This window comes from Moschus berezovskii, chromosome 10 (assembly GCF_049115385.1).
Source record: "Moschus berezovskii isolate FMDL1 chromosome 10, NW_MosBer_1.0, whole genome shotgun sequence".
NCBI classification, from domain to species: domain Eukaryota; kingdom Metazoa; phylum Chordata; class Mammalia; order Artiodactyla; family Moschidae; genus Moschus; species Moschus berezovskii.
The window spans coordinates 87,382,027-87,670,384 of record NC_142469.1 but is presented as its reverse complement, the minus strand read 5'-3'; the positions used below and the strand labels follow the sequence as shown (position 1 = coordinate 87,670,384).

General features: G+C 40.6%; 1 protein-coding gene across 12 annotated transcripts; it reads left to right on the top strand.

Moving 5' to 3' along the window:
• The first annotated feature begins 49,417 nt into the window (after positions 1 to 49,417).
• Positions 49,418 to 268,262, top strand: HIVEP2 (HIVEP zinc finger 2). Of its 12 annotated transcripts, none has more exons than XM_055433116.2 (12): positions 50,254 to 51,147; positions 100,076 to 100,150; positions 150,874 to 150,930; positions 171,169 to 171,281; positions 230,149 to 230,243; positions 239,414 to 239,458; positions 240,409 to 245,967; positions 247,895 to 248,049; positions 251,629 to 251,804; positions 256,792 to 256,893; positions 257,670 to 258,565; positions 265,789 to 268,262. In XM_055433116.2, the coding sequence occupies exons 7-12, from the start codon at positions 240,796 to 240,798 to the stop codon at positions 266,611 to 266,613; spliced, it is 7,326 nt and encodes a 2,441-aa protein (XP_055289091.2). In that variant the 5' UTR covers positions 50,254 to 51,147; positions 100,076 to 100,150; positions 150,874 to 150,930; positions 171,169 to 171,281; positions 230,149 to 230,243; positions 239,414 to 239,458; positions 240,409 to 240,795; the 3' UTR covers positions 266,614 to 268,262. The 12 variants fall into 12 exon arrangements, with proteins under 12 accessions (XP_088696918.1, XP_088696920.1, XP_055289091.2 ...); XM_088840793.1 differs by lacking the exon at positions 50,254 to 51,147 and adding an exon at positions 51,478 to 51,540; XM_088840792.1 differs by lacking the exons at positions 50,254 to 51,147; positions 150,874 to 150,930 and adding an exon at positions 49,418 to 49,552.
• Positions 268,263 to 288,358: the final 20,096 nt, after the last annotated feature.

The following is a 288,358-nucleotide window of genomic DNA, read 5'->3' as shown; positions in this document are numbered from 1 at the left end:
ATGCTTCCTAAGGCCCATTTGACTTCACACTCCAGGATGTGTGGCTCTAGGGGTGTGACCACACCATCATGGTTATCTTGGTCATTAAGACCTTTTTGTATAGTTTTTCTGTGTATTCTTGCCACCTCTTCTTTTTTTCTACTTCTCTTAGGTCTTTATCACTTCTGCTCTTTATCATGCCCTTCCTTGCATGAAATGTTCCCTTGATATTTCCATTTTTCTTGAAGATACCTCTATTCTTTCCCATTCTATTGTTTTCCTCTACTTCTTTGCATCGTTCCTTTAAGAAAGCCTTCTTATCTCTGCTTGGTATTCTCTGTAACTCTGCATTCATTTGCATGTATCTTTCCCTTTTTACTTTGCCTCTCTCTGTTCTTTCCTCAGTTATTTGCAAAGTCCTCTCAGATCACCACTTTGCCTTCTTGCATTTCCTTTTCTTTGGGATAGTTATTGTCACTGCCTCCTGTACAATGTTATGAATCTCTGTCCATACTTCTTCAGGCACTCTATCAGATCTAATCCCTTGAAACTATTTGTCACCTCCACTGTATAATCATAAGATATTTGATTTAGGTCATACTTGAATGGACAGCAGAGGATGAGACGGTTGGATGCCATCATCAACTCAATGGACATGAGTTTGAGCAAGCTCTAAGAGTTTTTGATGGAAAAGGAAGCCTGACATGCTGTAGTCTAAGGGGTCACAGAGAGTCAGACATGACTGAATGACTGAACTGAACTGGATGGCCTAGAAGTTTTCTCTACTTTCTTCAGTTTAAGCCTGCATTTTGCAAGAAGGAGCTGAACAATATGAATCTCTTTATTTTGACTATTTGGTTATGCAAGATGTTAACTTTTGGAGAATTTGGGTGAAGTGATATGGAGAATGTTATCATACATAAATCTGAAATTATATGAAAATCAAGTAAAAATTTTTCAAAAAACATAAAAATTGATTGAAATGCAATCTCACAAACAATTCAGAGAACTTTTGGAGTAACAGTCCTATGAGGAATTATCCACATTTTAAGGAAAAAGTTAAGGAAGTTAAAGTCATTTGCTGTAAGATCACAGGAGTAGTGAATATGGACTTTAAGACCTGACTTTAAAGCCTTACAAGATAAGTGGCATGGTCAATTTCATCATATAATTATGCCAATGTTATTTTGCTTTAAAAATCATCTTTATTGAGAAGCAGTTTACATACAGTAGTATGTACCTAGTTTAAGGGTGGGCTTCCCAGGTGGTGCAGTGGTAAAGAACCCACCTGCTAATGCAGGAGATGCAAGAGACGTGGGTTCAATCTCTGTGTCAGGAAGATCCCCTGGAGGAGGACATGGCAGCCCCTTCCAGTATTCTTCCCTGGAAAATCCCATGGACAGAGAAGCCTGGCAGGCTACAGTCCATGGGATCACAAAGAATTCGACACAACTCAGTGCCTGAGCACACTGCACACACTTTAAAGGTATAGTTTGATGAGCTTTGAAAGATATAGATAGCCATGCAACCACCACCACGATCAAGATACAGAACTTTCCGTCAACCTCCCAATTTCCCTTATGTACCTTTCTAGTCATTTGCTACCATTCTCCCCGTCCCAAAGAGTCATTTAAATGTCCTCTGTCCATTTACATTGAATTTGTCATTTTAGGATCTCATATAAATGGAATCATTTGGTGTAAATTCTTTTGTGTCTGACTTCTCTTGCTTAGGATCATGTTTTGAAACTCATTCATGTTGTTGACAACGTTGGTAATTTGTTATTTTTTAATTGTTGTAGTCCTTTATGCACATCTGTGTATAAATAACATGTTTATCCATTCACCACTTATTGATGACCATTTGAGTTATTTACAACTCTAGCTATTATAAATAAAGTTGCTGTGACATTAATATATAAGTCTTTTTGTGGACATGTGTTTTCATTTCTTTGTGTAAATATCTAGAAATGGGACTGCTTGGTTGTATGGTAAGCATATGTTAACTTCACAAGAAACTGTCAAGTGTTTTTCCACAAAGGTGTACAAGTTTGCATTCTATCCATAATGAATGGAAGTTCCAGTTACTAGTCCACACCCTCACCATCATGGAATATAATCTATCTGGATGTATATATATTGTATGTTTTTAAATTTAAAATTTTAATGTTTATTAATTTTTTAAAATCACAAAATAGTGTTCTAATCATAGAACATTTAGAAAAAGTTGAAATACATAAATAACAAAAACAGCCAAAACCCCTTGATCCCAACCTGTTGGACACAACCACTTTTATAATCTGGGGATTTTCAGTTTTTTATTTTTCTATATATGTTATATATACATATAATAAAACAGGATCAGATTGTATAAAGTCTTATATCCATTATATTTCCACCAACTATATTTTCTTATCTCTTATTTCTCTAGTAGTTTGGAAGGTACAATTACAGTTTTACTATTAGTGATTATCTTTTTGTTGTTAAGAGCAGTTTGAAATATTTCTTATCAAGCCTAAGAATGTAACGGTATCTAATAATTATCACCTGTATAAAATGAGAAATCTTTCAGGCTTTTGCTGTCCTTGCTGTCTTTCCCCCACTTCACAATTTTGATTGATATAATCTGGAATTTAGTTTCTAAATTATTATTATGTTACATTGTTAACTTTTCTCTGAAGACATTTTTGGAATTTTCATCAAATTTACAATAGTTTAGTTCATTATTTCCTCAAATAATCTTACCTTTTCCTCAACACTCAAATATGTTAAACCAGCTGGTATTGTTCCACAGGTCACTGATGCTTGATCCACTGTTTAAAAAAAGTTGTTTTTATCAGAGATCACAGACATGCAGACATCTAGAAACATTTGTTTCATTTGCTTGACAAACATTTGTTTGTCCAGTGTTCTACCAGTTTATGGTAGGAAAGTGAATCTGGGTTCTGTCACTCCATTAAGACAGAATACAGAGGTCTTATATTTTTCTTTTGATTTGCTGTTACATCTCAGAAAGTCACCATTTTCTAAACCCAGTTTCCCCCAGATTGATCTCTATTTCAAAGGCTGCAAAGGGCTCACTGCTTCACTTTTATGATTCAGTTCTTTAAAGTAGGACGTAAAACAAGCAATGAGACCATATCAAGCTCATGAAATAATGAATAAAACATTTAAATGCTTTCAAGGTCAAGGTGATATTAAATAAGGATAAAGATGGGCTGCACCTTGATAGCCCAACAGCAGGATCTTTTCCTACAAGGGAATGCTTCCCTTTCATCAGGAAAACTTTATGAGTGCTCATTAGGCACTTGGTGGGGGAGAGTAAACTAAACAAGAAGTGGTTCTGAATCATTTTTAACTGCCAAGTGTTTTAGTATCAATAAAGTCATACCTAAAGATAATAACAGCCAAATTAAATAAATAGTATCCTAACATTCTATGCCAGAAAAAAAAAAACACATATATAGTGTAGAGACAATTATGACTTTGTGTGTTTATTTCAGTATATGATTGGTAACCTTCTATAATTCCCCCACTTCCTCAAGATGATTGGAATGTAGACTCTTCAGTATCTGAGTTCTATTTTTCTAGACTCCTCTTATTTTCCAGCTTTACTGAGATATTATTGACATATGACATGTATGTTTAAGATGCAAAATGTGATGATTTGATACATATGTATATCATGAAACAATTATCACAGTAAAGTTAGTTAACACCTGTATCCTCGCATATCATTATCATTTTTTGGTGGTAATAATATTTAAGATTCACTCTCTTGACAGCTTTCCAGTATACAATATGGTATCAATAACGATAGTCACTCCACTGTGTATCAGATCTGTGGGACTTATTCATCTCACAGCTGGGAGTTCTCACCCTTTGACCCAGATGTGCTGACCCAGAAAGGAAAGATATCTGTTCAGTCAATACACCTTTTACACCAAACCAGTCATGTATTTCTTAGAATGTAAAAAGGAACATCTATAATTGTTATATTACTATGTATTAATAGTTACCTTGATGAGCACATTGACAAGCTTTAAATTCTTTAACAATTTAGCAAAAACAATTTTAAAGTATCTTAATATAGCTTTCTACCATATTCAGATTTCTACTGTCTCAACCCCAAATACCTTTTCATATTTGGGGGGTGGGCTTAAATTTTACTCATTTTTTAATTGGCGAAAAACTGCTTTACGATTTTGTGTTGGTTTCCCTTCCCTCCTGAGTGGAAACCCTCCTCCAATCCCATTTGTCTACATCATCACAGAGCACCAGGCTCAGCTCCCTGTGTTTTACAGCTGCTGCTGCTGCTGCTGAGTCACTTCAGTCGTGTCCGACTCTGTGTGACCCCATAGACGGAAGCCCACCAGGCTCCCCCGTCCCTGGGATTCTCCAGGCAAGAACACTGGAGTGGGTTGCCATTTCCTTCTCCATGGGATTCTCCAGGCCAGAATACTAGAGTGGGTAACCTTTCCCTTCTCCAGGGAATCTTCCCGACCCAGGGATCGAACCCAGGTCTCCCGCATTGTAGGCGGATTCTTTACCAGCTGAGCCACAGGGGAAGCCCCCGCTAACTAGGCTGCTGCTGCTGCTGCTAAGTCACTTCAGTTGTGTCCGATTCTGTGTGACCCCATAGACGGAAGCCCACCAGGCTCCCCCGTCCCTGGGATTCTCCAGGCAAGAACACTGGAGTGGGTTGCCATTTCCTTCTCCAATGTGTGAAAGTAAAAAGTGAAAGTGAAGTCGCTCAGTCGTCCGACCCTTAGCGACCCCACAGACTGCAGGCTACCAGGCTCCTCCATCCATGGGATTTTCTAGGCAAGAGTACTGGAGTGGCTTGCCATTGCCTTCTCCGGCTAACTAGGCTGCTGCTGCTGCTGCTAAGTCACTTCAGTCGTGTCCGACTCTGTGTGACCCCATAGACGGAAGCCCAACAGGCTCCCCCATCCCTGGGATTCTCCAGGCAAGAACACTGGAGTGGGTTGCCATTTCCTTCTCCGCTAACTAGGCTACCTAACCATAAAAAGTCATGAGAGAACTAATGGTAGTTCAGAGAGAACTGATGATAGTTCAATCTCCCTTTATCCAGCAGAGAAATTAATTTCAGCAGAATCTTATTTTAATTTTCAAGTCATAACAAAGAACCAGACTTAAAGTTCCATTCTTTAGTGGTGATATTTACCATTGGTAATGTGACTAACATTCACTTTGTAATTACTGGCAAATAAATACTCTATACATATTTCTTAAATGGATACATGAAAGTAGTTAGCTAACCTTACAAGAAGGAATCACACTTTATTCTACTAAGATGGTTGGAACGTACCATGAAAGTCAAGACAAAGTGGCTTAGAAGTCTGCTCTGAACTGGTGACCATGCAATATACTTAAACTGCTAGCATTTCTCTCTCTCCCTCTCTGCCCTAGTCTCCTTCTCGATTAGTCCTTCAGTGAAACTGAGCCTTATAAAGCTGAAATACCAACCTGCGCTTGTCACAGATTTGAATTCTGGAGACAAGAAACCTAGAAGGTAACACTCCATAGCAGATTTATTTCACTGTTGCTTTAAAAATACTGCTTCAAATTACTCACATTGCAATATCTTCGTTTTCTCTTCAGTTTGCAATTACCATTAGGATTCTATCAACAACAAAATTTTAGCCAATTATGCTACTGAGCGATGTATTTTAAAAAAACAATTACAGATGGCAATCTACTTGGCAAATCTCTTCAGTAGAAATAAAATAATTCATTAAGTTGGTTTGCTGGTCAGACAAAAAATTAAGGCAAAGGAGTTTGGGGTTTGTTTCTTATTTAGCATGGGTTAGTTGTGCACTAGAAAACTGGCAGCTGACACTGCAGTACTTTCCATTTTGTGAAGGATGCCAAGTAGAGTGAACTTAATTTCAGAATAACTTCGAAAACATTCTTCTAGTTTTCAGCAAATATGATTTTGCTGAAAAGATTTTGGCTTTTAATTGGGGTCTTTCATCAAATATCTTTGCTTTTTTCCTGTTTCATTTTAGAGATTATGGTCTTTTTATAAAAATGTGATAAAAATCTCAGTTTCTACCAGAGATCAGCATATACACAGCCACTTGATTCTATAGAGGATCTGACTCAGCAGGAAGAACAAAAATACAACACAGTTGTCATCTGGAAGGCCCACTGAAAACAACATCATCCACATCTCTACAAGTTTTCATCTAGAAGCTCATTGTGACTTTCAATCCAAAACTGTTCTTCAAACGATTCATAAAGGGAAAATGAACAAAACAAACTGAAAGAAGGAGCAGCATGTAGTAGGCTTGGGATATCTGGATCGTGTAGAACTGTATTTAAATAGCATCTTGGTGGAAGTCATGTTTGTGTGCACACGTGTGCCTGTGGGTGTGCAAATACTCCAATTTTGTGTGTTTATTAATTCACAGTCGTAGAGTGGACCTCAAGGGGAATACCGGTCATCATTTACCCAAATAGAGCTGAAAAGAACGATCCTTGAGGTAACATAATTTGGTATTGTAACAAATCAGTTACTGACAGATTGGGACATTTAAAATTGTAATACTAATTTTCTGTAACTAAACAGATTTTAAAATTACTTATGTATCAAGCGACACATTGAATTTAAGAATTTCAGCAATCACAGGTAATTTAATCAACACTCCTTGATCAATGAGCTTCATATTCTCTATGTTGGGACATTGATGTGACAATGAATGCTTCCAACCACTTGTTCTAAGTCACGTGAGGGCTCCATTTCAGGTGGAGGTTTCCAGTAATAGTGTAAGAAGATCTTAAATGAACACCAAAAGCATTATTTGTGTTTAAAAAGTCAAACTGAAGTTTGTGGAGGAAAAATCAGTCAGCATTTAATGGATGGAACAGAGAGTGGAAACATCTGACAGAACAGTAGGAAACTTTGTACTGTTTTGAATGCCTCACTACTCCTCACACCATCTGTCATGCATTTGTCATGAAATAAACAATTTTCAGAAATGTTTTGTCCAGGAAAGAGACATTTTACATTTTACGGATTTATTTATTCCACGTGGACTTAATGTAGGGGCGTGTAAGAAGATCACTTGTGAAGGAGGTACTTTTTTGCTAATAGCTACTAGTTCTTTTAGTTAGGAGAGTGTGAGATGTGGATACATATTAGAACAGATAGATCAAATAGGAAATGTGGGGGGTGGCCTGAAAAGAGAGGCAGTGCTGCCAAGAGCAAACGCTGAATTTCCTGCCGTTTTTATTTCCCCAAATCAGAGTTTCTGAGAAAGCTCTGGCTGGAAGAAAGAACTGGGGGGAAGGGAGAGGAAAGATGACTCTTCTCCAGGAGTTGGGGGGTGGGTCTCTCCTTTATAAAATTCTTGAACTGTTGCCACAATCTGGCCATCTTTTTCTGCCAGAGGAAACATGACAGTCTCTTCATTATTTACAATTTTCATACTATGTCTCAGTTGATCCAAAGTCTCTTCCCACCTCTCCATATGTGAAAATTACATTTTATTAAATAGCTCCTGTTTCCTTAATAGTTCAGGAGCATTTTTCCACAACAGTTCAATGACTGTGACCTTTGGCTCGACTTTGACCATGACTTATTAGAATATTTTTAATGTCATCTCCCTAGGATTTTTTCTACTTAAGAATTTTTAGCTTCAACTTTTCTCCTTTTGTTTCTTCTATTCTACAAATGCCATTTTTTCTGTATTGAGGGACACGTGTTCTGATAGGAGACTCTGAACACAGTCTCAGCTTCGATGGAGCTGTATGTTCTTGGACAAGTTATTTAACCTCCTGCTTTTTGGATCCTTTTTGGTGACTCTTTAGGACTGTGGTGAAAGTTTAAAGAGATAACGTATTTAGAGCATCAGGTTCATATCAGGAAATAAATGTTTATTCCCTCCCCACACCTATTCCTTCTGTCTCTTTAACCATTACCCCACTACTATATCTGTCATTCATCCACTAGGTTCTCCTCCTCCTCTGTGTTCATGGCACCACTTTTGGCTTTCTCAGGGATGAATGACGAGACAGCGGCACTGCGGGCTGAAACTGTGCTCTCTCCCCATCTATTATGCTATGTTAAAAACAATTTTAAGGCTCCACAATTCATACTTCATAGAGCAATAAAAAGTAGCGGGAGTTCTAAAATGACCAGAACAGTTCTGGCTTTCACTCATGCTGTTCAAATTTATCTCTCACCTCCATACTTCTGAGGTCCAGAAACATGTTGTTGCTTTTTTCCCTCCCACCCTCTATCTCTCTTGGTAATTTCATCATTGTTTTGCTTTCTGTTAACATTTCCCCCTCCTTTTGCACTATCATTTAATTGGGTATCCACCTGAGATGAACAGTGATGTCTTCTGGTTAAATCCGGTGGCCTTGCATCTCTGATTTAGTTGCCCTTTACTGGCCTTAACACTATGACTGGCCTTACTGCTAATAACTCACCTTGCTATTTCATCTGTTCCTCTGTAGTAGCACTGATTTCCTCACATCTCTCACATAGATCCTCATTTTCACACGTGGTGTAGCTTCAAATAATAGTACCTCCTTATCTAAAATATCGTTATAACTACTTTTTCTTTTCCCCTTTTCCAGGCACTAAAAAGAACTGAAAGTCTGCCTATTTTCCATTTTATTTGCCATGATTATTGTTAGGGATCTCCAGAGAAACAGAGCCAACAGGATAGATAGATAGACTGACAGATAAAAGAGATTTATTATAGGATTTGGCTTACGTGATTACGAGGCTGACGAGGCTCCCAATCTGCCATCTGCAGGCAAAGGTACCAGGAAAGCTGGGATGTGATCAATCTGAGTCTGAAAGTCTGAGAAGCAGGGAGGCTGCTGCTGTATATCCTGAAGTCTGAAGGCCCGAGAACCAGGAGGTCCAATGTCTATGGGCAGGAAAAAATGGGTGTCCCAGTTCAAGAAGAGTCAAAGAATTCATCCTACCTTTGCCTTTTTGCTCCATTCACTCTCTCGATGAATTGAAAGATGCCTGCCTGGAGGATGCATCTCTATTCAGTATTCTAAATCGCATGTTAGTCTCTACCAGAAACACCTCACAGACCTACCCAGAAATGTGTTGGCTATTACCTTGAATGCTTATAATGTGGAAGTGGGGATAGTGAGATACTAGAATTTTTGTCAATGTCACTATTCTTCAGTTGAAAGCATTTAATTGTGAACCCACCCTACTTCACAGGAGAGATCTTCTCTTCCAGGTTTTTGGCTGCAATTGAAAAAGTTTATGACCTTTTAGACTCTGCCATGTCTTCTTTTTGTGATACCTATTTTGCGATGCTACCTTTATGATTCCAAAGCAAAAGTCATGAATAATGTAAGGTACATACGCAAAGTTTCAAAAAAATCAATAAAATGCACAAACCAATACAGGAGAGAGGTAAGAAAAAAATAATTTATAATAGATTAGCATGAACTTCATTATGTAAATGATTGAGCATTCTAGAAGATACAATAGTGTAGTCACATGATTGTACCTGGCCTGGCGTGCTGTGATTCATGGGGTCGCGGAGAGTCGGACACGACTGAGAGACTAAACTGAACTGAACCACACCAACCTGTGACAAACACAGAGGCAGATGGTTAGAGTTATGTTTATTTGGAAACTCAAACAGCATACATAAGTGGTGCCACTGTCAGAATGTGATCTTCAGAAATAGTGGTAAAGTCCAAACAATACAAAATACAATCCTTCTCCTGAAAAATAATAGTGTTGTTATATAAAATAGAATTAGTTTCTAGATTCAGATAATATTAAACAGGGTTTTAACTTATATGAATACTTTGTGGGGCAATGATAAGTTATGTATGATGCTATTAATAGATTTTATTGTCTGGATTGTCTCATATATTCCAGGACACCTAGTATTCCTGGACCCCACCTACAGATCTAGTGAAAACCAGTAGCATCTTCACTGTGGGGACAACCCAAAATTGTTCCTCACCCCACCCCCCACCTCCCATTTATAAAATGCCACCAAAAAGATGAGAGCGCGCCCATTGAGAATCACTGCTTTAAGTTATCCATCTGCCAGCGAATGTGAGCAGGGAAAAAGGCGGAGTGTGTCAACATTCATGGGGGTATGAATTGCTATTTATTACACCTCTACTAGGCCTTCCCAGGTGGCGCTAGTGGTAAAGAACCCTCCTGCCAATGCAGGAGACCTGGGTTCAATCCCTGTGTTGGGAAGAGCCCCTGGAAAAGGTCATGGCAACCCACTCTAGTATTCTTGGAGAATCCCATGGAAACAGGAGCCTGGCAGGCTACAGTCCATAGGGTTGCACAGAATAGGACACGACTGAAGCAACTTAGAATGCACACATGCACACACCTACTAATGGCAGAAAGCAAAGAAGAACTAAAGAGCTTCTTGATGAAGGTGAAAGAGGAGAGTGAAAAAACTGGCTTTAAACTCAACATTCAAAAGCTAAGATCATAGCATCCAGGGCCATTACTTCATGGCAAATAGATGGGGGAAAAGTGGAAACAGTAGCAGATTTTATTTTCTTGGGCTCAAAAATCGCTGCAGATGGTGATTGCAGCCACAAAATTAAAAGATGCTTGCTCCTTGAAAGAAAATCTATGACAAACCTAGAGAGCATATTAAAAAGCACAAACATCATTTTGCAGACGAAAGTCCATACAGTCATAGCTATGGTTTTTCCAGTAGTCATGTACGGATGTGAGAGTTAGACCATAAAGAAGGTTGAGCACCAAAGAATTGATGCTTTCACACTGTGTTGCTAGAGAAGACTCTTGAGAGTCCCTTGGACTGCAAGGAGATAGAAACAGTCAATCCTAAAGGGAATCAACCCTGAATATTCATTGGAAGGACTGATGCTGAAGCTGATGCTCCAATACTTTGGCCACCTGATGTGAAGAGCTGACTCACTGGAAAAACTCTGATGCTGGGAAAGATTGAGGGCATGAGGAGAAGAGGGCAACAGAGGAAGCGATGGTTGGATGGCATCACCGACTCCATGGACATGAGTTTCAGCAAACTCCAGGAGATAGTGAAGGACAGGGAAGCCTGATGTGCTGCAGTCCATGGTGTTGCAAAGAGTCGGACACGACTTGGTGACTGAAAAACAATGAACAACAACAACACATCTACTATGTTGCAATGTCTATGAAAGTATCTCACATATTTTTAAACTTTATCTTGAAAATCAATCTTTGAGGGAGGCACCCTAGAGAGGCTAAATAACTTACTCAAAGTCACACAGCTAAGAAGCAGTCATCTAAATGGAGCTTGGTTTCAATGCTGGTAGCATTCTTGGCGCTCTGGTTGTGCAGAAAACTAAGAAATGGTCAATATCACACACACAGTAGGAGAGGCCCCTTCATGGAAATTTCAACAGGGTTCCCAGCTGAGCCATGCCAGATGCATGAAAGCCCAGGCCAGGAAGAGAATGTCAATCAAGCTATGCACAAGCTCCAGCTGAGTAAGGTCCTGTCCACCGCTGTGACGCTGTGCAGCAGAGTCTAAACCTTGGCCCAAGACCCAGCCCTGGAACAATGTTGCTCTCTGTGAGATTTTCCTTTTCTTTCAAAAAAACAAAAAACAAAACCAGATTAAATTACATTGTTTCCTTCTTATAATAGAAATAATAGATGCTCATTGTAAAACGTTCCTACAATGCAGAAATCTATAAAACAGGAAGTGAAAATTCTATAATCTCATCCCTCAGAGATAATTGTTGCTACCCAAATGGTATACATCCTTTAGAAATTTTTATCTGGAGTGTATAAAAACAGTAATTTTAAATGAGTTCACACCATACATAATATTTTAACTATTTTTATTAACAATATATTGTGGTCCTTATCAATATGCAGGAAACAATCTCTTATTTTTAGTGGTTACATAATATAGACTTGTTTACTCTTTCTTGGACTAGGTCCATAAGGAATCTTTGCTGAGGGAAAATAGACTACAAAAAGTAATTTTTAAAACTTTTCTGCTGTCACAAACAATGCTATAATGGGCATCACTGAGCATATATAACTTTGCACAAGGGTATAACTACTCCCACAGGAAAAATTCCTAGAAATTGAATTGTCAAATTGCCCTCTAGAAGGCTCTACCAATTTACAGTTATACTATTGGTACATGAAAATCTCAATTCTCTACACCCCGGCAAACTCTAGTTGTTAACATTTTTTTTTTTTCTACCGGTTTTGGGAAATAGTGCGTGTTCCTTATTTTAAAAATACAGTTAAGTATATGAAAAACTAATAACCCTTGAAATCACACCCTTCAAGAATTTCTATTGAAATACTGAGTTGGCCAAAAATTTTGTTCATTTGTTGCATAAGGTCTCATGGAAAAACCAGAATGAACTTGCGGCCAATGAAATAAATATTTCACTACACATCTGTAGCGTGTTGAAGAAGGTTCACCAGGATCTTGTGAATGTAACTTATTAATATATGGAGAAAGATATCAATAGAAGTCCTTGCGTTAGTCAGAGTTCCTCAGAGAAACAGAACTAGTGGGGTATACAGGGAGATAGATAAAGAGGAGACTTACAGGAACTGGCTCATGCAGTTATGGAGTCCAAGGAGCCCCAGCGTCTGAAACACCAAGCTGGTGGCATAATTCAGTCACGGTCTGTCGGCCTGAAAATCAGGCCTGATGATGTAACTCCTACTCCAAGGCACAAAGCCTCAGAACTACTTGGTATGAAAGCTGGAGAAACAGGAGCTCCGCATCGTAGCAGGAGATGTGAATGTCCCATCTCCCTCTCTCTCTCTTTTTTTCAATCAGGATCTTCTAATGTACATTTTCTCAATCTTCACAAGAACCACACAGGGTAATTGTCACCCTTCCTCTGCCTTTTTGCTCTATGTGAGCCCTCAGTGGACTGGATTGGATTTAACTGTATTGGATGATGCCCATCCACATTGGGGAGGCAAGTCTTCTTTCTCAGTCCACTGATTCTCTTTCAGAAACACTCCCACAGACATATCCAGAAGTACTGTTTACCAACTCTCTGCGCATCCCTTTAGCCCAGTCAAGTTGACACAAAATATTAACCATCACAGTACCTTGTTCTTTTCATGGTTGTATCAGTCCTTCGTTCCTTTTATTGTTGAATAATACTTCATTGCATGAATACACCACTTTTGTTTACCCATTCATCTATACTCAGATTGTTTCCATTTTGGGGTTATTATGGATAATACTACTATAAACACACATGTACTAGTTATTGTATAGACATATGTTTTCGATTCATTTGGCTATATAAGTAAGAGTGGAATTGCTGAGTCATATGGTTATCCTATGTTTAAGTTTTTGAGGAACTGCCAAACTGTTTTCCACAGCAGCTGCACCATTTTACCTTCCCACTAGCAATTTATGAAGATTCCAATTTCTCCATATCCTCACTAACACTTTTTTTTAAAAAAAATTTATCTTTTAAATTATGAAAGTATGATAACACATTTATGGGAGACTTGGAAAATACAGAACAAAGTTACACATCAAACCACTACATATTACAATAATTTTTTAAGTAGATAAACCTAGATTTTTAGTTGGAGTTTCAATATCAAACTCAGAAATTAATAGAACAAATAGACAGAAAAGTAGAAGGATATAGTAGACCTGATAAGCACTGTGAACCAATTCAACATAATTAAGATTTAATTACAGTTAGCCTAGTGGGTATGAAGTGGCATCTCGTTGTGGCTTTGGCTTCTATTTCCTTAATGAATAATGTTTTGAGCATATAATCACTTATAATGCTTCAGAATAGTCCACTGTATGTATATACCCCGGTTTATTTCATAATTTATTCAAGCAGTTTCCTACTGAGAGGCATGCTGAATTTTCCAAAATCTTTTCAGTATTAGAAGCAATTTTGCAGTATATCTATTCACTTTGCCCAGTAAAGTTCTCTAGTGTAAAGTCCTAGGATTAAGAATGCTCATCAAAAAAGTGCCCATTTTTTATTTTAATATGTATTAACAAGTGGCTCTCCCAAGTAGTTTATGCTTATTTTCCAGTGGTGTCTCTTTCCACATGCTGGTTAACCATGTTGCAACGAAGCCACTGAAACTTGGTGCACAGAAATGTCATATTTCCTTATTTACTTAAAAAAATTTTAAATTAGATTTGGTGGTCTATCCTCTTGACGTGAGAAAAGGGATTAAATTACAACCTTAACTGCAGATCTCCTCCAAGCCTCTCTTCCACCGAAGCCACAAGGTCTTGCAAAACCTGGGGATTCTTAAAACTACTCCAGTGCAGCAGAGAGTTCCCTGAAGCCTTCTGTCCATGAGGTTATAATAGGCATGCTTATCCTCCAAGGCTCATGTCCCCTGGCATCTGATGACTCTGCTGTTTCCATGCCATACTTGGGGATCTTTAAAAAGCTGTAAACCTAGAGCTGGTCCCCAGACTCCCCAGGCTGCTGCCCCTGGGAACGGCATAAGTCCTGCTGCCCTCAGGACCTTTGAATCTCACCTTTCTTTTCCCCTGTAAATCACCCTCTGTCTTCCTCTGTCTCTATCTCTCTTTCCACCTTCTCCCCACCTATCTATGAAACCTGACAATTTGGTCAGTGAGTTCAGTTGTGTACAAATGATAGGCAAGGCCAGGCAGATTTTGTCTGCCAAAGCTGGAAAAATCCATGAGGTAAGAAAACAGAAAGGCTGGAGGTCAAACATGCTTACAGGAAGAAAAAACACAGACTATTCACTGTATTCTACTTCATTGTGTCTTTTTCTTCTCTGTTAATCTGATATACAAAAATTGTTATTCATTTCTTGGCTCATTTTTCTCTTGAGGTGTTTCTTGTCTTCCACATTGATTAGAAATCTTTTTAATCTTTGTGAACCTAATAGGTATTAGATTATATTTTACTTTGTTTAAATTTCTGTGTATTTTATTTAGTGACATTGGTCACCTTCTCCCATGTTTTTCTTCATTTATAAGTCTGTTCTGTGAATCACTTTTTCATTTATCTTGCTTATTTCCTAATGAATGATTTTCTTCTTGTTGATGTGTAAGCATTCCTTTTTTCTGAATTGGAGTAAGTTGATTTACAATGTTGTGTTAGTTTCAGATGTACAGTAAAGTAAATCAATTATACATCTACAGATATCCACTCTTTTTGTTAGATTCTTTTCCCATGGGCTCCCTTGGTGACTCCAACTATAAAGTATCTGCCTGCAATGCAGGAGACCTGGGTTCGATCCCTGGGTTGGGAAGATCCCCTAGAGAAGGGAATGGCTACCCACTCCAGTATTCTGGCCTGGAGAATTCCACAGACAGAGGAGCCTGGCATGCTACAGTCCATGAAGGACACAACTGAGCAACTTTCACTGTTCCATGTGTGGGCACTCTTTATAACAAAACTATTCAACCTTCAAATGTATCACAAGTATTTCCTCTTGGTGTGTTATTTACTGGCCAAGTTTTCTATGATATTTAAGTTTCTAATTTTATATAATCAACTGTCAATATTTTCCTTCTCAGTTTTTGTACTTTTTTCTGAGTGTCACAATAGGCTTTTCTACACCATGAAAGATTTTTGTTTTGGTACTATATTTTGTTTTGGTGCTCTCATATTTTATTCTTTATATTCTTTATTTGCATATTTAAGCCATCTGGATTGTGTGTGTGTTGTATGAAGAAAGAATATAATTTTTTTCCTATTTTAACTAACAAATTTTTCCAAACTATTGATTAATCTGTAGTTATTCACTGATTTGAATTGCTTCCTTTTCTTCACTATATTTTCTGATTATTATTGCTTATGTATATAATTAATTCTACATATTTTCTTTATTTCTAACTGTCTTACTGAATTCTAATGTTAAACTATCAGTTATTTCTTTGAGTTTTCTATATATAAGAATACTAGAATCATCAAAAAGAGATTTAATATTTTTAGTTTTCATGTAAACACCAATGAATTTATACAGTTTTCTTCATAGGAGTTTTAGGTATATCTTGCTAAATTTATTTCTTATTTCTTTTGGGAATAGAGTATATAGGTGAATGTGGGTCTATGTGTCTTATTGTATAAGTAAGACATCTTGAACAATATTAAATAATACAGCTTCTTTCTTTAAAATTTTTTTGCTGCAAGTGAATGCCCAGGTGGCACAGTGGGAAAGAATTCATCTGCCAATGCAGGAGACCTGGGCTCAATCCCTGGGTTGGGAATAACCCCTGAAGGAGGAAATGGCAACCCTCTCCAGTATTCTTACCTGGAAAATCCCACAGACAGAGGGGCCTGGTAGGCTACAGTCCATGGGATCGTAAAAGAGTGGATACAACTGAGTGACTGAGCACATGCGTGCTAGTGAACGCACATTTAAAATATTTGAGAGAATTGTCAAGTTTCCCTCTTAAAATTTTTTTCACTTTAGAGTCCCACTCAAGTATCTAAGAGTGTCTACTTTCTATGTCCATATTGGAAAAGAGTCATAATGTGTAATGATTCATCTGGGCATAAAATGAACATGGTACTTGAAGCAGTAAATTAGATCCATCCTAGCAATAGTTCGTCATATTTCTCTCCTAGCCTTGCTTTCCCAGTGCACCAACTGTGGGCTCAAATTCTTTGCTTTGCTGCTGGCACTTTCTCCATTCAGCTCACAGCCTCCTATCTCGCCTCTATCTTGGCTCTAACTGAGCTGTTCCTCCCTCTTGTTTGGTTTGCTAACTCATCCCTACATGTAGGAGATGGAGTTGGCCTAGTAAGTCAGATACTGGCCAAGTGGAGCAGAATGTGTCAAAGATTGGGTTTCCTGGGGCCTGGAGCTGGAACCAAGTCAAAGTCCAGAGGTTGAAAAGCAGAAGTTACTCTGTACAAGCAAAATGAAGACCAAATGCAAACACTGGACTTGAGTTTTAAAACCCAGACACAGTCGGCTCACTGCTGAGCGTATCAGCCTCTCTCTGACTTGGACCTAGGAAGAAATCTTTGTGCTAATTTCAAAGCGAAAATGAAAATGAAAATGAGTGCCAAGTGAAGGTGTTACTATAATCATATATTAATATATGGTGAAAATTCATTTTTTTCCTGAGTGAATGTGCAGAAGTGGTATCCTAAGGCTGGTATCATGACTTTGTTTTACAAAGTCTTCAGGGACCTAGACTATTGGCAGCTTTCCACTTGACCATGCCTTTTCCTCAAGAACCAAAACAGAACTTCAGTTATCAAATCCGTTCCAAAAGCAGGCTGAAAGAAGAGAAAAAGAAGGGTTAAAGAGGGCGTCTTTATATTGGCCTGAGGTGCTGGCCAGGTTACTATCTTCTGTTCATCAAGACAGCTGCCCCGACATAGAGAACAGGATGGAGGGATAGACTGAGAGTCTGAGGTTAGCAGATAAAAACTATTGTATATAGAAAACAGAAGAAATTAACACAACATTGTAAATCAACTATACTTCAACTAAAAAAGAAAATAGATCACCTGCCCCCAATGGAAGCTTCTTGAATGCTGGCCTAGGACACTTTCATTAGATTCATTTTCCTTTGGTCAGAACTCAGTCACTTAACCACACCAAGTTGCAAGGGAGACTGAAAATGTAAACTTTATTCTGGGTGGCCATGTGCCAAGCTAGCAGTTCTAGTACTGTGGAAGAAGAGAGAATGGATGTTGATGAGGCATTAGCAGTTGTTGCCACAAGAGTCTACTACATTCAGTTCAGTTCAGTCGCTCAGTCGTGTCCGATTCTTTGCAACCCCATGAATCACAGCACGCCAGGGCTCCCTGTCCATCACCAACTCCCGGAGTTCACTCAAACTCATGTCCATCGAGTCGGTGATGCCATCCAGCCATCTCATTCTCTGTCGTCCCCTTCTCCTCCCGCCCCCAATCCCGCCTAGCATCAGAGTCTTTTCCAGTGAGTCAACTCGTCGCATGAGGTGGCCAAAGTATTGGAGTTTCAGCTTCAGCATCAGTCCTTCCAATGAACACCCAGGATCGATCTCCCTTAGAATGGACTGGTTGGATCTCCTTGCAGTCCAAGGGACTCTCAAGAGTCTTCTCCAACACCACAGTTCAAAAGCATACATTCTTCGGCGATCAGCTTTCTTCACAGACCAACTCTCACATCCATACATGACCACGGGAAAAACCATAGCCTTGACTAGACGAACCTTTGTTGGCAAAGTAATGTCTCTGCTTTTTAATATGCTATCTAGGTTGGTCATAACTTTCCTTCCAAGGAGTAAGCGTCTTTTAATTTCATGGCTGCAATCAGCAGCCACAGTGATTTTGGAGCCCAAAAAATAAAGTCTAACACTGTTTCCACTGTTTCCCCATCTATTTCCCATGAAGTGATGGGACCAGATGCCATGATCTTCGTTTTCTGAATGTTGAGCTTCAAGCCAACCTTTTCATTCTCCTCTTTCACTTTCATCAAGAGGCTTTTGAGTTCCTCTTCACTTTCTGCCATAAGGGTAGTGTCATCTGCATATCTGAGGTTACTGATATTTCTCCCAGCAATCTTGATTCCAGCTTGTGCTTCTTCCAGCCCAGCGTTCCTCATGATGTACTCTGCATATAAGTTAAATAAGCAGGGTGACAATATACAACCTTGACGTACTCCTTTTCCTATTTGGAACCAGTCTGTTGTTCCATGTCCAGTTCTAACTGTTGCTTTCTGACCTGCATACAGGTTTCTCAAGAGGCAGGTCAGGTGGTCTGGTATGAATTAGGCCTCACAGCTTAACAGAGAAAGACAAACATGTAAATGAACAAATGTAATAAATTCTTATATTACAGCTGTGATTGGGTGAAGTATACAAGGGGAAGCTGGGGTACAAAGGAAGAGTTGATCAGTTCTACTAGGAAGGGAGATGATGGGGAGGTTTTATAGAAGATGCTTCAACCAAGTCTTTGAAGTTGAGTAGGTTTTTGCCAGGTGCTCTATAAGCTAGGATATTTGAAATTATAGGAGCAGCTTAAGCATAGAACAGAAATTTATGGGGTGCCTTCAAATATATGGAAGCATTTCCATCTAGCTGATAAGTACAAGTTAAGTGGGTAGTACAGGTAAACATTAGTCTGGAAAAGTAGGCAGGTCCATAAAATCAATAGCCATGTATACCCTACTTAAGGGTTTGGACTTTAATGTCTAAGTGATAAGGAGAATATTTGAATTATAGAAGTATGAAATCAGATAATTATTTTGAAAAATAATTGGAAAGGAGTATGACTGGATGAAAGCTGTATGGAGAATGTGTTGGGGAAGTCTTGTAGGTTCTTAGTATGGATGTCTAGATGACTGGGGCATCAGTTTCAGATTGTTCAAAGAAACAGAAGCAGTTGGATGGTGGGGTGCTGGCTAGTCTGGAGTCAATAGGGAAGACTGGCAGGCTAGACACTCTCAAGCAGGAGCTGAGCTGATGCTGCTGTCTTCAGGCCTAATATCTTCTTCTCCAGGAAAACCTCAATTTTGCTTTGCAACTGACTGGATGAGACCTACTCAGACTATAAAGATATTCTCCTTTACTTAAAGTCAACTGGTTGTAGATGTTAACCACATCTACAGAATACTTTCTCAGCAAGACCTAGAGTAGTGTTTATTTGATAACTGGGTACTACAGCCTAGGCAAATTGACATGTAAAACATTATAGGGACATCCCTTGTGGTTCAGTGGATAAGGCTCTGTGCTCCCAATTCAGGTGGCCCAGATTCTATCCCTGGTCAGGGAACTATATACCATATGCCTTAACTAGGGGTTTGCACATGGCAAGTCAAGATCTTGCATGCTGCAACTAAGGCCCAGCACGGCCAAATACATAAATATTTTTTTTAAAACCTGACCACTATGGATGGTGACATTATTAATTGTATAGAGATTACAGGAGAAGCAAATTTGGTGGCTAATGAGAAAAAAATCTGTTTGGTTTTGGACACGCTGAGACTTAAGAACCTACAGTCCCTCTAGTGGGAATGGAAATACTGTAAGGCATTTGAGAATATTTTCTGGATTAGAACTTTAGAGTGAGGTAGTTCAGACCACAAGTGTGGGTGAGACTCCACAGGATGAGTTCAAGGGGTCACGGAAGTGAGTAAAGGGGATGGGCCAGAGATTCAAGGCAGCAGGGAGTGGTGAGAACTACGGCAAATGTCCAGCAACCTCTATTTAGATCCAACTAATTAGTCGAAGAATTGATGATTTTGAACTGTGGTGCTGGAGAAGACTCATGAGAGTCCCTTGGACTGCAAGGAGATCCAACCAGTCCATTCTAAAGGAGATCAATCCTGGGTGTTCATTGGAGGGACTGATGCTAAAGCTGAAACTGCAATACTTTGGCCACCTCATGTGACGAGTTGACTCACTGGAAAAGACTCTGATGCTGGGAAAGGTTGGGGGCGGGAGGAGAAGGGGACGACAGAGAATGAGATGGCTGGATGGCATCACCGACTCGATGGACATGAGTTTGAGTGAACTCCGGGAGTTGGTGATGGACAGGGAGGCCTGGCGTGCTGTGATTCATGGGGTCGCAGAGAGTCAGACACGACTGAGCGACTGAACTGAACTGAACTGAATTAGCTATGCAGAAGTGTTGGTCTAGTGTTGTCAAATCTTTCTATGTTTTAAAAGAACCTGGAAAATCCAAATGAATAAGTGAAAAGTTCTACTTTTAAATACTGTTTCTTAAATTTGCCTGAAATACTGTTGAGCCCAATTTGAATATATCTGTGGACTGTATCCAGTTTGTAGGCTCCTACTTTGAGAACTCTGAAGAAGAGTAAAGCCAGAAAGCAGTGGATAAAACTCTGGGAGCTCCAATACTTAAGGGTCAATATGAGAAAGTGTCAACTGCATGACGTAAGGTCTAAAATGAGGTCATAAAATATGACCATTGAAAGTCAGTTGGTGAATTAGCCTGTGAATTATTGTAATAGTAGAGTGGAAGTAAAAGTTGGATTATACATGTTGAAGAACATTGAGACTATTTTTTTGAGACCAGCCTCATAAATTTTTTTTTTTCATAGAAGCAAGTTAGTAACTCCTACCTCAATTTTAGCTTTTGAGAACACAGTGTACATTTCTTGCTCCCTTCTTGGGTCTGTGCTCAAACTGAGGGAATATATGGTTCTATGGTTCTCAAACATTTTGATCTTCCTGCTTCTTAGAGTTCAAGGGGTGCAAACCAAAAATATCAAATAAACAATAAGCATAATTTATTTCTACCAATCAGCTATATGTAAGTCTATGCAAAGCAAACAATAAAAAGAATACATTGCAACAATTTATGAACACTGCCCCAGACAGAATCACTACAACTTCACATATTCAGCAAAAGAACAAAATTTACACAAAACACTAATTCTTCCTAAGACTCTCGAAGACCTCCAGAGAGGAAGTTCATCAAAGGCCAAGAAAGCTGAAGTTCATAGCATCTATACTTGTCAATTGACAATTCAGTAATTAATCACCAGTTACACCTATATTTTTTTTATGTTCTAAAACCAGAAAGATGAAAAAGTATCCAATGCAATTGATATTGTTTTTGCCTATGAATGGGGAAGAAGTGCTGCTGCTGTGTGTATGTTTGTGTGTGTGTATACACATGAATGAAAAACTTTATTTCCTCATGGGTTTATGCCAATCAGCAGGACTCTGCAAGCTGCTTTCATGCTCCATGAACAAAGCTGCATTCTCATTGTCAAGCTTAGATGGCAGTCAGAAGTAACTCTTCTCTGGAAATAAACACAGAGTCTCTAGGGACTCACCCAAGCCAAAGCGGGGGCGGGGGGGGGGTGCATCCCATATGAGTAGAAAGCTAAAGGAATGAAGAAAAGTCTGTTGCCCATAGATGTCTCCACCCTGTAACCAAAATCCCCTTTAAATTCCATGTGGACTTGACTGTGTGCTCATGTGCTCTTTGCAACCCCATGGACTGTAGCCTGCCGGGCTCCTCTGTCCATGGAATTTTCCAGGCAAGAACACTAGAGTGGGTTGCCATTTCCTTCTCCAAGGAATTTTCCTGGCCCAGGGATCAAACCTATGTCTCCTGCATTGGCAGGCAAATTCTTTTCCACTAGGCCACTAGGGAAGCCCCCCTAAATTTCATGGGATTTCACTAACTGTAGATGAATATAGGTTCCGTTCCGTCGCTCAGTCGTGTCCGACTCTTTGCGACCCCATGGACTGTAGCCTACCAGGCTTCTCCGCCCATGGGATTCTCCAGGCAAGAATATTGGAGTGGGTTACCATTTCCTTCTCCAGGGGATCTTCCCGACCCAGGGATCGAACCTGGGTCTCCCGCATTGGAGGCAGACGCTTTAACCTCTGAGCCACCAGGGTTAACAAGCTTAAAAAGCAAAATCCCAGTCAGGAAAAAGCAATGATTCACACTTCGAGTTTGATTAGGTGGTTTTTCTGTTTACACTTCTTTGAGATCAGCAGATATGACAGAATGTGAGTTTGAAGGAAAAGGAAACTGGATAAAAATCAGTGATCATCTTGGAAGTGGGGAGACTTCAGAGGAGGCAGGGAGAAGTCAGCAGAGAAGACAGCAGACTCCTGGGGAGCAGGGAAAGGGAGATCTGGGTAAGGATAAGAGGGTTAGGAGACAGAGGCTAAGAACCAAGAAACTGATGTGAAATGCTGAGTAGTGAAGATGAATTTTATTTATAATCCATTGCCACGTGACTCTCCTTGTAATTAGGTGATGAAGTGCTTTTCCTGGTGACAATTTAACTGGCAGCCTCCTGGGTTGGGTTGGGGGATAATGAGGATAGGAGAGGAGAGTGATTGATCCCATCCAGAGATGCTGGGCTAAAGTGAAAGTGAGGAAGACTCCAATTAAAATATCTCAAATTAATGAAGAGACCATGGTAGTTAAAGGATGAATTATCAGAGTACTTCCACAGAAGTCATTTCTTTTTTTAATTTTATTTTTAATTGAAGGGTAATTGCTTTACAGTATTGTTTTGGTTTCTACCAAACTTCAACATGAATCAGCCATAGGTTTATCATTTCTAACATCTTCATTGGAGAGGGATGTTTCTCAGACCTGAATGCTCCATTTGACTAAACTGAAATTGAAACTCTGTATATGTTGTTGCTATTCAATTCTTCAGCCATATTTAACTCTATGACCCCATGGACTGCAGCACGCCAGCCTTCCCTGTCCTTCACTATCTTCTGGAGTTTGCTCAAACTCATGTCCATTGAGTCGATGATGCCATCCAACTATCTCATCCTCTGTTGCTCCCTTCTCCTCCTGCCCTCAATCCTTCCCAGCATCAAGGTCTTTTCTAATGAGTCAGCTCTTCACATCAGGTGGCCAAGGTATTGGAGCTTCAGCTTCATTATCAGTCCTTCCAATGAATATTCAGGACTGATTTGATCTCCTTGCAGTCCAAGGGTGTCTCAAGAGTCTTCTCCAACACCACAGTTCAAAAGCATCAGTTCTTGGGCACTCAGCATTCTTTATGGCCCAACTCTCACATCCATACATGACGACTGGAAAAACCATAACTTTGACTATGTGACCCTGTGCATGTACATCCATCCATATAAATATATATATATGTATATAATTGTGATAGCTAATACAGTGTAATTGTAGAATTATTCTTACTTATAACCTGACTTTATCAGAGGTTATTTTTTTATAGGTGACTATGGACTTCCCTGGTGGCTCAGAGGTTAAAGCGTCTGCCTCCAATGCGGGAGACCTGGGTTCGATCCCTGGGTCGGGAAGATGCCCTAGAGAAGGAAACGGTAACCCACTCCAGTATTCTTGCCTGGAGACTCCCATGGACAGAGAAGTCTGGTAGGCTACAGTCCATGGGGTCGCAGAGTTGGACACGACTGAGCGACGGAACGGAACGGATAGTTGTGTTAGTTCTTGGATTTTAAATGTATTTACTATAATTTTTAAGTCGGGGAAGGAGTTGAAAACTGGTGCTCAATTATCTTTACTATCTTATATTCACATACAGATTTACAGTGCTTTTTTAAAAAACCGAACAGTGAAAGGACATTTAATCTTTCAATCTTTACAAATTCCCCAAGGAAGACATTAGTATTTCTATTTTACTAAGAGAAAAAGAAACTGAGGATCAGATAAGTTGAATAATTACGTTGCCTAACCCCAAGTGCAGCGCTAGCCTCTGAGCCAAAAATCTGGCCACTGGTATCAGGATATCTTTTTGTTGGGCTTCAGGATCATTCTCACCAGTGTAGAAAGGGAAGAACGACTTCCCTCTCCGCCCTGTTTGCCACTCTGTTTGAGCTATTTATTCCCATGAGATGTTCAGAGGGCACCCGGGGGAGGCAAGCAGTTAGTATATAGTCTTATTAAGGTAAACAAATACCATATAGAAGGCCCAGAGTTTGATTAAAAGTATAACTACTGGGACTTTCCTGGCGGTCCAGTGGTTGAAACTTCACCTTCCAATACAAGGGATGTGATTTCGGTCCCAGGAAGGTAGCTAAGACCCCACACACCTTGTGGCCAAAAAACCCAAAATGTTAAAAAAACAAAACAAAACAAAACAGAAGCAATATTGTAACACATTCAACAAGGACTTTAAAAATTGTCCACATCAAGAAAAATCTTCTAAAAGAATAAAATTATAACTATTGACTTGTAAAAGAATAAAGTAGAACCCTAGATTTCTGACAAGTTGGCTATCCACGTGTTTCTGTAGTACCTACGGCTGAGGCCTGGCAAATCTTGTCACTTTTGTTGTGAAAGAGAAAATTCAGCTCACTGTCTTGCTCTGAAGATTCAGTAAAATCAAATGAAGTAAAGAGTGTGACTAAATACGATAAAAATGGAAGAACTCTGTATCAGATATGAAAGCTCAAGGAGACCCATGATATTCTTACATTGCTGTTTCCCTTAAGCTTCTCAGGGCATGCTACATTTTTGCAAAAAAAAAGTCAGGAGGTTTAGAAACCACACAGAGAAACATTCCTTGGAAAGAGGAACTCTTCAATGGTCTAAGATTACAGATCCTTGAATTGGAATGGTATGCAGTTGAGTTTTCCATTCACAGTTCCAGGAAAAAATGGGATTTTTTTCCCATTAAGAATACTGTTATTTAGTTATTTTGAAGTATACAGTACATACATGCTTTTTTTTCTAAAACCACTAGATTTCACAAGAAGCACACATTTGAGTATTTCAAACCTTCTCTGTTGACTTTAGATTAGACCTGAGACTCAACTGTAGAAAAAATTTCAAGTACAGAACAGAAGCAGATGCATCCATCATATGGCTCATAAAGTGCTTAAATTTACTATTTACTTCGTGAGAATGAATCAGCATTCATATTTATAATAAAAAATGCTACACAAGAACTGCCAATAAATATTGGAAAGGCTGAACTTTCTAGATACAGTTCAGTAATTATTCTATCCTGAGGAAAATTTTCTTAAGTCTTGATAGCAAAGAGAAAAGTGCTTTAAAACTTTAAAAGAATCTTAATAAAAATGAATTAGAGCACTGCCCTTTAAATCCATTTTCCTTTTGCTCTACCCAAGTGAGTTGCTTAAGTTCTCTAAATCTCAGTTTGCTGTTGTTTTAGTTGCTAAGTCATGTCCAACACTTTGGCGACCCCATGGACGGTAGCCCGCCAGGCTCCTCTGTCCATGGGCTTTCCCAGGCAAGAATACTGGAATGGGTTGCCATTTCCTTCTCCAGGCGATCTTCCTGACCTAGGGATCAAACTTGTGTCTCCTGCTTGGCAGGCGGATTCTTTACCACCGAGCCATCTGGGAAGGAAACTGGTAACAACCCAACCAAAAGCATATTCAGTTGCAAATAAAATATACTCACTCAAAATGGCAAAAGGGAACAAAAAGAACGCATTGACCCTCCAGAATTAGCCAAGCATTAGTGTGTCTGAATTCTGGTTTAAATGTTGTCACCGCTACAGACTAAGAGTTTCTGTCCCCGCTCCCCCCTCAACCACCAAAGAAAACCTCATATGTTGAAATTTAATTCTCAATGTGATGGTGTTTGGAGGTGTGGTTTGGGGGAGGTGATTAGGTCATGAAAGTCAAGAGGTGACCTCATAAAAGAGACTGCAGAGAGCATCCCTGCCCTTCCTTCCAAGTAAGAACACATCAAGGAAATGATGTCCATGAACTAGGAAGCAGGCTCTCACCAGACAGCAGTTGGCTAAGCAACTTGATCTTGGACTTCCCATCCTCAAGAACTAAGAGAAAATTGATTTCTGTTGTTTATAAGCTACCCAGTTTATGGTATTCTGTTATAGCAACCCAACTAGACTAAGAAAATATGCCGAGACTACGCCAAGTCTAATGCCTTGACTCTGCTTTCTCCTTTTAGACCCAATTCTCAGGCAGGTTATCATGGGGTGAGATGGCCTCCAACAACTCCAGCTTTTATCCAGCGAACTTCAGAAACAGAAGGTCTATTTCTCAATTGTTGCAACAGTAGTCAAATCATCAATTGGCAATGACTCTGACTACTATGATTCGGATGTTGTGATTGTTTCTGAACCACTCCTTGCAATAAAGAGTTTTAAAGTGTTATTGGCCGGGTCTAGGCCATATGTCCTTCCCATAAATTAGAGGTAGAGCCAACTCCACTCAGCAGTTCCTCATAGAAAATCTGGATGGTATGACGACACATATAGAGAATATATTAAGTGACTGTGATAATAACATATGTACATAAGATATTATGCAAACATAAGGATTCTTATTATGCCAGATGTTGATATCTCTTGTTCAGTAATGACATTTGAGATTTTGTAACTTGAAACATCTGAGTTCTACATCTCTTAAAGGTCTCTGTTTCAGTTTGCCAAATTCTCCCCTGTAATTATGGTGGCAAATTCTCATAGAGCTGAGAAAGGAGAAAAGAACCACTTAGTATTATTACCTTTTGCATAAGGATCTGAATTTCTCCAGAAGAGTTATCAAGCCTTTGGCATCCATGTAACAAAGTGTCTTAAATGAGTAGGAGAAAATAGTGTGATCTTATTTTGCAGTTATGAAATACTGTAAATAATTCATTCTTTGAACAGTAAATCTGCATGGAAGCACAAATGCTGACGACTGGTATTGTGTATTTATTTATGCACTTACCTGAAAACTAGCTCTTTGTGAATTGTTGTAGAGGCTGGCTAGATGGCCATCAATCCTCATTCCCATTTCTAGGCAGACATAGGATCATATTTAACAGCCTCTTTGAATTGGGCTGAGACCACGTGACTCTGTTTATCAATGGAATGTGGGCAGAGGTGATTTAATCTGCTTCTAGGCCTAATCCTTAAAACATCTTGAGCAACTCTTCAGCCCTATCATCAAATGTGACACCCTCTGAAGTCATATCTCTAAGACAGCCGATTTTTAAGACTGTAGGAGCCTGAATCATTGAGCTAGCAGGAGCTCTGACAAGGGGAAACCACTAGATCAACTTTGAAATGTTTCAAAAGAGTGAATTTTTATCGTATTACGTCTACGATTTGGGTTTGTCTTTTTTTTTTTTCCACAACTAGCTTAATAGAATGAGCAAGTCTTAAAAAAAAAGTCAATGTCACTAATAGTAACACTGCTTCACATCCAGCAAATTTATGTAGAAGTACATGAATTTACAATAGCAGCAATTGATTCAACCTTCTCCAGACCTTAGAAGTTTTCCTTATCTTTTCTATCTTCAGAATGAAAACAGCTGCAGAAATCATTACCAAATTTGACTCCTTTATTTATGCACTTTTTTAAATCATAAAAATACTATGCACCAAGGTTTTGCCAAAAACTGACACTGCACCTACAAACTTTCAAATACAAGATATACAAATTGAATCCATTATCTTTCCCTATACCTTTGAAGGACGACATCATCATCTATCTAATCAACCAGGTCAAAAACACAGGATCATTCTTAATTCTTATTTCTCTTTAACTGGGCCCTGTAGACCTTGTTGTTGTTGCTTAGCCGCTCAGTCACGTCTGACTCATTTGGGACCCCATGGGCTGTAGCCCATCAGGCTCCTCTGTCCGTGGAATTCTCCAGTTAAGAGTGCCGGAATGCATAGCCATTCCCTTCTCCAGGGGATCTTCCCCGACCCAGGGGAAGTCTCCAAGTCTCCTGCATTGTAGGCAGATTCTTTACTGTCTGAATCACTAGGGAAGCTCTCCATAATTCTTTAATCTGTATATTTCTCTCCCTTCTCATCACCACTCTTTGGAAACCTTTGTGACTTTGGATTAGACAAGGATTTCTTAGATATGACAAAGGCATTATCCATGAAAGAAGAAATGGAGATGTTGAACTTCGTCAAAAGAGAAAGAAAAACAAGCCACAGACAGGTAGAAAATATTTGTAAATCAGATAACTGATAAAAATTCTATCCAGAATATTTAAAGAACTCTCAAAACTCAACAATAAGAAATAATTCATTTTTTTAAATAAATGAGTCAAAGTTCTCAACAGACACTTTACAGCTAATCAGCATATGAAATGATGCTCAGAGACATAATTCATTAAAGAAATGCGAGTTAAAACCACAATAGTGTGCCACTACAGACCTATTATAATGGTTAAAATTAAAGGACTGACCGTACCCATTGTTGGCAAGGATGTGGCAGAATAACAATTCTCATAAACTGATAATGGGAATGTAAAATATTTGGAAAATATTTTGACAGTTTCTTAAGAAGTTAAATGGATACTAACCACACGAACTCAAGTTGGTGATGGACAGGAAGGCCTGGCGGGCTGTGATTCATGGGGTCGCAAAGAGTCGGACACGACTGAGTGACTGAACTGAACTGAACCACACGATCCAGACATTTTAGTCCTAGGTATTTACTCAAGAGAAATAATATCATGTATTTCTTCCAAAACCTCTACATGAATGTTCATAGAAGCTTTATTTGTAATAAATAAAAAACTACAAACTATTTAAATGTCCATTAACAGGTGAACGGTTAAAATGAAAATACAATGAGCATTGACAAATAATGAACTACTGAGGTATGTGACAACACAAAACAATATTTATATTCATGGAAAATGCTTTCCAGTTTGCTAATAGTCTGAGTTTCCTGAATATATGATGCTGTGAACTGAATATATCCTTTCCCAAATTCACATGTTGAAGCCTTAGTTACAAATGTGGTGGTATTTGGAGGTAAGAGCCTTTGGGAGGCAATCAGTCAAGAGGGTAGAGCCCCTATGAATGGTATTTGTGTCTTTATAGGAAAAGACACAAAAGAGATGACCTCTCTCTCTGTCATGTGAGGCTAAAGTAAGAAGGCATCCTTTGCAAACCAGGAACAGGATGGAGCCAGGAACTGAATTGGGCAACACCTTGATCTTGGACTTCCCAGCTTCCAAAACTGAAAATAAATTTCTGTTTTAAGCCATCCAGTCTATGGAATTTTTGTTGCATCAGCTGGAATTGACTAAGATACCTGGATAGACTCATCTCATGATAATGTCAGTCATTTTGTAATGCTTACACAGTCCAGACAAGGAGATGACAATCTCTCTAGATGAAGGGCTAGAGAGAGAAAATGTTTTAGGCTCAGAAGATGATATTGTCCCTGTCACAGCTATTCAGCTCTGACCTTACAGCACAAAGGCAGACACAGACAAAACATAAATGAATGGGGGTGGCAGTGAACCAACAAATCTTTATTTATAAGAACAGACAGTGAGTGTATTTGGCCCTCTGGTTTAGATTTTTAGCACTGATGTGAGTCTTTGAAAGTTCCCCTTCCTTGATGGGCTGAGTCCTACTTGACATTGACCTGGGTGTCCAGAATGACATCAATGGATCTCAGCCATCTCTGTGGTGCCAAGAAGCCTGACTTTTCTAGGGAATTTTCCAGTGTCAGTGAACAGGTTCTTTATCTCACAAGACTCCAAAAGTCCATGAGAAGTGTGGTAGATTAAATGTGACTGCAGTTTTCTTTGGAGAAAGCAATGGCACCCCACTCCAGTACTCTTGCCTGGAAAATCCCATGGATGGAGAAACCTGGTGCACTGCAGTCCACGGGGTCGCTAAGAGTCGGACACGACTGAGCAACTTCACTTTCACTTTCATGCATTGGAGAAGGAAATGGCAACACACTCCAGCGTTCTTGCCTGGATAATCCCAGGGATGGGGGAACCTGGTGGGCTGCCATCTATGGGGTCGCACAGAGTTGGACATGACTGAAGCGACTTAGCAGCAGCAGCAATTTTCTTTGTCACCACCATGGACTGCTCCTCTTGAATCTGAGCTGGCCCTGAGACCACTTTAACCAGTAGAATGTGATGAAAGTGATACTGTACCAGTTCTGTGCCTAAACCATAAGAGGACATAGGAATATTCTGATTTGGTAATTTGGGAGCCCTGAGTCACTATGTAAGTCACCGTTTTATCCCATGAAGATACCATAAGGGAAGATCAGATGGTAAACACATGTGAAGAGCTAGAGGTCCTGAGACTAGATGGAACGAGAGAGAGACACGCCCAACCATTCTAGCATCCAAATTAAGTTCAGGTTTCATCCATCCCGATCGAGACATCAGAGTGGGGCATCTGGGGTGTTCTAGCCAAGTCAAGCCACAGATAACTTCAGACTCAGCTAACATTATGTGGAACAGAACTGCCTAGATTATCCCAGTCAACCAAAATAATAAAATAAAAAGCTGCTAAGTTTAATTAGCTGAAACAAGGGGATAAAACACTGAATGAGACTTCCATCTGAATGAAAGAATTAGAGCAGTTTAGTGACTCTTGAAGCAGATTCTATAAGATGCCTACAGGTATCCACAAAATAAAAGCATAAGCAGTTCATGTTCAAATAAGATTAAAAACCACTTTGGGCATCAAAATTAAACAGTTTTTTTTTTAAATTTAACTGCAGAACTTCTCAGAGGTTTTTAAAGTGCACATTTAATAAAAAAAAAACATTGTGAAACTCCAAGAGGAGGATGTAAAATCTCCCTGTGACTTTTTAAAGGAGTACTTATTCACATCCTGAAGGCTTCCCTGATAGCTCAATTGGTAAAGAATCTGCATGCAATGGAGGAAACCCTGGTTTGATTCCTGGGTTGGTAAGATCCACTGGAGAAAGTATAGGCTACCCACTCCAGAATTCTTGGTCTTCCCTTGTGGCTCAGCTGGTAAAGAAACCGCCTGCAATGCGGAAAACCTGGGTTTGTTCCCTGAGTTGGGAAGTCCCCCTGGAGAAGGGAAAGGCTACCCACTCCACTATTCTGGCCTGGAGAATTCCATGGACGGTAAAGACCATGGTGTTGAAGAGTTGGACAGGACTGAGCAACTTTCACTTTATTCACATCCTGAAGAAGAATTCCTAGAAGATATGACGTCTAAGCTGTGTCCTAATCAATAAATAGACTGGACCATGCTGGGTAGCTGGACAAGATAGTCTCAGCTTATTTCCAGCTCCAAAATGTCATTACCTAGGTTCCATTATGCAATGGTCTCTTAGTGTTATTAGGGCTCTAATATAAGCTCGCAGTAGAGTGAGCTCATGGAGTTCCTGATAGATAGCCTCTCACACAGTCTTCACTGAGTTCCACTCATTATAGATAAAGGCTTCTGCTTGAAGCCACCCTAATACTTTTGACCTCCAATCTTAATCAATGCCTTGGAATGAAAATATGGTCACCTAGGATAGAAGATAAAACCCAAGTCATGATCTAAGATGTGAGACCTCAGTAAAAACTTTATACAAACTAATTTTTCTCACTTGCTATGATATTTCAATGGTTCAGATGGTAAAGAATCTGCCTGCAATGCGAGAGACCTGGGTTCGATCCCTGAGTGGGGAAGATCCACTGGAGAAGGGAATGGCAACCCACTCAAGTATTCTTGCCTGGAGAATTCCATGGACAGAGGCTACAGTTCATGGTGTTGCAAAGAGTCGGACATGACTGAGTGACTAACACTTTCACACTTTCAAAATAGCATCTCTCCAATGACTCTGGTCCCTCAATTTGAAAATACGCTCAATTGACTTTTCTTTTTTGAACAAACAAAACAAAGATGAAAACAGCATAATACTATCCAATCTCACTTACTTGTTAGGATATTCTCTTACCAGCTTTATTCAACATCTCAGCACGGGAACTTCCCTGGTGGTCCAGTAGTTAAGAGTCCTCCTTCCAATGCTACAGATGTGGGTTCGACCCCTAGTGGGGGAATTAAGACCCTACATCCGTTCCGTTCCGTTCAGTAGCTCAGTCGTGTCCGACTCTTTGCGACCCCGTGGACTGTAGCCTACCAGGCTTCTCCGTCCATGGGATTCTCCAGGCAAGAATACTGGACTGGGTTACCATTTCCTTCTCCAGGGGATCTTCCCGACCCAGGGATCGAACCCGCATCTCCCGCATTGGAAGCAGACGCTTTAACCTCTGAGCCACCAGGGAAGCCCAGACCCTACATATACCGCAGGCCAAACAAGGCCACACACCACGACTAGAGAGAAGACTGTGCACCACAAGGAAAGATCCTGCATGCTGCAACTAAGACCCAATGCAGCCAAATAAATAAAATATATATATAAAAAAATCTCACCACCACATTTTTTGAGTTAGTTGTCCACACAGTTTGCATGTGTCTTCTCGCTTCCCATTTATTCCACGACCTACTACAATTTGGCCCTCTCATCTCATTTTCAGCTACTTTTAAAAATGACACCTGTTCTCAGGTGAGTTCATCCAGTTTGCAGCTTTCAACTCTTACCTACTAGAGCAATGAGTGTTCATATTATCTATACTCCACTCACCTCCTGCCCATACCAGAAGCCCAATGCTCACACTCCAAACCTATATTGTCAACTATCTATTTCCACCTGAATATCACACAGGTATAAAGAAACTTCTCCATCCCCAACAACCACATCAAACCTGTTCAAGTACTTATTCACTGATTCAACTAACATTTGCTGAGCATTACTCAGACGGTAAAGAATCTGCCTGCAGTGCAGGAGACCTGGGTTCAATCCTTGGGTCAGGAAGATCTCCTGGAAAAGGAAATGGCAACCCACTCCAGTATTCATGCCTGGAGAATTCCATGGACAGAGGAGCCTGGCAGGCTACAGTCCATACGGAAGCAAAGAGTTGGACATGACTGAGTGACAGCCGCACATACTCCGAGTGAAAAACTTTGCTGGATGTTAGATTCTGACTGTGATCAGGACTCTATCCTTGGGGAGCTTATAGTCCAGTGGTGGAGACAGATCAATTGCTGCTGTTGTTCAGTCACTAAGTTGTGTTCCACTCTTCATGACCCCACAGACTACAGCACACCAGCCTTTCCTGTCCTCTACTATCTTCTGGAGTTTTCTTAAGTTCATACCATTGAGTTGGTGACACTAGCTAACCATCTCATCCTCTGCCACCCTCTTCTCTTTTTGCTTTCAATCTTTCCTAGCATCAGGGTCTTTTCCAATGAGTCCGCTCTTCACATTAGGTGGCCAAAATATTGGAGGTTCAGTATCACTCCTTCCAATGAATACTCAGGGTTGATTTCCTTTAGAATTGATAGATATGATCTTCTTGCAGTTCAAGGGACTCTCAAGAGTCTTCTCCAGCACCACACTTCAAAAGCATCAATTCTTTGACTCTCAGCCTTCTTTATGGTCCAATTCTCACATCCATATCTCAACATTGGAAAAACCATAGCTTTGACTAGACAGACTTTTGTCGGCAAAGTGATGTCTTTGTTTTTTAATATGCTGTCCAGGTTTGTCATTGATAAACAACCAAGTTTTCCACTTATAGGGGGAAACATGGGTTTCTATATGAGCACCAAGGAGGGACCCTTCATTCAGCTTAGAGAGTGACTGTGCGGGGACTAGAGAAGGGTGATATAAAGGCCTCCCAGGGTGAAAATAATTCTCATGTTTGAGGATAGATAGGGCAGATAAAGAAGAGAAGAGCAGCCATCCAGAGGAAGTATCTTGTAGGCAGAATTACAGGGAAGAGACTAAGTCACATACTCACGGAACAGCAAGTCATTCTGCATGACTGGACCAGTGAATGATGGTGGTGAGAAGCCAGAGAGGACGTTCAGATGGAGGATTAACTGCCTTTGCTGCTGCTGCTGCTGCTGTTAAGTCACTTCAGTCGTGTCTGATTGTGTGACCCCATAGACGGAAGCCCACCAGGCTCCCCCGTCCCTGGGATTCTCCAGGCAAGAACACTGGAGTGGGTTGCCATTTCCTTCTCCAATGTGTGAAAGCGAAAAGTGAAAGTGAAGTCGCTCAGTCGTGTCCAACCCTTAGCGACCCCATGGACTGCAGCCTACCAGGCTCCTCCATCCATGGGATTTTCTAGGCAAGAGTACTGGAGTGGCTTACCATTGCCTTCTCCATTAACTGCCTTTACCGAACCCCAAATCGCTGACTCCCTTGGTACTGTGCAGCAACTACATGTTTTGTTTTTGTGTTTTCCTTCCAGATGGAATACTTTAAACACATATGCATGCTTCTAATAAAGTTAAATAGGCTTCTATCCTGTGACCCAGCAATTCTACTTTCAGGTATTTACTCAAGAGAAAGGAAAACAACATATTATGTCCACACAAAGACTTGTATGGGACTGTTCAAGGCAACCCTAATTCATAATGGCCCTAAACTGGAAAGAACCCAAATGTCTGTCGATGGGAGAATGAATAAACAAATTGTGGTATGTTTATGTAATGGAATCAAAGTCAGTCATAAAACAGAGCAAATTACCAACAGATACAACAACATGGTTGAGTCTCAGAATCACTATGCTGAACAAAGTAAGACAGACACAGACCCCATTTATATGAAGTCCAAGAACAGGCAACATATACTATGGTGACAGAAATCAGAAAATGATTGCTCTGGGTGTCAGGGTGAATGGGGAAGGGAAAATTGATGGGAAAGAGACAAAGGGAATTTCCTGGGGTGGTGGGTATATTCTTCCTCTTGTTTTAGGTGGTGGTTACATGGGTTTATTGAAAACTCACCGAGTTAAACACTATAATCTGTGCATTCTACTGAATGGCAATTATACCTCTATTTTTTAAAAATGCAAACCAGACTATTTATTTCAAAAGTCTAAGAGTAACAACACCGTTTGCTCATAGAAAGCTGCTCAAGTCTTGCAGTGTGGCTCATTACAATATAACGACACTAAAATAAAATTTCAAAAGTCTGGAAGAGAAATATAAATACAAACAAGGTGCAAAAAGTTTATTAAACAGATGAAAAAGCATAAATACTTCATTCTACCTGAAATTTGATAGACATTTTGGAAATTTTCAACTAAAAAAATCTGAGAAATCAATGACTTTTGATATGGACATACAGGAAGAGTACTTCTTTTGTCACCTATGAATTTATTAAAGCACTGAGAAAAAAATCCAGATGAAAATTAATGGACTATAAAATAAAACTGAACAATAAAATCAATAAGAATTCTTTTGTCATCAAGAAGTAAATTATAACAAAAACATTTTTCAGATAATAGAAAGAGTAATAATTCTTTAAGAAAAGACTGGTTTTAAACAAGCTCTTTATTCTTTGAAAATCTAATGACTGAAGAGTGAATCACTCAAACTCATTGGAAAAATATTTAAATGTCTTTCCAATTAGATACATAATACTGGCATTGATGGAGTCAAAATCAAATTCACAATATACCATTACAAAAAGGACACGAATGACTAGCTGATTCACAAGTATCATCAACTGAAAGAGTATTTAAAATTATTCATTTACAGGAAAATTTGCAGTGCCTTGAAATCTTACAGCTCTTACAGTTAATATAAGAAGGAAACTTGATTGCGATTTTTCTCTACTTGACAACAATTCTGAAAATTTACTTTTAATTATGACTAAGTTGTGAACCAGAAAGAAAACAAATTTTGATCAAGATTATTAGAGGAATGCATACCAGAGGAACTATTATTCTATTCTTTTGATGGGAAATGATATAACAAAATTCTTGTTGTGGTCAACAATATGCAACCAATACGTAGGACAAACAGAATTACAGATATGAGTCGCACAGTTAATTAAAAACAGTTTTTTCCCTAGATTTTGTGATGGTTCTGGAATTTGTTGGAATTTTAAGACTTGTAATTTGTTGTGGCTTCTTTTCTCTCTGAAATAAATATTCACTTTCATTCTTAATTTTGTATTTGTAATTATAGATTCTTTGTCTTAAAATGCAGATCCAAAATTACACTAGCAGAACTCCCCACCACACCTGGGCTCAACTGTTGTTTTTAGACTGTGTTATTCAAGGTCATGGGCTGTGATCTGTTTCTCTTTGTATTCCTGGCACAGTGCCTGAAAAAAAGTAGGAACATAACAAATATATGTGCAACTAAATGCAACAGGGCACATAATCAGATAGCTTAGTATAAAGCATCAGTGATGAAGGGGGCACTGCAAATACATCAGATCCCAACCCATACGCTCTCCAAGGAACAAATATCCTTTTACTTCTGGAAATACTGGCCTGAAAGACTAAAATTCGAATTATGTTTATTCAATCCAGCCCTCCTGCAACTTCATCCACCCCCCAAGTACTACTCAGTTAAAATTAAAAGTTGAATACAGGATTCTGTACATTGTCTTATCCCTAACTTCTTTGTAAGGACATAAACTCAGTATCTTTCTGGTTTCATAATGATTTGGGAAAATATTACAAATAGGTAAGTAAGGTTTGAGCCTTTGCTATAGATTAAACTATATATTATGTGTGTATTTGTGTGCTCAGTTGTGTCTGACTCTTTGCAACCCTTTGGACAGCAGCCTGCCTGGCTCTTCTGTACGTGGGATTTTTCAGGCAAGAATACTGGAGTAAGTTCCCATTTCCTTCTCCAGTGGATCTTCCTTATCCAGAGATCAAACCTGAATGTCCTGTGTCTTCTGCATTGTGGGCAGATGCTTTACCTGCTGAGCCCTCAGGGAAGCCCAAATTCGACTATACACTGAATAATTTAGTTACCTAGTTTTGCATGGCAAAACCCGGTGAAAACAATTTTGTAACACAATTAAAACGATAGAAATGGTAAGTCCCAGTATGATAGGTGGACTGAAGTTATTTGTTACTTCTCAACAATCAGAAATAGAAACGGTAGAATTACCAGTCTCTGGGTTTGCCTGAGAAGCTGTGCAGTCAGGCAGTACCACCATTATTCCATTCCCACCAGATGTGATCCTATTTTTAAAGACTTCTGGGAAAGGGAGATTCCCTCACCTCCCTTAGCAACCCGTTCTGATGTTTAATAACACTTGCTACCAGGGATGCTGGTTCCCTGAGCCTAACTGGAGTATTTTTAAGTTTCTGTGTGTTGGTGTTTTTCCCTATTCCCATTTCCTCCTTCGGTATTTATTTTGTCCCCTCCCTTCTTGCCTTTTTTCCACTAATTTCCCTTGTAGACTTTTCTCTTTTTATTTTTCAAATAAAAGTGAAATTGAAAATTGCCAAAAACCTAAAACAAAAGCCAAACAGGTAAAATATTAATTTAGATGTCACACATTCTTGGGATGAAAATGAGTTTTAACTTAAATTTTATACAAGTACTACCCAGGCATTTGATAGTCTCAGCCTCTCTGTATCTATTGGACACCTGTGAACTTGGCTGAGTTGGGGACATATACCATTTTATTGAAACACATTACATACAGTTTGATCCCATGGAGTAGGAAATGGCAATCACTGCAGTTTTCTTGCCGGGAAAATTCCATGTACAGAAGGAGCCTTGTGGGCTACAGTCCATGGAGTCGCAAAGAGTCAGACACAACTGAGCAACTAATCACACACAACACAAATATTTAAACCTATGTATAATTTTGTTTTAGTCTTTAGTCTTTTTTGAATGTTCTCCAAATTTCCATATTTTTCCTTTTGTTGATGAGCTCTGAACTGGATATGAAACTCTAAGGTTTGGCTAGTGCTGAGCATCTTGTGCAGAACACCTTTCATTTCTACCTTGTTAATTTACAGTTTTTACCTATGAATTCCATCAATACATGTAGTATGCAGCTGATCAACAGTGTTTAAACATCGAGCTGGCTGAGTCTCATAGGAAAGATGTGATCTGACAGATGTCAGGAAAATACTGTTGTTTCGAAATGGTTTGCATTATCTGGCACCTGACTGCTTGAAATTCCACTGTCAGTGGTTTATTTGATTGAAACTGTTTCTCTGAGGGCTCATTGAAAATGGAAGACTTCCTAGAATTGTAAGACTTTAATCAATTTAGACCAAGAAATCAGTACCTGACCAGAAACACTGGGTGTCTGGTAGATGACTGGAGTGGGGAGAAGAAGAGAGAAGGTGACCAAACCTCCCAGTTGACCCTGGACTGTTTTGGTTCATGCCACTCACCAAGACTTAATTATTCACAGCTTCTTTCACTCTCAAATGTACAGTCATCTCTGTAGGGTCAACCAAAGGTGGGATATGGTTACTACATGCATTTGTGAGGAGTCTGGGGCATAACTTTAGAGCCCTTAGCCCTGGACTTGAATCTCTACTCCTACCTGATGACTGGGTGATCATGGAAAGACTATTTAACTTCCCTCCATCTCAACCTCCACATAGACCAACTAACACTTAATATCAATTATCTTTTGGATATATCTAGTAACGAATGCTGCAGGCACTAGTATTGGAAACTCCTGTTTTTCCCAGGCTTGGCATTTCCACACTAGTCAAACCTACTAAGATAGATAGTACTCAAACCAAATTTTCAACTCTAGAGGCACTAGCTATCTTGCTATTTGCATTTCATTTCCAATTGTTTTCGTAAATTTTACCTTCTTAAATGTTCTTTTATACATACCAAATAACTGATTGCACTGATAATATGTACCATCGTGCTTAGCACTTTCATGTTCATGTATGTAATTGGCTATGGTTCTATGCATGGCTTCCCAGGTGGCTCAGTGGGTAAAGAATCTGCCTGCAAAGCAGGAAACACAGGAGACACAATTTGATCTCTGGGTCAGCAAGATCCTTTGGAGTGGGAAATGACAACCCGCTACAGTATTCTTGCCTGGAGAATCCCGTGAACAGAGAAGCCTGGCAGGCTATAGTCCATAGCGTCGCAAAGAGACATGACTAAAGTGACTGAGCATGTACGCAAGCACTATGTGTGTTTACTCTGTCCTTCCTCCCTTATTTTAAGTTTCTTGAAAGCAGTAAAATTCATCTAGCCTTTTCCCAGAACCTAGGACAATATGAAGAACAATAAAGAACAGCCAGATTCATGGGCTTCATTGAGTTAAAACCCTAGGCTATTCAGCACTCTTAGCTTCAGCCTCAATTTTAGCTGAGGAAGAAAAGCATTAAAATGATGACCATCTTGTAAACGGTGCCTAATAGCTTAAAACAGGCCCAGATATTCTTAAAAAGTGTAGGAACTGCATCCTTCAAGATTGAGATTAAAAATAAAAACAGCTTTGATAGTGATAGTTTCTTTGCAACACAAGCTAAGAAAATGAGTCTGCCTGGAACTAAAGGAAACTTTTACAGAGTTTGAGCTGTGTCTACATGGTTCAGTGGGTTCCGAGCCTCCTCACTGGGCCTGCCAATCAAGACTCTTAGCAGAGAGCTTTTTTGGCAGACAAGCCCTGACTACTTGCAATGAGGCAGACATCACCGGGGCATCTCAGAGGCCAGACACCAGATGGTAATAATACATTTCAACTATTAGAAGTTTGGATCAGAAAGCTAAAGGTGAAGGCCTTATCTCATTTGTCAAATGATGCAATTCATTATTAAATCAGGACAAACCAGTTAACATCTGAAGTATAATTTTGGTTGCTATTTATAATGCACTCACCGGTTCATTTGCCTGAACCGATTTATTAAATTGTGTGTAGCTTTTCACAAAAAGGTTAGGGCAACTGAGGAAATGACCTATGCAAATCACAGTTCGGGATAAATCCAAACTTTTCTTCAAGTGCCAATGAAATATTAGCATGCTTGAGTTATTTGATGAAATTATGTTTTATTTAAAATAATTTGAAGAAGAAACTCTCCAAGTAAATTTACTGAGCTCTGACAATAAGTGTAGAATTTTGGTGCTAGCGTTTTTTACAACAAAAGTACACACAGAAAGTACCCATTCTCAGACTCACAAGAAGAGAAGGTGGTGATAAGTGAGTCAATTAATTTTTTAAAACATTGTTACTAAATGAAAAAAAAATGAAGATGCTAGCAGATCAGGGTATCTGTCCTGGGAAATCTCTACCAATTTTTAACTGAGAAGCAAATAAGTTTAGTTTTGAAGAACCTTTAGAGGATAAAATCTTAGTAACTCTGGCATTTACTCTGTAAAGGAGAGATCATATAATTAACCAGACGCTAAATATTTTAGAACTACCACACTATTTACCAGTGGAGTTATCATCATCATTATCACCATCATGGCTAACAGGTATGTGCCAGGCAATGTTCTAAGAATTTCTACCTGTCAATTTATTTTATCCTCTCAAAAATTCTGTGAGGGAGGTGCTCTTAGTATCCCCATTACAAAGATAAGGAAACTGATATCATATAGATAATAAGAATTATCAAATATCAGAGTTAAAAGGAAACTTAGGGCTCACATTGTTCAACTCTCAGTTTATAAATAAGAATACTTAGACCCAGAGATTAACGTCTTGCTCAGAGTCATACAAAAATTTAGTGTCCAAGCCACAGATGTTTATAGAAATAACCAGCACATAGTAAGTGCTTGCTGCATGCCACTTACCTGTTGCAGTAAAACTGAAATAAATTCTGTTGTCCCAATTTTGCAGGAGAATTTGCTCTCAGAGATGTTAGGTGCCAGCCTAACAGAAATGAGTGCCAGCCTCTCTTCTAAGTTCCGAAGCACCAGAATCAGGAAGAACCTTTCAGTTTGTTCCACATAAAACAAAATCTCCATAATAATGGAAAATTCAATCATATAGCTTCTCGCTTTCAGACATTTTGATATTTAAAATCATGCAAATTTTCTTCATTTCTGCTTTCATTTAGGCTTTTTTGGGAGTACATTTTCCAAATACTGTTATTAATACTTACATAAATGAACCTGGTGATGAAATGTCTTATGGAGAACTTCAACTCAAATATAAGTTATCTCGATTTTTTTCCGTCTCAAATTTCACCCTGACTATGAAAGTCAATGTTTCCTATCATGTCTATTTCACAGTTTTTGCTTTTTAGTAACATCATGGTTAAAAAAGGATGTTTTAAAGGTGATGACTGGCTATTTTTAGTATATATCTGTTTCTACAGTTGGATAAGTAAATATTAGACATGCTTTTTAAAATGAGAAATATATATTGCTTGCTAAACAGAAGATACATATGTGTGTGTATATATGCATATACATATATATATATATACCTGAGATTTTACATAATCACTTACTTTTTCTAATTACATGCACATGAAAATGTTGGTTTTCTAAGCTACCTAGACAAATACCCGGAGAAGGCAATGGCACCCCACTCCAGTACTCTTGCCTGGAAAATTCCATGGACGGAGGAGCCTGGTAGGCTGCAATCCATGGGGTTGCTAAGAGTCGGACATGACTGAGCGACTTCACTTTCACTTTTCACTTTCTTGCATTGGAGAAGAAAATGGCAACCCACTCCAGTGTTCTTGCCTGGAGAATCCCAGGGACGGGGGAGCCTGCTGTCTATGGGGTCGCATAGAGTCAGACACGACTGAAGTGACTTAGAAGCAGCAGACAAATATCACATTTTTTTGTGTAAAGGGGAAAAATGGAAAACTTAGATTTTCAAGAGCAAAGTGAATTTGGGAGTTGCTTCATTAACATGGAGACGTGATTTAAACTTAAGTATCCACTAATAAGAGAAAGCTACCCTTAATAGATATTCAGAAGGCTATTATTTTTACTCATCTACTCTGATAACACAATGCATGTTCTGAGACAAGCTGGGGGTGGTAACCAAGGGCTTCATTTATCTGAAATTAGAAGTGCCCATAAAGGGTTGGCAGGGCAGTGGGCAGCATTGTGTGTTTCCCAGTTCTCCCTAATTAGACATAGAAAAATGTGAAGAACAGCACCCACATTATCCAAATTCTCTTTAGGATTTGCTACCTTAAAAACTATTTTCCTTTGTTACATTCAACATGTATAATTACGCTTTCACAAAGTCCTCTGCTTTGGAATTATTTCCTCATTGACCTGCCATCCAGTTGCAAGTCATGTCTAGCAGCCGCTACTTATTTACTGAAGGTTCTTTATGGGAAACGTTTTTATAGTTAATTAATAGAGTATATCAGATACGTATTTTTTAACTCCAAGGTCTCTCCCCTTGTTCAAGTCACTTACCCAATAAAGGCATGTTACTCTGGCTCCTGGTTGCTTCTGTTACACTATTTCTCAGGACTTTCTCCCCGACTCCCCACCTCTCAAGTCCAGCCACACTTGGCCTTTCAGTTCCTCTTGGTACTGAGCTGCTTCTTTTCTTAGGGATTTTACAGTTTCAGTTCCCTCTTCCTGGGGCTCTCTTTCCCTGCTCTTCGGTCAGTTCTCAGCCCAAATATTACCTGCACAGAGACTCCCCACCCCCATCCAACACTTCTCAACCTTACCTGTCTACTGTCTATCAATTACCATGATCCATTTTTCATGACTTTTTTCATGATTTGGACTATCTTGTTAATTTGCCTATGATCAGTTCCCCAACCAGAATGTGAGCCCCACAGAGCCTAGAGGCCTCATCTGCTTTGTTTATTCCTGTGTCTCCAGCTACCAAACAGTACGTACCACATGGGCACTCAATAATTCATTTTTGGAACAAAAAAATACAAGGATAGATGATAGATGTCTTTGCTCAAAATCTAATCTATGGAGATGCAAGTTAAAATGCTGATTACTTCAGGGGTACATTTACTGGGAAGAGTCATAAGGGATCATCTTGGAGTGTCAAAAATATTTTCCATTTTGGTCAGGATAATGGTTATACACACACACACACACCTATATAAATGGGCTTCCCAGGTGGCTTAGTGGTATGAATTAGCCTGCCAATGCAGGAGACACGGATTCCATCCCTGGGTCAGGAAGATCTTCTGGAGAAGGAAATGGCAATCCACTCCAATATTCTTGCCTTAGAAATCCCATGGACAGAGGAACCTGGTGGGCTACAGTCCATAAGGTCGCAAAGAGTCAAACATGACTTAAGCAACTGAGCACACATATCTATCTATCTATATAGACCCACATATACATATATACTGGGCTTCCCTGGTGACTCAAGACAGTAAAGAATCCACCTTCAATGCAGGAAACGTGGGGTTGGGAAGATCCTCTGGAGAAGGGAACAGCTACCCACTCTAGTATTCTGACCTGGAGAATTCCGTGGACAGAGGAGCCTGGCAGGCTAAAGTCCATGGGGTTGCAGAGTTGGACATGACTGAGTGACTAAGCACAGCATATATATATATACATACACACACACACATATATATATATAATATGCAAAAAGCATTGGCACAATTTGTTCATTTTGTGTACCTAAATTTAAAAATAATCCTGGCTGTTGTATCAGTCCCTCAAGGTCTGATCTATTTGTATGGCATTCAGTAACCTTGGTGCTTTGTCAGGCATCCCTAATATCCAGCACAGAATCTTTAATTGCTGGAAAGTAATAATTGCCTTAAAGAACAGATCTAAGATCAACATCAGAACAGGCTGCTTCCCCAAAGCACGTACAGTTCTTTTTAATGTAGATCTCTTTTAAATCTGATCCTGTCTGTGTCATTATATGAGATTTTACTTAGCTAAGGCTGTGCCATGGCTTGTACGCAGCGGCCAGGAAAAGTAAGGCAGGGATAAAACACTAACTTTAAAATTCATTGTATTTATTCACCCCAAAGCATAGTTGACACAGTCTCAGCTAATCGAGGATTCCAGAGTCTAGATTAGGAGAAATGATCAGAAAACAATGACAGATAAAACGAGAGGGCACTATGGGGACATGGAGTATATCAGTTTGCTGGGACAGAGCCTTCTGATATATTAGGGTACATAGGTAAGAATGTCAATGGAAAATGCCATACTAAATAAATACTCCTTCATAAAATTTTTTTTAAAGATAGAAACCAAATAATTAGCTTTGTAACACTGGGTCGCTAAGGGTTGGACATGACTGAGTGACTTCACTTTCACTTTTCACTTTCCACTTTCACACATTGGAGAAGGAAATGGCAACCCACTCCAGTGTTCTTGCCTGGAGAATCCCAGGGACGGGGGAGCCTGGTGGGCTTCCGTCTATGGGGTCACACAGAGTCGGACACGACTGAAGTGACTTAGCAGCAGCAGCAGCACATATTCTCCTTGACATAATGCTTTTTAACCTTATTTTACATAAAATTTCTAGATAAGGGTCTGAGTTACTACACAAGGTTTGTGACAACTATTTGACTTCTATTTCTCCTCTTAACTCAAAGTTCAAGCTATAAAAAAGAGAGTTAGATCTGATCAGCAGATAGATTGGGAGTGGGTCAAGTCATTATTTTCAGAAATCGCCAAAGTGTAAGGATTTAGGTATCAACAAAAGACTTCATTGCACTTCCCTGGTGGCTGTGGTAAAGAATCTGCCTGCCCATGCAGGAGATGTGGGCTCAATCCCTAGTGGGACAGATACCCTGGAGGAAGAAATGGTGACCCACTCCAGTATGCTTGCTTGGAAAACCCCATGGACAGAGGAGCCTGGCGGACTACAGTCCTTGGGGTCCCAAAGAGTTGGACACAACTGAGTGACTGAACGACAACAAACAACAAAAGACTTCACTGGATAAATTTAATAAAAATACTTTTTCTCCCTAATACATCTTAAGGCTGATAATGGGAAACAGTTCTTTTCATATCTGGGCACACAGCACAGTGAATTTACATTTTGGTTTAACCAAAATCTCTGTCCCCTCATCCTTACCCATTATTTATCCATCCTCCCAAATATGTCCATTTCTTTAGAATTGGAAATTGAGGTTTTCTCCTAAGTAACTATTCATGAGCTTTCAAAGAATGCAATGGTCCTTGATAGGCTCTCTCCCCTATTTTTCTCCTTTCTGCTGCCCTCCCCTCTTGTTCCCTCCCTTCAGGCCCTACTGGATTGTCGGGAGTTCAGAACTGTCAGAATCTGTGGTTAGAAGGGGATCTCCTTGTTGTTTGGATGAGGAAGTAGAGGCCTGGAGAGGGAAGGCAAGTCTCCCTTGAGCTCAAGGTCAGAGGGGGACCTACACTCTAGACTGCTGGAGCCACCCACTTCTCTCCTGCCTGAGAAGCCCGGATCATCATGGCGCCCAGATCATCATGGTGCCCCCTTCACAGCCCCTGAGCAGAGGCATCCTCAGTGGGAACCGAAGACCTTGTTTTGTTTTGCCTGTCTCTCATTTCACATTTCTCCACCCTTTCCCCCATAGCAGTCCTGTTCAAGCTTTGAACTCTTTGTCTTATCCCCCTCCTCATACCATCCCTATCTTATACTTTATCAAGATAAATCAGTCTGAGTCCTGAGATAGCTGTCACTTTGGAAAGGCAATTTAATAAATAAATCTCTCATAAGAAGTTAATGACCTATTAAGAGCTTAGGATAGTAAGAGCTCACTACTTGTATCTGGCTTGTAATGGAAGATTTCGATAGATGCAATGACTTAACCCCAAGTAATGACTGTTGAGTGAAGGAATTTCAGTTATAATTTATTTTGGAGTGGCAGGAGCTGATGGAAGAGTGTAGAATGGGAAAGGGCTAATGTGCATTTCCCAGGTGGCGCTAGTGGGAAAGAATCCTCCTGCGAACATAGGAGACACAAGAGATGTGGTTTGATCCCTGGGTCAGGAAGATCCCCTGGAGAAGAGAATGGCAACCCACTTCAGTATTCTTGCCTGGAGAATGCCATGGACAGAGGAGCCTGGCAGGTTACAGCCCATGGGGCTGCAAAGAGCTGGACACAACTGAGCGTCTGAGCACCAATGTGATGCAGATAAATTATTAGTGAGGTATTGTTAAGCCTCTGTGTCCCAATATCTAAGGTGCATTTGAATTTCAGTAATCCTGGTACTGACTGTTTCCTAATCTGAGTTTTTGTTCTTTCTTAAGAAGGTTTTCCATGAGAGGCTGCTGAACCCATCTTCCTTAGGAAAAAGACCAGATGTGCATATTCCCTGAATGCTCTCAGGAATGAAGAAGTTAGTCTTCCTAGCAGCATGGACTGCTGAAATGCACAGTACCCTTCCAGAAACTGTGGTCAATGATTGGTTCTGGTGCAAGGACTTGACTAGTAAGACTGCCTGAGCTATCTGGGAAGGTCTTTTCCTACTGCGGTTGCTACCCTAGGAAAACAGTCACCTGGGATTACAGCCAGCACACCGCAGGGTGCTGGTCTGAAGAGGGAAATGAAACAGAGAGACACAAAGGGCTGAGAGAGGGGAAACGACTGAACCAGGGTAACATCATCTGAGCCTCAGGGACCCACTGAATTGGAATTTAGTCCTTGATATTCTGGTTGCGTGAATCAATGAAGTCCCTTTTATTAAGCTAGTTTGAGTTGAGGATTGCAACTTGCCAACTGCAAGAGTCCTGATTAATAACACGGCCCTGCCTGATTCTGGAAGCTTTATGTACAATGGCTCCTGGTACCCAGTTCCTACCTGACTGGGTGTATCAGTTATTGTGCTTTGTGCCAGTACATCTTGAGATTTAGAATGGATAAGGATCAAAAACTTATTAAAATGCAGATTCCTGGCCCACAAAGTTTCAGATTAAGTGGGATTGGGTGGTAACACAATAAATCTGCCCTTTGTCAAACTTTTTTTTTTCTGAATGAGGAAAAGTCCTTACAGTGGCCTGGGAGGCTGTTTAATTCACAGGCAGTTACATTCTGTTCCCATCACACTGTTTCTCTTAAGGTCCACAAACATGCCAGGCCTGTTCCGGTCTTAGAATTTAATCTTAGCTGGTCCCTCTACCTGAAAAATTCCCTACTCCAGATATGTCCACTACTAAATCATTTCCTTTTTAAGCCTCAGCAGAAATGTTACTTCTCAGTGAGTCCCATTCTGATCTTCCTATTTAATACTGAAACATGACACCTCTCACCCCACCCTTTACCCTATTTTTGTTTTTCCTTGTAATTATTATTTCTCTACCACTTATATGTTAGGGCAGTTTTATATCCTGTTCCTCTTCCATCTCCTTTCCCCCCTCACTAGAATACAAGTCCCAGGAGATCAGAGATTTTTCGTGTCTTCACTGATCCTAAGTGTCTTCAGCACGTAGTAGGCACTCAATAAATATTTTTTGAATGAAAGTGCTTTCAGGGACTTCCCTGATGGTCCAGTGGTTAAGACCCCTCGCTCCTAATGCAGGGGGTCCAGATTTGATTCCTGGTTGGGGAACTAGATCCCACGAGCTGAAACTAACAACCAGTGCAGTGAAAGTAAGAAAACAAACAAACAAAAAAACTGCTTTCAGTTTGAAGTGATTTCTGACTCTGAAAAAAATACCCACTGCCACGTGGCATTCTTTTACTTTCTTAATATCTCATAATCCAGATTACCAGATTTTCCTTTCCTTTGAACCTGAGAAGTAAGAAGAAAGACAAGTAATTAAAAGAAAGTTCCTACCTTGTGATGCTCCATGTGGGTGTCCAGGCAGGGTCAAGCTCTGCCCTAGCCAACCTCACTTACTATAGCACTTCTCAGGGCTGAGTGCACAGTTTACCAAGGCCAGTTTTGGTTTTGACTTTGAAGTTTTCTGGGGAGAATTTTTCTGTTACCCTATTGCCCTTAAATAGAAGCAACCAGACAGACATGTCTTAGCATTAGCAGCTGGAGACAGGGATGCTTTTACTTAAAGACAGTGATTCTTCCTACCAGAGGGGATGTCACCTAGTGTACACATATTCATAAGTATTTTTACTTGTGCTTCAACATAATTCGGGCTATCATCTTTAGTGTCTGATGATTTTGGGACAAAAGTTTGACTAAAGACTATCGTTAGGGGTCTGCTTAAGTCATCAAAACTGATGTCTCTTTGCTTTAAAAAAAGTAAATAAACTACCTAAGTATCCTAATATTCACATTATACCACTTAATCTAGTCATTTAAAACAGACTTTTAAGATTTCAACTAACATTTATTCTTGTGAAGCAAAACACTGCTTGCTACTTTCCTTGCTTAGCTTCTGGGAGCTTGGGCAGCTGCTGTTGTGTGTGAAGGAAAATTGGATTCTTAAAGAAACTGCTTAATCTTCTCTACTAAGCAATTAATAGAGAAAGGGTTCTGGGAGTATGTAGCAGGTGGGTTTGGCAGTGAAAAATATTTTCAAAAATCACGTTTTGCGTATTAAACGGATGTCTACAAATGCAATGGCATACATTTAAGAGAAAATAATGATCGGGAGTTTTTATTAAGTGCTTCAAGTTAAGTCAAGAAAGGCAGAACGTTAAAGAACTTATACAATGAAAGGAGAAGCCGCTTCAGTGGAAGTAGGCCCTGAATTTAAATGAGCTCACTCTCAAAGGACACAGTGAAACTTTTTACAAATCGTTCAGATTTTTCTCCTTTAAAAAATATCGATTAAAAAAATGTATCACCGCTTTACGGTGCAGAAGCGGCCTTCAGGGCTATGTCGCTCTTGCACCGGAACCTCAGAAATGCACTGATTATACGTCGAAATGAAAAGCAAAACAAAAACGAAACCGGCAGTGCTATTCTTGCAGTTATTAAAGGGGCTGTCCTATTAATGCACTCGCTTTTAATGAAAAGGGAAGGGAATATTTGATATGCCTTGACATTTGGTCCCTTTCCGCGAAATCTGAAACTTGAGGCGCAAAACAGTCCGCAGTTGTCAGTGCAATACCTGCCTTAAACGCAGAACCACAGTGAATGTATTTGGCCCGGAATTCCAGAGACTAATTTCCACCCCTCCCACGGAGTCACCTGCTCAGGGGGAACCCCGGCCAGAAATCCGGGTCGCGCCAGGTCAAATCTCGCGCGTCTCTTGTTTACTCCGCCCGGGGCAGGGCGGCGGCGCGGCCGCGGGGTGGGGAGGGCTGCTGGGGCGCGCGGCGCCCGGGCACTCGGTTCCGCTCGGCCGCTGGAGAGCCCAGGATGGGCGGCGCGCGGTCCCCGCCGCGTCCGGAGACCACCCGGAGGAGGCGCTCGGGGCATCCGCCCGGCCCGACGGCCTCTCGCGGCTCTCCGGCCGCCGCGGCCTCCCGGGAACCTCCCCCTCGAGGGTGTACATGAGTCCACACGGGCAGGCTGGCGGCTCGAGGGAGCCCCGGTGTCCCCCGGGGTGTCTCCGGGCCGGGGAGGAAGCCCAGCGCCCCGGCGCCTACCCGCCTGGGATTCCCCCGCCCCCTGGCCCGGCTTTCCGCGAGCTGCGTGTGATTGCACTCGCGTCCCTTCTGAGGAAGGGACTCGCGCAGGCTGGGGGCGGCCGCTCGCCCCAGGTCCCAGCTCGGCCCACCAGGAAGCCGGCAGCTGCTCCCTGCGCCGCTGCCCCAGCCGATTTGAATACCCCGGCAGGGCGGGCCGCGTTCCCCGAACTGGGTGCGCCCAGGGCGCCCTGGTGAGTGACCTCAGGGAAGGCAGTTGGGGCATTTCGGGCGCCTGAAAAGTTCGTGCTTCCGCGGGGGGCGGGCGGGGGGGGGGCAAAGAAAGTGCTACTAAAACACTTTGCAAAGCTCCAGAAACGCAGCCAGCAGCTACAGTCTGATTTTGTTTTTCTTGACCGATAACAGAAATGTGAGTAGCAGAGGCGGGGTGAGGGAATGGGATCAGAGGATGGAACCGGCCAGAATCGTCCAAGACAATACTCATTATTCTGTTAATCCCGTGCGTGTTCAAGACCGGGAACCAGCATCTGGGAAATGGGGAAGGTGGGGGTGGGGAGAGGAGGTTTCCACATCCCTAAAGGAAATTCTCAGGCTCCCAGAGACGCCCAGGTTTTTTTTTTTTTTTTTCTGCATGACAAGTAGAGACCAGCCCTCCGGGGGAGATCCCCGATCCGAGCGAACGAGAGCGCGGCCGCGGTCTTCCCGCCCGGAGCGGCCGCGCGGGGGCCCGGCCCTGCCCTAGCGGTCGCCTCCCTGCCCCGTCGCCCCGCGAGCCGCTCAACCCACTCCGCTCGCCGGCTCCAGACTGGTTTTTCTGGTTCAGCCTCCCTCCCTGGGACGCGCTGGGGGATCCGATGACGTCGCTGGCTGAGTCTCTCCCTCTTCCTCCCTCCCTCTCTCCGCCTCTCCCGCCCGCCCGCCCTCGCCGCGCACTCCTCCTAGTAACTTCTGTTCGGGGAGGCGCTGCCAGGAATAACCCGGTGCGTCCACAGACCGGGAGGGGAGGCGGCCGCTGCAGCTCCCGCACGCAGACTGCTGCGGCCCGGGCCTCGCGGCTCCCTCCCGAGCCCGGTGGCCGCTGCCCCGGGCCCATCTCCGTACAGTGTCAGAAAAATAAATAAAAGGGAAGAGGAGCCTGGGCAGGCGGTCGGGATCGTTTCCCTCCCTCCGCACCCGCCCTCCCTCTGTCCTTAAGGAAATGCTACCAGACACCCCCCACCAGACACGCTCAGCCTTGGCGAGGAGCGGCCGCCGCGGCAGCGAGAACAAGGGCACCAGGGGGGTTTCCTCCCCCTCCTCCTCTCCCTCCTCTTCCTCCTCCTTCTCTCCGTCCTCCTCCTCCTTCTCAGCGGTGACTTTCCAGGTGAGCGGCCGCCGCTGCTGCTGCTGCTGCGAGGATCCCCCTCGGCCGCTCGGGCTCGGGCCGCCGCGTCGCGCCCTCCTCCCGCCCCTGTCAGCCGGCGGCGGCCGGGAGCTGACAGCCGCCCGAGGGGCTAGCGGCCCGGGGGCGGGCGGCCGGCCGGAGGCGGGCTGGAGGTGAGGGGGTGGAGAGGAGGCGAGTGGGGCGCCGCCGAGCGCCGTCTCTGCCCACCCGAGGAGGGTCTCCGCAGAAACATCTCCGGTGACTGTGGCACAAGTCTTGGCCAAGTTGTGTCTTGGACGTTGAGGCTCCCGGGAGCCCGGAGCAACTTGGAGGGTCTCCTGGCTCCTTAAACATATTCCTACACGTCTCGACTTCTGGGGGTGCTGGGTGCAGCCTCGGGGTGCGTGGAGGGCGGACCGACCGTTCGGGCGAGCAGAGCGGCGGGAATCTAGGTCCCTCGGCTCGGTAAGTGGCCTCGGCGCGGTGTTTTTTCCTGCCTCCTTTAGCCCTGGGAGCTCGTTTCACTTTACACCGTAATCGCCTCCGCCGGACCCCTCCAGCCCCTCCCGGCGCGCGCCCCCGGCTCGGGCCCGGCGTCCGGAGGGTGAGGGTCGGAGGGGGCGGGGATGGGGGAGACCTCGGGAGGGGGGGTCCGGCGCGTTGGGAAATGCGGGGAATACCCTGGCCGAGGATCTATGCAGATGAGGGGAGGCTGCTTTGCGTAATGTCCTGGGGGGAGGGGGCGGCGCGGGAGCGCTGGAGGCAGGAATGTGCCTGGTTACTAATGAGGGACGTGCACCGGCGCGCACCGCCGGGCCACCGCTGCGGCTGCCGCGGCCGCCGGCCGCCCGTCGTCAGGTAACGCGGGAGGGGGCCGCGCGGCGCGGGCCGGGGCCGGGGGCGGGCGGCGCGAGGGCCGGGCCGCCGGCCTGCGGCCGAGCGAGCGCAGCGGAGGAGCCGGCTGTTGGCATTTCGGCGGCTCCTTTCTCCTCCCCAGCGGGGAAGGAAGGAAGGAAGAAGAGAAGGAAGGAAGCGAGGAAGGAGGGGACTGTCTCGATGGAAGGTTCAGGCGGAGGCGCCCTCGCCTTGCGGGTGCAGCGGCCGCAGAGTGGCTCCCGGCGCGGTGGGCTGGCCGGGGGCGCGCGGAGACCGGTGGGGGCGTCTTGCATGCGTGTTCGTCTGTGCGTCTGCCGGGGGACCGGGAAAGGGACATGTGTGTTTGGGCTGTGCACTGTGGGGAGCTGGGTCTGCGCCTTTATGTCTGTTCCCTGAAGTGGGTGGAACGTTGGCCCGTTCCGGGAATGTTCCATGACGTGGTGCAGCCACAGGAAGGGGGTTAGCGAGGGGCTCTCTGCCGCGGCGGCTCTGCCGGCTGCTATCAAAGCAGACGTGCGGCCGCTCCTCCTCCTCCTCTCTCACCTCCCTTCACCCCTCCCCCCGCCTTTCCTTTCTGTGCGTCTGGTTCTGGTAGGGGTGAGACAGGAAAACACTGCTGGGGGTTGGGGGGAGGCGGGGGGGGTGATGTGTGTGTGTGTGTGTCTGTCGTATTTGGTGGGGGAGACTCCAGATCTGCTCTGCCACCGCAGCTGTTATCACAGATTCGTGCGCTTTATACGCATGTGCCTCCCGCGTCCTGTCCCTCTTACATAACACATCCAGTGCAGCAGAGGACACGAGAAAATGCGACCCCAACCCTCCCAGTCCAAATCGGGCGAAGGGGTAGAAGGTCAGGAAGTGTCCCTTGGTGTTGTCCTTCAGGGACGTGGCTCCGGTGGGGGGGAAAGGAGAAGGGGAGGAGGGTTTTCTTCAAGTGGCTCCTCTCTGACTTGAAAGCATCTAAGTAGGTAGAAAGGACTGCAGGAACTAGTTAGTCCTCTCTAATGGGAAAGCTTTTACATGCCACGCCAAGGAGAAGTGGGTACTTTAACCGCAGGAGTGCAGAGAAGAGAGAGGGTCCCTAATAGAGACACTCGCAGGAAATGGGCAGTCATACGTGCGGGGTAGGAGGCAGTAGGGATGGCTTCGAGGGGACCGCAGGAATCCCTTGATAGTAGATCGGTTTCACTGGAGGGTTTAGGACACCTGTAATGGTTGAGAATTCGCACAGGAAGCAGTGTGCAACTGACATTGCAAAAGCCCTATTCTCTGTACAGTTACTCGGGCCTAAAATGAACATAAAAAGGCTTGTTTCCGGTACTTTCATTATAATGGAACATTTGAACTGATTTTCCTCCTTCCTTTTTTTGCCGTGTTAAAAATAATTCAGTTGACTTCCAAATTGTTATTGGTACTCTCCCCCACCCTCAAAGGCTAGACCTGGGTGAGGCACGAGAGGACTGTTTTTCTAGCATACCCAGCCATGGTCAAGGGCCATTGATTTTTCTCTTCAGTACAGTTGTTTCTTCTGTAGTGCATAATCAAGCCCAGAAATTACTTGAAATATTAAGATCCATTTTAATTAAGTTTGCTATGATCTGTTCTCCTAGAAAAAAATAGTTTATTAGAAACGTTTTCTCCTGTGATATAGTAATGTTTGGTGCTGTTTGTCTTTGAGGAAATCAAGTTATTTAAAATATTTGCACATATGTGTTATATGTACTTAAATATATATTACATATATATATATAGCACATATATATTAGAATTTGTGGATGTCTTGTGCTTTTTCTCTGTATAACAGTGCCAAAGCAAAAATTTAGCCAAGAAGATTGTATAATAAATAGACTGGTTTTGATTTTTAGGATATAGGCCAAATAATTTATCAAGCCAGAAATGCCCTACACTTGAGTAGAAAGGATATCATTTTCATTATTCAGACAAAATTCCTGTGGAACACTAAGAAGTCATGGTACCAGATGAAAACTGTGCATTTTTATTTTGAGGTGAAAGGGATTTACCTGTATCTCCTGAATGACTGTGTGCTTCAAGTGTCATAATCCCTTTTGACCACTAGGTTTGAAATGCAGTGTATTTCTTATATATAGGAAAATGTTGTATTACAGTGGTGAAGCTGTTAGAAAATTGTCTGAGTTTCTTGCTTTGAACATCTGTCAGGTATAAAACAAAATCTGCTTGTTGGCATCTATATTTCTGTGATGGTGATTGTATTTTATGTGGTTGACTTTATTAGAGACTGCTTTTATTTATATAAGGGCGTTTATGGTTAATCCGATGTGAAATTAATTTGGGTGCAATTTGGTGCATGATAATATATTAATGATGCTACAAATTAAGATGAAGATGTAACTGATTTTCAACTGGTTAGATCCTTGTAGCAATCTTTGGAAAGATACCATTAGAGTAGATAAAACATGTTTATATGTCTCTTAAACATGGAACGTAAAAGTGAATTTACTGTGTTATTATCACGTAATGAGATCATGTTATTTGACTACATAGAAAGATTAGCCAGCAAAATCTTTTGATTGATCAGGCTCCTTTTACATGAGATGTGTTGATAAATGTTCTTGTTACTATGAAACAAAACAGAAACAACATGTTTGCAGGTGTTCCTTGTGGAATAATCGTACATGTGTCTGCTTGAGGTTTTGGCGCTTTGTCACTATTCAGAAAATCAGGCTGAATCTTTTATGCTGATTCAATCTAAAATGAAGAATCTTTAAGAATTTGCCAATTTTTTTTAGCAGGGTTTATTTCAGCAGTAGCAGCTACAAATAACATGTATTCTTTCTGTGTTGGTTTTAGATTTTTGAGTTATTAGTACTTAGCTGAAATTAATCAGAAAGCTTCAACATAGGGAAAGTAGTTTTAAAGACCTATAGAAAATGTTATTTGGTGAGGAAAGTGTAATCCATTAAGATGGGGAATATTGATAACCTGATGTGGTAAATATTATAATAAGGACATAGTGACTAAGATCAACTGGATGGATGGTTGTGCATCAAACTAATCACCTATATCTGTTAAACATGATTTTCAAATGTTGTTTCATAGTCAGCCTCAGCAGTACTCTGTGTAGGTCTATTCACTAGTCCTGTAGGTGGACAAATGGTTCACAATTTAAATTTCCACCTGAAGCTTCCAGTGATATGCTTCTGGTTAAGGTATTTATATATTAATTCATTGTGAATCCTTATTTGGCTAAAACTTGGTATGTAAGTATTGCGCCTTTTTAACTGATATTAGAAAAAGGAACAGAGGTATTTTGCTAAGTCAACTTAGTGGACTTCAGATTTCATAAGGAACAGACCATGTGTATGGCTTTACTGTAACCACAGAGGCAGAGCCTTCATTAATCTTGAGTAAAACTGCAGTGAATCTTCTTAAGTCAGTGAGTCAGTCTTCTCAATGTTTGAAGCTGTGGATGAACACAGAGGATGGAGGGAAAATGGGAAAACTTTATGAAAATAATATTGTGCTTATTTAAAGGAAATTGTGTAAGTCATGCAATTTTCTACTTGTTCCTGGTATTTGATCACACTCAAAAGCATTGCTTTCTATGTGCTGTTTATGACAAAGTTAATAAAAAGGGAGGTTATGGATCAGCATTTGTAGCTACGAGATGGCTCTAAGTAATTTGGAAAAATATTTCAGCATTTCATCTATTGCTGTGAGGCAACACCAGGTCTTTATGTATGAGGGGAGGACACAACTTACTTGATCTGTGAAATCTTTGGTTTCTGAGGTGGATCATGGCTACTGGCATTAATATAGACCTAGGACTATACTGTTTTAACAACTGCATTTAAAATAGAATCAGAACTGCTTGATCATTTGTGTCATTATTGTTCTGGGTCAAATAATGAGCCACTAATCTTAACATATACTTTCATTGCCCATCACTTACATGTATTAACTGTGACATGTGATCTTAAAAGTGTCCATAACTTTCGATTTCCTAACAGCTACAAATTTGGAATCTAACCATTTGATGTATTTGAGGAAAGTGCTTGCTTTGGAGAGAAGCAATGAATGAAGGGTTAGGCTCCAAATTTATAGCTTTGGAAAGAAGCAATGAAAGTGATGTTTGAGTGCCTGAATTCAGTTCTGGGCATAAAGCAGGTGGGGTTTGACCTGCTCCTTTGGTCACAAGATGGTTGGATGTAAAATCAGGAAGTATTCAGGGCCCTCCAGTGTTTTGCCTTGTCAATTACTTAAAATCCTAGCCCTTTCTTTAGAGTATTATGACAGGTGCCCTGGCTGTCTTGATCAATGGCAACTTATTCATCCATTCATTCAACAAGTATTTGCTAGGAGTCAGACCTTGTGCTAGATACCAATGGTATAATGATGAACCAGATCACAAAAGGGACTTGTAATCTGTTGGGGCTGACCGGTCCTAATCATTAGGTCTGTAGGTCTGTTATAAGTGCTATGGAAGAAACATAAAGGAATGTGTAACAAGAGGTCTGTCACCCCTGACTGGGAGTGAGGAGGCAATCTCTCTGAGGAGGTGATATTTGAGCTGAGACTGCAGAACAAATAAGAGGAGAAAAAGATAGATAGGGAGAGGGGAATATCCTTCAATGAAGGAACAATGCAAATGAACCGAGGTTGGGGGATATACAGTGTTTTGAAGAGTTAGAAGCGGGCCAGTGGGGCTGGAGGGCAGATAACAGGAGAGGTAATGCAAGATGAGTTCAGAATATATGGGCAGGTTGACCGCATGAATGATTATCTTTCTTGGCATAAATGGAGACTGTCTTTGGCAAATCCAGGCATATGATGACCCTACCATTGGCCATATTAGAGACTTTCATTGAAGAGGGAATTTGGGAGGCAGGGCCTAGAACCTGGAGAAGGCTTGTGTATAACCTGTGTCTTTTCATAGTTCAGTTCAGTTTAGTCGCTCAGTCGTGTCCGACTCTTTGCAACCCCATGAATCACAGCACACCAGGCCTCCCTGTCCATCACCAACTCCCGGAGTTCACTCAAACTCATGTCCATAGAGTCGGTGATGCCATCCAGCCATCTCATTCTTTGTCGTCCCCTTCTCCTCCCGCCATATAAATGACTCTCCTGGAAATTTGTTATGATTTTGTATGCTGACTTCAGTTTGAGGGGGTTAGTTGTATGAAAACTAACAGATAATTTTTTTTTTTTAGGAATAAATAATTTGTTTTAAAATATACTTGTTTGGGGCTCCAGTTAACTAAATTGGCTGGCATCATTGATTCAGTTAATGAATAACTGCAAATTCAAAAGTCTTTACAAGGTCACTGTGTGAAGTAACCAATTAATCTTTAGAGCGCTGCATGAGCTGGATCTATATGATTCTAAATAGCTACTAAAGCATTCATTTTCCCAGATAATTTGTCTACATGTTTGCAAAGTTCAGAAAGTTTGGAGAAATTTGGATCTGATTTTTTTTTTTTTGCTTTCTGTCGTGGTAAGTGTAATACTTATAAGAGAATATGAAGGCAAAGAGGTTCTTGAAATACAACATTCTTTTATGCAGTCCCGGACTCATATTCCATTTTGTCAGCTGTATCATTTAATTATTTGCTTCCTGTTTTAAAATTTATATAATGTAAAAAATTTTATTTAGGTGGTAGAAAGAGTCAGTATTTGTAGGTATTCCAAGGCAATGGCAAGCCACTCCAGTACTCTTGCCTAGAAAATCCCATGGACGGAGGAGCTTGGTAGGCTGCAGTCCATGGGGTCTCTACAAGTCAGACATGACTGAGCGACTTCACTTTCACTTTTCACTTTCATACATTGGAGAAGGAAATGGCAACCCACTCCAGTGTTCTTGCCTGGGGAATCCCAGGGATGGGGGAGCCTGGTGGACTGCCGTCTATGGGGTCGCACAGAGTCGGACACGACTGAAGTGACTTAGCAGCAGCAGCAGCAAGCTTGGTCTGTGGAGTCATCCTGGAGATCAGAATGAAGAACTGAGAAATAGAAAGACAAAGATCCCTGACTGCGAGAATTTTACAGTCTAGAGAAGACAGATGGTTTCTAAGTAAAATTTATTAAGCTTACAAGTGAAAGCAGTGTATGAATGGAGGCACTTTTAAAATTTTCCCCCAGCAGGAAAGATTAGAAAATACTTTTGGGAGGATGTGATTTTTAACTGGGGCCTTGGAAAATTGGGTAGGATTTCAGTAAACCAAAGGGTAAGGGAAGGGCCCAGCATAATTTGATCTGGAGTCCCAGGGCAGAGTTAAAGTAATGGGAGAGAAAGAATAAGGTGAGCCTGGAAAGATACATTGGTTCCAGATCTGTGGGGCTCTACAGCCCTCCTGAGCTGGATTTCACTTAGGTTTTTGAGCAGAGGAGTGATGCTATGATGTATATGTTTTAGAAAGATGATATATGGGATGGATATCTTGGTAGCTGAGAGGCAGTGAAATTGTTGTAATGCTCCAAAGAAAAGTAACAAAGATTGACACTACTGCCTAACAATATGATTCTTTCATCCTGTTAATGGACATCTTAAAAGCACCTTGTAAAATAGATATGAGAGTGATTAGAATATTTTGATAAAAATGGCCCAATAGGTATGACAGATTGTCAGTTTGAACTACATTTTAAATACAGTACTGCATTATTATTTTAACCTACTGTAGAACTTTTTTGCTCCAGAAAATGCTCATAAATACTAATAGTTAAAGTTGACCAACTTATGAAAATGGTTATACTCAGAATTACAAGGTATTTATGTTTTTAGGTATAAGTATTTAAGAAATGAATAGATGATTCATTTCATGGTTCATTAGAATACTGCTTTTAAATTTTATTTTTTTTGGCTGTACTGGATCTTCTTTGCTGCACAGATCTTTCACTAGTTGTGGTGAGTAGGGGCTACTTTCTAGTTACCTAGTTACGGTGTGTGGGCTTCTCATTGAGATGTCTTCTCTTGTTGCTCTTGGGTGTGAGGGCTCAGTAATTGCGGCACATGGGGCTCAGTAGTTGTGGCTCCTGGACTCTAGAGCACAAGCTCAGTAATTGTGGCACATGGCACATGGGCTTAGGTGCTCTGCAGCATGTGGGATCTTCCTGGACCAGGGATCAAACCTGTGTCTCCTGCAGTGGCAGGAGGACTCCTTGCCACTGAGCCACCAGGGAAACCCTAAAATACTGCTTTTTCATTGATAACTGTTATACCTACTTCACAGCGACACTGGACAGATAGCCTAGTGCAGTGCGCTTGAAAAGCAGTGTTTTGTGTTTTGTTTTCTTTGACAGATTTATTTGGTGGTTTGATTTTCTCTGAAAAAGAAAGCAGGAGCTCTCTGGAACTCATTATTTGCACTATGGCAGATTCACTACATTTCAGAAGCTCAACAGAAAGATGGGACTTTTGAAACTAGGCAATAAGTAAATGTAGACACACCCTCATTTGTATTTGCTTGGGGATCTGTAGGCATGCGTATGTGTACGGGCATGCAAGTGCACAAACATGCTAATCTTAGAAAATCATATGTGTACAGTGAGAAGGAAAATTTGATACTTAGAATGCAGTGTAGTAATTCTCATCCTGATAGTTGCAGAGAGTATTTCTTTTAAAATGGAGATTAAGTCTAATTCCATATAAAGAAGATTATAGGAAAGGTAATTTAAATTGTAAGTAGCTTTGTTCACTAAAATGCTAGATTCATTTGAAACTGTTTTATTTCTTTTGGAAGCCAGACAACTAGTTTAATAGTGTACATATGAAACACTAATTTGGTTTGTTAATTGGATGCAATTAAACTGAGGTTATTTTATACTGCTTAATTGTCTGAAAATTACATGCATTGCCATGCCTGTGTAATGTGAGGCAAAAACTGGGGGTTTAGTGGGAGCCAGGGCAGAGGACTTAAAGTCTAGTTGTGTCTTTGCAATTAACTTTCTGTAAAAACTTGGAAATGGGTCATTTTAAACTCTGGACTTGATTTGGAAATGGAAAAGATGGGAACAGATGGCTTCTAAAGGCTCTTCCAACTCATATTTTATCAGTTTATAAATTCTACTTTGTAGTTATAGAGAATGCAGTGTCATTATATTCTGTAATTATGGTATTATAAGGATGAACCAAACACTTAAAAAAATCAGCCCAGTGCCAATTTAGCAAATCCGTTAGAAGGAAGGGAATTTAGGTTTTAAGAACACTTACTCTGTGCAGGCTTCAGTGCAGGCACGCTTCAGTAACAACCCTGAGAAGATCTGGTGTCTTTCTCCTCATGGTTGTACTTAACGAAACCGAGACTCAGAAAGGGTAAGTGGTTTTGCAAGGATGCTCTGATGGTGGTGAAGCTGGATCTGAACTCAGGGCTGTTTGGCTCCAACAACCTTTGGTCTTTTCACCATTCCACACCACATAAACTAGTGTTTGCACATCAAAATTATTTCAAAAATTTAAAGAAATCATCAACCATTTTGTCTCTTATCACATTGTTCTCCCCAGTAGTTTATGCACATCTGCCAGTGGGATACCCAGGTAGCCTAGGGGTTAAGAACCTGGTTTGAGGGCAGCTATCCTTGTGGCTCAGCTGGTAAAGAATCCGCTTGCAATGTGGGAGACCTGGGTTCAATCCCTGGGTTGGAACCATCCCCTGGAGGAGGGAAAAGCTACCCACTACAGTATTCTGGGGAATTCTATGGACCATATAGTCCATGGGGTCTCAAAGAGTCGGACACGACCCAGCGACTTTCACTTCACTTCACTTCAGACCTGGGTGAATTCCAGTTCCACGACCAGCTCGGGGAATTTAGGAAGGCCAACTAATCTCTTTGCAATTACAAAATGAGGCTGGTAATCTCTGTTTAAGGGTCATTGTGAAATTTTTATGAGAATGTGGACACTGATATCAATGAAAGTGAAAGTGTTAGTCACTCAGTCGTGTCCACCATGGACTGTAGCCCACCAGGCTCCTCTGTCTATGGAATTCTCCAGGCAAGAATATTGAAGCCGATTGCCATTCCCTTCTCCACAATACACAGTAAACACTTGATACCTCGTAGCTATGATTGGGGCTTCCCAGGTGGCTCAGTGGTAAAGAATCCTCCTGCTAATACGGAGACATAGGTTTGATCCCTAGTTTGGGAAGATTCCCTAGAGGAGGAAATGCAACCCGTTCCAGTATTCTTACCTGAATAATCCCATGAACAGAGGAACCTAGGGGGGCTACAGTCCACGGGGTCGCAAAGAGTCAGACACAAATTAGTGGCTGAGCATGCACACACGCAGGCAAGATTATTGTTAAGAAGGGGTTATGTGTTAGTTGCTCATCTGACTCTTTGCAACCCCATGAACTGTAGCCTCCCAGACTCCTCCATTCATGGGATTTTGCAGGCAGGAGTACTGGAGTGGGTTGCCATTTCCTTCTCCAAAGAAGGGGTTAGATCAAAAGAAAAGACAGTAAAATACTTAGACTTTTGATTGAAATGGTTTAAGAAGTGATGTCAGAAGACACTTGTTTCTCCATAGTTAACAAATGGAAATAGCAATTAAAATTTGGGATATTTCTCCTTTAACTCAGCCAGTGCTACACTAGTGAAGTGGACTAAATTATGTGGTTCTCTGTGTATCATTCTTCTTGAGTTTTTGATCTAAAAATAGCCTTTGGGGCCAGAATTACCCAACTTGAACTTCTATGTAAATTGCAAGAGCCAGAGAACCAGTGTTTACTCCTGGGGCCTTGGGCTTTCTTAGGAGACCAGCTAAAGTGTTTATGACACTGCTGACTTTTAAACAAACATTTATTAATTCAACAAAAATTTATTAGTCACCTACTCTGGAAAAAGTGCTCTACTAGACTCTAGGGATTCATCAGTGAACAAAACAGTAAAAAAAAAAAAATTCCTGTCCTCATGGCGTTTATATTCTAGTGGACTAACTTAGAAACTTTTTATGGTGTATTTAGCCATTTTACTACTTTCTACTGTTTTTACGAATCTCTGCTTTTATCTTGAGTCACTCCACCCAAATAACAGTTAAAGAAGCATTGTAAAATCTTACTAAATCAGTAATGAAAACATCCCATGATATAGAGGGCTTTCTTGATAGCTCAGCTGGTAAAGAATCTGCCTGCAATGCAGGAGACCCTGGTTCAGTTCCTGGGTTGGGAAGATATGCTGGAGAAGGGATAGGCTACCCACTCAGCTGGTGAAGAGTGCAACTGCAATGCGGGAGACCTGGGTTCAATCCCTGGGTTGGGACGATCCCCCAGAGAAGGGAAAGGCTACCCAGTCCAGTATTCTGGCCATGGACCGTACAGTCCATGGGATCACAAAGATTCGGACATGACTGAGGGACTTTCACTTTTCTCTCTCTCTCTCTCTCACACACACACATTTGTATTTCTAGTAAGGTAGCTGCTAGAAATATTTTTCGCAGTAAGGTAGTTTTTGAAGAGGTACTGTTTGTATATAACTAAATATTATCACACTAGCTTTTTAAAAAATTCCTCTTTAGCATTACAACTCGTCATACTTGTAGAAGCACGTCCTGGCTATTTTTTTTTTTTAATGGGAAGGAGAAAAAAATGGTTTACAAATGACATGTAACTATTGTAAAACGCATGGATCAGTTTGTTAAAGTGATTACCACAAATAATATTTGGAGTTTTGATTTTGTTTTTATTTTGTTTAAATGAATTTTTAAAATGTATTTTAAATCTTGTTTAAATGAATTTTTCATTTTTATCGTGATTTTTCTTATAAAATTTATAATGGGTGAGGATGGTTCCCGCTTTCCCAAAAGTGTGGTAGATGCAAGGCACGGTGTGTACCAGGTACACTGGAGGTATCTGGCGAATGCTTAAAGCCCGAGTTCTCAAGAAGCTTACTGTCTGCACGGTGAGAACAGACCCTTGGCACACTGTAAGCAAAGGGGTCATCAGAGCCACATGAGGGATGAACTCTGGCTCCCACAGGCACGTCAGTCTGCTCACCCTTAACTGCTTCTTCAGTTTATTTTTAAAGCAGCCCTCCAGGAAACAGCTCCCTCACCTCTCCGTGCAGCAGTCACAGACACTTCTTGCAGCCATAGTCAGCCTCTCCTCGGGTTCTGCACTTCCCGTTTGTTTTTATAGCAAGGGAACAGATGGAGTCATCTTGAGGTAGTTTTTCCTGCGGTTGGATAGAGAAGTTTACTGTCGAACCGGGACTCCTCTCTGCAGAATAGTTTTCTTCGGCCATATTTTGTTAGGGTGCTCTCAGGAGGAAAGTTGCATGGAAGTGGTCATGGCTCAGGGCAGTGGGGTTTGAGAAAGACTTGTTTCTTGGTGGGCCTGCTTCGATGAATTAGGCAGAAAAGAGGGAAGATATGCCTTTTGTCCACTGAAGACCCTTGCCCTATGGAGGCAGAGAAAAATGAAGAAGCTGGGGGTGAGTCTTTTCTTTCCACTTGAAGCTAGTGAGGAAATCTGCCTTTGCAACTCAGCAGCGCCCCATGGGACCGTCTTAATGGCTGGCCCTGGCACTTGATGGACAGGTCACGGGAAGTTCAGCTTCTCTTTTATCCATGTAACAGTTATCAGACTTTATTATTAGTATTTTTTCTCTTGATGCTTCCATTTTGAACAAACCCCATTTCTCTAAGCGAGGGAAAAAAGAATCCAGGGTTGGAAACATTCAACTAATTTTCTTGTCATTCAGTGTATTTGCCATGTGTCAAGGTTGTGTTGGGAGAGAGATCTGGGGGGTAAAAATGAGGATTTCAGATTTCTTTTGTGCCCTTGTTGTGAGGATGTGCTCATTAGAGCTCACATCAGGGTTGCAGAGGACACCAGGAGGGCTGACAGTGAACCCTGACCCCACTGGTTCATTGCTTGCCTCATTATTGATTTTCAGAATGATTCAGGCCAAGTGGCTGTACCTCCGTTATATTTCATTGTTTCTTCATCTGTAAAAAATGAAGCATTGTTTATGGCACTGCCCTACCTCCTGGGAACAGAGCAGGGTAACACAAGAGAACTGGAGTGGCTATTTTTAGGACGTGAAGCAATACTAAGTTTCGAGAATAATTCAATTGTTGGGGGAAAAAATCTGATGCACAGCAATACATTTGTGACAAGGGTTAGTAGAGTGTTCTTGAGGTAATTGACTGCTATTGATGCAATTTATTACAGGCATATGTAATTGTTTTTAGAAAGATAATGATCAGCAGCTCCACAGCTTAGTGTAATATCCCAAATGCATCTAAATTTTGGACGGGTCACAGATGAACATAAGTACCAAAATTTCGAGATAGTTATACCCATGTCAAGCAAAAGAAAAGGAATCCAAAGACATTTGTTTTTTAATTTATAGTCTGTTTACTTATTCAGATGACCTCATTGATATTTGCGATGAACTTGTTGCCCAAATTTAATCAAGTGTAGCTTTTAAAATGGGCCAAGTGGCTGAGAGTACTCAAAATGACCTTTAAAAATAAATCACCCGGCAGTATAGAATATAGTGAAAAACTGGATACTATGTGGAGATTAGATTTTTAATGGATAAATTCAAATTCGTTTCATCATCAGTTGATTTTTGTCCATGTTTGGTGAGAATTTACTGATGTCAAACCTAATGTCGTCTGAAAAGAGTTATGCTAAATATTAGTAACTGATTTGGAAAAATTGTACATTCTAGCTAATAATCCCAGGAGCTTATATTGTGAGGACATTATCCTGATGATTTGTCTTTCTTTTCCTATATTCTTCCTTTTCCTTATGTAGAATGGGAGCAATGAGAAGCAAAGAGAAGACCTTTGGAAATTAATAACAAGTTTTCCTGGCTTTGAAGTGTGCTGTGATTATTTTAACCCTTCTTACAAAAGCAAACAGTGTCTAACGATATATTTAACGGTTGACATCTCCTTTAAGCCAACTGGTTTTGGTTTATGTTTCATAAAAGGTTTTTACAATATGCCACACTGTTGTGTAAATCAAGCTACTGTTCTTATGTCTGACATGTGAGTGTTTCTGAAAAGTGCGGCAGTGAGAGGGTTGGGCGTGGGGACGTGGATTTCTGAGACTCTTGGAATATTCAGGTGGCCTGCTTTCTTGTTCAAAGGAACCTCCCCTAGTGCTAGTTCCCAGGCAGGTCAGATCTTGGGTGTGAACAAGCTGCACCTTCAGTCCTAGTTGAGCAGTTCGTGGGTAATTTTGCCTCTTCCTGTCACTCTGATACAACGTGTAATACTGCAAGTGAAGTGAAGTGAAGTGAAGTCGCTCAGTCGTGTCCAACTCTGTGCGACCCCATGGACCGTAACCTACCAGGCTCCTCCGTCCATGGAATTTTCCAGGCGAGAGTCCTGGAGTGGGTTGCTATTTCCTTCTCCAGGGGATCTTCCCAACCCAGGGATCGAAGCCTGGTCTCCCGCACTGCAGGCAGACGCTTTACCCTGAGCCACCAGTGATGACTTTTTTAGGGCATCTTTTAAAGTGTCTTAATTTGAATTATGCTGATTATCCTTAAGGGTAGGGTCTGATGTATTGATTTGTCCAGGGATGATAGAACACTTTGCAGGGTGAAGTTTTTCAATGAATTTCAAGCTTAGAGAAAACCATTGGAGGCATCATTTAATCCCCAGCTGAGTGAGGAGCAATCACTCAGGACAAATCACCAAGGACTGCCTGCATTCACTCTGTACACACAACTCTTCCTTTCTCAGGGAGGCCTGTCCACTCTTGGACACTTCAGTTCATCAGTTGAGCCTTCTGCCGCTGTCCAGAGCAAGTTTGCTCATCGACTTGCATGACAATCATATCATTATTTAAAGATAGTGATCATGTTCACCCTAAGTATTCTTTTCTCCAGGCTAAATAAACCTGGTTCCTTCAATTAGACCTCTTGTTATTTTTATTTTATTAATTTCTTTAGGGATCAGGCTGTTCGTGTCTGAAATTTACTTCAGGCTATTATTTTTTTTATGAATCCTCAAAAAAATTACTTATCTTCCGTTACTCTTCAGAATATATCCTCTTGCCATCTGGTTTAGAAACATTTTACACGAAAGGTCTAGACATTCTTTTTGAGGCTTACAACTGGAACAACTGGAAGAGAGCTGGAATGTCCAATAATATAATACAAATCTATTTTAACATAGATGATTATGGAGATCCTGGTATGTGTAAGATATATGGGAATATGAAAGTACTAAATAGAATATAAAATATAAAGAAGACAGACTGTTCTCATCATCAAAACTTTTTTTAAGTGAAATAAATTAAAAAATAATAATTAAGGTGAGCTTGGTCAGTGAAGGCAGGTTAGAAGTAGAGGAGTTTTTAACAAGCAGATCCCTTACCTGCTGTTCTTTAAGGCAAGCTCAAGAATTTCTTCTGTTAGTCACCAGTTCTGTTAACCCTATGGGGCATGATTTCAAACTGTTTACACCTGTGGGTCTGTCACTACAATCAAGATAGTGAACATAGTTCTTACTGTCAAAAGTTTTCTCCTACCCCTGTGAGGCATCATCAAAACTTTTATAGTTTACTATATTGAGGAAGAGAACTGTGCAAAGGAAGCTATAATTAAAAGAAGCAGGTTGTGCATATATATGGAATTTAGAAAAACGGTATAGATGAACTTATTTGCAAAGCAGAAATAGAGACAGAGACAAGAGGACAAACATGGACACCAAGGTGGGAAGGGGAGGTGGAATGGACTGGAAGATTGGGATTGACATGTATACACTACTATGTATAAAAGAGGTAACTAATAAGAACCTGCTGTAAGCACAGGGAACTCAACTCAGTGCTCTCTGGTGACCTGAGTGGGAAGGAAATCCAAAAAAGAGGGTGTTTATATATAGCTGATTCACTTCCCTGTATAGCAGAAGCTAACACAACATTGTGGAGCAACTATAGTCCAATAAAAAATAAAATATTTATCATGAAAAATAAAAAAAGCAGGTTGAGTATCACAAGTCAGGAATATTAAGGTGCAACATCACCCATGGGTGGGGATATCGAGAGAGTTTCCTATGAGAATGAGTGCTGTAGGTGGGCCTTGATTTTGATAGGCACCAGCCTGAAAAGGGGGCTTCCTAGGTGGTGCTAGTGGTAAAGAACCTGCCTGCCAATGCAGGAGACATAAGAGACGTGCGTTTGATCCCTGGGTTGGGAAGATACTCTGAAGGAGGGCATGGCAACCCACTCCAGCATTCTTGCCTGGAGAATCCCACGGACAGAGGAGAGTGGCAGGCTACAGTCCATGGGTTCGCATGACGGAAGCGACTTAGCACACAACCTGAAAAGTGCCAAGGGTGCTTTCGGAGAAGCATCTGATTTGAGGAGAGCACAAAATGCATATGAATTGAATGTTAGTGAAAAAGTTAGAAAGGTTGGGATACATCTTGTGAGGATTTGTATTTCAGCGTAAAGAGTTTGGACCCAAAACGGTAGAGGGAGGAGGGCACACGTCTGTAACACGTGGAGAGTTTGGTCCCTGGTCTGGGCATGCCCATGCAAATACAGTTAGATGAAATGAAACATTTGAAAGGCGTGTCTGTGAAACCTTCTATGCAGAAAATCCTGTTGCATTTATAATTAGTGTGAAGTATGTGTATTTTGCATAGGAGATATATTGACTTTGAATTAGCATATTGCTAATTGCTGTCTTTATCCCAGGAACCCAGAAATCTCGAGGATAATGACTTTAATCATAAAAGTAAAGCAAATATATTGCTAGTGGACACACTGTTATTCACACCTGTGCCAGTTATTCAAAACTTTTCTATTTCCCACTTTTTGGCCATAGAAATGACATACCATACACTAAGCTTAGCGCAAATGGAGACCACTTTAACATAAAAAAACATTTTCTTCAATTTATGTATTGTTGGTTAAAAGTGGGGATAGAAAATGTTGGGAGGTACTTCCATGCAGGTGTCTTACTTGTAAGAATGTTATTTAGATAGCAACTGAATGAGTTCTGTTGCATCTTAATCACAATTTTGAAAAATATTCTTACTTTAGGTCTGAGTGTCCGTGAGAAAACTCTCTTCTTTTAATTTGCCTGCATGGTTGCTTATTAATCCACCTAATAAATAGGAGAGAAGATAGGTACCTAGATAGTGGACATATTTTATAGCACAAGAGGCCCTTTATGCAGAAGCGATGTATGAGACAATAACAAAGTTAATAAGTTACCAAAACAAAGGCTATCATTTCCTCAGTGGGCACGTTGACCGTGCAACCCTGGTTATAACCACTGTGGAAAGTAGCCTATTTTAGATTTAACTCTAGTGGCGCTTTTAGTCTCTGGAGAAGTACACAGGACTTTGTGAGGAACTAGGAGAGAATAAAAAATACGGTATTGTAATAAAATAATTTGTGCAGTTCATTAATTTTTAATCTCACTTTAGTGCATGTGGGAACGCTGATGTCTCAATAACACGCTTGACGGTAGGCCATGGGGGCACTTGCTATTATTTAGACTTTATTGAGGGCCAATTCTGAAATATTAAATATAGACAGAGGGTGGGAAAGGAGGGGGTGTTCTTAAGCACTTGAGTGCTATACATAAATATGTTTCCCTTGGAAGAAGACACTGACTTTTACCCAGAGCCAGAAGGGTATGAGGTGACCGTGCCTCCTCTGGCGGTCGTCTAGAGCAGGGGTCCCTAGTCTCTGCGATCTAATGCCTGATCATCTGAGTTGGAGCTGATGTAATAATAATAGAAATGTGTGTGTTAGTTGCTAAGTAGTGTCTGACTCTTCGACCCCATAGACTGTAGCCTGCAAGGCTCCTCTGTCCATGGACTTCTCTAAGCAAGAATACTGGAGTGGGTTGCCATTTCCTTCTCCAGGGGATATTCCTGACCCAGGGATCAAACCCCTGTCTCCTGCATTGCAGGCAGGTTTTTTGCTGTCTGAGTCACCAGGGAGGCCCCAGGGAATAATAATAGAAATAAAGTGCACAATAAATGTAATGAACTTGAGTCATCCTAAAACCATCCACCCTTGGGGCCAAAGTTTTAGGGACCGCTGGTCTAGAGAGAATGAAACACCTGGAGGTCAGGGCCTGCCTCAGTGACAGGTGCAGTTGCACTTTGTATGGTGATCCAGCCTCCAAGAGATCAAGGCACTCATCATTTGTGTTGAGGACCATTTGATAAAGAGAAGGTTATAATTTAGGAGGTGGTTTGTAAGAAAAATAAAACCATGGGACTTAGAAAAGTAGAGATAGAAAAACGGTTTGACTGGAACCAGATTGTGAAGCATGGAAGTAGGTAGGTTTTTTCATGAAAGGTTTATTCATATTTGTACGTGTGTATGTGTGTGTGTGTAAAATGCAGTTCTCCATTTATTCCTATAGTTTCCTGTTCACTTGGTGAGCTGTCTGTCATCCCCATTGGACTGTACTGTGGATATTTCATTCTGAGCTGGACTCTGACCTGGGGAAGTTCTGGCTCTGGAGGAACCATGCAGCCCAACAGTGTATCATGAAATAGGACATGACCAGAGAAGGAGGCGTGTCCTGATGATCTGCTCACGGCATTTCTTAGGAGCCAGTTTTCTGGAAACACGGCAATTGACTGGCAGATGCTCATTTGAGAAGAAAGACTCAGCATTGGATATTATGAGAAAAGAATACAGACTTAAGAGGCTTGAGTATTTTTAGAGATGCCAGCTTGTGTGGCAACTCAGTCTCACAGTCAAGTTACATCAAAGACTAGTCAGAGTCGAAGAGAATGCGGAGCCTCTTGTGGTAGTGAATTGGGATCTCAGAAACATGGAGACCCAGATAATTACTGCTGTAACTCACTATGACTCTCATATTGTCACTGAGCTTCTAAGGGAAACTAATCCTGAATGAAATAATGAGTCTTTAAAAGAATAACTTGGGGAAATTCAAGTCTCGATTCTTTCCGTTGAATGAAGTGATAATACGTTTTATTAAGTTGGAATCATGCACTCTCATAACATACTTCAAAACACAAAATTGGAGCATTTAATTTTTTTCCATCACTTGTTAAAGAGAAAGTCTAAAATAGGCTATCCTGCAAAACATCCTTTCATCCTTACAGTTTACATGTTCTCTTTCATAATATAAAAGAGATGCATTTGAATATAGCACCAGAAGCCTGAAGAATTCATAGTTTATTATGATGGTTTATATTTTCAATTATGTTTATTCACAAGTTGATTTATGTTTCTGCTCTCATACTGGTCTTCATATTATCAGTCTATACTAAATTTACAGTAGTACTGATTTCCCCTATTCTGTAATTAGGATTATAAAACAGATTAGTTTTTATTTGTCCTTCTTTTGTTCTCTCCAAGTGCCATCATCAGCAATTAAATATAAACCAGAGAGCATGAACTTTGAATAAAATCTTCAGTAAGCTTAGACAGTATTTGGGCAGTCTTTTGCATCTTGTGGAGTGTCAGTTGTATACCACTGACAGATGATTTGAAGGAATAAGTAAAAGTATGTTCTAATCAAAAACACAAGAATCACCCAGGAGACAATCACAGCACCTTTTCCTAGAATTGAACACATTCAGAATCACTTTTACGATCAAGAATCCTTTGACAGAACTTGGGAAGCCCAGGGAAGTTGTTTCAAAGTTGCTGTGTTCAGACTAAGTGAATAAAGCAGTAGGATGGGATTATTTCCCAGGCCCTTCCCAGCTGTTGTACTTCAGAGGCGTGGCTACTAAGCTAGCCCAGAGCATCCTATGTAGTACGGAAGGGGTTGTTTTAGTCTGGAGTTAGGAATGTGGGATGGGAAGGGTGCTATTTCTTTTCAGACAGATTGGAAGGAGTCCATCTGAGGTTCATACATGTATGCTAGTCCTGTGTTTTCTGAGATGATTTCTTGATAAGATGGGGACAGGGATATATGTGAAGTAAATGTTAATAACACCTGACGTCCCAGGTGGTTCAGTGATAAAGAATCCACCTGTCAACGCAGGAGACTTGGGAGATGTGGGTTCGATGCCTGGGTCAGGAATTTCTCCTGGAGGAGGAAGTAGTAGCCACTCCACTGGAAAATCCCATGGACAGAGGAGCCTGGCGGGCTATGGTCCTTGGGGTCACAAAGAGTCAGATAGGACTGAGCACAAATGTTAACCTTAAAAAACTATGCTAGTTTCATGTTATTACATGATAAAATATACTATTGTGTTATTCAGAAATTTAGAAAATAAAACAACACAGGTTCTCAGGAGCTTTGGATCACTTGGAGTGGAAGCCAAGGTTACCTTAAATACTGCCCTTAGGTAGTAAATGCTGGGAGAGGACAAGCAATATTTACCAGATTGTGAAGTCTTTTTATATATGTTTAAAATGTAAAAAAAAAAAGTTTAAAAATTAGTAAATTTAAAAAAATGTAACTCTGGGCGTTCCCCTGGCATGCAGTGGTTAGAACCGTGCTCTCAGTGCCTTGCGCTGAGGTTCAGTTTGTGATCTGAGAACTGAGATCCTGGAGCAAGCTACACAGTGCTACCACCCCCACACCCCAAAGTAACTTCTTTATCAAGGAGAGGTAGACCTGAATGATGAACTTCTTGAAAGCTTCAAGATGATGATTTCTTCATAATTCTTCTTGTGAACCCACAGGTTACAATGCACTGCACATTTTAAATACCATGATTCTTTTAGCAACCTAGAGTTAAAAGCAGACTTTATTTTTTAAGAGCACTTTTATGTTCACATCAAAATTGACTGGAAGAGAGATGTCCACATATATTCCCTTGGCTTCCATCTACCTCTTCCCCCTCCCCACCTTCCACCCCCACCCCTAGTAAGCCTCCTCCACTGTTAAAATCTTGCACAGAGTGGTACATTTGTTACAATCAAGGAACTTACGTTGACATGTCACTGTTACCCAAAGTCCATGTAAAGCCCTAAATATTTAAATTTCATGTCTTTTAGTGAGCCACTGCTTAGTTCAAATGTTAGAGACAGCGGCACAATGTGACATCTGGAACTTTGATTCACCAGGAGAACAGAATCTATAATTTCTTAAGCTCATTTAGTTTTTATTTAAAAAATTATTATACAGTACTTTATGGTCTCAATTTTAACCCTTATTAACCTTAAGCCACTGCTTCTCTAGAATTACACATGGTTATAGTCTGGTTTATGGTTTCTTAACTAAATGGAAGGCTGGAAATTTAGGATAAAGGAAACTTTAAAAAATCACCGTTATTTTTATATGAATGGGTAATTTCAATTTTAAAACATTCTGGCCAAAATCCAGGGCCATTAAACTGGATATGTAGAAGACTGATTCTTAAGAGACTCTGAGTTTTTAAAATATTAGACATTTGAGATATGATAAATTAAGACCAAATAAGTAAAATGACTTTTATGTTGTGTAGTGTGTGTTTTAATAATGAAAATGTATAGAATAGGCTTTTAGAAACGTCTAAGGAGTGTCTTCTTGCCCCCTTTGTCCTGCCTGGAGCTATACTGGAGATAAATGTCCTTTTTCCTCTTATATCTGACAGCTAAGGAGTCCACCGACAGGAGATGACAAACGAGTCGAAAGCATAATCTCAGCAAGACCGAAATGCTTTTCACTTTTGATTGTTTGCAAATAATCCTAGGGGAGAAAAAGAGTCATCTTGGGGGAAATTACGTTAAAAATTAAGCAAAGAAACTTGCCCTAGGAAGGTGCTTCCTCTGACACCTGGAAACCCACGCCTTTCCCCTCACCCCGGGAAGAAGTCGGAGGAGGAGCGGCCGGGCCCGGCCAGGCCGACCCGGGCGGGCGGGCGGAAGAGCGGATCCCCGCGGCGGCCCCGGGAGCGGGGGTCCTTGCAGCGCCGGGAGCCCCGGGCCACTCGCCCGGGCAGGGCTGACCTCGGGGCCCCGGTGGCTGACAGCCGAGGGAGGGTGAATGCCGTGACGTCTCCGCCGGCTTCAGCAGCACAACAGGAAATGCTCTCGGCCTCCCCCTTCCTGCCGGGGAAAGTGGGGCTCGTGCTCCCGCCGCGCCGCCCGGACCTAGTTTCTGGGGCGCCCTGAGAAGGCACTGACTTTTGCCAAGGCTCCCTCTGAGGAGCCTGCCGGGGGACTCCGTTGTGCTGGAAAGGCGGGGAGGTCGGGCATCACTGGCCTTGGGGAGACCAGGGCGCCTGCATCACAGAGAAGCCCTGCGGACCCACGGACCCGAAGCCTTGCGGCGGAGAGTGCTGAATAATGCTGGCTGCAGAGGGCCTGAGCCGACTTGTTCATCGCCTTGACAGGCTGTACCGTCTCTCTCTTCACAAAGCCCTACAGGAAACCTCTCCTGTCACCCTCCTTCTAACTGTCACCTGTTTACTTTGTTGTGGAAGCAAAGATGTGAATGTTTAGCGCAAAGCACGAGCATCCTGTCCTTACAACACAGTATTCTAGATTTTAATCGTTGTTTTGTAGGTAGTGAAATCTTATTTGAAAAAATGCTTATGATCTTGTGAGTTTGGAAACAGTACTGTGACCCTGGGTTTACAATGCTCAAATTATAGATGCTTGTTTTTTTTCCCCCCACTGTTTTTCTTCAGTTTAAAAAGTTGAATCCAAGCAAATCCAGCTTTTTAAACAGTAGGTGTTTTACTTTGCATTAATGATCTTTCAAGTTACATTTTAGAATCGATGTTTTAGTATTATTAATCTATTATTTAGTAACATGAATCTTACTGTGTTTTATATACTAATGAGCATGATAAAGAAGGGTAATATCAGCCGGGCAGTCATCATTGTGATTACTTCTCTGCTTGACTCATGAATAGGCTTTGTAATGGAAGATTGTTCTTTTGGCTCCACAGCCAAAATGCCAGAGTTCACTGGGAGGTCTGCTTAGGTTTCTTATATCAAAGACTTGACAGAGAAAGGATTTAACAGATGAAAATATGATTTAGTAGTTCATAGTAAACGTAGAAAATCACTCTAAATTGGGACATACACTGTTAACATGTTTAAGTTAAACTGACTCACAAGGCTTATGACTGACCTATGCTTTTATAATTGTTGCCTGAATATTTTCCTGTAAAAGAAGTCCCCACGGGGTCATTAGATGTGTATATAGTACAAGTCATTTCCCTTGAGATGCTTTCAGCTGATTTATGCAATAAGGAAACTGCAGAGTATTTGAGTACCCTTGGAAGAAGAGCGGTAGATTTCAACATTATATCTTTTTTAGAAAGCTTGTTGCTTTGATAGAATATAGCCTAACTATCCTCTCGTTTTACCATGTGAACCTCATTCAAGTTGTTTTCATAGCACTCTTATTTGGTGGTGAGATGTGCAAAAATATTTGTACAGATATTCTCAATGACTCTCTAAAGGAAATAAAGTTCGAGTTGTGACTGTTCAGGATTATGCCAAAGAGAGTGGACTTCATTAAAATTTACTCTCAATAACTAAATGGATTCAAGGGGCAAAGGAGATGGTGTGAGAGAAGGTGTCTTGTAAAACTGAAAAGCAATACATTAATGCAGAATTGGGTTTTTTTATATGATTCTTTTTCCCTTCTCTCCCCATAATAAAATTACACAGAAGAAACTTTTGATATAACAAGGACAACTGTTAAACTGGAAACTAGTCTCTAACTTTTGTGGCCACAATTTAGTTGGGTCCCCTACACCATGCTTATTTACTTTATAATAAGATTTAACAGCTTTAAAACCTAACTTGGCCATTTACAGTACTGGTATTATGAATGTATTTATTTAGCAGTATTAATATAAGGATCAATTACTCCAGATCTGTATTAAAAATAATCCTCAGTTTTTATGCAGCATCTCATTGGAGGTGCTAAGTCGGAACCTTAGACCCATTAATTAAATCCTGTAACAACACAGAGGTTAGCCTGCTGTTTTCTAAAAACCACTGTGTGAAGAACTCATATGGACTGTACATAGAATCTGAATTTTTATAATATCAACACATTAAATCAACACGTCATCTGTGATTCTGATATAGACATACCACTTAATTCATATAGGAGTTATAAATAGATCTACTTTGGGGGATACATTCTACTTTTTTTGTGGTAGAAGAATTTTGTGTCTGTATAGTGATGAAAACTAATCCTGAGTGGGGTGGGTAGAAGAATAAATTGTTTCTCAGCTGAGAAGGTTGTGCTTCTTGGAGGAATATCCTACACTAAATGCGATCCATTATATCTCGGAATCATGATTTGAAGTAGCTTGAAAGGTATTTTTAAAATAATTGGTTTTCTACTGTATGCCTTTCCCAGTGAGTTTCACCAGCCAGGGCAGAGTTTCTCTTGTCCCCGCTGATTTCCTCAAGGCCTAGAGCAGTGCTCCAGTCAGGGCAGATGCCCAGGGCACGGGTGCCCAGTGAAGATACTAAGATGCTGTTGCTTCCTCTCATGTTTTGGACACTGTTTCCAGTCCCTGGGTCATAATTTCAGAGTCCTCTTTTTGCTCAGTGGTTTGAATTCAGCAAATATGAGACAGTATTTGATTTTCTTTCAATGAATTAAAAACAGAGTAGATGCACAGTAGGCATTTAGGAAGTTGAAAAACGTTGAAAGAAGCGTGATGTTTAAGCAATATTGTCTTCCTGCGTACTTTGTTTACTGTTCTAATCATTTGCAGCTCTCCTTTTTCATCTAAGGAGAATCATTTTTTAAAAATGCTTATTGACATATTGATTTACAAAAGAAGACATTTAGTGAAGCAAAAGATCAGTCCACTTGAATTTGAACCATTTTATTAGCACTTATGGAAAAGGAAGGAGAAGGCAATGGCACCCCACTCCAGTACTCTTGCCTGGAAAATTCCATGGATGGAGAAGCCTGGTAGGCTGCAATCCATGGGGTCGCTAAGAGTGGGACACGACTGAGCGACTTCACTTTCACTTTTCACTTTCATGCATTGGAGGAGGAAATGGCAACCCATTCCAGTATTCTTGTCTGGAGAATCCCAGGGCCGGGGGAGCCTGGTGGGCTGCTGTCTGTGGGGTTGCAGAGAGTCAGACACGACTGAAGTGACTTAGCAGCAGCATGGAAAAGGAAATGGCAACCCCCTCCAGTATTCTTGCCTGGAGAATTCCATGGGCAGAGGAACCTGGCTACAGTCCAGGGGGTCCGCAAAGAGTCGGACACAACTGAGTGACTATCACTCACTATTAGCACTTAACGCTAAGGCGCTCCATATGCGTTTGGGAGCCAAAGAGCTCTTAAACTGATTTCTCTTTGACCATTCATTGCATAATAGGATCTTTGATGTTGGGTTTGAACCTTTCTGGAAATGGGAATTGTGGATTAGAAGCCTATCGCTTTACTTTCAGTGCCTAGGAGGGTGCCCAGCATAGAATCTACGGGCTCCAGAGGACTAACTTTGTAGGCAGGCGTGTGATCTGTGTAGTCCCCAGGCCCCTGGCTTGGTTTAATGTTCTGTTGTCTTAAAATTCTTACTTTTTGAACAAGGAACCTTGTATTTTTGTTTTGCACTGGGCTTTGCAAATTATGTAGCTGATCTTGGTGCTCAATAAATATTTATGACAAAATGAGTGACTTGACTACAGGATTTGGAAACTTAGATATTTTAATCCTGAAAGCATTGGTTTGATGGTGAATTTTAGTTTCCCTGTCTGTCTGAGGTGCAGAGAATGAAAAACAGACTGGATTCCATCCAATAAAATATCTCAATTAAAAAAAAAATGTCTTCTCCAAGGTGTTCAGTATAATCTCCTGGTGGGGTTGAGCTAAGTGAAAGTTCTGATAGAATGTGGAAGACTGAAGCTCACATTACGGGAAATAGGTAGTATCATCTCTGTATTTTATTCTTTTCTTTATAGTCTCAGCTATATTTTGATTCGTGTTTTTTAACTCAGCTTTCTATTGTTTTTTATTGTTTTGAAAGTAGCTCTTTGTGTAGTTTTATTTATTTTTATTTATTATTGTTGTTATTATTTTTTGGCCGCACCACATAACATGCGGGATCTTAGTTCCCTGACCAGGCATCAAACCTGTGCCTGCTGCATTGGAAGTGCAGAGTCTCTATCACTGGACTGCCAGAGATGTCCCAACTGTTAACTTTTAATTATTTGTCCCTATTATCAATGATGCAATTATTCATGAGTATTGATTTATTGATAATACTCAGTATGTTAGATATTGGGCAGAATTTATATTAAAACATGTTTCTTTGTTCTCTGGAGAGTATAAATGAGTATATAAAATAATGGAAGAAGGTACATCATAGTGGGAGGAGCATGCTGTGATCATCTGGCCCTTCCTTTGCCTCCAGAAGCAAGTTAATCTTAAAAAAAAAATCTATATTTAAAGCTCTCCAGGGATGTAAATTTCATCATTTTTGTTGAGAGCGGGTTCTGTTGCTTAATCAGATTTATGGCTGGAAAAGAGGCAGTATAGAGCATGACCAGGAGTGGGGGTTTCAGAGCTGGGCTGCCTGGGTTTGAATGTTGCCTCAGTGACTTTCTGTTTGTGTGACTTTGGGAAAGTTGCCTCATGTTTCTTAACCTCAGTTTTCCTTACCTGTACAACAAGGATAATTCCTAAAATGGATCACAAATGTTGTTCTAAGAGTAAATGAATTAATATATGTAAAGTACTTGGTCTACAGGAGGAAATTTTTAAAAATCTACTTATTTCCTTGTTTATTTAGTGTTACTTACAATATTATCAAATAATAACTGAAAGCTTACATTGATACCCTCAAAGACATCCTGATCTCTGAGGGAACTGACTTATAGTCTAAGGATGAGGATATTGTGGAATGAGTGTAAAAATAGAAGGAAGTAGAGGGTGATAAAGTCTAGAAGGATCTCTAAGCCGTCCTTGGGGCAGGGGTGCAGGGACTGTTCTCTCAGCTGCTCTTCCGGGGGTCAGTAGGTCACTAGAACAGTATGGGGAGGGTTTGAGAATGCATGGGGGAGTGTGGGGAATCCCAAATAGTATAGTGTGGCTGGAGCTTAAAGGACAATTGGGAGACCATGTAAAATATGGTAGAGATAGATGTAAGCTGAGCCAGGCCATGAAAATCTGGACCAGAGACAGGAGGGTAACCAGAAAAATCTCATTGTAGGAGCCAGGCTTTCCCCAAAGAGAGAGTGTCAGTACCAAAGGCTATGGACAATCAAAGGAAGATAAAAACTCATAAGCGATTTCATAACTAGGAGATGGCTGGTGTTTATTTTTGTCTATCATTTGCTCTTTAGCATGAATGACTATTTAAGCCCCTACTACTGGTGAGTGTAGGGGAGATATTTAAATTAGACACAGAAGTTTCTGATTTAAAGTGGATTAAATCCTTGAATTAACAAAGTAAGTTTTACAATCTTTTTTCCTCTAATGTTTTCAAATTAGGATAAACCACAAGCTCATAGTTCATGGCCCCACTCCATTGTCATCTTCAGCAGAGAGAGGGCAATAGAGCCTGTTTATCATTCTAACTTTAGAATCTGATCATGTTTTTAGTTTGTATTGGTAACCAAAAAATAAAAATATTGAATGCCAGGCACTTTTCTAGGCACTTTATATGTATTAATTAATTTAATCTCTTTCTGTATATCTTTATCTCTTCTAGTCAGGCAAGACTTTTAGTCTCATCATTTTATAGGTGATAAAACTGAAAGACAGGGAGATTAAGTATCTTGTCCAAGGTCACAAAGCTGGTGTGCTTTGGAGCTTCTGTTTAGCAGACAGTCTGAATTCAAATCTGAGATACTCCTTTATCGTGACTACCCCTCCTGCTTCCTTACTGTAACTTGTTACACAGTTTGCTGGATACATGGGTGAATGAATTACTGAAAAGGATAGATTGATAATTACTTTTATTCAGGTTAGTCAATCTGACTAAAAAGTCTTTCTTCCTGTTAATGGTAAGTTTCTTTTCTTTTTATAAGGGAAGTTTATTCTTTCATTATTTCAAACAATAATCTATCTGGTAAAGTCTTGGAAGTTTAAGATGTACTTGGGAATTTGTTTCTTGGTAGTTGGGGAATTGCCAAATGAGTTCTTCTTCTGGTGTTGGGTCTTGAAGTGAGGGGGTGTCTCAGTTTGTTAGCAGTGGTAATCCAAAATGTGATCGTGCTATCTGGGTCGTGCAAGACTGGAACTCCCCAGGAAGTGGTAGTGCTGTGAGCCCCTGGCCCCAGGCCAGCTCTGAGTGCCCTGAGCTTTGGAAGTCAGGACTCTGGAGATACCAAGATAACTGAGTGACAAATAAGTAGCAGAATGTGACAGAAGGGACATTATTCTTATGTTTGTGACTTTCTTTTTAGCTGTAGCTCTCCGACCTTATGTAGCAGTTATGCAAAATGGTCTATCATTCTTATCTTTGGAGATGAACTGAGTATGAAAGGAAAACGTTTGCAGGACTTAACAGAAAATTTGACTATTGTGTCTTTACAGTGAACAGAATAGTTTCATCGGATGAAACTTAATTTCCTACTGTAGGAATACTTTTTAAAAGTTTATGTTTAAAGATATAAAAATGTGTTTGAAAGGGCTCTTATTTTTATCCATAATAAAGAACACGTAGAGGGTTTTTTCTGCAGGAGGGCATGGCAGCCCACTCCAGTATTCTTGCCTGTTGAATCCCACGGACAGAGGAGCCTTGGCAGGCTAGAGTCCATGGGGTCGCAAAGAGCTGGACCTGACTGAAGCGACTTGGCTTGCACGAGTTTTTTTAACTGCTGTGATTTCATCTGTGAATAGATAATTCCTTCAGACACTTCTGCCTCCACTGAGGACCAGGATTCTTTGCTCTTTAACGTTACTGACCAGTGTGGAGCTGGCATACATTTATCGATGTTATTAATCTTAAGAATAGTCACTTTAAAATATGAAAGGAACAGAGTGAGAACCATGACAAGGTATTGTTTTCTAAACTAAATATGATTATCAATATTTTAAAATGTACCTTTACTATCCTTGCATAGATGATGAATATTGTGTTTTATTTTCTAAAACAATAGGTTTGAACATGGAGTTTATTCATAGAAGGCAAATAAGAAGAAATTTATAAATTTGGGTTTTTGAATAGAATAGTAATAAACTTATCCATCCTTTAAACTGCATTATGACATGTGTTTTATTAAGAACAGTGTAGTGTGACTTGAAAGAAAGACCTGTATGTGAGATTGTGAGATTACTGTGGACCTAGATTTACTTAGGAGATATTTGTAGACAGTTCCTGATTTGAGCTGCCACTAATAAAGTGCATCCCTGACCTCACCAGTGAGACTCTAGAAGGATTCACTTTTGGATTTTTTAAAGCACAATTATGAATCAACTTAAAACATAAAGCTCTGAAATGGGTGAATCAAAGCACTATCATCAGGAAGAGGATAGAGGATGTTTATAGATTTCACACAAAGTGCATTTAATACTATTATTTTCTAGTTTTCCTTTTATTTACCTTATTTAGATCTTTCCTCGTTAAAAAAAAAAGAGTTGAGCTGACTTACTTTATAATTTTTGAGAGTTCTTTTTGCTTGTGTTTCTATAAACTTAAATTTTTTAAAAATATGGCAAATACACTAGAATTAAGAAATCCAGTGTGAGTGAATGAAAATGTCATTAAACTAGGTAGAATTTGGGATAGATCAGTGACTTGGAGTTAACAAAGACATTTCAATCAAAGCAGAAGAACATGTTTTAAAAATAAAGCAATCTAAATTGTATGACTTAAAAGTAAAATAATATGTAAGGAATTATATACCCTGAGGAAACACATGAATGTGTTAACTACAGATATTTATATATATATTTGTATGCATACCTCTGAACCAATCATTGTAGCGTAGCCAAGAGAATCTGTTACTCTTCAAAGGTTGGCCTGGCTAACATTCTGACTTCTGAGGCCAGTGAGTAGTTTTAACTCTGTCTGAACTATACAGTTCTTGAAGGGAGTAGTTCTCTAGAGCAAATAAAGAAAATGAGGTGTTTTTAGCAGGAGTAGGATTAAACACTGGTCATGCAAAACCCAGCAAAACCAAAAACCAGTTGTTGGACTCCGGAGAAGGCAATGGCAAGCCACTCCAGTACTCTTGCCTAGAAAATCCCATGGATGGAGGAGCCTGGTAGGCTGCAGTCCGTGGGGTCGCTAAGGGTCAGACACGACTGAGTGACTTCACTTTCACTTTTCACTCTCACACTTTGGAGAAGGAAATGGCAACCCACTCCAGTGTTCTTGCCTGGAGAATCCCAGGGACGGGGGAGCCTGGTGGGCTTCTGTCTATGGGGTCACACAGAGTCGGACACGACTGAAGTGACTTAGCAGCAGCAGCAGCAGCAGCAGGAATGATTTAATCTGAGACTTCAGGCTGTCTCAGTTAAACTACTTTTATGCCATCATCATTTTCGAAATTACTGCAACCTGAATGTGTCAGTTTGTTTTTACATCGCTTGGTCGTGGGAAAAACATTTTTGTAAGTAAAGGCTCTTTCATTCATTTATTTCCCCCATACTTACAATCTAAGAAGGTGTTAGTTCTCTAAAATTGAAAGAACATTGTGTTTATTGGTGAATAAGGACTTCTTATAGAGTGCTCTATTTTTACAGCTGTGCTTCATGGTATCATGTTCCAAAGAGGTCAGCTGGGCATGACCTCATGGGCATGAATCTTGAGGAGACAATTCTGAAACAGCCACAGGCCTGCAGAGTTGAAAGGCAATGCAGAATGCCCAAATGCTATAGTCGGGAGGCATCGAGTCTGTTAATGCTTTAGTAGTTTGTTTTTTAAGTAGCATCTAAATTCAAAACTGAATCCAAAGATTAGAGGATCGGGTAGGGTAAGACCCAGGAGGATGTAGCTAGTAGGAAGCAGGATTTGTGTCTGTGAAAACTCTCAGTACTGTTGCAGTTTTAATTCTGAGTTTGCTTAAGAGAGGAAGTAAATAGGAAGGTGAAGAGGAGGGCAGAGGAGGTTGAAAGAAGACAGTATTGAAAAAGGGGAGGAGAGAGACTATTGTGATAGTTTCATTTCTGTACTAACAGTGTTCTTGCTAAAATTATAGAAGAATAGTATGGTTTTCAGAATGTGCATGAAGCTGTTTGAGAAACAGGATTTATTTGATGTGCAGATATGATTATTTGGGCGTTGTCCTTTGTACGGTCATGGGCAAGGTTTGAGCTGCTGTTGGGTACACATATCACTAGAAATTGTATATAAGACTCTCACTAAATGAAGTAAAATCTGAATTACTAACATTTCCCCATCATTTAGAAATGATATGCTGCATTCTCTTTTATCATCACTCTTAACGAGAATGAAATTTGTCAGTTTGGAGTTCACATGCATTCATACTTGTTGCCATCTGCTGTGCGTGACTGTTACATGGAAGCCATTTCAGCTGGCATTTGCTATCCCCTCTCAGCACCACATCAAGACATGCACTCAGGAAATTTTAAGGAAAATGTTTTAATAGGGCTGGAGTGATAAGTCACTCATTTTGGTAATGTAACATCAGTACTTTATTTTTCTATTATTTAGCATATTTTATTTTTCAGATAAAATAGATCGATAATCCTGGAGAAGGAAGAAATTGGTGAGAAAACTGAGAGTACTTCACAGACAAAACCGTTACTTTCACTTACTCATATGTGGACAATTAGAATAAGCATACGAAAGAAGTTATCAGCTAATTAGATGGGAAATTTTCAGTGACATATATTAATCATTGTTTATTGCAGCCTAAGTGTTAACAATACCATATTAGAAGAAATATGTTTGAAATCTAGTTTACCTAAAGTATTGCCCATATTTTTGTATGTCCACTATGTTAGAATAGAAGCTTTTAGAAAATTAAAGAACACTGTATATGAAGAATTTGCATTAATATATGATAAACAATTAAAGTACAGCAGCTTCTTTCAACACATCTATCATGTTTGTTTACTGTTTGTTAAGTTATTTAGCCAATATTCATTGAGTGTCTGTTATGTGCCAGACACTGTTCTAAGAGCTGAAAGTACAGCAGGAACAAGAAAGGCATGGTTTCAGCCCTTGTGGGGGACACCCATCCATATTAATCCAGTATTCATATGGATCTATAATTATATACTATGCTTAAGTGCTATGCTATAGGTGAGTAGGGTGTGAGGAGAGCGGAGAATGGGGCAGCTTTGTCTTTTTGGCAAAGTCAAGGAAAGATCTTCTGAAGGTGGGGTGTGTTGAGCCCAGAGTGACTGATGAGAAGGCATTAACTAAGTGAAGGAAATTCACGGGTTATAGCTCATTCGGTGAAGAATCCGCCTGCAGTGCAGGAGTCCGCCTGCATGCAAGAGACTCAGGTTCGATTCCTGGGTCCGGAAGATCCCCTGGAGAAGGAAATGGCAGCCCTCTCCAGTATTCTTGCCTGGAAAATCCTATGGAGAGAGGAGCCTCGGTGGGCTGCAGTCCATGGGGTCGGAAGAGTCGGACACGACTTAGCGACTAAACCACCACCAGCAGGTAGAGGGAGCAGCTTGCACATTGGCCCTATGATGGGTGGGATCAAGGGTCCCCTCAAAATCAGTGGAGCACTGCCGTGGCTGGAGCACCTTCAAGAGCAGGGCAGGTGAAGCTGGGAGAGTTGGTGGGGCCATTGTCTGCAGAGCCTTAGTTTAAGATATTGGTCTTTATCCTAAGATGAATGGAATGGAAAGCCTTAGAGGTTGTTTGAGCGCGAAGATGAAAGGGTCTGATTTGCTTTATGAATATTACTCAGTTTGCTGAAGAACAAATTGGAGGACACCTCGAATGGACGAACTAGTTAACAGGCTATTGCAGTAATCTAGGGAGTGTATTGTTACAGTGGATTAATGGAGTTATGAAGATGGAGAATGGGGACAAGTGGGGAGATTTGAGAAATTTCCCTGGGGAGAAATAGATCTGATGGTAGTTTGGATACGGAGGATGAAGGAGGGGAAATAGACAAGAATGAATCCTGTGTGAAGCCCGTGCGCCTGAAGGAGCAGAGTTGCCACCCATTGGCATGAGAAGAGCCTGGTTTGAGGGACTGATGACTCTAATTTTGGGATTTGTTGAGTTTAAAATGGCTTTGAGTTATCTAAGTGGAGTTGTAAGTAGCCAGTTGAACATGTGGCTATAAAGGAGAGGATAGACAGGAGACAGAAATTTGGAAACCATCAGCAGGTAGACTGTAGTTGAATTGGGGTAGATGAGACGATGTAAAGGAGGACATTTAGTAAGAAAACAAGTCCTGGGGCCACCCCCTGAGAAACCCCAACTTTCAAAGACCTGAAACCAGAGGGTGAATCCACAGAGATTAGAAAAGGCTGGTCAAAGTAGAAGGACAGCAGTGAAGAGAACCCGGTGTCACAGCCTCTTAAATGAGGAGAGATGTTAGTTTCCTGAGTGTTAGTGATGAAGTAGCACAAACTAGGTGCCTGAAAAGAGCCGGGATTTATTTTCTCACAGCTCTGCACGTTAGAAGTCTGAAGTCAAAGTGTGAACAGGATTGGTTCCTTCTGAGGGCCAAGAGGAAGAATCTGGTCCATGCCTTTCTCCTAGCTTCTGGTCCAGGCCTCTAGTCCTTGGGAGTGCTTGGCTGGTAGATGCATCACTGTCGTATCAGTCTCCATCTTCACATGATGTTCTCTCAGTGCTTCTGTGTCTTCCAATGGCATCTTCTCATAAGACCACTAGTCATACTGGATTAGGGTCCCACTGTACTCCATTAGACATTACTTTGCCAACCAAGGTCCATCTAGTCAAGGCTATAGTTTTTCCAGTGGTCATGTATGGATGTGAGAGTTGGACTGTGAAGAAAGCTGATCGCCAAAGAGTTGATGCTTTTGTACTGTGGTGCTGGAGAAGACTCTTGAGAGTCCCTTGGACTGCAGGCAGATCCAACCAGTCCATTCTAAGGGAGATAAGTCCTGGGTGTTCATTGGAAGGACTGATGCTAAAGCTGAAACTCCAATACTTTGGCCACCTCATGCGACGAGTTGACTCACTGGAAAAGACTCTGATGCTGGGAGGGATTGGGGGCAGGAGGAGAAGGGGACGACAGAGAGTGAGATGGCTGGTTGGCATGACCGACTCGAAGGACGTGAGTTTGAGTGAACTCTGGGAGTTGGTGATGGACAGGGAGGCCTGGCGTGCTGTGATTCATCGGGTCGCAAAGAGTCAGACACGACTGAGCGACTGAACTGAAGCAATTCAAATACAAACATAGGGACCCCATGTAAGACCTTATGGGGAAGCCAGTGACCATCAAGACAGAGTTCCCTTTCTTACATAATATTTTGGTACAGGTCGTATTATTCTGTCCAGTGAGGTCTGAGTAAAGTGAATATGGTAGCTGAGGTGGATGTCAGGGTGGGAATAGAAAGAAAGGGGGATAAGATGGGGAAAGCTTCTTAGAAAAACGAAATTTAAAGTGCGCCTTGACAGATGGGGTTTAGGATTTATAGTTGTAGATAATTGAGAAAATCTGGGGGAGAATTATTGGGGACAAAATCTGCACAAAATCTTGATTTAGAAAAATGTCCCCAGCCTTTAAAAAATAGGGATCTGTTTTAATAACATAGCATTGAAGAGCCACACACCTAGCTGTTTCCCTTTCTATATAGGGTATTGGATGTTTTGTTTGTTGCAGGGAGTCTTGTGGCATGAATAAGGCTGGCTTGTACTTTCAGTTGCTTCAGTCAACAGTCATTAATAGTTACTGAGAGAAGTTACTCTGTGCCAGGCACAGTGCCCCGTGCACGGTTGTTCAGTCTCTTAGTCATGTCCGACTCTTTGCAGCCCCGTGGACTGTAGCCCACCAGGTTCCTCTGTCCATGGGATTTCCCTGGCAAGAATACTAGAATACCCATTTCTTCCTCCAGGGGATCTGCCTGACTCAGGCATTGAACTTGCACCTTCTCTGCATTGGCAGGCGAATTCTTTACCATTAAGCCACCTGGGAAGCCAAGGGCTGGGGATAAATCAGATTTTAATGAGGTATTTCACCATCCCTTCCAACGTCTTTGCATTAACCATCATTCTGACACACAGTTTTGGTTAATAATAGGAGGATTTTATCTTATTACTGCATCCATTTCTAGAGTCATAAATTTAATAAAGAATAATAATTGCACACCTTACTCAAGACCAAGCACTATTCTCAATACTAAAACTACATTTAAGAATTGAAACTTTACCAAAACCCTATGAAGTAGGTTCTACAGTACTTCATAGACATTAAGGTGCCATTACTTGTAAGATGGCATTTAAAGTACCTCTAAGAAAGAACAATGGCAAGCCACTCCAGTGTTCTTGCCTGGAGAATCCCAGGGACGGCGGAGCCTGGTCGGCTGCCATCTATGGGGTCGCACAGAGTCGGACACGACTGAAGCGATTTAGCAGCAGCAGCAGCAGCAAGAAAGAACAATAGAGCCTCCAATTAATTGAAAGATGCTCTTAATGATAAGTAAGACTACAGTCAGGTTTCAGAAATGTTGAAATCATGAAATATTTCATATATGTCAATGACCGAGAATTTGGTGGATATCAAATTGGTTGGTAGGTGGTAACCATCATTAGTTGACAGCTGAGAAAATGGAGGCACCGAGAAGGTAAATAGCTTACCCAGGGTTATACACAGATATGCAGTGACCCCGGATTCTAACGCAGGGGGCTTCGCCATCTTTCTCCATCGCCTGTGCTGTGATCACAGAGTCCAAGCACCTCCCCAGTGTCTTAGTTTCTAAGCTGAGAGCCTGGTCATGTTTCAGGGCCCCGGTCTGATCAAGTCTGGGGGATGCTGTGACAGGAAAGGTGTTTGCAGAGGAGCAACTTGCTGCTGGTGATTTGATTAGTCAAGCATTAGGCGCGGAGTTTTTCTTTTGGTTGGCCCCTTTTCATCCACCTAAAACATGAACAATGAAGAAAGGCCATCATGGTGGGCAGTGGGGCCAGGGTTGAAGGTGAGGCTGGGGCAAGAGTGGGTGACTTTCTTGTGGAAAATGATGTGTCTCCGCGGTTTGAAGTTTCGTTTCCTCCGCAGGCCACCTCAGTGCCCGCTTCCAGCACTCATCTTGAATCTCTTTGACTGTCATCACTCATGCTATCCCCCTTCTGCCTACTTTCGTTTCCTGTGAAGTTACCTTTCCCCTGGCCTAAGGTGGCCTCGAGGGTACCTCTAGCTTCCATGGCTTGTGGGAACGTGTCCCTGAGCTTACTGAAGAAAGGGAAGCTGCATTAAAGCTGGCCAAATAAAGCCCTGAGTGGTGATGTACAAATGGGGTGACTTTTCTCTTCCTTTGTAATTTTTCTGTCTTCGTAAACGTATCCAGTGTGCCCTGTTACATGGGTTTCCCCTTTTCCAACAGAGTTTTCAAAAATATCAGATACTGTTTTTTATTTGTTGTTTTCAGTTGCTTAGTCATGTCTGACTCTTTGTGACCCCTGGACTGCAGCACGCCATTCTTCCCTGTCCTTCACCATCTCCTGGAGCTTGCTCAAACTCATGTCCATTGTGATGTCATCCAACCGTCTTGTCCTCTAATATTGTTCATTTGTTGTATAATTTGAAACTATCCAAATGAAACCATGAAGGAAATTTGCCTTTTTTATTTCAGTGGTCCGGAGAAAGTTCTCAGAGTGAGAGAAGGAGTCCTCATGTGAATCCCAAGGCTTGAGTGTTTGAGGACATTGTAATTGCATGAATGAGAATCAGATTGATACAAACTTTGCTGAAGAAGCTTTCTTGAGCTAACTGTCTGATTCCCGTTGATCACCAGGAGCACTGGCTTTGTGCCCCAGCACAGGGGTTGGGACCAGTCTTTGTATGCTGACTGATGACACTGTCATAGGGAAGGTGTCAGATAGCCCAGCCCTCCTCTGATGTGTGTCAGCTAGGGACATTTTTGGACCTACTCCTAAAAGAATCTCATTCTTTTCCTTCTAAATATGTGGCAAAAGCAGCGTTTCCATCTAAGCAGTTACCTCTTGGTAATAATTACAAAACCTTACCGTGCTTTGGAATTCTTTCTTTCTTCCTTTCATATCTACATCATTATTCTCTGGATGTTTCCATTAGTATCATGTTCTACCTTCTTGTTTAGTTGCTGAGTTGTGTCTGGCTCTTTGTGACTCCATAGACTATAGCCTGCCAGGTTCCACTGTTTATAGGATTTCCCAGGCAGGAATACTGGAGTGGGTTGCCATTTCCTTCTCCAGGGGGGCTCTTCTTGACCCAGGGATGGAACTCAGGGCTCCTGCATTGGCAGGCAGGTTATTTACCACTGAACTACCTGGGGAGCCGATATTCTACCTAGTAATCTTTTTATTAAGAATATACCTTGTATTTATGGAACTCTTACTGAATTAGGTAGTGAGGGTACTCACATGACTCCCATTGGTCTGGAGGAGCTTGCTGTAGGGAGGATGGTGTGCATGTAACTATCAGGCTGTGATGAAAACAGCCATGAAAAGAGAAGTGTGATGAGCAGAAGGAGTTGAGATGTCTGAGGAGGAAGCTGTGTGTTTCTACTCAACGGACTTGGACAGGCTTAGTGGAAGGGAACACATTTGATCACTTGTGTCATCATATGTTTAGAAATAGAGGTAAATAGAGGTAAATTGTTGTTTATATTGAGATCTGTAGTTGTATTTTGGGGAGGCTTGGATAGTTTTATCCAATTGAACTCTGCAATGATGGAAAAGCCCTGTATCCGCACTGACCATATAGAGTAGCTACTAACTCTATGTGGCTTTGGAGTACCCGAGGGACTGAGTGTTTAATTTTATTTAATGTTAATATTAACGTTAAATAGTCACCTGTGGTTGTCATATTGGACAGTATAGCCAGTAGAAAGATGTGTATCACTGACCCAGTATGGTGATTTGGGGTGGTTATTTTGATCACAAATCAGAGACTTTATTTTCAGTATGATTTGTCATAAATGCTAGTACTGCTGGAGTGTCTTTGAGGATGCCAAAATATAGTGACTATTAAGAAAAATGAGTGGTTAGTTAAATTAGTCACACTCACACACTTATGCATACATGTATGCTCATATATGGCCATACGCACACAGGCACACACACATTTTTTTGGCTGGCTTTTTGAAATGGAGGGAGGGAGAGATATAATGTGTTGACTGGCTTGCTGTTTTGAAGGACATGATGAATTAATGACTCTTCTACTTGGGGCAGTGTCAGGCCGGGCAGAGAATTGCTGATGGAAGGAAAGGACCAGCTCTGGAAAGAGCCTTGGCTGATTCTTAGTTTCCTCATCTGTAAACTGGGCATAACAGTGCCTCTTCCGTCTGCACATATTTGTAAAAAGCTCATCTTTAAGGTTTCGCCAGACAATGTCTGAGGTTTTTTAATAACCCTGCATACAGGGATTTCTCTTTCTGTCTATGGCAGCAGGAGATATGATAATAGGTATTTTCTTCTTGATCTTAAATGCCCTCTGGCAACCTCCACACCTCTTCAGAGACTCGCGGTTGAAAAGCTCTCCTTTTTTGCCGCAAGCTTGTCTTGGGAGTCTTCCTGTGAGTTCCAGCGATACTTTGCTCAGTCCTGGACTCGGCTCCTTTCAGTGTCTTTTTGCCCACCGTACAGGGGACTGCAGCATAGCCCCCATCTTCCCCCTATGAATGCTTCATGTGCCTATTTTAAAGCTTTTTCATTTGTCTGTTTTGTCTTCCTGGTTAGAATGGAAGCTTCCGGGGCCAGAGACAGCTTTTAAACTTTATTTTTCAAACTTTTTGAGCTTAATTTTATCCAGTGCTTGGCAGAGGGTGGCACACTATAAGACGATAGTGAAATAAGACTTGAGTCTTTAGGGCTCAGCCTGACATCTTCAATAAGCAATCTTTGACTATTTAGATTGGTACTTTCAAGCTTTATCATGCTCAACAAGCTCCTAAGGTGCTTTTAAAAAGTTCAAGGTCTTAGGCTCTAAAAATATGATTCAGTACATCTGAGGAGGAGTATCGGAATCCTGCATTTTAAGAAGCAAATCAGGTAACTTTGATGCAGGTGATCTGAGGACCACTCTTTGGGAAACATAGTCTGTGTGTTATATACCGTTTCCAAGTACTCTGCTTAAAGAAACCTTTTTCTGACAGCAGGTGTATTTCTTTTAAGCAAAAATGTGGGGTTTTAATGTTTTTTTAAAAATTATTTTTAATTGGAGGATGATTGCTTTACAATATTATATTGGTTTCTGTCATACATCAACATGAATCAACCATAGGTATACATATGTCCCCTCTCTCTTGCTTTTAATGTTTTTGTAGTTTTTTTAGAAGGGCATGGGAGAAAAGATGGGAAATTTTGTGGGAAGAACATTTGTTTTAACTGTCTTCTCAAATGTCTGCCTGGGTCAGTGAGATAATAGAAATATCACATCTGAAAGAACACCATAATTTCATTAAACCACAATGATATGAAACACCTATTAAGCCATCACTCGGAGCTTGTTTGTCCTTATTTTAGTCTCAGTTTTCACCGGCTCGATGATCCAGTCTTCTAGAAACGATTAGGAGCTGTACATTCGATGGAAGGAGAAGAGTGTCACTGGTAGAGGATGGCACGTTGATTGCAGATGTGATAGCTGACAGCCTGAAAGTAAAGAAGGAAATAGACAAGCTACAGAAATCAGACAGACGATCTAAAAAGGCAAACAGAATGTAGGCCAGTGGGGAAGCCAAAGAGTGAAGGAGTAAGCAAATGCATGCATCTTGGTAGCTTAAGAAGGCATTTACCCCAGTGTATAGTAACTGTTTGTTGATCTTTCTTCTTAGAATGTGAACTCTACCAGGGTTGAGACCGTGCTTGTTCCATCTGGTACAGCATTTCCAGATAATGTATTCCTGGTCTTACAGGAGAGGCTCTGTGTGTGTGTGTGTGTGTGTGTGTGTGTTTAGCTATAAGTATAAAGAGACATTTGCTATAGTAATCTATACTTATGATAATAACTCTAGTAAATCTGTATAAATAAATGCATAGTTTTTCTGGGTGATCTGTATTCGTGACAATGATCCTGAAAGTTTTTTGGCTGAAAGAACTTTTAACCTTTTAGATATATAAACCCCCAAGACTCAACAGCGTTTGGTATATGAAGTCTTATTCTACATGCTTGGTATGTAATTCATTCCCTAGCTCAGCCTTCATATTGTTCTCTTTCCTCTGCCCTGTTCATATTTAAATTGTCTTGAAATGCATAGGGTTTATTTCTCAGATTATAAATGCTCATATATGTAGATATATACTAAAATATTTTGAATCATCAGTGTACACTATACCAATGCCACATGAGCACAACATATTTTAAAGTCTTCAGAAATATTCAGATAGGTTTCTGTATATAGATAGAAATCTGTGTATACCATTTTGAAGATGTCTCTTTATATAGTTAATGCCACATCATATTTTATATGGCTAATCATCCTTTGATATATCGTAATGGTTTCCTTGGAGCATGATGCATCTATTAAAATAGATATGGTAGCATGCATTCTCATTAAGAAAATGCATATTATGTGCTAGGCAGAAACGTGGGCTCCATATAGTAGAGAAAATCATATTTAGATCCCTCTGAAATGGTACACCTGCTCTCCAGGTGTTTCAAATTTGTGTTTAAACTTGGTCTTTAGTAGGTTTTTGTTAACTAAAGAAGGAAAATTATTTTTTGATACTATGTGAAATAGGTTAAATTGTGCTTAAATTGTGCTGGGTTACTTTGTATTTTGTTTCAAAACTGTGTTTTTGATTGGTTGTGTATAATTGGGAATTCATTTTCTTGGAAGGTTTTGTCTTATTGGTGGGAGAAACAGGTGAGGAGGAGGTTCTCTTTTTCTGTAAGTGTAATACATGGTTGGTCAAATTTCAAAATTTTGAAATAAGAAAAAGTGTGACTTTAGTGACATCCTGCCACTTAGCACTCTCTCCAGACCAGTGAGCCTGAAGGCATCAGGTTATCACAATTTAGTCCCACGTTTTCTGTGGCTATATTCCTTTCCAGTCTAAACTACACCCTCTAACATTTCTAGTTCCTGAATCATCTGTCTCCACCCCATACAAATGTCCCAGCCAGTAGTTAAGTACCTGTCCTGATTTGGGCAATAGGCTTGGGACTGTATAGAAAGAAAGGGGAATTCTGTGCTATTTACATTTTCGGACATTATACATACAATCTAGGATTGATTATAAGACGTACATAATTAACTCATTATACTAGAAGACAGGATATACATAAATAAGAGACATAAACCAAGTGAAAGTGCAAAGAAAAAGATTACAACCAACTGTGGGAACCAGGAAAGGTTTCATGGAAGACATGGACTTTGAAAAACTACTAGCATCTTTAGAAGCAAAGTTGGGATTGGGAGGTGGCATTCCATGCAGAGAGAGTGTTACAGATGAAAGGAGGAGCACCCCAAATGGCTGCCTACGTGTTGACTATTTTTAAACTTTTGAGGGCACTGTTCACTTAGACTATGGTGTAAATGGTGCCCTCTATAGTTGAGGCTTCCCTGGTGGCTCAGATGGTAAAGGATATGCCTGCCATGCGGGAGACACGGGTTCAATCCTTGGGTTGGGAAGATCCCCTGGAGAAGGGAATGACAATCCACTCCAGTATTCTTGCCTGGTGAATTCCATGGACAGAGGAGCCTGGTAAGCTACGGTCCATAGGGTCACAAAGAGTTGGATACGTTCAGTATGGTGCCCAGGAGGGAAAGCCAGGAGTCAAGAAATGTGCAAGGATAATATCAGAGAATCATAAGGAATACGGGCTATCTTGTGATAGATCTTCCATTAAAGAGTGAAGTTGTTTTACCTCTTTCACTGTGAGTTTTAAAGGCCTTTAAACTCACAGTATCGTAGGCCTTATAGCTCATCGTATCTCAAACTCTGAGATACTGTGATTTCTCTAATTCACTTGGAAGATTTTTGAGCAATGGAGTGGCTTAAAATTTCAGAAGGTGACTATATGTAAAGGGTGAAATGAACTGATAAGTTACTAGACTTGAGATATGTATAAAGTAGTCCTACTGTAAGGTCATCTGAGTGAAGTGAATCGTACATTAAACTGGGGCTCTGTGGAGCCACAACATTATTCCCAAACCAACCCACCCTCACTTTGACACCATATTTGCTTCTTCCCTATCACATCTAGACTTCGTTTCTTTGATCTCATTTGGCATCGTTATTAATCACCTTTGCTGGACTTTCAACTTCTGTTTTTCTCTCACCATTTATGTCTTGTCTTGTCTCTCTGTGAATCACGTACTCTTTGCCTGCGCTTTTGGATGCAGACTTTTCTGGGTTGGTCCTGGGCTTGGACTCTGTCCAGTGAACTGCCTTAGTGGGCAACCTGTTGATCACAGCTGTTTGTTACTGGGTTTCGATTCCCTTCTTTAGCTCCAACTCCGTGAATCAGGAGCCCAAGAAGGAGGGCTGTTATCATCAGGCTATTGGAATAGGATAGGGGCCGAGTCATCAGGCTCAAACAGCAGGGTGTGGAAATTCATTCATTCATTCATCAGATGTTTATCGAGTCGGAGGGTAAGCACCAGCTTTGTGTGGCTTCCCTGGTTAGTCCTGCTTTCATTCCTTTGACCCTTCCTCCCTTCCAATGCTCTAAGAAGTTTAAGAATTTTATCACAACAGCTGAGTCTCTCTGGGAGTATCAGCAAGACCTCTGGTAGTGTTAGAAGGCGACAGCCCGGGGACAGCAGCAGCTGGTTTTATTTTTGGTTTTCCTCAGTCAGGTGTTTGTAAGTTGAGAACTGCCTGTATTCAAACAACGTGATTTGGTAGCATGTCATGAACTCCTGTAGAAATAATGGATGTGGTACCGTTAAAAGGATAACAATGAACCATTCCTAACATCACAAGCTATACAGTAAATATTTAAAGGTCTGGGTGTGGATTAATGGCTCGGAGGGCATGGATATGCTGTGGATCCTTCACGGTCTCATTTTGTACAATTTTGAGTCTTGCTTTGGGTACAGAGATCCAGCCGTTGGTGAACTTGTCTGGGGGAATAGTCATTGTCTCGTGGTAGGTACTGACTGATGCATTTGGGAGATTTTATTTAGGGACTCATTAGATTAATGTGTTCGTTTGTTCTTGCCAAGCTTTAAATTTTATCCCACATGCACTATTATGACACAAATAAATAAAAGACATAACTATATGATCACCTTTTATAATCTGTTGATCTGATTTTTAATTTTTCCTTGTATGCTCCTGATCTTTGCTCAGATTCACACATTTGAAATGGTTATAATCATGATATTGATGTAGCCCTTATTTTCAAAACATATACTTTCCATTTTGCTAGTTTCTTTACTCTTTTAATGGCCATATAATTTTGATTTATTTTAATGGTCATTGTTTTCTTAAAATACTCCTATTTCTGAATATTCACAATTTTATTTGTTGAAGTACTTGAATATTTTTATTATACATGATCCCTATTTTCAGGTCACTTCCCATTTTCATCATAGCTGTGCAAAAGTGAAAATCTTGCCTGCATTGTTGTTTTGGTTTGTATTTCTTTAATAATTAAGGAAGCTTCTTTATCAGTTATATTTCTTTTTCTGAATTGGTTTGTCCTATTTTCTAATTTATTTCCTGTTTTTTTAAAAAAAAATTTCTATGTACTCTTTATACATTACAAATACTAATACTTGTCATCTTATACTTGGTTCTAATATATATATATATATATATTTTTGGTTCTCATATTTTTGAGATTTAATTTGTTTTGTTATTTTGTAAGTTTAACAATTTTAGCTTAGTTTTATCTGGTTTATCTACTTCTGATTAGTATTTGATGAATGTTTCAAAAATTATTTAAAAATTATACTCATAAAGATAATTTTTAAATAGTGCAGTTCTCTGCTTATTCATCTTGCTTCTTGGTCTACTGTCAAGCCAATTGGATTCTTATAGACATGTATATTTTAGAATCATACAATGATCAGCAAGAGGGCATTTATCAGTTTTTATTTTTAATATTTAGAGGATCTAACAAATCATATTTCTTATATCTACAGATAAATGTAGATTTACAGATGAATGTTTAGAAGGTAGATGAAAATTATATTTAAGACCTGAATATAGTGAAGGACTGGTAAATTAAGAAATATATTTAACTTCAGATTTTAACAGCAAAAAATTGTATCATATTTATAAAACACTTTAAAAATAACTCTGGAAATCAATTTTTCCATATGTTTTTGAGCATTTATGACACATTTTTCCAATGTCTTAATTTTAAAATTTAAATATAATTTCAGAAATGTTTCTTCAGATCATTGGTCCTTTGCGAGAATCACTTTATCAGTCTCTAAAAACTTTTTCTCTATTTTTATTTTTTAATTAATTAATTTTTGGCTGCACTGCTCTACTTTCAGGATATTAGTTTCCCCAATCAGTGATTGAACCTGGACCCTCAGCAGTGAAGGCTAACTACTGGACCACCAGAGAATCCTCTGCTGCTGCTGCTAAGTCACTTCAGTCGTGTCCGACTCTGTGTGACCCCATAGACGGCAGCCCATCAGGCTCCCCCATCCCTGGGCTTCTCCAGGCAAGAACACTGGAGTGGGTTGCCATTTCCTTCTCCAATGTGTGAAAGTGAAAAGGGAAAGTGAAGTCGCTCAGTCATGTCTGACTCGTAGCGACCCCATGGACTGCAGCCTACCAGGCTCCTCCGTCCATGGGATTTTCTAGGCAAGAGTACTGGAGTGGCTTGCCATTGCCTTCTCCGGGGAATCCTCTAGTGGCCTCTTATTATCTAAATTGTGCCTTGTTGTTAGTATTCTTCTTTTGAGGCTCAAATCCTATTATGTAACTGGGGTATACTTTAGGATTTGTAAAGCATTTCATCATTTTCTTTTCTTTGGTTTAATTGATCTTGTATTCATTTAAAAATAATCTTAGTCATCTGGTAAATATTTAGTTTATGGATAGCAGTTGAGCAGTACATTTCTCAACTGATTTAGAAATAAAAGTTCAATATATCTCCCATTATTTCATACAAGGAGGAAGATTTTAAAAAGCTAATGAAAGGTTGTTTCATTTAATTAATTTTAGAAGATAAATTTTTATATCAAAAGTAATCTATAATAAAAACACACACAAAAAAACTTAGCAGAAATCTCACCCTATATGAAGCTTACAAAAATCACTACACCAACTTTAGAGGGGCAGAAACCAAAAGGAAGAAAGAATTCAGCTTTGAAGCCTGGGAAAAGGAGACCTCAAATACAATAAGTTTAAAAAAAAATAATGAAAAGGTAGTGAAACTGCACAAATGAAGGAACAAACTAGAAACATAGAAGTTCAAATAAATGAAGAGGAAATAGGCAAACTACCTGAAAAAAATTCAGAATAATGACAGTAAAGATGATCAAAAGCCTTGAAAACGGAATGGAGAAAATGCAGGAATCAATTAACAAAGACCTAGAAGAATTAAATAATAAACATAGACGAACAACACAATTACTGAAATTAAAAATCTCTAGAAGGAATCAATAACATAATATCTGAAGCAGAAGAATGAATCAGTGAACTGGAAGATAAAATGGTGGAAATAACTTCTGAAGAGCAGAATAAAGTAAAAAGAATGAAAAGAACTGAGGATAGTCTCAGAGACCTCTGGGACAATATCAAACACACCAACATTCGAATTATAGGGGTCCCAGAAGAAGAAGAGAAAAAGAAAGAGTATGAGAAAAGTTTTGAAGAGATTATAGTTGAAAATTTCCCCAACATGGAAAAGGAAATAGTCAATCAAGTCCAAGAGGCACAAAGAGTCCCATACTTATGGATAAACCCCCTGGTGGCTCAGACGGTAAAGCGTCTGTCTACAATGTGGGAGACCCGGGTTCGAGCCCGGGGTTGGGAAGATCCCCTGGAGAAGGAGATGGCAAGCCACTGCAGTACAATTGCCTGGAAAATCCCATGGACAGAGGAGGCTGGTAGGCTACAGTGTAGGGGGTCGCAAAGAGTGGGACACAACTGAGAGACTTCACTTCAAGGAGAAACATGTCAAGACACATCCTAATCAAACTAACAAAGATTAAACACAAAGAAAGAATATTAACAACAGCAAGGGAGAGGAAACAAGTAACATACAACGGAAGCCCCATACGTTTAACAGCTGATCTTTCTGCAGAAACTCTGTAGGCCAGAAGGGAATGGCAGGATATATATACTGAAAGGGAAAAATCTACAACCAAGATTACTCTACCCAGCAAGGATCACACTCAAAATTGATGGAGAAATCAACAGCTTTTCAGACAAGCAAAAGTTAAGAGAATTCAGTACCACCAAACCAGCTTTACAACAAATGATAGAGGGACTTATACAGTCAAGAAATACAAGAGAAGAAAAAGATCTACAAAATCAAACCCCAAACAATTAAGAAAATGGCAATAGGAACAACAACAAAAAAGTATTATATAATAATGGGCAAACAAAATCATCAAAACAGTAATTCAGTCAGTTTTAATATGTCGTGGAGGAGAAGGAGTCATGCCAGTTGTGTGTTTATGACATATCAGCCTACTCTTATCCTGGGTCAGTAGATATGAAAACCACAGTTTGCCCATGGTTACTTAACTGATAAATAATGGGGCGGATGGGAAATCAAACCAATTCAATTAGAAAGACTAAGAATGAAGTTTGAGGCAAGTTAGGATTGACAGATGAGAACAAATGAATAATAAATTATGCTTACAGAATATTGTAGGTTTGGTTTTACATTTTTAATATCTTCAGTGTTGGTGAAGATGTTCTTACTGTGAAACTTTCTTTTTCTTTTGCAGGGTAAGAAAGGGCTATTCATCCTCTTTAATCACATGATCAGTTTCTTTGAGTTGTCTTACTTTCATTCACAAAGAGGATAGGAACGAATATCAATTGTGAGTTACTATTTAGATCTAAGTGCACTAAAGGGAACTTTATCAGTTCTGATAGTGTTTGGGATGAAATATGACATTCATCTCTGATCCTGCACATACTGTATTTTCTCATAGGTTTTATTTTTTCATTTTAAGTTTGCTGTCCTATAGCCCATGCTGAACAATAGATTTACAGAAATATATCTATTACTGAAGGAAAGTATATATGACACTGTGACCTTTGACTCCAGTATTATTTTCAAATGTTAATTACTAAGTTTTCCATGACATTATTTTTAAGGAGAATCAAAGGGATATTCTGGCATAAAAGGGATTGATAAATCATATTTGGGAATGATTAGTATAACATATAGAAAACAAAAGTAGAACATGTGTCTTTGAACTCATCTCTCTGATTTCCTAATTCAGCATTTTGAGGTACTTGTTGAACATATCAGTTGAAATCCTAGCAGGACGAATTGATACTGTAAGTCTATAAACTGCGAGAAGCTCACATTTTGTGTTGATATAAGTGCTTATATTTATATCTGGTCTTCAGAACTTGTGCGTCTTGCTCTTTCTCGCTTCTCTCCTCATTCCCCAGCAGCCAGCCTCATCCTGTCTCCTTATGGTATAAGAAAATGACCAGTCAGTGAAAGAGATGCTCAGAGACTCATTTGAAGTAGCAAATTGTCACAGAGATGTGCTTTAGTTTTGGCAACTTTTTAACTTTTTTGGTGGAATAATCAGCAAGAAAGCAAGAGAGGAGTGAAATAGATGAAAGAGAGAATACTATGAACTCTTAAGAAGGTATTGTTGTTTGATAACACTATCTTGAAAAAGTGAGCCCCAAAGTGTGCCCCGCCATAGTTGAGCTCTCTTTTGTTTTGTTCTCTTAATTGGTGTTGGATATGAGAATCAGTATGTGAGTAAATGGGAATCACTTTGGTCATCTGAGTAAGGAGACTCCGTATAAGTGAATTGTCTCAGTCTTAGCACTCTATAAATGAAGTACTATTTTATTTCAGAATTTCTTGTATTTACTCTTGACAAGAATGCCCCTGAGCCTGTAAATTATTATTATTGTTGGTACTAAGTGGCATAAATTAGATATTGAACTTATTAAATAATCATTTAAATTATATATTCAATCAATAGTAAGGGACTATCTATTAAAAGTGTTTTCTGGCCTGAAAAAAATTATATTTTCACATCATTGTTTGAATCATTTTCAAAGGACAATCTGAAGTATTCATTCAGTGTACAGCACTTATAGTTTAGTGGCCCAAAGTCTTAAATCTTGTGCCTGGGTGGATGTTGTATTGTACAGTACTAATTCTGTAAATTATTTACAATAAAGAGGAAAACACAGGAGAAAAGATCTATCTGTGTACTGCTCCCGGTTTTACAATAAGGGAATACTGTTAAATTTCCAAAGTAGCTTCAGTAATTCAGTAGTTGAGATATTCCATCCCCTCTCCCCCTCCCCAACATCCTGTTTCATCACAAATATTTATCATTTTATTCATCGGTTCTCCACCCGCCTTGTGGGCTGTTGTGGTTGCTGTCACCCAGCCAAGAGGCTGGGGAATGCCTGTCCACAAGCAGCCCGGGGCGTCTGGCTAGGGTGCTTACTAGGCCCTGTGACTGGCTAACATTGAACTGTCGACAGTGTTGTGCTATTGAGATCAATGTAGACTCAGCCTATTTAAATAATTATCAGGATCACCAATAACAGGCACGTTGTTGCTAGTCATAGTGAAAATATACATGCTATTTGTGGCGAGGAAAAACCTGAGGTCTCCAACATTTGGAGATGTCGTTCTGACGTGCTGTGGAAACATTAGAATTAGAGAAAAGGGAAAATGACTATTTAAACAAAATGACGACCTAAAAAGGCTAGTCTGTTTGAGTGCTTGGTTAATGGTTTTAAAGATTTGCCTGGGTTTCCTGGAAACTTCGTTTGGTATTAATTGGGTGCTCACTTTTAAAAGATTTAATATAATCCACAGAATACAAATGCAACAGGATATATAATAACAGGGTAGCACACCATGGCATACTCCACTTGTTTCTGAAGGGATGGATATTTTCGAAGAGTATTGGGCCAGGAATTTTGTGGGCTGGAATTAGGGGTTTGGAGAGGAAGCCTGCAGAAGGTGCCCTCCTCATTGCATTGTGTTATCAGGTGTGTCCTGTCAGCATAACTGATCACCAGTGACGCTAACCTTGATCACTTAGTTAAGGGATTTCTTAACTAAGGGATTGCTAGGGTTTCCACTGTAAAGTTAGGATTTTTCTCTTTCCATATTCTGTTCATTGGAAGTCAGCCCACATTAAAGGGAGAATAATTAAGCTTGGAGGGAGGGAGTACCTACATGATTTATTTATTTTTGGTATGGAGGCATGGGTATTTATTATATTTTTGGGGTTATCATCCAATGCCAATCATTCTTTAATTTGTTGCTGGCAAGCTGATTTTAAACTTTTAAAATTGTATTTTGCTTAGCCATCTGATACCCTGCGTACATAGCTTGGTGCCACATTCGTCACCTGACATTTTGGTCTCTCCCACCTCCATGTGTTTACGTTCTTTCTTCAAACCAATAGATTTGGTTTTGCTGCTCTGGTTAGTACTTAAGGTCATTTTCATAGTCAAGTCTTAATGTGTGCAGTGTGGAAGGAGAAGTCATAACACGAAACTTCTTGTCAGCAGATTGGCGAGCTTACCTGAGAAAATGAAACTCAAGATTGTGAGGATGTGTGACTAGGACCGAAAGCAGATTTCCAGGTAGGAAATCAAAGTGATTTTCTTGAACTTCTTGGCAGTTGATTTTGTAGAAGTCAAATCACCATTTCTTGTGAGATGCGAAACTCCAAAAGGAGGGGTGGCATGAATATTGAGGTTGCATTAGCAAATCATGTTGTGTTCCTCTTTTAGATTCTTTTATTTGATTTTTACACAGTAAGGTAATAGCTGAGCTTTGAAATGAACCCGAAGGGGACCTTGCAGATGGCTATCTGTATTTACAAAATTTTTATTCATATGATTTTGATTGTTGAGGCCTATTGAGAAGTACCCATTGGAGTAGAAATAAGCAGATTTATCTTGTCAGAAAAAACAGCTACTGGTTACAGGAGGTTTTATGTGTTTCACAGAATATTTACTAAATAAGTGTTGATTTCTAGTTTCATTTCTGATCAACTCCCCTAAGATGCAATAAGGTCATGAACTCTGCTGGAAGGGAGGTGGAAGCTCCTAGTCACATACGTGCTCTACTTTCTGCATGCTGAGCTGATAAAAGCAAAGCATCAGTTTGCCAGCAGCTTCCATTGCAGCAATCTTACAAAGAGTAAGCTAAAAAAAAAAAAAAAATCAAGTTCATGAGAACAGGAAGAGAAGCAACTGAAAATCAGGAATACAACCAGAGTTAACATCATGTAGTGATTCTTACCTCTGCTGCTGGAAGTGTAAAAGCAGTGTGATTTCTCAGCTCCATGGCAACATGAAGAACCTGTTCTGTCGGAGGGTGTGTGTACACAAATGCATTCAAAGCATGGGCTTGGGAGTGAGTCTGGGAGAGGGGCGGTGCGGGGCCCAACCCTCCAAGTCTTGCCCACGCATTTTTATGTGTGTTTTATAATAAGGCCTTTGTGCAGGGAAGCCAGATAGAAGTTCATGTCCGCTGCCCTCTGGTCTTTTATATGGTCTCTCTGCCATCACCCACCTCCCTTCTCTCCTCAGAAAAAAGCAAGAAAAGGCAATGAAAGAATGCTGCTGGAAGGGAAATGACCCCCTCCCTTTCTCTTTCTGGAATGTCGACAGAGTTATTGCTTTTCTCTGTGTCTCTAGGGATCCTTGGCTGCTTCTGTCCACCGTCCTTTACTAGGGAAAGCCTTTGAATCACAGTCTTCACATGGGGGCTCATGAAAGCTGTAATCAGCTTCCCTCTTTGTGGAGAGGGGTGCTTTCTGGTGCAGCTGGTGTCCTGTCTTCTGCATAAGGACCCAGGGGCAGCATGGAGTGGTTGGTGAGTGAAGTCTCCCTACCCACAGTTACTGGCATCTCTCTCAACTCTGAAACTTCAAGTCCTTTTCCTCACTGATGCCTCACAGACAGGATCATCTGCATCAGTTCCCTACCCTCCCCGACCCCCCCATCCCCCCGCAACTGCCCCAATCTCTTGGTAAGTTTCGTCACTTGAAGAGGTAACTTCACAACTGAACTATTTATCATATGTCCATGTCCCTGCCCTGTGTTTTGGAAATGATAGAACAGTCTGGAAAATGTTTATTTTTGCTTTCATTCAATTTAGCTTATCTATGGGATAAGTCAAATGCTGTGCTTTCTGTTGATTAGCTCTGAGAATATTCTCTAATAAGTCTTAGACCATTTTTGTGCCACTTGAAATTTGAGGTCGAATTTGGATGGTTATCTGCACTAGGTTCAGAGATTAGGGAATCCAGGTAACACCCTCTTCAATACAGATCTTTACTCTTTTCCTTTCGTTCCTGATCATCATCGTGAGCCCAGCATCATGGATGGCTCCATGGGGGTGGGGGGTGGTTGTTTTTCAGTCACTCAGTCACGTCCGACTCTTTGTGACCCCATGGACTGCAGCACGCCAGGTTTCCCTGTGCTTCACTGACTCCTGGAGTTTGCTCAAACTCATGTCCATCAAGTCGGTGATGCCATCCAACCATCTCATCCTCTGTCGTCCCCTTCTCCTCCTGTGGCAGTAGGAGGAATGAGGCCTGAGGATTTTATGTGCCTGAGGACTTGGCAGCAAAATGTTTTCAGCTTAGACTTCGGGCCACACTTATCACTTCTTCATACAAAGAAATAATCTATCTCCCCCATTGCTTCTGCCTAGAACATTCTTTTTGGCTTTACTCTTAAAAGTAAACGATCTGCAGCTCCAAAGACATATACCCACATAACATCAGTTTAATTTATTAATTAACATATGCAACTGCTTTTGACTTAGTTTTGTGTGCTAGCTTAAGCATGCAAAACAGAACAGGCACGTATCTGCCCCTGAGGAGCTAATGTTCTAGAAGGAAAGTGCAGACTGTAAAATACTCCAATAGGTAGTGAAATGAGCTATAAGAGAAAACGCACAAAACCTAGCTGTGACATAAAAAGGAATCAGTCAGCTCTGCAGGGGGCTTGACAGGGGAGTAAATGCCAGGGCTGCATCTTGTAAGCTGAATGGCAGTTTGCCTGGAAGACAGCACAAGGAAAGGCATTCCAGGAAGACAGAGCCCTGGCATGCAGAGACCCAAAGACATAAAACCAACAAGTAAATCTTCATAAGGCTGGACTACAGGGCATAGGGAGAGGAGTGGATGTCATGAGGGAAGGATCTGGAAATTTTGGCAGGGACCGGGTCAAGGACGGTATGCCATGTTGCCATGTTGGATCTTTATCCTGTAAGCAAGGAGGAGAGACACATTCAGATTTGCATTTTACCAGGAACCATCAGACAGCATCATGAGAATGAATTAGAAGGACCAAAGCTTGGGTTGGAAGACATAGTTTGCAGATAGTCACAATAATCTTCAGGCTTCCCTGGTAGCTCAGATGGTAAAGAATCCACCTGCAATGCAGGAGACCCTGGTTTGATTGATCCCTGGGTTGGGAAGACTCCCTGGAGGAGGGATAGGCTACCCACTCCAGTATTCTTGCCTGGAGAATCCTATGGACAGAGGAGCCTGGCGGGCTACAGTCCATAGGGTCGCAAAGAGTCAGACACAATTAAAGCGACTGAGCACGCATACACACACAGTAATCTTGAAAAGAAAGAAACTGAAGGCTTGAACTCATGCTGGGATGTTCAGAACAGTGAGCACATGATGGACCCTCAAGCTTGGAAAAGAGTGCTAGTCACTGAGCCAGCGTAAAGGATGAGGGAAAGGGAAGGCAGTTTTCAGGACTCTAGCTGGACGACAAGGTGAATAGTGATGGCATTGCCCAGGAAGAGAAAGACAGGAAGATGAACCGGCCTTTGAGAAAAGCAGTGACTATGGTCATGTGTGTCTGTGGAAGGATAAATAGCTTGAGGATCAGAAAGAACCTGAATTTCAATTGTATTTCTCTGATTTATCACCTGTGTAGTTATAGGTAAGTTACATAACCTCTGGGATCCTTAGTTTCCTGGTCTCTTAAATGGAGACAATAGTTATTGACTTGAAGCCCTTTGGTGAGGGACAAAAGAGAGAATCTATATAAAGCTCCTGACTCAAGCCCATTCTTAAATAAAGGGCAAATTATTATCTCTACTTTTTTCTGTAGGCTGTACACAGGAGAAGTGAGATGATAGAGGTGGAGACCCAGAGAGCATTTTTATGTAGATGTAAACTTGTTTGTGTGTGCTGTCAAGAAAGAGCCACTGGAGGGAGAAAGGTGGATGATGGAAAAGAAAGATGACCAATGATTGAGTAGAATCCCGAGTGGCCAGAGTGCTCCCAGCTCTAGAAAAGATTGATTGGGGCAGAAGGAGAGGGGATAGGAAGGTCTACTACTAAGTTTATGGGAAAAACTATACGTGGATGAAATTTCTCCTTGAAAAACTCATTATTTTACTTAAAATGTATTATTTATCTTTATTTCTATACAATTTTAAAGGTTGTATTCCATTTACAGTTATTACCAAATATTTGCTATATTCCCCATGTTATACAGTCCACCCTTGTAGCCTAACTTACACCGAATCGTTTGTACCTTCCATTTTCTTTGTGGTTTTTGTGAAGGAGAAGGCAAAGCCATTTGTCTGTAAAAACTGAATGATAGTGCAGAAAACTGGGACCATTTAGAGCTGCCTCTAGAGGAAGCGTGAGCTGACCTGTGTGTTCAGAGCTGATTATGTTCACTTGACCTGCAGAAAGCTCAGCAGAAGTAGCTGTGTCTCAGCAATTGATGTTTCTCAGCCACTCCAAGAAGGGGCTACAGGACCCATAGGGACCATGATCCAAGGGAGGGTTTGGGGTTGAGCTCCCCGAAGGGCGAGGTGACAGAGGATGCTGGCAAGGGCAAGGGCAAAGTGGTTCCCAGTGGGATCCAGCCAGGATAGTGAAAGGAGCCTGGAGGAGGAGAGGAAGGAGCTGGGAGGAGGGAGGATGGGGAGGAAGAGGTCCTGAACTCCTGGAAGGGAGGGGCTGAGAAACTGAGGGTCTCTGTGAGGCTGGAAACCAACAGTGTGGGAATGTGGCAGGTTAGGTGATGTGATGAGATTGACTGGAATATCTGTCCTATTGACCTCCTTGTAAGGTGTTGTGGAAAATGATCAAACACTTAATTAAGCAAAGTGCATTATTGTGTGTGAGATGCGCATTGAGCAAGGATTCCCCCTTTAAGGTGGGGGTGGGGTGCTCCTAGTCACATGCGTGCATGTGTGTGCTCAGTTGTGTCTGACTCTTTGCAACTCCATTCCCTATATAGCCCACCAGGCTCCTTCAGTTCAGTTCAGTCGCTCAGTCTTGTCCGACTCTTTGAGACCCCATGAATCACAGCACGCCAGGCCTCCCTGTCCATCACCAACTCCTGGAGTCCACTCAAACTCATGTCCATCGAGTCAGTGATGCCATCCAGCCATCTCACTCTCTGTCATCCCCTTCTCCTCCCGCCCCCAATCTTTCCCAGCATCAGAGTCTTTTCCAGTGAGTCAACTCGTCGCATGAAGTGGCCAAAGTATTGAAGTTTCAGCTTTAGCATCAGTCCTTCCAATGAACACCCAGGACTGATCTCCTTTAGAATGGACTGGTTGGATCTCCTCGCAGTCCAAGGGACTCTCAAGAGTCTTCTCCAACACCACAGTTCAAAAGCATCAATTCTTCGGCGATCAGCTTTCTTCACAGTCCAACTCTCACATCCATACATGACCATGGGAAAAACCATAGCCTTGACTAGACGGACCTTTGTTGGCAAAGTAATGTCTCTGCTTTTTAATATACTATCTAGGTTGGTCATAACTTTCCTTCCAAGGAGTAAGCAGTCTGTGGGATTTCTCAGGCAAGAATACTGGAGTAGGTAGCCATTTCCTTCTTAAAGGGAACTTCCCAGCCCAGGGATTGAACCCTCTTGCATCTCCTCCATTGGCAGGCAGATTCTTTACCACTGGCATCATTAGTCAATAAATATTTTTCATTAAGTGACTTCATTAAGTTTTGTTTGAGTATTTTCCCCCCATAGCAGTCATTGGTTCTTAATTGGTTCAGTAAAAATGATTTTAGATAGTGAGTGTAAATATAGGGACTCAAGTGTCAGGTTTTACACTTAAGTAAAATGCTGAAAATAAAGATTTATTGCATCAGCAATCTCCACCAATACAGGATGGGCATGTCATCTTAAGCACTTACATTGGGAGTCTTCAGTTGATTCATTTGGAGTCCTCATTTGATTCAGCACTCACTTGTATTGTTCCCTCATAGCTACACATTGAAGTAAATAATAGAGTGTGCTAAAATCTTTGATTTACATTTAGTTCAGTTCAGTTCAGTCGCTGTCATGTTTGACTCTTTGTGACCCCATGGAGTGTAGCACACCAGGCTTCCCTGTCCATCATCAACTCCTGGAGTTTACTCAAGCTCATGTTCATTGAGTTGGTGATGCCATCCAACCATCGCATCCTCTGTCGTCCCCTTCTCCTCCCACCTTCAGTCTTTCCCAGCATCAGAGTCTTTTCAAATGAGTCCTCTTCGCATCAGGTAGCTGAAGGATTGGAGCTTCAGCTTCAGCATCAGTCTTCCCAATGAATATTCAGGACTGATTTCCTTTAGGATGGACTGGTTTGGATCTCCTTGCAGTCAAAGCGACTCTTAAGAGTCTTCTCCAACACCGCAGTTCAAAAGAATCAGTTCCTCAGCGCTCAGCTTTAACTCTCACGTCCATACATGACCACTGGAAAAACCATATCTTTGACTAGACAGACCTTTGTTGGCAAAGTAATGTCTCTGCTTTTTAATATGCTGTCTAGGTTGGTCATAGCTTTTCTTTCAAGGAGCAAGCATCTTTTAATTTCATGGCTGAAGTCACCATCTGCAGTAATTTTGGAGCCCCCCAAAATAGTGTCTGTCACTGTTTCCATTGTTTCCCCATCTATTTGCCAGGAAATGATGGGACCCAATGCCATGATATTAGTTTTCTGATTGTTGAGTTTTAAGTCAACTTTTTCACTGTCCTCTTTCACTTTCATCAAGAGGCTCTTTAGTTCTTCTTCACTTTCTGCCATAAGTGTGGTGTCATCTGCATATCAGGTTATTGATATTTCTCCCAGCAATGTTGATTCCAGTTTGTGCTTCATCCAGTCCAGCATTTCTCATGATGTACTGTGCATATAAATTAAATAAGCAGGGTGACAATATACCACCTTGACGTACACCTTTCCCAATTTGGAACCAGTTTGTTGTTCCATGTCCAGTTTTAACTGTTGCTTCTTGACCTGCATATTGTATGATGCTCTTAGCTAAAGTTTCAGTGATGTTTACATTTTCCTAAAACTAGCAAGGGGATTTTGCTAAATGAAAAAGGCTTCAGTCGAAGGACTGTATCCAGGAATGGGCAGAGTGCAAATCCTATAATGTATTCCAGTATGTGTATGATTTACCAGGGCAGCTTGCTAAAAATGTAGACTTGGGGACCCACCTAAGAAGATAATGATATCACTTGTCTGCACACTCAACTTTGAGAATCCTATGGAAGAGTTTCGAGTTTTGGAAGATGGCTACAGTACTGGGCAACACCCTAAGTCATGTGACAAGGAAAATAAACCACAAGAAAGGGAAAGTAGAACAGAAAAAGATAAGGAGAAGATAAGATTGATGAGGGCAAGAAGAGAGATAAGAATTTAAGTCCTGAAGAAATCCCTCTACAAATTTCTGTGTTTCAAAGAGTGATAGAATCACAATGATTTTAAGATTATAAGTGGAAAGCAATGTGAAGAATGCAAGATTATGTGGGAAAAAAAAATGTCAAAAGATTTTGTTCATGGAGAGCCAAACTGGTTACAAATTCAAACTTCAAGTATTAAAATGAAAATGTAGCAATAAATTTTAGCTTTCCAACAACTTTTTAAATTGTAATATGGTGGGTGTATTACCTGGGGTAAATTTTGGTCATAGAACAGGATTGTTATTATAAACAATTAAATTGGATTCTTTTATTTTTCTCCTGTGAAGTGAAAGTTGCTCAGTCGTGTTGCTCTTTGCAACCCCATAGACTGTATCAGTTCAGTTCAGTTCAGTTCAGTTGCCCAGTCGTGTCCGACTCTTTGCGACCCCATGAATCACAGCACGCCAGGCCTTCCTGTCCATCACCAACTCCCGGAGTTCACTCAAACTCATGTCCATCGCGTCGGTGATGCCGTCCAGCCATCTCATTCTCTGTCGTCCCCGTCTCCTCCCACCCCCAATCCCTCCTAGCATCAGACTCTTTTCCAGTGAGTCAACTCATCGCATATAGTCCCTGGAATTCTCCAAGGCAGAATACTGGAGTGGGTAGCCTTTCCCTTCACCAGGTGATCTTCCCAATCCAGGGATCGAACCCAGGTCTCCCACATTACAGTCGGATTCTTTACCACCTGAGCCACAAGGGAAGCCCATTTTTCTCCTGATTATCAGTGAATCATCAAGAATAACCTTCAGTCTCCAAGATGATGAGCACTGCTGCCTGAGGTTGTTGTGAAGATTACATGAGATCTGAACTCTGGTTGCCAGAATTGCTGGGTTCACGTTATTGCTCTGCAACTACCTAGCTTTATGCCTTTGGGCAAGTTAATGTGGCTTAGTTTCTTTGACTGTAACATAGGATAATGATAGTGCCTATCTCTAGAAATGTTGCCAGGAATACATAAGTTAGTAAATGTAAAGCATTTAGGACAGTGAAAGCCATGTGGTAGATGTTCAACAAATGTTATTCTGAAACGTAACATCTATTGTCATTCTTTTGTTCAGAGCACCTACATTTTTTAAAATGATTATTCAAAATAGTGATATACATGATTTTATAAAGTAATATTTATCTAGAGCTTTAGTCGATGAAATTATTGAACACCTATCCCTAAGACACTTCAAGTTCTATTGTGACAAGTAAAACATGACCCTGTACCCCAGCCACTCCAGCCTTGGGAAGCTATCCTGTTGACTGGTTTTCTCTATGCTATGTTGGAGAGCAGAATAGATGTTAATTGAAACTATGTTTTATAGCATAAGTAAGAGGTAGTGCATGAAGGACAGAAGGGAATACTAATAATAGATCATACCTTAGTGTATTTCTCAGCATAGCAGGTCATCCTGGTATTCTTCCAGAGATAGATATAGTAAAATGGACAGAACAGAGATAGGTCATCAGAAAAACTGGATATTCAAGTGCTAAGTATGCTATTTCCTGACTATGTGACTGTGAGCAGTTGACTTAACCTGTGTCCCCCTTTCTTCACCTAAGAAACCGGCATGTAGCCACCTTGCTGAGTATCTTGATTAATTGAGCCAATGCTTGTGAACTATGAGATGTTAGGCATTTGTATTTTTGCATGATTTATATTATATAGAGCTTGTGGATTTCTAAAGATCAATGGCTCAGAAACGACCACTTAGGATAATGTAGTTTTAATAGGATTACAGAGAACTTTATTATTCTCTGTAGAATTACCTGTAGATCAATAATAGATGGGTGACTTGCTGCAGAAATCAGATCCTGCTCCCCCCCAAAAAAAATCACAGCTGGAAGATGAAATGGGACAGAGAGGTTATGTGGCTGACCTAAATGAATAGTTCACAAGCTGTGGGACAAGAACTGACCGGGAGGATCGTCCCCTCCTCTCTGCACACCGCTCCCTAACTATTTCTCAATTAGATGGAAGGAGTACAGGCTTTGAAGTCAGACCTGAGTTAAAATCCCTGCTGTGTCACTTACTAGTTATGACTCAGGCTGGTTACGAAACCTCTGAGCCTCATGTCCGTCATCGGCACAGGGGTTAGCATCACTTGCCTGGCAGAGTTGTGGGCAACAGAGATTACGTCTGCAAGCTACCTGCCCGACAGCTAGCTGATATGTTATTTTTCTCATGATTATACGTGGCCAGATTTCAAGGCAACTTGAATTACACCCTTGCTGAATAGGAATACTAATGCAACTAATAATAGCAACTGTTTAACTGAAGGGTTCCATGTGCCAGGCGCAAGTCCAAGTACACTACGCCTATGAGTATCTTATTTAATCTCCAAACCAGCCTGATGATGTGAGTATTACTGTTATTGCCACTGAGGCTCCAGACGTGTAGCTCACATGCCCAAGGTCACCCAGTGAGTTGGTGGGGGAGCAGGTCTCCAAACCTGTGCACTTGTGACTCTGGATCCCACTTTCCTCGTTACTGGATTATTCCTGTTCCTCCCTGGCCAGTTTAGGGATGTGGGACAGAGAATGAAAGGACTAGTTGTTTCACGAGAATTGTTTTATGAGTTGCGTATTTGCAGTCTTCATTCAGGTAGACACTATTGGAAGGGACCAGCACTCACCTATCACGTAAATCACGCAACTTGTGAGTGTGTTCCGAAGCCTTGTAGAGAGCCGCTTTCCTTCTTTATACTTTTTTATACTTGTCAGGATTGTCGTGAGCATTTAGGGGGATGATAACTGGAGAGCCCAGTCCTGGCAGCCATTTCCAGCTCTAATCTCTGGGCCCCCCTCCCTTCTTAAGTAGCAATCTGGCACTGAGGACAGAGCCTTGGGGAATGCTTGCTTTCCTTTTCTACATTAAACCAATAGAGTTCTCTGTTATTCAGCACTCCCACGTTGTAATCCAATGATGTTATGTCACAGGACATTACTACTGATCCCCTTGAAAGGGTAATAACATATTTGCTCACATACCTTCTCGTTGAACATACTTCTGATCAACTACCTTAGGTGAAGACAGGCACATCGCATTGGTCTTTCATTGATTTGCGTCCTGTGTCTGGATATGTGCATGCAGAGCGCAGTCCCTTTAAGAACCACTAGCCCTCAGCAAAAAATAACCTAGAGCAGCTCAGGTTACTGCTGGGCTCCAGAGACTCTTCAGGGGGTCAGGTTGCTTTTTTCTCTGGCACCTGCCTCAGCAGGGATGTAGGAAGAAGTTGATTTATTCCAGCAGAGAAGTTCTGGGTGGATCTGGGCACTGGAGTCCTCACCTCCGACTTCTGGATGTGACCCTGTCTTCATGGTAGCAAGGTTTTGATTGGGCCATTTAAGTGGCCTTCAATTAAGTGACCCTATCCCTGGACCTGGACGTAGGAGCCTGTCTTTCCTATCAACTGTGGATTTTTTATTGTTTCTTTGCAAAATGAAAATGACATCAAAAGCCATCAGATGGGGATGCATCTCCCATCCCCCAATCCGAAGCGTGGCCGTGCAGTGAAGGGAGGTCATGGGAGGACACGCCCTTTTCTCCAGACGCCCTGTGCCTGCACCTGTCTGTCTCACCAGCCTTTCTTGAAAGGAATGTTTTTACTGGCTGTCCATAAACCCAGGGAACAAAGACTAGACAGGGCCTAAGGCTCTGTAAAGATAAACGTACAAACAAATGGAATAAACTCCTCAAGTGTGAAAAGCAGGGAGAGCTCCTCAGAGGTGGTACAGTGTGGGATGGGGCAAAGAACCAGCCAGGACTTAGACCATCTGGGGCCTTGTCTCAGCCACACTACTGAATTCGCTGAGTTGCAGAATAATAGAATTTTGTGTTACATGGTATCTGTGAGTGACTTAAAGTCTTTTCTTTTACTGGAAGGAAAGTGCGGCTCAGAGCCTTTGGGTGACTTACCTAAAGTCACTCAGCTGCTTGGCAGATCTCAACCCGCAGCCCAAGTGCGTGCGTCATTGCTCTCTCCACATCTCGTTTCCTTACCTGGAAATGGGAATTCTCCTACCTGGCATGCCTTCTTTGTAGAGTATTGTAAGGCTCTGCTAAATGATTGTGGGTAGAAACACAGTTAAAAACTATTCATGGATATGTTTATATTGATATCAATTAAAAGTAAACTATAGGGACTTCCCTGGTAGTCCAATGGTTAAGACTTCACCTTCCAGTGCAGGGGGTACAGATTCTATTTCTGGTTGGGAGCTAAGATCCCAAATGACTCATGGTCAAAAAGCCAGAACGTGAAGAAATAACAGAAGCAATATTGTTAACAAATTCGATAATGGCTCACATCAAAAAATATTTAAAAAATAGTAAATTACATATTTATATGCACACACATATATGATGATGAGACATATGTATGATGTGATACCTAATATTTTGTTAAAATTCTTCTTGTGGGCGATATTAACAAAAATCTGGATTCTTCTTTGGAAATTCGAAGCACCATGAATTTCCAGACATATGGTAAAAGTTCTATACTTCGAGTTATTAACCTGACAGTCTTACCTACTAACATTACCATTACTTTACCTTTCTGAGAAATGGGAATAATAAAATTCTCTGGCTATCTTCAGTTCAGTTCAGTTGCTCAGTTGTGTCCTACTCTTTGTAACCCCATGGACTGCAGCACGCCAGGCCTCCCTGTCCATCAGCAACTCCTGCAGTTTACTCAGACTCATGTCCATTGAGTCGGTGATGCCATCTAACCGTCGCTTCCTCTGTCGTCCCCTTCTCCCACCTTCAATCTTTTCCAGCATCAAGGTCTTTTCAAATGAGTCAACTCTTCGAATCAGGTGGCCGAAGGATTGGAGCTTCAGCTTCTGCATCAGTCCTTCCAATGAATATTCAGGACTGATATCCTTTAGGATGGACTGGTTGGATCTCCTTGCTGTCCAAGGAACTCTCAAGAGTCTTCTCCAACACCACATGTTCAAAAGCATCAATTCTTTGGCATTCTGCTTTCTTTATAGTCCAACTCTCACAGCCATATATGCCTACTGGAAAAACCATGGCTTTGACTAGACGGACCTTTGTTGGCAAAGTAATGTCTCTGCTTTTTAATATGCTATCTAGGTTGGTCATACCTTTTCTTCCAAGGAGCAAGCATCTTTTAATTTCAGGGCTACAGTCACCATCCCCAGTGATTTTGAAGTCCAAAAAAATAAAGTCTCCCACTGGTTCCCTTGCTTCTCCGTCTATTTGCCATGAAGTGTTGGGATCAGATGCCATGATCTTAGTTTTCTGAATGTTGAGTTTTAAGTCTACTTTTTCACTCTCCTCTTTCACTTTCATCAAGAGGCTCTTTAGTTCTTCTTTGCTTTCTAGCTATCTTAAGTTGTCTTAAAGATAACTTTATGAATATATGTGAAAGTACTTCTTGAACTGTAAAGCACAGAAACAAATGATTATTGCCAAATATTGCTGAGGCCCACAAAGTCTATCCAGAGAACACATGAGGTATGATTAAGGAGATAAGTCATATATTCAAAAGCAGATTTCAGCATTATCTGACCTTGGTGTCAAATAAAAACTTTATAGATAATGATTGCAATGAATTAAGACGTATTTATTGTAGCTTCCAAATGGAAGTATAGTCATCCATTTATTATTACTCTTTTCCCATAGATATTTGCCCAGTTTGTCAAGATATCCATAGTGTCTCATATTTATAGGATATTAGCTACTGTAATAATATAGAAGTAGAGGTTTAAATGTTATTTATACAACTTTCTCAGTTACACTGTTTGCTCTAATATTTATGTCTGATCTATCTCATTTGATTATTAAAGAATATTTGTGCATTGTAATTAATATTATCATTATCTGATGAATGAGAGGCCAAAAGCTTTCCCCAAGACCTCATGGAATGTGAATGGAAGATCTGGGATTTGAAGCAATATCTTCTGGTCCCAAATTCTGTGTACTCGTAACTTGTCTCCTTGTGCTGTGCTGGGGGTTCTGTTTTGTAGACTGTATTCTTCATTGGTTTCTTGCACTGATACAGTCATTCATTCGGCATCAATATTCTATGTAGAACTCTGTCATATTATCTCCTACTCCAGGACTAAATTTCTTTGGAGAAAACAATTTGTTTTATGTCTGATTCCTTTAACTGAAGGAGAAGAAGTGACATGGATGCTTGAACCTTGCATAAATATGATTTGAGTAGGGAAGGGAGGAGACAGGCCCTTAAATGGGGAAGCACTGATGTCAGAGTCAAAATAAATCTTTGCTGTCCAGTAAAGTATGAAGGACTGATGCTAAAGCTGAAACTGCAATACTTTGGCCACCTCATGCGACGAGTTGACTCACTGGAAACGACTCTGATGCTGGGAAAGGTTGGGAGCGGGAGGAGAAGGGGACGACAGAGAATGAGATGGCTGGATGGCATCACCGAGTCTGTGGACATGAGTTTGAGTGAACTCCGGGAGTTGGTGATGGACAGGGAGGCCTGGCGTGCTGTGATTCATGGGGTCGCGGAGAGTCGGACACGACTGAGCGACTGAACTGAACTGAACTGAAAGTAGTCCTTTAGTGTCACAGGGGCCTTCCCTGGTGGCTCAGTTGGTAAAGCATCCTCCTGCAATGCAGGAGACCCCAGTTTGATCTCTGAGGTGGTAAGAGCCCCTGGAGAAGGAAATGGCAACCCATTCCAGTATTCTTGCCTGGAGAATTCCATGGACAGAGGAGCCTGGTGGGCTGTAGTCCATGGGGTTGCAAAAGTCGGACACAACTTAGCAACTAAATCACCACCACCACTAGTCTCAGGGCTATTTACATTCAATTAAAGTTAATTAAAATTTAAAAATCAGTTAATTTTAATCATTAATTAAAATTAAAAAATCAGTTCCTCAGTCACACTAACCAAAGTTCAAGTACCAATAACCACCTAAGACTGGTGGCCACTATATTGGACAGTACAGAGATATAGATATGTGTTTGTCACTGATTCAGATAATTTTGGTGTCTGATATGTGTGTGTGTAATTTCACACTGGAAATGAAATTGTTCTGGTATACATTTCTACCTGAGACATAATAATAGCTACCATGTACTAGGCACCTTCTCAGTAAGCAGTAGGCACATAATCTATGTTACTTTGTTTTATCCTCACACCATTTTTTTGTACTGGGAGTCTAAGGTTCGAGAGGTTATATAATTGCCTAAGATGTGATAGGGCTATGGATTGACACCAGTTTTCTTTGATTTCAAAGAGAACGCTCTTTTGCTCTAGTATGCTATCTTTCTCCGTAGCCTAGTTGGATTACATCAGGAGTTAACATTCTCAATGCACTGTCTTATCATTCAGTCCACTTCAGTTCAGCAAGCGTGCCAGGCAGTCACTCTGTTGGGAGCAGGAGGTACAGCAATCAGTGCAGCCCTGTCTCTGACTGTAGGGAGTTCAAGTCAAACAGAGAGTTCAGGTCATAAAGAATAATTATGATAGTGAAGGATGATCTGTGGCCCAAGACCACGTGATGCATCCAGGAGCCATTGAAGGGTTTTATCCAGTGAGTGCCATAGTCAGATTTGTATTTCGTAAACTCCACTGTAATCATGTAGAGCCTTGTTTGAGAGGAAAGGGAGAGCCTATGATAGTTCTTGTATTATTTATTTGTAATCTTGTAAGATTTACCTGAGTGAAGGAATGTTGATGGCTTGAACTAAGGTCATAGCAGTGGCATTAGAAGATTGATGATAGAGAAGCAACCTGGTAAAATTGTCAGGTTTCAGTGATTAAAGCTGAGGGTAAGGAGCAGTTAAAGATGATTCTTGTATTTGGGTGCATGGTGAATGTTTGGCCTCTTTAAAGTAAAGGAGATTTTCTATGTGGAAAAAGTTGTACATGAGTATGTGTTGTGTTTATTGTGTGTGTGATGTGTGTTTTGTGTGTGTGTGTGAGCATGCATCCTTAAGTAGATGAACCACAGGGTGGGAAGGGGTGAAGATAATGACTTAATGGACCACAAGCCCATAAAATATCCAGAAAGCAGTATTATTTGCTAAGTGGAAAAGTGTTAGTCACTCAGTTGTGTCCTACTCTTTGTGACCCCACGGACTATAGCCCACCAGGCTCCTCTGTGCATGGAATTCTCTAGGCAAGAATACTGGAATGGAATACTGGAATGGGTTGCCATTCCCTTCTCCAGCTGCTGTAAAACAATGACATCTTTTAGGAATGTAATTTAAAAAATGAAAAATCAAACAGAATCCTGCCATAATACTGAGACTAAGACCCTGATGCTGGGAGGGATTGGAGGCAGGAGGAGAAGGGGATGACAGAGGATGAGATTGCTGGATGGCATTACCGAGTTGATGGACATGAGTTTGGGTAAACTCCGGGAGTAGGTGATGGACAGGGAGGCCTGGTGTGCTGTGATTCATGGGGTCACAAAGAGTTGGACACGACTAAGAGACTGAACTGACCTGAACTGAAAAGGGAAAACTTAACCTTATGGTCTAAATATGATCATCTGTCCTAGGCTGGGCACAGAATAGTAAACTTGGGATGTATTTTCCCATTTTTCTAAATAGTCACAACATGTAAAAGTATTTATCATCATGAGATTCCAATAGTAACATAGACAGTGGATTTAAGTATGGCTTCTAGGGAGCCTCCTGTTGGAAAGGCAAGTTTTCCACATTTTCTTTGGTGTATGCCCCTCTTCTTTTTATATAATTAAATAATCTGTTTTTAATTTAGTGACCAGGTAATTATGTTATTTGACATTTCTAAAAGATAAAGGTTAGCAAGTGTTCTCTAACATGGTTTTTAGCATGGCATCACCGACTCGATGGACATGAGTTTGAATGAACTCCGGGAGTTGGTGATGGGCAGGGAGGCCTGGCGTGCCGTGATTCATGGGGTCGCAAAGAGTCGGACTTGACTGAGCGACTGAACTGAACTGAATTTTGAGCGGTGGTGGGTTTAATTGTTTTGTAGTAGAAAATAACCTTAGAGGTTTAAATAATTGTAATGATAGCATAGGTTCTAATCTAGAATAAGCATAGGTTCCAAACTAGAGTAAGGAAGTTCCATTTTCTTTAAAAAAAAAAAAAATCAATTGTTCTGCTGTTAGTACATATAACAGGTGTGGAATTACCAAAACCAGGAGTGCTGATGGAAAATAGTTTCTGGATTGATAGTCATGTCTGTGCAGTTTGAAACAGTGTCTGCTTTGGAGATTAGCGTTGTTTTATAATTTTCTGAGGATCCTCGATTCAGCCCTGACCAGCGTAGACCACCATGACAGAAGGCTGTCAAATGTACGATGCTGGCTGAAACCTGATGACTTCTGGGTGCCTGGTTTTGTTTCGAGCTACTTAAAAGCAGGAGCTTCTGTAAAATTCGTGAAACATCTTTGGTTTCCAGTCAGTTAACTTTAAGTATTTCTTCTCGGACAAATGCAGACGTGTCTCATTATCTTGTGTTTTAGATTTCCCCCCCCATTTTCTTAACGTTTTTTTCCTCTATTCATTTTCAAAATGAATAATAAAACCTTGTGAAATAAAACAGACTCTAGATTTAATGTTTCGTTATCCCACATCTTATGTTAGGAGTTAACTGCTCAACTGTTATGAATTAGGAACTTTGCCATCCTTCTACGAAGAGGGTGATATGTGTGTTTCTTCAAAGCTGCTTAACGGTGATCAACTAGAGGGCACCAGTGAACATTTCCATCTGAGTTCTGTAAACTAGGCCACATACTGTTGACACATATGCACAGGAGAGAAACGTGAATGCTTTGCGAAATCTCAGTACTAAAAATAATTTCCACCTGTATTTATAGCAGTGTTATCATACTTGACGAAAGTGATGTGGAACCTACCAATATAGGAAGAAAAATGTCATCTTGTTACCATTCCTGGAGAGCTGCCCTCTAGAATTAAGCCCTTAAGTTTGTCCAGAGTTACAGCAATGCTGCTCACAGGTCTTTGCCAATTGCATGGGCTGGATAGTTAATGCCATTAGGTACTGAGATACCGTCTATCACAGAGAAGTGTTCTGTGGCTAATAATCAACTGGGTAACAAATAAAAACCTGTCCACTATTAGGAAAGATGGGTAATTAAGACTTCCAAATAGAGCATGCAAATAGGAAGTCAGGTTCTGAGGCAGAATTTTGGGTTCTGTTAAATCCAGTTGCCATTATGGTTCCTTGTGTCGGCACAGTTATTTAAATGAAACTGGAGAGGGAACATTTTTAGATATCCAGATATTAAAATGTGCAAAATCCAGCATTTTCTGATAGGAAAGCTATGTGAAAAGACCTTCCTTTGCAGGGCAACTGTGCATATGTTTGAGTGGGAGGAAAAAGAACAGATGATTTGAAAACTATTAAAATTGTTACACTTGTAGAGAGTTATTTTCCTCATTAAAAAAACAGGATTTCAGTGTGAGTTAACATCTTACTTGTCACTTAATTAAAATATTTGCATATTGCATTTCATTGATTGATCGATTGATTCATTCACTTTTTTTGGCAAACAGTAATATGCCTACTATGTGTAAGATACCGCAGTAGGTGTATCTCATACATGGAGGTTTACTTCTGTAAATGATCAAACAATTCAGGAGAGATATAATTGCAAGTATGGTATGCACAATGTCCATTTCTTGGGTGAAACTGATAGTTAACCTTAATTCTACTTAAAAGCACATTTTAAAAGAAGATAACTGCAGAAATGCAGTCTGTGTCATTTTCCTAACGTTTATTTGGAAAGCAGCTAATGTTCTTTTTCTCTGGATAGATTAAGTGTTAATGTTTGGGGAGCACGCTTTGAAAAAAAGAAGAATGGTTATAAGAAGGAGAACGTGACTAAGAGGAGAGGTTATGTGGCATTTTATAAGATAGTTGGTGGTGCTGTTTAATGCTTATAAAGTTGTGTTAAAATTGACCAAACAGTCTGTTATTGCAGGAGCTTATTTAAACCAGCTCTTTGTGGTTATGTCTGGTGAGGAAGCTTAAACTTAAACTCTCTCCAGCCATTTAACTGCAGCACAGTGACTTCAGGTCTCTTGTAAGAAAGTCTAAATGTAGGCTGTTGAATAATCCCTTTGAGGGCCCTGTAACTATTTTTATGCCTGGATATGCGTCATCAGTGGGTATTTTCTCTGGTGACTTGCTTACATCAGGTCTCCTACCATACATTCTATCAGTGAGTGGCTTATGATTGATGGGAACCACGCTGTTGTTCAGCTTATCTGTGACCTCAGCGAACGGACAACAGGAATTTCCAGGCTGTTACATTCTCTGAATGCTTGAAGACAGGGGCTCACGGTGTTGATCCAGGCAGGTAGCAGTGATATTATTCACCAGCGGAGGATGGGAGGAGGGACAGGAGAAACAAGGTGGGGGGAGAAAGAGGGGAAGGGAGGGGGAATTCCTTTTGTGAACGGAGGCAATTCTGGCTCAGCCGGCTGCTTCATCCTCGCCTTCAGAGGCTGTGCCCTGTGGGGAAAGGTGCATTTCCTGAACTGGAGGAAGCGGACAGTCAGACCCTTGATGGAGGCACCCAGTGACTCCTTGGGGTTGGCTGGGGAAGGCATTGCGTCCACTTTCACGAGTTAAGATTTTGTTTTTCCAATCGGTTGGGTTGATCCATGAGCCACTGGGCTGCTCTGGTCCTGGATGGAAGCAGGGGCTTTGAGTCCAAGGCGTGCCAGTGTTTGTGGTGATGCAGAGGCATCCATTGCCGTCTTTCCCCTAGTGACATTTGGGGGTGATTCGGAAAAGTTAACCTGCACCTCGCATCGACAGGTTTTGGGGGAGTGGAGCCATGCATCGGTCTATGTGTGTGGAAATGAAATATAACTGAATTCACAACAATGTTTTCTCATTTCGTTCCTTGTCCCCACCCTTCCACACATGGTGAATAAGGTTTCTGAACCTAGAATGAGAGGTGCCCGCATTTTTGCAGCTCCATTTGCTTTCGGAGAACTGTGTCCATCTCCTGAACTTTTTTCCTCCTCTCTGTCCTCCCATCTCCTCCTCTTCCTCATCCTGTTTTTTTCTCTCCCTCTCTTTCTCTCCGTGATGTTGTTTTGTTTGTAAAAGCAGTTCCGGACATTTTGCTGAGTTAAAGAAAACCAGGTTCTGCACAGATGAGTGAGATGCACACGTGGATTCAAACCCACGCTGGTCTGCCCGTGTTTGCAGGCTGTCCTTTCAGTGCTGTTTTTTTTTTTTTTAAGTGACAGTTAAACAAAATTACACTCTTTTAGTGTAATGCAATTACATCATTTAAATATTTATACAAAATTGGTTTTCTGATCTTTTAAGACTATATTCATTGTGGAATTATAACATTGATTGATTTGACTTTCCGAGTTTTATTCCCCCTTTCTTCCCCCAAACTGAAGCCACATCTCCTTAATGTAACAGATTACCAAGGTGACCATTCATGTCACTAGTTTCTTGATGGCAGGCCTCCTGAGAATCACATTCTGAGCTAGATCCTAGATACTAGTAGCATGAAACAGGTGCTGTGTGGGGTAAAAAAAAATCCTAATGGAAAAAATGAGATGTTTATTCTTGTCTTTCGTATTTCATCCAGTGCTACTGAGTGAGTATGAACATGCATAATTACTTTGATAGTCTCATTTCCAAATAGCTGTCCTACTGGTAAAAAAATTGTTCAACTGTCAGGTCATATTGTCTCAATTTTAAACATTGAAAATTCAGATGACTGAAGAAGAAAGACAAAAGAAAACCACTGTAAACCTCATCTATGGAAAAAAATCCCCACTTTTCTTTCAAAAAACTGCTTCTTGGATAAGCAGTGTGACTCATGAAAACCAATTTATAATTTGAAATTTGTGAAAGATTAAAATTCAGAACTCTAGGAATTTTGAGTCATTAGTAGTTGAATTAGTTCAGTTCAGTTCAGTCGCTCAGTTGTGTCCGACTCTTTGCAACCCCATGAATCACAGCACGCCAGGCCTCCCTGTCCATCACCAACTCCTGGAGTTCACTCAAACTCAGGTCCATCAAGTCAGTGATGCCATCCAGCCATCTCATTCTCTGTCGTCCCCTTCTCCTCCCACCCCCAATCCCTCCCAGCATCAGAGTCTTTTCCAGTGAGTCAACTCGTTGCATGAGGTGGCCAAAGTATTGGAGTTTCAGCTTTAGCATCAGTCCTTCCAATGAACACCCAGGATTGATCTCCTTTAGAATGGACTGGTTGGATCTCCTTGCAGTCCAAGGGACTCTCAAGAGTCTTCTCCAGAACCACAGTTCAAAAGCATCTATTCTTTGGCAATCAGCTTTCTTCACAGTCCAACTCTCACATCTATACATGACCATGGGAAAAACCATAGCCTTGACTAGATGGACCTTTGTTGGCAAAGTAATGTCTCTGCTTTTTAATATGCTATCTAGGTTGGTCATAACTTTCCTTCAAGGAGTAAGCGTCTTTTAATTTCCTGGCTACAATCAGCATCTGCAGTGATTTTGGAGCCCACAAAAATAAAGTCTGACACTGTTTCCACTGTTTTTCCATCTATTTCCCATGAAGTGATGGGACCAGATGCCATTATCTTCGTTTTCTGAATGTTGAGCTTCAAGCCAACCTTTTCACTCTCCTCTTTCACTTTCATCAAGAGGCCTTTGAGTTCTTCTTCATTTTCTGCCATAAGGGTGGCATCTGCATTTCTGAGGTTATGGATATTTCTCCCGGCAATCTTGATTCCAGCAGTAGAGTTTTGCCAAGAGAACACACTGGTCATAGCAAACACCCTCTTCTAACAACACAAGAGAAGACTCTACACGTGGACATCACCAGATGGTCAACACCGAAATCAGATTGATTATATTCTTTGCAGCCAAAGATGGAGAAGCTCTATACAGTTAGCAAAAACAAGACCAGGAGCTGATTGTGGCTCAGATCATGAACTCTTTATTGCCAAATTCAGACTTAAATTGAAGAAAGTAGGGCAAACCACTAGACCATTCAGATATGACCTAAATCAAATCCCTTATGATAATACTGTGGAAGTAAGAAATAGATTTAAGGGATTAGATCTGATCAATAGAGTGCCTGATGAACTCTGGATGGAAGTTCGTGACATTGTACAGGAGACAGGGACCAAGACCATCCCCATGGAAAAGAAATGCAAAAAAGCAAAATGGCTGTCTGAGGAGGCCTTACAAATAGCTGTGAAAAGAAGAGAAGCGAAAAGCAAAGGAGAAAAGGAAAGATATAAGCATCTGAATGCAGAGTTCCAAAGAATAGCAAGGAGAGATAAGAAAGCCTTCCTCAGCGATCAATGCAAAGAAATAGAGGAAAACAACAGAATAGGAAAAACAAGAGATCTTTTCAAGAAAATTAGAGATATCAAGGGAACATTTCATGCAAAGATGGGCTTGATAAAGGACAGAAATGGTATGGACCTAAGAGAAGCAGAAGATATTAAGAGGTGACAAGAATACACAGAAGAACTGTACAAAAAAAGATCTTCACGATGAAGATAATCACGATGGTGTGATCACTCACCTGGAACCAGACACCTTGGAATGTGAAGTCAAGTGGGCCTTAGAGAGCATCACTACGAACAAAGCTAGTGGAGGTGATGGAATTCCAATTGAGCTATTTCAAATCCTGAAAGATGATGCTGTGAAAGTGCTGCACTCAATATGCCAGCAAATTTGGAAAACTCAGCAATGGCCACAGGACTGGAAAAGGTCAGTCTTCATTCCAATCCCAAAGAAAGGGAATGCCAAAGAATGCTCAAACTACCTCACAATTGCACTCATCTCACACGCTAGTAAAGTCATGCTCGAAATTCTCCAAGCCAGGCTTCAGCAATATGTGAACCGTGAACTTCCAGATATTCAAGCAGGTTTTAGAAAAGGCAGAGGCACCAGAGATCAAATTGCCATCATCCGCTGGATCATGGAGAAAGCAAGAGAGTTCCAGAAAAACATCTATTTCTGCTTCATTGACTATGGCTAAGCCTTTGACTGTGTTGATCACAATAAACTGTGGAACATTCTGAAAGAGATGGGAATACCAGACCACCTGACCTGCCTCTTGAGAAACCTGTATGCAGGTCAGAAAGCAGCAGTTAGAACTGGACATGGAACAACAGACTGGTTCCAAATAGGAAAAGGAGTACGTCAAGGTTGTATATTGTCACCCTGCTTATTTAACTTCTATGCACAGTACATCATGAGGAACGCTGGGCTGGAAGAAGCACAAGCTGGAATCAAGATTGCCGGGAGAAATATCCATAACCTCAGATATGCAGATGAATGAGTTAAGGCTTCATAATATATCTCATTAGAAGGAAATCATCAAAATATTAATGAGATTCATTGTTTATATCATTGTACTGTCTCCAGGAGCTGTTGGTGACTAGCTCTACTTTTATAAAAGTAGCATTATTTGAAAAAGATAGTGGTTCGTTCACATGATGAGATTTTTGGGGGGCACCCTACATTGCAGGGGATGTTATTAGAAGCTGTAAAATTCTTCTCTGTCTCTTTAAAATGCATGTATGCTTTTATGTGGAGGAGTGTAAAAGAAGAACCAACATGTAGGAGGGTTATGCATTCTTCATTAAAAATATATTTCACAAAAGATTATAGTTTGTGTGGGAGGGAAATAGTGGCTTGTCTGTTGATTGCATTGTGCTTATTCCGTGTGAGAACTATTTGAGTTTAGAAAGGATAACCTCATTTTGGTAATCTGATGATGGCTTCTGCTTGAAGACGAGAATATAATTCCAAGGCTGCATGCTCATGGGCCACAGTAATTATTCTCTTTTTGGCAGAGCTTAGCATGGAATCTACTTTGGTATTTTTATACCTATGTATGCACATCTTTTCTTCCAGATCTTTTCCTCTCCTCTCCACGTGTAGAGCTTTTTGTATAAGACTGTGAAATTCCAAAGGGGTACTATCTAATTATGCCAGTGTATGATGGTGTGTAAACCTAAGTTAGATCAGTATCTTGCCTTGAAGTCTTTTTTGATAAGCAGATCCTTCACTGTGAGTGGACTCTGCTGTATACTTGGTTTCTGTGGAAACACTTTTATTACTTATGGATTATCAGAACTACTTGAATACAGTAGGAGTGATTGGTGTGTTGGCTTGGGTCCATGCGGTTGATGGGGTTTTCTGGTTAATATGTGATCCTTTCACTAAGTTTCCTGTTATGTTGCAAGGGGATGATGCAAATAACGAAAACCCCACCTAAAACATTGAGGTGATATGATACTTAATTTTACCTTCTTATAGGTGTGTTACTCCAACATTGCACAAGGAAAAGACGTTATGAAACCCTCAAAAGTGTGTAAAATTAGGATAATACCTAAATGGAAGTGTGAGAACAATTGAATGACCCACATACATAGCTCATTCTGGGAGGATGTAGAAAGATTTCATTTGGTAAATTATTCTTTGACTTCTTACCTATATAATTTAGTATGTTAATCACATTGAAGGAACTCCTTAGTTTTATGAATTCTTCATAATGATTTACCAAGTTTTAAAAGGTTTTGTATTTTACTGTCATCATTTTTACAGATGAGGACCCTGAGGTCTAGTAAACTGATGAGCTTTATACCCCAAGTTACACATTGTATTGACAGCAGCTAAGCGATAGGCTCTCCTCATTGGAAGCTTTCCTGCTGGGGCTTAGGAGCTGGAAGGCTCAGATCTCCTAGGTGTGGTGTCAGGAGAGAGCTTGGTGACACTCGGCCCAGTCCTCCTGCAGCCCTGACAAGCGTAACAGAACTGTGTTAATTAGGTAGGGCAATGTTTGCAGCTTTGAATATCTTGTCTTGATTTTCCTCGAACAGAAGTTGCCTGTGTACGTCAGTGACTGCTGAGTGGATCCTGTCTGCGGTCCTCAGGTGTCTACAGCAAGGCATGATCACCCAAGTCAGCAGGGTGGAGGTTCCTGTTGAATGGCAGCTTGTAGAGCAGGAACAAGGAGCTGAGTGGTAGATGCAGATCACCGTGGGCAATGGTGGATGGAGATAAATGTATTTTCTTGTGGAAATATTTTATTCTACTCTTTTCACTCGGTGTGGGAGAAGATCTATTTGCTATAAAAGGAAGAACCCAGATGCTATATTTTTAGATACAAATGATGGAACTCAGGTCTAAGGATTTTCATCAAAGGCATTCTTCTAACTCACTAAAGTTAGGTGACACTGTCTGATTGCCTCCAAACTAAGGGATGGCTAGGAGTGTCTTCTAAGAGCCCATGTAGGGGAATTCTTGCTGCCTGTTAAACAGGTTGCTATCATTATCTACATTTACCTTCTCAGCATTCACTTGCTACAGAATTTTGTCTAAAAATATCTTCCTTTCCATATATTTAGACTTTTTATGGGAGGTTTAAAAATTCTTGACATGGAGACTTACAGGTATTTAAATGACTAATTGCCCACAAGTGCCTCATTTTCTATAAAATTGTAGCCTAACTCCTGTGTGAACTAGGTAAGGTCATATTGAAAATAGTTTCTTTCTGTTATTTAGGTTAGTTTTATGTGAGTAGAGAGGTATTCGTAAGGTCACATAGCATAATCCAATAAATAACTTATGTTCCTCCTGAGGGAATAAGTTTAAGAAAGACCAGTAGTATATGGTAGGAACCATGGAAAGGCCTTTTAACCGTAACTCATAAGATAAAAACCTCTGTCTTCGGAACTTGAGTCTAATATGGGAAGAAAGTGGGGTATGTCCCATGCTTGATCAAACAGAGTGCTGGACTCATCAAAGGTGACTGAAGTTTGAGTTCCAGTGGGCGGAGGAAGAGGAGGGGTCCTAACAACAGAAGGCAGACACATTGGGGTGAAGACATATTTGACTTTATAGAACTGCTTTGTCCAATAAATGGGTGAGGAACCTGCCATTTTGACTGACTTTGAGTTGTGCCCTGGCATTGATGGGAAAGAGAAATCAAGATGGAACCCAGTTGTAGGCTGAACTTTGCCTGGAGATGTAGTCAGAGTCAAAGCTATGTTGTCCTTACAGATTTGGCCAAATGGGGAAGCGGAGTGGGTCCATGTTCCCCATTTGTAATGAAGTACCAAAGCAGACCTTTCTGTTTTATGTGGAAGACTGTCTTCAAGGAAGGGCACCAAGTGCCTCTGAAGGTGTAGAATCCTCGGGCCTCAGAGAGCCTGGACTTTGAAAGGCAATAATGATCTCTGAGAAGAGAGGCTTCTTTGTCATTAATGTAGGACACATTGGTGACTGTCTGGTGGCAGAGGCTTGCCTGTCAGTCCCGCTTGAGGCTCAGCTGTCCCCACTGGGAGGGTTTGATTCCTCTCTGACCTTTGTTCCTTCTCACTGGTCATTTTTTTTTTTTTTTGGTAAAGCTTTACCTCCTGGAGCAGTATTGAAGTTATGGGAATCTTGGCTAGAGTGTTGACTTTGGATTCTAATGAGGATAATTGTCTGAAATATCTTGATGTTCTGTTATGTTGGTGGAAATGGATCTCTGTTGGATAGAGAGCAGAATGGGACTATAAGAGATCTGACTAGTTCCCAGGGAAATAGCCTTAAATGGAGGACAGGAAGAAAAACAGAATCTAGTAAAGAGGAGCAGTGAAGGGGGTAGGTGGAAGCCAAGAAAAAAGGTAATAGTAGAGATGGATTATAGTGTTTCCAAACACTGTCAAAACTTGTTCACTGTGTTTTGTGGCTGAGCTGTGGGCTAAGTCACTTCAGTTGTGTCTTACTCTTTGTAACCCCATGGACTCCTCTGTCCATGGGATTCTTCAGGCAAGAATCCTGGAAGGTGTTCTATGTGCCAGGCCCTGTGGATATAGAAGTGAACCAGACATCGTCCTTGTCCTCAAAGAAGTCATCAGAAGCCAGAGACCTCTGCCCGAGTGGCACTGTTGGGTGATTTTTGCTGGTGTTTCAGTATAACCCAGGGGGAGACAGAGAAAGCAGCCTCTGGAGTGAGTCAGGTTGGGAGAGGGGTGGGAAGGAGAGGGTAGATGGAGGGATGTGAGGAGAAGAGAGTGTTACTGAAATGTCTGACTCTGTGCTCCATGATTGCCCAAATAGCTGAAGTCCAATGGACTGGCAAGGGTGAGATTAAGAGGCCAGAAGTCAGCATGAGGGCAAAGAGGCTCCTCAGCATTTGGAAGGAAGTGAAAGACATTTAGAGAAACAAGTCTGGGATGAGCAAGTGCAAGAGCAAGTGGAGATCTGAGTTTGAGATAGAGGAGAAAGAAAAAGGTTTGAAAGTGTTAAATCTGAGATGTTAGTGGAGGGCTGAAAAGGTTGAGTGACTGAGTTGATTTTAATGGCAACTCACAGACTACCCATCTATATTATTGTTCCTGATGCTCAACCTTTGTGTTCTTCCAAAAAAAAAAAAAAAATCCTACTGTGTATTTCAGCTACCACTACTCTAGAATGGCTTTGCCACATCACACCTAGTCTACTGTGTAGTGTTTTAGGTGGTGCATGCGTGTGTGCTCAGTTGTGTCCAACACTTTGTGACCCCATGGAGTCTTCCAGACTTCTCTGTCCATGGGATTTTCCAGGCAAGAATACTGGTGTGGTTTGCCATTTCCTTCTCCAGCTTTCGGTGGAACTCTGACTCAAATGATTCTATCTGTGATTCATTCCATGGTCCACTGCAAGGCTCATCTTCTTAAAATCCCATTTTTAATAGGTTACTGTGAAGATCTAGAATCTTCACTAGCTACCTATTGCCTACAGTTTAAAGGATGCACCCCTCCATAAAATGAGAAATGTCCATTTTCACAAGACTTAATAATTGAACAAGGGCTTCATAGACGTAGCCTTACTGAGTTTTTACAAAACCCATATGGTGGACAGGACAGATATTGCTCTCTTTCTAAATTTATAAATGACATAACAGAGGATCAGACAAGTTAAAGACATGCCCAGAGTCACACAGTTCTTGAATGGCCGAGCCAGGAATAGAAACCAGGGGCTTCTGAGTTCAAGTGCAAGGTGTTCTGTAGTATACCATGGCCTCCCCTGGCCTGTGGAGCCCCATTTCCCTCCTAACCCTGTGATTTCTGTGCTTAGGGTGATGATGTGGTTGGTGTGCTTTTACCAAGGCCTCTCGGCCTCCTTGCAGTCACTCTTCTATCTGCTGAGAACTGCTGAGAAGTTGTGATCTAGGGCTGTCAACGGAGACACATTTCCTGGCTGATTTTCCCCTAGATTGGGACAAGTCTGTCTCCTGCCAGGACATCTGAGGAGGCACAGAAAACACTCTGTACTCCCCTGATGTCACCCTCAATGCCTGCTCATCTCTTGGGACTTGGAGAAGCTTGTTTTGCAATGGTTTCTGGAGGGCTTTTGACCACTGGCAGGACCAACACTCTCTCCAGGAAGGTGTGGCTGAAACACACTTTTCCTTTTTCACCCAGAGGAACTAATGGTCTAAAATCTTGTTTAAAAATGTCTCCTTATTTGTTATATTAATGAATGTGTATAGATTTGTTACCATTTAGATGTAAATAGTTCCCGGGAAATGCTGTATACAGGAGGAGATAAAGCTGTGCTTTGAACTATTTGTTAAAATCAAGACCGTTTGTGAGCAATGCAATGATTAATGAGTCTGTGTTACTGTGATTTTAGAGGACACTCTGTTTCCATCATTTTCTCATTGTACTGAAGCCAGTGTGATTTGGTATTTGACAGTTTGGGGAGGCAGTTTACTGTAGCAGAAGTTTAAATGACGTAAAAAATATGCCTGACAATTGTCTAGAATATCAAGGATTGCCTCCACTCCTATAAAAATTGATGTAGGAAATATGTGAACAAGGATTAGTTAAATAATGTATTACAAGAGTGTTGCGTTGCCTTGGGGCTTCACTTTAAGCCACATACACACACACACACACACACACACAAATCTGGCATCTGTTTGAAAATTGTGACCCTGAATCCTTTAACTTGGGTTTCCGTGATGAAGGATGCATCTTTCCAATGACAAAAGCTTCAGAAGAATAGTTGCAATACTCTTTTGTAAAATATTTGTATAATCCTTATTGTTTTTGACCCCCTTATAATAGTACGTGCCTCCTGAGATGATAGTATACTTCTCAGGAGGCTGACATATGTATTTAACTTTTTCTAGTGCTTTCCATATGTTGGCGTTAAGGGGCCAGTAAATGTATGGGGTGGTTTCCCTGGTGACTCAGATGGTAAAGAATCTGCCTGCCATGTAGGAGACCCGGTTTCAATCCTTGAGTCAAGGAGATCCCCCTGGAGAAGAGAATGGCTACCCACCCCAGTATTCTTGCCTGGAGAATTCCATGGACAGAGGAGCCTGGTGGGATACAGTCCATGAGGTCGCAAAGAGTCGGACACAACTGAGTGACTAACACTTTTCAAAGGTACAGGGTAGGAATATGAAGAACTCAACTGCCAAGCTCTGTATATTTTTCCTTTACTTTCTTTAATTTTACCAAAGGTATTATGATATGCAAATATTGGATTGAAGTACAGTTTGGACTTGGGTAGTAAAACGTTTTAGGGAGACCAACAAGATATGTAAATTCTAAGTGGTGTTGAATGGAAATATTTCTGAAATGGAATTTGAATTCTGAACTCAATGTCGTGTTATTACCATCTGGGTAATTTTTTAAAGTTTTGTTTATTAAGGTACTCATTGGAAATATTGATTTACATTGTGACCTTATAATCTTCATTGGTTCTTCATTATAGTTAACTGGCCAGGTAATAAAAATTGAATAATTAAAGAAGACATTCTTGGTTAAAAATAATTAGACATGTATGTACTGTTAGAGATTGTTAGTATAGCTATTGGAACGTACAATAAGGTAAAAGATGGTTAGGAAGACTTCTAAGTATTCGCAAAACTGAAAGAAGGCTGATTATACTATTTAATAAGAAGAACACAATATGGAAAATTGATATTTTGTAGATATCTTTATGCCTGTCTTTTCAAGTAGCCATGTCATGTGACATATCCTATAGCAGGATTTTTCAAAAGTGCCTACTTAGCCTTTCTGTATTTCACTCAGTATTTTTCTCCTACCTAGTTAAATGACTTTTGATTAGTGGCACTCAGTTGAAAATCATTCTCACTTGCCCTGGTGCTGTTTGTTCTTTAGAGCTGTGGTCCATTCACCCCTGTTCTTGCCCCGCAGTGCAGGCTCTCATCACACAGCAGCTGGAGACCAGGGCATCTTCCACCTCAAACTGATCTTGTACGTGATCTGGTTAACTTTGCTAGCCCTCACCTATGTGTTATAGTTCCCTGTAGCTCTACCTTAAATCCATTTATCTTCTTTATCTGAGGTCTCTAGCAGATATCAGTAGTTGCATGGTTTCAGATATCATCTGTACATTGGTAATTTTCAAAGTTTTATATCTGTGAATGGGTCTTCTCCTAAGTTCCCAACTTAAATATTTCCTTAGTATGTGCCCTAGGCTGTCTGGTGGACACATCCAAGTTAGGAAAGTCAAAAAGGAGCTGTTGATGTCGGCCTGCAAAGCTCTGCTCCCCCACCGTACTCGGGCGATTTCATTAAGTAGAACTGCAATGCCCACCATTGCTCAAACCCAAATTCCAGAATTCATCTCCTTCCCTCTGGCCTCCCATTCAGTGCAGCAAGTCCCTTGGTTCTCTGTCTCTAAAATAAATGCTGAAGGAGAAGTCTTCTTGCTATTTCCTCTGCCATAGTCGCACATCAAGACCCCGGCATCTGGCCTAGTCTGCTGCAAGAGCTCTTAGCTCACTTCCCTGACCCCGCACTCCCTAGAGTAGCCTTTTATGTATAAATCGTATAACACATTCCCTTGCCACAGATTCTCCAGTATATTTTCATTACCCTTAGACTAAAATGCAAGCTTCTCACTGTGTTCCGCAAGACTGCCGTCCTGAGCACCTCTCTCTGCACAGGCCATTCCCTATCAGGCTCAACCTTCCCGCCTTCATTCTGTTCCTTGAACTTGCTAAGCTGTTCTTCTCCTGCACTTAGCTGTTTTTTCCTGCTTGGAATGCTGTTAGCCCACATCCTCTGAGTTATGCCTCCTTTTCCTTGTTCAGATCTCAGTTCCAGCCTTCCTTCTTCGGAGAGGCCATCTGTGACCCAAGTTTGAGCAATTTCTTCTCTCCATCCCCGATGCAGCTTATAGCACACCGTTGTGATAGAACTTACCAGAACCTGAAATGATCAATTTAATTGTTCTTGTGTTTGTTGTTTTTTTTTTGTCTGACTCTCCCCACTCTGGACTCCGTGAGGTCAGTGACATTTCACCAAAGTCCCTCTGCATCTCAGAGCCCAGTCAATAGCTCCTAGTGGCTGCTTCAAAGTTTTTGTGGGCTCATTCACCACCTTAAGTCCAGCTTCTTATTTATTAAATGAAGGTGTCAGGACAGGTGACCGCCAAACCTGTCCTACCCAGACAGTGTTAATTCTCATCGTGTCTCTAGTTCTCTGATGGAGTCCGCTTGCCTCCTTAACGTCCTGTGCATGGGCTGTGTTTATTCAGGTCTTCAGGCCATTGCTCCCTCTCCTCTCTCCTCAGTGTCCTTCCCCTCTGTGCCGCCCAAATTCCTTAAGGATTTCCCTTCTTCTCCTTTTGGCTGTATCCTTCAGAGAGGAATGTAATCACTTTGTATCTGCATATCTTGCCTTTTGCTACTACATGGTTAGCTGTTAAGCATGGGATTATAACTTTAACTTTTGGATCCCATGGCGGCCCTTACAGTGCTAGCCTATAGTGCCTACTCAGTACATGCCTTGTAACTCAGTAATGAGGCCATGATGTCCCAAAACGTTGATTTCATAACAATAAGAATGTTTGAACTGTTTTACTAATTTACCTGAGACAAAAGAGATTTTAAAAAAGCAACCAAATAGGTGTATCTTTCTAAAGTCTAAACTGGAGGAAAAAATCTGAAAATGGAAATTTAGGCTTATGATGAGGTGGAATTTTGCAAACATTTGTAAGCAATCTTACTAAAAAAGTTTTGAAAAAATATATAATCGTAGGTATTTGAGAAGAGAAATAAATGGGTATTTTTTTTAATTATTAACTGAGGTTAAAGCTTGAGCTGAGTTTTTAATTTGGTTTGGTTTGTTCAGGTATTAGGAATTTAGAGGAGCTCTATGAAAATATCCCGCCTACACATTTTGAATATCCACTTCCTGCTTATCTTCGGAACAGCTTGGTTCTTTTAATAGCAAATGGCTGAGTGGAGGGGAACCATTTGTAGTGGGTAAATTTAAGTACAGTGTGTCCTCCCATCCCAAGCAGAAGTCATGCTAACTGCTCAGGGATTTGGTGCAAATGTGTTTGCTTTTTGCTGTTGTCCAGATCCTTGAAAACTCAATATTTTAGAAGGATATTATCCATTGTTATGCAAGAAGAATTACTGGTCAAAATTGTTTTTAAATTCTGAAGCTAGAAAACACCTCATCTATTCTTTTTATAAACATGTTGATTTATTGTGTTTTTTTAAGAGGCTGTTCTTCAAATTCAAATTTCTGTCCATAGGCTTGGACAGGAAGAGCTAGTGCTGGGGAGAATCACAGGCTTGTTTCTTCATTTCATGTGTGAACCAAGTGCTATACATTGGTGTGTATACACAAATGGTAAATTCCTCTTAATCCCGAGTGGCTGGAAAATGTGTGCTCAAATTTAAGAGTGATCATCTATTCCTTTCAGGGGTTAACTGTTTTCAAACAATTCAGTCAAATACACCGACAGTATTTTAGATTTGTTTTTAACGACATAAATAGCACTTAGTAGCCCATGGTAATCAGTGTGTACATCAACTATTGGTGAAGAGCATTATTCCAGATAATGCCTGTGATTGGATTAATTCTCAGTCTATCCCAGAATTTACTGTTTTACATAAACGGCTTGTTTTCAAGGCATCCGTTTCTTTTGGAAAAGTAGAGATGAGAAAAAAAAGTCTGCTTCTATAAATATCTTGTTTGGGGTAAATAGCTTTTTTTTTTTTTCCTAGTGAATAATGCAAAGGATTTTCCAAAAGGTTGCTGTAGCTTTGCATGGGAGAACTGAGAGAACACTTGTTGGATATACTGCTGAGCGTTGAAGGCTGCTGCTGCTGCTGCTAAGTCACTTCAGTCGTGTCTGACTCTGTGTGACCCCATAGACGGCAGCCCACCAAGCTCCCCTGTCCCTGGGATTCTCCAGGCAAGAACACTGGAGTGGGTTGCCATTTCCTTCTCCAGAGCGTTGAAGGCAGGTGAATCTTATTCTGTTGTTCTTACACAGCAGCCTCATGCTGGGTCCAAGCTCTGTGGTGTCTGGAAAAAGGTTTGCTATGTAATGCTTTCGGATTGGCATTGCAAATTCTTCCTTTTAGGGGAGCATTGCTGATGTGAATGTTGGCAAGGTTGTGTCCTGTGGCTGCTGGTGTGACCCAGTTAGATCCCTCAGGAATTAATACCTACAGAAGCTGGGACTGGGGAGACTGAGAATATAGAGAAACAGTAGATTCAGGGTACCTCAATCAAAAAGGGTAGGAACCATCAGGGTAATACACTGAAAATGTAGCGTGGGAAATTTATGCATCATTATGAAAATCGCATGGACAGAGGAGCCTGATGGGCCACAGTCCATGAGGTCACAAAGAGTCAGACACGACTAAGCGACTGAGCATGCACAAAGAAACAAAATACTGTATGAAATATTACTGTAACCCTTCAAAGTTGACAATAAAGGGGCTGACTTCAATTTCAGGGAAAGGGTAAATATTTAATTCAGACCTATGTGTGTAGGTAGGGCTTCCTTGATAGCTCATTTGGTAAACAATCCCCTTGCAATGCAGGAGACCCCGGTTCAGTTCCTGGGTCAGGAAGATCCGCTGGAGAATGGATAGGCTACCCACTCTAGTATTCCTGGGCTTCCCTGGTGGCTCAGCTGGTAAAGAATCCGCCTGCCATGCGGGAGACCTGGGTTTGTTCCCTGAGGTGGGAAGATCCCCTGGAGAAGGGAAAGGCTACCCAGTCCAGTATTCTGGCCTGGAGAATGTTGTTCTCCAGGAGAACAGTATTCTGGGTTGCAAAGAGTTGGACACAACTGAGCGACTTTCACTTTATTTGTTAACATCTCTTTAGTTGTGTTTTGGTAGGATAACTTGGACTTTGTCCCTATGTTTTCAGGTAAAGATGTAAATTCTCTTTAATTGATATCCTGTGATGTTCTGTGGTGACCCTGGTGAGGTCACTGGCTTGTCATCCCGATTCATGAGCAGCTGGTATTTCACCAAGTAGTAGTATGATTTTCACCACCCATTTGCTTGCACAAAATAAGAAGGCATCGTTTTGTATTGTAAAATACAGTTTGAAGGACTTTATGAAATCTTAGTCCATTTTGATTAATTTTTACCAGCAGCTGCCTGCAACTTGGGCTTTATTCTTGGTTGGGTCATAACTGTTGAGGGAAGTTTGCTGCTTTTTGAACATGATTTCAAAGGCTCATGGTTCCAGATCTCGGACATCTTTATGTTTTTCAGGTTCCCCCATGCTTGGTCTAAAGCAGATTAATTACTAAACTCTCAGTGAATAATTAACCATCTGACTTGTTCCCAAGTTATATACTCACTGGGTTAGAAATGATTTCCCAAACTACTAAAGATAAGAGAAGGCTATTCCTGGTTTCACAGTGTCCCCATTGTTACTGGCTTGTGTGATGTGTGAGACCCATCAGCTGATCCCTCACACTGGTCCAGCTACTCAATCAAACCACTTCCTGGGGTTTTCTCGGGTAATGGCAGTGATTCAGAAGATACCACAGTAGTTTTAGAGGACTGCTCCCTGTGTGTAACACTGGGCTGAATGACTGCTGCTGCTGCTGCTGCTAAGTCGCTTCAGTCGTGTCCAACACTGTGCAGCCCCATAGATGGAAGCCCACCAGGCTCCCCCGTCCCTGGGATTCTCTAGGCAAGAATATTGGCTTGGGTTGCCATTTCCTTCTCCAATGCATAAAAGTGAAAAGTCAAAGTGAAGTCGCTCAGTTGTGTCCGACTCCTAGCGACCCCATGGACTGCAGCCTACCAGGCTCCTCCATCTGTGGGATTTTCCAGGCAAGAGTACTGGAGTGGGTTGCCATTGCCTTCTCCAGGGCTGAATGACTAGGAGCTGTCAAGTCCAAAAAGAGCATTTTTGTTGCGCCCGCATTAAATCTGCCCTTTGCCTGGAGAATTCCATGGACGAAGGAACCTGGGGGGGTACAGTCCATGGGGTTGCAAAGAGTTGGACATGACTGAATGACCAACACTTTCTTGCTTTTGCTCAAAGTTGCATTTCAGCTGAGTTTAGAGTTACTTCTCTGTGTGCTTTCAACAAGATATTTTTCTTTTTTAAAAATTTATTTTTTTAATTGAAGGATTATTGCTTTACAGAATTTTGTTGGTTTCTGCCAGACAACAACATGAATCAGCCATAGATATACCTCTGTCCTCTACCTCATGAACCTCCCCTGACTCCCTCCCCATCCCTCCCCTCTTGATTGATACAGAGCCTCTGTTTGAGTTCCCTGAGTCACACAGCAAATTCTCATTGGCTATCTATTTTACATATGGCAATGTAAGTTTCCATGTTACTGTCTCCATACATACATATATTTTTAAAGACTTTATTTTATAGTAGTGAGTTAATGCCTAATTTCTATCAGTTAAACAGTTTGTGCCTTAGTTGAGTTTCCACTATGTACCAAGTCCTATTGGAGGCTTGGGGGAGACAGGCAAATGTAAGTCATTTCTGGCAAGGTAGTCATTTGTACGCATTCAAAAGGATGTGATAATTGGCAGTGGGGAGGGGGCTGTGTGTATGAGCTCAGTTGTGTCCAACTCTTTGCAACCCCATGGACTGTAGCCTGCCAGGCTCCTCTGTCCATGGGATTTCTCAGGCAAGAATATCGGAGTGGGTTGCCATTTGCTTCTTCAGGGGATATTCCTGTCCCAGGGATCAAACCCACGCTTCTTGCATCTCCTGCATTGGCAGGTGGATTTGTTACCACTGTGCCACCTGGGAAGCCTTCACAGTAATTGGGGAGATAGATTAAAATGGAGGGGCCAAAAAGGGTACGAATGTAAGCATATTCAATTTTACTTTTATAAATACATGTTTCTGTGATTTTGGTTTGTGAATCTATCACATATTGTGTTCTATAAGGTAAATTTTGTATTTTTAGAATTTAATTTTGCAATATAAAGTTGCATAGAAATTACTTTCATAAAACCCTTGTTTTGTCTTCCTTAAATGAAAAATAAGAATTTTCAAAATTATCTTGAAATCAAAAGATATGTATTCTTTTCCAGCCCTTCCGAAGCTCCAGAATTGCACTTTTGACCTTGGAATAACCAGGGGCCTTGGAAAAATAAGACAGTAGTTCCCTCTTGTTAGTCATGTTGACCTTTGAATTGCCTTTTTCTTTCCTATTCTTGCAAATCTTCTACCTTCATGTCTGGATGATCTAGATCTGTTGAGATAATATATATGGAAGCATTCTGTAAGCTGGGCGGTATTGTGAGTAAGCATTTATTATTATTGTTGTTATCATTGCTACTGTTTTCATGTATTCACTGCTTTGCATCGGCCCCCAAACACACCAGCAATTTACTTCTGCTGTGTCAGAGATAATTGTGTCTATCTCAATGGAGAAGCTACTTTCTGCTTGAACTTAAGAAAATTTGGTTCGCTGGTGGGACCTTTGTTCTGTTGGTGTTCTGACTGAGAGTGTGAGATTGTCAGGGAACGCAGGTATGGGAGGTTGATGAAGAGAAACGATTCAGTCTGTTTATGTCGATTGCGCATTATTTGGCTATCTGCACCCTGTGAGGTTTACTTTACAAAAACTCTCATTGATTTTATAAATTACTTTATTCTCAAAATGAGAGACTGTTGTTGATAGTGGTCAAGAGTGCGGGCTCTGGAGTTAAATTGTCGTGCTTCTTGTCCTGGTTCCTTCATTTCCAGCTGGATGAAAACTGGGAAACCTTTGAAATCTCTTTGTGCTTGAGTTTTCTAAACTGTAAAATAGGGCTAATTTCATTACATGGTAGGGCTGTTGGGAAGCTTAACTGGAATAATGCATCTGGGTTAGATTATATATGTTAGTAATTTTACTTACTAACTGCTAGTTTATCAACATAGCGACCCCCAAAAGGCCTGGGTTAAAGTTTGCACTCAATCACAGATTAAAGAAATAAACATTCTATGTTGATGTGATGCTATGTACTGTCTCTTATACTCTTTCGGGCTGTATTTGATGGAGTTTGGGGTTGAGTCTGATGCTCTGTCTCTTGAGAGGAAGGGAAAGGACCAGGGAGTGGTGGTTAGAGCAGTGTATGCATGTGGAGGATCAGGAAGGAAGGTGTGGGGCTGGGGTGGCCCTTCCTGGACACAAGCCCACATGCTTCATGGTGCTTGGCACCTTGCAGAGTTCTCTTATACACCTTTCTTTCCTTCAGTCCTCACGACAACGCCTGTTTTACAGAAATGGGAACCATGCCTCGGAGATACTCCTTGACTGGCTCCCAGACAAGAAGCCAGAGAGCGGCACAGCAGAGCTCCTGGACTTGGGTGGTGATGTCCTTTCTTCCAGGACATGGTCCTTCTCTGCTGTATACAAGGGTTTATGTTTATGATAACCTTGGTGCTGAATCCCAGAGGCGCTGTGGGTCACATGCTGATTGGAAGGGAAGGGTGTTGGTGGAGATCTGGGGGGGCGGTGGGGATGCTCCTTCTGTGACCCTCAGAGCACTAACCTGCTGCTGTTCAGGACTGGCCTGGCTGCTGCTGCGGGAGGGTGGTAAGCGACCCTAGGCTCTTCCTGGCCTTGAGTGAAGACTGCGTCTCATTTTTCTGAAGGGCCATTTTGGATCAGCGTTCTGTGGGAGAATTTGTCAGTTTGTCTTTTTTGTTGGGAAGGAAGTACACCTACAGTACACCTACTCAGTGGTCAGACACATGCAATGCGAGATTAGTAGTATGAATACTGTTTAAGCCAGGCCCTTTTGGGGTCACTGTGTTGATAAACTTGAAATTAGTAAGTAAAATGCCTAATATATGTAATCTAAACTTTAGTTTGATTTATGTCAGTCTTCCCATTATGAGTTGATTCAACTGTACATTTTAAAATGTTGGTTGTTACATAATATGTATTTTACTTTGGGGGATCAGATATTCTGAGATTAAACACATATTTAAAAGTTTGATTTCCTCCTTATCCTTGTTGTCCTATTTGTCATATTAAAAATCAAGTGATCAGAGAAAATTCAGTATAGTGCTTTGAAATTTTAAAAACATTGAGAACAAATTAAAATTGGAAGAATTATTTTATGCATGAAATGAGTAGAGATTGAATTGATTTTAGGATTATGTTTGAATGTATTATTTCTTTGAAATCATTTTCTACTCTGAATAAGAAATTTGCATATAGTTAGTACAATATGTTTGTCAAAGAAATAATTTTTTAATGCACTAAAATTTTAATTAGCCATAATACAATTGTCTTTTGTCTGTATGCACTTTACTTTTTAGAGAAGAAGTAGGTAACAGTGCATTTTTTTTTTCCCCAAAGCAACAACTAGACCTTGGCTTTTCTAAACCACTAAGCTTGGCTTTTCTAAACAACTAAACCAAGGTTTTCTCAACCTTGGTGCTGTTGACACTTGAGTTTGGACTGTGCTTTGTTGTGGGCAGGCTGTTCTGTGTGTTACAGGAGGTGCAACAGCAGCCCCAGTGCTCACTGATTGTATCCTGTCCCCTGTTCCCAGCCTTGACAATCAAAAATGTCTCCAGACATTGCCAAAGGTTCCTAAGAGAGCAGCCTAACCCCAGTTGAGGACCATTGATCTGGGGTTTTCAGTATATGCTCAAATCTTCTACCTTACCTAAATCTACATTAATTCTGTCATTTCGAGTAGATGTTCAGAATCACACCAAAAAAGGAGAAAATAATATATTTATAGAAGCAACAGACTTCTATAATAAGATTTTTCTTCAATATGCATTGAAATGTTTTTTATTAACGCTCAGTTACCATGACACATCCACTTTACGAGAATTCCAGATGTTTGGATTAATATTCTGTTTGTTTTCTTTCAAAATAGATGTATCTCTTTGATTATGAATTAATTTATAACAGTGACTTGATTTAACTTCACATAACTGGAAATAATACTGTAGTTTGCTATATATTAAATGCTTTCTCTGATAAGAACACTCAGTATGTTCCTCATGGACATACTGAAAGGCTTAATTGCCTTTAGAGATGGGCATGTGTCTTCGTGAAGCAGTTGTGCAAATGGTGCTGAAGTTGTTTCAGGAATCCCTTTATGGACTTTTTAGTAGCTATTTTAGCATAAGGAGGCAGATAACACCTATAACTACTGTATTAACTACCGGAGGGATACAGACATTTTGCTTGGCCTATGAATTACATGACTGCTTTTTAAAATGTGTTTTGTTAAGGATAGAGCATAGTTTTGTTTCTGTGAACCATGGACTGAAGCTTTAGCCAATCAGAGGAACGAATGGACTACAGGGTAAAGGAAGTATTTGTTCCGTTATTGTATTCCATGGCCTCTCGCCATCTTTGATAAAGGATTGAAGTGTTGTGCACCCAAAGTCTGCTACCCTCTTGACCCTTCATCAGTCATCAGCCGCCCTGTGAGGTTAGTGAACTGTGGCTCAGGAGGATAACTATTGTTTAAGCATTGTGTAACTCTTGAAAACGGAAATTACTGACACAGCAGTCTTGCAATGAGATGTCTTTCTAGTTTTAAGATTATAGACACATGTTTCCTTTCTCTTGCTAATTGTGCCAGTTATAGGTATAAGATGATAATATATGAGACTTGAAGTAGGGTTATTCATATGGATGACCCTGAGACTATTGAGTTTCTTTAAAAAAAAAAAAAGAATATAGACAGAAAGGACCTAGCACAAAATTTCAAGAATTTCACATGGGATCCTTAAATCCCTTAGGGTGTCTTGCAGCTCTTGCATGCTACTTCTCCACTATTTATGTGTTAGTTACTGAAAGCATAAAGTAACTGATGGCACATACAAACCTTTACATTGCATGCCTTATTTTTGTTTTTCTTACTAGCTCAGGAAAACTTTTAAGAGCTATATCTAGTATTCACAGCTTTATGTCATCTCATCTCTATATTTATGCCATATTCTTAAACAAGTCGAGTAATATATCAGCTGCAGCTGTTGCTGACCAAAGCTGTCACAGAAGTGGGTGGAGGAAGAATCAGAGATGCGGTGTTCAGGTTCTGTGTTTCAAAAGCATATCTGTTGCAGTCAATCTGTGATGATAACAACTGGCTTGTAGAAGGCAGATAAAGCCAGATATCTGTTTTATCTTTGACCACATGTACAGTAACTTGGATGCCATAGCGATAAATACCACTGTTAGCTTAAGAAAAAAACAAACTGAGTATGTGCGATTTTCTGACTTGTACAGTAGTAAATACTCATGAATGTGAAGTATTCATTAGTTTTGGCTGCAGCCTTTCTGTAAGGTTATTAACATAAAGCTTGATATTTAATAGCATGCAAAATTTAAAAAGAGGACAAAAGAAAATCTATAAGAGCAAATAAGTAAAATGTTTGTTTTTTGCTATAAGTAGGCAATGATGCTTTCTAATTAAATGTATTTTGATTCAAGTAAATATTTACACCAATTGCTAATTAAAAGAATGTTGATACCACACTTTACTAGAGCTGGTTAGGATAGTGGACTTAGTATAGCCCTGTCCAAGATTTCTCTTAACCCACTGGATCTCACTTGTCCTCATCTTCCATCATTCCCATTTTCCAGTTTAGCATGAGGTCAGAGAAGAGAACTGAAAATCCTCATCAAAACACTGTAGTCAGATTTTTATCTTTTTTTCCACTTTTTTATAAAGACAGTTCAAGGGAAAGAGAAACAACTTTTTAGCTATTAGGAAGGGACAGTTAGCCATATGAGGCTGTCTCTCCTTATTCTTTAACCCTGTTGGGCTAAAATGAAATCCTGATATGGTCAAATCAATTAAGGGACAGAATTACCTTAAAGATGGAAAGAAAGCCCTTTGTACAGCTTAACATGTGAGACCTCCCAATAGTTCTCCTCACTCTCATTAACATCAGAACACACATTACTTTTGGGATTGTCTGCATGTTTTCTAAGTACTTGATCGCATAGACAGATTCCTAAGGCTACGGGTGCCTTATGAAGACAGCCTCCTAGATATTATATAATACCTAATATATTTAATATGTAATTATATAATACTTTATTAGTAATACTTAATATTATATAATTTATATAATAATAAATTTATTAATATATAAATTATATAATATTAAGTATTACTAATAAAGTATGTAATTACATATTAAATACTTCATATCAAAGATTTGAATACTCATGTGTATGTAATCATGTACATATTCAAGATATGGATACTTGTACGTTGGACAAAGATAATAAAGGACTTAGCTCTTACCTAATTCTGAAAGAAAGCTTCACAGTGGAGATGGAATTTCAGGAACTCTTTATTGCTGGAAACCTCTGTGTGGCTGGGGGTTGGGGAAAAGGAAGTGCGTGCCGATGGTTATGCTCGGTGATTATTAATAGCTAACAGTTACTGAGTACTTACTCTGTGCCAGGAGGGCATGCTTTATGTGTTCACTCACCCCTCGGGTATCCCTGGGGAATTGGTTCCAGGACCCCTGCAGATACCAACATTTGTGGATGCTCACGTCCCTTATATAAAATGATGTCGAATTTGCATATAACCTACACAGAGTCTCCTTTCTACTCTCAATCAGCTCTAGATTACCTATAATACCTAGTACACTGTAAATGCTAGGTAAATTGTAAATACAATGTAAATGCCATGTACATTGTTGCCATTGCATATCAAATTTATGTTTTACGTTTGGGAACTTTCTGGGTTTTTTTTTTTTTTTCCTGATTATTAATCCTCCATTGGTTGACTGCCTGGGTGTAGAACCTACAGATATGGATGGCTCACTGTACTAACTTATTTAGTTCTCCAACAAGATTTTGAAACAGTTAATCTTATTTCCACTTTCTAGATGAGGAAACTGAGGTACAAGGAGACTAGATAATGTGCTTAAGGTTCTAGCAGTAATAAGAGGCAGAACATGCCTCTTAACCATTGCACCCAACTGTCTATATAATTTAATTTCCACCATAGCCCTGCAAACGAGAGATTTTCCTTACTTTCCACATTGAAGAAATCGAAGCCCAGAGAGGTTACCTTTGTCAAAGTCACTGGTGGCTAATGACAAAAAAAGGATTGCTGGGAAACACTGAGGGCAGGAGGAGAAGGGGGCGACAGAGGATGAGATGGTGGGATGGCATCTCCGATTCAGTGGACATGAGTCTGAGCAAGCTCCAGGAGGTAGTGAAAGTGTGCTGCAGACCATGGGGTCGCAAAGAGTCGGACACAACTTAGCGACTAAACAAGAACAAGAACTGACGCTCTGAAAGGTCTGTGCCTTTTCACTGCAAGAGAAGGCCTTCTTGGGAAGGCTCAGTGGCCTAGTTGACACACACACGAATATGGGAGGCCTTATTGCTGCTGCTGCTGCTGCTGAGTCACTTCAGTCGTGTCCGACTCTGTGCGACCCCATAGACGGCAGCCCACCAGGCTCCCCCATCCCTGGGATTCTCCAGGCAAGAACACTGGAGTGGGTTGCCATTTCCTTCTCCAATGTGTGAAAGTGAAAAGTGAAAGTGAAGTTGCTCAGTCATGTCTGACTCGTAGCGACCCCATGGACTGCAGCCTACCAGGCTCCTCCGTCCATGGGGTTTTCTAGGCAAGAGTACTGGAGTGGCTTGCCATTGCCTTCTCCAGGAGGCCTTACTACTTCCCGGTAAAGACAGTTGAGGTTATAGAGAAGCCTGTGTAGGTTGTTCGTAACTCGTCCATAGAGTGGCCATAGAGTGGATGTGCACTGAAGCAAGAGACATCCCTCTGGCTCAGCTCTTCCCGAAATGGACTGCCTCTGTCATCTGCCTGGGCTGTGCTTCGTTTTGTTTGGTGTGCCTCTTTTCGGTGTGCTGGGCTGTTCTATTCCTGTTTATAAATCTTTTAAGTGTGCACATTACAGAAGTAATTAAATTGTCATTATAATTTATAGTATGCCTGAAGTCAATCATCTAATTAAACTGCAAGAGAAGAGAGGTGGTAGCCTCATATGCATTTATTAAGTGTTGCTGTATTAATTATTCAAGGATTTAGAACCAAGTGAAAGAGAAAACGAATGATAATACCAGTCTTTAAAAGTTTTCTTATTTCTGCTCTTCTCAGTTCAATAATTTGAGATTCTCACTAGTTAGTAGCATAGGATTTTTATGTCTTTCTCTCAGCCTTCTCTTATAATTCTCCACGCAGCATTCATACATGCCACCCCACATCCTAACTGAAGAAGCAATTAGAAATATAATAGAAAACAAAACTTAAATTCATGGGTTATATATAGTGGTCCAAGTTCTGTTTTGAATTATAAAAAAATGGTAGTATTTTAGATACCTTGGATCATTTAGAGGAGATTTGGTTTTACCAGAGCAATAGTGACTATTAAGATGCTTATTTTCTTATTAAGGAATAAAAAAAAAAACCCCGCAGCAACAAAGACCAAAACCAAATAGGGTATAATTAAACTCTTGCTGGAGGAAACTATTTTTGAAGAGTCTATTTTTCAATTTTAAGCTCTAGTTTATATATATATATATATATATATATATATATATTCTATGAGGTAGAATTGATAACTCGGGTAGTTATCTCAGCCCCTTGGGAAGTTAATTGCAGTTTGTAATGGAATTGGCTGAATCTGTTCCTTTGGGATTTGGGTGTTCAGGAAAAGGAGAATACTGAAAAACATGATCAGGTGTCATTCATGTGAGTGACAGATTGTAAATGTGGTGAATTTTTCCCTTCTCATTTTAAATTTTGGGGGGCTGAAATTGAATTGAAGGCTATAATTCCAAAAGAGGCAATCCTTAAAAAAAGAAAAGGCAATCAAGAGAACAGTAAAGGCATTTAATTGAGCTATGTGTTATCAAATATATCTGTCTAGAAGTTACTAGGTTTTCCAATGACTCTTGGCTAAACAGAAATTAGTCACATGTAAAGATTCCAGTTTCTTTGCCCCTCTATGTGCATATAAGAGATCCTCAACTTCTAAACAGTTTTCTTGGGTATTGCTTTGTTGAGTCACAAAATCTGAGTTGACCTGTAATGTACTTGAAGTATTAGTAACAAGAAGTTCCGTTCCGTCGCTCAGTCGTGTCCGACTCTCTGCGACCCCATGGACTGTAGCCTACCAGGCTTCTCCGTCCATGGGATTCTCCAGGCAAGAATACTGGAGTGGGTTACCATTTCCTTCTCCAGGGGATCTTCCCAACCCAGGGATCGAACCCGGGTCTCCCGCATTGGAGGCAGATGCTTTAACCTCTGAGCCACCACAAGCTGGTTATCAGTTCCTCTGCAAAAATGCATTCTGAGCGATATTGGGGATCAGATATTGGGGATCTGCTCTTGTGGGAACAGTTTCTCTCCTAGAGTTCTTGGTTGAAGAGATTGAGGAGGCTCCTTTGCTGACACTCTTATAGGCTAGAAAATGGAGGAAAGACCCAGTTCAGTTTTTGTTTCAGGCTGCAGGTAACTAGGGGGAGAGGAAGGCAAGAGTGATATCCCCAGTGTATGTAGTGGAGGGGAAAGGAACCCCCCTGCAGTCCTTTTGCTGGTTTGGCTGCTTACTGGGTGGTCTTTTCATGGCAAGAGCCAAAGGTGAATCATGTACTTTAAATTTGAAAATTGCTAACACATATATATATCCTTTTAAAACAGTCTTTGTTTATAGCAATATAAACATCTCTCCATACTGAAACAAAAACTGCATAAAATAATAAGAATGAGATTTAAATAAAGATTTTGTGTAAACATGTGTTTTAGGGACCTGTGGACTATAAATATTCCTTGAACCAATGCTCAGTGGAATGTGAGCTTTTCCATAGTAAGATAGGCATCTGATAAGATCCTAGATCTTGTCCCAGGGTTTGATAAATTGCAGGCCCTCAGAATGTGTGACATGTAAAAGCACTGTTAGATGAAGGTAAATGTGAGTTATTGTGAAAACTTTGATTTGATATTTTTCATTTGCGTTAAATCTGGCATGACATTTACTGTTGAACTTGACCTCTTTGGGGAAAGACTTTCTAAACTTACTTCCTCTTTCCTTCTAAGAACTCAATTAAATCCTTAGAAGGATTCATAACTTGATATTTGCCATGTACTATCTTTAGAAGTATTTTATAATATATCTTATATGCTTTTAATTTGTTATTTATTTTGGCTGTTCTGGGTTTTCGTTGCCGTGTGGGCTTCTCATTGTAATGGCTTCTCTTCTTGTGGAGCGTGGGCTTTAGGGCGCATGGGCTCAGTTGCTGTGGTTTCCAGGCTCTAGAGCAGAGACTCAGTTGTGACTTCCAGGCCCAGTTGCTCTGCAGCATGTGGAATCTTCCTGGACCAGGGATCAAACCTGTGTTTCCTGCACCGGCAAACAAATTGTTTACCACTGAGCCACCAGGGAAGCCCGTTATATGCTTTTTGATTCTTCAGATAGAAAGAACTTTATACATGATAACCATTAATAGATATTAATAGTCTAAATAAGTTAATTCATGATTTCCAAAAAGACCTTAGGTTTTAAAATAAAAACAATGTCTGTGTTAATATCAAGAACAGCGACAAGGCTGAGAAAAAAAAATTTCACCTGTAAACAATTTATGTTAAAGAAAAGCTAGTAGAATTCAGAGTTTATTTATCCTTTTATGGTTCTGCTCTCTGAAGTTTCACGTTAAATTTTGTGGAACTATTTTATATATGGAGCTGTAGACAGAGCATTTATAAGAAAAATATAACCAAATCTTTTTTTGTCATGTTTGTATATTTCATTTACTACAGTAGCAAATCCTTTGTTCAATATAGTTAACTGTTGAAAGGATTAGAAATTGTTTGAGGAAGAAGTGACATTTGTCCTTCACATGTGAGATCTAGTACCATAAATTTGTTTCACGCTTTTCTTACAATTATGTGAGACAGACACATTTCAATTATTAGTGTTTCATTGTTATGAAGATTTATATAGTGGGAAAAGAGAACCTAGGCCTAGGAAAAGGTTCAGATATAAAATATTGATAACAAAGTCTTAGACTGATTGCTGGACTGATATGCTTCCTTAACTTTATAATCCTAAAATTTTCTGAAAAAATTTTTAAGAAACACTATAAAAATCTAAGTTCTGTTTCATTGTCAGTGGTGGTGGTTTTAATCATTACAGAAATCAATAGCTCTCAAACTATTCTCCCTATCTTCTTGCAGCTGTCCATAATAACCATCTGCTCTTGCAGGTGGACTAAATTCTCGTCTCCAGTAAGGCTTGTCACACTGTCTGTCCTGCTTACTTACCATTTCTTTCTTAGGAGTCCAGTTTGAAATGGAATCCTTTTCTAAATAGAAGCTCCATACACTGAATTTTATCTATTTATACTTTGAAAGGGTGGGCCTGACAACTTAGAACCTAAGAAGACATGAAGTTGTTCAGAAGAAAAGGACTAATTTCGAGGGTATTTATGGACAACTTGGAAAGAAAGCCAAGACAGATCTTATGTTTTTTGTAATATTAAAATTTTGACATCAGCCTGACTGCAAAATGTGTATGTTTCGTGTGTCATTGTATCATTTTTTTATATAAATTCCTCTTATTTGTGTGGTGCTATTCTACCTTTTCCAAGAAACAATAATTTTGTTGGGCTGACTGTGCTGCTCACAGTTCATCAGTGTTACTGCATTAGATATTTGGTTTACATGGGACATGGCCTTCGTTTTTTCTTTTTCCTATGTAGAAACTACAGTTACTCATCTCAAGCCTAAAGTACATTTGTTAGAGCTCACCATTATTAGCGAATAGCTTCTTATAGATCAATCATGTGAGTGTTATCACTGGGGAAGGCCATTGTACATGATCTGTCAGTGAACAGGGAAGGATTTTGCTGCTTCATAATATAATACAACAGTGGTGGTATTTATCTCCAAACATACAGAAGCAGAGAGGCTTTGTTATTCTCACCAACATTTGCCTTAATGAATGCACTTCAGCATTTGCACATGCTGCTTCTGCTCCCTTCATTTGTCTCTTGTTCTTATTGACTGTTGGGGTGTTTTCCAGTTATCTGATGCGATACCCTCTAAGTAGATTTTTAACTTCTTTGAAAATCGATCCAGTTTTCTATGAAATGTTAATTGACGTCTATTTCTCTTTTATTTTTTCCACAGTTTAACAAAGCTTCTAGGAATTAAAGAGGATTTACTTCTTTTTAAAAAGTCTATTTATTACTTAGACAAGTTGCAAAATTTGTTAGGAATAAGGCCTTCTACCAGGACCATTAGTGACAGTTAATGGATAGCTTGCGGAACATTATATAATAGGAATGAACATATATGTGATTTTTTAAAATCTTGAAATGAATGATAAGTGCTGTATGTTTATTTCCCTCACATCAGGAGCTCATTTATGTTTTTATCCTCTTGGTTCTTCTTAGTGGGATTTATGTGAATGAATCCCAAATGTAAAATAGGTACATTTAAGCATAATTGTGGCTCAGAGTTTGTCTTATCCCTTTTACAGTTCAGAACAGTTAGAAGGTCTGAAAGGATCTTTATTCTCTTTGTTGAATAAAAGGAAAGTTTTAAAAGGAGAGTTTGGAGGAGCAGGGTGGTTGGGGGTGGGGGTATATTTACACTTTCCCTATTGTGAAGTTTAACCCAAGTGAAGATTTTTATTTTGGTTAGGATCCTTCCCTTTCAGTGACTTTCAAAGGATATTACCTCAACCTCTTGCCTAGCAGGACAGCAATAAACATTTTATTTTCAACTTCCTTAAAAAAAAAAAATTTTTTTTTTTCTCTGCTCTTTGTTTTGACAAATTTGTGTGGATTAAGTCTTACTGCCTTGCCATTGAGAGGATGCTGTTGGCTGTGAAAATGCCGCAGACTTTTCTCGTCATGACCAAAAATTACAGAATCAGTAAAAGAAAAAATTATAAACAGAAATCTGTCTTTTACTCCTTTTAATATTTCTACAGTGTCCACGTGTCGCTGGCTCCAAAAGTAGGCAATCACAAGTGATTCATTTAACAACTCTCAGCCGATGTTTTTCTGAGCACCTGGTACGTGCTTAATGTTCAGCAGAGTTTCCACCTCCAGAAGCTCTGGGTTTAGAAGAAAGGCAGATGTAAAGGAACTGCAGTGTAATAAGTGAGGGTTTCCACAGAGGCCAGCACAGAAGGGGAAGGTCATGAATAGGGAAAGGGGCATTCATTCTGAGCCAATGTTAATCAATCACTTGCTGTTTTCTAAGCACTATTCAGTGTGTCCGGGCTACAGGGAGACAAAACAATATTACCTCTCTTGAGAAGCTTCTGTCCTAGTGTGGGGACAGATAGAATAATATGCCAAGCTTCCTAGCATATATGGTGTGGAGAGAGAGAGAGAGAGTGATTGACTCAGGTAGGGAGAGGAGAAGGTACGGGAGGAGGTGACACTGATCAGGAACCTGACACATCAGGCAGAAGGAACAGCTGCTCTTGTAATAGTGTGGTCTGCATCCATACACTTAGACCTCTCCTTGAAAGAGAGGAGTGAACATTTCAAAGTGAGGAAGAAGGGCAGCTTAGTATAAATGAGATAATGTATCAGGCAGGACACTTGATGCTTTATGCCATGTGCAGGCCACCAGGTTCCATCTGTAGTCTTCAGCCAACCTGGAGGTGCCAGGTGCTGGGCAAGGCTGTAAATTTGGGGTGTTGCCCAAGCCTAGGCTGTGATCCCCTTTCCAGAAGGGTGCCTCCCTTCCTCCCTAGGTCCTGACCCTTTGTCTCAGCTCCTCCTCCCACCTGTGGGCCTTGGTACAGGGGAGGCCCTGGCTTGGAAACCATGAATGTGACCTAAAATTAAACCTGGAGCTATCATATATATATATTATATATATATATAATGCCTTGATTAGGTGTTTACAGCACGGAATCTTCAACAATTAAAGAGAAAAGGTGTGGGTGGGGTTAAAAAATAGCAATACCCACACTCTGAAGTTTTTGAGAAAAACAGGAAACTAGTCTTTTTTAACCAGTGATGCCCAGAACTGGTTATTGCAGAGAGGGTTGTTTTTCTAATGCATTGTGGTCAGCGCAGCTGTGCCAGAAGTTGATTTCTGCTCATTATGACAGCCGTCTGTGGATTTCTTTAGCTGAGAAACCTATAGACAGGCAAGCATAATTATCAGTAGTAACCTGGTCATTTTGGCCGGATGGTGCTTGGAAAACAATTTACACAGGTCCTGAAAGCCTGTGAGAACATAGAAAATAAGAACATTTGGCCACCATGCAGTTATTTCCGGGAGTTGTGAATGACCCAGACCTGTGAACCATACAATAGCTTATTGTAGAAGAACTGTTTGAATTCTCTCTATACTTGGATTTTTTAAAAACTTGACAGATGACATTGGATGGCACGTGACATAATATTTTTTTTCTAATTTGCTCGTTAACTCAAGCTCCCATTTTATAACAGTGTTTTAGACCTCTTTATTTTTTGCTTGTATTTGCTGGTTGGTGGCAGTTAGATATAATTTAAAAAGTAAAATCATTGAGGTCATAGAGATGTCTCTTGTTCTCCGACTGTCACAAATGTATGCTTACTGCTGTGTTTGTGAAACAGGAAAAATGATTACAGAAGGGATTGTTTGAGCACTTATTGATTAAATTTGTGTTCTTTGGGATAAGGTGAAATATTTATTATTTTAGAACCAGATTGAAAGCGAGCAGTTCCCTTTATCTGCACTGTACACTGAAGACCAGGTTAGTACAGGCTAGTCACTGAGGTTTCCCTTCACTTCCTGTGTGGGTTCAGTGTAATCGGGGAGCCCCTCTAAACCAGAGCACTCCCTTGCAGGCCATTTCTTTGTGCACATGGAGATGTCATCTTTTTAAGGAGAAAGGGAGGGCGTTAAACTTTGGGAAGTGAAGTAATGGAACCTAGATTCAATCGCTCATTGCATTTTATGGTGGCCAAGTCAAGCATTTGGTCTGTGCGTTGAGGGACTGATGCTTGTCTGTTTGTATCAGACTTTACAGTTATCTCTTTAATAAGTAAATTACTAATGCTTCTCTCCGGTGAAGCTTGTTTGCAGTGCTTGATCCAGGCGGGTGCCTGGGCTTAGCAATGCCCCCTGTCCAGCTGACTGCCCAGGCTGCTCCAGAAAAGGCATCCGTTACTGCTATTGATTTTTGTAGCATGCTAGTCCTGTCAGAGTTATTTGCAATGAAAGGGAAGTCAGCTCCTTGCATCTGCCTTTTTGTTTCACCGCAAAAGTACTGTCTACCGAGGCTTCAGTCGCGGTGGCGGTGGCAGTAAAGGACTCCAGGGGGATTCTTGTCACTCCTTTCTCCGTTGCGGGTCGGGGGGGGGGTTGCCTGGGAGCAGTAGGTAGAATATGGAGGAGTGTGAAAGTCACCCTATTTTTAACCCCTTGCTAGCTGTTTCCTAGTGTAATGGGGCAGGAATAGCTGCCATCTCCCCTCTCGCCAGCATGTGGCCAAAAGTAATGAGACAACCATTGTCAAGTATTCACAAATGCACACAACAGATGTTTTTTTTTAAGTACCAGCTCTTACTGAGAAAAACTGAGTGACAAACGAGCCCAGCAAACAAACATGCTTTATCGGAAAAGCCTCCTATTTCAAACATATATTAAAATACTCATTTTAAGTTGGGAAAACATAGCCTTGGGAAGTTGTGATTATGTTGAAATGGGAGGAAAATGGTTTTTTGTTTCTTTCTTCTTCTCATCTATGTCTCTAGCATGGTGCACTTTTAATTATGTATTCATATTCAGATTTTTTTAAAAATATGGAGAACTAGAAATATAATCTTTTGCTTTTCATACTTGGTGGAGCCTCAAATCTCTCCTTGACGTTATTACTTTAAATAGCCTCACTAAGCTAAAGCTGAAACTCCAGTACTTTGGCCACCTCATGCGACGAGTTGACTCAATGAAAAAGAGTCTGATGCTGGGAGGGGTTGGGGGCAGGAGAAGACAGGGACAACAGAGAATGAGATGGCTGGATGGCATCACCGACTCGATGGACATGAGTTTGAGTGAACTCCGGAAGTTGGTAATCGATAGGGAGGCCCGGTGTGCTGTGATTCATGGGGTTGCAAACAGTCGGACACGACTGAGCGACTGAACTGAACTGAACTGAACTGAAGCATATGAACAGAAAAAAACACAGACTAGAAATCTCAGGGGAGAGACTAGGGGAAACCATATTCATTCTTGCAGTAGAGCAGTGAATGAAAACAAGCTCAGATCAAGCAGCAGTGCTGAGCGGTTCCCTGGACCTAATTTGGGCGCCTACCAAAAGGTTATTAAGAAGTAAAGTATGTGTTTGCTAACTACTAAAGGGCGCTCAATTCCTATTGCTGTGTCCCTCCCAGTTTGTTTTCATTGGCGATGGTTCTGACAAAGACATGGTTAAAAACGCACTGTACTCTTCTTCCTAGTGAGAAATTGGTGCTCGGAGGTGACGCTTATCTGTGCAGGAGGCAGAGGCTGACGAGGTCAGTGTGTAATGAATAGTTCTTTTTCACTGTGTACATGTGGAGGTTGTCCCTTGAGGTCTTAACAACATCGTCCCTAACATGCATGCACACTAAGTCGCTTCAGTCATGTCCAACTCTTTACCACCCTGTGGACTGTAGCCTGCCAGGCTCCCCTGCCCATAGGATTCTTCAGGCAAGAATACTGGAGTGGGTTGCCATGCGCATCTCCAAGGGATCTTCCTGACCTAGGGATCGATCCTGTGTCTCTTACGTCTACTGCATTGGGAGGTGGGTTCTTGACCACCAGCACCACCTGGGAAGGCCCATTCCTAATGTAGCCTTGAAATAAACAGAGACTCTCTCTGTCAAGCTTGGGGCCAAAAGATTGCTCTTGTGGGGACTGCTTACTGTTTGGGTAGTTCGTGTGCTTCTTGTTCACAGGCATCCCGCCTTTGGAGCCCTCACGGTGGAGGGTTTCACACAGTGGCTTTACCTACTTTCTTTGGAGCAGCCTCCTCTTCTCATTACCGTCTGGAGAGAAAACAATCATGGTGGTGAGACTCGAAAGGGAGGTTGGAGATGACTAAGTCAAACTCACTTAGTTGAAGAGAGAGCCAGAAAGAGGTTATGTTGCTTGCCCGGGTCGTGGAACTCTTTGTTGTCCTGATTATTGACTCTGCTTTCATTATGTTTCACATAGACAGCCCAGTGAGGCTTTTCCTGGGGGGGATGATTACTGTAATATGGGGGAGCTGTGAGCGTTCCAGGAAGTAGCTGATGCTCCTGGGTTGTCATTGGATGTTGGGGAGGAATATGGCTGCTGTTCCTGGAATTGCCTAAGAAGCCAGATGTGGCATTGGTGGCAGGGTTTACATTGCCACAGGCGCTTGTACCATACACTGCTCTAGAAAATTGCAGTGTGATCCAGGTGATATCTATCTCAAGTTTGTGCCAGACTCTGCCATCCTCTTCAAGTTTTGCTCTCTTACTCTTTTCTCTCTAATTGCTTCAGTGAAAAAACAAATGTCATGCTTCATAATACTGAATAGTGCTGTTGGGTGTTTGCAGAATTTTTGTTAGTGGAAACTTGGTCTTTACACTGCAGTCTGAGTGATAGTGTAGTCGGCAGGATTTGTGTTATCATCACTTGCTTAAACACATCAGGGATGCAGTTCACAGGTAACAAAAGTTACTGCAGCACAAAGTTTAGAGGGTTTTTCAACTTTGGTGCTGTTGACATCAGACTATGGATAATACTTGCTATGAGCGGACTCTCCTGTGCATTGTGGGCTATTTCCAGTGTCCTGGCTTCTACCCACTAGATGACTATAGCAACTCCTCCCTGGTCATGATAACCAGAAAGAACCCAAGACATGGCCCCTCTGTGTACACGGGTTGAGAACCTCTGTAGGCTAACAGTCAGTCTGAGGAGGATGGCTTATCTACCAGCCTGAAGCACATTGTCTTGAACAACATACAGCTTGACTATAAGAAGACAGTGTAAGAAAGTAAGGCCTGGGAGGGTTAAATTGCTAAATAATGAACATTCCTTGTCCGTGACACAGTGAATAGCAGCCTAAACCGGGGATTTCCCCTGCTGGCTGTGGCAGGAATTCCCTTTCTCTTCCTCTCACCCTCAGTTGTAGGGAGCTCCCTTTTCAGGACTGCCCTTGCTTCCGATTCACTTATTTTCTGCGTCCTCCTTTCTCTTCCACTTTTCTGCCACGTCTGTTGCCATCAGCAACTGGTCCGCCCTTGGAGCCTTTGTAAAAGCCTAGAGCCACTGAGATCTTCCAATGACCTTGAGCCATCCCTCTGATCCTGGGGAACACATCTGGCTCTTCTGTCTTCATTATTTACCTCTTTGCACTCTACTTAGATTTTCACAGCCTGTGTAGGGAACAGTGAGGAGCAGTCTTGTATCTAAGGACGCCAGTCCCCAGTGTGACTGTTTTTTTTCTGATAGAAGCTATGCCATATATGGTGAGCAGGCCCTAGAATCCACTTATTACATTGCCTTAGGCTACTTCTCAATCAGGTTATATAAACTTTTGAAGGCTAGCCTGGAATGCCAACCACTGTTTGTGACACTGGTTACAAAGGGACACATTCCAAATTTCAAATAGTAGGTTTCAAAGCAAATGTTCAGAACAGTTTACTTTAAGTGGAACTGCTTTGACAGGCCGGAAGATGAGATGCAGTCATCCAACTTGCACCTGTTTTGAATACGTTCTTCCCCCCAAACCACAAAGAGACCCTTGGGGAGGTGGCTCAGACTCTCCCTTCCAGCGGACGGGACCTTCCCACCCTAAGTCCCAGACTTGGCGGGCAGACGAACTGCACCAGCTAAGGTTTGCTTCTCTGATGTGGAAAAAATAGGCATCTGGCAATCTCCTTGAATTCCATTTGGACGTGCTCTTGTGTCTAACCTCTGCCAAGTGTACTTAGGCTGCCAAAGTTTGCCAAAAGAGGAAAAGAAGAGCACCTTCATCTATGGGTTGAGATGCTAACTGAAGGAAATCAATAAGAAAGCAACTAGAATCTTAGCAAGCCTAGAAATGGAAAAGAAAGATATATGTTGTACCAAATGATATAAGTCAAACAGAGAAGGAGAAATATCGGATAACATCCCTTATGAGTGGCATCTAAAGAAAAATGGTACAAATGAACTTACTTACAAAACAGAAAGAAACTCAGAGAACAAACTTATGGTTCCTGGAGGGGAGGATGGGATGAAAGGACAGTTAGGGAGTTTGGGATGGATGTTTTCTCAGTGCTGTGTTTGAAATGGATAACCAACAAGGACCTACTGTATAGCACATGGAATTCTGTTCAATGTTATGTGGTCACCTGGATGGGAGGGCAGTTTGGGGGAGAATGGATACATGTATATTTGCGGCTGAGTCCCTGTACTGTTCACCTGAAACTATCACAGTATTGTTAATCTGCTGTACCTCAATACAAAAGGAACAGTTTAATTAAAAAAAGATATGTGTTGTACAGGAATGCAATTACACTAAGAAGAATTTGGATAATTAAAATATAAGTACAATAATGACCTTACTCTTTGTTTCTATATCAAATCATAAATGTTTACACTAAAGATAGGAATGCTTTTCATTTTGGACAAGAAACATCCAATTTGGAAAAGATGGTGACTCCAAGACTTGAAAGGGTCTTCCAATTCTGATAATCATATGGGCTTTTTTCACTTTCCCTCTAAATTTGTCAAGTTGCACATATTAGTATGTTATTCTGAGTGATAAGTCTATGCAACTAGAGTGTGAGAATGGTGGCCAATGACATCTCTGGGGAAGTTTCTAAACATCTATACCGGTGATTTTCAAGTTGGATCCAGGGTATCTGGGAACAAGTTTAAAATATATATATAGTTGTAGTGGATTTGACATGTGTCAGTTTTAATCACCCCTAAATTTGAGGCTTCAAATCATGACAAGAGGGATGCTTAGATCCCAAATTTTAAATACTGTACGTTTAGGAAAGAGTTGCCTTACTCCTGGAGAAGGAAATGACAACCCACTCCAGTATTCTTGCCTGTAGAATTCCATGGACAGAGGAGCCTGGCCGGGTATAGTCCATGGGGTTACAAAGAGTTGGACATGACTGAGCGACTCTCACTCACTCACTGCCTTACTCCAATACTATTACATAGTGTCTTGATTACCTAGCATGCCTTTTGTTAGGGATTTACCAGCAACAATCTGCTTTCAGTGTCTTTCCATCACTAGCCCCTGAGTTCCTTGAGGACAAGAATCATGACTTTGGGAGGACACAGTTTTTTGTTGAATGAATAATTGAATAAATGAGGGGGGGAAATTCATCATGAACATTTTATAAGAAAAGCATAGTGCTTTTCCTGATAGAAAAATAAAATATAGACATTTTCCAATAATGAAGTTAAAACAAAATTGAAAAGAATGTCGTGCTGTGACATTTTGTTTCCTTTTTGGAAATTTTGGCTTTTCTTTAAGAACAAAGAAATATTGTATTTTCTAGAGAAGGAGAGCATGGCATGCCCTCCAAAATTAATCTACTGGAACATGGGCATATAAAGTCCTCTAGACCCATCAATTTTAGTCATACTTTATAGTAATAAACACTTTTTCGTGCCAAAGTAAATTAGGACAATGATCTAGGTAAAAGGATACTCTTGAGCTGTATAAGAAAAATTTGGATTTTGTTGCCAAATTTAGAGTAATGACCTTCATTCTGTACCTGAAAGCATTTCCATCATTGTCATATATAGACCTGGTTGATCCACCTGAAACTCTTGTGACCATGTGATTCAGGAGTCCCAACATAGCGAATAATTAGGAATGGTTCAATATATTAAACTTTTTTTGGTTTGGCACTTACGATCCATTTGCCAGATCAAAATCATAAGTGGAACTGAAAATTGAGTGCAAGTAACTACAAGGTGGGCTCTCCTGGTGGCTTAGACGGTTAAGAATCCATTTGCGATGTAGGAAACCTGGGTTCAATCCCTGGATAGGGAAGATCCCCTGGAGAAGGGAATGGCAACCCACTCCAGTATTCTTGCCTAGAGAATCCCCGTGGACAGAGGAGCCTGGTGGGATATAATCCATGGGGTTGCAAAGAGTCAGATGCAACTGAGCACACACACACACACACACAATTACAAGGTACTTGGATTTCTTCAACTTGAGAAACTTTTTATATTGCCACTATATATATCTTTTCAAGAGCGTTGGTTTAGAGTCAGACTCCGTAGATTAAAAAGGCATTTTCAGCATTTACTATGAGGCCACGGACAAATTTCTCAAACTTTTGGATCCTTAAGCCCTCTCTGAGGGAGGCAGTAATGGTACCTACCTCATGAAAAATTTAACGAGAAAATACACATGAATCACTTAGGACACTGATGGGATGCAAGAACTCAGTAAATGTTGGTATAAAATGTTTATATCTTTCTATGTGACGATTGTTTCAAACTCCATTACTATTTCTAGATCTTTTATTTTCTTAATGTTTTCAGCAGTGAGCCCAAACTTTTAAGTTTCTTTTTATGAAAGTCTGACTCTAAACAGAGTCTAGGCTGCCACAACTGTCTGCTACTTCTTGTAAAGAAATAAGGTAATGCTCAGTGTATGTGTGTGTTTCCGTGTGAAAGAACCACAATCCTAAATCTTGCCAGACTGAGGGCAGGTGGATCCCAGTCTTTGCTGGGAGCCTAAATCCTATTACCAGGCCTTATTTATTTCAGGTCTGATGAAGATGCTTCCTCTGGGTGATTTTTTTTTTTTTTCTCAAATCTTATTTAAAACATAAAGACCAAGGGAGTTGGAAAGCTATAAATTAAACTTATGAAAAAAATACAAAAGCGCTTCTATTATTTTTTATGCTTCCCAGAAGCTGACTTTGTAAGTCATTTCCAAAGTTCTAATGAAACTTTTTTTCCTGACTTTTTCATCACATGAATGAAACTGAGTTTTCAGCTGCAGTCATGCCACAACACAAGTCATCACATGGGCACTACTGTTTTTTACGTTGGTATAAGTTCTCATTTACTCTTTTCAGGATTTCTTGGTCACGTAGTAACTTTCAGGGTGAGGACCGACCCCTGAGGGACATGACATCAGTCTGAGCAGGATGAGTTAGTCATGAGGTGCTCAGAGTATGGGATGTCAGTGGACCCTTGAGGGAACCCTTTCAGAAATCCTTCTGGTACACTCACTGGGAACTTTGAATCCTAAAACTGCCAGGTTTAGGAACTGCCTCCTTTTTGTCATGACCTTTTCATCTTGCATACTTTAAATATGGTTTTGATATTTCCCAGTGGAAGTTGGTATTATTGCATGGAGTTAAAATCTGTTTTAAAAGAAGGAATTTAAGTGGATATCCGATCTGTAAAGTTTTATTCAGCTTGAAAAATCCTATGACCAAAGTTTACCTTTGCCTCTTAGTGGTTTTACTTTTAAAATGTTTCCAGTTTTGTGTAATTTCTTACTGATTCCTTTTGGTTCCCCCAAATATTGTAAGTCATTACTTAATTGTTGAGAATTTGAAATTTTACTTTCCCACAGTCAGGTTTTATCTGTCTCTCCACTGTGGCTAAAGTGTAATTCAGTAAAATCTTGTTAGAACATTTTTTTCTTTTCAGGTCTATGGCTTTTAAATAGATCTCCCAACTTGAAAAATTAAGCATGTTCAAATATTTTACATTTTGGAAGTAAACAAGCAAGCAAACTGAAACCAATAATCCTAATGGATTTTCTACCTCCCAAGTTACCTATCTCAACTGCATCACAGTTTTGACTACCTACTTTAGAAAGGAATCTCAGTAACCTCTTAATTTTGAAATTCAGTGAAATCTGTGACTTATTTGTTCTATTTTTTGATTTGTATTTGGCACCGTTTGTCATTTAATTGTTTCTCCAATTGGCTCTGTGATGCTGGTGACCTGGTGCCCACCTCTGTCCTCAGCCCCTCCCCTACTCCCCAGTCTTTGTGGCTCTCCCCAAAGTACAGCCCCTAGGCCTCTTGTCTCTATAGCTTCCCAAATCATTGACAAGGCCCGTTGCTCCATATTACCCTAGATACCGGTGATGCTAGTGGTCTTCCAAACTGGGTTTCAGCTCCCATATTCTTGTGGGTTTTATATCTGTATGTCCTGCTGTCTGCTTGGACATGTCTACCTGAAAATTCTCTTTCTTATTTCTGGCCACTCCATGTGGTATATGGAATCTTAGTTCCCTGACCAGAGATCACATCTGCGCTCCTTGCATTGGAAGCGTGGGATCTTAACCACTGGACTACCAAGAAAGTCCCTATCTGACTATTCCTAAGGCACCTCAAAACCTCACACCTAGTTTGTTCTAAAACCAAATATACTGTTTCCTCCCAAACTTGGTTTTCCATTTGTCTGCCTGACAAGCTTCTCCTGTTATTCCAGGCCATTTCCAGGGTTTTCACTCTCAGCCCTTCTTTGGCCCCTGTACCTCACTCCTGAGGGTGCTGTTGTAACCTGGACTATGGCACTTTCCCTCCTGCCTGCACGCCAGATATTTGTTGAGGTCAGAAAATACATGTGTGGACCTTTGGATGTAGCACAGTGCCTGGTGTGTGACAGCTACTGAGAAAATGGTTGCTGAGTATGTTAGCAGGTGACCGAAACTGCAAATTATAGATACTGAATTAGGAAACAATTTTTATTTCACCAGGCAGAATAGTTTGTAAGTGGTTGGATATTAAAAAGATATTTCCTTATAGTTTTATAGAAAATGAAACCTTGTTGATTAGCTGTACCTCCTAGAACTAAAAGAAGAGAAGAGAAGCGTTTATTTCCTTCCTAGACTCATGGTCAACCAGGTATTTGGACCTGGCTTGAATGGAGACTCATTCATGAAGTGCTGGTAGCAGGTGTAGTTTTTTGAGTGGGTTTCCCAGCTATTTCAAAAAGCTTCTGAGTGAACAGTGCCTGGAGATCGTTTCCTAGATGCCCTGCCTCTCCACTTACTCTTCGTTCCTAAGTGGAGCTCTGTGGGTCAGGACATGAGGAGGATATGTAGGCTTCTGTTTACTTAGGCAGAAGTAGTGAAAAACTGTGATTTAATTTACAGAGTGATGACCCCTGCTCTGACTTCCCCGGTGGCTCAGCGGTAAAGAATCTGCCTACAATGCAGGAAACTCGGATTCCATCCCTGGGTCGGGGAAGATCCTTTGGAGAAGTAAATGGCAACCCCCTCCAATATTCTTGCCTGGGGACTCCCATGGATAGAGAAGCCTGACGGCTATATAATGTGGTTGCAAAAGAATTGGACACGACTTTGAAACTGAACAACAACAGCAGCAACCCCTGCTCCATCCTCCTTCTTTCCCCTCATACACACAGATAAGATTGTGTATCTGGGTGTGCTAGTCATACCCATTTAAAACCATCTCTGAATACACTAATATTATCCTTTGGTACCAGTAGCTTTATCACATTGCCTTGAAGGAGTATTAAAAAAAAAAGTTTGCTATTGGAATCTTTATATTATTGGAATCAGCTTCTATCTAAATGGGACAGGTATTAATGGGTTAATCCATGTTAATTTTAAAACTAAGAGGTCCTAGCATTGAAGACTCATCTCTGACCGTCCTGTATTTGAGATTAAGTTCTCTGCACTCTGATATTGGACCACTGCAGAATTATGTTATGTAACTATTTCCTTTTTGGCATTCATAAAAACAAGAAATATGTCTCCAGAGGTCATCCCACATTCAGCAAAAATTTTAAATACACGAATAAAAATTCCATCTGGCTTCATAAATACTTCACATAGATTTGTCTTTTTGTTGTCTTTTGTAGCTTTATAACTGACTAGTTTGGTAGTCTTTTATGAGGAACAACAAACAAAACATCCTGTTTTTATAATATCTAGCACAAATCCCAGTGGAATTATTACAGAAATAGCTAAGCTTCTTCCTATATCAGTTAGCAGTTTTTAAAAAATCTCCATTATTTAATGTTTCTCTTCGAAGTCTTAGAAGTGTAACTAAAACAAAATTGCTTTGTGTCCTTAGGCACCCAAGTCCTTCTGAGTGTTAATTGTCCATGGTTTGTATATTGAGTTCCAAGATAATAGAAGGGAACCACTGCATCCCAATGGTGACCATTTTAAATTGCAAATATTTGTAAAACTCTTTTGGTTGTTTTTTACCCCCTTTCATTTTACAGTTTCATCTTTTTTTGAAATTCCTCAGGATTAAGTTGAAGGGTTTGCTTCTGTTCAAATAAGTTAAAATTGAATAGGGTTGTACTATGGCTTTAGGACTGGTAAAAGAGCCAGAGCGATGATTCACAAGCTGAAAATAGCTCTACATTTTATGCAATCAAGTAAAACTCTGTACCTTGGCCTTCCCCACACTGGATGAGCAAGGAGTTGGAAGTTATTCCACCCACAGCATGCCACTAGGGGTGACTCGCTGGGCCCTGACGAACTACCGCCTTAGTGGAGCATGTGTGCTGGAAGGATCACCCTGATGTACAGAGTGGATTAGGGTTGAGTGACCTCAACTTGTATTCATTTCCTCTGGAGGAACACTCACAAGGTCCTCTCTGTTCTAAGGAGGATTTATTCAGTGCGGGTTCTCACGGAGACACCCAGTCACTCGTTGGCCCACAGGTGCCATGTTTCCTTGTGATGCTTGCCTCCTTGAAAGGGCTTCGGTTCACTCACAGCATCCATCCTGGTCCTGAGGAATCACATTTTAAGATTACAGAAGGGAGAGTAATGGATTGATTTTTCTTTACTCCCTTCCAGAGTTTTCTTTCTTACTTTGTTTTCTGTTTTAATGCAAAAAGCTATGCAATAAAGTAAGGATGAGAGAAGATAATTCATTCCTGAATGAACCCCCATTTTTGTTGAGTGTGCGTGCATGTGTGCTAAGTCACTTCAGTCATGTCCGACTCTTTGTGACCCCATGAACTGTAGCCCGCCAGGTTCCTCTGTCCATGGGATTCTCCAGGCAAGAAAGCTGGAGTGGGTTGCCAGGCCTTCCACCATGGGAATCTTTCCGACCCAGGGATTGAACCCATGTCTCCTATGTCTCCTGCATTAGCAGGCAGATTCTTTACCACTGAGCCACCAGGGAGCAAGTTGGGTCAACTTTTCTGGGTAGAACATTCTAGGATGGAGAGCTGAGTCATCTTTGTGACAGAGTTTGAAGCCTCAGCCTAAGTTCTCATTCTCCTTACTCAAAATGAGACTCTATGCTGTGTCCTGTCAAATAAATAAAACTGTCAGGTTATAATTAACATGCGGTGCTCCTCTAATTAAACAGAATTGATGGAAAATATCTAGGAGGATATTAGCAGTGGAACAGTGATGTTTGCATTTCAATGATCTTAATTACCCCTTAGACTCAATGCCCTGTTAGGATGGACAGGAGAATGTCACATCTCACTTAGCCCTATTGTTTTAGACAGTGGCTGCAAGCTGAAAAGGACCAGAGTGCATTAACTTGCATTGTGGTGTCTGCTTTTGCAGACAGAAGGTTTGGGAATGTATATTCTTTTCTTTTCTCCCTTTCTTTTTTTTTCTTCAAAGGAAATTAAATCACATCCCTGACAGGAGAGGGTAAAATCTCTGAGCAGACCTCCCCAGTGCTTAGAATTCACAGACTCTACCCTGTCCCAGTTTGCTATTATCCTAAGGCAACACACTCCCCTGCTGCTCTTTGCGTCTTTGGCTGCTCGCCAGCCTCCCAGGGCCTCCAGCTTTGATGTAAGGAGCAGGCTGTCCTCAGGCCAGGCTGTTGTTGCTACCTCGGCCTGGGCTTCATGCACCCACAGTGCCAGGAGGGATGACCTGTCTCACAGTACACATTTCGACAGCCCAAGTCATCATCAGGGTTTTTTAAGTCTCCCGAGGCAGAGGGAACTGCCTTTGTGTTGCCCCAAGTGGCTGCCCCCAGCCTCTCAGCTGGGCTCTGCCTCTGCCGGTTCTTGGTGCCCGTCCTTGGGGGAGGGCCTCTCTGCCCGCCCAGGGGAAGACACCAGCTCTGCCAGGTCGGCTGTCAGTCTGCAGGGCCTCCTTGGCAGGGCTCAGGGGAACCGACCCGACGAGTTGAACAGCCTCCTCTGGGGACTGTGTGTCGACCTTCATTTGATCTAGGCCTGGCAGCCCGGTTAGTGAGGACATCAGTTTTGGCTTGGGAAATCTCCCTTTCACCGAAATGTTTTCCACAGTGGTCGCAGGCTTGCAGTTAGAAGTCTGTGCTACTGTAAAGTTAACTCTTAAAACTGCTGATAAATTTGGGTGGGTGTTTCTAAAAGTAGGTGGACGCATAAACACAGAGCATTATAGGGAGAGATATGAGAGAAGAAAACGTGGGGCTATGTCTTATGACTAAGCAAAAGGCCAGATCCACACCAGAGGGCAGGGGGTAGGGAAGAGAGAGAAGGAGAGGGAGAGGATATGTCTCACTGAGGAACTGTCTTCAGAAGGGCCAGTTCAATTCAAAGAGAAATGGTCTCACAAAACTGAAAGCAGACCGTGTCTTGTGGTGGTTTAGAGGACACGGTACCTTGCACAGGGTCTTCACGGTATTAATAACAGCATCTCCAAAAGAGGGGAAGTGGTTCTTACTTTTATTCTAGTAAAATGCATTCCCCAAATACACCTCATCACCAGCCGTTATTTATTTGTTTATAATAAGTTTTGTCCTGTCTCAAGTACTTTTGTTTATTTTCATAAAATAAATTCTTTTTCTAATGAGAATGTATCACATTTTCAGCAGCCAAGTATGAAAAAGAATATTAGCTCTTTTTTTTGCAGTAGATGGGGAGTGCCACTTTCACGATCCCTGACCTAGTTAGGGGAGGACACCTGAAAGGGTTCAGAATAGAAAGAGGAAGAGATTTGTAGAAGATAAACCTCGTGATCTTATTAGGGCATGTCCGTTTGCCTTCTACTTGGTGTTTTGCAGCCATTCATGGTTAACAGTCTCATAGTAATCTCTGATTTTTGTCATTATGAGTATATGCCTATGTGGGTTAGGTTGGGGGAATAGGTAACCACTGGTGCATCCTGAATGTGTGTGTGTGTGCTCAGTTGCTCAGTCGTGTCTGACCCTTTGCGACCCTGTGGACTGTAGCCCACCAGGTCCATGGGATTCTCCAGCAAGAATACTGGATTGAGTTGCCATGCCCTCCTCCAGGGCATCTTCCTGATCCAGGAAGCAAACCCAGGGCCTTATTTAGCACAGCAGTAGTGATGAATGTATCTTATCATGTTCAAGTTTACAGACTTTGAACTTGGAGAGTTTTGCCATAAACCATTACCTAAATTTCATCTTCCAGCAAACACAGGGAAGTTTTATAGGACAGAAACATAGAAGGCACAGTCGTTGTAATTAAACCACAGTCATGGCTTTTAATGTTCACATGAAGTGTAGTATTTGCAAGTAGCCCACATATCTTTTCTTACTCTTTATGATAAGGTGATAAGGTTGAAGGGCTTCCCATCCCACTAGTGGTAAAGAACCTGCCTGCCAACGGAGGAGATGTAAGAGATGCAGGTTCGATCCCTGGGTTGGGAATATCCCCTGGAGGAGGGCATGAGTATTCTTGCCTGGAGAATCCCATAGACAGAAGAGCCTGGCAGGTTACAGTCCATAGTGTTGCAGAGTCAGACTCAACTGAAGTGACTTAGCATGCACGCACAATAAGGTTATAGTGCCAAAGACAGAACTGGAATTTGATGAGAGTGTTGACCTGCCTTGGGACTAAAACACACTGTTTCTCTTTCAAATGCTTTCTTCCTTCCTGCAGCTTACTGGTACCCTTGTCTCCCTATAATTTTCTTCAGTAAAAAAAGTTTAGAGTTCGAATTTCCATGTTTATATTGACCCTTGTAATCCTCTGTTCCTTTTCTGTTGGATCAATATATCCGACCTACTGGGGGTTGGTGAGAAAATCTCTTTAAGGAGATTTTTTTGAAAAAACCCCAAAGCCCTCAGATATAATTCATTGATAATTTCATCCTGTTTCTGGATATGTTTTCTTCCCATTGTCAGCCGGTGTGGGAGAAAAAGGAAGAATATTGCTGGAAGTGGGGGTGTTGTGTGGGTATGTGCCATCCAAAAGTATCTTCTAGGAGAAAAAAGTGTTTATTTTTTAATAAAAGTATACTCTGAATAACAGGAAACACTGAATAACAGAAAACTATTAATTCTATTACAGTGAAAAGTTCTATCCTAATGCTGTTAAAATCATTCATTATTAAAGACATAGATTAATCAAAGGCATACATTACATAAATATGTGTTTAGTCACTCAGTCGTGTCCGACTCTTTGTGACCCTATGGACTGTAGCCCACCAGGCACCTCTGTTCATGGAATTCTCCAGGCAAGAATACTGAAGTGTGTTGGCATTCCCTTCTCCTGGGGATCCTTCCAACCCAGTGATCAAACCCGGGTCTCCTGCATTGTGGGCATATTCTGTACCATGTGAGCTGCCAGGGAAGCCCAGATATATATACAAAAATAGTACCTTTTTGCTACCAGGCTTACACCTATCAAATGTCATTAATGACACATGGCATTGCCAATGAAGAAAATTTAAGACTAAAAGATTTCCTGTTGCTTTACTGTCCCAAAACAGCATTGTAAGTCCCAAGTGTACACATTTTAAACAAAGTCAGAAGTTCCCTAAACTTGGTTGAAAATGAATTCTGGTTAAAATTTCTAATGATGATATTTACAGCTGGAAAGCAAGTGATGTAGTTTTCTCTTATTGGAACTCCAGGCACGTAGCTCCCTTCTAGAATGTCCTTTTCTGGTCCCTGGCTCTTTCTCTATCCACATCCTCCCAGCTGCAGGCTCAACCAAGTCTACCTGGCTCTTTGAAACCCCTTGCCACTATTCCAGCCCTGTCTGATCTCTTCCTGTTTTCAGTACCTATTATTCTAGAATCATTACCACACTCTTTAGCATTTATCACTTAATTTTTAAAAAAATAGTTTCTTATGGTTTCTTATAGAACTTCCCTGGTGGCTCAGATGATAAAGCAACTGCCTACAATGTGGGAGACCTGGGTTCTATCCCTGGGTCGGAAGATCCCCTGGAGAAAGAAATGGCAACCCACTCCAGTACTCTTGCCTGGAAAATCCCATGGACATAGGAGTCCATGGGGTGGCAAAGAGTCAGACTGGACTGAGCAACTTCACTTTCTTTCTTGTGGGTTAGCTTAGGGCTAATCGTATGCACTTGGTTATCTCCTCTAACACGTAACCCATTGTTAGGTGCCTTGCAAACATTTGTTGTTGATTATTTCTGTTGTCTGCCAGTCAGTAAGCCATTGTGATTGACTCGAGCCTTTCTTCTTAAAGTATAGACCTCAGGCAAGTGTATGAGTATCTCCTGGGAACTTTAAGAAAGTTGGACCCCACCCAGACCTGTAGAATCAGGGTCTGCATTTTAACAAGCTCCCATGGTGACTCATATGCATGCACCATAAAGTGTTCATAGCCCTGTTGAAGAAGGTCCCTCTTCCTGGGCGTGGCAGCGACCCCCATGGTCCTTTAACTAACTTTCCCTTTCTGTCACTGCTGTATTTAGGTATCTGGTTGTAACTGAGTAGAAACTGCACACTCTTACTGTAACAATGAGGTTGTAAATATGGTCTTTACATGGACACTGTACCATTTAAAACTGGCTGAAGGGCTCTGTTTATGTGTTCAGGACTGTATTTGTATTCTGATTCCAGGCAGATGCTAGATCCAAATCATTAAAATTCCTTTAAAGGACCTCTTTTAAAATTCTCAAACTGAGGAGCAAAAAGTATGACTTCCTTTTCCTTAGTTACCTTTTTTTTTTTTTACTTTGCACTTGAAGTGCTTACACCCACTCAGCTTGCTATTTTGAACTCTGGGAAAGAAAATTTGTGGGCATCTTGCAGTCTTTCAGGAAACAAGCCTCAGATTAAATATTTGCCACATTTTCTACGTGTTTTTTCTTCAGGAAAGTGAAGAAGCACATCATTCATGCTTTCACTCAATTTGACACAAAGTGTGACTTTCTAAGTGTGGATGGAAAATGGCTTCTGTCCTTATTTGCCTACCTTCACAAGGCAGATGTTTCTGCCTTCTCCCCTCCCATTCCTTCTGTATGTCCTTCTCCTCCTTTTTCAAAATAGTATCTACAGTTCTAGATTTCATAAAATATAAGGCTTTTTAATAAGTTCTAGGTTCGTTAAATCAAGGAAGATAATGTGTGGATTTAATTACGATGTATTAATATAACAACACGTGGACTATTTTCAGTCAAGTTTACATTTTAAATATTTTATTTAATTTAAGTCATTTACATTTCCCTATTGTTTTTTGTGTTCTTTTTTCTCTCCTTTTAATCCAAACCTATTTCACAGAGAACAGAAATCAGAGATATTGGTCAAGATGGAGGGACAAGAGGAGGGTATTTGGTAACCTCAGTCATTCAGCTTCATTTTAAATGAACTCAGGGCTTTGTTCTGTAAATATACTAAGAAAATAAAGTGGTTACTGGAGCTATTATTTTGTGGTGCTTGTCTCGTTTACAGACAGGTTATTTTCATTTTTGTTGAGACAATTAAGATGTTTTATTTAAGATAGGACTTAAAATACTTGTCTTGTATTTCATCGGTGTTCACCTACACATACAGGGTATTATTCAGGGGAATTTGTGAGGAATTAATGCAGCTTAGTAGCTGGACTTGAGAATGAAATATTTCCAAGCAAGTGAAATGGAAATTAGGAAAAGACATGTAAATGCTTATTGAATATAAAGGTTGAAAGGTAGTAGACAGAGAGGTGCATATAATATACTGTTTTTTTTCACATGAGAAAACAAAATATTGAACAGATGTGTATATTTGTGATTCAACACAATTCTTTTCAGACTGTTAATGAGAATTGTTTGGGTATGGCTGAATATGGAGGGTGGAAAATGCACTTAATCAAAGAATATATCTGGGAAAACAGGTGAGGATTTCTCAAGTATACATGTGCACACAAGGAAATATAAAGTAATATTTGAAAAAAAGAGACTAGGGAATAGAATCTAGGCCTACTGTATGTTCAAACATACTATGAAACAGTAACAATAATTAAAATTACCTAATGCACACAAGTTCATGTAATAATGCACATGAAAACTATATTACTCAATGCCAATCACATAACACTTGCTAGGTCTGAACAAACATTCCCTTTTAAATATGTAGATCAACGTAACAGATTGAGGAAGCCAGAAATGAACCCATATAATACCATCTATACATAAAATATAACATACCAAGCTTAGTAAGCAGGATAATGGGAGCCCGGGATTTGTCAAAAACCTTTGAATATATACCTCACACTGAGAATCCAAATACATGCCAGACATATTAACTGGTGAATATCCAAAAATAAACTTATAGGACAATTTGTAGACAATTAATGTATTTATTATATTGAAGACCATTTAAATTCATATAAAACTTAGAACTTAAAAATAGTCAAATTATATGAATAGAATTATATTTAATTTTATATTAAATTTGAAATAATAAAATTATCTTAAAATATGAGATTAATTATGATTTCCATTAAAATAGAAAAGTAACTCTGAAATGCCATTTTATGTTAAAGAAATCAAAAAAATTAATCACATGCCATGGTGAGGAAGTTTGGTGAAAGTAGAATGCTCATATGTGGCTGGTGACTTTATAGGTCATTTCAATCTCTTCACATCCATAAGGCTTTTTTATGAAGGCCATAACATATTCATACCCTTTGATTTAATAATCATATATTTGTTAATGTTTTAAGGAAAATGTTGTGTTTCTAGTGTTAAAAGTAAATGAGATATATGTAGGGCTGAGTCCTTTCACTGTCACCTGAAACTATCACAGCATCATTAAATAACCCAATACAAAATGTTTTTGGTGTTAAAAATTAAATAAAATAAAAAGCAAATGAGAATATCTGAAATACTCCCACATATAGGAATGATTAAGGAAATGGCTAAGTCAGTATGGAAACCGTATGGACTATGATGTCATGTCCGACTTGGTAGCCATGAGTTTGAGCAAGATCCGGTGATGAACAGGAAAGCCTGGTGTGCTGCAGTCCATGGGGGTCACAAAGAGTCAGTCACGACTGAGCGACTGAACTGAACTGAACTGATGGAATATTATATGGCTGATGAAAATGTGAACTTTGTGACTTATGTGGAAATATAGAATGTGTTTATGAAGTGTTAAATGAACAAATAGAATGCGTATTTATGCATGAGATGCATGAGAGTGTTATGAGAGCATCTTTGTGAAAATATGCTTTGTTGTTATTGTTTAGTTGCTAAGTCCTGTTCAATTCTTTTGGGACCCAATGGATGGTAGCCCACCAGGCTCCTCTGTGCATGGGATTTCCCAGGCAAGAATACTGAAGCGGGTTTCATGGGGGCAAATAAATACTAGATTAGATTTTTTTTAATGAATATGATTGTGTTTGCGTGGTTGGATTAAGGGTGTTTCTCTGGTTAAAAACATCTTCAATGTTGTTATGTATTTATAAGGAAAAATAATATTTACGACCCAGTAAGGCAGCTGTGCTAATAACTCTGGCTGTTAGGACACTGCTTTCTAAATGTTATTTTGGAGCTTTGCCAAAATATGCCCAAATATCTTGGGTATGTAAGAGTCTCAAGGTATTCTCGGTCTCTTTATTCTTCTTGGCCAGTTTTTTATTAAGTTTTCAAAGAAGTAGTTTGACTATAACTATACTCTAGAGGGTAGTGTGACTCCCGTGGTATTTGTGGGCCTATTCTCGCTCACTTTGCACCCATTACCTTCTCTTCCTAAACTGAGAGCATCTTTAATGTCGTTGGTCCTCAGTAAGCTCCTGGTCAAGATTATTGAAGTTTTGCTTATGGAAAGCAAAGAAGCTCTGTGATGTAAAGGGGAAAATGGTGGAAGAGTAGTCAGAAGACCTCCCTACTGGCTGTGGCCCAGGACAAGTGTCTGCAACCTTCTGGGCCTCAGCCTCATCCTCCGTGCAAGGAGGAATCTCCGTGACCACTGATCCATAGTACAGGGCTATGAAGACAATACAGTTCACAAACTTACTCCGCGGTGCCCTTCATTGTCTTCAAGGGTAGTTTTCCATGCTCCTGAGAGAGTAATTTACTGTGTTCACTGTGGCAACAGCTTGGACAGCTGAAGTGTTCTTAGAGTAGCCTGGGAGCATGGTTCCTGTCTATTACATGGGGAACCATTCAGCCAGAGAAAGTCACTCTAATCCAGCACTGTAGGTGTATGGATTTATTACACAAAAATGACTAAACTAGGCCAGTTGGTGACAGGCACAATCAGATATTAGCTAATGATAAATTATTCTATTGTTTAGACCACATACTTGACAGAAATACAAAGTTCAAATGTATTTAGATTTTCTGATGGAGCCCAAATACCACTGATTGAGGTGGGGTTGTTTTTTATTTTTGGTCTTGTTTTCCTTTTTTCCTAGTGTGGTAAGGCAGGCAATAAAAACAAAATGAATGTAATGAGGTGTAGATTCAACTGCTTTCATCAGGTTACAAAATTATTTTAGATAGGTACTACTGCATGGTGTAAAAGTTATAGGGAATCAACCATCGTCTCTCAGTTCTTAGTCATTTCTAAGGAAATGAACATTTTAAGGAATGTTGTATCGTGGTTTGCAAACATGGGGCTCCCTTGTTACACAGGCAACATATCTGTACCTTCTGTGTAAATTACGTCAATCATTTAACTAAATCATCCATATATATAATTAATATATTTTGTACTTACTGCTTTTGAAGCTTGGTGGGGAGCACTCATGTTGAAAAATTCCTAAATAATTTGAACTCACTGACCACTCAGATAGTCCTAGTTAGTTTGAAACTAGAGCATACTTGTTATATTGTGAACAAAAAACCTACATAAGATACTGGCTTGGTGGCCAACCACAAAATGATGCAAGAAGTGAAGCAAGAACTATGAATACATAATTTAAGAAAACAATATTTCATCTAAATAATGAACAGAGCGATGGTAGATCTAGACACTTGTACAGGTCAGTTTCACATTATACATTGAAGCGTCAATGAAGAAAGGATTCTTAGAATCTTCAAGTCATTCTGTATCATGATCGGCAGTGCCCTTGGATTTTCCTAGAAAGTGACTAACCTAAACAGTATGATAGCACAAAACCATTGTGTAAGAACTCAGAGATGATCGGAAGCTAGCTACTGAACATTGTTTGAAAGCACCTTTGTATAACTAACTCTTTCATAAAGGGCCTGGAAAAGTACCAAAAAAATATTTCACAGCTCTTAGATACTCAATGTGAAAATTATGTGCATTGTACCATTTTGCATTTCATTGTTTAGGTGCTCTATTTGTTGGTCCAGTGTAATTAAAATAACCAAACTATTTGGCATTTGTCTTGTCATAGTTATGGCAAGAACCCTAGAATAATAATTAAGGCTATTTATCACCATTAATGAGGACCATATCCAAATGAGTTTCCTAGATAACTATTTCTTGAATAGCAGCAAGACTAGCATCTAGACATTGGTTGTCTTGGAAGTGAAAACATATTTCCCATGGCTACTGGGGATTTCTACTTAGTATTATTATTACTATTTGTCTTCTCCATTAGCAGGAAAAATTTTGTTTTGTTTTGTTGGAGCATCTACCTTCAAATAGTGGGTAACAAATCTATTTAAACCTTTTTTTTTTCTTTTACAACTGAGGTAACTCAATTCTTCTGTTAACAGTATGTGTAGTGGGACTTGGGGAGTGACAGTATGTGGTTAATTCCAAATTGCATTATAAAAATTATATATTTATGACCTTGAAATAGATTTTTAACTTTCACTGGAATATAGTTGTGTCTTATGTCCTAGAACTTTAAAGTTACTTAATCTACCCTGGGGGGACCTGATTCAGAAGTAGCTAGAAGCTGTCCAATTTTCTCACTCTTCTGCTCAGCCTCCCAGATTCCCATTTATCTTTGGTTCTCGTCAGTTGAGATACAGCTTTGCCTTCTCTCAGACTTTCTCTTGAATCTAAGATAGCAAGTTAATATTTGAGCTTCAGAAAATACACATCTATGGGTAAGATGAATAGAATTAACTGATATTACTTATGAACCAAAATTAAGCTGTTTATGGGTCTTTAGTAAACACTTTCTATGGGAGACAGGGTGTAACAGTGTAAGAATGATTTGGAAATTTATGCTAGTGAATTCTCCCAAATGATCTATCTGGGTATTCACTTATATTCCTCAAGAGAGATTGCCTATAACTAGGACTTACCTGCTATAAAGAACTGCAGCCTCCACATTTTCATTGCATCAGTAAATTAATAAGAATCAATGAATAGAATTCCAAAGTAGTCAGTTACATCTTTTCCTCATCTCTAATTTTACATATCCTGACTGACATTATATAGTCATCACTTCCCTGTGCCAATCAGTACTGAAAATAAACTCTTCTGCTCTCACACATTGTTATTTTATTGCTTTTTCTGGGCCTGAACATTCTTTTTATTTTCAAACTGGAAAATTTAATCTAGTTGCCAGATGCTTTTGTTGTTTTACAGTTTTAAGTAGCACAGTAACTTAGAATATATAATAATAATAATAATCTTTCTTTGATTTCCATGTTAATAATATATAGATCATATAATGCTCCTCTGACTTAAATGCTATCCTTTGTTGTGTTTTTTTCTCTTTCCTCAATAGGTGGAGTCTTTGAATTTTTTAAAAGACAACAGTAATCGGATCTACTTGAAAAATTAAGTGAATTGATTTGTTTGGAACACTCTTTGACCAATTCTTTAACATTTAGCCACTGGGTAAGTTGAGTCAAGTACTTTCTGTGTGGTTTGATTTCAAAATTATTGGAATGATCTCTCAAGTCAAATATTGAGGTTTATGTGAAATTTTGACATTCATAATTTGAGGCCCTCAAAACCTGTGAAAGATGTCTAGGATGCTATCTAAATGAACTTCACCACATCAGCAGAACTATCCTGATGAAAAGAGAAGATTAGAAAATGTTGTCATTTATAGTTTGAAACCAGATCCTTTCATTTACTGTTGTAATGATTATTTGCTTGTTGTAATCTGAGGTAATGTGAGAATATCAGATTTTACTTTTAGTGAGATATTATGTACTGTATAGTATCAGATTCAGATCTAAGGTGTCAGGCAGCAGTCCCCAACGCTTTTGGCACCAGGGACTGGTTTGGTAGAAGACAGTGTTTCTACAGACTGAGGGCAGGGGATGGTGGTTTCAGGATGATTCAAGAGCAGTAGGTTTGAGCTCCTATGAGAATTCAGTACTGCTGCTGATCTGACAGGATGCAGGGCTCAGGCAGTAATGCTAGTGATGGGGAGCAGCTGTAAATACAGATGAAGCTTCGCTCACTTGCCTGCCATCCACACACTTCCTGCCGTGTGGCCCGGGGGTGGGGGGACGGTGGTTGGGGTCTCCTGCTACAAGGAACATTTTCCCGACCCAGGGATTGAAATTGTGTCTTCTGCATTGGCAGACAGATTCTTTACTATGGCACCACCTGGGAAGCCCCTGAGTAAATTAGTAACTCTCCTTATTCTCTTTTTGCAGAAGGCTTGGTTTCTGTGATAGGAATAGCAATCTGAAGGACTTGCTTAATCTAGCTTCCTTGTTGCACTGTGTTACTTCAGAATGCTCTTAAGGTACAGAATTCTTAACCAGGAAGAGTTTAGGCTTTTTGCAAATTTTGGGGCTGCCAAGCCAAAATTATTGGGATCAGGACTTTGGTTACTGTTAAGATGGCAGTATAGTAAAGCCTGCTCTGTCAAACAGAGTTTTAAAGTCAGAAATCTAAACAATACTGGTTTTAGGGTTTGGTAATTTTTGTTTTAACCAGGCAAATGCTTATTCTTTATACAGTAACACAAAACGTGGAAAAAAATTTGTATTCCTAGTTCAGGTCACAAGATTTGAGTTTCTGAAACTCTATGTTTTATTCATGATTCTAAATTGTGCAGCTTGTTACTTAATTTTCCTCTGGATAAACTGAAGGTATTTAAAAATCTGATGAATGATGGTGAATGAGAAGAAAGTGTCTAACCATTCAGGGAATAGACTTCAGAACCAAACTAACAGTGTTTGCTTTACCTGTGGGCATCTTTAGACGTGTTGGGTCAGTTGGTTTTTCAGGGATACTGTCGAATATGGTTTATGCATTGCTAACAATTGCTTTAGCTTTGTCTAGAATAATCTTCCTTTGGCAACTTTCCTGGAACTTGATTTGTTTGTATAGCTTTTGAGCATCCAGTGAGTGCGGAGGTATTAAGTGTGGAAACCCAGGGAACTTTTTCATGTGGCCTGAATGGGTTCATGGACCCAAGATTCACCTGTGACCAGTAATTTTTACTGTTATGGGCACATGGTACTTTTGGGAAATTTTTTAGGGTAACTCAGTGGACCTGAATTTGAGCAAACTCTGGGAGATTGTGGAGGACAGGGGACCCTAGCGTACTGCCATTCATGGGGTCACAAAGAGTCAGACACAACTTAGTCACTGAACAACAACAAAGCATCAGGAAGAGAAAGAAGTTTCAAAAGCAAAACCTTAATTTCTTCCATAGCCATAATGGAAGATGAAAATTGATACTCTGAACTACTCACTTAAATGTCTTTGTTTGCCACATTTCATCTTCCATCTGCTCACAAGGATTGACTTATACTGTTATTCCCAAAGTACCCCCAGAGTATAACGGTTAAATTTGGTTGGTGAGACCTAATTGAAATTATGTTTAGGAAACTGTTCTGTAAGTGCCTCATGAGAATAGACGTTGGCCTTCCTGCTTATCTCACTATGAATTCTGAGCACCTTTGGTTAAGTCAGTCACTGTGTTTTAAAATAATGTTTGTTTTGAGTTACATAAGGACACAACTTAATTCGTAAGGTTCAGTTCAGTTCAGTCGCTCAGTCGTGTCCAACTCTTTGCGACCCCATGAATCACAGCATGCCAGGCCTCCCTGTACATCACCAACTCCCGGAGTTACATGAGGATTAAACTCTTGGCAGGTGGTAGAGACTCAGTAACTAGTAGTAATAATAACAAGGGTGATTCACGATGGTTAAGTCACAATCATGGTTTAAACGTAACAGTAATTGTATTTTATTAATCACATGACTGATTCTTTAGCCTGTCATTGTGGACATAGCTCATAGAGATGAGTACTTCTTCTTCATTAAACCAAATGCTTGTTGAAATACTCCATAAAAACAAATACTTGTTTTGTTAAGAAACACATCATATGAACCGGTCAGCTTTTTTCATGCCGTATATGACATTATCAGCAAGCTGTCAATCACTTTATCTGTGAGCCTGGTCTTGCCCATTGACTCAAGCAAGGAATTTTTTTTTTTCAAATAATAAATTTTTAAAATGTGTTCATTTTCCCCCCACTCCAAATTGCTAGTAATAGAAAAACAGGGTAAATGAAAAGGGAAACTGCATGATAAAAATTTATATGATAAAAAAAGAAAACTGTCATCATTAGGATGGTCTTCCTTTTATGGTATTTTTTGTAAAAAGATAATAAATACAAATTACTTTATAATAATGTGACTTTTCATGTCCTACCATTGTTTTCTTCAAGTAGCCAGTGCTTTTGACTGATCTTGACCTTACTCATTTTCAGCTAGACTATATAGACCTTTAAATCAGGTGCACAGAGTTATATGCTCTCATTGCATTGAATGCAGTTATTTCAGAATTATGTAAGTAGTATGTCTTCTTTAAGCTGAGGAAAGATAAGACGGAGGGTGAAAATTGTTAGCATTCACCGGATATGTTCTGCAGAGTCAGGCTTTTTGCTATAGCTGCTTCATCTCTGAAAAGTAAGAATAAAGGATTCTATATTCATTTGAGGAAATCGGATTTCAGAGAAGTAATTAATTTGTTGAGAATTCTATAGTTATGATAGTAATTTTATGAGTCAGAAGTTATCAAAATCTTACTTTGAATTAGAAAATCCAAACTATGTAATTCTATTTCCTGTAGAAATTGCTGTATTTTCTGATTTCCCCAGACTCAGTTTTTATCCATCCATCTGCTCCTTTATATGTTTTTATAGTTATTTTTGTCATTACTTATACCAATATGGAAAATAAAACGGAAGATTTTTAATCCATTTTATTTAGACACATTTTTCCTGGTGGCTCAGGTGATAAAGAATCTGCCTGCAATGCAGGAGACCTGGGTTCAATCCCTGGATTGGAATGATCCTTTGGAGTAGGAAATGGCAACCCACGCCAGTATTCTTGCCTGGAAAATTCCATGGACAGAGGAGGCTGGTTGGCTACAGTCGATGGGGGTCACAGAGAGTCGTACATGATTGAGCATGCATGCATATGTGTAAAGATTTGATGAGGTTTCAAATAAGGTTTGCTCTCTGTTCTCTATGGTTTGATACACCTTTTCCTGCTGTTACATATAATTCGGAGCAAACCTTATGAACTTAAGCGTGTTGTGGCCTTACTTTAAATGGAGCCATTTTTATAAGTTTTTCAGATGCCTGCAGTTCTTCTGTTGGATCCTTTATGTTATCTGAAGAGGGTTTTACTAAACCGATATGAAACCTATGGACTTATAAGCTCTTCCACAGACCGTGGTTTGTTTGGTCATTACAGTCTGTCTGAGTGGAGCCCATTACTGTTAGTTTCTCAGGCCACAGGATTTCACTTTTTCAAAATTGTTTTTTAATCTCTTGTATAAAATTTCAACCTCCCTGCTTGTTTTTCAAGCACGTCACTAGACTATGCCTAGATTCATTCATGCATTTAGTCCCTTACCCTTCATTTATTCATCATCAGCAAGATTAATTAAACCAGTAGTCTGAGCAGAGCACATTTTGTTCGTTGAACATTCTGTAGCCATTTGAAAAACTGACTGAGGGTTGATTTTCTATCATTTCATGGTACTCCCTCCTGCCTCTCCTTTCTGCCCCTTCCTTTAGCTTGCAGTGTAGAATGGCTGTGTTTGGCAGGACCCCTTCTTTTGTGTTGGCCACAGAAAACCTGCACAATGGAATTGAGTAGTCATATTCCTTCTTTCTAGGATAACCTGAATAATTATTTGTGTAATGCTTTACAGTTGGCCAGTGGCTTCCACGCTGGATGATCTCACTTAAATCAAGAACTATTGTGTGGCTGCTACTTACATTTAATTTTGTGTGTGAAGAAATGGAGGCTCTGGGAGTTACAGTGGAATGATTTGCTCCAAGTCACAGCATTAGTGAATCATAAAAGCAGGATTCAACCCTGGTTCTCCCAGCTTCAGACAGCGTGTTATTCGATGCGAGGTCACCAGTCTGGTTGACTGTGCTATGCTGTGTGCTGGGAGTGTTCAACTACCAGAGATTTGGATATCGTCTGTATATTCTGTTTAGCATGAAACATGTGAGTAGATGCCATATTGGAGTTTGGAGGAAGAACCAGATCTCACAGTTTTAAAGAATCTTGAAGGCAATGCACCTTCACTTCCTTGATGATACTGTGAAATTCACCAATCACTCCCTTGCTCTGAGAGTCTCATAGACCCCAGGCAACATCCTTGTAGATCAAGAATGGCTTTTGGAATTCTGGTTCTCTTGGCAGTTATAGGTTGGATACTGGAGAGCATCACCCACTAGGGAGGTCTTCATGCTTTATCTCTTCTCTCTCAAACTCCTTGTTGTTGTTTAGTCATTCAGTGGTGTCCTATTCTTTTGCTACCCCATGGACTGTAGCCAGTCAGGCTCCTCTGTTCATGGGGTTTCCCAGGCAAGAATATTGGAGTGGGTTGCCATTTCCTTCTCTAAGGGATCTTCCCAACCCAGGGATTGAAACTGCATCTCCTAACTCTCCTGTATTTCAGGCAGATTCTTTACTGCTGAACCAGCTGAGAAACCCTGGAGTCCCATTAATACTTTGTATTTTTCTCCTGTCATGTTTTTGTATATATTTTTGTGTTTATGCTTTTTAGTAAAGTGATTCATTCCTGTAGGACTTCTATCACACCTGCCAGTCTGTAAGCTGCTTGAAGGCAAAGACTGCATCTTTATTTCATCGGTGTCCTCTTCAGTCTTGAAAATAGTGGTTGAAAAAAAAGTAGTAGATATTCCATAAATAAGTGTTCAATTGAATGAAAACATTTGATTATGAGCTTTCATCTAAGATTCATTTCGAGAGCTTCAAATTGGTACCTGGGCACAAATTTAATTTTAATCATAGTAGGGAGATAAATTAGCAAGTTTTTGTGTGTGTGAGTTGCTCAATCGTGTCTGACTCTTTGCAACAGCATGGACTGTAGCTTGCCAGACTCCTCTGTCATAGGATACTCCAGGCAAGAATACTGGAGTGGGTTGCCATGCCCTTCTCCAGGGGATCTTCCTCAGCCAGGAATTGAACCTGGGTCTCCCTCATTTCAGGCAGATTCTTTACCATATGAGCCACCAGGAAAGCCCCTGAGCAGAGCCATAAACAGATGTATATGCTTTGTAGGTGATCTTTTCAAATGCAAAAAGTTTGTCTTGAAGTAAAATAACAACAACCCTTCCCCCCACCCCCGCTGCAAACAAAACAAAACTCCATACTTTCTCCTACAAAGGTGTTTTATTGTCCTTGTCTTGACCATGAGAACAAAAATAATTGAACTCTGCAAAGACTTAATGAGATAAACTAACAGTGGGCTGTGTTTGGAGGCTTCCTAGAAGGTACAGGTGTAGCTGTGCTGTGAATGTGGAGCATAGCTGCCACAGGCTTAGCACTAAGGATGTACATTTAACTTGGCCTGCGTTGCTGGGAAGCCCCTGAAAATTTTTGAGCCAAAGAGTGATGTCATCAGAGCTGCACTTTAGGAAACTGAATCAGGCAGGGTTGTGTTGGATGGCATGGGGGTAGAGGTGAGGGTGGGGTGAGTGGGTGCAAGAGTCCCTGAAAGCCTCTTAGGAGGCACTTAACATTAATTCACACAAGAAGCTGTCACCTCCTGTTACGCCCTTTCCCTCGCCTCCCACACGTACATCACAGATGAAAGCACTGTTAAGAAAACCTTAGTGAACACTTAAATCCCAAGTTCAACGAATTCTTTCTTTTTTATTGTATCAAAGTATAGTTGATTTACAATATTGCCTTCGTTTTGGGTGTACAGCATAGTGATTCAGTATTTTTATTTTTATAGGTTACACTCCATCTATCATGGCTATACTACCCTGTGCTGGAATTCTGACTTAACTTCCTCCAGTCTTTTCCTTAGCTTCTCACTTCTTGGTTCTGCATCCTCATGCCTTTGTGGCAACTTTCAGCTCAAAGTATTTCCCTTAAGACTCTGCTGATGCCTCCACAAGTGACTACTTCTGAGAATTGTCCATGGATTACATACACCCAATGCCCAAGGGCACAGTGCCTAGACCTGTCCTATGAATATTTGACAGTTGTACCCAAAGCACCTTCGATCTGACTTTGTGCAGTGGAGGGTCAGGTAGGTGTTGAGGGCCTGAATTGCAGTGACAGGAATTCGGGTTGACAAGACACAGACAAGATGAGAAAGAATATGCAGGAGGCCCATATAGGGCTGCCTGATTGGATGTAGGAGGTGTGTGTGTGTGTGTGTGTGTGTGTGCGCGCGCGCATGCGCGCGCGCGCGCGGCGCGCATGTGCTTCTGAGAGCGGGGAGCAGGAGGAAGCTGTCAGTGATGACACCGGGCTTTGAGAGTTTGAATAGGATTTTTAATAGAAAAAGGGAAGTGAATCCAGAAGCTGGCTTGGGCTGTAGGATGATGAATTTGTGTACCAGTTGAGTTTGAGATAAAAGTAGATAAAAAGCATGTACTTTCTACTACTCGACTTTTTTTTTCCCACAAGGATTTATAGCTGGAAACAGGAAATCATTGGAAGACTTGAGTCTTCTTCCTCTTTTTGCTGTTCTTCCAGCTCCTTAAATATTTCCCAAGAGCTCAGGATGGTTTTAGGTGTTCTCAACCTTACCCCTGCCAAAATCTCCCACAAATTCACCTCTCCAGGAACATGTGTACTTGTCAGAGTACTCACTGCAGCCAGAGTGTGCCTTTCAGCCTCCTAAAATAAAAACATTTGGGAATAATATAGCTGTCCTTTCCTTTTGACAAATATGAACATTGTCACCTTACGACTTGCTGAAATAGCACAGCAAAGGAACACTTTTGTGCAGGCTGGAAAATCAAGGGAATGCAAAAACACAGGCACTTCCTCTTTCCTTTGCTTGAGGCATTCAACTGAGACAGTCTAGTTCAGGGAAGCAGGGGCATTTTTATTTGAGCCCTAAACTCGAAGAAGTGTATTAACCGTTTGAATCAGTGTGTATTAGCCGTTCGAATCAAAAGTTGTTCTCTCAATTGGTGGTATTTCTAACAATAACATCCTTGGGCTCTTAAATTTGGCGGTAGAAGAGAGCCAGCTGGTCCCAGTGTAATCCACTCCCATCCCCATCCACGGAGGAGTTTCTGAATTTCAGCAGAGATACTCTTGATTCAATCAGTTTAAAAGCATATAATGATCCTGTAATTATAATTGTCATTACCTTGTGTACTAATGATTAAAGCAAACATTTAATAACCAAAGGGCAGTAAATATATTTTAGATCTTGAGCCATAAAAAGATTTCCATTAACAGAATGTTTTTTGCACAAATAAATTATTCATTGACTGTAGCAGAGCTTGAGCCTGTCATCAGCCTTAAGTGGAAATTTTGAGAACACCAATCATCACAGACGCCAACACTAAGTTGGCTTGAGCCTCCATCCTTCTTACATGGAACCTGAACTTTTTTGGCTATTTATAAGAGCTTTAATTCGGTTAAATTCAATGAATATTTATGGCATTTCTGCCATATGCAATTTAGTGTTCTGGTGGTTGGAGGACTACAATGAGGAATAAATCTGCATTTTAGTCTTTAAGTTGCTTATACACCTAAAAGAGGGACAAGATTAGTACATACATGACTTGGCTATAAGAAGGCTTAAGTAGCAACCTCAGAAATGTATAAATAAAATTTGTTGCAAATTCAGGGGAGAAAGAAATCTCATGCATTTTCTCATGGGAACGGGGAGGGAAGGGTTTGGAGATCAGGAAGTGTTCCCTGAGGAAGGCTTTTAAGATGGGCAAGGTTTTGACAGATGGAGAGAATTATAACCACATAGGCAAAGAGTTGGGATGTATAATGTGGATGTCTTTGGAAAAAAAAGTAACTTGGTGTGTTTGGAACACAACATTGGTAAGTAAAGAGGAGACATGAAAGAAGAGGAAAGAGATACCTAGAGATTTAGAGAGTATAGAAGGCTTTCAATGAGTAATTAGCACATCAGTTTGGTAGACATTAAAGAACCACTTTTGAGCTAAGGAATGACGTGATTGGATTATATTTTTGAAATATACCTCACCTTGTAGGTAAGAGGTAGAAAACTTGGAGGTCAACAAGTTAAAGAGCCATTGGAATTGTCTCCATGAGAGGTCATGAATTTCTGAACTAAGTTGGTGGTAATAAGAATACAAAGGAGGGCCCAGATGGGAGAGGTGGTACAATTATTTGGTGTATAGGTTTGGCACGTGATTGCCTACATGACCGGTAGAAAAGAGGCAGGGGTTAAAAATTCCATTCAACAACTTCAGGCAGTTTTTGAATCCAGTCAACATTTGTGGGAAACCAAAGTCGTATGCAAGATGTTGTACTCTGTGCTAGAGTTGTGTACGAAGGAAAATGAGAAAGCTCCTGTCTCTGAATGGCTGAAAATTTGGTTGGTGATATAAATGTACTCAACTAAAATCCAAAGCAGATCATGATTACTATGATCACAGGAGATGTGAGAGAGTGGTGCTTGTGTTACTATTGATGCTGGAAAAGTGGAGAAACATCTAGGGGATAGGACACTTGGACCTGGAAAATCAGATAGAGGAATCTAAAATATTTTAGATCTCAGAAAATAGTGGGAAAAACTAAGTAAGACAAGTATCAAAGAAGCTGAGGGGGAAGAACCTTACAGATAGAGGAGCTCTTAGTTATTGCACCTGGTATGTCAGATTCTGAGCTGGGAGCTCTGTGTTTAAGGAAGGAGTGTCCCACAGTGCTCAGTGCTGCAGAGCGGTAACAATGTTATCTAAGGAAGGGCCCCTGCATTCAGCAGTTTAAGGATTCAGTTCAGTGCAGTTCAGTTGCTCAGTCGTGTCCCGACTCTTTGCGACCCCATGAATCACAGCACGCCTGGCCTCTCTGTCCATCACCAACTCCTGGAGTCCACTCAAACTCATGTCCATCAAGTCGGTGATGCCATCCAGCCATCTCATTCTCTGTCGTCCCCTTCTCCTCCCGCCCCCAACCTTTCCCAGCATCAGAGTCTTTTCCAGTGAGCCAACTCGTCACATGAGGTGGCCAGAGTATTGGAGTTTCAGCTTTAGCATCAGTCCTTCCAGTGAACACCCAGGACTCATCTCCTTTAGAATGGACTGGTTGGATCTCCTTGCAGTCCAAGGGACTCTCAGGAGTCTTCTCTAGCACCACAGTTCAAAAGCATCAATTCTTCGGCGATCAGCTTTCTTCACAGTCCAACTCTCACATCCATCCATACATGACCACGGGAAAAACCATAGCCTTGACTAGATGGACCTTTGTTGGCAAAATAATGTCTCTGCTTTTTAATACACTATCTGGGTTGGTCATAACTTTCCTTCCGAGGAGTAAGCGTCTTTTAACTTCCTGGCTGCAATCAGCATCCGCAGTGATTTTGGAGCCCCAAAAATAAAGTCTGACACTGTTTCCACTGTTTCCCCATCTATTTCCCATGAAGTGATGGGACCAGATGCCATGATCTTTGTTTTCTGAATGTTGATCTTCAAGCCAACCTTTTCACTCTCCTCTTTCACTTTCATCAAGAGGCTTTTGAGTTCCTCTTCACTTTCTGCCATAAGGGTGGTGTCATCTGCATATCTGAGGTTATTGATATTTCTCCCAGCAATCTTGATTCCAGCTTGTGCTTCTTCTAGCCCAGCGTTCCTCATGATATACTCTGCATATAAGTTAAATAAGCAGGGTGACGATATACAAACTTGACGCACTCCTTTTCCTATCTGGAACCAGTCTGTTGTTCCATGTCCAGTTCTAACTGTTGCTTCCTGACCTGCATACAGGTTTCTCAAGAGGCAGGTCAGGTGGTCTGGTATTCCCATCTCTTTCAGAATGTTCCACAGTTTATTGTGATCGACACAGTCAAAGGCTTTGGCATAGTCAATGAAGCAGAAATAGATGTTTTTCTGGAACTCTCTTGCTTTCTCCATGATCCAGCAGATGTTGGCAACTTGATCTCCGGTTCTTCTACCTTTTCTAAAACCTGCTTGAACATCTGGAAGTTCACGGTTCACATATTGCTGAAGCCTGGCTTGGAGAATTTTGAGCATGACTTTACTAGCATGTGAGATGAGTGCAATTGTGCGGTAGTTTGAGCATTCTTTGACATTGCCTTTCTTTGGGATTGGAATGAAGACTGACCTTTTCCAGTCCTGTGGCCATTGCTGCTGCTGCTGATGATGATGGAGAAGCTCTATACAGTTAGCAAAAACAAGACCAAGAGCTGACTGTGGCTCAGATCGTGAACTCCTTATTGCCAAATTCAGACTTAAATTGAAGAAAGTAGGGAAAACCACTAGACCACTCAGATATGACTAAATCAAATCCCTTATGATTATACAGTGGAAGTAAGAAATAGTTTTTAGGGACTAGATCTGATAGAGTGCCTGATGAACTATGGACGGAGGTTTGTGACACTGTACAGGAGACAGGGACCAAGACCATCCCCATGGAAAAGAAATGCAAAAAAGCAAAATGGCTGTCTGAGGAGGCCTTACAAATAGCTGTGAAAAGAAGAGAAGCGAAAAGCAAAGGAGAAAAGGAAAGATATAAGCATCTGAATGCAGAATTCCAAAGAATAGCAAGGAGAGATAAGAAAGCCTTCCTCAGCGATCAATGCAAAGAAATAGAGGAAAACAACAGAATAGGAAAAACAAGAGATCTCTTCAAGAAAATTAGAGATACCAAGGGAACATTTCAAGCAAAGATGGGCTCGATAAAGGACAGAAATGGTGTGGACCGAACAGAAGTAGAAGATATTAAGAGGAGGTGGCAAAAATACACAGAAGAACTGTACAAAAAAGATCTTCACGACGAAGATAATCACGATGGCATGATCACTCACCTGGAGCCAGACATCTTGGAATGTGAAGTGAAGTGGGCCTTAGCATCACTACGAACAAAGCTAGTGGAGGTGATGGAATTCCAGTTGAGCTATTTCAAATCCTGAAAGATGATGCTGTGAAAGTGCTGCACTCAATATGCCAGCAAATTTAAGGATTAGGAGTGGTTTTTTTGAAGAGGTTTCAGTTGGATAGAGATTAGCCTGGTGGCTTATGATACATAATCCGCTTGCAATGCAGGAGACCTGGGTTCAATCCGTGGGTCGGAAAGATTCCCTGGAGAAAGAAATGGCTACCCACTCCAGTATTCTTGCCTGGAGAATTCCATGGACAGAGGAGTCTGATGTGCTACATACAGTCCATGGTCTCTCAAAGAGTCGGACATGACTGAGTGACTAACTCAGTTGAGTAGGGAAGGAAATATTCTAAAGGTTATTCCTAGTCTTGAAGCCCCAGTACTTTGGCCACCTGATGGGAAGAGCTGACTCATTGGAAAAGACCCTGAAGCTGGGAAAGATCGAGGGCAAGGGAAGAAGGGAACAGCAGAGGAAGAGATGGTTAGATAGTATCACTGACTCAATGGGTATGAGTTTGCGCAAATTCCAGGAGAAAGCAAAGGACAGGGAAGCCTAGCGTGCTGCTGTCCATAGGGTCTCAAAGAGTTGGACAGGACTGAGCGACTGAACATCAACAGCAATCTTGGAGATAGAAGTAAACTCTAGACTGAGCTTTCCTCAGTGATTTATCCTTGACGGGTTAAGTTTATAGAAACAGTAGATCTGATTGCACCAGGTGATTTTCGAGGTACCCCTTGAGAATGTGTTAGCCCTGAGTGGTTTAGTTGCTCAGTTGCTTCGACGCTTTGTGACTCCACGGACTATAGCCAGCCAGACTCCTCTGTCCATGGGATTCTCCAGGCAAGAATACTGGAGTGGGTTGCCATCCCCTTCTCCAGGGGATCTTCCCAACCCAGGGATGGAACCTGGGTCTCCCACACTGCAGGCAGATTCCTTATCATCTGAGCCACCTACTCCTGAGAAGTCTTTGCTAATTGTACATTGCAAGCGTCTTGGATTCCTAGATCATTTTCTTACAGGTCGGAGATTTCAACACTGACTCCCAGCCTCCCTCTTTCTCACTTCCTTCTTCCCACCCACTTCCCTTTAAGCACCCAGCTGGTTAGGGTGTGCACATTTGCCACACCTTGGCTCAAGGTCAGGGAAGTCCTCGGGCTCTCCTTGGCGCTTTTCCCAAGTGGAAGGAGATTTCGACAGAGAACAATCCAGGGAAGTGCACGCACACATAGACACATACGCACACGCACCAGTTCTTTTCCTGTCCTTCAAGATATTCATGTGCCAATAAACAGACAAAACATACCGTCACTTACAGGCATGTTGTGTCACATTCACCCTGAGAAAACAGGGCAAGGATGCAGTCATCTAGTAGGAGGTAGTGGGGACAGCATTTAGGAAGTGATAGAACTTAGAGAAAAAAATTAAAGGAGTAACACATTACTATAGAATATGAAGGGATGACATTGTGTCAAGGTTATGTTTAGTGGAGTTTTAAAAAATCAATTAGTACAGTAAGTTGAACACAATAAAAGAATTTTCGCAGAGGCACTCATATTACTACAGAGAGGAATTTTAAATTGTATCAGGCCAAAAAAATAAATAAATTGTATCAGGCCCTCTTGTAATTTGAAAGGAACGAAAGGAGAGAATTTAAAAGGAGCAGCAGAGTGGAGCAAGAAGCAACTGGTGTGTATTAATTCATTTATTCATTCACCCACTTGATCATTCAATCAATAAATGTTTACCAACTTCCTATCGTGTCTTGAGCTGAGTGCTGGGAAATATAACTGAGTAGAGGGGAAAAAATATAACATTTTAAATACAGTACATCCTTCTTATGGGAAACTAGCCAATAGAATTAGGTTTCCCTGTTTTATTAATATTAGTGGGTGTTAGTCACTCAGTCGTGTCTGACTCTTTGTGACTGACCCCATGGACTGTGTAGCCCGCCAGGCACCTCTGTCCATGACATTCTCCAGGCAAGAATACTGGAGCAGGTTGCCATTTCCTTCTTCAGGGGATCTTCCCAACCCAGGGATCAAACCTGGGTCTCCTGCATTGCAGGTGGATGCTTTACCATCTGAGCTACTAGGAAATCCCACAGCTTGATAGAAGTACATTTATAAGGTGAGTATTATATACTCCTGATTATACCGCTCGAAGCCTACTTTCTGCCATTATAAATCCTAAAATGGGTTCTACTTGCTACAATACAGTAATCCATCCTTATTAGATTAATGGTTATGGGACTTGTCAGAACTTCTAGAGAAACTGTCGTGTGTTTTCATCAGACTTTACCTGCTACAGGAAAATTAGAATTTCTTTTCCTTAAGAATTCAATCAGCAGGATGATTAATCAGGCTGCTTTTCCTCTTTTTATCAGAAGCCTTGGGCTAGATAGGGTCAAAGAAGCTTTTTTGTTTCGCCATAGAAATGTCCTCAGGGAATTCCTCCAAACTAGGGTCACTATCTACCTTCTGAAACAGACAAGATCTTTACAACCAGCAGTTATTAAGTCTGACTTAGACTGATCTCCTAGGGCACAGTAAACCTGAGAATGTTAGTGATATGTTCCTTGCCAGCTAATTCTTTTTACTTTTTTTTATTACCCCTCCTTGCCTCATTTTAATAATTTTTCTGCTCTTTTCCCAACTGGCAACTGTAGCTAATAGGTTTGTGTCTGGCAGGACTTGTTTTATTATCAGCTTGGAGATGAATAAGAAAGCAAGACCTTCATTTTCAGCATATATTCATGGTTTGAGGTCGGATATAGCATGGTGCTATGTTTTAACTCTATTTTAAATGGTCAAAAATTTAAAGTGAACTAAGAAACCTATGGCACTTTTGTCTCAGAACTCTTAATCTTGAGTTCTTTTGTTTCCAAGTAAAATAAAAAATATGTGTGTCATATTTCCATAAATGGCAAAAATTTTCATTATAAGCGGCAGCAATTTTTTATTATGTCAAAACAAAATTTTGAGTTTTTGCAGTTGATGAACATATTAACTTAGATTTTTGCAGAAATACTAAAATATTGTAATTAAACTATATTAACTTGAAAGTTTTATTATACATAAAGAATGCACTAACCCAAATTCGGAAGGATTTAAAATTGACAAAAATAAAATGTTTATGTGGATTTGTTTTATTCTAGAGAGAAAGAAAACAGTTTCACTTTGGTATTATTTTTTAAATAGTATGCGTTTATGCCTGCCTATACTGTTTTCTAAATCTGTGGCCGTGGAGAGGACAGGAACTGGTCTGATGTGTGTACCTAGATCATTCATTCAGTCACTCATTTATTCGTTCATCCAGGATAGGGATCGAAGGATGTTGATCAATGACTAATATTTTCCATTTCAATAAATGCAAGCAAAATAAATGTTTTTAACTGGAAAATATAGTATTAATGGAGAGTGGGGAATTACATGTCACACTCTAGGTTGTGTAAGTGGATGGAAAACTGCCATCTTGTTAGGAAATACATAATAGAATCATTTAAATAAATTATTGATTAATTAATTATATAATTCTCTTTGATCATCTACAGCTAAAAGGGATGTATTCTTTTCAAAATATCTAGAACTGTATGCGTGCTTTTAAATTTATGTGCTGTGAACTTTTGCCAGTGGCAGGAACAAGACTTGAAATAATTATCAAGAAATTTTCTGCTGTATTAAAAAAAAAAGAAGGTTAAAAGAATTAGAAAGATAAATATGTACCTGGTGCAGAGTCAATACTCAATAAATATCTGTTACGTGGAAAAAAAAAAGAAATTTTATGCTATTTACAATAGAAGAGTTCTTCAGAGCCCTCATCTAAGCTTTTATTCTTAAGCTGTTTAAACATATACCTAATGGAAATTTATCCTTAAGAATTTTATGATAAGACATTTTATTTTACAGTTAGCTACAGATATTAAAAGTTTTCTATATCAGATATTTTATATTTGTGTTTTTTTACACAAATAAGATTGTCTTATACAGTATATGAGAAATAATATTTGTTCACTTGTGATTTTACTTAGAATTTAGAGGTGAGCCAGTGGACAAAGAAAACAATCTTTAATTGAATATATATATATTACTTTATTTTAAACATTGCTAGGATTATAATCACGTTTTTAATGTGCCCCATTTTACATACATATGTTTGATGCAGTTTGGAAATCTGATAAAAATTTAAATTGAAATAAATTAATTCCATTTTAAGGTTGGCACTGTGAATTATTCTTCAGAACAGATGTAATTAGTTAACATTTTTCTGAAGCACACATTTTAAAATCTTTTTACTCATAATATCATTATCACTTAAACCTCTTTTAGAAATCTTAGAGAATTATGTTTGGAAATGTTCTGTATAAATTCTGTAATGTCTATTATAAATAGATATCTTTGAGTTTGTACATTTAGTAATAATATGCATAACTTATGAGAAGGATGACTCTTGGTAACTCTGTGATATCTAAGTCTTATGCTGTAACATTATCAAAGCCTTAATGAGTGATTTCTGAATGTAATAATACTAACGTTACATGGCAACACATAAACAATATGTGGATAGTTTACTGTAGTAGGGGCTTCCCGGGTGGCCCTAGTGGTAAAGAATCCGCCTGCCAACGCAGGAGACACTAGAGATGCAGGTTCAGTCCCTGGGTTGGTAAGATCCCTTGGAGGAGCACATGGCAATCCATTCCAGTACTCTTGCCAGGAAAGTCCCATGGACAGAGGAACTTGGCAAGCTACGGCCCATGGGGTCGCATCTAGTCAGACATGACTGAGTGACTGAGCACACACATGCACATAACTGTGGTAGGCAGGGAAGAGTGGTTGGAAAATTCATTGGTTGAAATGTCAGGGAACTGTCGAGGTTCTTGCCCTGGGTCTCATAGAGTATGGATCTTGTGCAAGTAATTCAACCTTCCCTTATTCCACCACCCACCCTCTTAATTTTTATATATATAATATAATTGCATATTCATATACATCTGCAAAACCTCTAAAAGTCTTCCTCTGTTTAAAATAATAATCTGTGAGGTTCTGAAGAAGAGTTGGAAGGCAAAAACCTGGTGGCTTGCTTTCATGACAGTCTTGAGGGAGAGTTGATTAGAAGCCAAGCTTGGTTTGGACAGAAGTACTCACAACCTGAGATTCGGCTGTTGATCCCAGTGTTTGTGGGGCCTCCAGGGCAGGAGTTCAGACAGAGCCCCACACGCTTTCTTCTTAACTGAGTCAGTGATTCTTTATTTGTAAAGAATGTGAATTTGTAGGGGTTTTATCTGACCAGTTTAAGTTGTGGATTTGGTGAGAAAAATTTTCTGGCTCCTTCTTGCTGTTTTGAATAGTAATTAAATCCTCATCAAATAATGAATTCGTAATGTCCTGTTAGTGAATTTTATATGGGTCATGCTTAATAAAAGGTTGCTTACTTTCATTGTTTCAGCCTTCATAAAGTTAAGCAGATTGACTTTGTCTAACCCCACACTTTGCAGTGTCACAGCCCACAAACCTTCAGGACATTTGAACTCCTTTGATTGTCGATTGGAGCACAGAGATTGGGCACGAGATAAGGAAAAGCACTTCCTGGGCCTAAAACAGCTGGAGTCAGGAGCTGGGACATTTAAGGCTACAAGACAACTGGATGCCAGGGACAGAGGCGCCCGTATAATTGATGGCACATTTCTTTTGTGTGTTTGTGGTATGGGGGCTTTCTGAGGCATGGGACCCAAGGCAGGAATGCCTCCTGCCTTAAGGTGTGGACTCTGCTGTTGTATCTGGGCATTAGAATCCTCTTGAGGGGCTTCGTCTGCGGAGCCAGCAGAGCGTTTCCTTCCTGCGGACACTAGGGGAGGCTGGCGCAGGAAGGCGTAGCAGATGGTGTTGTGACTTGCTGTCAGGCTCCCTGTGGGCTTTTGAAAGTCCTCCTTGCTGGCATCCTAGAAATACTTGGTTGGAACTTTTCGAGGGGACTGGAGGTCCTCTATGAGCAGGTGGGGCTGGAAAAGGATGTGGTTAACTGGTGTTGATGCCACTTCATCTGTATATGCCTGTAGGCTGAGAGGGTCTGAAAGTGTTTGGGCAGCTCATTTCCAAGTCAATGAGTGCTCCCTTCACTTCCGTAGGGATGGGGAGAGACACTTCCATCCCATAAATCCGTTTTCTCCACACATTTGGATAGGATAGCTCCATTTTCATTTTGTGAATATGCGCTGTGGAGGGAGCTAGCTCCTGTTGTGCCTGCTCAGTTGTGTCGGACTTTTTGTGACCCCCAAGCTGCCAAAGGGAGCTAGGGAAACAATTAAATAATTGATCCTAGGTCATTGGAATGATGAAGGGATTTATTATTTACCTGGATTGGGAACCTTAACCACAAATGGATAGAATTCAGAGGATCTGAGAAATTTGGTTGAGAAAAGAATTAAAACTTTATTTTCACAAACATCTAATGGAATGTTGGCACTCCCTCCATTATTAATGTAGGCAACAGACAGTAATGTTAGCAGTTTCTGTGACTTTGTCACCGTAGAAGTCACAGATATTTTCATGTCACCTTACTTTGTAGATAATATCTCACAGTATCTTTATAATTGTGACTACTCAAAATGATGGTGAATATTATCCTGCACTGTATCCTGTTTCTGATTTTTAGTAGTCACATATATTACTGTCAGCAGATGTGTTTAAAATTTTTTGAGGTAGTTGAATTTCATTTCAATTGGTTTCCTTCATAGCTCTGTGTATTTTATTCAACATAGTTGGAAACACCATGTTAAGGAGGGATCCCCAGGCTTCATCAGGTTGTCCAAGGGGTTCATGGTGATGAGAAGGTTGAGAAGTTCTGATCTAGATAAAATCTCCTGTTTTACTGCCTTGGAGAGGGTAGTGAGTTACTTAAGGTTACCCGGAACAGGAATTAAAAGTAGTGTCCTTCCTGTTGTGTGTGGCCCCCTGGCAGCTCCATCCCCATCTTGGTGCCAGGGGAATGAATGCCCTAGTCTTATTCAGCAAGCCCTTTTATTATGATGGAGGCCAAGTCGGCTTCCTTCTTTCTCTGTACTTCCCTGTTCTGTGGTGGCCTTTGCCTCACCTCTGACTTCCAGGCCTGCAGGTGATAGTGGGGAGGTATGGTCATCTCCAGCTGAGCTTGGCCCTGCTTGGCCCTGTGGCCCACATCATCACAAAGCATGTTGTCCCAAGACACCTGAGGAAGTCAACAGAAAGAGTAGAAAATTTAATCCTGATTGCTTGACCCCATTTTAGTGGTGGTATTTCAGGCAATGTTGACATCCGCCCCCCAGCAAGGGAAATCTTTCATTCAACCCAGTGGGCCTTGTTAAATTAATTAAGGAACTCTTGTCAGATAGTTTCTTCCCCTTTTAGACTAACAGAAGGCTGAGATATCAACAGAGAAATAGAGATTTAACTACTAATATTTATATTTCACTTCCTAGTGCCATTTCTAAGCTCTGTATTAATCTCTTAGCTATTATAATGTTATTATCATTATCCCTGTTTGACAAATGGGAAAACAAAGGCACGGGAAGGTTAGGTAACTTGCCTGAAGTTATTTATCTGTCTACTAAGTGTTGGAGATGGAATTTGAAAGAGACTTTCTGGGTCCAGAGCCCCTGATCTGGGCCACTGTGCCACGTGTCCAGTTACTGTACCAGCGTCTCACACCACCATTGTCCAATCTCTGTTTCCTTTGGTTTGGAGTTATTTTGATGCAGTTCTAGGAGGGACTCTTTCCAGTTTCTCTGAGCTGTCTGAAAGGTATTGTGTCGTTTGGTTGCAAGTCCATGGGGCTTTAATCCCTTGCTTGTGTGTATTCGGGCAATATGGAGAAGGAAAAACACATTCATATGCAGAAGGTTTAACAGTGCTCAAAACGCTTAATTTGGATCAACTTCATCTCCTTTTCAAGGATGTTGTCAGTGCTTTGATCTTTGCTTTTGAAGCCCTCTCGTCAGCAACATTACCAAATACACCTTTGAAAATTTGTATTAGAATTCTTGTATTTTGAAAAAAAAAATGTTTGTTAGTGTTTCTCTCCTTGAACACTAGTTGATGTTTTGCCAGCTAGTTAAACGTCTGCAAATCTGAGTGCTGGCTGAGAAGCTGAGCTTGCTGTAACCAGTTATCCCCAGATGGCCAGATTCTGTTGTGTATCACTTTTATAGATGCTCACTGGTTGCGTACTTGGGGTTATGAGGTGTACTGTTCCACTTGTTTTTGCCAGCCATGCACAGCACATTATTTGATAGGTTGAGACAGATGGTATAACTTAAGCTAAAATGATGAGGGAGGAAAGAAAATGAAAAAAATAGAAAAAGGGCACTTGATTTTCTAACTCACATTTCGGAAGTGAATTTTAGTTTCTATGATCGACTAATAAATGCAGTGTTGCTCTAAGACTCGAATTCATTAACTTCTGTTTAAACAGATATAACTGAGTAATCGGCAGGAAGCAATGTTTTCCTTCTTGGATGCTGTTAGATTTTATGGGGTCTCCTCCAGATTTTAAAATGTTGGGCCATTGGAAGTGTCAAAAATAGATCTGGGCTCTTCAGACTCAGATATACCACCATCAGTACCAGTCCAAACAGAAAAATCCCAAATCTTATTTTTAAACTGGAAAAAAAAAACGGTATATATAGCCTGGTGAAATAGCAGTGATAAGGACAATTAATCAGTTTTCATGCAGCTGCTTCCTGACATTTCTGCAAATTGTTGTGGAAAAATTAATGAAGGTTAGATCAGTAATGGTTTCAAGCTTGGCCAGTGGAAAGTATGACAGTGTTTCCATCAGCAGTTAAGCTGGGCTGCTTTCTTTTTTCTATAGGGGAAGTGGTATGATGTGTGTTCTCCACAGGAAATGGAAAACGGCAGCTGAACTCTGTGAGCACAGGTATGGAGGAGCTCTCCACGGCTGCTCTACCAGGCGCTCCTTGGTGGGCATGACCGACCCATTTGCATATTCTGCAGTAACGCTTTAGTTTTGCCATTCCTGAAAACAGAGAGTCGGGATTAGGGGATTTTCATGAGCTGCCATTTCAAAAACCCAGATAGACTCTGCATCTAAACTTTGGGAACCAGAAAGTGGAACTTATGACAAACAGAAAGTGAAACTCACCTATCTAATTTTATTTTTCAAGCCAAAGGTACTTCAGTACAAGCCCAGTTCACATCCTGTGTAACCCTATGGGATTTTCCCCAGTATTAGTTAAAAATTTTCCCATAGGGTCACACAGGATGTGAATTAGAGTAAACACTTAACAAGCATGATGAAAAGGAAATTGGCTTTCTAAATGATCCTTTCACTGTTAACATCCTGAGTAGCTATTAGAAACATGGGAAAGGGTGGCTTGATGTCTCATCAAGTTGTTACATTATTAATAAACTATATTAATATTCTACTACAAGTGAAATGTATGTCTTAATATATGAAACTAGATTTTACCTATATATTTTCTTCTTTGGAAAACATTAAAAAGCCTTGCAAATGCTCTATGAATCTGAGGTTCTTAACCTTTTGTAGGGAGAGGTTCACCGATCTCTTTAGGACTGTGAAAAAACCTCCTGACCCTTTCTCCCAGAAAAATGCATATATTCACAACATTTTACATACAGTTTTTAAAGTTTCACAGCTATCTTAAGTGAGCTTGGATGCAGGATTTTTTTTTTTTTTTAGTTCTGGTTTTATAAAGCTTTTTATGGACAGATAGAAAAATATAGTGAAAATGTTTATTCATTTCAAGTAAAGATTTTATAAGAGGCACTTTTTGAAATTTTAACTGCAGCAGTAATAATTCTTTTCTGTTTCCACCTGGAAAGTGTTTCCTTTTCTTTGGAAAGGAGCGCGTACATTGGACAGAACATACAAAGCTGGCTTTGCAGCCTGCGGGGTGACATATTCTCAAGTGGCGCTAGTTGGTAAAGAGCCTGCCTGCCAATGCAGGAGACATAAGAGATGCCGGTTCAGTCCCTGGGTCAGGAAGATGCCCTGGAGGAGGGCATGGCAACCCACTCCAGTATTCTTGCCTGAAGAATCCCATGGACAGAGGAGCCTGGTGGTCCATAGGGTTGCAAAGAGTCAGACATGACTGAAGTGACTTAGCATACATGGGTGACATTAGCAAGTGACCTGAGGTATCCTGCCTCAGTTTCATCATCTCTAAAATGGTGGCAACGGGGATGACAAATAGTCCATTTTCAATATGTATCTCTCTGCTCCTCTTCTTTCCTTCCTCCTTTGACAGGTAGCTTAAATGCCACTTTGTTACGCGTCTCTTTGCAATTTCTGAAGGCAGATTTTTTTTCACTTTCCCCTCAGTGTTTCTCTAGTGCTTTGTAAATCTCATTACTCTTAAAATTTTGTCGTCCTTCACTGGTTACAGCTAAAGATGTGTGTTTTGAGACTCTTCTGTCTTATTAGCGTTGTCTTATGTCTGTGCATGCTGTGTCCAGCATAGTGCTTAAGACATAAAAGCATTCCCTATTTATTACATTAATAGTAATAGTATAATGCTGATTAGAAATAAAATAATTTGGACTTGGGCTTATAATTACATCATGCTTATGTGACTGCTAGTCATCACAGAAGAGAGGTCAAATGATCCATGTACAGCTGAAGTGAAATTTAGTGAGAGAACAGAGCCTGGAATGGAAAGAATATCTCTTCCAGTTTTGGTTACCTCCAGAGTGTATTCTAAACCAGAGCCGGAATTTTCAATCAAGTCAATCACCAGGTGATTGGGAAAAAAGAGATGTTATGACATTACTTAAATGTATTTCTTATACATTATCTGACTCTCAGAGGAAAATGTGAGTTCCCGAAGCCTTCGTTTTAGAATTTTATTTGTTTATTCAAACGTTATTATTTAGAATTTGGGGTTGAACAATAGCTTGAAGGACATCCCGATCTGACTTTCTTTGGATTAAGTCCTCACGTGCCCTTACTAATGCTTTTCAATTCAAATTGAACAAAAATGTCCTGCTGCTTGAGGAGCTGTCATTTGTCAACTCCCATGGCTCCCATTTCTCTCTCTCTCTCTGTATACACACATATGCATACACACACACGTGTATCCTACAACTGTTACAAATATATTGAAGACAACTTAAAAAAATTTATATCAAACCGCATTGTCTTAATACTTGAATAACTCAGTAGCAGTCAGCTTCGTTCTTTCTATATGTGATGAATGGTTTCCAAGCAGTAAACTATGATTTAGAGCCTTGGGCATAAAGAATGACTCCATGAGCCCTGGGAGGCTTGGAAGAGAGCAATGCCTAGTTGGCTGCTGGAAGTCTTGGAGAAAACCAGTGTGGAAAGACAGCAATGACTTAGGATGGAGAAGGAGAAGAGAGTGGAGAGGGGAGAAGGAAAGATGCTGGAAGTAGGGGGTGATGTCTGGTGGCCTGGGGAAGGGTTTTGATGCAAAGAAAGAACCCTTAGTCCTAACCTTTAGAGTACTAGAAAACTGTGGGTAGAACACTGGCTGGGGCAATAGATGAATCAGGCCCAATGGAAGCAACTTCAGAAATGGAACTGAGGATCCATAGAGGTGCCAGTGGTGCTGAGTTGAGGAATGAGAGGTTGTTGTAGTTGACACAGAATATGAACAGAGGCTTGTGCCTGTGAGATATAGATATGCTATGCTAAGTCGCTCAGTCATGTCCGACTCTTGCAACCCGTGGACTGTAGCCCACCAGGTTCCTCTGTGCATGGGGATTCTCCAGGCAAGAATACTGTTGCTATACCCTCCTCCAGGGGATCTTCCCAACCCAGGGATCAAACCCAGGTCCCCCACATTGCAGGCAGATCCTTTACCATCTGAGCCACCAGGGAAGCCCATGAGATAAAGATAAAGAGTTGAATTTAGACTGTCAGTTCAGTTCAGTCCAGTCGCTCAGTCGTGTCCGACTCTCCGCGACCCCATGAATCACAGCACGCCAGGCCTCCCTGTCCATCACCAACTCCCGGAGTTCACTCAAACTCATGTCCACAGAGTCGGTGATGCCATCCAGCCATCTCATTCTCTGTCTGTAGGGAAGGACAAAATGTTTGTTGAATATGGACTGAATTGGGAGCAAATACAGTTGAAGATTTTGCTAATAAATCATTGGCCTTGAATTCTTGGCACTTGTGAGATGCACACCATTCCTTTACTGAAGCATTTTCACCTCCTGGAAAGCCTTGTCTCTGCCTCTCAGAATTTTCAAGCCCTTACTTAAATTCTACCAGCTGCATAAATATTTCTTTCACAACACTAGCTCATAGCAGTCACTCTCTGCTAAGCTTGTATAGAACTATTATAAATCCCATGGACTGTAGCCTGACAGACTCCTCTGTCCATGGAATTTTTCAGGGCAAGATACTGGAGTGGGTTGCCATTTTCTCCTCCAGGTGCTCTTCCCAACCCAGGGATTAAACCCATGTCTCCTGGTTTCCTGCACTGGCAGTCAGATTCTTTACCACTGGAGCCACCTGGGAAACCCATTGTAAATGCAGTGGCAGTTAATTGACATTTAAAGCTTGAATTTAACTTTTCACCTGCATGTCTTGTCTCTTGAGTGAGCTTCTAAACTTGTAAAAAATTTGACAGTGTAAAAAAAATCTTTTCTGTGGTCTAATATGAAGTCATGCCTATAGCAAGAAGTCAATATACTTTTAAGAATTTTAAAAGATACTGAGCTTTTTTACACGTAACCAATGCACAAATTCTGTTGGTTCTTCTTCCTAAATATCTCTTTGATCAATGCCTCCTACCTCTGCCCCCATTCAGTTTCACATGGTATGTCCTTGGTATGTCCTTACAGTAGCCTCTTGACTAGGGTCCTGGCCTTAAGCTCCACTCACCTCCCTTACACTTAAGCCCCACCCACCTCCCTCTATGCTGCTTCCAATGCTGTATTTGTAAAAGAGAAATCTTCCTTCTGCTTTAAGATAAAGTTCAAAATCTTACCATATCATAAAGGTGCTTGATTATCTCGACCAACTCTGGAATTCCTATATCATCTCTCTCATCTCACTATAAAACCTCATGAAATTGATAATACTTCAGTATTACCCAAATTTATTCACTCCCAGAATATACCTTGTTTCTTCTTGCTTCTGTATATTTCCGTTCCGTTCCGTCGCTCAGTCGTGTCCGACTCTATGCGACCCCGTGGACTGTAGCCTACCAGGCTTCTCCGTCCATGGGATTCTCCAGGCAAGAATACTGGAGTGGGTTACCGTTTCCTTCTCCAGGGGATCTTCCCGACCCAGGGATTGAACCCGGGTCTCCCGCATTGGAGGCAGACGCTTTAACAACTCTGAGCCACCAGGGAAGCCACAGTTGCTATTTTCTCTCCATTTCCATAGAGACTTCGAGATATGAAGGTTGCCTGCGTTGTGGAGTTTTTTCCCACTCCCCCGTTCCCTCTTTTGTCACCCGCAGCACAGTTAGTCACCTTCTCACTTCTGCTCCCATCGTGCTTTCTCCATCCTTGACACATATGGCATAAGATTATTTTTCACCTGTCTGACCCTAGACCATAAACTCTCCAAAGGTTGCATCTTATTTATCATTATATTTCTAGTAACCACCATGGCCTGCTAGGCCATCTGTAAAGTAATAAAGGAAAGGTTGTGAAGAGAAGCTGAAAAAGTTTTCTGTTATAAAATATCTGAACTGATGATGAGGCAGCCAGATATTAAATGTCTTGTAGTTTATAAATTTTATTGCATTGAAATGCTTTAACAATATAATATTTATTATTACACTAGAGGGACAAATTTAAGAAAAATGAATTAAACATGTATATTACCCATGTGTACAGCATAATGAAACCATGAATGTGAATATTTTCAGAATCCAGAAGATTCAACAACAAAAACTAGGAGAGGTAGATGAACCTAAAGATGGTCAGTTAGAAACTAGACCAGGAAAACAACATTAATCTCTCAAGTGAAATAAACTCTCCCAACAATTTTGATTGGATTAATGTAATTGTCTGCAATTATGAAAAAATAGTGGCCTGCCCATTATCACCACATATGCTAATATATATGTAGCTGGTAAAGTCAAACTAGTTATTTAAAACTGTAAAGTTATTTATAAGTGTTGATAGTCCTCATTTAAGGTTTGGTAACAATGGCAGGTCTTATCAAAAGTGGGTATAACCATCAAAAGAAAGGTTATAAAGTGAGACAAGTCATAATGTCAAATACTTTTCTTATTAGGCAAAATACCTTTCTTTTCACAGTTTTAAATAGATCTTCAACTATATAGTGAATTTTGTCTCAGCCTCAAGACAACTGTCCTCATTTAACCTTCAGACACACTTTTGGATTTGTGGACTTTGAGTAGGGCTGACTATTTTGTCTCTCTGTTTTCATTTTGGATAGTTTCTATTACCATGTCTTCAAGTTCACTATTCCTTTCTTCTGGAATGTCTAATCTGCCACCCAGTGTATTTTCCCTCTCAGGTTTTGAGATGGTCCTCTCCAGAGGTTCAAATTGGGCCTTTTAAAATATATTTTCCATATTGCTTCCATTTCACATATTCATTCTTTACTCTAGTTTCTTGAACATAGGGAATATAGTTAAAATAACTTCTAATGGCCTTTCTACTAATTCTACCATCAGTGTCATTTCTGGGTCAGTTTTGATTCATTAATTTTTCACCTTTTTATGGGTCAGATTTTTCTGTTTCTTTGCAGACTTGGTAATTTTTGATTGGATGCTAAAATTTTGCCATGTGGGTACCAAAGACTTTTGTATTCCTAAAAATATCCTTGAGGTTTTTTTTTTTTTTAATTATTATTAGATGTAGTTAAGATACTTGACAATAGTTTTATTTGTTCACATCTTGCTTTTAAGCTTTGTTAGGTAACCAGGGCAGTGTGTAGCTTAGGTTTAATTTTTTTTCCTCCTACTAAAGCAAGACCCTTCTTAATACTCTAACTGATGCCTTGTAAATTATGAGGCTGCCCACCCTGGCTATTGGAAACGGGCGCTCTTCTTGGCCCTTTGTGAGTACTGGGCACTGTTGTCTCTAATAGTTTCAGTGGTTTTTCTCCTGACTGTGGGTGGTTTCCTCATATGCCTGTGCTAGTCAGTATTCACCTGAGCACTTCATCTGCAGATCTGCCACATTCTGTCTGTCCAGTGCTGTCCTTATCATGCCCTGTGATCCCTGAACACTTAGGTTCCTTGCACTTCAGGGAGACCACTGGTCTCTGAGTTTCCCTTCCTGACATGGTGAAAATATTCTCCAAGGTGTCATCTGGGGCAATTTTAGGGCTCATCTCACTTGTCAGCTTTATTTCAAGGATCACTGTCCTTTGTAGCCAGTTGTTCAGTTTCTTAGAAGCTATCATCATGTGTGCATGCATGTTAAGTTGCTCAGTCGTGTCTGACTCTTTGCAACCCTATGGACTGTAGCCCACCAGACTCCTCTCTCCATGGGATTCTCCAGGCAAGAACACTGGAGTGGGTTGCCATGCCCTCCTCTAGGGGATCTTCCCAACCCAGGGGTCGAACCCGTGTCTCTTACATCTACCTGCATTGGCAGGCAGATTCTTTACCACTACCACCACCTGGAAAACCCTATCATCATATATTTATTATTTATCTTTATAGTGCTTTACAGGCAGGAGAATAAATCCAGTTCCTACTACATCATGTTAATCTGAGGTTGAGTCAAGTCCTATTTTAGTTATTATTTACTCATTTATATAATATTCATTATCCTGAAGAATTCAAGGTGCTGTTAGATAATTGCTAAATAAAAGTATTTGACCCAATGTACGCACCTAACATAGGGAGTTAAGACTGTGAAATCTGTGTTGGAGAATGTGTTGGGGGTATTTTCATAGCACGATGCAAAAGTACTGTTGGCTATTCCTTTTGAAACCTTTGATTCATTTTAAAATAAACTAAAAGTTGTGTGATTTAAATCCAGTTTTGAATTTGTGAGATTTCAAAATAATGTCTCTTTCTTCTCCTTATTCCCAACCTGATGTCCTTAAAAGTAGCCACATTGTGTGGCAGGGGAGGAGGAGAAAGACTTGTGACAGGAATGAAATTTTAGCCATTGCACAAAATGATAGGGTTTCGAAGATGTAAATAGCGTGGTTTGGACCAATTCACCTACTTACTCCTATTTGTAAGAAGCCAGGTTTCTTAAATTGATCTTAAGTGATCATTTTGCTTTCAGTAACTTCTCTGCATCTACAGTGGAAGAGAGTTTAGATGTGTTGCATTTTTCATGATTCATCTTGTAGTGCTTCTGAGGTCATTTTGTGGTGGAATGCTGTCAGATTGTCAGATCTCTCTCTCTCATACACACACACACACGAAAAGAGAGACATCTTCCAGCAAACTTCCTGATGTACTGTTCTTTGAATGTGATGACATTTGTTTACACAGGAAGCTAGACACTGGATTCTTTTCTTTGGAGATTATTTCAGAAACACATTTCCACATTGTTTTTTCTCACTATGGCCTACATGTGAACCATTTACATATTTAATGTTTGGAAGACTGATGAAGAATTCCTGATATGAAGTGCCTTTATCGATCTACTTTAAATATTTAATGTTGAGAAAACATCCTCTTTCCTCCCCACTGATTTTTTTTTAAATTCTCCTTGGCAAACTGTGACATAGAAATCAGATTAAAGACAGGCCTTATAACCTTACTTCTTGTGCCATGTCTTTCATGTTTTTCTATCAACTCAACATGGCCTCTATAGATTCTATTATATTTTCTTTGTCAGTTGAATCAAGATTCTTATTAGAAACATGACAAATAATTCATAGCCCCAAAGATATGGACTGTGTCTGCATGGGATTTATAGAAAGCAGTTTTTATATATTCATTGAAAAAAATTATATCAACATTTATTTTCACCTGTCCTTTTGTTGTAGTACTTACAATTGCTGTCATTCTTGAATACTATCCAATTGCTGGGAACTCTGTTAGGTGACTTATGTACATAAACTCTAGTCCTCACTACAGCCTACCAGGTGGGTACTATTCTCTCCTTGGGAGACATACAGGCATTAACTCAGAAGTATAAGTGATTTGTGGAAGACCACATCCCTAGTAAGAAGCAGAGCTGGTGTTGGGCTAAGTTTTACTACTGTAAGAGATTAAGCAACATATCCCAGGCTTGTTCACAGTAGTGAGTATACTTGGTGGGTAGAAAATCAGAATGTTAACTAAATATTTCTAAAATAAAATATTATTAAGAAACTTTTATTGAGTACACAGTGTGTCAGATCCTGTTCTGGGGACAATGGGTTTTAGAGATGAACAAAGTCTCTGCCTCTGCCCAGTGGAGAGACACAGGGAACAGCAGTTACACAGTGGTGTGCAGACTTTCTTCTGATGGTGTGTGTGCATGTGCCTAGGGAGCATGAAGAGGTGGCCCTAGAATCTGGTGGGGAGTGTGGTGGAGAGAGTGTTCTCAGAAAGGCTTCAAGGAAGACATGGTGCCAGAGTTGTGTCCTGAAGGAGAAGTAGAAGGCCATGACCTTAATTATTCAAGCTATAGACCTAACCTCTGTCTTCTGTAGTATTACTAATAGTATTTAGGATGCTTTTTCTGATTTCTTTTTTTTTTTTGAATCAGTAAGTTTTATTTACTAGGCATAATATGTTTTAAGAATTCTTAAATTTTTATCAAATCTTAAATTTAAGATAATGATAGCTGTCCAGAAGAAAAAAAAATAATATAATAAGTAGAACCATATTAATGTTGATTTTAAATTAATAATTTTTGAAACTTCAAATTGTTGCTGGAGAAACAATTTGTGAGGGGAGACTATATTAGAATTGGGATGCTTTTTATTTTAACATTGAGGGGAAATGTCACTCTTGCTATAACATTGTTTTTATGGAAAAAATGGGATTTGATTTATATCATTTATATCAAGGACTTCCCAGGACTGCATTCAGCCCAGAGTTAGCCCCCTACTTGTCTTTGGATGAAATGTGTGTCTGCTTGTTTTCCTTCTAGCTCTCCCCTCAGTTCAGCTTCATGAGGCACGCTGCCTACAAGATATCTATATCTGGATACACAGGTTGCCCTCAATGCAAATTAAATATGGAGTGTACTCCGGGCATGCAAACTGAGTTTCCTATTTGCTTAAATTAAACATGAAGGCTATATCAGCCTCATTGACCTTTCTAGCCGTCCCACTCTCAATTCCTCTATACAAAATGACGAAGTACTAGCCAAGTACTTTGCCCACCTCTAGGCTATTAGTTCATTGTCTCACATCCCTGAGCTGTCCTCCCCTCTAATCTCTGCCTTTAAAATCCTTCTAACTCTTCAAGGTCCGTGTCTAATATCACTCTCCTTCATTTAGCCATTCATAATTATTCCAGTCATAAGTATATTTTTACTTCCCATGGATTTTTCATGTACTGCTTGTTTATAGGGCTTCCCGGGTGGTGCTGGTGGTAAAGAACCCACCTGCCAATGTGGGAGGCATAAGAGAGGCGGCTTTGATACCTGGGTCGGGATGATCCCCTGAAGGACCCACTCCAGTATTCTTGACTGGAGAATCCCTGGGACAGAGGAGCCTGGCGGACTATAGTCCATGGGGTCACACAGAGATAGACACAACTGAAGTGACTTAGCATGCAGTTGTCATGGTCTCAGAGCTGGGACATTGCATTGGGATGTACGTATTTCCAGTGACAGCTCCTTATTTACAACCTGTGTGACCCTGGACAAGTTACTTAACCAGTATAAACATCATCTATAAAATGGGATTAACACCACTACCTCTGAGAATTGTTTTGGTGATTAAATGTGATAATATATGTGCAAAGCTTCAGTTCAGTTCAGTTCAGTTCAGTCACTCAGTCGTGTCCGACTCTCCGCGACCCCATGAATCACAGCACACCAGGCCTCCCTGTCCATCACCAACCCCCGGAGTTCACCCAAACTCATGTCCACAGAGTCGGTGATGCCATCCAGCCATCTCATTCTCCGTCATCCCCTTCTCCCGCCCCCAACCTTTCCCAGCATCAGAGTCTTTTCCAGTGAGCCAACTCGTCACATGAGGTGGCCAAAGTATTGCAGTTTCAGCTTTAGCATCAGTCCTTCCAATGAACACCCAGGATTGATCTCCTTTAGAATGGACTGGTTGGATCTCCTTGCAGTCCAAGGGACTCTCAAGAGTCTTCTCGAGCACCACAGTTCAAAAGCATCAATTCTTCAGCGATCAGTTTTCTTCACAGTCCAACTCTCACATCCATACATGACCACGGGAAAAACCATAGCCTTGACTAGATGGACCTTTGTTGGCAAAGTAATGTCTCTGCTTTTTAATATACTATCAAGATTGGTCATAACTTTCCTTCCAAGGAGTAAGCGTCTTTTAATTTCATGGCTGCAATCAGCATCTGCAGTGGTTTTGGAGCCCCCCAAAATAAAGTCTGACACTGTTTCCACTGTTTTTCCATCTATTTCCCATGAAGTGATGGGACCAGATGCCATGAGCTTTGTTTTCTGAATGTTGATCTTCAAGCCAACCTTTTCACTCTCCTCTTTCACTTTCATCAAGAGGCCTTTGAGTTCCTCTTCACTTTCTGCCATAAGGGTAGTGTCATCTGCATATCTGAGGTTATTGATATTTCTCCCAGCAATCTTGATTCCAGCTTGTGCTTCTTCCAGCCCAGCGTTCCTCATGATGTACTCTGCATATAAGTTAAATAAGCAAGGTGACAACATACAGTCTTGACGTACTCCTTTTCCTATTTGGAACCAGTCTGTTGTTCCATGTCCAGTTCTGACTGTTGCTTCCTGACCTGCATACAGGTTTCTCAAGAGGCAGGTCAGGTGGTCTGGTATTCCCATCTCTTTCAGAATGTTCCACAGTTTATTGTGATCCACACAGTCAAAGGCTTTGGCATAACATAAGGTTATCTGTCATGTGGTATGTCTTTCAGAATGTGTTAACGGTTTTTGCATCTCTCCTCTCAGAGTAAGTTATGAGGTCATGTTGTGTCTTATTTATCTTTGTGAATTCCTCTCTAAAGTCTGCCTTTACAAGAGAATGCCATAGTGCTTCGAAGGCAGCAAATATTCCATAAATATTTCTTTGAGAAGGAAATAAATGTGATTTTTAAATTGCAGAATTCACTGGCTAAGAAGGGATTTATGAAAAAGTGACCGTAGGTTCTGGTTTGCCAAAGAAAACCTGGTCTCAAGTATTAAAAGTACCCCTTTTGGTGGTGATGGTTTGGATTATAAATTTTATGGACACCCTATTTATGGAATATTTGCATTTTTGAATTGTCCATGGTACTTTTCCAACTGTGTTGTTTTTCACATAGATAATTGTGTCTCTTAAAGGAGATTGTAAGCTATTTGAGGATGCACACCATTTCATATCTTATTTCTCCAAATATACTGAGTGCTTTGGGAGTTCTGACAGTGCAGTGGAACTAGAGCAAATCTACTGTGATCCAGTTCATGCTGTGGTTATATAGCTGAGATCATGTCTATTTGTTTCCCCACTATAGACCTAGCACCAGGCACAGCACCCAAAACATGGTTATGTTCTCAATAAATATTTGTTGAATAAATGATTGAATGGTGAGGATCTTGGCACCCCACATGTTAGAGTTTCATGAGTCTCTACCAGATTCCTTCCGGGTTCTTTGCAGATGGCAGAATACAGTATATATAGAGTCTGAAGTGCTCTGGTATGCCTACATATGAGCTCAGAAAGTTTATGAGAGGGTAAACTTAGGTCAGGAGACAGCTCGCCTTCTCAGACCTTCTCTGGAAACTGTTTCCATGTAGAGTTTGTTTGTTTTCTGAATAAGCTCCTTTTCTAGAAGAAAAGTGGAAGGTTTATTTTTGTAAGAGTCTGCCTACTTGATAAGAGCAGATGAAAATCAGATGAAGGCAAGGTCCCTCTGCCTTTCTGCTCCTCTCTCCCAACATGCAGAAGAGTGATTTCCGTGGTACACAAGGTTCTTGTATTGGGTAGAGAGAGATCTGACTTTTTCCCATTTTCTCTCTGAGGCTTGTTGGAATCTCAGAGAATGTGGAGTTGGAGGGCTCCTTTCAAAGGAATGTTGGCAGTAGTTGCTTCTCTTTCCCTCCTGGGGAGCACAGGCTTGTGCCCTCTATGCTGGGGCAGCCAGGAGAAGTGGCCCAGGGTCATGGGCCATGTTCGTCTCACTCCTCTGGTTCTTTGTTTCTCTAGAGATGCCTCTGTCCCATGGGAATTCATGTAATTATCCTTCTTACAGTTACCTGGTCCACATTTTCAAAGGGTAAGTTACTTCACAACTTAGCATTACACAAAACAACATTCTGCAGTGTTAAGCGATTTGTTGAGTATGTGTGTTTGCTTTTTGGACATGGGCTGAAATTTTAGTGGTCATACCCTATGGAGTCAAATGTAAAGGACTGATATCCTCCCATTCATCTTCTTAAAAATCTGTTTAAAATATTAATCTAATACTTTTCCTGTACTGATTCTTTCAACCTTTCTCCAAGCTGAGGTGAAATGGCCTTATACACAGACACATGTCCTTATTAGATTGCCCTATTTTCTTAAAAGAATGTCAGCTTTGCTCTTCTTCCATTGGCCATCTGTCTTAATCATCTTGGGCTGCTATAACAGAAATACTATAGGCTTGTATACACACCAGGCATTTATTTCTCATAGTTATGGAGGTGATGGAAAGTTCAGGATTAGGGTGCCAGCATTGTCAAGTTCTCAGTGAAGACTATCTTCCTGGCTTACGGATGGCCATCTTCTCAGTATCCTCACGTGATGGGGAGAGAGGGGATGCATCCTTGTGTCTCATCTTCTAAGGGCATTAATCCCAGCAGAACTACATCCTCATGACCTAGTACCTTTCAAAGCCTCCACCTCCTAATGCTATCCCATTGGGGGTTAGGATTTCAACATACAGATTCTAGGGGTGTGGAGGAGACACATGCTCAGTCCACTCAAGTGAAATTCACCTGAAATTCACCTTCATTCTTCAGCTGATTATTGGACACTACACTTCCTCTTGTCTTCACCAGGACACCCTGCTCATTTTTAATATCTTCTTGGCCCTAAAGGGACTAGAATTGTGACCCCTGATATTCTAAAATGTATCCTGGGATGTCAGGCTAGAACAGGAGAGTTGTACATATCCTCCAAAACCCCAGTCTTTTTCTTTTTCACTCTTTTGGTTGAGACACATTTAGCATGCTGGATCTTAGTTCCACAACCAGACCAGGGATCAAACCCCCTGAAGTGGAAGTGTGGAGTGTTAACCACTAGACCTCCAGAGAAGTGCCCCCAAACCCCAGTCTTTGTGGGACAGTAGATCTGGTTCAATACTGATGCAATTTTTTCTAATAGTGAATGAGGCCTGCCATATGTAGTATTCATTTGTAATTATTTCTAATTTGTTTGAGCTCTTTCCCAATAAGATGTGGTTATTGAAGCTGTGAGCAAATTCTTCCCATTAGAATTTATACATTGACTTGTATCATGCTTCTGTAATGTTTGAACTGGAGTTTGCTGTATTGTATCATTGTACTTACTTGCAAACTTCATAAAATAATTAAAGGAGATTGTGAAAACAGGTAAAAATAGCTTTTGATGTCCATGCTTAAGAACTCCTTCAGCTTAGAAGTTGAAACACTTTGGAGTTCAACAAAGGTTTATATGGAAATGAGAGAAGTTGGCTCCTTTCCCAGTTCTTCTAGCCTCTCTTCCCAGAGGACTGTGGGTGCATGAAGAGGCAACGTTCCCACACCCAGGGCACCCAGAAGAGAGGTTTCTACTTTGTGAATTAGGCAAGTGTACTTGGCCTTGATTGTAGAAAAGGAAGGATTACTTCATAGTTTTCCCTCCTTTTGCTCCATGTTCTGATGTGTGCTTCACACCCGTGGGTTAAAGGTGACTACTGAGTTTACTTTCATTGCAGAAGGCTATCTTCTCTTCGTGTTCTGAGTTAGTTGTTACCGTGTGTGTGTGTGTGTGTGTGTGTGTAGTTGTTGTTGTTTTTGCCTCAGGATTGGTTACAGCTGTGCAAGATACAGACAGCAGTTGTTCCCCAGTTAATCCTCACTCTTTGTGCCCATGCAGTGTAGGTGAAGTCTTTTTTTACCCTCTTCTTCAACTAATTATATGCCTTGCCTATGCAATTGTAATTATTTCTCCAGCATCTACAAAACCTGTGTCATTTTTCTGTTAAAATACAGTCATAAACATAGCAGAAATAAACCTATTTTGAGAGCTTGTGTGGTGAGGCAAATTCCACTAAAGTTAAGGGATCCTCTGGATTGGCCTCGCCCATAGCCTTTCATCACCTGAAAGTTCCCAGGGGTGACGCAGTGCTGGAATAGACACCTAGTTTCCTCTTGGAGCTTAAACTTATACTTGATAGATTTCTTTTAGCGAAAGTTAAATGCACTCGCGATTTTGACTTGGTCGAATATAGACTTTTAAAAAGTACTTTACGTACAACAGAGTTTTCTATGATGCCTTTAAAAGACCATGCATTCATTCTTGCTGTTCTTAGTAACTTCACTTAAATGAAAAAGAAAAAAAGTAAGTGTCTTTTTCATCTGTGCTTTTGGTCAACTTCTAAACTCAGTTGATTTTAAGACCAGTTAATAGGAAAAACAAGAGATCTCTTCAAGAAAATTAGAGATTCCAAGGGAACATTTCATGCAGAGATGGGCTCAATAAAGGACAGTAATGGTATGGACCTAACAGAAGCAGAAGATATTAAGAAGAGGTGGCGGGAATACACAGAAGAACTGTACAAAAAAGATCTTCACGACCAAGATAGTCACGATAACGTGATCACTGACCTAGAGCCAGACATCTTGGAATGTGAAGTCAAGTGGGCCTTAGAAAGCATCACTACTAACAAAGCTAGTGGAGGTGATGGAATTCCAGTTGAGCTATTTCAAGTCTTGAAAGATGATGCTGTGAAAGTGCTGCACTCAATATGCCAGCAGATTTGGAAAACTCAGCGCTGGCCACAGGACTGGAAGAGGTCAGTCTTCATTCCAATCCCAAAGAAAGACAATGCCAAAGAATTCTCAAACTACCGCACAAGTGCACTCATCTCACACGCTAGTAAAGTCATGCTCAAAATTCTCCAAGCCAGGCTTCAGCAGTATGTAAACCGTGAACTCCCAGATGTTCAAGCAGGTTTTAGAAAAGGCAGAGGCACCAGAGATCAAATTGCCAACATCCGCTGGATCATGGAGAAAGCAAGACTATGCCAAAGCCTTTGACTGTGTTTATCACAATAAACTGTGGAACATTCTGAAAGAGATGGGAATCCCAGACCACCTGACCTGCCTCTTGAGAAACCTGTATGCAGGTCAGGAAGCAATAGTTAGAACTGGACATGGAACAACAGACTGGTTCCAAATAGGAAAAGGTGTACGTCAAGGTTGTATATTGTCACCTTGCTTATTTAACTTATATGCAGAGTACATCATGAGGAACGCTGGGCTGGAAGAAGCACAAGCTGGAATCAAGATTGCTGGGAGAAATATCAATAACCTCAGATATACAGATGACACTACCCTTATGGCAGAAAGTGAAGAGGAACTCAAAAGCCTCTTGATGAAAGTGACAGAGGAGAGTGAAAAGTTTGGCTTGAAGATCAACATTCAGAAAACAAAGCTCATGGCATCTGGTCCCATCACTTCATGGGAAATAGATGGAAAAACAGTGGAAACAGTGTCACACTTTATTTTTTTGGGCTCCAAAATCACTGCAGATGCTGATTGCAGCCATGAAATTAAAAGACGCTTGCTCCTTGGAAGGAAAGTTATGACCAACCTTGATAGTATATTAAAAAGCAGAGACATTACTTTGCCAACCAAGGTCCGTCTAGTCAAGGCAATGGTTTTTCCCGTGGTCATATATGGATGTGAGAGTTGGACTGTGAAGAAAGCTGATCGCCGAAGAATCGATGCTTTTGAACTGTGGTGTTGGAGAAGACTCTTGAGAGTCCCTTGGACTGCAAGGAGATCCAACCAGTCCATTCTAAAGGAGATCAATCCTGGATGTTCATTGGAGGGACTGATGCTAAAGCTGAAACTGCAATACTTTGGCCACCTCATGCGATGAGTTGACTCACTGGAAAAGACTCTGATGCTGGGAAAGGTTGGGGGTGGGAGGAGAAGGGGACGACAGAGAATGAGATGGCTGGATGGCATCACCGACTCTGTGGACATGAGTTTGAGTGTACTCCGGGTGATGGACAGGGAGGTCTGGCGTGCTGTGATTCATGGGGTCGCGGAGAGTCGGACACGACTGAGCGACTGAACTGAACTGAAAAGCAGTAACTTCAGAGTTTTATGATGTAAAGTCTAGCTTAGCTATGGAAACATGACAGGACCTTACCTCAAAGTATTATAAAAATGTAAAATTCTGCAGTAAACAGACTCTGTCACAGCAAGTCGACTCTGTCACATTCTATCTATTCTTAATGTATCGCTACTAAATTTTGTCTCTGTTTATGATTCTCTCATCGTTGTAATATCTCCTTCTCATGAGGTGATTCTATCTGGGGGAACTTTGGGCTTTGCTTGAGTGTGTCATTCATACATGAGGAAGCATCTCTCAAGTTTCTAGTATGAGTGTAGCAGAGTGACTGGCCCTTCTCCAAACCTAGGTCCTTTTCTTCCAGGGCTCACAGTTAGGCTTCATTTCCCAGCCTCTCATGTAGTTAGAGGAGCCACATGGCTGAGTTCTGGTGAATGGAATGTGGGAGGAAGTGCTGGGTGCTACATCCATGCCTCACTCATAAACCCTCTGTTTTCCTTCCTTTGCCAGCTTGAGGCAGATAATCATGGTAGCCCTAGAGTCTTTGCTTAATATGGTGAATCATAAGGTTGAAGGAGCTTAGGTTCTTGAGTTGAAGGGAGCCAGCATCTGTGAGGGGCTTCCCTAGTGGCCCAGATGGTAAAGAATCTGCCTGCAATGCAGGAGACATGGGTTCAGTCCCTGGGTCGGGAAGATCCCTTGGAGAAGGGAATGGCAACCCATACTAATATTCTTGCCTGGAGAATTCCATGGACAGAAGAGCCTGGCGGGCTACAGTCCATGAGATCGCAAAGAGTCAGACATGACTGTGCGGCCGACACACACACACACACACACACACACACACACACACACACACACCATCTGTTAGGATACTCATTTTAGATGGCTCTGTGAATGAGCCATGATGCGTTTTGGATTTTGTTTGTTACAGCATCCTTTAGTACATACATTAACAAATACAGATAGAATTCCTGCCTCCAAGGGCCTCCTACTATAGTCTGAGAGATACACATGTCAAAACTATGGCACGGTGTGATGATCCATTAGTAGATGTCTGTCCTGTGGGGATCACAAAGGAGGGTTTGGAATACTTTCAGAAATGCAGGACATCCTTAGATTTAAAGATGAATAGGAATAAACCAGATGTGTCCCTGGATCCATGAAATATCAAAATCCCGTTAGAACTTGAGTCATGACACAGAGGCCTGTGATGGGGTCATCTACTAAACTATGACTGAGGAGCACCATGAATTTAACTCTCATGTCTTCTGATGATTTTTATTATTGCTTTCAAATCTATAGATTCATATAGTTTTTAAAATAGCTAAGGAAGGCAGTAGGGTGGGAATTATGGTGTCCATTTTATAGGTGGGAAAACCAAGGCCCACTGATTTTAAGTGATTTATGTGAGGACACATAAACAGGAGAGCTGAATTCATGGGCTGAGAGGTGCCATGAATGAGTGGAAATGTTAAGGGTTCTAGAGAAAAAGATGATTAGCCTAAAATCCTGTGCCTGGTCTTTACCATCTGTGTGCTCTTTGGCCTTATCTAACATTCTCAACTGTAAAAATGTTGCACTTCAGTGTTATCATGAAAATTCAATGAACTGGGATATTATAAAGTGTACAGGTGCTTGCTTTAATCCAGCATTCTTTTCATGTTATCATGAGGCCTCTAACCTACACCTGTGCCTCTCTGTACCCCCTGTTCCTGTTGTTTTTGATACTGGCTACTACTTGACCTCATCCATACACTGGAGGCCTCAGGGAAGACACTCTCCATTCACATCTGCAATCTGCGAAGCATGGAAACAGTGTGGCGGGACAGGCTGAGCAGCTGGATGAGCCATCCTGGCCCTTCTTCCCCATGCAGACTCTTAAGTGCACGGTGTTCTCTGGGCCGTGCATGGAGGAGGCTTCTGCCTGCCTTGATCTGTTCAAAATGTAGGGGTTGCTACACGATCGTCATTATCTAACCAGTCTTTGTCAAGCAAAGCCAGCATTCACCCATTAACCCCAAGAAGCAGCAAAGAATAGAGAGAAGATGCTTCCAGCGCTGTTGTCTGGTACCATTTACATTGCCTGTCGTTTGCAGGGAGAAACACTCCATTCTAAACAGGGATATTTCCAGTTTCAGCAAAGAGAACCAGTTCTTTATTTCCATAGACATTAATACTTTCCATACGTTTTCAGGGATTCTTCCTCCTAGATTTTCCCAATCCCCCCCACCCCAACCCTTTTCTTCTGCTTACCATCCCTCAAGATATTAAAAGGAAGCCATCGCTAAGAGTTTTATCTTCCGGTTTCAAATGTTAATCTCCTTCAACCAATTGAAATCTTTCTCATCAACTAGATATCCTAAGTGGAAAATGTGTTCTTTTGTAAATTTTCATCTATACATGTACTCATGCAAATCAGCCGTGCATTTCGTGTTCCTCAGCATATTGGTCATATATAAAAGTGAAGGGCAAATACTTTGAAACTTGAGGCGATTCACTTGGAATGGAAGCAGATTCTCACCGAGAAGCATAAATCAAATGAAGATGCCATCTGGCAGTCGGAGTCCTACCTTATTAAACTTGAATTCTGCACTTTGCACAGAGGTGCTTAATAAGTGTTAACAGTGACTAATATCATATCATGGATGTTAATTGAATGTTGATAAGTATCTCAAAATTGCAGTAATAGAGCCACACTTCAGCAGCTGAGCGCGGTGATGCTCTCACTCCTCGGCTTCATGCCTCAGCTGTTGGTGAGCTTTAACAGGGTTTTTTCTCACCAGTCAAATGCAGACGTTTTCAGGGGTTTTTGCTGCCACCCAGCTGTGCTGCAACCCAAGCACTGAGTCTGAAGTTAAGGGGAAATACGTGCTGCTGAATCTAATTTCTGATGGAGGTTCTTGCACAACAATAAGGTTTGAAACATACAGGGGTAGGGGTGGGGTGGGTGGAAGATTCTTTAGCCATTTGACCTGCATTTGAAGAGAATTCATTATTCAGTGGTGTTCAGTGATATGTGGATTTTGAGGTCCAAGCTGAATCGGGTGGATTCCAAACTACTCATTGGTGCTGGGTCACTGTCAGCGGCCGGCCTGCACAGGGACTGTTTGCTCCCCCTAACTGGATCTCAGTTCACAGAGGTCTCCCTGCTTTATTCTTCCAAACTAATTTTATTTATTTATTTTATTTTTGGCTGTACTGGGTCTTTGTTGCTGTGCAGGCTTTTCTCTAGTTGCAGCTGGTGGGGTCCACTCTCAAGTTGTGGTGCCTGGGCTTCTCATTGCCACAGTTGCTCTTGTTCCAGGGCACGGGCCGTAGGGCGTATGGGCTTCAGTAGCTGTGACGGAGGGCTCAGTAGTTGCAGTTCCCAGGTTCTGGAGCACAGGCTTAGTAGTTGTGCACAGGCTTAGTTGCTCCGTGGCATCTGGGATCTTCTCGGATCAGGGATCTAATCCATGTTCACTACCCTGGCAGGCGGATTCTTTACCACTGTGCCACCCGGGAAGCCCCTCTCTGCTTTCTGACATAACTAGTTTGCTCCTCCACCACCTGGAACTTTCATTACAGTTTCAGGTTGCATACATAGAAGCTAGCTGCATGTCATATCAATTCTATAGGACAGAGGAAACAATGAATAGCAATATGAACATCCAGTTTTTCTATGAAAAGATGATTCTCTCTGTCCCCTTTTCCTTAGTGTTTTAGCTTCTTGTGAAGGAATGGCTCTCTTTGAAATTGACAAGATGCATATTCACATTTGTTTTTCAGGAATACTTAGATGTCCCTCTTGGGCAGCATTGAGGGCCTGAATGGCTTTCCTGTGACAAGCCAAGAAATGAACTACATTTGATGGCTAGTCGTTCTTCCGTGTGTGTGTGTGTGTGTGTGTGTGTGTGTGTGTGTGTGTGTGTGTGTGAGAGAGAGAGAAGCAGAAATTATTACAGCATTGGTTTTCTACTTAATGAGCTTTACTTTATGAAATACAATTTTTAAAAGTTTTCCTTTTGAATATTTACTTGCACTGAGACAGTATATTCTCAAGAGGCTGGGTACAGGCAAAATCAAATAACCATTTTCAATGAATTTGATACACTTGTTATTCATATAGCTCAAATAATAAAAATCAAGTATCTACTTTTATAAATAGAATGTCAGCCTATATTTACAGCTGCAGAAAATTTATCTCTGCTAGTATATCAATAAGAATGCCAGTACTTTATGAATGTTCATAAGTTTCAGATATTGTCTGGGAGTTTTATATATGGCATCTCACTTAATACTCACAACAATCTTCTCATGTAAGGACTGCTGTTAACCCCGTTTTACATGAAGAAACAGATGTTAGGAGCAATTCAATTAGTAATTGAATCAAGGTCTTGTAGCTGGTGGGTGTGTTACAATTGAGACCCAGTTCTCCAGAACCCTTGGACTTCATCATTCCAGTGCTGTCTTCTTGGAGTCACCTGTGACATTGAGCCTCAGGAGCAGAATTACTTCTTTTTTTGGTCCTGAACCTCCCTCCCACCTCCCACTCCCTCTCACCCCTCTAGCTTGTCACAGAGGCCCGGTTTGAATTCCCTGAGTCAGACAGCAGATTCGCACTGGCTATCTATTTTACATGTGGCAATATTTATGTTTCTAGGCTACTCTCTCCATTCGTCCCACCCTCTCCTCCCCGCCCCCCATGTCCGTAAGTCTGTTCTCTATGTCTGCGTCTCCACTGCTGCTCTGCACATAGCTTCATCAGCGCCATCTTTCTAGATTCCATATCTGTGTTTTAATACATGATATTTGTTTTTCTCTTTCTGACTTAACTTCACTGTCGATAATAGGCTCTAAATTCATCTACTTCATTAGCACTGACTCAGATGCATTCCTTTTTATGGCTGAGTAGTATTGCATTGTGTGTATATATATATATATACCACAACTTCTTTATCTGTTCATCTGCTGATGGATATCTAAGTTGCTTCCATGTCCTAGTTATTCTAAATAGTTGTGCAGTGTACATTGGGGTACATGTGTCTTTTTCAGTTACGGTTTTCTCAGGGTATATGCCCAGTATTGGGATTGTTGGATCATATGTAGTTTTCGTCCTACTTTTTTAAGGAATCTCCATATCATCTTCCATAGTGGCTGTATCAATTTATATTCCCACTAACAATGCAAGATGGTTCCCTTTTCTCCACATCCTCTCCACCTTTTATTGTTGTAGATTTTTTTGATGATGTCCATTCTGACCCATTTTGATAAACTCAGAATGGATTAAAGACTCAAATGTAAGACCAGAAACTGTAAAATTCTTAGAGGAAAACATAGGCAGAACACTCTATGATATAAATCACAGCACAATCCTCTGTGACCCACCTCCAAGAGTAATGGAAATAAAAACAGAAATAAACAGATGAGACCTAATTAAACTTAAAAACTTTTACACAGCAAAGGAAACTATAAACAAGTTGAAAAGACAACCCTCAGAATGAGAGAAGATAATAGCAAAACAACTGACAAAGTATTAATTTCCAAAACATACAAGCAGCTGAGTCAGCTCAGTACTTCTTATTTTGAGAGAATGAGTTGGGCAGAAAATTGCAGCCCAGGTGAAAGACTACAACCTTCCTTGGCATCGTGCCTTCTTCATGGGCAGGCAGGTCGATCTAGGAAGTAAGAAACAGGAGCCCATGTGTTTTAATCATACTATTTGTGTGGTGATTCCTTTGATAGCAAGGGACAGAGAACCTGACTCAAATTTCTTTACTGCTTAGATGGAAACATTATTGACTCACAATCCCCAGTCGTTCAAGGGTCATGTGCTTTCAGGCTAGGCTTGATCCAGAGACTTGAGAAGCCTCCAGGATATGGTTTCTTCTTTTGGGATCTTTTGAATGCGCCTCCTCTGTGTATGAGATTTGTCACTGGGCTCACTCCCTTCATGGGAGTGTCAATGACAGAAGAGATTCCTGACTTGCTCTCCTCGCCACACAAATCAAAGGAGGAGATAATTTCTTGTGGCTTTTCAGGAGGAAAATCTTCTTTTATGTTTGACAGGCACTACCTGCTATTACCTAGAAGCTCAATTCATAATTACTGATAATACTTTTCCTGACATAATATCACCACATTAGAAACAAAGGGAAGGATTTTAGAGATGTGTGTACATGATATTTGCATACCAACCACATATGTACACAGCAGGAAAACTGTTATTCCAGAAGAATAGCTCTTTGTTTGCAATTTTGGATGACATTGCCTCCCTTCACTGTCTAAATGATGTGTGCCAATTTTCACTTAAATTTCCTAATTGCTGTCTCCTTGAAGAAAGTATTTCAAATTTATCGCTTTTGATGAGTTACAACTATTTCCTTTGTCTCATGAAGGAAAGGGCTGTGAAACAATTTAGAACTATTTTGACTTGGGTTCACTTGTATAGGTCAAGTTTAATGCCTAATAAAAATAAAAATACACATTTCCAATCCCAAACTATTAAGTATAGCTATTTTACACCCTAACCTTATTTTATGTCTCATGGAAATTAGACCACATTGCAATACAGTCATTTGAACTTTTCTTTGAGATGTTTTTGTCAAAGAAAATAAGCTGACAAGAATACGGAAACCCTCCATTTATAGCAAACCCTTGGTGAGGAGGCACTATTTATAAATATTTTCCATATGATGTATTTTTTGGTTCTGAGTACTATGCCAATATTGTTTCTTTTCTGTTACTTTTTTTCTTATGAGTAAAGAGTTCCATTCTCAGTGCCCCTTTCTCCATGAGGAGAGAAGAAAGGAAGATCTATTTTATGAAACAGGTCATGGGAGCAGGTAATAAAATAAGGTTTTGCACAGGCTTATTTATTACACTGTTTCTGCCCTCCTGTTCATCCATTTCTAAGTTCTGAAAAATGGATTTTATTGTTAACAAATTTGAAGAGAAAGGACCATAATAGTCAAAAGGGTCATGGTCCAAATATAGAAAAGCATCAAGGGTGACTAGGCCAAGTGTCTTCAAGTGCAGAGTCCTGTCATTTTTATGGACGAGGCATGACTAAGCAGATGTACCTACTGAAGGGCTTTTAAGGGTCTATCAGTGGTCCCTACAATTAAGAACACTAGTGATGCTGATATCTTTTTTCATGTGTCCCTTCCCATTTACTAAACTAAAGGTTGATGCTTACTGTAGACTGTGCCAGGCACAGATGAAATTATGCCATTTTTAGCTTCTGGGGTGAAGATGTTGCAGAGCCTGCACTAGAAAAATAGTAACCCTCCCTCCATGGACACATCTTCCCACTGCAGCCCAGCAGGACTCACATGTCTGAAACCTTCCTGGTCTTTGCAGGTCCTTGTCATGACACTGGGTGGATGCTAAAGTGATTTCCCATCAATGCATGCAATGAGTGTAAATTTGTTGCCACTGAATGTGTACAGAAGGCTTTGGCTGGTCTTTTTTAACCACAGAGTAGTCACATTATTGTGTAGAAAGCTTTCTGATGCCTTACTGTGGGCTGACAGAACTTGCTCAGGGCCCTCAGGGAAACAGGAAGTATTAGTTAAGGCTCAAGCCTTTTAATTCCTTCTCTTTCTGTTTCTTTACCAACAAATTTGGTTCGGTCTGTGAGTATCTGGTGGCTCAAATGGTAAGGAATCTGCCCCCAATGTAGGAGACCTAGGATCAATCCCTGGGTTGGGAAGATCCCCTGGAAGAGGGAATGGCTACCTACTCCAGTGTTCTTGTCTGGGAAATCCCATGGCGGGCATTTCCCACAGAGTCATAGAGAGTCGGACATGGCTGAGCAACTAACGCACACACACACACACACACAAACACTATTTGGTGACTTAAAATTGACATGTCAATTGACATGTCATGTCATCTCAATTTTTGGCTCACTGACTGAGTGGTATATAAATAGGGCCAGCACCTTTATGATTCCCATTTTATCTTATTTTATTATTTTTTTGCAGTACAAATTGACTTATATTCCCATTTCATATATGAGGAAATTCAAGCTCAGAGAAGATAAGGGAACCACACCCAACATGGCAGTCCATGGCAGAGGGTATCTTCAACCTGTGTCTCCTGCTCATGAATCCCATACATGCTTTCTAAAAACCTTTCTTAAAGCTGGCTTATAGCATCCTCTGTGGTCCATGGAAATAGCCTTATTCTCGGAGAGAGGAAGCCAGGTCACTCCTCACTGATTTGATTGTGTAATCTTGGAGAGATTGCTTTGACAACTACTTAACCTTTCTGAGTCTCTATTTCCACATGCTTTTCTCACATTATAAGGACATTATGAAGATGAAATGATAAGCTGTGAAAAGGAACATAATACACATACTCAAGGCATTATTAAAACATTTTCTTCTCTATATTGCTAGTTATCAATTAAAAGACATATTATAATCTACTTGTATACCCATGTTAAAACCAAAGAGCAGATGCTGCAAAATTAGTTCTGGCACCTAGTCTAAAGGCCCTTAATGAAATCAGAGAAAGCCTGATAAATGAGACAATATGATAAAATATTTAATTTTGTCATCTTTGTATATCTATTTGCTTAATTGTTTTTGCTTATTTTTCTCTACTTTTGTTTGTTTTAGTGAGAATCTGTGCTAAGGAAGAATCCTTAATAAGATTTCTAAACAAATTATTTTCCCTTCAGTGAAATATCAGAGAGAATGAAAGTGAGATTCCAAATAACTATAGTGTATGTGAAGTCAGTGAATAGTGTGTGATGAAGACCATTCATGGTCTGCAGATTTTGACAAACTGCTTTAAAGCTGAAACCAAAGCATATTTTAAAAATTTATTCTAATTTTTTCAGGGTGACTTATTGCTGGCTGCATTGTTTAAATTGTGTTCCTCAAATTATTTATATAGGTGTGAACAATATAGAAATCAAGCTAATACGCGCATATTGGATACTAGTCAATTTGACTGAAATCCAAAATTATGGATACAAATACACATTCTCCAGCATTTGGATTTATTTGAAAACAAAGAGAAAATTAAATCACGTATGATGGGCTAATGAAATCCTCACTGAAAATGGCTTTGGGATTCTAACTCACTGTTTAGAATTTTTGTAACATTTATGATAGATGATGCTTTTACCTTTAAAGTAGAAGTTGATTTAAGACTTGAAATGCTTTCTGATCAAATGGATTCTAAAGTTGTTAAAGTACATGTGTTCAAATCTGATTTTATACCCTATGGATGTTCAGCAAATAAAAAACATTCATCCAACCCTTTGAATACTCTGCACAGGATCTGCGTGTTGGATCTGCCAGTGTAAGTTATCTGTGTCCAAGAATATGTCAGATGCATTTACCATGTCTGCTGCTGAGCCTTGACAGTAGCTGGAAATTTGACCATGTCTCAAAGATAATATAATTTGACCATATTATTTCCATATTATTCATATGCAATTTCTTAGAGCAGGAAAAACAATTAATGTTTTTCTTGAGTTGTGTTATATGTACCTTTTCAGTTGTATTTATGAAATCCTTTCTTTTCTTGGAATCAATACAGTTGGAGGCTGGAGGAAAGAAAAATATTTGGGGAGTTTCCACATTACTTTTTATGTTCCTGGAACCAGTTAGCTTTCAGAGTTGTGCTGCCCAAACACTATTGAAATATACAAATAGATTCAATTTTGGAAACAGTTCCCAGCTACATTTATTATGTCTTTTGTAATAGTCTTCATTATTGAGGTGTATGTGTGTATAAATTAGTGAGTGTGAGCATGAGCCAATAGGAAACAAAGGTAGGACTAGAACTTGAATCTAGAAATGATGTTAATGATCAAAATACATGTAAACAAAGCCTAAATACTTCCTAGAGAAAGGCCCCAAATTTAGATGTTAGCTTTCTAGCAGTCAACCTAAAAAGGGACACTAAATAGCTTACAATGTAATCTATAAAGCCAGTTTTTAGGGAGAAAAAAAAATTCTCCTTGATACTGATACCACATACATATCTCTGATATGTCCTCACTTTAAAAAGACAATTAAATATTGTAAAATGCACAGCTCCCTTTTAATTGCTAAATGAACTGAAATAGACACCTTACTTTGTCCATAGTAGCTCGCAGTACATATTTTTGTTACCACTGAATTATACGTAAATTTGTTACATAAACCAATACATGGCATGGGATCATCATCACTTTTCTTTGATAAATTGATTATAACACTGACAAAAATCATCTCGATCACTAACAATACCATAAGAAATGAATATTCAAGCCATCAATAAATATATCCTTAATGTTAGTGGGCTGAAGCACAGCATGACTGTTGCAATGTTCTGCTTTAGGTAGTGATATATAGAATTATGAGATTTTATATCATTAGCTATTATATTCTCTTCCTCACAGGATTCCCCCTTAATCTTATTATCTTTCAAAAATCAATTTATTGAGTACCTACTGTGACAGACACCTGGATACAACAGTCTTGATTGGAAGGAATTATTGTTTTCATTTTCTCACAGAAGAAAGAAGGTTAAATAAATTGTCCAATATTATGCAGTTACAGGATTTAGATCCCTGACCTCCATCTCTTGCCTCTCCAGCTTGGCAGAAAGATTCTTTACCACTGCACCATCTGGGAAGCCCTAGAACTAACGCAGGGGTGTGAATTTCCTGAATTAAAATGCAGTATTCTTTTCATTTGCACATTTTCTCTCTCATCCTAACATGCTTCAGGTTCTAATCCAGGCATGATCTTTCTTTTCCCCTGGTTTTCAGTGCTTTTCATGTCTACATGTTTGGCATACGTATACATAGAATTAGAGCTTCCCAGCTGTCACAGTGGTAAAGAATCCTCCTGCCAATGCAGGATTTGATCCCTGGGTCAGGAAAATCCCCTGGAGAAGGAAATGGAAACCCAGTATTCTTGCCTGAAAAATTACATGGACTGAGGAGCCTAGCGGGCTACAGTCCATTGCCTTGCAGAGAGTCTGACGCAATTGAGCATGCATGCATGATAGAATCAGCATCAGACTTCACAGGTCTTTTGCAATTAAAATGACCAGTCCAATCAGTACGGAGGCAGGAAAGAAAGAGTGAGAAATTGGAGAGACCATGTTAAATTAATATTTTATTGTTTACATTTCAGTTAAAAGAGATTTAAGCCTAACTCTTAACTTACTTTAGTTACTGTATTGAGTTGAAACTCTTAACAAAAGATAAGGTGATTGGATGTTTAAAATTATTATTTGGTTAAAAAAATACACATTTCTGTTAACTATTTTTCTACCTAAACTTTTAAATAACATCTAACTTCTCTGCACCTTGCAACATTTGCTGAAAATTTCTCTTTGTGGTTACTAGATGAAAAAGTGCCAGAAATTCAAAAACTAACCGTTTTTGAGGTTTAGGGATGCTCAACTTTCCCAGAGTCCGCTTAGGTCTGTCACTTAGTCCTGAGGGGTTTCTGTGTCCTCAATTATTGGATATGGTGGTAGACTAACCAAGATCCCATCTGTACTCTATGTCTGAGAGTTTATGAAGTTCTTTTTTTTATTCAGTAAGCAAGAAGAGTGTTTTCTCAGGTGGTGGGCACACACATGTGGTATATTCACAGTCATTCATTATTTCATGTGCTTATTCACATTTATTTATTCCTCCATTCACTCAACTGACAAATATCTATTGACTTCCTACTCTGCCAGCTACTGTCCCATGTCCTGTGGGACATTCAAATGACTTTTTAACTTTCAATATATTTCATTGTGGTTGAATATATATAGTTAATTCAATAAGGTAAGGAATCTATATCCTAGATATTAACTAATAGTTCAGTCTTTTAAACTCAACATTTCTAAAATCAAAATAGATAGGTTTTCATGTTTATAGTAAAAGATCTCCACAGCTATTCTTTTAAAGAAAAGATAAGAAATATATAAATTTTTAAAGATTGTTTTACATCTATTATTCATACGTAATGTCTTAAATAGTTCATCATCTTTAGAGTTTTACTTAAAAATAAAAGAAATTTTTATATTTTATTTGGTATAGTATTTAGATATATTTATCCAATACTTTGGCCACCTGATGCAAAGAACTGACTCATTGGAAAAGACCCTGATGCTGGGAAAGATTGAGGGCAGGAGGAGAAGGGGATGACAGAGGATGAGATGGTTGGATGGCATCACCGACTTGATGGACCTGAATTTGAGCAAGCTCCGGGAGTTGGTGATGACAGGGAGGCCTGGCGTGCTGCAGTCCATAGGGTCGCAAAGAGTCAGACACAACTGAGCAACTAAACTGAACTGATCAACTTAGATAAGTTCTGTGTATGTTTTGGTGCAAAGTACTCTTTTTAAATAGCCTAATAAGAAACAGTGTTCTTAAGGTTGTCAAGTGGTTAATTACTCAGGGAAAATAGCTGTTTAAACTCATTAAGTCCCTCAACAAATTCTAGCTCCTTCAGGCCCATCAGATGACCAGCATTCTACTTTTCTGAGCGAGTTAAGAACATCTTAAGGAAAATTCTGTTTCTTTTCTATCTAAAATGTTAATTTGCTTCATTATTTCTTCTTTTCCTCCATTCTGATTCAGAAAAGTTGGACTTCCCTGGAGGTGGTTAAGGCTCCGTATTCCCAATGCAGGGGACATGGGTTCCATCTCTGATTGGGGAAGATCCTGCATGCCGCTTGGTGCAATCAAATAAATATAGAATAAATAAATAAAACAAAAGTTTTCATTCTTTCTTCTAAAACTGATCTTTTAATCGATGCCTTTGAGTTCCCTTTTCTTTCCCACTTTTCCAAGAGTTTATTCCCTAATTCTCTTATCACTTCTTTTTCCCTTTAGCTTCAAGTCTTCTTTATCTTACAGACTTCTCAAAATTTATTATTTTTCAGGTTACACATTTGTAGTTTGTCCAGGAAGAGATGGAAAGAGATGAAATATGTGTGAACTTTCTACAGTGTCTCTGTGATTGGGGTAGTATGCTTGGAGCTTCTAATGTCAGTTACTGTCTACCAGAGTTCCCTTACCATCCCTCACAACGTTTCCTTCTCAGCCCTCACTTCCATTATCTTGATGTGCCAAGTGTTCTAGTCAGACCAGCTATTTCTTCAGCATCCCTGGTCTTCTCTAATGCATAATGATGTGTACATATTAAATGCCTTTTCTCTGTATCTGTACTTATCGAATCCTAGCATTCTTTTAAGACCTAAGAGAGTGTTTCCTAACTGCTGCATGCCCAATCAGTGTCTTGTTTCTATACTCCCATAAGGCCATTTTCTGTAGCTTTTACAACTTGTTTATATGGTTTTCTCACACACTAGACAGCAAGCTCTTTGAAAGAAGGATTCTTGTCTTGTTTATCTTTGAATTACACATGTGTACATTATTTTGAATTCATAGTCGATGTCATTGAAATTGATACAAGTTAATAGATAAATGAGACAATAATATCTAGATTCAAACTTCATATGAAATTTGATTTCCAATAATATTTTATGTCATCACATTAGGATATATATGCTTTGGAAAATGTATCATATGATTGAGTGAATGAGCCAATAGATGAAATTCTGGAATTGTCTGACAGAGTTTGTCTTTTAGGATATGATGGGCACCTGCTTGAAACTTGAGCATTTTTCTAGCCTTAAACTTTGCAGGTGACATATTCCAGGATGAGACTGAAAATATGACTGCCACCCAGAGATTATCAAAGTGCCAGGGTAGTTCCTGAATAACTACATAGCAGAGGTGATTATAAAGCTTTTCTGGTTACCTCACTTGGATAAGGGATTCCCTGGTGGCTCAGATGGTAAAGAGTCTGCCTGCAATGCTGGAGGCCCGAGTTCCATCCTTGGGTCCAGAAGATCACCTGGAGAAAGAAATGGCAACACCACTCCAGTATTCTTGCCTGGAAAATTCCATGGACAGAGGAGCCTGGTAGGCTACAGTCCATAGGATCGCAGAGTCAGACACTACTGAGCAACTATGCATGCTTCACTTGGATAAAATGTGACTTCCATTTGAACCACTTAGCACTGTTGTCCTACCTGGTTGTTCAAACCCTTCTTGATCATATACTTTGTTAAGCTCTGATAATAGCTGATATTCAGATTATTTGTCATTTCCTAACTTTATGACTGGAAAAGACTCTGATGCTGGGAAAGGTTGGGGGCAGGAGGAGAAGGGGACGACAGAGAATGAGATGGCTGGATGGCATCACTGACTCTGTGGACATGAGTTTGAGTGAACTCCGGGAGTTGGTGATGGACAGGGAGGCCTGGCGTGCTGTGATTCATGGGGTCGCGGAGAGTCGGACACGACTGAGCGACTGAACTGAACTGAACTTTATGTCTAACTCCAAACTCTTGAGGGTTGTACCCTGTTGTTTATTTTTTTCTGTTTGCCTCATCAATTCTTGGACAGTGTGGAATCAAGATTTGAGGTTGTGTACCTTTACACTGGCATCTGAGTCCCCATTTCCCCACTGACTGTAAAAATTTCAAGAGAGACAGAATTGATTATTTCAGCAGCTCAGTTACTGAATAGGGCCCATCTGATTATATTGTAAGATATGCTATAGGCTTTGCCTTGATTTCTTCTTGAAGGATCTTTATTGTGTGTGGACCTAGGATATGGAGACTGAAACAGTTTTTTTCATTACATCTGAGAATCAGTTGTAGCATGAAATTTTGGAATGCAATTCAAGTTTTCAGCCGGGCTTTCATTACTTTGGGTATTATTTCCATTGATGTAGGAGGCTCTTCCCTAAGAGAGAGATTTTCCTTTAGGCAAGGTCAGCTTGTTTATACATACTTACGAATATAATGCATATTTTACCACTCTATTTCTCTATTCTCTTTGTTTACAGAATCCAAAATTAACATTGGCTTTTCTTTATGCTAATCTTGGCACATCCAGGAGTAAAAGGACATTTAGAGAAAGAGTTATGACCTTATTTAGATATACCAAAATTGTAACCAAATAGTAAACGTAAGTTCTGTAAAAGATGAAATTGGGGAAAACAATACCTTGGAGGTATAACTTTGTTATGTCATCCTTCTTATTAGAATACACTAGTCAAATAGTCCTCCTTTGGCTTTATCCTTCAGGTATTTAGTTAAAGAATAAATATTTAAGATAACTTGTTAAGCAGTAGTTATTTACCTGCCAGAATATTATTAAGGGATAGAATAGAGGGAATTGAAAAGAAGAGAAAGAAAACTTAAAGTGAGAATATAAATATAAAAATGTATCACATATGAGAAAACAAAAAAAAAATTTAATTAATACAGAACATCTAATTGGCCATGCCGTTTTGCAAAAACAAAGCAGCAAAAAGCATTCTGCAAGTGAAGTAGTACCTGTGAAGGTGGGGTCCTGTATTGCTATAGGCTCTGTTAAAATTTCGGTTTTATGAACCAAAGGGCTTACCTCCATTAACTGTCAATTAAAGAGCTGTTCTTGCTTTGGGATAAAAATTGATAAACAGTTTAATGGAGCATTGGTTTTTAGCTACTGTAATTTTCTGTTCATTTGACTTATTAACTTTAAGGTATGGGTAGTAAATGTCATTGTTCATTCTAAGTTCAATATTATTTATTCCTCACTTTTATTCCTTTTTTCATTTAATCAGTTTCTGCAATGGGGTCAGGTTAATAAACTTGTAATAAGATAGTAATATGGATAGTGGAAAATAGTTGACTTGAAAGGTTGAAGACCTAAGCTATATATAGTCCCGATCATCATAGTGACTTATGAGTCCTTAAGCAAGTATTTTGACTTCTCTGGTTCTCAGCTTTTTTTTCCCTGTTATTTGGCTGAGGGATTTGATGATTTCTAAAATCTTTCACATTACTAAATACTCCCTATATGATTTAGAATAAGCTCAACAAATAATGGTGATAGAAGTGAATGGTTATGTATTTGCTCCTAAAATAAGTTAGTCTGATGTCAAATATGTGGTCAAGAAAAAAAGAAAAATCTCAATTACAACCCCGATCTTGGAAAACTTGACATGTGTTTAAGAATATATGTGGGGAGAAGTTTGCATTGCCAACACCAGACAATCATAGCCCAGATGCAGAGTAAGGACCAGAGAACACTATACTATCCTGAATCATCAAAGAAAGATTAAATTATGTTCAGGAGACTGTAATTAACTCAAGGAGAAGGCTAATGTACTTTGGAAAATAACCACTAGCAGATGTTAAAACAAAAATTATTTCTTTGTGGTCTTTACCTAACCATAAGATTGTATTAACTAGAACATTTACCTTGTTCGCTAAGCTTACCCATGAACCAGACTTTCACCACAGTAAAATAAAATGAAACTAGAGAGAAACAGGAATGGTAGAGCCTTATGTTTTTATTTAATCTGATTATTTATCTCTAAATTTAACACTGGAAACTGGAAGTTTTTGTATGTTAGCATACATGCATACTCAGTTGTGTCCAAGTCTTTGTGACCCCAGGGACTGTAGCCTACCACACACCTCTGTCCGTGGGATTCTCCAGGCAAAAACACTGGACTGGGTTGTCATTTCCTTCTCCAAGGGATCTTCCCGACCAAGGGACTGAATCCACATCTGTTGAGTCTCCTGCATTGTCAGGCAGATTCTTCCCCTGAGGCCTCTGGGAAGCCCCATATTAGTGTGTGTGTGTATGTTTAGTTGTTCAGTCATGTCGGACGCTTTGCCACCCCATGAACTGTAGCCCGCCAGGCTTTTCTGTCCACAGTATTTCCCAGGCAAGAATGCTGGAGTGGGTTGCCATTCCATTCTCCGGGGATCTTCCTGGCCCAGGGATTGAACCTGGGTCTCCTGCATTGCAGGCAGATTCTTTACTGACTGAACCACCAGCGAAGCCCATTAGCACGTATAGTTTTCTTTAAAGACTTAGTATCATTGTGTCTCTCAAGCCTTTTGTGCTTGTCTTGATAGGATTGGCCATTTCCTCTTTTGTGCTTTGCCCAGTACTGTGCTTATATTTTTGTCAAAGCACCTGAAACACTTTGCAGCACTTGTTCACAAATGTTCCCCTTCTAGGCTCTGGAGAGTTTGCTTTTTCATTTATGTATTTTGTAAACTTAGCTCATTTTCTGATGAGTATAGACATTCTATAAATGTCTAAAAGTGTCACAAAATAGTCTAGAAACCCTAATTAAGGAGGCTTAAGTTATATTCATTAATTCACAGGTACTTACTCTTTTGTGTTTTTAGTAGTTCTAATTCACACAATGCTTTTATTTTGTATCTTTCCTGTGCTCCAGCAGTGACAACCTGCCGAGAAGTGGCACTCTCAGATCATTTTTGCCAGCAGTTACCAGAACCAGCAGAGTAATTGAATGGCAGATTACTAAACACAATGTCAGAGTAATCGAATTTTGTCCCATCCTCCTTTTGTGAAAACTCCCCTTTTCTGGACACACTTTTCACTTTTCAAAGCCTTCTATGTAGTTGTCCGAGCAGTGAAATTAGCACTCAAATTAGCACTCTTTCCTGTTCCTGCGCTTTATCCCTTTTTCATCTTTACATTCTGAACCCAGTTCCAACCTTTAGCTTCGTATCATAACTGTTTCTAAAAATATGAGAATCAGGCTTATAATCAGACTTGCCAGTGTGTGTGTGTGTGTGTGTGTGTGTGTGTGTATCTTCCCAGCCTATAACTATCTTCTCTTCCACCTCCCAGGTGCCTCTTATTTTGCTGCTCTAGACAATGGCACGCCACTCCAGTACTCTTGCCTGGAAAATCCCATGGACGGAGGAGCCTGGTGGGCTGCAGTCCGTGGGGTCGCTAGGGGTCGGACACGACTGAGCGACTTCACTTTCACTTTTCACTTTCACACATTGGAGAAGGAAATGGCAACCCACTCCAGTGTTCTTGCCTGGAGAATCCCAGGGAAGGGGGAGCCTAGTGGGCTTCCATCTATGGGGTCACACAGAGTCGGACACGACTGAAGTGACTTAGCAGCAGCAGCAGACACTCCAAGTGGAACAGTGGCCCCATTCAAAGTTCTTTTTTGTAGCAAGGAGAAACTGCTTCTTCTGGTACACTTTGGGTACACTCTGATAAAGCATTTAAGCATACATGTATCTTTCAGTACTCTCCTCCCGTCTTTACCTACTACTTTTGAATCTGTTCTGCTCCCTTCTATAAAATAAAAGAGGTGTGTATCTCTTTTCTACTACTGAATGAATATATGAAGAGTGGTATTCCTTCTTTTAAACATTTCTTTTAACCAAGCAATATAAGGATCATATCTTGTTTCCAGGTCCTATTTGCCACTTCTTCCATCGAGTTGAAGCACATAATAATTGTTTTTAATTGTGACAGCCCTCATCTAAAGTGTAACTGGTATATTTTATTGGCTCTTCTACTAAAATTATGATCTAGTGTGTATGTGTTTAACCTCAGAAAAAAGGTTGATAACATTTGTATTTGCATGAGAAGTTTGTCAATGAAGTGCTAACCATAGTAAACTATTAAACCATAACTTGTCTTAAAATAATTTGGAAGAATAGAGAAATGAAATACTAAAGAATCTTACCAGCAATGGACATTTTAGATACGTCTCCGTGTCTGTCTATCTATCTATTAATACCTGCCTACCTATCTAATCATAGCTCAACATGACCCTCACTTAGCTTAGTAATAATAACCTGTAAGCTTCCAAGAATAATTATCTAATGTCAAGGATGATTTTTTTCTAAAAATAGGCTGAGAAACCACTGGATTAGAAACAATAGTGTTCAAATTTTCCAAGTGTTTGTTACAAGTAGGCGACGGAGGTTTGGAAAATATTTTTAAGGACCTCTTCTGTAAGCCTGTAAACGACGAAGCATCAGTCTTTGTTAGTAAAGTGAAGATAATTTTGCCTCATATTTAGGAAGGAATTTTAAATAACTTGGGGATATTTAACAAGATCTGTGAACACACTTTTCTGAAAACTTGTTAGTTTTATTGGATATTAATGTTTCATTGCAGAGTGGTTTCTTATGAATCCAATAACCTAGAAGTAAAGCTTAAAAGATGAAAAATCCCTTTGCTTTATTCCATTGTTTAAAAAATATACTGTGTGAACTGCTGATTTCTAGGAAATACAAGCATAAGTTGTAATACTACATTCTCAGGAACTGTTTGAGGAAATATGTTTCTTTTATTTCAAAGAAGATACTGAGGCACAAAACCTCAATTAAAATGAAGGCAGAAACAAATTTCTGAGATAGTTATGTCTCTATTTTAATAGTAACAACAGTTGCCTCCCTTGTAGAGGCCACTACTGATTCCAATTGCAACAAAGTGATTTGCGCAAAATCTCCAAACTTGGTGTCCTGTCTTTCATGTTATTATCATTTAGATCTTTCTTTAAAATCACACTAATTACTTGGAAGTTTCTGTGAGGTAAAATACCACTGCTTTTTGTTCTTCAAGGGCAAACCAATCATTGAAGAGGTCATGCGTAGCAGTTCCATACAATAGAAACAATTTTCAAACCCTCTTAATGAGTGAAAAGAGCAGTCTTCTATCATCTAACAGTCCAGTTATATGTGCATATCATGAGACTACTGTTTCCTATTTCCTGTGGCCATAGTCCTGGAGAGTCAGACTGGAAAAGCAGCGTCAGAACTGGGAACACTGCCCCTGACACATCTCGTCTGGAGGACTCACATGCTCCCTTTTGCCTGTGGAAGCTATTGGTGGGAATGACGCTTTCTGGGTTAGGGGATGGTTGGGTGCTTGTGTGCAGCTGCCAGATAGCTGGAAGGAGTGGATGTCAGTGCCAGCGTTCTGAGGCTGAAATTCTCCTTTTGTCTTTTAACTTTTAGTTCAGTGGCCATGGGGTCGCCAATCACAGGTAGTCCCTGGATACCAGAGGTTGTTGTTCCCTGTAATTAGCTGTATCTATAGAATCTTGGCCCATTTCTATTTTGGATGAGTTCATCTCAGAGTGTGAATAGCTCAGTGATTTATTCTTTTTTATCTGAGAAATGCCATGCTTTAGCTTAGGTCATATTGCCAGGTACAATTTTGGGTTTTTTAGCACTTGAACTTGATTTTCTTTTCAAAAGAGGTGCTCTTTGGTTTGTTAATATGGATATGGTTATATATATAAATATATATGTATAATTATAGAAGCTATAATATTGTTGTTGTTGTTCAGTTGCTAAATCGTGTCCAGATTTTTGCAACTTGATGAACTGCAGCACGCCAGGCTGCTCTGTCCTTCACTATCTCCTGGAGTTTGCTCAAACTCTTGTCCATTGAGTCGATGATGCCAGCCAACAATCTCATTCTCTGTTGTCCCCTTCTCCTCCTGTCTTCAATCTTTTCCAGCTTCAGGGTCTTTTCCAATGAGTCGGCTCTTTGCATCAGGTGGTCAAAGTCCTGGAGCTTCAGCTTCAGCATCAGTCCTTCCAATGAATATTCAGGGTTGATTTCCTTTAGGTTTGACTAGTTTGAGCTCCTTGCTGTCCAAGGGACTCTCAAGAGCCTTCTTCAACACCACAGTTTAAAAGCATCAATATATATATATTTAAGGATATATATACATGTAAAATTATACCTTATATACATACTATACATAATATATATACTATAATTTGATATGAAGAAAGTGAAAGTGTTAGTCCCTCAACAGTGTCTGACTCCTTGTGATCCCATGGACTGTAGCCCACCAGGCTCCTCTGTCCATGGACTTTTCCAAGCAAGAATACTGGAGTGGGTAACCATCCCCTTCTTCAAGGGATCTTCCCAACCCAGAGATTAACCGGATTTCCCATATTGCAAGCAGATTCTTTACCTTCTAAGCCAGTAGGGAAGCCTACTTTATATGTGTATATACATATACATACATAAATACATACATATATATCTTTAAGGACCCCATCACTATTCCCTCAGTGTTTAATCAGTCATGCTCTTTGGCTTTGATGAAGCTTTCAGTTTTGAGAATGGTGGAGCTTGTCAAGAGTCATTTAAGTGCCAGAAAATGGTTGAACAAAGTTTAGAAAGAAAATAAATCTAGCATTTGCTTAATAATTTGCCCTTTGCAGCAACAGAATCTTATCTGACCACCCACATTCATCTGGCTGCTGACGTGGTTCTTGCTTCAATTGCAGAAGCTATTTTTGCACCTTTTGTGTCTTTTGAGGAACCGAGTGGGCCTATGTGCTTATAATGATTCATGTTGCAAAGTGCACAGGGTGTCCTGAAGTGATATGCAAAGAGGAGGAGAAAATTAAAGCTAACTGTTTCCTTTAAGCATTTTGAACACTCCCATGAAATGGTACTGGATTAAGGCACATTTTAACTCTCATGTCTTGATGCTTTAGTCCTTTCTATGAGACATAACTTGTCTGGAAGGAAGAGCAATGTTTTTAAAAATGAACAAATATACAATGGATATCTATCGATATGTAGTACTATTTTATATGGGCCTTTTATACTGGGAGATAAACCATCTAAAGATTGTGACTGATTAATCTATTTGGATTGTGTACTTTGACTGATCTTCTATGCATTTTTTTGGGGATCAGGCTTGAATAAATTAATTCTAAGTATGAGAAAGTTCGTTTCTTCGTTACTTTCCAGAGTTTATGTCTCAGGATTTAACTTTGGTTGGTTTTGGCTTCCTATTTCAGAAATTAATTTTAGCATGGAACATAACATTGCTGAAATAAACTATAGAAAAGAATTTTCTATGAGGTTATCTGAGTCTTCGTCCTAGGGAGTTTAGTTGCTGATGCACCAAAAGAAGTTTTTTAGGAATCGGCTTTAAGTCAGATTTGTATCATGGATTGCAGTGGCATAATTTCTAGTTCCAATACATTGATTTAACTCTAGCATTATTTTCCACGTTGCTTCCACGTTTACAGATAATTCTCTTTTAATGCAATAACTTATTCAAATGATGTAAAGTATGTGAGAAGACAGGAAACTTTTTCTTGAAAGAAAAATAGTCTTGAAGGATCCAGTTCCAAATTTTCTTTTCTCAAGGAGAGCATTTCTATGAGTAGTATGTCGGTTAAATTCACTACAAGGTTCATCATTTTTAAAAAATCTTTTTGTTTATTTTTTAGATTCCCAGAAGTTGTGCATGTGTTCCTGTGGAGGGAGTTGGCATCGTGGAAAGCAAAGACGGCTGTGATGCACTTTTTTGATATGAGGATAACAGGTTAATAGCTGACATTTATTATTTTATCCTATTACTTTTACATTTAACTTGAAGAGAAGTTTTAACTTACTGTGCACCCACCCTTATGTGAATTGAGTATCATCCAGTCTGGAAAGAAACAATGTATATGCTATTTAGTGAGTGAAGGTTTTGTTTTGTTTATCATAATAGCCCAGTTTTAATTATAATTTGCTTAATTGAAGCAACTTCATTTAAGAGAATTTCTTTCTGGCAGAGTTTATTTTCATATAAAATTCTGTATAGTAAAACCTTAATAACTTGTTATAGAATGTGAAAACATTCCACCAGGAGAGCAAAATCACAATTGTTAAAAATTTGCAAAAAGCTTATGACAAAATATTAAAATTAGTAAGCTGTAGTCATAAGTCATAAAAACTTTGGACAGATATGCAAACTGTACAACTATCTGCAGTCATTGTAACCAACATGCAAAAAATATAGTTCAGTTTTCCATTAGGTTTGAAATGTCAAGTTAAAATTTAATGTATGTGAAACTAGACAGTGATCATCACAATCTCTTTACTTTTTCTCCAGAAGTTCTCTTAATTGCTTGGCAAGGTTTTATATAGTATACGGTACCTTCCTCATATTGGCTCCTTGCTCCTTTTAGGGAGAACTAAGGTTGTGATGGGAACTTTTACTAATAAAAGAAGCATTTATAATGAATTTGGCTCTCAGAAAGGTGCCTTTTTTTAATCATCCTGTGGAAATAAGTCTGTATTCAGCTGGACTCTGGCGCTGCTCATGGTTTTTCGGTAGATCCTTTTTTCCTTCATCCGGTACTCATAGGTGGTAGTGACTTGTGGGTCCATCTGTGCTAAAGCAGCAGTGCTCTGAGATGCTCGTGTATTTCTTAAAATATTTTGCAGTTGATCTATGACATTTTGAAAGCAAATACATGGCCTCTAAATTTTTGTCCAGTAATTATTATCAGAAGACATCTGTTTTATTTACAAGTGTAATTCCACCAATGTCTCAAAAAAGACCAAATCACCATTTTAGTTTTTTAAAAAATGTTCTATTATTAAAACATTGGAAGCAGAGAAGTAGTGTTTATTACCTGTCATTTTATACCATTATTATTTAGGATGTTATTATTTAATGCTCACTTGACTTTTGCCACCACTCAAGTAATGATTAATTTCCTGAGGTAAAGTTTTTTTTCTAAGATAGTGTTTTTCTAAGCAAAAGATCCCGGATTGACAACCCTGGGTACTGTAGGCCTTTATTCGTCTACAGAGCTGGGCTGCCCGGCTGCCAATCCCACCCAGCTGTTATCCTGAAGAGACCTCTGTGGAGGTCTATACGGGAGGCTGTTTCTGTGCCTTTCCTTTCAGGGCCTGTCTGAGGAAATTATTTAACTGGGTGCCAGATTTATTTGAGTGGGACTGAACCATGGCCAAAGGAGTGGGCACACTTTTAGAAAAATGGCAACTCTTCCAAGTAATATCATTTTCTTTTCTTTTGCTCAGTTCCTTTAGTTCTGTTACCACTGAAACAGCATGCAGAAGGTAGTGTCTTTTTCAATATTACTCCACTCAGAGAAATGCAAGGAGCCTGCAAGACAATGCCTGTCTTTCTTTACCAACGGAAGGACTCCTATGGGCTAGAGCACCATCCACAGGAAACCCCAAAGTCATACCCTCCTGCAAATTATCCTACTCCGTTTGGAGCACTCAAAGGCATGAGGGAAAAATTTCAATGTGAATGTGAAGCTGTGTTTGGAATACTGTTCCTTTGTTGGCAGTGGGTGCCAAAAGTGAATTTGCGTGGGTTTGCTTACCATAAAAAGAAACCTCAGAGAACGAAATGATAACCGGCTATTTTCTGTCCATGTGAGGACTGCTCTAATATTGCATTTTTAACACATCAATTGATTGGAGAAATTGGAGATATACTTTTAACACATAATTAGAGAATTTGAAAAATGAAATCAATCTATACAATCATTGAGAAGTAATGTAGCTATAATTAACTATATTACTGTTGATTTCATAGCTCCAAGTAGATCTCTATTGAGAAAATTATACTAAAATTACAGATATATACAATGATAACATTTGCTGGTTTATAATAATATTCTGAGATACAAAGAAGATATTTCTCTATCTTATAAGAATTTTCATACATTTAATTAATACAACACAATCTCAAGAATTTCTACCATTGTTGGTAGAGTTATATGTCTAAGTAAAAGTATCCTTAAAAAGTATCACCAAATAAAGACAAATGTCATTATTAAACTTTGAAAACCTTATGGATTTTCAAGTGAATTTATTTTCCTAAGTGTAAGTTGAAGAGAGCAGCAAAGAGACTTTGAACTGCAAAAAAAAATGCCATGCATGCCCAGGAATAGATCTATGGTGCAAACCATTTGCATTGCAGAATTTTTTCAGTGTTCAAGATAAAGCAACCTAAGACAAGGGATTAAGGAAAAGAGTCCAAATGGTTCATGAATAGGATCAGTAAATTCCCAAAGGATCCGTCACTCCTGTTTTCTCCCATCTACCTTTCTATGTGCCTCAGAAACTCCAAGAAGGAAAGTGGTCTTATGGATAGCAGTTAGTTGAAGGCTATCCAAGGATGGGTTAGAGAGTTATATCCTCAGATATGTTTAAAATCTCATGTAAACAGTTCATGTGAGATAGGAGTGATTTCTAGTTCCCGAATAATAGTCTAATTACACGAAATTGTGTAATAGTCCCTAATAAGCCTGTCAACGAAGTGAAAAGTTAGACATTATAGTTCAAAGGAATGTAGACCAGAAGAGGTCCCACGTCCTACTGGGATCTTCAGTTCAGGCAGAAGGACAGAACCTCTTCTTGGACAGAATTAGGGAGAATGATACTAGGTTTATCTAATTTATGATAAAATGGTAAGACATCTTAGGTGGGTTTATCTTAGAAATTTAAAAGGAGGAGGTTTTCCTGACTGATTCAGGGAAGTCTGGTGGCTCAGTGGTAAAGAATCTGCCTGCCATGCCGGAGACCCAGGTTGGATCTCTGGGGGAAGATCCCCTGGAGTAGGACATGGCAACCCACTCCAGTATTTGTGCCTGGAGAATTCTGTGGACAGAGGAGCCTTGTGGGCTATAGCCCATGGGTCACAGTCAGACATGACTTAGCAACTAACAACACTTTCCTGACTGAAGCTATTTGCGTAATTGAGTCAATGTGTTTTTTACTGGGATCAAAGTTGTGATTTTTAAAACATTTTCTGGATAATAAATGCTATTGGAATATAGGATGTTCTTCTATCAGTATCAGCAAAACTGTTTTTTAAAAATAAAAAGTAGGTATGATTTTTTCTGATTTGCCCTTTAAAATTTAAACCCATCGACAATTAAACAACTATTCCAGATAATATTTTTTGACCATTAATGTATTATTTCTGATCTACTTTTGAATTTGGTGTAAACCACTTTTCTTCATCTTCTGGTCTGTTCTTTAATAGCAAAATATTATTACCTTTCCTTGAATTTTATTTGGTGCTTTTATTTTTATATGTCCTTACTGGATAAGAATTGTATATGTCTGGTTAGGGTTTAATAAATGTAATTCTTTACTGTAAACTATAAAAATTAAATCTGATTTTAAAAGTTATTGCCTCATTGCTACACGAAAACAGTATATTGTATTTAATTATTAAATATAGTATCCCAGTCCTATTTTTCATAAAATTTTATGTACGTGTTTAACTTGAAGTCCATGTTTTAAGCAAAATTATATATTCTATGAAAACTGAGAAATGCCAAGTGACCATATGCCTAATTTTCACTTGTGAGGTTCTTATTAATACTTTCTTAAAAGTAATGCTTTTCAAGGAACAAAGTAAAACAGTCGTATGTCATGAGACTTAATCATGGTTTCACAAGGGGCTATCTTCATTAATACTTCAATATACAGATTTTAACATTGTTTAAATTGTGGATTTGTTTGAAATCCATACAGAACTCATATAGTCTCTCAGGATCATGAAAAATTCAAGCATTGGCAGTATCGGAGTCAAGTGAAAATACTTAGAAGAAAGCGTTATTGCAGATGTATTTTTTCTGTTATTTTCAGTTGCTAAGTTGTGTCTGACTCTTTTTTCGACCCCATGGACTGAGTCTGGTGGCTCCTCTGTACATGGGATTTCCCAGGCAAGAATACTGGAGTGGGTTACTGTTTCCTTCTCAAGCGGATCTTCCTCTCCCAGGGGTCAAACCCTCATCTCCTGCATTGGCAGACAGATTCTTTACCACTGAGCCACCAGGGAAGCCCATGTTTTATTTTACATTGTGATAAAACAGTTGAGCTGAGAGTAGGGGATGCCAGTTGGGGAGGTGAGACCCCCTTATGCTTGGCAGTCAGCCAAACGTGGATTTGATTCTGGTTCTGATCCTAAGTATGGAAGACCGTCTTAACCATTGGGCTGCTGGTGGAGTCCCCAGAAGAACTTCTTGATTACAGATATCTTGCTTCAGATACCTGGGGGCTTCTGATTTCTCATCCAAAAGATTTATTTATTTCATGTTTTTCCCCCTTTTCCAAGTGTATCATCACAGTAGCATTCTGTATTAGGGAGTAAATTGGTCATGGAAATAAAATCAGTGTTTGAGTTTTAGTTTGGGAAATTACAGTACATTTACACAGTGGCATCTTTTTTCTTAATAAATATTTAAAATGTGAAATCCATGAGTACATGCTAAATTACTACAGTCATGTCTGACTCTGTGACCCCCATGGACTGTAGCCGCCAGGCCTCTCTGGCCATGAACATTCTCCAGGCAAGAACACTGGAGTGGGTTGCCAAGCCTTCCTCCAGGGGATCTTCCCAAATCAGGAATTGAACCCGAATCTCTTATTTCTCCTGCATTGGACATACTCATGTTAAAAAAAAAAATAGAAACAAAGAAAAATAAAGATTACTAGAAGTCATAAGGTTAAAAGTAGAAATCCCTTCTTTTGTCCCTTCTTTTGACTCCGTGGCTCCATTTCTGTTATTTAACTAACGTAAAAGCTGTTTGGCATGCTTACAGAAATTTTCTGTTTACAGCCTGTTTCTCTTTTATACAAATGGGATTATAAAATACATTCTAGGGCACAATAAACTATTTTACATCCAATGTTACTACCTTCTGGATGAGCTTTTATATTAGTACTTATAGATACACTTAATTTTCTTTAAGTGGCTGAATCTTATAACTGAGCCTTAATTGACCTAAGCAATCCTTGTAGACACATCCTTGTGCTCTTCTGTACATCTGTAAGGACACATTTCAAGAAATGGAATTCCTGGACCAAAGAATATGAGCTTTCTTACTATGATAAACACTGCTATATTGCCTATTAAGGAAACACATCAGATATCATCATAATTGATACAATTGAACATTGAAGTTCTCAGAATTCTATGTGTACTACATTGGCTATTCCCTTATGGAAACTGAGTATTCACTTAATATCTAGTAGTTTCTAAGTTGTCAAGTTTTCCTGAGCCATTCGTAGTCATATGGAAGACTCTTTCACTTTGCTGTCATGCAAATTTCCTAAAAAGGATATTTATTTTAAAAAATTAAAAATCTACAGGTTAAATTTAAAAAACCCACTCTTCTCAACGTTTTAATGTCTAAGGAATTAAAACCAAGCCTTTCTGTCAAAAGTCTAAGATGTTTTAATATGTTAATCTTATATTTTAGAAAATATGACTCTGTAGCTTAAAAAATTTTTTTCTCCTTGAGTTATTCTTAGGCATGGTGACAATCAATATTATGTTTACTACTTTAGTATAGTGTTTTCTAAAGCAGTTACTTGCTGTATTTTTTAGAGCACGTTATATGGTGTTGTTTACAGTTCAGTCGCTCAGTCGTGTCCAACTCTTTGTGACCCCATGGACTGCACCACACGGTCTCCCTGTCCTTCAGCATCGCCCAGAGTTTGCTCAAACTCGTGTCCATTGAGTTGGTGATGCCATTCAACCATCTTATCCTCTGTCATCCCCTTTTCCTCCTGCCTTCAGTCTTTCCCAGCAGCAGGGTCTTTTCCAACAAGTCGGCTTCCCTTCAGGTGGCAAGAGTATTCGAGCTTCAGCTTCAGCATCAGTCCTTCCAGTGATTTTTCATTCAGGGTTGATTTCCTTTTGGATTGACTGGTTTGATCTCCTTCCTGTCCAAGGGATTCTCAAGAGTCTTCTCCAACACCACAGTTCAAAGGCATCGGTTCTTCCGTACTCAGCCTTCTTTATGGTCCAACTCTCACATCAGTACATGACTACTGGGAAAACCATAGCTTTGACTATACAGACCTTTGTCAGCAAAGTAATGTCTTTGCTTTTTAATATGCTGACTAGGTTTGTCATAGCCTTTCTTCCAAGGAGCAAGCATCTTTTAATTTCAAGGCTGCAGTCACGCATTCATTTTGGAGCCCAAGAAAATAAAGTTTGTCAGTGTTTCCATTGTTTCCCCATCTATCTGCCACGAAGTGATGAGACCAGATGTCATGATCTTAGTTTTTTGAATGTTGAATTTTAAGCCAACTTTTTCATTCTCCTCTTTCACTTTCATCAAGAAGCTCTTTAGTTTCTCATTGCTTTCTGCCATAAGGATGGTGTCATCTGCATATCTGAGGTCATTGATATTTCTCCCGGCAGTCTCGATTCCAGCTTGTGCTTCAGACAGCCCGGCATTTCATATGATGTACTCTGCATATAAGTTAAATAAACCAGATGATAATATAGTCTTGATATACTCCATTCCCAATTTGGAACCATTCTGTTGTTCCATGTCAGGTTCCTACTGTTGCTTCTTGAACTGCATACAGGTTTCTCAGGAGGCAGGTAAGGTGGTCTGGTATTTCCATCTCTTTAAGAATTTTCCACAGTTTGTTGTGATCCACACAGTCAAAGGAATAAGCATAGTCAATGAAGCAGAAGTAGATGTTTTTCTGGAACTCTCTTGCTTTTTTTTATGACCCAACAGATGTTGGCAATTTGATCTCTGGTTTCTCTGCCTTTTCTAAATCCAGCTTGTACTGGAAATTCTCAGTTCACATACTCTTGAGGCCAAGCTTGGAGGATTTTGAGCATGACCTTGCTAGCATGTGAAAAGAGTGCAATTGTGTGGTAGTTTGAACATTTTTTGGCATTGCTTTTCTTTGGGATTGGAATGAAAACAGCTTTTCCAGTCCTGTGACCACTGCTGAGTTTTCCAAATTTGCTGGCATATTGAGTGCAGCATTTTCACAGTATCATCATAACTTGAAATAGCTCAGCTGTAATTCCATCACTAGCTTTGTTCATAGTGATGCTTCCTAAGGCCCACTTGACTTTGCACTCCAGGATGTCTGGCTCTAGGTGAATAATCACACCATCGTGGTTATCTGGGTCATTAAGATATCTTTTGTATAGTTCTTCTGTGTATTCTGACCACCTCTTCTTAATATCTTCTGCTTCTGTTAGGTTTATACCATTTCTGTCCGCTATTGTGTCCATCTTCGCATGAAATATTCTCTTGGTATCTCTGATTTTCTTGAAGAGATCTCTAGTCTTTCCCATTTTATTGTTTTCCTCTATTTCTTTGCATTGATCACTTAGGAAGGCGTTCTTATCTCTCCTTACTATTCTTTGGAACTCTGCATTCAGATGGGTATATATTTCCTTTTCTCCTTTGCCTTTCGCTTCTCTTCCTTTCTCAGCTATTTGTAAGGTCTCCTCAGACAACAATTTTGCCTTTTTAGCATTTCTTTTTCCTGGGGATGGTTTTGATTACCACCTCCTGTACAGTGTTTTGAACCTCTGTCCATAGTTCTTCAGAAATTCTGTCGATCAAATCTAATCCCTTGAATCTATTTGGCACTTTCACTGTATAATTGTAAGGGATTTGATTTAGGTCACACTTGAATGACTTAGTGGTTTTCTCTACTTTTTTCAATTAAGTCTGCATTTTGCAATAAGGAGTTCATGATCTGAGCCACAGTAAGCTCCCAGTCTTGTTTTTGCTAACTATATAGTGCTTTTTCATCTTCAACTGTAAAGAATATAATCAGTCTGATATCAGTATTGACCATCCGGTGATGTTCATGTGTAGAGTTGTCTCTTGTTGCAAGAGGATGTTTGCTATGACCAGTGCGTTCTCTTGGCAAAACTCTGTTAGCCTTTGCCCTGCTTCATTTTGTACTCCAAGGCCAAACTTGCCTTACTCCAGGTACCTCTTGACTTCCTACTTTTGCATTCCAGTCCACGCTGATGAAAAACACATTTTTTTTTTTTGGTGTTAGTTCTAGAAGGTCTTATAGAACCTTCGAGAAGGTTGAATGGTTTTCATAGAACCATTCAACTTCATATTCTTTGGTGTTAGTGGTTGGGCATAGACTTCGATTACTATGATATCGAATGGTTTGCCTTGAAAATGAACTGAGATCATTCTTTCATTTTGAGACTGCAGAGACATTACTTTGCCAACAAAGGACCATCTAGTCAAAGCTATGGTTTTTCCAGTAGTAGTTTGGATATGAGAGTTGGACTCTAAAGAAAGCTGAGTGCTGAAGAATTGATGCTTTTGAACTGTGCTGTTGGAGAAGACTCTTGAGAGTCCCTTGAACTGCAAAGAGATCCAACCAGTCCATCCTAAAGGAAATCAGTCCTGAATATTCATTGGAAAGACTGATGCTGAAGCTGAAACTCCAATCCTTTGGCCACCTGATGCGAAGACGTGACTCATTTGAAAAGACTCTGATGCTGGGAAAGATGGCTGGATGGCATCACTGACTGAATGGACATGAGTTTGAGTAAACTCTGGGAGTTGGCAATGGACAGGGAGGCCTGGCGTGCTGCAGTCCATAGTGTCACAGAGAGTTGTACACAACTGAGCCACTGAACTGAACTGAACTGCATTTTGGACTCGTGTTGACTATGAGGGCTACTCCATTTCTTCTATGGAATTCTTGCCAACAGTAGTAGATATAATGGTCATCTGAATTAAATTCGCCCATTCCTGTCCATTTTAGTCCACTGATTCTTAAAATGTCAGTGTTCACTCTTGCCATCTCCTTACATTACATCGCATAATATTGTGAGATCTACATATAATGAATTTTAAATTGACATTTGTAATCAGCAATGTTGTAGTTTAATGGAACAATATTTCCTAATTGTATTTATTTTCTATCCAGGAAGCGTCAAGACAATCATGCCCATGAGAACTCTAAACCATTCAGGTAAACATTATATTTTTTAACTTTTCCCAGAATATGTTTTGTCATCCATATTATGAAGATTTTATAACTATTTTATTTAGATGCACTTTTCTGCCTTTTCCAAAGCTCTGTGACAGTGTTTAATTCTTGCAGCCAGCCTTAGTCTAATCAATGTTTTTAAGCTATGAAATATACTTATATTTTATGTTGCTAAGCTGCTAAGTCACTTCAGTCGTGTCCGACTCTGTGCGACCCCATAGACGGAAGCCCACCAGGCTCCCCTGTCCCTGGGATTCTCCAGGCAAGAACACTGGAGTGGGTTGCCATTTCCTTCTCCAATGTGTGAAAAAGTGAAAAGTGAAAGTGAAGTTGCTCAGTCGTGTCCGACCCTTAGCGACCCCACGGACTACAGCCAACCAGGCTCCTCCATCCATGGGATTTTCTAGGCAGTAGTACTGGAGTGGCTTGCCATTGCCTTCTCCGATATTTTATGTTAACATTATATATAATACATATAACATTTTATGTTAACATTGTATTATATACTTGTAAATTATATCATATTATACATTTAACATATCTAAATAGAGAAATATGTAGTACACTTAGCATGTAAGTCATAAAACTTGGTTAGCAATAGCTCTAAATTTATTTTAATGAAGACTTAAAAATTTTATGATATTATAAATAATACATATCAAAAGTTTTTCCTTAAATGCTCTTATTTTATTAAGATTAAGGAGGGTTTAAAAGGGTGACCAAAAGTTAAGAGATTTATGCTTATGACAGTATTAAATTTGCAATTAATAACCTTTAGTTGTGGAATTAGTGTAACAGATATAAAAAGGATTTCTTAGAATAAACATATTTTCACTTTATCCAATTTCAGGCTGTATATTTAAGTTTGGTTTTAGTTTCTTACTTGATAACTGTTATTGATAATCTCTGTGTTTTGTTCTGTTTTCTTTCAGACCATTTTGTCTTAGTGAAACTGACAGTTGAACTTTGCTCTAGTTGATGGGCAAAATCTCTCCTAGACTATTCATCATCCCAATTTCATCCTAGTTAAAAATATTCAAATGCCATAAGAAATCTTTATTGGTTTGCACTTAGCTTTTGGATGGACATTTCTACAATGGAGAGAACTGTGTTATAGCCCCGGTCCAAGGACATTACCATCAAATGCCCACAGACTACGGGGTGGGTGTGGAAGGTTCCAAAGAGAAGGAGAACTCAGAAAGTTTGCAGACACCCTGGAACATGGAAGCAAGCAAGCTTTGAAAGGGACAGCTTTGAAGACACTCCATGAGTCTGCACGGCTTTCAAGCAAACTAGCACTTGAGACCTTGTGTGACAAAATGGACACTGGGGACACAGCTCTAGGACAAAAAGCTACCTCAAGGTCTGGAGAAACTGATAAAGCATCAGGTAGATGGAGACAGGAACAATCAGCTGTTATTAAGATGAGCACTTTTGGCAGTCAAGAAGGTCAGCGGCAACCACAAATTGATCCTGAGCATATCGGCAACACAGCATCAGCACAACTCTTTGGTTCTGGGAAACTGGCCTCACCTAGTGAGGTGGTCCAGCAAGTGACAGAGAAGCAATACCCACCACACCGTCCAAGTCCTTATTCATGCCAACATTCACTCTCTTTCCCTCAGCACTCATTGCCACAGGGGGTCATGCACAGCAACAAGCCACACCAGAGCCTCGAGGGCCCTCCGTGGCTTTTCCCTGGCCCTTTGCCATCTGTTGCCTCTGAGGACCTATTTTCCTTTCCTATACACGGCCACAGTGGTGGTTATCCTAGAAAAAAGATTTCAAGTCTGAACCCTGCTTATAGCCAATACTCCCAGAAAAGTATCGAACAGTCCGAAGATGCTCACAAAAAAGAGCACAAACCCAAAAAGCCCGGCAAGTACATTTGCCCTTACTGCAGCAGGGCATGTGCCAAACCCAGCGTACTGAAAAAACACATCAGGTCCCATACTGGTGAGCGGCCATATCCATGTATACCTTGTGGTTTCTCTTTCAAGACGAAGAGCAATTTGTACAAGCACAGGAAGTCACATGCCCATGCAATTAAGGCAGGATTAGTCCCTTTCACAGAGTCAGCGGTATCAAAATTGGATCTAGAGGCCGGTTTTATTGATGTAGAAGCAGAAATACATTCGGACGGTGAACAGAGTACAGACACAGATGAGGAGAGTTCTTTGTTTGTTGAGGCTTCTGACAAAATGAGTCCTGGCCCACCCATTCCGTTGGAAATGGCCAGCAGCGGTGGCTATCACGGGTCATTGGAAGAATCGCTGGGAGGTCCAATGAAGGTGCCGATTTTGATTATCCCCAAAAGCGGAATTCCTTTACCTAATGAAAGCTCTCAGTATATTGGCTCTGATATGTTACCAAATCCGTCTTTAAGTACTAAAGCTGATGACTCTCACACAGTTAAACAGAAACTTGCACTAAGACTGTCAGAGAAAAAAGGACAAGATTCTGAGCCATCTCTGAACCTTCTGAGCCCGCACAGTAAAGGAAGCACTGACTCTGGTTACTTTTCCCGCTCAGAAAGTGCAGAGCAGCAGATCAGCCCTCCAAACACAAACGCGAAGTCTTATGAAGAAATCATCTTTGGAAAATACTGTCGGCTTAGTCCGAGAAATACACTCAGTGTTACAACCACAAGTCAGGAGCGCACCACGATGGGTAGGAAGGGCACCATGGACTCATTACCTCACGTCAACACCAGGTTAGATGTCAAGATGTTTGAAGATCCTGTTTCACAGCTGATCCCAAGCAAGGCGGAAATTGACCCCAGTCAGACAGGCATGCTAAAATCCACCAAATTCAACAGTGAGTCAAGACAATCCCAGACGATTCCATCTTCTATCAGGAATGAAGGAAAACTTTATCCAGCCAATTTCCAAGGCGGCAGCCCAGTTCTCCTTGAAGCTCCAGTTGACTCTTCACCCCTTATTCGAAGCAACTCAATGCCGACTTCTTCAGCAACTAACTTAAGTCTTCCTCCTTCTTTGAGAGGAAGTCACTCATTTGATGAGCGGATGACTGGCTCTGATGATGTGTTCTACCCAGGAACGGTAGGCATACCACCTCAGCGCATGTTAAGGAGACAAGCGGCTTTTGAGCTGCCTTCAGTCCAGGAGGGGCACCTGGAGGGAGACCACCATGGCAGGATGTCCAAAAGCATCACAGGTCCATCATTGAAGGAAAAGAAACTGATTCCTGGGGACAGGGTCGGCTATGACTACGATGTCTGCCGCAAACCCTATAAGAAGTGGGAGGACTCTGAGACGACGAAGCAAAGCTACAGGGATGTTTCCTGCATCAGCCCCTTGAAACACGGCGGGGAGTACTTCATGGATCCCTTGGCGCCATCCCAGGGCGTGCCAACCATGTTTGGAACCACGTGCGAAACTCGAAAACGCCGGAAAGAAAAGAGCGTTGGGGACGAGGAGGACACGCCCATGATCTGCAGCAGCACTCCCTTGGGCATCGCGACTGCAGATTACGAGTCCAAGCTGCAGATGCAGGAAGGCGGGAGGAGTGGGTTCGGCCTGGCTGGACAGGAAAACCCTTCTCATGGGCACTCCGAGCGCTTTGACCTGTGTCGACCCCCGCTGCAATCTGGGAGTCCCTCTCTGGGGTCGGAAGAGTCACCCTTGGCGGCTGATCCGGACAAGCAATCGGACGGAGCAGGCAGGAAGCCTCCCGGAAATGTGATCTCTGTGATTCAGCACACCAACTCGCTGAGCCGCCCCAATTCCTTCGAGCGGTCCGAGTCCGCTGAGCTCGCACCCAGCGCCCAGGAGAAAGCCTCATCACCCTCCGAGACGTGCGACAGCGAGATCTCCGAAGCCCCGGTGAGCCCGGAGTGGGCCCCGCCCGGGGAGGGCCCGGAGGGCGCGGGGAAGCCGTCTCCCGCGCCGCAAGTCCCGCCGCCGCCGCCCTACCACGCGCCGCCCCGGCTGGTGCGCCAGCACAACATCCAGGTGCCGGAGATCCGAGTGACCGAAGAGCCGGACAAGCCGGAGAAGGAGAAGGAAGCGCAGAGCAAAGAGCCGGAAAAGCCGGTAGAGGAGTTCCAGTGGCCCCAGAGAAGCGAGACCCTCTCCCAGCTCCCGGCCGAGAAGCTGCCGCCCAAAAAGAAGCGTCTGCGACTCGCGGACATGGAGCACTCCTCCGGGGAATCCAGCTTCGAGTCCACGGGCACCGGCCTCTCCCGCAGCCCCAGTCAAGAGAGTAACCTGTCCCACAGCTCCAGCTTCTCCATGTCTTTCGACCGAGAGGAGACCATGAAGCTTGTGGCGCCTCCCAAGCCGGATGAGTTCGGGAAGCATTCGGAGTTCTTGACTGTCCCTGCTGGTTCCTACTCACTGTCAGTCCCCGGCCACCACCATCACCAAAAGGAGATGCGACGCTGCTCATCTGAGCAGATGCCTTGTCCTCATCCCACTGAGGTCCCAGAAATTCGGAGCAAGTCATTTGATTATGGGAACCTGTCCCACGCGCCCGCAGGCGGGGCGTCGGCCGCCTCTGCGCTGTCCCCATCCCGGGAGAGGAAGAAGTGCTTTCTGGTGCGCCAGGCGTCCTTCAGCGGCTCTCCCGAGATCTCCCAGGGGGAGGCCTGCGCGGATCTGGGTGTCAAGCAGGAGCAGCTGGAGCATCTGCACGCCAGCCTCAGGTCCACGTGGCCCCATGCTGCGTGCTCCGTGCTCCCTCCTCTCCCGGCCGAGGACCCAGGGAAGCAGGTCGTGGGTCCCTGCCCCCAGCTGAGCTCAGGCCCCCTTCACCCGGCCCAGCAGCAGATCCTGCACCTGGACAGTCAGGAATCTCTGAGAAATCCCTTGATACAACCGACATCCTATATTGCAAGCAAGCACTTGTCTGAACAGCCACATTTGTTTCCCCATCAGGAGGCTCTCCCGTTTTCTCCAATCCAGAGCGCCTTGTTTCAGTTGCAGTATCCTACCGTCTGTATGGTTCACTTACCAACCCAGCAGCCCCCCTGGTGGCAGGCGCACTTCCCCCATCCCCTTGCTCAGCACGCTCCGAAGAGCTATGGCAAGCCTTCTTTCCAGGCAGAAGTTCACCCCAGCTACCCCTTGGAGCCCTTGGCCGAACACACTGGAAAGAAATCCGCTGATTACACGCACACGAAAGATCAAACCTACCCAGGTTATTCAGGAACATTAGGGCTACCCTCAAAGAACCTCCTTCCAAAGTTTCCCTCTGGGGAGAGCACCAAGTCAACTGATACTCCCTCTGAGCAGGTTCTTCAGGAAGATTTCGCCTCAGCGAGCGCTGGGCCCTTGCAGTCCTTGCCGGGAACAGTGGTTCCTGTTAGGATCCAGACGCACGTCCCATCCTATGGGAGTGTCATGTACACAAGCATTTCTCAGATGCTTGGGCAGAACAGCCCTGCCATTGTCATATGCAAAGTCGACGAGAATGTGACCCAAAGAACCCTGGTAACCAACGCAGCCATGCAAGGGATAGGATTTAACATCGCCCAGGTGTTGGGGCAGCATGCAGGCTTGGAAAAATACCCCATCTGGAAAGTACCTCAGACCTTACCCCTTGGCTTGGAGTCCTCAATCCCCTTGTGTTTACCTTCCACCTCTGACAGCGTGGCCACCCTGGGAGGCAGCAAACGTATGCTTTCTCCGGCCAGCAGCTTAGAACTCTTCATGGAAACAAAGCAGCAGAAAAGGGTCAAGGAAGAAAAGATGTATGGACAGATCGTGGAGGAGCTCAGCGCCGTGGAGCTGACCAACTCAGACATCAAGAAGGATCTCTCCCGCCCCCAGAAACCCCAGCTGGTTCGACAGGGCTGTGCTTCTGAGCCAAAGGATGGCTTGGCATCAGGGTCATCTTCCTTCTCCTCACTGTCCCCCTCCTCGTCTCAAGACCATCCCTCTTCCAGCGTGCCCTCAAGGGAGCCTGGCATGCCAGGCTCCCGAGCATCCCCCCTGGGGCAGAAGTCGTCCAGTGGGCCCTCGGAAAGCAAAGAGTCCTCAGATGAGTTGGACATTGATGAGACAGCCTCTGATATGAGCATGAGCCCTCAGACCTCCTCCTTGCCACCTGGGGACAGTCAGCTTGAAGAGCAAGGAAAGGGCCAGAAACTGCCCGCTGGTGTGCTGGTCCACAGGGCCTCAGGCCCGAGTGGGAAAGTAGCGAATTCAACTCTTCTTTTCACGGACATGGTAGATTTCCAGCAGATTCTTCAGTTCCCCAGTCTGCGGACAACAACGACTGTGAGTTGGTGCTTCTTGAATTATACAAAACCCAATTATGTGCAGCAGGCCACCTTCAAATCCTCGGTTTATGCTTCATGGTGCATTAGTTCCTGTAACCCAAACCCATCCGGATTGAACACCAGGACCACGCTGGCTCTTCTGAGGTCCAAGCAAAAAATCACTGCAGAAATTTATACTCTGGCTGCTATGCACCGGCCTGGAACTGGCAAACTGACATCGTCAAGTGCTTGGAAGCAGTTTACTCAGGTAACAAACTTTGTTTCTGAAAGTGTTCTGTGTTGTAGATTTGATTGCTGAGCAGAATAGCGTAGTAAAGAATGTACGACCAAAAATGTACAAGTAAAGTGAAGGCCAAGGTGGGCAGAATCCTCCGTAGACAGGCCTTACCCACCGACATGAACTTAGTTATGAGGGTCTTAGGACTGTCCCAAGCACAATTATCCCTCCGGCCAGGTGCTGTGAAATCCCACCACAGGGGCTAATTCTTTAGAGTTCCTCCCCCTTCTGAATGACCTGGGTTAGTGACCTAGGAAATCGACTTTTTGTTGATGTGAGGAGTTCAGGAAATCATGAAATGAGGACATAGAACAAAGAGTGAGCACTAGAGAGGAAAGATCTGGAAGGTGTCAATTACAAATTGGTGCCTGCCAAGGGCATTTACCATCTGCCTCTGTGGAGATTGCATCTGAACCTGTGCTTCTGTAGCTGTTGACCTTCGACATGGCCTGAAGGGTATTCAGGGTAGAGAGTGAGGCACTCTGTACTCCAGGGAAACTGGTGGAACAGGTCTTTAGATAGTTAGATATTTTTCAGGAACTGATTCCATGATTCCAGTGCTTGTTGTTCAGTCACTCATTCATGTCCGACTCTCTGCAACCCCATGGACTGCAGCACACCAGGCTTCCCTGACCTTCACTATCTCCTGGAGTTTGCTCGAACTCTGGTCCATTGAGTCGATGATGCTATCCAACCATCTCATCCTCTGTCGCCCCCTTCTCTGGCCCTCAATCTTTCCTGGCATCAGGGTCTTTCCCAAAGAGTAGCTTCCAATCGTTGCATCTCCTCATTTCTAGAAAAGTACTAAATCCCTTCATGGTGACATCAGCTCCTCGTGACTGGCAGAAAACCTTTTGTAAGAAGAGTGCTTGATGGTATTGAACTCCCCCTTCACCAAAATCTTATATATTGACCTTCCTTCACTACCACTTGGGCTTCCCTGGTGTCTCAGATGGTAAAGAATCACCTGCAGTGCAGGAGACCCGGGTTTGATCCCTGGGCCAAAGAGCCCCTGGAGAAGGGAATGGCAACCCACTCCTATATTCTTGCCTGGAGAATTCCATGGACAAAGAAGCCTGGCGGGCTACAGTCCATTTGTTCCCAAAGAGTCGAACACAGCTGAGCAACTAACACACACATATATCAACTCTTTGGAGCAGTTTCTCAGGGCTATCTAAAGTGCTGTCTCCCAGGTTGCAGTCCTCATTTTGCCCCAAATAAAACTCAACTCACAAGTCTCACGTTATTCATCTTTTTTCAGTCGACAAAGGAGACTGCAGGATGTCAGAACTTAACTCTCCAAACTTCTGGGGGAGGAGGTGTTTCCATTGACTATACTTTTTACTAAAATTTATTTTATATTTTTAATACATATGTATTTCTCTCAACTCATTTTCCCAAGGATTAGTGGATTTGCTTCTGTGTGAACAATTATTGCCTTACATGTAAAGTTACAAAAATATTAATAAGGGCCATTTTGGAATTTATGCTAATAAAAAAGTAAATGGAGGATCTATAAATATAAAATATATAAAATATACAGTATATTTCAGTTACCATTTCTCTTTAATAACTTTTGAGAATATTTTCGAAATACATAGAGATTGCTTGAATTGCTACTTCCAAAATACAGCACTTGTTTTTTACTTTTTTCTTAGTGTTGCATGGTATATGTGCTAGTGGGGTCTTGTTTTTAAAAGAATGTTGAATTTATTCTTTAGAAACTGTCATTCTTTTCTGATTTTATCCCCGTTGTCCCTTCTTTTATGTAGCCACTCTGTGGCCTTTTAGTATGGAATTTAGGCTAATTTTCAGAGGCCATGAAAGAGTGGAATATGTGGGCTTCCTCTGTGTTTTAGGGAATGCGTACAAAATGATTCTCTTTTTTTTCCTGCAGATGAAACCTGATGCGTCCTTTTTATTTGGCAGCAAACTAGAAAGGAAACTAGTGGGAAGTATCTTAAAGGAAAGAGGGAAAGGAGATCTTCATGGAGATAAGGATATTGGATCCAAGCAAACTGAGCCTATTCGAATTAAAATCTTTGAAGGAGGGTAAGGAAACATAAGTGCAAATGTCAACTATTCTATTAGACATCAGAGTTAATGGTCCTGAGCGTCTGTGTGGAAAATATCATATCTCCTCTGGTCCGAAGCATAAAGCAAATTCTTTTTCTGTACACATTTCTGAAGTCTGTTTGGTAACAGATAATGAGTTTATGCCCATGCTTTCATGACTTGCTTTTAATAAAAATGTCTTATTGTATATGGTTTAAACCTCTGCCTTAAATTTTCATACCTCTAATTTAAATTGCTGGACTTTTGATGTCATCTAAGTTTGTTCATTCTTTAGTATTATTTTTACAAGCACTTGTGTTACTAATGGACATATTTTTATTTTGCGCTTACAAACATGCAGTCTGGCACCCTCATGAATGTACCTGGAAGCTAGTTGGTTCTGTTGCTTTTATTATTACCTGAACTCCAGACGTATGGGATTTCGTCAGTTCCCGCACTACCCTCTTTCTGTTCCAGGACCCAAGCCCGAGCACCATCTTGCATTTAGTTGTCATGTTCCCCCAGCCTCCTCTGATCTGTGATAGTTTCTCTGTCTTTAGGAATTTCTTTTTAAGAATTCTGAGTTGCAGAAACTCAAATGATAAGGTTCAATGACTTTATTATCGATCTAGTTAAGAAAAATTATATGTGTGTGTAATGTCAAGTTTTAGATTTTGATAGAAAAGTCTATCTTCAATCCAGTCACATTGGAGAAAAAGCCCAGATATTTGCTTTAAAATTTAAAAAATTTAAAGGACATTAACCACATTTGGGGATTGTGATGTCATCACCTTATCTCTACAACAGATCTGTAATTTACAACTTTCTGTGAGCATGAATTTATTCTAATTATATTTGGAGGACAAAGTAATGATATCTGTTTGCCTCTAAATTGTTAAATGGTTGGTAATACGAGATATCAGTTTCTCACATAGATTTACCATTTGGAGATAGATTATGGCAGCTGGTTCCCTCATAGTGTTGGCCCCCTTTGGGTGGATGACTGAGTATTGTCACCACTGAAACCACAGTTGTTTATCAACATGAGGCTTATCTCAGTATTTTTTGACGTTCCTCATCTTTTAACACAAACGAGAAACAGAGATAATATCTTTCCTCAGAGATCAAGAAGTTCCTGTGATTGAGTCAATGCTTGTGTCCAGCAGTCTTCTTCAGAGCAGTGCACTTGTGCTAGATAAGCGAGACCTTCACAGGTCTGTGTGCTTTGGGGAGCTCATCTCCACTAACAAAAGATGCAAATGAAAAGCATATGTGAACATTTTATTACTGTTTTGTGCCGATATTTCATTTCCTCTTCCTTTCATTGTCTATGGGCTATATCTCATTCATTCCTTAATCTGTGATCCAACTTCTGCCTGGTGGTGACCAGTCGTTTACTCCAAGAAATGTGTTAAAACCTCTTATTTTGCCATTGCAAAATGATGACTTCCAAAAAAAAAATTACTGACCAAATTTTTAAGTGTATATGTTTCCTATATTGTCTAATTCATAGACCTAGAAATTTCACTGTTGTTGTTGTTTAGTTGCTAAGTTGTGTCCAATTCTTTGTGACCCCATCGACTGTAGCCCACCAGGCTCCTCTGTCCATAGGATTTCTTAGGCAAGGATACTAGAGAAGGTTGCCATATTTTTTTCAAAAATCCATTAATTCTTGTATCAAGTAGATTCATGGGTCTGCAAAACTTTTGAAGGGTAAATATTTTATTTGTACAGATTTTTCTAATACATTTATATTTTATACAGAACTTAATTCGCATTCTGGATGCAAGTTAATCAGCTAAGGAATTAAAAATAGTATTATTTGAAAATAAAATGCATTTTCCATCAAGTACAATGATATACCACAGGAAGCTTGAAGTACCCTTCCCTGAAGAAGAATTGTCTATGAAATTATTTGTTTTATTCTGTAGTCCTTAGGTAGTTTCATCCAGTTTGGGGCAAAGAATAGTGGTATTAAAAGGTGACATATTGTGCAACTTTAGGTTCCTTTCTGCTTTATTACAAAAGACAGTGAGATAAAAGATAAAGTTCAAAATAGTTTGAAGCAAAAGTTGACTTTGGAAATTCTTTGTAAAGGGGGAAAGATTTAAAGGACTAAAAAGTATGTAAAATTGACTATTCATATTTTTGATACTACTTAATTCTCACCTGGATTGGTACTGACTGAAAAATAGATAATGTTAAGATCAAATAGTATCCATAGCAGAGTTGATAGGATGGATTTTCTATCTTAAAAATCATTCAGTGGTTTGGACGAATGAAGGTGGATTTGCTTTTGTTCCTGATGATGGATTAGCTGGAACAAAATAGGGAAGTTTTCGATGCTTTTAGAATATTTAAAAACAAACAAACAAACAAACAAAAGACTAAATCTAAGGACTTTAAGTCAGCCCACACTGAGTTAGGGCGTTTGTAGGTCACCGTACCTTTGGAAGTAATAAAAAGAATCCTCAAAAGAAATATCTTTGGCAGTAGACCCATAATTCTAGCCTGAGATTTAAGAGATAATGATATTCACTGAGTTATTCAGTAGAATGCTGCTATACCCTGTGATGGGTAATGTTTCCTTAAATTCTGAACAAAATGTGACCGATAGTGATCACTGGGTAGGTTTCTTCCATGGATTATTACAGTGAATACCTAAGACTTTGTTCATCTTACTGATTTAATTAAATTGGATGACCCCAGACATCCTTTCAAACCTCTCTATAAATCCTTCCAGAAACAAAGGCAAATTTGATTGAAAAATAGAATCTCTAGTTTTCATTATGTAACAGTACCTTCCAGAAGCCACTTGAAATTTAGACTTTACTTCAGTACAGAATTACGGTCCTTGGGAAGAACAGATCAAATCTGTAGGCAACAGTTGGTGAGCTCAGCTCAGCCTGTGTAAGCTAGAAATTTCTGACTCTCGTGCCAGGATTGTAAAAATAGAGTAGAAACTTGCAGTGAAGAATTCTATAATCAGTTATATTTATTCTAGCAATTTAGAGGGGTATATGTGTTGTGCATGCACATCTTAGATGATGTAATGTTAACAAGTGATATGTGATGATTTAAGTATGCTAGTATAACTTTTTGGATGTTTCTCGGTATCCAAATCTAGAAGCAGTAAGGCACACAGTGCTGCAACTCTTTGCAGCTTATATAAGGCCATTTGAACTTCTATACAGTCCATATAGTCACATTTCATAGAAGACCAAACTCCATTTTGAACTCCACATAGAAAAAAATTCCCTTTTATTTACAATGCCAAATCTGCTACCAAGTTCTTTCAGGTACTGCATAGATTTCACTGGCTCTGTAGAAATAAAGTTGAATAATTGTAAAAGACCCATGTAAAATTTTGTCTTGCAAGTGATTAGCTTTTGATTTTATATATAACATGTATTTGGAAACATGTTAGTATTTGGAGTCATGGTTGGTGATGGACAGGGAGGCCTGGCACGCTGTGATTCATGGGGTCGCAAAGAGTCGGACACGACTGAGCTACTGAACTGAACTGAACTGACCTGAAAGTATTTGGAAACACACTAGATTTCCCTTTTTTAACAGATATAAATCAAATGAAGATTATGTATATGTCAGAGGACGTGGACGTGGAAAGTACATTTGTGAAGAATGTGGGATTCGCTGTAAGAAACCGAGCATGCTCAAGAAGCATATCCGCACGCATACTGATGTCCGGCCTTATGTATGCAAGTTATGTAACTTCGCCTTCAAAACAAAAGGTACAGGTCTGATTTTTTTTTTTTTTAAGAGGGAAAACTTTTAAAATGGCTGTTCCAGATTCTGAATACCGTTTTGTAACTGTCATCGACAATTAGATGGTTTTCTTTGTGAAAATGTGACACTCATGAAATGTGTTTTCTTTCTGTAAGTGGTCTGAGGATGTATGAGACAGTGAGGCTCCTTTTATGACTGAGGTAAGAGCTATAGACTTAGGTCCAGGCTAGTAGTCTCGAAGGAAGTGGCTAAGAATTGCCTGCATAGCTGTTACTTCTTGTTGGAAATGTTATGTGGTCTAGAGAATCTTTGCACCAGTGTTGAAATTCTGTAGGGAGACAACCCATTCCGGGGCATTAGAAAAGCAAGGCAGCAGCTGGGAAGAAAACATGTGCCCATGGTCAGTTTCAAGATTATTAATAATGTAGAGACCCACAGTCCCGGGTGGGCCCCTCCATCCACACTTGCATTAATTATGTATAGAAATTTGATCGCTTGTGTTCTGTGTATTTATGAGCTCAGAGACAATTTCTTACTCTCAGGCCACAGCTATTAATCTCATAAAACTAAGACTTGCCTTGAAATGATATTCTGTCTTTAAAAAATACGTCTGTTTTTAACAGATAGTCTTACCTGAAAATATTTTATACAAAAATGTTGCTTCGGTCATATTTCTATCATTTTGTAAAATTATGGAAATGTTCATAAACCCAGTGTTTTCAAAATACAAATAGTTGTGGAATAGAGGTGATTTGACTTCTGTAGAAGTATATTTTACTACTTACTGTCAAAGTATGCAGGAGACGTGGGTTCAATCCCTAGATCGGGAAGATCCCCTGGAGGAGGAAATGGTATCCCACTTCAGTATTCTTGCCAGGAAAATCCCATTGACAGAAAAGCCTGGTGGGCTACAGTCCATGGGGTCGCAGAGTCACACATGACTGAGCATACACACACACATGCACACAGGTAGAACTACTAACAGAACCCTAAAGACACCCCACAACTAACCTTACACAAACATTTTCCGATGTTTTAACTTTAATTTGCATACTAATTAACCTGCTCCACTACCCATCAAGAAAAATAAATATCAAATAGGGAAATGTGTACCTACTTTCTTTTATACCTCAAATCCAAAATTGTCTTTATTGGTTTGTCAGAAATGTAAATGTGTTGCCTCTGAGCATATCTGTTTTTTCTTTATTAAAAAGATATTTATATTACAATTATGCCTCTTTGAAGCCACAAAAAGGGGGAGGGAATGTTCATTTGCATTTCAAAGGAGATAAACATAAGGTCCTTTAAATACCATCCACTTTTGCACAATCAAGCCTTTTATGTAGAACTTCAGTAAGAGACTCCCTAGGACATAAAGATATATAAACTTTGGTTTTAGGAAATAAAGTGGATCCACTGGTCATTACAACTGATACTTCCTGGGCCTGTGAGTTGACTGTGGGTATAGCCTCCTGAACTGTACCTGAAGAAATGTCACATGGCTAGATATTTCTTTTTTATCATGTTAAATTTGGCTCTGAACCATTGTCTTGGAGTTTTAGCAGAAAATAATTTATTCTTGATCATTATCGGAGTTTCCTTGTCACCCTTTGGAAAAGTACAAATGTCTTAGGATCCTGAAAAGAGCAAATCATCCTGGGAAACCCCTTGCCAGTGTTCACTTCCAGCCAACTGCTTGTTGTCATATCATCTGAGTACAGAATCAGGGTGCTCTTGTAGGACTGGCACCTCCTCTTTGCCTGTGTCACTTCTCCAGGCACCCTTTCCTGCCATCTTGCTGCTTTCCCTTTGCTGTAATTCTTCAGACATTCAAGACTTCAATAACCCAAAGTCAGGGCAGGGTCATTTCTGAGCCAGATTTCTAACTATAAACTTACCCTGAGGATGAGAGCCCAAAGCCTGAGTGCTTACTTGAAACAGGAAGAAAGAAAAATATAAGAGAAGAAACACATATGAAGATCTAAATAAACTATCTTGACTTAACTAACTTCCACATCTATCCACATACACAGATTATTTGCACCGTTACAGAAGCAGATGATTTCCATTAATTTACAGATTTTGAAATTCTTGATAATCATGTGCTGTGCTTAGTTGTGTCCAACTCTTTGCAACCCCATGGACTGTAGCCTGCCAGACTCCTTTGTCCATGGGGATTCTCCAGGCAAGAATACTGGAGTGGGGTGCCATGCCCTCCTCTGGAGGATCTTCCCAACCCAGGTCTTCCCCATTACAGGCGGATTCTTTACCATCTGAGCCACCAGGGAAGCCCAAGAATACTGGAGTGGGTAACCTATCCCTTCTCCAGGAGAACCTCCCTACCCAGGAATCGAACCAGGTTCCCCTCCATTGCAAGTGGATTCTTTACCAGCTGAACTACCAGGGTAGCTCATGATAATTTGTCTGTAAGAAATTTTGAGATCTTTAGAAAAATTAGAGGTATAATTTTCTGGTACATAAGAGCAATATAGGCCAGGAAATATTTCCATGTTTGGAGTTACAAAAATAGCACATTAAATTTGTAGGTATATAAGCAATAAGCCACATGTTAAGGATTCCCTGGTGGCTCAGATGGTAAAGAGTTTGCCTGAAATGTGGGAGACCCGAGTTCAACCCCTGGGGTCAGGAAAATTCCCTGGAGAAGGAAATGGCAACCCACTCCAGTATTCTTGCCTGGAAAATCCCATGGACAGAGGAGCCTGGGGGGCTACAGTACATAGGGTCGCAAAGAGTTGGACACAACTGAGCGACTTCACTTTCCTTAATTAAAAAAAAAGTAATATAAATAAAATAATAAACAACAGAGTCCCAGTTTAGAGTTGTGGTTCATATATTACATTAATAGTAAGCTAAAAACTCCTGCAAGAGGAACAGACTATTTTAGCAGGCTGGAGTTTCCTCCTGGATTCAATGAGCCTACTCTTAAAGCATTTGCTGCTATGTGACTAAAGCAGTGTCAAAGAACAAAGATAATATGGCCTTTATAGCTGAATTAGTTTCTGAATTTTTCTTTTTTATTAGCTACATATATGATGTGGAATGGGCGTCCCAGGTAGCTCAGCTGGTAAAGAATCTGCCTGTAATGCAGGCAACCCCAGTTTGATTCCTGGGTCAGGGAGTTCCCCTGGAGAGGGGATAGGCTACACACTCCAGTATTTTGGGGGCTTCCCTGGTGGCTCAGATTGTAAAGAATTCACCTGCAATGTGGAAGACCTGGGTTCAATCCCTGGTTTGGGAAGATCCCCTGGAGGAGAGCATGGCAACCCATTCCAATATTCTTGCCTGGAGAATCCCCATGAACAGAGGAGCCTGGTGGGCTACAGTCCATAGGGTCGCAAAGAGTTGGACACGACTGAGCGATTAAGCACAGCACAGCACACGATGTGCTATTTTATATATATATATATATAATTTCATAGATCCTAAGTCAGAGGTGATTGATCAGTGTTTTCATAATTTCTCACATTCTGTTTAGAAATTATATAAATCTGTAGAGAAACATGGTCTTCCCAGGTGATGTAAAGGTAAAGAACCCGCATGGAGATGTGGGTTTGAGCCCTGGGTCAGGAAGATCCCCGGGTCAGGAAGATCCCCCAGAGAAGGAAATGGCAACCCACTGCAGTATTTTCGCCTGGGAAATCCCGTGGACAGAGGAGCTTGGAGGGCTGCAATCCATGGGGTCACAAAGAGTCAAACACAACTTAGCGACTGAGCATGCACACATAGAAACACACATACACACATAATCAGGTACATGTATAATTATATGGTCAGTGCTCCTTATCTATGAGATCTGAACCTACAGATACAGAGGGCATCATACTATACCATTTATACTATATGTAAGGGACAGTTATATATAACTATCTGTGTATGGAAGATGCAAGAGTTTGGGCTTGTGCTATGTTGCTTCAGTCGTGTTTGACTCTTTGCGACCGAATGGACTCTAGCCCACCAGGCTCCTCTGTTCATGGGATCGTCCAGGCAAAAATACTGGTGTGGTTTGCCATTTCCTACTCCAGGGGATCTTCCCCACTCAGGGATCAAACCCGAGTCTGTTATGGCTTCTGCACTGGCAGGCATGTTCTTTATCACTAGCAACCTGGGAAGCCTATATCACCATCATAATACATTGTTTGTTCTTGGAACAGTGGGAGTTTCAAGGTAAATAAGAAAGGAATTTTGCTGCTCTGGAACTTTAGAAGTTGCTGTCATAAACTCTGCTGATATATGTCAGATGGATAGAAGCTAAATACTAAGATTAATGTTCCCAATAAGTAGTTAGCTAAGTATTTGTCTTGATCTTTGAATTAATTTACAGGATTGGCCCCAACATCAATTTGCGTTTGTTTTTTCTTCTGACAAGTGAGCATCCTGCCAGTTTAATCTATATCTGATTGATGACAGAAGGTCTAGGGTCCAGGGACTATGTTGATTACAATAGTTTATTCTAAAATTGCTCAGAGATGTGTGACCCAGCTTGTGTCACCCTGTTTATGTGGAACCCAAGAAGGCAGACCTAATTGGGCCAAAGGTATTAGATCCTCTCTCAGCCAGAAAAGTCTGGGATTCTCAGTCATACTTGAGTCTACACTTGAAATAATATGAGCCTAGGAGAAGGAAATGGCAACCCACTCCAGTGTTCTTGCCTGGAGAATCCCAGGGATGGGGGAGCCTGGTGGGCTTCCGTCTGTGGGGTCACACAGAGTCGGACACGACTGAAGTGACTTAGCAGCAGCAGCAGCAGACTTCCACAGGCCTAGAACACAGACAACCTGAGACTGGGCTGAAGCTGTCGGGGGTTCACATCTTCAGAAGCCAAATTGTTCCTCTTAAGTTTGAGGCAAGGAGCCGGGGGTAGAAACAATTTGTGTTACCTCAAGCTAGTTCATTTCACACTGAATTTTGGAGCAGTCATCACATTTTGGTAACCAGTTAATTGCTCTTTTTTTTTTTGGCTGTATTTTCTAGGAAACCTAACGAAGCATATGAAATCTAAAGCACACATGAAGAAATGCCTGGAGTTGGGGGTCTCAATGACATCAGTCGATGACACTGAAACCGAGGAAGCAGGTATTCATACTTTAGTTGACTGACCTCTTTACTGTGCATGCTGGAGCTTTGTGACCAAGGTGGTAAAATAAATATAGGTATTAAAAAAAAAAAAAACTGATCACATTTCATTTTACTAAATACTAACATAGAAGAGAAGTCTGATGCATTGAATTGCTTGAGACCTAGTGAGAAGAAATACATTTCAGTTTTGGCTGAAGAAGTAGAAATGCCTTACTGTGAAAATAATTTTATCATTATTAGAATAGAACCATAAAGGAAATCTGATTGCACTTAAGTTGTAATGATGATTTAAATTTTATGATGATATTTTTTGGGAAATTTGAAAAGCATTTTAATGTCTTATTTTTTTTGATCAAGAGGAAATCTAGTAGAAAAAAAATGTCCATCAATAACCTCAGTAGAAAATCTGAGGATCAGCTGGACCTCCTGACTTGTAGAGACAGGTTCTTGCTTTTCTTTTTCCTCTAATGTCATCATTAACAACATTATGTACCTACTTATTGAGGGTTTTCTATGAGTGGTGTGATGCCTGAGCTAAAAGTTCCTACTCTGGAGGCCATATTGTAGGCGGGAATGAATCCAGATAGCTATATAAAAAGATAAGAACTAATTAGTGTCACAGAGGTAACTGCTTATGTTATAGGAGTTCAGAGATGACCATCTCTAGGGGCTGGAGGATTGAGGAAAGCTTTTGCAAAGAGATGGCATCTAAATTAGCTTCTGACCTTCTTGTTTGAATCTTGATGTTCACTTTCTTTGTTCAATTGCTTCAGAAACGATGGAAGATTTGCACAAAGCAAGTGAGAAGCATAGCATGTCCAGCATTTCAACTGATCATCAGTTCTCAGATGCTGAAGAATCGGATGGTGAAGATGGAGATGATAATGACGATGATGATGAAGACGATGATGACTTTGATGACCAAGGAGATTTGACACCAAAAACAAGATCAAGAAGCACCAGTCCCCAGCCTCCTAGATTCTCCTCCTTGCCTGTGAATGTTGGCGCTGTGCCCCATGGGGTTCCTTCTGATAGCTCCCTGGGGCATTCTTCATTGATCAGCTATTTGGTTACGTTGCCAAGTATTCAGGTAACTCAGCTGATGACACCAAGTGACTCATGTGAAGATACCCAGATGACAGAATACCAGAGGTTATTCCAGAGCAAAAGTACAGACTCAGAACCGGACAAAGACAGGTTAGACATCCCCAGTTGTATGGAGGAAGACTGCATGCTGTCTTCAGAGCCGGGCTCCTCCCCACGGGACTTCTCACCCTCCAGCCGCCATTCCTCACCAGGATATGATTCTTCTCCCTGTCGAGATAATTCACCAAAGAGGTGTCTGATACCCAAAGGGGATTTGTCACCCAGAAGACATTTGTCACCTAGGAGAGATCTGTCCCCCATGCGACATCTTTCACCAAGAAAAGAAGCCGCCTTGAGAAGAGAGATGTCACAGAGAGATGTTTCACCAAGAAGGCATCTGTCCCCAAGGAGGCCAGTGTCACCTGGGAAAGAAATCATGGCCAGGAGGGACCTCTCGCCCAGAAGAGAGAGAAGATACATGACCACCATAAGAGCACCGTCTCCCAGAAGGGCTTTATACCACAACCCACCGTTGTCCATGGGGCAGTATTTGCAAGCAGAGCCAATTGTATTGGGGCCTCCTGTAAGTATCCTTAGTTTTCTCTTTCTAACATATAAGCCCAAGCTCATTGGAGCCTCTTGATGACCCACTGGTGTGAAATTTATTATGACATGGGTATCTCTCCTGGGGAGGAGTGAATTTGGTTACTGAAAATAGCAGGAAGGCATTTTTATCACATGCTATTGTCAATCACATGGCTATGGCGTTACCCCAAGTGTAGTATTGCATCAGAGAAGAGCATTTCAATCTGGTAATGACAGGTCAGACCTTTCTGAATGCTTTCTAAGCTTAACTCATTATAGGCAGGAGTTGAAACCTTGGCATGAGTGGAAAAGGTAAAAAGTCTTTGGAATGACATGACTGCCTAGAGAGATACTCTTAGGGATATTTAGGTATCATTTATCTAACTGTCAGGTGAAAATTCTGATTCAGGCATTAGCATTGACTTTCAATCAAAAAAAAAATCTAAAAAAAACTAATTACCTTGCTGATAGTGAGTGGATGTGTGAAACCAGTAAGGGACCAGGAGAGGGGAGAATGAACCCCATGATATAAATGAAAGGCATGAACATGTATGCTTTTCTTGCTGGTCCCACCACCTCCTGTTACCGAGAGCCCTTGTTCAGTGATATTGTGAGCTCACAGAGTGGGCAGTTGGAAGAGGTAAGGGAGAAAGCATCAGAGGAGATTTCTGTGGATGCCCTCATTATAGATTAAGATAACAACAGTAGCATTCACGGATGAAATGTGGGCAGTAGGGCTTAATGCTCATCCATAGAAGAGGATCAGCCCTGCCTCACTTCACCAACATGATAGATCTTGATGTCTTTCTCAACTCGTGTAAAATTTTAAAAAAAGAAAGAAACAGGCATCTAGCATACCTAGCATAGACAGATGAAGTATACCTTTAGAGTTTGGCTGCCTTAAACGTGCTTTTTGTTTCCTGGGCTCTATTCGTGGCCATTCTCTCTTTGCTCTGGATTTCCATCACGTGGATCGTCACTGCCCTTCACAGCCAAAGGAAGCACTACCAGCTATCAGCTCTGCCATCTTATCATGGCCCTAGTGGTCAGCTTCCCCTCTCTCATCATCTTTTCACCATCCTGAATTAGATGCTTAGAGTCACCTTTTTGAGCTTTAGGAAAACTCCCTGCTGCATTCTACTCCCCAGCCCCCAAGACCTCTGTTTACAAGCTGCCACCAGCATAGTCTTCAGGGTGCAATGACTGTAAAAACATGCATTGCAATCAGGACATAACTTTGCTACTGAGCTAATAAATTAGCCAGCTAGGAAAAAGAGGGGCATTTCCACAGGTTTTTGTGTCTTAGTGGTACCAAGTAGAAAGGAGGGCTCTTCTGAAGTTCATGCTATTGCAGGATAAATAGAGTGAGAAATCCTTTTCATACCAGAATACTACATCTGGGGTGGAAAATGCTTTTTCTGGTATTTATTTTTCAGTCACTAAGTCATGTCTGACTCTTTGTGACCCCATGGATTGCAGCACACCAGGCTTCCCTGTCCTTCACTATCTCCAGAGTTTGCTCAGACTCATGTCCATTGAGTCAATGATGCCATCTCATCCTCTGTCATCCCCTTCTCCTCCTGCCCTTAGCTGTTCCTAGCATCAGGGTCTTTTCCAATGAGTCAGCTCTCCAAAACAGGTGGTCAAAGGATTGGAGCTTCGGCTTCAGCATCAATCCTTCCAGGGAATATTCAGGGTTGATTTCATTGACTGGTTTGATCTCCTTGCTGTCCAAGGGAATCTCAAGAGTCTTCTCAGGCACCACAGTTCAAAAGCATCAGTTCTTTGGTGCTCAGCCTTCTTTATGGTTCACCTCTCACATCTGTACATAACTACTTGAGAAGCCATAGCTTTGACTAGATGAACCTTTGTTGGCAAAGTAATGTCTCTGCTTTTTAATAATCTGTCTAGGTTTGTCATAGCTTTTCTTCCAAGGAGCAAGCATCTTTTAATTTCATGGCTACAGTCACCATCTGCAGTGATTTTGGAGCCCACGAAAATTAAGTCGGTCACTGTTTCCATTTTTTCCGCATCTATTTGCCATGAAGTGATGGGACTGGAAGCCATGACCTTAGTTTTCTGAATGTTGAGTATTAAGCCAGCTTTTTCACTCTCCTCTTTCACTTTCATCAAGAGGCTCTTTAGTTCCTCTTTGCTTTCTGTCATTAAAGTGATGTCATGTGCATATTTGAGGGTGGTGATATTTCTTCTGGTAGTCTTGATTCCAGCCTGTGATTCATCCAGCCTGGCATTTCACCTGATGTACTCTGCATATAAGTTAAATAAGCAGAGTGATAATTACAGCCTTGTTGTACTCCTTTCCCAGTTTAAACAAGTCCATTATTCCATGTCCGGTTCTAACGGTTGCTTCTTAATCTGCATACAGATTTCTCAGGAGGCAGGTAAGGTGGCCTGATACTCCCACCTCTTGAAGAATTGTCCACAGTTTGTTGCATCCACACAGTCAAGGCTTTAGCATAGCCAATGAAGCAGAAGTAGATGTTTTTCTGGAATCCCCTTGTTTTTTCTATGATCGAACAGATGTTGGCAATTGGATCTCTGGTTAGACCCAATGGTGCTGTGGAGTGTGTGAACTGAGGCTCCCCCATTCTAATTGGCCTAGTGGGTCAAGACTGTGATATTTGGGAGATGTTAGAATATATCCAGTCATCTGTAGGCATAAAAAATAATGCTTTGGTGCCAACACAGTACTGTTATTAAAAAATAATAGCAACTCACAGTCACTTTGGGCAAAGGAAGCAAAGAAGTGGACTTAAAGACTTCATCTAATTTTTGGATCTCTGTCCAGAAAGTTGTTGTTGAAAAGAGATTGGTTTTATTAGTGACTGAATTTGTATTTTTTTTTTATTCCAGTTCACCTGGATATTTAATAAAATTGTTGAACTTTACCATTTATGAAGTCCAAGTGTTGAGCTTTTGCTCTATTACCCAGTTTAATTCTCTGTAGACAGTTCTTATCATGCTACTTTGCTCATGTGATAGGAAAGACTAGCCCTTGGAATCCTTCCTAAAGCAGGGACACTTGGTCTTAGACGCTTTCCATTTGATGCTTTAGCACTTTGTTTTTGAGAGGCAGCAGAGAATTTTTGTCTTTCTATGATGTATGGACTGGAGGAGGCAATGGCAAGCCACTCCAGTACTATTGCCTAGAAAATCCCATGGATGGAAGAGCCTGGTAGGCTGCAGTCCGTGGGGTCACTAAGGGTCAGACACGGACTGAGCGACTTCACTTTCACTTTCACACATTGGAGAAGGAAATGGCAGCCCACTCCAGTGTTCTTGCCTGGAGAATCCCAGGGACGGGGGAGCCTGGTGGACTTCTGTCTATGGGGTCACACAGAGTCCAACACGACTGAAGTGACTTAGCAGCAGCAGCATGATGTATGGTCAAGATTCTCACAGGGAGAAAGAATCAATGATCCTTTAAGGAGCACTCCTCCTGATTGCTGTAATAGATGAGTGCTTCCCTCTCTCTGAAGAATGTATGTTGTTGTTCTTCAGTCACTAAGTTGTGTGCGGCTCTCTGTGACCCCATGGATTGCAGCATGCCAGGTTCCCTGTCCTTCACTATCTCCCAGAGTTTGGTCAAACTCTTCTGTTCATTGAGCAGGTGATGCTATCCAGCCATCTCTTGTATGAACATATTAAATTGGAATAACCCTAAAGATAATTATTTTTGATGGAAATTCTGTTAGCAATACCTGTGGTTTAACACTGACCAAGCGCTCACAGGGCAGTGACTCTGGCATTGAATGGACCTCGTAGCCAAGCATGGCACACTCATTATCTGGTTCAGCCTGTAGTGGTAGGTTCCAGGGAGCAAGTTTGGAGGAGATGATATGCAGTCACTGAGATTCTAGAACCCTGCTATTTCTGCTCTAATGTCCTCTGGTTAGTTTTAATTTTAAAGTAAATGATAGGTAGGTAGATAGGTAGATGGATGGATAGATAAAGAGAAAAGGAAAGAAGGAAATAAAGAGAGGGAAGAAAGGAGGGAGGAACAAAGGATGGAAGAGGAAGAGAGAAAAGAGTCTTTTATTCATTCATTCAGTAAATATTTTTGAGGGTTTAGTCATATATGGCTCAATGATGACGACAGAAAAATTGTATGGATTCTCGCCTCATCCTTTTTAAACAAGAACTGTTCCTTTTTCATTTTTAAAATTTTGGTAGATAAATAGGAAGGAGACAAAGAAAGTGTGTCCTGGTCCTCGGTGCAGAGTGTCCATGAACACTGTCTAGTACAAGTGCCATGATTCGGTTCCATCCCTTGCTCTCTGTGTGGTCTTGAGCAAGTCACTTAACCTCTTGGTCAGTTTTTTCATCTCTTTGTGGCAGCCAGGGAAGTGGGCCAAGTAGACTTCTGTCCTTGAAAGAACTTAGCATTCAGCTGTAAGGAATGCAGTGAGCTAACAGCCTCCTGATGTTCGAACCTTCAGGATAGACCTCTGTTTTCAAGCCAAGGCCACATTTTTCCCTGCAACCTCTATCGGTGGCTGAGCCTGGATCAGTTCCAGCTGACCCCCTGGTTCCTCTCCCTGTTACCATCACATACCTTATATCCCTGCTCCCCCGTCACCAACCCCAGCTGGAACTCCTGTGCCTCTACCTCCTTCTTATCCTTTGCTTCCAGAGGACCTACTGACACTGTTGAAAAGATGAGTTGGGGTAAATATCTGGTACATAGGATACAGATAGATATACACACACATATGCATACACTTAACACAACCCACACAGGCATTCATTATTCATATTTCTGTGTCAAGATTTCTAAGATGGGAGTTTATTCATATTAAAATGGTAAGGCTCAAATTGTAAAACAAGATAAGGTTGCAAATGGAGTAAAAATTAGAGTAGAAAAATCTTTTAGAGAGTTATTTGGAGGGTGAAGAAGGGGTGAGTCTGAGGACAAAGGAATATGTGAAAGGCTTGGCAGTATTTGGAGCCATGGAAGTGGTTATATGATAGGAATTGTACACTTGCTTCTGTGGTTGTAATCATTTAATGTCTGGTCAGTAAAAGTCTGAATATAACACTTGTATTCTTAACACAAAATTCTATTGGCTTTTGAACAGATTGAATACATCCTATTTTTAGAGGACACTTCATCACTCGCTTTGTTGGACTTGAGTCAGAGATCTTATGAAATAGGACAGCTCTGTCTTTGGCTGCATCACAAACCCCCATTCTGATTAGGTGTATACTGTGGACATCACAGAATAGCAACCAAAGGCAAGATGGAAAAAGAGCCAAGCTATGTTTTATTTCAAGCTTTACATCTGTGATCACTGTGATCCAGAGAAGATTCATTTGGTTCCATTCACAGGTGGTTATTGTAGCCATTATGATCTTCCACCTTACCTAGTGTTGGATGAAGTAAACATACCTTTTTTAAACCAGAGCAAGTAAATACAAGAAGGATTTTTTGGTCATATTTAATGATTTCTTTCTTATACCATAGAATTCTCCCCTTACCTAGCTTATGAGGTCCTTATCTTATGAGGATTGATGTTTACATGATTTCTCCTGCACTTTCAGCACAAGTCATTTGTTTTTGGCTTGAATAAGGTGAAGCCTAGAACAGGGTAAGGGCCAAGAATGGTACAGAGTAGCAGAAATGGTGAATAATTTATCATTCCTACGGAGAAGGCAATGGCAAGCCACTCCAGTACTCTTGCCCAGAAAATCCCATGGACAGAGGAGCCTGGTAAGCTGTAGTCCATGGGGTCACTACAAGTCAGACATGACTGAGCGACTTCACTTTCACTTTTCACTTTCACACATTGGAGAAGGAAATGGCAACCCACTCCAGTGTTCTTGCCTGGAGAATCCCAGGGACGGGGGAGCCTGGTGGGCTGCCGTCTGTGGGGTCGCACAGAGTTGGACACGACTGAAGTGACTTAGCAGCAGCAGCAACCTGGTCTCACAATCTAATTAGAACTGGAGGGATCATTAATGGTATAGAGCACACCTTGCATTTTTGACCTGAAACATTCTTGGAATGATGGCACAGTGGTAAAGAATCTGCCTGCAATGCAGGAGACACAGGTTCAATCCTTGGGTTGGGAAGATCCTCTGGAGAAGGAAATGGCAACCCACTCTAGTATTCTTGCCTAGAGAATCCCATGGACAGAGGAGCCTAGTGGGCTACAGTCCATGGGGTTGCAGAGTCAGACATGACTGAATGACTGACCATGCATGCATTAAAAGGATGAATCTCAGTTAATTGAAGCTCTGTCATCTCATTTAAACCTGATAATCTCACAGTTAGGTTAGATTTTGCTATAGAAACAATTATACAAAATGGGTTCTCCGTTTTCAGGACTGGAACCATGAAATCTGGATTTCTGGCCCCAAACTTTAAATGTCCTAATTTATTAATTGCCAAGAAGATTTTTAAGTGGAAATAATAACATAGAAAAATTAATATGCAGTCATTTCTGGCTCCCAGCCACGTAATCGAATATGAATTATAACTATTTGAAATACTTAACATTAACTACTTTGATGCATAGTTTCCATACAAAATCTGGCCTTGAATTACGGTTTGATGGAGATGCTGGTGCTGATTTTCTGCCTCGATGCCTCCTAAGTAGAAATCTATTTCTTTAGAGCAATGTCTTGCACATTGGAGGGACCAGTTTGTGTATCACCACCATCTTGTCATCTGTTCCATAGAAGACTAAAAAAGAAAAAAAAGAGAGCTAATTTTCAAGCTTGTCACTCCATTTATATTCATCAACACTTAAGAAAAATATTAAAAATCTGCCCAGTATATAAGCATATGGTAATCGTTTAACTTTCTTTTGGATTTAAAAACTTGTTATTAGTGTTTTTTGGCTCAGTAAAGTTATTCTGGTAATTAACCATTATTTTCTTTTCATTCTGTCTTACAAAAAAAAAACAAAAACACAACCAAACAGAGCTGGACCGTGTCTCTGTACCTAGTGGAAGACACACTGCAGGTTTTATCACATTCCTGTTTAACAACAAAAGCAACTTTTCACAGACCTACCTGCTTCATTTAAGAATCCTAAAAGGCTGCAGAGCAAACCTCTTTGTCTTGAGAAATGAGAGTGATAGAAAGATTAGGGAGTCTTCACGTGTTTTGAAGGAACGAGTGAGTGAGTGAGTGAATGAAACCGCTTGACCTAAACGCGAAGCCCTAAGTGTTGTCTCTCTGCTTCCCCGATGCAGAATTTAAGAAGAGGATTACCTCAGGTTCCTTACTTCAGTCTCTATGGAGACCAAGAAGGTGCTTATGAACATCCAGGCTCCAGCCTTTTCCCTGAGGGTCCTAATGACTATGTCTTCAGTCATCTTCCACTCCACTCTCAGCAACAAGTGCGAGCTCCTATCCCCATGGTGCCAGTTGGTGGGATCCAAATGGTTCACTCCATACCGCCGGCCCTTTCCGGTTTACACCCTCCACCCACATTGCCTCTGCCAATGGAGGGCTCCGAGGAGAAGAGGGGCGCCTCAGGGGACTCTTTCGCCAAGGATCCCTACACAGTTCCGAAGCAGCACGGCAAGAGGGCCCCTTACGCTCCCCAGTCATCTGGTCCACCTAGCACGCCCTCCTCTCCGCGGCTCCTGATGAAGCAGAGCACTTCAGAAGACAGCCTGAATGCCACAGAACGGGAACAGGAGGAAAACATACAGACTTGCACAAAAGCCATCGCCTCCCTCCGCATTGCCACAGAAGAGGCCGCTCTGCTTGGGGCAGATCAGTCAGCTCGGGGGCAGGCGCCTCATCAGAAACCCTTGGAAAGTGCACAGGCTAGCATTAGACACTTTAGTGGACCTGAGCCAGGTCAGCCCTGTACCTCAGCTACCCACCCTGACTTGCATGATGGCGAAAAGGACAATTTTGGTACATCCCAGACTGCGTTCGCTCACTCCACGTTTTACAGCAAGAGTTGTCTGGATGACCAACAGTCGGGCTTTCAAGACAGCAAGGAATTACCTTCAAGCACAGAGGAAGGCAAGGAACCGGCTTCAGAAAAGAGTCAACTACATTGATCTAAGATGCATGGAGACTTTCATTTCCACATTTTCCCATTTGTTTTTGTTTTTCTAGAAATAGAGGTAATCAAGTTTATAGCATGCCTGTCCTAAGTTACTGGTAGTTTGCTATTATATATACTTTTGTTATATCAGAAGAATTAGGTAAATTAACAAGTCATCATGAGCCTGACCAAAACAAAATTTGAAATTAACCTATTGGGTCTGGTACTTTTAAAATTGTACAGATGTTTGTGCCTTTTCTTTACTTTGCTTATATTCTTATAAGCATTTTTTAGCAGTAATTTGTACATATTTTAGAATTTGTGTATCTGCTTTGTAATAAATGTAATTTCTTTCCTTTTTTGGACACTTGGATCTAAATGATGTAAAGCAAAACAGCATCAATATATATGTGAGGTTGCACTAAAACATATTTTTATATGATTAAAACTGAACAGCTTTTATGTACAGCTCTGATTCTGTAATACTAATATTTATTTACTTTGTTTCATAAATTGTACATTTTTTCTTAATGTTGTGGATTGCTTTTTCTATGTGAAGCATGGGGTTTACTGTTGCGTAACTAGAACAAAAAATGTATATTGTAAACAAGATATTTAAACTAGAGTATCTTATTCTGCACTTATGCATTAGTTTAAAAAAAAAGATAAAGGATGTATCAGTCAGTTCTTAACTCTTGTAAATTTTTTTGTCTCTTGTTTGCTGGATTGACTATAACTTAAGTGCTGATTGTGATTTTAAACTGATAGTACCGTAAAGCATTAAAGTAAACAATGTGCTATTGTGAGTTTTTTCAAAGCTTTATAAATCAGTTATAAATAATATTAAAAGTATTTGGTCTTATGTGAACATGTTGATCTATATACTCAACTAAAAATATGGGAAAACATTCCGCCCCATGTAAATATGTACAAGTGCATCACTGGTACAATTTTATGTAACTCAGTTGGACACTAGGTTGCCACAGGCCTATGCTAGGGTGTCTTTAAAAATTAAAGTGACAAAGCACATGGGACTGTGTTGAGCTTGGTTATCGGCCGGCCCGGTGGCTTGGCAGGCAGTGCTGTGCGCTGTCCATGGAGAAGACCTGGGCTTAGCAATCTCCTTGGTTCTTGCTGCATGAGATGGTGACTGGAACTAAGGCTACTACAGAGGGGTCGCGCTTGGACTGAGAGGTGGGTGTGGAAGCGGGGAAGGGCATGGAGACCTGCTCCCCAGCCTTTCCTGTCAGCCAGTCTGCACGGTAACAGGGTTGACATCAGCTCTGGGGGAAGCCACTTGACCCTACTGCAGAAGGGAAGAGTGTCAGACCCCTGGCTATCTCAGGGGGAATGGAAAAGAAGCTTACCAGGGAAAAGAACTTGTGAGAGGATGCTGTCTTTTGTATATAACATTCAGAATGGGCTTTGGTTAGCGTTGACAATGGGCAGAGCCTTTGTTTGTAGGTTCCGAAGAGTGGAAGGAAGGGAAGGGGTACAACACATGGGCACACACTCACGCGTGTGTGCACACACACACACACACAAAATCTGGGTTATCTTTGTGCTATATAGTGGATTATAATTCTGTGAAACCAAGTTTGTATATTGAATTACATTAAGGAGTGTTCTTTAAAAAGAGAAATAAATATACGATTCCATGCTTGAGGTGTCTAGTTTTTATGTGTTTTTTGACATTTTGATTTCCCAATTTTGTTGCTGGAGAAATGTTGATGCTACCAACATGCCATCTGTGCTTTTCACTCCTAGGCTCTGCCCATCCCAGGCTGCACAGAGTATGAATGCCTTGAACAAGTGAGAAGGCTGTCGTTGGCTTCAGCGTGTCACCTGATTAGAACAGAGAGTGGTCAGCACACTGTGAGTTCTAGAAATGGAGTCCTTAGAACCTGGACATGGGAATGGGTGTCTGAAAAGAGCTGTGAAGAAATCAAATCATCATTTCCCCTCTGCTTCCTTCTCAGCATGCATACATGTCTGAAATTCCACTACCCGGGAAACCTAATTTTTGCTGAAATGACTGAAGGTAAAAACCAACTGAAAATAATACACCATAAAATATCCACAAATCACAGTTCCTTTATTACAAAAGAGTAGAATCTTTTAAATAATGGAAGTAGCTCATTAAAGGTCAAAATCTATGAGTATTTCCATTCCAGAAATCTCAAATTGGTGGATTTACAACTTACCTATGATGTTTTATGAGCCATGCTGTCTCTTTAAAACTATGTTTTACAAAGGTGATTTAAAGGCCACCACGGCCAGCCCAATATCCATCTCTCACAGAGAAGAATCCTTGAAACATTTAATTGCATAGGGTGATTTGTGTGTTTTACTCCTCACTGATGTGTGTGTGTGTGTGTGTGTGTGTGATCCCAGGTCAAACTGAATGCTCTGCTTCTTCCTCTGATTCATTTCATGTATTCACTTGCTCATAAAGCAGTTTTCGAATGCCTACTATGAACTGGGTGCTATAATGCGCATTTAGGGTGGATAAGAGTATTCCTGCCATCAAGAAGACCAAATAAAAGAAATATGTGAGTAAATGTGTGCAGTATGCTATTAGTGCTAAAATAATGGTACATTTGATGTATTTTGCAATCGCAAAGGAGCAACCACCCTGCTGAGAATGGAAGGAGGGATGGAGCAGGCTTCTTTGTAGAGGTGGTCCTGGAGCATTACCAACCAGGGTTCTTGGCCTTCTTAATCAATAGAAATTGCTGAGTTCAGATAAGTCCTGACAAGGTTTCATTGAGGGTGTCTGCTGCAGCACAGGGGAATGAGAAGAACCAACAAGTGCCTTTGCTTGTCCACTTGCTGTTGGGGAGCAAGCTGGTTCCTTGTACGAGGTGAGGGTAGGTGTGGGTCCAGGGGTCGGGCTGGAGTGGTGGCTTAGTTGGTTTGCCCACCCCTTCCGTGGTCATGTGCAGAGGCTATGCCCAGTACTCTGCTTTGGCTCCCAACTCCCTGCTTTTGTCCCAGTTCTTCAGAAGTGGCCGTTGGGCTTCTTGGTCTTTTTGTACCTTGTGCTCCATAATTTGTCCCAACTGGCCGCACAGTTATTTTTAGTCCTTTACAACTTCTTTGTATTTCATTGATCAAGGAGATGTTTGTTCAGGTGCAAGCACTGGAGCAAACAATCCCAGGTCCCAGGTCTTATTCTAACAATTTATTGACTTATTCAATAGATAACCTTCATTGTGGACACTGGGACACTGTTCTATGTGCTAGGTGCATGGTACTACACAAAACACAGCAGGTCCTTGCCTTCAAGGAGTTTACATTCCAGCAGAGGTGGGGCATAAAAATACAGTGGAAAGCGGCATGTTAGATAATCGTGATCATGTTGTGTAAGACTGAATGGAGGAAAAGCTAGATGTAGCTGGCTGCCTGGGTCTATGACAGGGTGGATGTAGTTAAGCTGGAAAAGCAGGTCAAAACCCAAGATCCTAATCCACCCCAAGGAGCTCAGATCTGGCCCTGAAACCAATGAGGAGTGGAGCCAAGGGAAGACTGAAGCAAGAAAGTGGCATTGCCATTGTTAGAGTCATTGTTATTATTTAGAAAAATATCAATGTGGCAGCAAGGAGAATAATCGAGTTGAGAGGGAGTGGAGGCAGGGAGATCAATTGGGAGAATTATGAAGTCATGTTGTTGCCATGGAAATAGGGCAGCAACAATCCAAACAATGGGGTCATGGAGGTAGAAGGGACACTTAATGAAAAGGAATTGATCATAACTAGTGACTGATTCGGAGAAGGCAATGGCAAGCCACTCCAGTACTCTTGCCTAGAAAATCCTATGGATGGGGGAGCGTGGTAGGCTGCAGTCCGTGGGGTCGCTAAGAGTCGGACACGACTGAGCGCCTTCACTTTCACTTTTCACTTTCATGCATTGGAGAAGGAAATGGCAACCCACTCCAGTGTTCCTGCCTGGAGAATCCCGGGGACGGGGGAGCCTGGTGGGCTTCCGTCTATGGGGTCACACAGAGTCGGACACGACTGAAGTACTTAGCAGCAGCAGCAGCAGCAGCAGTGACTGATTCGGTGTCGGGGAGAGAGAGATGGAGGACCTAAAGATGACCAGGGCAGTGGAAAGAGGTGTCTTGTTAATCGAGAAAAAGCCTGGATTTATACTATGTTTGGAGACGCAGGTAAGGAAATGAGCTTCCCATCACAGTTCATAAGAAATGTGGTCCCAAGAAAGGCCCAAACTGGAGGCTGATTTGTCCCTTTTTGTTACTTAATGGTAGCTGAGCCCTGAACTGGATGAAATCTCTCAAGGTGTATGTGTTTGGAGAGATAGAAAAAGGAAGTTTGAGGACTCTCATAGGAGAGAAGTTAATTCATGACATGGGATGTCTTAGGGCATCAGGGCTTACTCTTCTTCAGTTCAGTTCAGTTCAGTCGTTCAGTCATGTCCGACTCTTTGCGACCCCATGAATCACAGCACGCCAGGCCTCCCTGTCCATCATCAACTCCCAGAGTTCACTCAAACTCATGTCCATCGAGTCGGTGATGCCATCCAGCCATCTCTTCCTCTGTCGTCCCCTTCTCCTCCTGCCCCCAATCCCTCCCTGCATCAGGGTCTTTTTCCAGTGAGTCAACTCTTCGCATGAGGTGGCCAAAGTATTGGAGCTTCAGCTTTAACATCAATCCTTCCAATGAACACCCAGGATTGATCTCCTTTAGAATGGACTGGTTGGATCTCCTTGCAGTCCAAGGGACTCTCAAGAGTCTTCTCCAGCACTACAGTTCAAAAGCATCAATTCTTCGGTGCTCAGCTTTCTTCACAGTCCAACTCTCACATCCATACATGACCACGGGAAAAACCATAACCTTGACTAGACCTTGTTTGGCAAAGTAATGTCTCTGCTTTTTACTATCAAGGTTGGTCATAACTTTCCTTCCAAGGAGTAAGCGTCTTTTAATTTCATGGCTGCAATCAGCATCCGCAGTGATTTTGGAGCCCCCCAAAAAATAAAGTCTGACACTGTTTCCACTGTTTCCCCATCTATTTCCCATGAAGTGATGGGACCAGATGCCATGATCTTTGTTTTCTGAATGTTGAGCTTTAAGCCAACTTTTTCACACTCCTTATCACTTTCATCAAGAGGCTTTTTAGTTCCTCTTCACTTTCTGCCATAAGGTTAGTGTCATCTGCATATCTGAAATTATTGATATTTCTCCTGGCAATCTTGATTCCAGCTTGTGCTTCTTCCAGCCCAGCGTTCCTCATGATGTACTCTGCATATAAGTTAAATAAGCAAGGTGACAATATACAACCTTGACATACTCCTTTTCCTATTTGGAACCAGTCTGTTGTTCCATGTCCACTTCTAACTGTTGCTTCCTGACCTGCATACAGGTTTCTCAAGAGGCAGGTCAGGTGGTCTGGGATTCCCATCTCTTTCAGAATGTCCAGCTTATTGTGATCCACACAGTCAAAGGCTTTGGCATAGTCAATGAAGCAGAAATAGATGTTTTTCTGGAATTCTCTTGCTTTCTCCATGATCCAGCAGATGTTGGCAATTTGATCTCTGGTGCCTCTGCCTTTTCTAAAACCTGCTTGAACATCTGGAAGTTCACAGTTCACATACTGCTGAAGCCTGGCTTGGAGAATTTTGAGCATGACTTTACGAGCATGTGCAGTGAGTGCAATTGTGCGGTAGTTTGATGGAACCCTGTTTGTAAAGGGACGTGCTCAGTTGCTCAGTCATGTCCGACTCTCTGTGACCCCATGAACTGTACCCCATCAGGCTCCTTTGTCCATGGGATTTTTCAGGCAAGAACACTGGAGTGTGTTCCCATTTCCTTTTCCAAGGTGTAAAGGGATGGACTGTAGTGTATTTCCCAATTCAACTCAAGCCCAGTCACATTGTCAGACCTGCTTACCAGAGATTATATACTGAGTCTCATAGCACAGCATAACATCTTCTCAAATGGTACTTGAGATGTGGCTGGTCCAAAGTGATAAGTGCGATATATATAAAGTACATGCCAGATAGCGAAAGGAGGAGGCCAAATGTCTTTTACAGTTTTCCATATGAGTAGCATGTTGGCATGATTAGCATTTGGATATCGTAAGTTAAATAAATTGTTATTAAAATTGATGGCTCATATTTCCTTTTCTAAATGTTGGTCCAGAAAATTGAAAATTGCATATATATCTTGTTGTGTTTCTATTGGATGATGGTGAAGACAGGAGAAATATGAGGAGATAAGAGAGAGGAGATTGAACTTATCTCGGAGGCTATTTCCATAGGAGATGATGGTAGCTTGAAATACTGTGGTAGTAGTCAGGATAGAGAAAAGCAGATAGATTTGAAATATGCAGAGGGACTAGAATTTACGGGAAGGGGGGTTTATTGGATGTAGGCCTCCCAGAAAAGAGAAGAGTCACATATAATGTTCCATGGCTAGCTGGCTACTACTGGGTTAAACATGAAGCCTTTTCACTACAAGGTTAAATCCAGATGGGAGCAGGTTTGGGGGAATAATGGGCAGTTACTGAGTTTGGTGACCCTGGTCTCCTGAGTTTGTGGTCCCTGTGGGGTATCCATAAGGAAAGATTCAAGGAGTGACTGGATGTGTGGGTCTTCTAATACAGTATCAAAAATAGTAATAATACCACCAATCATTTATTTAAACCTATCATATGTTCAGGAATATCCCATTTAATCCTCCCATTTATTCATGGATATACCACCTTCCCTTTTTTTTTTTAAGTTTCTTTATATCAGGGGTTCACAGTCTTATTAAACCCACTGCCACTCACCTTTCCTGATACATGTTTTATCGTGCCCCTTTTATATAACATAATTGGCCTTTACATAACATTTCAAATTTTTCAATATATATTCTAGCTGTATGTAAAGGGAGAAATGACAGGAACGTAATCTCTAAGGCAATTTGATTTCTTTATTCATTAGATAAATGCTCTTTAACTATTCCAGTTAAAGGTTACAGTAGAAGATCTAATGACATTGTTTGGTACCTGCACCTCTACACAGATCACCAGGAATATGGCAGCTACCAATGCAGGCTCATACCAGTGTGTCATGTTGGGAGTTCACGGACCACAAGTCTTATTGCCCAAAGGATATGATGTTCTGAAATGGTGAACAAATCTTGGAAAATTCCAAACAAAACAAAATGAACATTTTTCTTGATGGTAGCTGCCTTCCTAGAACGAGTCATAGTTCTCCTCTAAAATTTGCTTTAAAATTTGTTCCAGAGCAATTGATATATTAAGGAACAATCTGAACATAATACATTTGCTGATTATGCAGGACGTTTTCAGCGAGAAACACTTGGCAGACCCAGAGAAGTGCACTTCTGAATAATCCATGTTCAGGGGTACACACACATACAAATTAACACACCATACACAGACCAGCTACTTCATTTCATCACACCTGGACACGTAGTGAATGGGGCTACGGCTTTCCGTCCAGTTTCAGATAACCCTCCACCACTTCACACTTACTCGCAAATGTCGACTCCTCTGTTGCCCACTTCCAGTGAACTTTAGGGTTTTTTCCCCCAGTACTTATTGTAGTTCTTGTATATTTCTTAACCATTTACCATGTATAAAACTATGGTGCTATTTTTACTGGGATTCCATCTTTTTATTTATGTGTTGAGTATAGTGTCCCTAACTGCATTTTTCTCAAAAGCCCTGTGTTTTTTGTTGCATGATTTTGCATAGCAAAACACGTCTTATAGCAGAAACGACTTATTAAAGATCTATTCCATCCCCAATTTGTCTTTAAAATAAAACAGACTCTCAGTTCAGTTCAGTTCTAGATCAGTTCAGTTCAGTTCTAGATTCATATAAATCATAAATCTAAATAAATCTTTCACTTTCATGAATGTCTCCTCTGGGAAAAAATAAAAAATGAGTATCTCCTCTGGAGGGACATTAGCAAGTTGTCCAGAACTGTCCTACACACTGCTGGGACCCCAGCATCCCAGAAGCTGGTCTACTAAATGTCAGTGTTACACTGCAGTCATGATATCCTGCAATTAGAGCAGTAATGGACAAGTCTTCATATATTTCTAAAAAGCGCTGGGTATTTATGCGTGTGATACTGCCCCAGTTAAGAACCACTGGTCTGTTTGAAGTTGGGGGAAATTAGAAATTCATCATACAGAAATGTACTTAATTATTCTAAAATTCTCATCCTCAGTATCAGAATCAAACATTTTGAGTTTTATATTTGAAATGATTTTTCAAAGCATTTAACAGTTTCTAGAAGTCTATTCTGATTATAGTTGCTGACACATAAATTCACCCATAGTGTGTTAAGAAGATGACTACTACTTAAGTTTGATGCCAGGAAATTCCCTGGTGGATTGGACTCTGCGGTTTCACTGCTAAGGGCCCGGGTTAGATCCCTAGGCAGGGAACTAAGATTCCACAAGCTGCGTGGTGAAGACAAAAAAAAATTACAGTCCTGAAAAAAAAAAAAAAAGATGCCAATAACTACTTTTTTACTGCTTTATGTCTGCTGTTACTAAAATGATGAAGTTCAAATCCAAGTTAGACACCAAGATCACTACTGTATCATCATGCAGTCTCCCTACTACTATGTTTATTTGGTGTGATAATATAGATTTGTAAAATTTACAAACATGCAAACATTACTTTACATACATATTCAAAGGTCTTCAAATTGACCTCTACCTATAAAATCTTAAAAGTAACATTTCTTTACTCTCTTCACAAACCAAACTGAATGCTCAAAGCTGTTCCCAATATATCTGAGCATTTTTGCTGTTACCAGTTGAATTACATGTGGTTGAATTTAATCCCAAACCAGTTCATGCAAGTTTTGTGGATTATTGAAGTTGCATAATTTAAATGTCCCATAAAACTATGAAGTATGAGTACAAAAAGGGAGAGTACTTATGACGACAAAGTTAAATGCTTTAGAAAGACTTAATAAAGATGAGTCACTAAAATTTGTCATTGAATTATGTGTGGTTGATGCAACTATAAAAGAGTCAAAAAAGAAAATAAAAACTAAAACTGATTCTGCCCTCCAACTGATTCTTGAATGTCTTTGAATTCTCACTCCTCTTTAAATAAAATTTGAATTTTAGTTTATTATGGTTGGGTTTTATTTAAGCTACCTGATTAGATTTCCAATAACAGACTCATACTCAAAGATGGTACATTTCCATATGCTAAAAGAAGATAAATGTATGAGCATTTTTAACTAAGTTAAAAGGAAATATTTAAAGGTATAACTTTTATAATCCTTTGGCTTTTTAAAATTAAGCAATCAACTACTAGTTCTGATTGCATTATATAAGACAACTTACTGTGTATTGCATTTCTAGAGTTTGGTGTAAGAGAACCAAACTACAAGAACCAATAATGGAGTATTCACAAATAGAGCAAATTATATGGATACAGATCATCATTTGTTTCTCTTTATAACATTGGGGTGTCCAGGATGAAATAACATCTTTCATCTTTGAAAGTAAAAGTCTAAGGGAAAAAAAGCAGTGTCTAAGGAAAAAACAGAGTTTAAGGAAGATTCCAAAATAAATACTTATTAACTGTTTTCTAACAACTTCTCTTTCCATATTAATCATTCTCTTTTTCCCGAGATGGACAGGAGAGATTAATTAACTGGACCCTTAATTTTCAAATGCAAACATCACCACAGAAACCTCCTTTTTGCATCCTTTATCCACGAGCGAGATCTCAGAATTAAAATATCTATTTTGAGGCCAACGGGTAACTATAAACTCCAGTGTAAACAAATCCTGCTTGGTGGGGAAAGATGGCAAGAATGAGCAGGAGTGGTATTTTGGAATGCCTGTTTCTTTCTTTCCAAACTTATACCAGGAAGACTTGCCAATTGTTTAAGTACACTAAACACCATTCAACATTTTGGACATGGACATGTTTAGGATAAGTTATACTAGAATGCTCCCTTTTCTTTTCTTTTTTTTTATTTCCTCCCTCCCTAACTTCCCCATCCTCCTCTTCCATCCCACATATTCATTAATACATTAGAATGCTCCCTTTTCATTTTTATTTTCTGTAAAGTTCCAGCAAAAAAATTTTTCTTTTTTTTTTTTTTTAGTCATATTAAATAAGGTGTCAGAAAGTATGGAAGGCCCCAGAGCCAACCTTTATATTTCTCACCATCTCACCTCCTCCCAAGAAAAGTACAGCATTGCTTCCAGATTTGGTGGACTCTGCACTGGGGGACCTTCCTGAAAAGGTGGCAGGGAGAGAGTTGGAGTTTGTAGAAACACTTGTGGGGTATTTGTAAGATTCAAAATATTAGTCCTACTCTTAGAAGGAATAGAAACAAGCCATCACCCTTGCCACCATCAAGCAAGATCTCTGTTAAACTGGGTGAAAAGTGAAAGTGTTAATTACTCAGTTGTGTCTCACTCTTTGTGATGGACTGTAGCCCACCAGGCTCCTCTGTCCATGGAATTCTCTAGGCAAGAATATTGGAGTGGGTTGACATTCTCTTCTCCATGGGATCTTCCTGACCCAGGGATCCAACTCAGGTCTCTTGCATTACAGGCAGATCCTTTACCATCTAAGCCACCAGGGAAGCCTGTGGTGGGTCTTCAAGGCACATTTGTGTAACATAGAGCTCTTACTTCTTGTCTCTATGCATTTCGGTCTGACTCAAGATTAAAACAGGGTTGACAGTATGAAGCACGTGAGTCTCCTCAGCTCCTTTCCAGGTCTTGATGGATGTCAGTAGTCAGGCTTGTCCTTTTTTTCAAGAGGCAGCCTCGTGTGATGTCAGCAAGTTCAAATCTGTGCTTTGCTACTTCCTAGTTCTGTGGCCTTGGATAAGTTATGGGAGGCTAACTGCTGGAACAAACAGCCCCCAAGTTTCAGGGGCTGCACACACAAGTGGTCTATTTTAAACTCATAGAAGGTTTTCCAGATTAGCAAGTGGCTTTCCTTTAAGCAACAGTTTAGGGTAAGCTTGGTAAACTAAGGTCTGTGACTGAATTTGGCCTGCTGCACATGTTTTGTTCAACTAATTAGCTAAGAATAGTTCTTACATTTTCTTTTATTTTTTCCCAATCTTATTTATTTTAGACTGAAGGAAAATTGCTTCACAATATTGTGTTGGCCTCTGCCACACATCAGCATGAGTAAATCATGTTTTTAAATTACCACATTTTCAGTGTTTGTAGATGTGAATAGCTACATAATATCTGCAGTTCTGTGCTTCTTGGTCCTCAAAGGTATTCACTTTTTTATATTTACAGAAAAAGTCTGTTCTTCCTCGATTTAGGGCCCAAAGCTCCATCTAACTAAAGGCTTCACCATCTTCAACAGGAAGCTTCCAGAGCCCATTCATTACATAAAAAGGATGGATGGTACATGGAAGAATTTAATGAGCCAGGCCCAGAAGTGCTGTGCACCATTCCCCAGCCATGTTCTACAGCCAGAACTCAGACACTTGGCCACACCTAGCCTCAAAAGAGGCTGAAAAATGTAGCCCAGCTGCCTAACCAGGAAGCAAAAGAGAGGAGATGAATATTAGTTGGCTAGTCTCTGCCACCGCAGATTACTTAACTTCTCTATGTCTCTGATTCAGCTCGTGTGAAATGGGAATAATAAAATTTTAAAGAGAATTGAATGAACAGGGCCTGGAATAACACAAATGCTGTGTAAGCGTTTACTATTCTTTCTGCCTGCAGGTGAGAAATCTTGATTTCCTTCTTGACATCTACTGTCTGGAATATACAATCAATCACATGAACGTCCTATTGATCCGTAATACTCTCAGATGTGTCCTTTTCTCTAATATGCCACTGTTTTAAAATGTAGTTTTACTGTTATTAAGGTTCAGCAAGGCTAAAGGATCGAGAGACAATTGGCATTGAAAAGATTAGCTTGCTATACTCACAGAAGAGGGGCATACCACTGCATGGGGAGGCCACACAGGGAAGCACCAGGGTTTGTCAGGATGCAGAGGAGAGAGGATAGACCATGGTGGAAGCCTTTATTGTGGTTTCCACTGGAAGGAATGGGCAAGGGAGGGTAAGCAAGTTTCAGTTCCGTTCAGTCGCTGTCGTGTCCGACTCTTTGCGACCCCATGAATCACAGCACGCCAGGCCTCCCTGTCCATCACCAACTCCGGGAGTTCACTCAAACTCATGTCCATCGAGTCGGTGATGCCATCCAGCCATCTCATTCTCCGTCGTCCCCGTCTCCTCCCATCCCCAATGCCTCCCAGCATCAGACTCTTTTCCAGTGAATCAACTGTTCACATGAGGTGGCCAAAGTATTGGAGTTTCAGCTTCAGCATCAGTCCTTCCACTGAACACCCAGGATTGATCTCCTTTAGAATGGACTGGTTGGATCTCCTTGCAGTCCAAGGGACTCTCAAGAGTCTTCTCCAACACCACAGTTCAAAAGCATCAATTCTTCTACGATCAGCTTTCTTCACAGTCCAACTCTCACATCCATACATGACCACTGGAAAAATCATAGCCTTGACTAGATGGACCTTGGTTGGCAAAGTAATGTCTCTGCTTTTTAATATGCTATCTAGGTTGGTCATAACTTTCCTTCCAAGGAGTAAGCGTCTTTTAATTTCCTGGCTGCAATCAGCATCCACAGTGATTTTGGAGCCCCCCAAAATAAAGTCTGACACTGTTTCCACTGTTTCCCCATCTATTTCCCATGAAGTGATGGGGCCAGATGCCATGATCTTGGTTTTCTGAATGTTGATCTTCAAGCCAACTTTTTCACTCTCCTTTTCACTTTCATCAAGAGACTTTTTAGTTCCTCTTCACTTTCTGCCATAAGGTTGGTGTCATCTGCATATCTGAGGTTGCTGCTGCTGCTAAGTCACTTCAGTTGTGTCCGACTCTGTGTGACCCCATAGATGGAAGCCCACCAGGCTCCCCTGTCCCTGGGATTCTCCAGGCAAGAACACTGGAGTGGATTGCCATTTCCTTCTCCAATGTGTAAAAGTGAAAAATGAAAGTGAAGTCGCTCAGTCTTGTCCGACCCCTAGCGACCCCACGGACTGCAGCCCACCAGGCTCCTCCATCCATGGGATTTTCCAGGCAAGAGTACTGGAGTGGCTTGCCATTGCCTTCTCCGATATCTGAGGTTAGGATTAGCTAATTGCAGACTCTCAGTGGGCCCTGAGGTTGTCTGGTTGTATGGTACCTGGCCTTGGGGTGACTAGGGTAGGTGGATACTGGCCCAGAGTGTAAGAGCTTGATGATTTTTTTTTTTTTTAAAGGCAACTAGGGGCATTGATTCTGAACAGTTTGGTTTTCATATAAAGCTATGCTTGAAGCCCAGTTGTTGACAATCTCCAGGGATTATCTAGTCCTGGGAAGGGCAGTCCCCCAGGGTCAACCAGTGCCAGAGGCCCAAGTATCAGAATATAGAAAGTGAAAAGACCTGGTTAACACAGCCTCTGTCTTGAACTGGATGGCTTGCAATGCTCTTCCATCTCTCTTATCCGTGTGAATAAGCTTTTCTCCCACAGGCAGAGTGACCTTCTGAAAGCTTACATTGTGTCACCAGACAGCTTAAAATGATGCAGGAGTTTCCCAATACCCTTGGAAGGAAGGTCAAGGTCATTGTCACTGCCGTAGTGCCCTAGTGTGCAAACTAGGCAGTCTGCTCAGGCAGACTGGCACATCAGTTTCTCCAGTGTTCCTTGTTCCTCCAACTACTGGGCCTTTGCACCTGCTCTAATTTCTGCCCCTAAAGCTATTCCTTGTTCTGTGACTTCCCCTCTATCTCTGTTCAATACATACTTCAAATTTCATTCCAGATTCACTTCCTTAGAAAAATGTATGATCTTCCAGACACACACATGCAATGTGTGATTAATTTCTTGGGTGCAAAGTGGCAAAGTTGATAAATACTAACCTTTGAAATTTGACTAAATGGATTCAAATCCCACCTTCATCACTTCTCCCCTGTTAGACCTTAAATAAGTTATTTAATTGCTCTAAACTCAGTTTCCCCTCTCATGGCATAGGTATAACAATAGGAACATTCTCCTGGGCTTCTTGGTAGGATTAAGATAATACATCTATAATGTTTAATAATCTCTAAGACTTAGATGTTTCATATTAAAATTTCCTATTAAGCCTCAGAATTCTTTATAACCTACAATTCTTGGCAGCTACTAGCAATTAGTCAGGACTCAAATTGAGACCATTTTCATATCCCTGATTAAGAGAATGGTTTGTTAATTAGTATCAATCACTTCAGAAGGTTAATATAAGCTAATTAATAATTTAGATACTGTTATGGAAATGACATTTGCTCACCACGGGCACTAAAATGGTTTTTTTTTTTTTTTTGCTTATCTATCATGACATATAAATCACCCTTTTTTTATTAACTGAGTTCTGAATATTGAGAATACAGAGAAAATAAACATAGCATATGATGAGAACAAATATAAGGGCATCATTATTAACTTGCTTTTTCTCACCTTCTGCAAATGAAATTTCATTTTGACCCTTCTAATAAATTCCTTCTAATAAAGTCTTACTTCTGTTAGGGTGAAAGAGTGAGGTATGATGTATGTGTTCATGCTTCAGTGTGTGCTAAGTCGCTTCCGTCGTGTCCAACTCTTTGCAGCCCCGTAGACTGGAGCTGGCCAGGCTCCTCTTGTCCAGGCAAGAATATACTGGAGTGGGTTGCCATGCCCTCCTCCAGGGAATCTTTCTGACCCAGGGATCAAACCTATGTCTCATGCGGCTACTGCATTGCAGGCGGATTCTTTACAGTCACCGGGGAAGCCTGAATATATTCATATATCATTGCAAAGATTAGATTTGATCAGTGGTTGCCCAGAGCTAGGAGTGAAGGGAAGGCCTAACTTCAAAGGGTCATGAAGGAGTTTTTGGAGGTAATTGAATGGTTCTATAGTGTGGTGCAATGGCAACCCACTCCAGTACTCTTGCCTGGAAAATCCCATGGACGGAGGAGCCTGGTAGGCTGCAGTCGATGGGGTCGCTAAGAGTTGGACACGACTGAGCGACTTCACTTTCACTTTTCACTTTCACACATTGGAGAAGGAAATGGCAACCCACTCCAGTGTTCTTGCCTGGAGAATCCCAGGGACGGGGGAGCCTGGTGGGCTGCCGTCTCTGGGGTCGCACAGAGTTGGACACGACTGAAGCGACTTAGCAGCAGCAGCATAGTGTGGTGTTGCTGGTGCTCAGTTTCTCAGTTGTGTCTGAGTCTTTTGTGACCCTATGGACTGTAGCCTGTCAGGCTCCTCTGACCATGGAATTTTCCCAACAAGAATACTGGAAATGGTTGCCATTTCCGATTGCAGGGAATCTTCTGCACCCAGGGATCGAAACTTTGTCTCTTGAATCTCCTGCATTGGCACCTGGAAAGCCCATTGTTTATGGTAATAGTTATACAACTATTAATACATACATTTGTTAAAATTCATGGTTTTATACATCAAAAAGGCAAATTTTACTCCGTACAAATTATATAATAATTTTTTTTAAAAAAGAAAGATTGGCTTGACAATTCAGTGTTTTCTTAAGCTTAGGAAATGTTAGCCATCCCATTATCAAAGAGACCAAGAGTAATATATTTGTTTCCTCACAAAATCATGATCCAATGATAATTTCAAGTTTTAAAACTAACTACGAGATAGCTCAGTTATAGGTAAGTAAATGTTGTCCTTGCCTTGGAGACAGTATGGGATGCTGCTGTGTACCAGGGGAGTGAAATATTCAGGACATAGCAACTAAAGAAGACCTCTCAGATGCTACACTTTGACTAAATGCATGGAACTTGGAAAAGTCTAGACTTTTTTGTAAAAACCGTGAGAACCCTTTATATTGGTTCAACTACTGCAATGTGAAGACTTGTAGGAAGGTGCAAATTGACTTATCACTAGGTGATCACTACACAACAGAGTGCATGCTTTCAATACTGAAACGATCTACAGCCTGCTAATTAAAGCATGCTGAAATTGGAATTTTGCTTTTATTTTTGGTGGGTAGAAGAGGGTTTTGTTATAATAACTTGGCCCTTACCCCTAGGGAATGTATGGAGTGAATGCCTTCTACAGAAACACATGGCTTCTTGAGAAGTATGAGTCATCAATTGAACCATAGGTATGGGGAAAAAAACCAAAACCCTCCCAAGCTAAATCAAAAAGTTAAAAGTTGGTACCTATCCTGAGGCAAATGGTGTCATTGTTATTTCTAATGATGTTTCTACTCCTTTGAGGAGACCTTACCTCTGACAATCATGAGCTCTTTTTCTGGTTAAAAATAAAGGACCTGTTTTAATGTTCAAAGGTGTGACATCAGCCCCCTCTCCAGTTTCCTTGGAGCAATCTGTTATGAACTATTGACAGGTTATTTCTTGCATTGTTAAAAATTTATGGGCACTTTACTAGTTTCCAGGTATTATACTAGATATTTGGAATTGAAGGACCTGTTAACAAGAGATTTTCTTACTACTACTATACCTACTGGATTTTTTACATTAACTGCTGCTGCTAAGTCGCTTCAGTTGTGTCCAACTCTGTGCGATCTCTGTGCGATAGAAGGCAGCCCACCAGGCTCCCCCGTTCCTGGAATTCTCCAGGCAAGAACACTGTAGTGGGTTGCCATTTCCTTCTCCAATGTATGAAAGTGAAAAGTGAAACTGAAGTCGTGTCCGACTCTTAGCGACCCCATGGACTGCAGCCTACCAGGCTCCTCCGTCCATGGGATTTTCCAGGCAAGAGTACTAGAGTGGGGTGCCATTACTAGGTCAGCCTAATTCAATTTTTGAATGGAAAGAATAACTTTAAAAATCTTTCTCTTTATCCACTAGCATTTCTCTTAATTTCTCTGTTATAACAATCTATATTTGATACTCATCTATAACATTATAATATTTATCATTGAAATTCTTGTCACAAACTAGAAAAACCTATGTAATATGAATGAAAAACAAATCACTAATAAGTTAAGAATTTTACTTTTAAAGCTTTGGATGCTATAGGAACTTCAACATTTATCCATTTACTCAAAACTATTTTTTTAGGAACAGTTACCATATGCTAGGCATATAACTCACATATAATTTACCATATACTAGGCAGTGTTTTGGAGAAGGCAATGGCACCCCACTCCAGTACCGTTGCCTGGAAAATCCCATGGACAGAGGAGCCTGGTAGGCTGCAGTTCATGGGGTCTCTAACAGTCGGACAAGACTGAGCGACTTCACTTTCACTTTCATGCACTGGAGAAGGAAATGGCAACCCACTCCAGTGTTATTGCCTGGAGAATCCCAGGGACGGGGGAGCTGCCGTCTATGGAGTCACACAGAGTCGGACACGACTGAAGCGACTTAGCAGCAGCAGCAGGCGGCAGTGTTTTAGATATCGCAGTTAGAGGAGTAAACAGGACGGACGAGGTGACTGCCCTTCTCAAATGTATGTCCCAGTGAGGGGTAATAAACAAGTAAAGGAGTGAGTAATCATGGTTCGCTTCAGAGAGAAAAGTGAAATAGAGCAACATGACTGAATGGATGGGCTCCTTCAGAAGAGGTACATGGAGGAAGTGACATCTGATAAAAACAGCTGAGCCATGAGAGGGCATGGCCGTGTGAAGAGTGGGGAGGAGCTTTCAGGTGAAGAGTGTGCAAGTGTGAAGTTCTATGGAGAAAATGCACTTAAACTTTTTTTTTTTAATTAAAAATTTTTTGGTGTATGGTGTTAGGAAGTGTTCTAGTTTCATTCTTTTACAAGTGGCTGACCAGTTTTCCCAGCACCACTTGTTAAAGAGACTGTCTTTTCTCCATTGTACATTCTTGTCTCCTTTGTCAAAGATAAGGTGTCCATAGGTGCGTGGATTTATCTCTGGGCTTTCTATTTTGTTCCATTGATCTATATTTCTGTCTTTATGCCAGTACCATACTGTCTTGATGACTGTGGCTTTGTAGTAGAGCCTGAAGTCTGGCAGGTTAATTCCCCCAGTTCCATTCTTCTTCCTCAAGATTGCTTTGGCTATTCGAGGTTTTTTGTATTTCCATACAAATTGTGAGATTATTTGTTCTAGTTCTGTGAAAAAGATCGTTGGTAGCTTGATAGGGATTGCATTGAATGTATAAATTACTTTGGGTAGTATACTCATTTTTACAATATTTATTCTTCCAATCCACGAACACGGTATATTTCTCCATCTATTAGTGTCCTCTTTGATTACTTTCACTAGTGTTTTATAGTTTTCTATGTACAAGTCTTTTGTTTCCTTAGGTAGATATATTCCTAAGTATTTAATTCTTTTCGTTGCAACAGTGAATGAAATAGTTTCCTTAATTTCTCTTTCTATTTTCTCATTGTTAGTGTATAGGAATGGAAGGGATTTCTGTGTGTTGATTTTATATCCTGCAACTTTACTGTAATCATTGATTAGCTCTAGTAGTTTTCTGGTAGAGTCTTTAGGGTTTTCTGTGTAGAGGATTAGAGAGCTAAATGTAAGACCAGAAACTATAAAACTCCTAGAGGAGAACATAGGCAAAACACTCTCCGACATAAATCACAGCAGGATCCTCCAAGACCCACCTCCCAGAATATTGGAAATAAAAGCAAAAATAAATGAATGGGACCTAATTAAAATCAAAAGCTTCTGCACAGCAAAGGAAACTATAAGTAAGGTGAAAAGACAGCCTTCAGAATGGGAGAAAATAATAGCAAATGAAGCAACTGATAAAGGATTAATCTCCAAAATATATAAGCAGCTCCTGCAGCTCAATTCCAGAAAAATAAATGACCCAATCAAAAAATGGGCCAAAGGACTAAACAGACATTTCTCCAAAGAAGACATGAAGATGGCTAACAAACACATGAAAAAATGCTCAACATCCCTCATAATCAGAGAAATGCAAATCAAAACCACAATGAGATACCATTTCACACCTGTCAGAATGGCTGCTATCCAAAAGTCTACATGCAATAAATGCTGGAGAGGGTGTGGAGAGAAGGGTACCCTCTTACACTGTTGGTGGGAATGCAAACCAGTACAGCCACTATGGAGAACAGTGTGGAGATTCCTCAAAAAACTGGAAATAGAACTGCCACATGACCCAGCAATCGCACTTCTGGGCATACACACCGAGGAAACCAGAATTGAAAGAGACACATGTACTCCAATGTTCATTGCAGCACTGTTTATAATAGCCAGGTCATGGAAGCAACCTAGATGTCCATCTGCAGACGAATGGATAAGAAAGCTTTGGTACATATACACAATGGAGTATTACTCAGCCATTAAAAAGAATGCATTTGAATCAGTTCTAATGAGGTGGATGAAATTGGAGCCTATTATACAGAGTGAAGTAAGACAGAAAGAAACGTACCAATACAGTATATTAACACATATATATGGAATTTAGAAAGATGGAAATATAACCCTGTATACGAGACAGCAAAAGAGACACAGTTGTATCGAACAGTCTTTGGGACTTTGTGGGAGAGGGTGAGGGTGGGATGATTTGAGAGAATGACATTGAAACATGTATGTTGTCATATGTGAAACGAATCAGCAGTGCAGGGTCAATGCATGTTACAGGATACTCGGGGCTGGTGTGCGGGGATGACCAGAGGGAGGATAAAGGGAGGAGGGAGGTGAGAGGGGGGTTCAGGAGGGGGAACTCATGTACACCTGGGCGAATTCATGTCATTGTACGGCAAAACCAACCAATATAATATTGTAAAATTTAAAAAAATAAATTAAAAAAATAAAAAAAATTAATAAAATTTTTTTTTAATTGGAGGATGATTGCTTTATAATGTGTTTACATTCACTTCTGCTGTACAACAATGTGAATCAGGTATATGTCTACATACATCCCCTCCCTTTTGAACCAGCTTCGGCCCCCACCCCCTCCCACCCCTCTAGTTCATCACAGTACTGAGCTGAGCTCCCTACAGCAGCTTCCCACTAGCGCCAGCCGGCTGCGCAGAGGCGAGAGAGCCGCCCCGGCGGCGCAACCGACCACGTGCAGAATCGTGGCCGAGAGGAGCTACCCCACTCGCAAGGTCAGGGCGGTGGCCGAGAGGAGCTGTCCCACATCCAAGAGGCGGTGGCTGCGCAGGCACAGGAGGGCCGAGAGGAGCTACTCCACGTTCAAGGTCAGGAGGGGTGGCCTTGAGGAGATACCCCACGTCCAAGGTAAGGTACAGCGGCTTCACTTTGCTGGAGCAGCTGTGAAGAGATACTCCACGACCAAGGTAAGTGAAACCCAAATAAGAGGGTAGGTATTGGGAGGGGGCATTAGAGGGCAGACACACTGAAATCATAATCACAAAAAACTAGTTGTTCTGATCATATGGACCACAGCCCTGTCTAACTCAATGAAACTAAGCCATGCCTGTGGGGCCACCCAAGACGGACGGGTCATGGTGGAGAGGTCTGACAGAATGTGGTCCACTGGAGAAGGGAATGGCAAACCACTTCAGTATACTTGCCTTGAGAACCCCATGAACAGTAACAAAGGGCAAAACGATAGGATACTGAATGAGGAATTCCCCAGGTCGGTAGGTGCCCAGTATGCTACTGGAGATCAGTGGAGAAATAACTCCAGAAAGAATGAAGGGATGGAGCCAAAGCAAAACAAATACCCAGTTGTGGATGTGACTGGTGATAGAAGCAAAGTCCGATGCTGTAAAGAGCAATATTGCATAGGAACCTGGAATGTTAGGTCCATGAATTAAGGCAAATTGGAAGTGGTCAAACAGGAGACGACCAGAGTGAATGTCGACATTCTAGGAATCAGTGAACTAAAATGGACTGGAATGGGTGAGTTTAACTCGGATGACCATTATATCTACTACTGTGGGCAGGAATCCCTTAGAAGAAATGGAGTAGCCATCATGGTCAACAAAAGAGTCCGAAATACAGTACTTGGATGCAATCTTAAAAATGACAGAATGATTTCTGTTCGTTTCCAAGGCAAACCATTCAATATTATAGTAATCCAAGTCTATGCCCCAACCAGTAATGCTGAAGAAGCCGAAGTTGAACGGTTCTGTGAAGACCTACAAGACCTTTTAGAACTAACACCCAAAAAAGATGTCCTTTTCATTATAGGGGACTGGAATGCAAAAGTAGGAAGTCAAGAAACACCTGGAGTAACAGGCAAATTTGGCCTTGGAGCACGAAATGAAGCAGGGCAAAGGCTAATAGAGTTTTGCAAAGAGAACACACTGGTCATAGCAAACACCCTCTTCCAACAACACAAGAGAAGACTCTACACATGGACATAACCAGGTGGTCAACACCAAAATCAGATTGATTATATTCTTTGCAGCCAAAGATGGAGAAGCTGTATATAGTTAGCAAAAACAAGACCAGGAGCTGACTGTGGCTCAGATCATGAACTCTTTATTGCCAAATTCAGACTGAAATTGAAGAAAGCAGGGAAAACTACTAGACCATTCAGATATGACCTAAATCATATCCTTTATGATTATACAGTGGAAGTAAGAAATAGATTTAAGGGACTAGATCTGATCGATAGAGTGCCTGATGAACTCTGGACGGAGGTTCGTGACATTGTACAGGAGACAGGGACCAAGACCATCCCCATGGAAAAGAAATGCAAAAAAGCAAAATGGCTGTCTGAGGAGGCCTTACAAATAGCTGTGAAAAGAAGAGAAGCGAAAAGCAAAGGAGACAAGGAAAGATATAAGCATCTGAATGCAGAGTTCCAAAGAATAGCTAGGAGAGATAAGA

Bases quoted from the DNA above. Each gene is read 5' to 3' on its own strand.
- HIVEP2 (XM_088840792.1), top strand. From the start codon at position 240,796: ATGGACACTGGGGACACAGCTCTAGGACAAAAAGCTACCTCAAGGTCT. The intron at 245,968-247,894 runs GTAACAAACTTT...TTTTTCCTGCAG, and splicing joins CTTGGAAGCAGTTTACTCAG to ATGAAACCTGATGCGTCCTT. The intron at 251,805-256,791 runs GTACAGGTCTGA...TGTATTTTCTAG, and splicing joins CTTCGCCTTCAAAACAAAAG to GAAACCTAACGAAGCATATG.